The 276,603-nt window shown below is 42.5% G+C and overlaps 8 protein-coding genes across 12 annotated transcripts; 6 read left to right on the top strand and 2 right to left on the bottom strand.

Annotated features, from left to right (window-relative positions):
• Window positions 1-50,166: 50,166 nt before the first annotated feature.
• Window positions 50,167-53,466, top strand: LOC308304581 (telomerase-binding protein EST1A-like; the record flags this gene model as incomplete). Its single annotated transcript, XM_080749209.1, has 2 exons — window positions 50,167-50,257; window positions 52,478-53,466. Coding segments are annotated over 2 exons (1,080 nt in total), but the record flags the coding sequence as incomplete, so codon positions are not given.
• An 81-nt stretch (window positions 53,467-53,547) lies between these two features.
• smg6 (SMG6 nonsense mediated mRNA decay factor) lies at window positions 53,548-87,304 on the top strand. Of its 3 annotated transcripts, none has more exons than XM_080749790.1 (18): window positions 53,548-55,022; window positions 56,504-56,696; window positions 58,779-58,889; window positions 59,314-59,414; window positions 61,148-61,226; window positions 61,747-61,857; window positions 65,450-65,665; window positions 67,752-67,813; window positions 67,999-68,144; window positions 68,969-69,082; window positions 69,519-69,684; window positions 72,283-72,499; window positions 77,034-77,207; window positions 77,670-77,831; window positions 78,632-78,776; window positions 81,314-81,552; window positions 83,130-83,211; window positions 84,610-87,304. In XM_080749790.1, the coding sequence occupies exons 1-18, from the start codon at window positions 53,560-53,562 to the stop codon at window positions 84,738-84,740; spliced, it is 3,912 nt and encodes a 1,303-aa protein (XP_080605916.1). In that variant the 5' UTR covers window positions 53,548-53,559; the 3' UTR covers window positions 84,741-87,304. The 3 variants fall into 3 exon arrangements, with proteins under 3 accessions (XP_080605916.1, XP_080605915.1, XP_080605914.1); XM_080749789.1 differs by having other exon boundaries at window positions 59,308-59,414; window positions 72,286-72,499; XM_080749788.1 differs by having other exon boundaries at window positions 59,308-59,414.
• Window positions 87,305-93,329: 6,025 nt separating this feature from the next.
• taok1b (TAO kinase 1b) lies at window positions 93,330-163,856 on the top strand. 2 transcript variants are annotated; one of them, XM_080749625.1, is made up of 24 exons: window positions 93,330-93,713; window positions 111,767-111,947; window positions 113,945-114,220; window positions 114,347-114,418; window positions 119,394-119,495; window positions 129,283-129,328; window positions 130,257-130,353; window positions 131,470-131,583; window positions 132,689-132,780; window positions 135,626-135,719; window positions 136,252-136,333; window positions 138,032-138,199; window positions 139,390-139,457; window positions 140,010-140,148; window positions 142,826-142,954; window positions 143,631-143,720; window positions 145,416-145,562; window positions 147,103-147,231; window positions 147,597-147,680; window positions 148,428-148,547; window positions 152,250-152,489; window positions 156,310-156,522; window positions 159,562-159,744; window positions 162,189-163,856. In XM_080749625.1, the coding sequence occupies exons 3-24, from the start codon at window positions 114,089-114,091 to the stop codon at window positions 162,765-162,767; spliced, it is 3,120 nt and encodes a 1,039-aa protein (XP_080605751.1). In that variant the 5' UTR covers window positions 93,330-93,713; window positions 111,767-111,947; window positions 113,945-114,088; the 3' UTR covers window positions 162,768-163,856. The 2 variants fall into 2 exon arrangements, with proteins under 2 accessions (XP_080605751.1, XP_080605750.1); XM_080749624.1 differs by having other exon boundaries at window positions 111,761-111,947.
• An 11,440-nt stretch (window positions 163,857-175,296) lies between these two features.
• Window positions 175,297-181,679, bottom strand: LOC308304580 (protein ABHD15; the record flags this gene model as incomplete). The annotated part of the gene is made up of 4 exons (XM_080749208.1): window positions 180,926-181,679; window positions 179,280-179,486; window positions 177,859-178,088; window positions 175,297-176,044 (listed from the first exon to the last, which is right to left on the bottom strand). Exons 1-4 carry the CDS (start codon window positions 181,496-181,498, stop codon window positions 175,297-175,299), a joined length of 1,758 nt encoding a protein of 585 aa, XP_080605334.1. The 5' UTR covers window positions 181,499-181,679.
• A 5,025-nt stretch (window positions 181,680-186,704) lies between these two features.
• LOC308304579 (charged multivesicular body protein 5-like) lies at window positions 186,705-187,379 on the top strand (the record flags this gene model as incomplete). Its single annotated transcript, XM_080749207.1, has 1 exon — window positions 186,705-187,379. The coding sequence occupies one exon, from the start codon at window positions 186,705-186,707 to the stop codon at window positions 187,377-187,379; it is 675 nt and encodes a 224-aa protein (XP_080605333.1).
• A 16,962-nt stretch (window positions 187,380-204,341) lies between these two features.
• On the top strand, window positions 204,342-205,913 carry LOC308304578 (serine--tRNA ligase, mitochondrial-like; the record flags this gene model as incomplete). The annotated part of the gene is made up of 1 exon (XM_080749206.1): window positions 204,342-205,913. One exon carries the CDS (start codon window positions 204,342-204,344, stop codon window positions 205,911-205,913), a length of 1,572 nt encoding a protein of 523 aa, XP_080605332.1.
• Window positions 205,914-224,666: 18,753 nt separating this feature from the next.
• LOC308304576 (calpain-1 catalytic subunit-like) lies at window positions 224,667-238,572 on the top strand (the record flags this gene model as incomplete). The annotated part of the gene is made up of 19 exons (XM_080749204.1): window positions 224,667-224,906; window positions 225,517-225,604; window positions 225,732-225,847; window positions 225,984-226,117; window positions 226,975-227,167; window positions 227,310-227,384; window positions 227,875-227,960; window positions 228,420-228,491; window positions 228,845-229,002; window positions 230,551-230,708; window positions 231,409-231,420; window positions 231,533-231,735; window positions 232,736-232,811; window positions 232,941-233,000; window positions 233,396-233,453; window positions 234,038-234,093; window positions 235,507-235,585; window positions 236,833-236,946; window positions 238,535-238,572. The coding sequence occupies 19 exons, from the start codon at window positions 224,667-224,669 to the stop codon at window positions 238,570-238,572; spliced, it is 2,016 nt and encodes a 671-aa protein (XP_080605330.1).
• A 3,398-nt stretch (window positions 238,573-241,970) lies between these two features.
• On the bottom strand, window positions 241,971-258,033 carry nsrp1 (nuclear speckle splicing regulatory protein 1; the record flags this gene model as incomplete). Of its 2 annotated transcripts, XM_080749626.1 has the most annotated exons (7): window positions 241,971-245,041; window positions 245,800-245,902; window positions 246,862-247,069; window positions 255,415-255,543; window positions 256,131-256,187; window positions 256,790-256,877; window positions 258,014-258,033. In XM_080749626.1, 7 exons carry the CDS (start codon window positions 258,031-258,033, stop codon window positions 243,973-243,975), a joined length of 1,674 nt encoding a protein of 557 aa, XP_080605752.1. In that variant the 3' UTR covers window positions 241,971-243,972. The 2 variants fall into 2 exon arrangements, with proteins under 2 accessions (XP_080605752.1, XP_080605753.1); XM_080749627.1 differs by lacking the exons at window positions 255,415-255,543; window positions 256,131-256,187; window positions 256,790-256,877; window positions 258,014-258,033 and adding exons at window positions 253,429-253,530; window positions 253,940-255,250.
• Window positions 258,034-276,603: the final 18,570 nt, after the last annotated feature.

The following is a 276,603-nucleotide window of genomic DNA, read 5'->3' as shown; positions in this document are numbered from 1 at the left end:
ACTTTTTCTGCACAGTATTTGCACGGAGCACCGCACAGATCACGAGACCTCAGCCAAAGGAGTTCTCTCTACGTCACTACGCGTGCGAGCCTATCAACTCTCACTCCGTCGCCGCTCGGCCTATCAGAGCGCGAGGGCAGTGCCTCGGAGTAGTTTCCAAGAAGAAACCGCTTCTTCTCTCTGTGCTGTCATCACTGACGCCACACAGATATACAACTCTCTCTCTCTCTCTCTCTCTCTCTCTCTCTCTCTCTCTCCCTCTCTCTCCCTCTCTCTCTCTCTCTCACTCACACACACACACACACACACACACACACACACACACCGCACGCACGCACGCACGCACGCACGCGCGCACGTGGTCTTCTTAGCTGTAACTGTGTTAATGGACTTCGATTTTGTAGGCTAATACTTAAAGGGATAGTTTTTTGTCACATAGCCAATAATTTGAGGAGACTCTTTGTGTCTCCATAGGGAACAAAGCAGGCTCTTTGTGTCTCCATAGGGAACAAAGCAGGCTCTTTGTGTCTCCATAGGGAACAAAGCAGGCCCTTTGTGTCTCCATAGGGAACCACTGCTGGCCATCAAATTATTGGTTTAGGAATGCTATACAAAAACAAAACAATATCCATGAATTCAAGTCTCCATGTAGTGAGTAATCAATAGAAAAATGATATTATATTAATGATATATTTGTATTGAGTCAATGCAGAATGAGTGTAAGTGGGGGTGGGATCAAAGTCATTTGATAAGACGACTTGTGAATGAACAAGGAGCTTCATTGACAGGCAACACCCACCCACTCCTCCCCCGCGTTCATTCTCCCTGCTCGAGCGACTCTCACTCACTGCGCATTCACGCCCCCGCGTACGTCAGTTGTCACCACGCAATTCACACTGCGGGTGTTGGCGCGTGCGTGAGAGAGCGAGAGAGAGGCAGAGCGCGAGAGAGGCAGAGCGCGAGAGAGAGAGAGAGAGAGAGAGAGAGAGAGAGAGAGAGAGAGAGAGAGAGAGAGAGAGAGAGAGAGAGAGAGAGAATGGTTCCAAAACTTTGTAGCTCAAGAGTCAAGACCCAAAAGAGAAATTAGGGAAAATAGCCAATCTACAAGCTCACAGTGCAGCTACGCGTTTTCATTACTTCATATAGGCTATATTTGATTTATGGAATTAAAACGTATATATATATATATATATATATATATATATATATATATATATATATATATATATATTTTATATATATTTGTAGGCCTATATGTAGGAAAAGAAAATGGGAATTTTACTCGTGACCCATGATACCCATGATACAAATTGGTTCATGACCCACAAACGGGTCCCGACCCACTGTTTGGGAACCACTGCTGCTCTCGAGTGAGAGAGAACTATAAAGCATGCGGTCTCTTTAAAAGGGTTATAGTGGGTGACTATGCGTGTCATCTGCAAAGTGCGCAAGAGTGACGCAGGGCTGACTTCACTGGCCGAAAACGTCACACAGATCGAGCCGAGGCTGGAAAAAAAAGTAGGCTAAATGAAACGCAAGGAGGGGGAGGGGGGAGGGGGGGGGGGGGGTAGGACCGGAAGAAAGAAATATAGGCCCATAGGTACAAATATGTCATCACCGTCACCGGAAACCTCCCCGCGCGGCTGTGCCACGCGCCGCCCAGAATGGAATACACCCACCCACCCACACACACATGCACACGCACACGCACGCACGCACGCAGGCACACACACACACACACACACACACACACACACACACACACACACACACACAATTTAATGGCGCACAGAAAGTGTGCCATTAGACCTATTTGTGCACCTCTGAGAAATCATACAGCAACTCTGTCTGTTCTTGTTCCCCCTGTGTGTCTGACTGCATAACCCATATAGGCTAGAGTTTATTTAACTCTGAGAGGGTAGCCAAATACCAAAAAAAAAAAGAAAAGAAAAAGAAAACGAAGCTTTTTACGCATGGATAAATGAATACACCTTGACTCTAAAAACGTCAGGTTTCGGCATCCTATCTGCCTGTGCTCTCAGTCTAGGCTGCATGCTGCCCACGTGGGAGACTAAAAATGAGTCACACTGCAGTAACTTCCAACCGGAGAGAGAGGGAGAGAGAGAGAGAGAGAGAGAGAGAGAGAGAGAGAGAGAGAGAGAGAGAGAGAACAGAGGCTTGAGGTGAGCCGCACGGCTGCTCTATCGGTCAACAACAGCAGACATGCCCCGTCCAAAACACCTCTCTATAGTTAGGGCGCACTTGGTCTTGGTTACCACTTATGGCTTGCATGTGCCAGACAGTGCCTCAATAAACCTACGGATTGGCATGCACCAGGAGATTAATATGGAGCTCCAGTAAAGTAACGGTAATACAAAATTGCAAACACAATTAAATATCAAACAAATCACTAATAAAGTACACTGGTTTCCATTTTAATCTGTGACACTGGAAATCTTGGTTGGAACTGTTACCACCGCGACCCGATTCCTGGATAAGCGGTTGAAGATGGATGGATGGACTAAATCACTATTAAAGAAGCTTGTTTTTTTTAAGGGTAGCCTATAACTTACCTCCATATGAGTCTATCAAAGTTCCGAGAGTCCTCGGCTGTTTGGCTGGGTTTTTTTCCCTCCTTGCTGAAGAAGAAACAGCCCTATAGGCTATAACAACCTCGTATATGGTCTATATAACGCTGATATTGCTAACGCTGTGAACCTATCATATATTATGTCTTCTTCAGACTGTGCCCATCTTCCAGACCAGGCTCTTCCATCTACCGTGGGCTTTTTATAGAGCTGCCGTAGTACTAGTACAGGAGCGGGGAGGAGAGGGAGGGGAGGGGAGGGGAGGGGTGAGGGGGGCTGGGGGGGCTCATTCACTAAAAAGCATCACCTACACATGTACGTGCGTGCTCTACGTCACCAGAGACAGAGTGCAGCTATTTATAAAGACTCGGCTCTGCGCGGCGCGCGGGGAAGGCAGTGTAGTGTGGACAGCAGCCACTGTACCGGTGCTTACTGGGTCGCCATGCAGGAGATGAAAATAGCATCTTTAGTGTTGTTTATTATTACTCCAGAGTCTCCGACAACAGGATATGATATTTCAGAAATATGCCAAACGCGTTAATTTGCCAGCAGGAAGGCGATTACCCATATAGAACCCATCACGACAGCATTTAGTTTAGTTTAGTTTGTTTGTTTCGACAAAGCCCTCCTAATAAGGAAACTATGAATGAGGTCATTTCGTCGTTATCGGATGGAAACTTTGTAGGTCCAGAACCGTTTGTTTTGTATTTATCATTTTAAAAACACACAACAGAGGCGTTGTGTGCTTGTAGATCGGTTGTTTTCACTACTTTTGTGCGACGGCCTTGTATGATGAAGCAGGGCTTTGCTTCGCGAAGAAAACGTACACATTTGAAACTTGGAGATACGAGGTTTCTGCCCGACAGTATATGATTGTGCTCAACAAGCCATGCTATATAGCCTACCTTCTTAAAACATAAGCGTTAGATCGAGGCTTATACGCTTTCCCAGTTAAAAGCCTTGTATGTTATTCAATCAAAACAAGTTGCAAACATGACATGTCGGTGCCATAGCCTATTTACAATCATCACAAGTGAACTGTCCTTCTCAAAGCTACATGGCCATCATCATCTCTCAAGTCTCAAGCTGCAGTGTGCGGCGCTGTGCGCTGTGCTTGCCTTTAACGTGCCAAAATTGGTCATTGGCGCATAACTAAATACATTCGTGACTTGTGAGTTACACTGTGAAATAGATAGATCTTGCCTAGCCTGTGCACGGGTTGTTTATGCGCAAAATAAATGTGCACGTATGATTTGGCATGAGTAGCCTAGATTATTATACCCCCGACTGTTCTCTACATTCAGGGGAGACCCGCGCTGTGCGTAAACGTATAGCGTCAGACGCGCGTAGGCGGTCTTTATTGCCACACAACTTAAGACGCCTTTTCTCGAGTGGTAGCAAAAGTAGGCTACTCAGTACTCACATTTGTTATTTAAGTAACAGTATCAATACTGAAATAAAGAAATACTCTGTTACAAGTAAAAGTCAGGAATTCAAAATTTACTCGAGTAAAAGTAAAAAAGTATTCAAAATGTGCTTAGAGTAGGCTACTCGTTATGCAGAATGTCCTATTTGAACATCTTAAAAATCGTTTGAAAATAGCAGATCTACATGCTCACAAGGCATCGCATCGCAATTGTGAGCTTGTAGATCTGCTGTTTTCTGAATAGACTGAATAGGCTAGCTGGGTTGAAGTGGTTATATGTTTTGTAATAATAATCCAAATCTACAAAATAATAATGTTTTCAAATAAATGTTGTGGAGTAAAAGTACAGATTTGGATCCGAGATGTATAGTGGAGTAGAAGTAAAAGTATTGGAAATTGTAAATACCCAAGTAAATTGTAAAATGGTGTTTAAGTACAGTACTTAAAGCTATACTGTGTAAGATGCTCAACTAGTGGTCATTAGCCATATAGCAAACCGCGGTCTTTCGGCCGTTTTTCGTACCTTCACACCCCCGCGTCTGCCTCCACCTCGCCGAGAGCTATCTTTAGAGGGGTCCCTGGTTCCTGTGCGTTCAGGCATTCCGGAGAAACGGACTCCTTCACCCTGCCTGGTAGGCGAGATTACCTTTTGAGTATAGAGACACACGGGCGACTACAAATATGGCGACCCCACTTCAAGATGCGCTGTGATTGGCCGGCAGTGTATAACCCTCGCTGTGATTGGCCGGTAGTGTGATGACGTAATTTTGCCGGGAAATCCCGCCCCTGTCACCGTTAAGTAGAAAACATATAAAGAGAAGGCTTCAGAAGCTGAAAATAACGGAGTGGGGGTTCTAAAACTTTATCGATTTAACAGTTAGGACAATTTTAAGATTTGTTTTATAAAAAAAGTTACATGGTATAACTTTAAAGGGGTACTGTCACTTTAAGAAGTCATCTTAAAATAAAGTTTATATGTTTATGATGTAATTGTGGGAATGCGCAACTATAAGCCAATCAAATTAATTCTTGTCTGTACTTAGACTACTTACTGTACTGGTCAGCTGTTGTTGAGGGGCGAGGGGCAGATTACACTGTGACATGAGCTTCAGACTGTTTCAGACCGTTTTCAGAGAAGCTCATGCCCTCGAGCCTTTAGGTGACAGTACCCCTTTAATTAAATGTACTATAGTTACTTTCCACCACTGCTTGAAATTGTCAAAGAACGCAACACTTGAGAGACATGGGGAGAATGTATAATACTTTTAATCCAACGCCCCCAACCACCCACAGAATAGTGTGTCGTTACACATTCTATGCATAGTGGATTCTTAAATGATGCATGATTCGTGCATGATACATTCAGCCTCGTGAGACATTTTAGAATCTATTATAGAAATGGAGGCAGTAACCCATTTCAAAATAAATGTCCCATTGACAAATCCATATAGTCTATAATAGTTGGCATAACTCCAATGAGAAATGTTGAGTAGCATTATACATAAACGTCACGTGTGTTATTTTAGAGGACATATATATCCCTTTAAAAATTGATTCGATTTATAATAACACAGTAAAATCTGCAGCATTATACAATAACTTATCCATTTGTATATGAGAGTGTAGGCTTCAAATAACAAAATGGATATTGGTCAACTTTATGCCCTTTCTCAGATTTAAATGAACACTATGGATGTCACAGTCTTTTGGTGGTTATTATTATAGTTTATTTTGTTTTTGTGCAGGACAGTAAGGTGTGTACTGAATGCAGTTTGAGTTTCAGTCACCAATAAGTTTGACCAAGTCATTTTCTGTATTTTTCTCTTCAAGGCAACTAAACCACATGAACTCTATAGCAGGGGTCTTCAACAGGGGGTCCTTGACCCCTAGAGGGTCCTCAGAGTTACTACAGGGGGTCCTCCAAATCTATGTGTGATAGGAACTAGTTTTTTCCCCCTTTTTTATGTTGAGCCCTAACTGAGAACTTTCTGAGAACTTTCGCCAAAAATAGCCGATCGGCTATTTTTGGCAAAGAGCTTTGGAAGGGAAAAAGAGCAGACTAAGTACAGTGAAAGGTCAAGTTTAACGGTTCAAGTGGTTAAATATCTGAAAACCCTATTAACATGAATCCAAAATATACTGAAGATCGTGCTGTCAAACAATAAAACTATATGGAATCTATAAAAAGGTTGTGGGGGTCCCTGCTTCATCTCTCTCTCTCAACTAAGGGGTCATTGGCCTGAAAACGTTGAAGACCCCATGCTCTATATAGCATCCGTATTCTGGCCATGTCATAACAGAATATTCAGCAGAAATTGAACGTTCTGTGAAAATTGCAGATCTACAAGCGATTTGGGTTAGAGGGAAAAAGGTGGGGGACCAAGTATAGACCGGCTGCCTGGAGGACCCCCATCAAACAAAGTATAGTGTTCAAGGACAGTCATCATCTGCCTCCTCACAGCAAATGCCTCAAAACCCAAAACTTTCTGAGTATCTGGCGCACGCGTGTGTGTCTGTACGTGCGTGTGTGTGTGTGTGTGTGTGTGTGTGTGTGTGTGTGTGTGTGTGTGTGTGTGTGTGTGTGTGTGTGTGTGTGTGTGTGTGTGTGTGTGTGTGTGCGCGTGTGCGTGGCATTGCACCAGGTTAGTCATCGTGGGTCTTCGTTCCCATATTAATCTCACCCAGTCTGTTATGCTGCCTCTCAGCATTACCTCTCCTCCCAAAACTCTCACACACACACACACACACACGCACGCACGCACGCACGCACGCACGCACGCACGCACGCACGCACGCACGCACGCACGCACGCACGCACGCACGCACGCACGCACGCACACACACACACACACACACACACACACACACACACACACACACACACACACACACACACACACACACACACACACACACACACACACACACATACACACACACACACACACACACACACACACACACACGCACACACACGCGCGCGCGTGCACGCATATACTCTGACATCACACCGTCTTTTCCTATCCTGCTGGCATGCATCTCAGCATGATAATTGTCGATGGTGCTTATTTGTACCGCAGTTGTCAGACGGCAACCCTTTTTCGTTTGCTTTCGAGGCTGTGCAACTATAATAGGCTTTACACACAGTCAAATCTTCAGGGTTTCCTTTAACTCCAGGACAGTACAAAAGGTAACCTTTTGCACACTGTTGGAGTTACGGATAGGATACACTGAGGATTTTTCACTGTGTATTTTCACAGGTCGGTCTCTCTGTCTAGCACGGCAGTCATTCTCTCTCTCTCTCTCTCTCTCTCTGCCTCCCATCATCTGTATTCTGTATTCCGTCTGTATTCTAACAGCTCATCTCTGCCGTACGCGCTCAGCCGCCCACCTCGAACATCCCACCTCCCCTTTACTCTCTCTCTCTCTCTCTCTCTCTCTCTCTCTCTCTCTCTGACTCATACTGAAATCCCAGTGAGCCTCCAATCCCACCCCCGCCCCCAACCCAATCCCACCCACCCACCCCCCCTGATCCGCTCTCTCTCATTTGCGCCTTTTCTCTCTCTTTGATTGCCACGCTGCCTTGAATGCATATGAGCAGGGGGGTGCGCGATGGAGAGAACGAGCTAATGCAAATGTTAGAAGAAACGAGGAGGGGGGCGGGGGAGGGGGGGGGGTGTAGAGGGGTATCTTTGCCAAGCCTACCCTGTAATGAGGAGAGAGAGAGAGAGAGAGAGAGAGAGAGAGAGAGAGAGAAATGGGGAGTTAGAGAGTATCAGAATGGGAGGGAGGAGAGAGTGGGTGTTAGTGAAACCCCTTTCACCCCCATCTCTCTCTGTCTCTCTCTCTCTCTCTGCGTACGCCTGCAGCGTGCACACATGGACGCGCATATCAATATCACTCAGCCTCAAACGCTGAGATGAACCTACGTACTTACACTCTCTCATGCACAAACACACACACGCACGCACACACACACACACATACTCATTAAAAGTTTTTGTGGGTTATCTGTATACATGTTCATACATATACCGGTACATGAGTATACATGTTCGTGTGTGTGTGTACGCAATGTGTGCGTGCGTGTGTGTCGTGCTTCCAAGAGGTGACCATCTATAAGTGTGACTGTATTGACCTTAGTTAGTTTTACCCTACTGATGATGTGTTCATTGTGTTGTTGCAATAGTAATCCCGCTCAGTACGAGAGGAACCGCAGGTTCAGACATATTGGCACACGTCATTCAGTATGCTGAATGACGTGTGCCAATCTGGCTTGAGTATCCCTCTGTGAGGGCATTGTGTTTACCAAAACATCTGTGATGGTGATGGTGCCCTCATGACGAATCCCAGGAATGTGTTTCTTTCCTTCTACAAAGTCGCAGAGTGACTAAATCACAGAATCAAACAAAGCCTCCTGACGTTATAAAGCCAAAGTCACTCACAGAATGAAATTAACTGTGAAGACCAGTTGTGTTTGTGTGCGTGTGAAATAAGTGTTAATAAACACATATGTGAGCAAGAGACAGGTGAATCATACATCATGAACAACAGGCACATGCTCACAAAGTGGGCTTGAGCCGCTGCCCTGTTACCCGTCTGTTAAAAGTGCCCTCTCCAGACCATGAATGCAGTTTTTATTATGGTGAAAGAAATGCTTTCCATGCCATACCTGAAGGTGGCATTCAAGAGAACTGCCTTGTCCAAACTGTCCTGAACTTGAATGCAGCATCTTATGTTGAAAGAACTGCCCTCTCTGTGAAGAAATCATGCCATTACATCTCCAGTATTCTCTTGATTATGCTTAGTTCAGTGTGGGATCACACACCGACAATAGCCGTCCTCCAAGCTGCGCGAGGTCTGCTATTTTCAATATTTCTACCAAAAGGCCCTCTTTCAGCCCCTGCCTCTCTAACATTATCTGCATGTCCCTGATGAACACAGTACCTGGCCCACAAGACTTTTGTATGAAGGTCAACAGGGACGTTGTACTGTCATAGAATGTCATTTGTGGTTGGGGTGGGGATATTTTGGAAAGATTTGCTCCAAATAATATGGACACCAGGGATTAATGGTTAATTTGGTTAAAGGTAGTGTAAGTGGTTTCACTTAAGTTTCAGTTTTCATGTAGGTGACAGGCAGGGGCCTTCCTCCAATCATGATCAAGTGGGGGGCGGGCCTTGGTGCGCGTAAGGCCCGCCCCCACTTGACCATGATTGGGGGAAGGCTCCACATATCCTGATTGGAGGAAAACCTGTCACCCATTTGGTGGAGGAACTGAAACGTCTTTTTTGTCCTCACAGAGGATAAGAATGAAGTCCAAATATGGACCAAACACTCTATAGCAGTACTATGAGAACATAGTCATAGAAACATTTTCTTATTATTTGAATTAAATGAAATCACTTATCCTACCTTTAAAGCATAGAGGGTATGCGCTTGACATCTTCATCATACCCAGAAGTTATGCAGGAACGAATACGGAGTGGCAAAAAACTACTTTCTGGCTTTGACAGCCCATACATCCAAACAGAAAAGTCCTATCTGATTGTATTAAACAACGTTAAAACGACGTTTAACTCACTTTTCCACTCGATTTGCCACTCGATTTGCCATTCCCTTTATGCATGCGCATACCCCATAGGCCCACCACGTAAAACATATTGTACGACACCAAATAATACTGTACAAAATGAATACACAATGAGAGAAGATCTTGGATGGGACCCAATGCTACTGTATATACTGTACGTCAGCACTCATGAAATAAAACCTTAGCGGATGAAAAAGTGACGCGGTTTGGGACAACAGACGTCAGCACGGTGACAACTATGACGTGCGGCCCGGGTAGAAACAACGCTCCGTTGGGCTCTTTGATGAATGTCTTTAATAAAACATTAATTGAATGAGGCGGTGGCAGGCCTCGGCCAATCAATAGACGCGCTTCGCTGAGTGAACGCCAAGCTCTTCCTCTGCAATCCATTATTCCGTTTGACGATTATTTCATCGTCTAGATATCTTTCTTTCGAACATTTACGTTCCATATGGTCCATACATCCTCATGTGAATTATTACATTAAAACCAGTTAGAGGGGACGATGGGACGTGGTCCAAACACCCGATGATGGCAAGGACCACATGTGCCTCACACAAGCCTCTCTCTTCCTTTCTTTCTCTCTCCCTGTTTCTCTCTCATTCTTTTTGTTTCACTCACTCACTCAACACTCAACACACACACACACACACACACACACACACACACGCACGCACACACACACACACACACACACACACACACACGCACACACGCACACACACACACACACACACGCACACACACACACACACGCGCGCGCACACGCACACACACACAAACCTCAGCTCCACAACTTTTTTATCCTTCTGCCCCCACACGTATACCACCACTACCACCACAATACCCTCCTCTCCTGTGTCATCGGCAAAAGTCACCTCCTCCCACGACATTTAGCATCCCAAGGGGGGCAAAAGGGAGACAGAGGGAGACTGAGAATGAGAAAGAGAGAGAGAAAGAGAGGTGGGGTTGCAAGATCGAAAAAGGTGGGGGCAGCAAGGAGAATCCCCCTGGTGTGGAGAATTCACCTGCTAAAACTCCTTCCCGCCTCCACTCTCTCCTCATCTGTATTCAGCCTCTCCTCTCTCTCCCTCCTCCGTCGTGCTACCCCACCTCCCCCACCTCCCCCTCACCCACCTCCTCCTCCTCCTCAGCTCCCAGGCACGTGCACACAGAGGGGGCTTGAGCCCCTGCCCTTTTATCCGTCTGTTAAAAAGTGCCCTCTCCAGACCATGAATGCAGTTTTTGCTTTGGTGAAAGAAATGCAAATGCCCCTCTTTCCATTCCATGCCATATACCTGAAGGCAGCATTCAAGAGAATGAATTGCCTTGTCCAAAATCTCCTGAACTTGAATGTGAAAGAGTCCTCTCTGTGTAGAAATCCATGCCACATCTTCAGTATTGACTTGATTATGCTTAGTTCAGCGTGGTATCAAGCACCGAAAATAGCCGACCTCCAAGCTCACAACGCATTGCGCTGCGACGTGTTGTGAGCTTGGAGGTCTACTATTTTTTATATTTTCACCAAAATGCCCCTTTAGAAATGTCAGCCTCTGCCTGTCTAAGAGAGAGACAGCCGCTGGCCGCCGCGTCCACGTCCATGGACGCGACCGTGGACGCGTCCATGGACGCGGCCGCGAAAAAAACATCCGTGGACGCGAGGCCGCGTCCACGGACGCAAACGGCCGGCCGTCCCGGCCGTGGACGCGACCGTGGACGCGGCCGTGGACGAGGCCGCGGCCGTGGACGCAAACGGCCGGCCGTGGACGCAAACGGCCGGCCGTGGACGGGTCCATGGACGAGGTCGCGAAAAAAAGGCAGCGAAAAAGAAAAAAAAAGGTGTCTATTGTATGTATTTTTTGATGGAGAATTCAAATATGACCTTCTTTTTTGCATAGGACAACTCTAACCTGCATCAATTGGTATTTTATAATTGCCAATTGTACCCTATCCATCTAAAAAACAAATTGGATGTCTATTGTATGTATTTTTTGATGGAGAATTCAAAATATTACCTTCTTTTTGGGATAGGACAACTCTAACCTGCATCAATTGGTATTTTATAATTGCCAATTGTACCCTATCCATCTCAAAAACAAATTGGATGTCTATTGTATGTATTTTTTGATGGGGAATTCAAATGTTACCTTCTTTTTTAGATATGACAACTCTGACCTGCATCAATTGGTGCATCAACCTACTTACTATCTATCTATCTATCTATCTATCTATCTATCTATCTATCTATCTATCTATCTATCCATCTATCCATCTATCTATCTATCTATCCATTTATACTTCACCTTTAGTCCAGAAGAGAGTTCAGCCTCAGGAACTTGCACACATGGAACTGTGTCATGACTGTGTCATGGAGCTAAAACAGAGCCATGTTAAATACTCACAATGACTCTGATGGACCAATCAGGGTGGTGGTGGGGGGAGGGATCAACAATAGACAGAAACTGGATAATGCTTTGTTAACTGTCCCACCTAAGTCCCTGCTAGTCTGAACAAACATCACCTTCCCTCTCATAACACTACTACTACTACATTTATATAAAGCTGCTCTTGCATTTGAATTCAAGTCTGACACAAGTTAAGGTTAACTTAGGTAGTATTTCATTTTGCTGGCTTTTAGGGTCTGTGTGAGTGTGTAGGCTCACAAATTATTATAATTGTCATTAAGTGACTCTGAGATCTATCCATCCATCCATCCATCCATCCATCCATCCATCCATTTATTTATACTTACTGTTTACATTTTCTATAAATATTTATTTCTATATAAAACTCAGTTGTGTGGAGTTATTGTGTGCCTTTTCTTGTTGCTAAAGAGTCCATTTGTTCACTAGACATTAAGTCAAGGTTACTATTTTGAGTTGAAGCTAAGTGTTTTATTGCTTTGTGGTTTAACATGATTTAAAAGGCAAATTCATTGTTATGGTTACTTTAGAAGACTGCTTTTGCATTCATGAGTTAAGAGAGCCAAGCTAATTCAAAGAGTTAGGTTAAAGGAACACAAAACATGACCTAACTCACAGCTGCCATTGGACAGACAGTTACAACATACTCTTATCTTTCACAGAACAGACAATTATCATTTATTTGATCTATTTGAGACTATGTAGCTGCTCTAGGGGAAATAGAGCATTATATCAGCCTATTCAATTGATAATGACCAATGGGTGCCAGTTTCTAAGTAGTTAAAGCATATTAACATAACAATATATGTGGCCTAGACATGGACATTGCCCAATCAACTGTAATCTACAGAAATGTCCACCACATCACACAGTATAAAACCTAGTAGGCTTAGTGGATTACCTATGTTAAATCATGTCAGGTTAGTTTGGTTCAAGATTCAAGTATAATAATTTATGAGACAAAAATGTAAACAGCACAAATGTACAATCACATCTAGGCTAGAATGATAACATAAAGTCCTGACTACTCCTTGTTATTGTGGTCCTAAATACTACAATGATTAGTTTGGATGCATTGCTTCTATCATGTCCAATTAAAAATAAATACATTACATACATACAGAAATCTGCCTTCTCCTGTATTGTATTAGTGACATTCATTATAAATAGTAAAATAACAGGACAGAGCAAAAAAGGCCTCTGTTGTGTCTTTATCTGATCACATGCAATCAGACACTCACACTGCACAGCAATACTTTATTACAGGCTCAATGCCCACAGGGTAAGAAGACCATACATTACAAAGATAATAATTAAAAAAACAACAACAGAGTACATTCACCAAGCCCCAACAGAGCTAAAAAGGCACTCATGCCAGTGGCCTCTAACGGTAGACATGTACCTGACAGAGTTTTCCCCACATTGGTTACAGATATAAGGTTTCTCTCCGGTGTGAATTTGTTGGTGTATTTTGATATGTTCCAGTCTAGGAAAGCTCTTTCCACACTGGTCACAGCAATAAGGTTTCTTTCCAGTGTGATTTTTCTGGTGTGCTTTGAGATGATGAATATCACTGAACCTTTTCTCACACTGGACACAGCAGTATATGGCTTCTCACCAGTGTGGATTTTCAGGTGTCTTTTCAGAGCCGTCTTCAGAGTGAACCTTTTCCCACATTGGTGACAGCAGTAAGGTCTCTCTCAAGTGTGAATCTTCTTGTGTTGTACGAGGCTAGATTTTACAGTGAAACGTTTGCCACAGTGTTCACAGCAGTAAGGCTTTTCTTCGGTGTGAAATCTCTGGTGTACTTTCAGAGCAGCCGTTAAACTGAACTTTTCCCCACATTGGACACAGCTGTACGGTTTCTCTCCTGTGTGAATTCGTTCATGTATTTTGAGATAAGACAATCGAGTAAAGCTTTTCCCACACTGGTCACAGCAATAGGGCTTCTCTCTAGTGTGAATTCTCTGGTGTTCTTTTAAAATCCCCTTTTGAACAAATCTTTTCCCACACTGGTCACAACAATAAGGTTTCTCTCCAGTATGTGAACGCTTATGATCTTTTAATTGTCCAGACGAGCAAAATACTTCCCACATTGTTCACAGCTGAATGGCTTCACTCCGGTATGAATTCTCTGGTCTACTTTGAGATAATAAATTGAGCTGAAGGCTTTTTCCACATTGGTCACAACAGTACTGTCTTGGTTTAACTGAGGACAGCACAGGACAGGGAGAGAAAACACACACCTGATAAGAGCCAGATTCACACATTGATCAGCATTTAAGTAACATCATCATTATTATTGTTGAGTCTGAAAAGAACAATACAATGTGATAGATCTTTACACATCTGACCCATAACATTATTAGCAATTCACATGGTTACTATAATAGGTGAGTCTTCTAGCTTTTAAAAAAAATATATGTCATTAATTCTTTCTCTTACTAAGTGGAACATCCCACTTCTTAATTGTATATTATTTGGAAAGGGTTGAGTAGCAAAATGTTTGCCATAAATTCAATGCTGAGTTGCATTTGTTTTCCTACATTTCCCCTTCAATGTATTATTACAATGTATTTACTATTTCTTACTTAGGTCTACTTAACTTTGTATTTTTACATTATTATATTGATCAACATTAACACATAGTGTGTGTTAGGTTAGGTTAGTTGCAGAGGCCTTTTTTGCAGAGGCCTTTTTTGCTCTGTCCTGTTATTTTACTATTTATAATGAATGTCACTAATACAATACAGGAGAAGGCAGATTTCTGTATATGTAATGTATTTATTTTTAATTGGACATGATAGAAGCAATGCATCCAAACTAATCATTGTAGTATTTAGGACCACAATAACAAGGAGTAGTCAGGACTTTATGTTATCATTCTAGCCTAGATGTGATTGTACATTTGTGCACATTTTTGGCTCATAAATTATTATACTTGAACCTTGAACCAAACTAACCTGACATGATTTAACATAGGTAATCCACTAAGCCTACTAGGTTTTATACTGTGTGACGTGGTGGACATTTCTGTAGATTACGAGTTGATTGGGCAATATCCATGTCTAGGCCACATATATTGTTATGTTAATATGCTTTAACTACTTAGAAACTGGCACCCATTGGTCATTATCAATTGAATAGGCTGATATAATGCTCTATTTCCCCTAGAGCAGCTACATAGTCTCAAATAGATAAAATAAATGATAATTGTCTGTTCTGTGAAAGATAAGAGTATGTTGTAACTGTCTGTCCAATGGCAGCTGTGAGTTAGGTCATGTTTTGTGTTCCTTTAACCTAACTCTTTGAATTAGCTTGGCTCTCTTAACTCATGAATGCAAAAGCAGTCTTCTAAAGTAACCATAACAATGAATTTGCCTTTTAAATCATGTTAAACCACAAAGCAATAAAACACTTAGCTTCAACTCAAAATAGTAACCTTGACTTAATGTCTAGTGAACAAATGGACTCTTTAGCAACAAGAAAGGGCACACAATAACTCCACACAACTGAGTTTTATATAGAAATAAATATTTATAGAAAATGTAAACAGTAAGTATAAATAAATAGATGGATGGATGGATGGATGGATGGATAGATCTCAGAGTCACTTAATGACAATTATAATAATTTGTGAGCCTACACACTCACACAGACCCTAAAAGCCAGCGAAATGAAATACTACCTAAGTTAACCTTAACTTGTGTCAGACTTGAATTCAAATGCAAGAGCAGCTTTATATAAATGTAGTAGTAGTAGTGTTATGAGAGGGAAGGTGATGTTTGTTCAGACTAGCAGGGACTTAGGTGGGACAGTTAACAAAGCATTATCCAGTTTCTGTCTATTGTTGATCCCTCCCCCCACCACCACCCTGATTGGTCCATCAGAGTCATTGTGAGTATTTAACATAGCTCTGTTTTAGCTCCATGACACAGTCATGACACAGTTCCATGTGTGCAAGTTCCTGAGGCTGAACTCTCTTCTGGACTAAAGGTGAAGTATAGATAGATAGATAGATAGATAGATAGATAGATAGATAGATAGATAGATAGATAGATAGATAGTAAGTAGGTTGATGCACCAATTGATTTAGGTTAGAGTTGTCATATCTAAAAAAGAAGGTAACATTTGAATTCCCCATCAAAAAATACATACAATAGACATCCAATTTGTTTTTGAGATGGATAGGGTACAATTGGCAATTATAAAATACCAATTGATGCAGGTTAGAGTTGTCCTATCCCAAAAAGAAATTAATATTTGAATTCTCCATCAAAAAATACATACAATAGACATCCAATTTGTTTTTTAGATGGATGGGGTACAATTGGCAATTATAAAATACCAATTGATGCAGGTTAGAGTTGTCCTATGCAAAAAAGAAGGTCATATTTGAAATCTCCATCAAAAAATACATACAATAGCCACCTTTTTTTTTCTTTTTCGCTGCCTTTTTTTCGCGGCCTCGTCCATGGACCCGTCCACGGCCGGCCGTTTGCGTCCACGGCCGGCCGTTTGCGTCCACGGCCGCGGCCTCGTCCACGGCCGCGTCCACGGCCGCGTCCCCGGCCGTCTGCGTCCACGGCCGCGTCCACGGCCGGGACGGCCGGCCGTTTGCGTCCGTGGACGCGGCCTCGCGTCCACGGACGTTTTTTTCGCGGCCGCGTCCATGGACGCGTCCACGGCCGCGTCCATGGACGTGGACGCGGCGGCCAACGGCTCTTGCTGGTCTAAGATTCTCTGCACGTCGCTGCCAGGCACGTGCACACATAGACATCAAAGGGGGCTTGAGCCCCCATGCCCTTTTATCCGCCTGTAAAAAGTGCCCTCTCCAGACCATGAATGCAGTTTTTGCTTTGGTGAAAGAAATGCAAATGCCCTCTTTCCATGCCATACCTGAAGGCAGCATTCAAGAGAATTGCCTTGTCCAAACACCCATGAAATGAATGCAGCATCTTATGTTGAAAGAACTGCCCTCTCTGTGTAGAAATCCATGCCGTACGCCACATCTCCAGTATTGACTTGATTAAACTTAGTTCAGTGTTAGCCTGGAATCAGACCAATCCGTCAGTGCAAAATCTTTTTGCCCTTGGCAGATTTGGGTCTGGCCCCGCTCAATAGTGAATCCATTTCCTCACCCCGAAGAGTTGGGTGACCAATCAGGGCCCAGTATTGGTCTGGTCTAACCAATTTTGCCCAGAGCCATATTTTTAACCCGTCCCTTGAAAAAAAAAACTCCATACTCCAGACTCATATCCACACAATGATATAGTCTGGCTATGTGAGGCTAGTTCAGTGTGGTAACAAGCACCGAAAACAGCTGACCTCCAAGCTCACAACGCCGCGTTGTGATGTTGGAGGTCTGCTATTTTCGATATTTCCACCAAAAGGCCCTTTTAGGAATTTCAGCCCCTGCCTCTCTAACATTCTCTGCACGTCCCTGCTTAACATCCTGCATTGCTTCACCTGCACCAAAGTGCAGCACTGACTATCAGAGCCGTGTGCGCGCACACACATGCGAGGGCCAGGCAGGAACGGACGCACACACACAGAAAACGGTAAACGTACGAACACGTGCACACATATACTGATGTAAATCCCCACCCCCTCACTCCCACCACCCCTGCCCACACACACACACACATACACACACGCATGCATGCACGCACGCACGCACGCACGCACGCACGCACGCACGCACGCACGCACGCACGCACGGACGGACACACACACACACACACACACACACACACACACACACACACACACACACACACACACACACACACACACACAGAACAGTGACACACACACACACACACACACACACACACACACACACACACACACACACACGCACACACACACACACACACAACGCACACACACAACGCACACACACGCACACTAAAGAAGACACACGCCCACCACTTCCGGTAGCCTCCTCCCTCCCTCCCTCCCTCTTTCTCTCTCTCTCTCTCTCTCTCTCTCTCTCTCTCTCTCTCTCTCTCTCTCTCTCTATCTCTCTCACACACACACACACACACACACACGCACGCACACGCACACACACGCACACACACACACACGCACACGACCTCCACTGCAGACACGAAATGTTCTCCAATCTGTGTCTCCAGACTCCAGTGCTTCATCACAGTGAAACGGCATCTGCCTGCGCTGAAGTGAAGTGTCACAGGATGCATTAGGGCAGCTGATCACGGTGACGCTGCTCCCCGCATGCTCTCAAACTGGGCCACGTTGTTTGCGTGCTGATGTTGTTGAGTTCGTTCTTTTGACCGCATGAACCCCATATGGGTATCCGGAGTCCCTCAGGGCTCAATGCTAGTGTATTTTCTCTTTTCTGTTATTGTGGGGAAAGCTTCCACTGTCAATAGCTGATCAACAAGCTCACAATGCGATGCAGCAATACCAATGCTGGGGTTTAAGTGGTTAAAGTTTTTTTTTTTTTTTTTTGGAGAATTGAACTGCATTTTTTTAAGTCATTAACCAATTGACCCTTTTCAGCCTTCTGATTGGTCCCTGGCTGATGGTTTCCGCCTATGGTTGTTTATGTTGAATTTGCTAAAACATCATTTTTCACTATACTGTCACTATACTGCACCTGAGATGTTCCTTTTTACTGACACCAAGTTTAAAATAAGAATTGAATACACAGAACATCAATACGAAGCAACTGAAAAACCTGTAATAGTGGATGGAGAGACAGGATTTTTGTCCAGCCAAGAAACAGCAACCAATGGTTGCGAAGAGGGGCACAACCATCATGGGCGGGACTTGACAAAGGGTCCATTGCTTAAGGGCAGGTCTGAAAGATTATGGGATGAGAGAGCAAGTGTACTGTATCTAGGGAGTATACACCCCCAAAATGACTTTATATATATATATATATACATATATATACACACATATATATATATATTATATATATAATTAATTGAACTCATGTGTCCATGGGGTGTCCATGGGGTGAGTAATCAATAGAAAAAACAACTACTCCTTTAACCTTTAAAGTCACTACTAGCCCACATGAAGAAAAAAAATCATGCGTCATAGTTTTCTTTTTCAAGCTTCTACAAGCCCAGATATAGTATAACTTATGCACAGATATTATACAGTAATAGGTTACGGTAGAGCTGTTCATGTTTGCTGTCTGCTGCTTGATGACTCACATCTCAAGACAGCTATAACTGAACAATGGGTCCCCGGATTGATAACTGAAAAGTGTTTTAAACTGTTTTAGAAAAGTATTTTTTACTGCTTATAGGTGTGTGGTCTACCTATGTTGTTGTTGCGACCGGAGGTCGCACTTACTACAGAAAGCTGCTCGAGGTGTCCGTCTGTCCGTCACACACGTCACACGTCACACTTTTGCCCTGCTCATATCTACGCAACCGTTGCCCCGATCCATGCCAGATTTTGCACACACACTCCTTACCTGCCAAACTACAACCTCCAAGGACCCCCGGAGCTCCAGGGACCCCCAGCTCCCTGGGGGACCCCCAAGTGTAAAAAATGAGCACATGTGCAAAAATTACCAAATGACCACCCCAACGGAGCTGCTCACGGGGAATTCCTGGGGACCACCCACTCCTGGTGCTCCAGAACGGATGCAAAAGTGGTGGCGCCCCCAGTGGAGGACCCCCTGCCACTGCAGCTCACATAAAATGCCGTAACTCTGGCTAGGAGCGTCCGGGAGAGCCGGGGCCAGTACCTATTCGTCCGCCAAGGCAACGCGGACACCCCACCCCTCATTTCTCACATGGCCCTCTTCTAGCGCCACCTACAGGCCGATTTTTAAAACACATTTTTGGCCACTGCTCCTACAGTTTTGGCCCTCAAATCACGAAAATCACTACACAGTATGTCTACACTCATCTCATCAACATGGATCAGGAAGTTTTTGGAAGAAAAAATGTTTGCCCTATTTGTGGAGATAAGTGACCTACGGTCGCTTATCTCCCGATTAGGGAGTCTTACTGGTTTTTCTAGATTGATATTCCTTTGCATTTGTTGTATTGCTGTTGATGTACTGACATATTATCTTGCTTATTATATTGATGCATTACCTGCTTATTGTAAGTCGCTTTCGATTAAAAGCATCTGCTAAATGTCTAAATTGTAAATTATTGTCTGAAAAACAATGTGGGTTAACCACAATATGGAAACACTCTGTTATAAGTATCTGTTTCAAAAGTACCAAAAGTAAAGGTCTAATTATAAGGTAGGCCTATATTAGTTCCATTCCAAGTTGTCAAATGAATGTATGAAATGTATTTATGTATACAATGTATAATAAATAAATACATTTATAAATTATAAATGATATACAGTACACACGCACACGTGCGCACGCACGCACACACACACACACACACACACACACACACACACACACACACACACACACACACACACACACACACACACACACACACACACACACACACACACACACACACACACACACACACACACACACACACACACACACATGAATGCATTTTGAATGAATTATTCAATAGCATGGTGGAGGAATATGTATGGTGAACATAGTGCCTACTATTAAAAAAGGATTATGCAAGGGACGGTCAAGAGATTCAAGGTAGGCTACTGGCCCTTTAACTGGTGTTGCTAGGGAAATGAAGCTGTTTACTCACGGCCACAAACCCTCCACGTGCTACACACTGAAGCTCCCCCCACACCCCCACCCCACCCCACCCCCAGCCTAACACCCTCTCCAACCCCCCTTCATGCTAAGAGATACAGTATTTTTAAGAAGCAGGTGGCAGGTTGGTTTGCGTGAGTGTTTCCTCATATCAATGAATGTAGAGAAAGGAGATGAGGAGATTTATTTATTTATTGTCTCCACCAGCCGAAAGGCATGGGTATAGACTATGTTTTCGCCCCCGTCCGTCCATCCTACCAGCTAATCTCCGGCGCCGTTGGCCCGGTCGATGCCAAACTGTGCACACACACTCCCTGGATGCCAATTCAGAACCTCTGCCCCACATTTTTCACATGGGCCTGTTCTAGCGCCACCAGGAGGCCGATTTTTGCAAATCTAACTTTTGGCCAGTCCTCCAACAGATTTTGTCCAAAAATCACGCAAATTGGTAGACAAGTCATGTGATCGACACAGATCTGTATGATTTTCCATATTCTTTCCTGATTGGCTAAAACTGGCTTCCAAAGTTTGCAGGATTGGGCCGTTTTGAATAAAATGCCTGAATCATGAATGCAGTGTGCAATTTTGGTGAAATTGTACATGCACATTCCCAATAGGCCAATAAATGCCACTTAAAAATAATCTAATCAGCCACATGGTGGCGCTATAACAGCCCGATTTGTGCTTTTTACCTTTAACTCTACTGATCAATGTACAACTTTGTATGTGCACTCCCTAGAGGCCAAGGAAAAACCTTTGCCCTGCATTTTTCATATCTGCCTTTTATAGCGCCACCAGGAGGCCGACTTATGTAAAACATTTTTTTCCTATTATTCCTTTAGATTTTATCCAAAACTCATGCAAATCAGTACACAGTATCTCTATTAGTCAAGACGGATCTGTCTGATATTTCATATTCCATCCTAACTGTCTAACACTGGCTTCCAAACATTGCAGGATTGGTCCATTTTGAACAAAATGACTTATCATGAACGCAGCTTGTGATTACAGAGAAATTCTGCACGCACATTCCCACTAGGAAGGAACAAATTACACTCTTTTCATATTGGCCTGCATGCAGTGTCACTGTTAAAGGCCAAAGAAGACATGGCACCTTTTTCACATTTAGCGCCACCAGGAGGCCACAATAACTACGCTGACCTGGTGGAGACCTGTGCTCGGAAGAGCACTGCTTCTAGTTATTTTGTTAGTTTATTTATTTATTTATTTATTTGGGGGATGGACTATTCTTGAGAGAGAAAGAGAACGGAGGATTGATCCTGACATCTACTGGCTGATTTGAGATACTGCAAAATGAACAGAAGCAGGTGGAAGGATGGCATCTCTCTCTCTCTCTCTCTCTCTCTCTCTCTCTCTCTCTCTCTCTCTCTCTCTCTCTCTCTCTCTCATAGAATAGAATAAAATAGAATAGATCTATATAGGCTACTAATGCTGTTTGGTCACACAAAACATACAAACATAAGACAGACTTATATCTCCACTCTATAGAATGATAGATGAGACAAAAGATACATAATATTGAGCGGTGCTCCTGGAAGGAGCTAAGCTCCAACACCTGGCTTTGTCCGGGCTCTGAAGCATGGCCTACATCTGGCCTACATCTTGGCACAAGGTGCTCAAAGTTAGTTGTACGCCCAGGGTCACATTGGCCAAGCTTCGCAGGATAATGAAATGAACTCATAAAAGCACCACTCACACTGGGTGTGATTGTATTTTGTGTGTGTTTGCTATAGACAACATGCCTGGCCACGCCCCCTACTTCCGACCGGAAGCCCTTTTTTGGGCTCAGTCGTAAATAGACTTCCTGCTTTCGTCACAGCTCACTCTCCCACCAGCTGATCGGACCGCTTGGACGTGCTTGTTTTTACTACTTTCTGTTTTTTACTTGCCACGATGCCACTGAAATGGCAACATTCATCCACTCAGCTGATACGAGACGGGGTTTTGACGATTCCACACCCATCTACAGTCCATACTTGGAAGGACGACATGACGACATGGCCGGACATAACGTTAGACAAAATGGTATTTTACTTGATGACATCAACGGCTGTCGATGACGTTCAGCAGGACGCTGTTAAAAGTACGATGGCATATCAGTATCTCCACGGCGAAAAAGTTGGTGTTGTGTTAAGCCATCAACTGGACGGCTTTATTTTTTTTAAGGCCAGTGTTGAACCGAGCCAGTGTCTCAATAACGACGCCCACGGTCCGTGGGTTTTGGTAACCGACGAAGGCTTCATTGAGACAGCTGGATGCACTTGTGTCTCTGGACCTGGGCGTGTTTGCAGTCATGCAGCAGCAATCATGTTTAAGGTATGTACAATACGAAAATGAGATGTATTTCTGTATGTATGTAGCATTGGCTCATTGGTAAGATGAATTTGCTACGTTGTTTTGCTGATGCTGCGCGAGAGATGCGCTAAATAAATTGGCTGGCTACATCGCAAATGCAGCTTCCCAATGAGCAAACGCACCCATGCTGTCTGGTAGAGGATGACAATAATTCCTGTGGGTCCCGTGGGATTCCCGCAGGACAGGAGTCAAATATAATATATGTGTGTGTGTGTGTGTGTGTGTGTGTGTGTGTGTGTGTGTGTGTGTGTGTGTGTGTTAATGTAACTTATTATGCTGCACGCACGCGCGCCTCATATGCACACTAATTAACAATAAAAACAGAGCATGATGTCATGAATTTAGAGGACCCACACTTCTAAAATCCATATCACACCACTGGTTAAAAGGTGGTGTCACTCCCTACCCCTTTCTATTTATTTGTATAATTGCATGGGTGTTTTTGTATTATGCTTAATGTCCTTATGTCTTCATATTTTCTAGGTGGAAAATGCTGTGAGACAGGGGAAGACTGGACATGCCTGCACAGATGGACAGAATCAGTGGAATGCCGGGTCCAAAAAGAACTGTGGGCAGAGCAAAATGAGTGACATCAGATTCAAACGCCACAGCAGAGAGAAACTCTTCCTGCCATCTCAAGATCGGCCAGCTGGACCCTCCAAGCCTGTTGTACACTACACCTGTCATGAAGATTGGAAACAGAGTAGGCTTCGCCTGACAGTGGCACCGTTCTACACTCGCATTGATAACAGCCTCGTCTCCACCCACTTCCACTCTAAACCCTCTGCTAAGCCTGTTCAACCTGTGGAAGTCCTGCCAGCTTCACTGGTCCATGACAACCATGAAACACCGTTGGCCTGTGTGAAATGCAAAACATTTTACGATGACTACATCAACATGTCTGCAACCCAGTTGATGGCCATCGAACAGCACACAAAAGGACAGAGCAAAGAGCAACTGTGGCATGATATGCGTAAGGTACGCATTACTGCCAGCACAGCAAAAAAGGTCCCAGTTCGTCTTACCACAAAACCTGACACGTTTTTGTCAGGGCATCTCCACCCAACTTTTCTTGGCAACACAGCAACACGTCACGGAACAGAAAGTGAAGAGGTTGCCAGACAGTCTTTACAGGACCAGGGCCTCAGCATTGAAAGCAAAGGTCTGGTGTTGTGCCCAGGAGAGCCGTGGTTGGCAGCAAGTCCTGATGGGATCATCGACACGGATACACTTTTGGAGATAAAGTCACCAGTGGTGCGAAAAAACAAGACTTTCAGAGGTGAAGTGGCACGCATCAGTGACATAGACGTGGTCAATGCAGAATACCAGGTGTGCCAAAAGGGGTCAAGGGGTTACTACATGCAGGTGCAAATCGGAATGCACTGCACAGGACTTAGTAAAGCATTGTTGTTGTTGTGGAGCAGTTCTGATAACGTAGAAATCCCAGTACCATTTGACACTGTCTTTGCCCAGCAGCAGGTTGCACGTTTGCGTAGCTTCTATTTTGCCCACATGCTCCCAAGAATTGTGGATGAGTTTTTGCAGGGAGACTTAGAGTTTTGTCCTGCATATCACACAATTGTGAAATCACCCTGAAGTTGTTCATTTGCTATTTGTGTGTGCAGTGTTATTTAGCATAGACTGGTTGCAGTGTTGTTGTTTTTCTTGAAATTTGAAACTTGTCACTTGAATACTGACAAATAAAACTTGATTGAGAGTCATTACTGTGTGTTGGTTTTATTACAGTGATCAGCTTAAATGAACTGAAAGCAAGCATCATTAAACTTGAAATCACATGTGAAAATTAGAATACAAATATTTAAGAAGTAGTGAAAATAGCCAATCTACCAGCTCAAGTGTGAAGCGACACGCTTGTAGATCTGCTATTTTCACTAGTTTTGTTCCCAGGCAAACATGCAAACTGACAAAACTTGACTGGGAGGGTGTGTCGGGCATCGTCACATTGCATTTGTATGGGAGTGTAAATTAAATGGCCTCACCATAGTCTACCTGGCAATCAAAATGAAGACATTGGCACAACAATGCACAGTGTGAATGGGAGGGTGTGCCTGGCATCTTTACATTGCATTTGTATGGGAATGCTAAATAAATGCATAGACCATAATTCACTAGTGTGAAACATCTGGACAAAATGTTGATGTTGCAAAGTCACAACAGTTGACAGAAACCTCACTTGACAGTCATTACTGTGTTGGGTTTATTACAGTGATCATTTAGTTCAAAACATTACCCAAAAAGCTAAAATAAAAATGCAATTACCTGAGTAATTTCAGTTAAAGAAATTAGATAACTAAAAATCCTGTGAATAAATTAGAATGCAAATGTTTAAGAGGTAGTGAAAATAGCCAATCCACCAGCTCACTGCAAAGCGACAAGCTTGTAGATCTGCTATTTTCACTCGTTTAGTTCCCAGGCAAACATGTAATTTCTCTTTGTGGTCACAAGCTAAAATGTTGGGAAACACCATGGGCATTCAAGCTGTAAAGAAATAACACCTCTGCAGAGAAGTTTCCGCACAGTCAATGATGCAGGTTGTTTGTGCGTAATGCTTATGAAATGGCAATGGCATGTTATCTTTGAGTGTGTCTCTGGGTAGCCAGGAGACAAGCGGTGAGATTTCCTCATCCATACAATCGATCCAGTATGCAATGACCCTGCTTGCCATACTCTGAGAGACATTGAAACGCTGAGCGATATCTGCTAATACATGGTTCAGTTTTAACTTCATAAGTGTCATCAGAATTTGGTCGACAACTGGAAGGGTGAAAGTATTTTTTCTGAAAGGAGTCAACACGGTCACCAAAAGGTAAAAGTGCTCCAGAACTAATCCAGTGAACAACAGAGATTCGTTATCGCCAAGAAGCATGGTGCTCGCCTGATCAGCCACTGTGCCTGCATCACACTGTGTAGCTTTGTTTGTTGTTTTGGTGGTTGATGAACTGTAGGCATGATCAAGCAGCGAGGGGTCTTCCCACTGTGTTCCAGCATCTCTGTATGTAGGCTTAGTGGCACATGTCTGACAAACTGTCAGGGTAGCAGGTCAGAGAAAGAAAAAAAAACATATCATTATAATCAAATAATTCTACAGCATTGAGCATGTGATACTAATTATTGTCTGCCATCATTACATTGCATTTGAATGTAATGGCCTCACTATTGTCTACCTGGCAATCAAAATGAAGACATTGGCACAACAATGCACAGTGTGAATGGGAGGGTGTGCCTGGCATCTTCACATTGCATTTGTATGGGAATGCTAAATAAATGCATAGACCATAATTCACTAGTGTGAAACATGTGGACAAAACTATGTTGATGTTGCAACAGTTGACTAAAGTTAGACAAAAACATTTAAAAAAAAAAAAAAAAAAATAGCTTGCTTACCATCAGCGTGTGCAGGCTGAGCATTTGGTTGTTCAGGTGCACCTGTTTCTGGGTCACATGAGGATGTTTCTACAATGGGGCAGAGAGAACACAAGGATTTAGCCAAACATTTATGAACAGGGTAATACATATGGCAGAGGTAAACACATGTACCACAGTTTGCACTGGCAAATAAACATGTGAGCTGCCATATTGAATACTTTTGAAGGTTAGTGTGCCACATTGGTGGAAAAAGTACTCGCATTTCTACTTAAGTAAAAGTATCAATACATAGTATTGATACTTTTCACAACGCGACGCGTTGTGAGCTTGTAGCTTGCTGTATGTATGTCATTGTAGATCGGCTATTTTCAAATAACCCAGCCATAACATAGGGCTAAAGTGGCTTATTTATGTTTTAAAAGATGCCTGTTTATGTCGTATCAGTGTGGTCATGTCAACACAAAGGGGTAATTATGTATAAGCCCACGTTAGCCGCTAACATATAGCATAGTGCTAACCTCAAAAGAGAGCATCACAAAACAATTACTTAAGCTATTAAATTAATCCATTTTCAGCTTTCTTACCTTCAGATCCATGGTCAGTCTGGCGATCAACTCGGTTTAGCTGTCGTCTCGTTTTCTTCGGTTCTCGTTCATAACCCAAATACAGCTCAGGGTATGGGTTTGCAGTAGTTGGCTTTTTGTCAACAAAGTGAAAACTACAAACAAAGACCCTTTTCGGTGGTTTCTTCAAATTCAAATTCTTCAGCCACATCCGAGATGCAACATCATCTTTTGGTATTTGATGGAATGCATACATAGGAGGACATGGACAATTTTGTTTGGTCTTAGGTAGATGGATCACACACTCTTGATTAAGCCAAGCTTTCAGATGGTCAGAAGTCTTAGAACAGCCACGCACTGCACAATGTGTTGGCATTGTAGCAGAAGGTAATCAAAGATAACGAAAGCAAAGTAGTAGTGTGAGTCCAGGTTGTTATGTTATCGTGAGTGTGAGTGTGTGACTGCCTCTTGTTTATATGCATGCCTGACAGAACCCGGAAGTTCCCTTTCGACTTGGGGGCGGGGCCTCCCTCCTGCAATCGGCCAGGAATGTTGTCTACCCACACGGAAAGGAAATATATGCACATATATGATATTATATGTGACATATATGAAACATATATGTTGCATATATGCCATATTCATGGTAATATATGTTCATATATGTGGATATATAGGAACATATATGTGTCATATATGGCTTATATATATCAACATATATGCCATAGTCATGGTCATATATTTGCATATATGTCATACATAATGTCTCATATATAGCTCATATATGTCTGACCTTATGCATATATGTCATATATAATGCCTCATAAATAGCTCATATATGTCTGACTTTTTGCATATATGCCATACATAATGCCTACATCTCACTTTTATTTGCAAAATAATGTGCATATAAGTTTTATATAACACAATTTATCATAGTACTTATTTTCTACTTAATGCAGGTCACCCCGGTTGCTGGGGGGGCCGAGTTATGGCCTTTTTAGCGTGCTGCAGTGGAGGGGGTGCTCCACTAGGGGGTGCAATCACTTTTGGATCTGTTCTGGAGCAGCCGGAGTCGGTGGCCCCCCGGGAATTCCCCATGAGCAGCCCTGTTGGGGTGGTCATTTGGTCATTTTTGCACTTTTTGGCAGCTGGAACAGGGGGTCCCTGGAGCTCCGGGGGTTCAGGTTCAGGTTCAGGTTCAGGTTTATTAGTCAAATGCATATCCATACAGGTATAGACATACAATGAAATGCTTGTGCCAGGAGCACTCTCGCCTTATTACACACAAAAAACAAGACAACAACAGGTCACCCAGGACAACCCAAAAACAACTGGGAGGGGTGGAGGTTGTGGTTTGCCAGGCAAGGACTGTGTGTGCAAAGTTTGGCATGGGGCAACGGTGGCAGAGATATGAGTTGGGGAAAAGTGTGACGTGACGGACAGCCAGCATTTTCACGCGACGGGACCAACTACATCGGACTCAATGTCAAAAATCAAGTCAGAATAAGTGTATTTTATCTGAAAAAATATATAATTGATGCTGTGTGTTTTTTAATATAAAATTAATATAACATTCCTATGTAAAATAACATCCGGATTTATTAATATAATTATAGGCTATTAATTATATTATTAAAATTATTTATAGTATGTATTATAATTATAATAGTTGTAATAATTATTGTTATATCATTATCAATCAATTTATTATCTAATATAATCTTTGCATAAGTGTTGTTCATCACATGAGAAACAATGCATTGTTGCATCAGCAGTTACAGGGTTAAGTTCCCAAACTTGGTTAGACCAGTGACATCACACAGTGCTTTGATGTGCCTGCAGAGTGAAACTGGATTGAACCGGTTTGTTTGAATTGCTTTCAGTGACTCACTGCCACTGCCAGTGAGTGAATGCAGGCAGAAGGCTCTCTCATGGACTAAATTTTATATCTCCTTTTGGTAGGTGAAATTTAAACAATACTTAACCACTGGACGTATGTTAAGAATGTTCTCTGTGGTTTTGTCTGGCAACCAGACTATTGTTCTAGGTCTGAGAACCTTTGTCACCAAAAGTAAACCTGTTTTATTTAACTTTCTGTAATGCAAAAAGTCCATAGAGTTTTGATGGACCTTTTACAGTATGCCATGGAGGCAGTGACGTCATCAACTGGGTGAATAAGGGACCAGCATTCTTGTTATAATATAAATGGTAAGACGGAATTCAGTTCCCAGTTTATCCCACAAGGCCACTAAACCGCTCCACAAGGCTAGTCCACAAGGCGCAAGCTGGTATAAAAGGACTGTGTCATTTATTATATGTATTATTGCCAGACCCATGAAATGGGTAGGCCTACATAAGCAAATGTCGGTCCGGGTTTTCTATATAAAGGGTATATATGATGATGACATGATGATGACATGCCTACAAAAGGCATGATGTCATAAATGATGATGACAGACAGGGGGTTGGCAGAACCGGGGTCTGGCACAACCAGGTTGACCTGGTCTAGTATTATTGTGGGCTCGCTGAAAGCGAGCATATGTATGTTATCCTCATTGTTTCTTTTTATTACCCGGCTTGTTTGGATGCTTGATTCTGATTGGTCGAGCGCTGAAATCAGCGGTGAATTATAGGCGTATAATGACCGCTCCGCTCTATAATTCACCGCTGCCTAATCAAAGGCTCAGAGCAGCTGCTGTATTCAGGCTGCACTGCGTGGATTTAGTGCCCTATCCAACATGTCTCCCATGTAAACAAACACACAGCGTCATTTACAACCAAACGTTGCTCTGAAGAATGTTTTAAAAAAACATTTGAGGCGAGAAATAGATAGACGGAAAACGGATTCTATTTGATCAGCACTTCCTTGTTTTCCAAGGCGACCGTGTTGCGCTCGGGGGGACGCACTTTCAGCCGTCTGTAAACAAGGAAATACTTTGTTTTGTTTTTAGTTTTGAGTCAAATTATTAATTTTATTATGTATTAGCCGGGTAATAACTTCAGGCTGATAATTATCAGCCCGTCGTGTCCATATAAGCCATAATGACCGCGCAGCAAGACGTTATCGCATACATATATCAGTCAGTCAAGTTCTCCTCTCCTCAAAAAAGACAGTACAAAAGCAGGGCCCTTAGCCAATGAGGTGCAGCCAAAGGGTAGATCTTTGTGCCCATACATGGTGTTAGTTTACATGAGAGCCCACACTGTTTCGTAGGAACAGTATTTCTAGTTATATGCGGGTATATGCATTTATTGATAGGACAGACTGACAGGAAATGGGGGTAGAGATGGGGAGTGACACACGGCAAAGCTTGTTCGGATCAGGAATCGAACCGGCAACGCCGCCAAGCATCCATGCCTATGTGGCAATGCCTAAGTGGTATGCCTAAGGCGCCCCACTTGGCTTTCTTTTTACTGTCTTTTTGATGCGGTGAAAGCCACTTCCAAGGAGTGGCTTTGTCTGTCCCGTACCTGTTTTTTTGAGGATTCCCATAGATTCTCAAGGAGTGAGAATGTCTGTCCCGTACATGTCCCGTGCATGCAGAATTGAGGATTGGTCAAGCTTCACATGACAATTTGGCCATCCAGACAAAATCATTCATTCATTCAGAATTCATAAAAGTATAGAACTAAAGCGCATAGAAAGTATAGATCTAGAACACAGAATGTATAGATCTGGAACACTGATTTCAAAGCTCTAGTACACATAGAATAAAAATCACACCCAATGTGAAGTGAGCGGTGGTCGTGCTTGCATAACGTCTTCAGACTAGGATATAGGTCTAGGATGTAATTGGTGATGTAATACAGGCTACACACACACACATTGCTATGGCAAAACGCTGAGGAAAAAGTGGCTACAGACACACGCACAGCCACTCTATGGAGCGCCGCTCAACAAAAATTCACCACTTCACTTCGAACCTAGGTTTGATTTTTTTTTGTATTTTATGCCCATCTCTTCCTCCGTGCTATATCTTGTCATTTTCTCTGCCCACTCCTATTAGTGGGACGATTTTTACACCTGCTGTATAAAAGCGACCGTATATGCTGCACACTTTTCCACTGTATGAAATTGTTGTTCAATCGCCTGTTGGGCTGGAACTCTGGTTTGAATCAATTCAAGTGCAGATGCCTGCTCATTTGTTGTTTGTTCCAGAGTTCGTCTGCTATGTGTTTGAACTAGAGTTGACTGTTTGCTTTGATGTTTCAGCTGCTGATTCCCTTTCCCATTCATGGATAGACTTTCTCCCACCCCACAAGCGGGAATGCCTTATTAGAAGCGTGGCACCCCGAACGGTACTAGTGGTGGCTCATGGATGATACCTGCTGGAGAAGACACTTGAGACGACACTGGAAGCCACGGACCCCTTAGTTGAGAGAGAGAGAGATGAAGCAGCAGGGACCCCCACTACATACTGTATACAATTGTGTTGCAGATTAAACTTGATAGATAGCCTCATAGACTTGTTTGACATACAAGTCTAGTGTATCGTCAGACAGCCCCAAAATCTATTTTTGAAGCGGTGAAAACCGCTTCCAATGAGTGGCTTTGTGTGTCCCACGCCCATATATGGTCATTTCAGTCCAGAATTAACAGGTTTTTTCAAAAACAAAATGTGTGTTTCATGTCCATATATGGTCATCTCAGTCCAGAATGAACAGGCTTTTTCAAAAACAAAATGTATGTCACCTCATGTCCATATATGGTCACTCCAGTCCAGAATGAACAGGTTTTTTCTGTCTCGTAAGTCCAGAATATCAGTCCAGAATGAATAGGCTTTTTCAAAAAGCAAAATGTGTGTCCCATGTCCATATATGGCCGTCCGTCCGTCCGTCCGTATGTACGTACGTATGTGTGTAGTGTCCGTCCCGGTCTGATGATTGGATACTTTGAGGATTGGTCAAGCTTCACATGACAATTCGGCCCTCCAGATAAAATCATTAATTCATTCAGAATATAAAGAATGTATAGATCACAGAGTTCATAACTCTAGAACACATAGAATAAAAGTTCGCCGCTTCACTTCGAACCGAGGTTTGATTTTTTTCTATTGATTACTCACCCCATGGAGACTGTCTGTAGCCTTTCTCCTCAGCGTTTTGCCATAGCAAAACGTGTGTGTAGCATACCCTGTACATCCTAGACTCAAATCCTAGTCTGAAGACGTTATGCAAGCATGACCACCGCTCACTTCACATTGGGTGTGATTTTTATTTTTTTTATATATCAGTCAGTCAAGTTCTCCTCTCCTCAAAAAAGACAGTACAAAAGCAGGGCCGTTAGCCCATGAGGTGCAGCCAAAGGGTAGATCTTTGTGCCCATACATGGTGTTACATGCGAGCCCACGGAACAGTATTTCTAGTTAAAATTTTAGATTGTCAGCTGCCTTTACTTCCGGGTTTGGTCATCAACTTGATTCAACGATTCAACTAAATTCACTGATGGATGAATTGCAACTGTCAGATGTGCAAATCGGTATTATTAGGAGTGATGTCAGTGGTTTGTGTTGTGTGACATCAGACGAGAGCTCTGGTCGACCTGAATAAGTTGTGACACCGTTTTTAAACGTCACATTTAGTCAGTCTGGGTACGACAAAGAGAAAGTAATTACAGGCATAGTCTACTGGGAGTCAGAGAGGCAGGGATACATAGAGACATAGAGGGGCGAAAGAGATTGACAGATATACTAGTCTTTACAGCTTGCAAGGCCCACAACGACCTCTGCTGTCAAATGATGAGCAATGGACAGCTGCCCTCATCTTCCTGTCTGACAATCACCAGCTGTGTAACCGGCCAGCAACAAGGAGACACAGATAAACCGAGGACTTCTTGCGAGGACTTCAACGCAGCCAGGAGAAGTAAAGAAACCTTTGATGACCTACACAGGAAAGAAAACCTCTTCTGTGATAAGAGTTTCATTGAGGTATCTGCACAGCATGTCCACACCAAAGAAAAACCTTTCCAGTGTAAGCAATGTGACAAGGGTTTCAGTCACTTAGGTCACCTGATGACACACCAGCGTGTCCACAGTGGAGAAAAACCCTTTGTGTGTAAACAGTGTGACAAGAGTTTCAGTGTGTTAAGTAACCTGAAGACACACCAACGTATCCACACTGGAGAAAAACCCTTTGTCTGCAAACAGTGTGACAAAGGTTTCAGTGTGTTAGGGAGTCTGAAAATACACCAGCGTTTCCACAGTGGAGAAAAACCCTTTGTCTGTAAACAGTGTGGCAAGAGTTTTAGTAAGGTATGTCACCTGAAGACACACCAGCGTGTCCATACTGGTGAAAAACCCTTTGTGTGTAAACAGTGTTCCAAGAGTTTCAGTGTGTTAGGGAGTCTGAAAATACACCAGCGTTTCCACAGTGGAGAAAAACCCTTTGTCTGTAAACAGTGTGGCAAGAGTTTTAGTGAGGTATGTCACCTGAAGACACACCAGCGTGTCCATACTGGTGAAAAACCCTTCGTCTGTAAACGGTGTTCCAAGAGTTTCGGTTATTCATCAACTCTGAAGAGGCACCAGCGTCTCCACACCACATAAGAGCTTCAATCAGTTCCATATTCTGATGACAAACCATTCATCTCCACACTTCACCAAGCGAGTTGTCCACCAGATGGTACTGACCAGTGTGACCACTCAGGCCATGCTTAAGCAGAATGAAACATGATGATCCAGGCGACTCGCCTTATCTTATTCACAACACTAGTCTAGTGTGTCAGTGTAACTGTGAATTAAAAATACTGTGTGAAATACTTACCAGGATATATCTTGGTGACCGTATCCTGGTCAGTATTAGACCAAGTAATGACCAAGTATTTTGGTCAGTACTTGGCTTCTTTTTTTTGTTGAGCTGTGGTAAACCGCTCCTATACGTGGCTGTGCGTGTGTCTGTAGCCTTTTTCCTCAGCGTTTTGCCATAGTAAAATGTGTGTACGTAGCATCATGTTTGTCTAGTGATGTCATCGTCGTGTGTCTGTAGCCTTTTTCCTCAGCGTTTTGCCATAGCAAAACGTGTGTGTGTAGCATACCCTGTACATCCTAGACTCAAATCCTAGTCTGATGACGTTATGCAAGCACGACCACCACTCACTTCACATTGGGTGTGATTTTTTTTAAGATTTGTTTTTTGGGCTTTTTATATGCATTTATTGATAGGACAGACTGACAGGAAATGGGGAGAGAGATGGGGAGTGACACGCGGCAAAGCTTGTTCGGATCAGGAATCGAACCGGCAACGCCGCCAAGCATCCATGCCTATGTAAGTGGTATGCCTAAGGCGCCCCACTTGGCTTTCTTTTTACTGTCTTTTTGAAGCGGTGAAAGCCGCTTCCAAGGAGTGGCTTTGTCTGTCCTGTACCTGTTTTTTTTTAGGATTCCCATAGATTCTCAAGGAGTGAGAATTTCTGTCCCGTACATGTCCCGTGCATGCAGAATTGAGGATTGGACAAGCTTCACATGACAATTTGGCCCTCCAGACAAAATCATTCATTCATTCAGAATTCATAAAAGTATAGAACTAAAGCACATAGAAAGTATAGATCTAGAACACAGAATGTATAGATCTGGAACACTGATTTCAAAGCTCTAGTACACATAGAATAAAAATCACACCCAATGTGAAGTGAGCGGTGGTCGTGCTTGCATAACGTCTTCAGACTAGGATATAGGTCTAGGATGTAATTGGTGATGTAATACAGGCTACACACACACACATTGCTATGGCAAAACGCTGAGGAAAAAGTGGCTACAGACACACGCACAGCCACTCTATGGAGCGCCGCTCAACAAAAATTCACCACTTCACTTCGAACCTAGGTTTGATTTTTTTTACTATTTTATGCCCATCTCTGCCTCCATGCTATATCTTGTCATTTTCTCTGCCCACTCCTATTAGTGGGACGATTTTTACACCTGCTGTATAAAAGCGACCGTATATGCTGCACACTTTTCCACTGTATGAAATTGTTGTTCAATCGCCTGTTGGGCTGGAACTCTGGTTTGAATCAATTCAAGTGCAGATGCCTGCTCATTTGTTGTTTGTTCCAGAGTTCGTCTGCTATGTGTTTGAACTAGAGTTGACTGTTTGCTTTGATGTTTCAGCTGCTGATTCCCTTTCCCATTCATGGATAGACTTTCTCCCACCCCACAAGCGGGAATGCCTTATTAGAAGCGTGGCACCCCGAACGGTACTAGTGGTGGCTCATGGATGATACCTGCTGGAGAAGACACTTGAGACGACACTGGAAGCACCACTTGGGATTGGAGACATGGTGCCTCTTAGATCAGCGGTCTTCCACGTCTTTCAGCCACGGACCCCTTAGTTGAGAGAGAGAGAGATGAAGCAGCAGGGACCCCCACTACATACTGTATACAATTGTGTTGCAGATTAAACTTGATAGATAGCCTCATAGACTTGTTTCACATACAAGTCTAGTGTATCGTCAGACAGCCCCAAAATCTATTTTTGAAGCGGTGAAAACCGCTTCCAATGAGTGGCTTTGTGTGTCCCACGCCCATATATGGTCATTTCAGTCCAGAATGAACAGGTTTTTTCAAAAACAAAATGTGTGTTTCATGTCCATATATGGTCATCTCAGTCCAGAATGAACAGGCTTTTTCAAAAACAAAATGTATGTCACCTCATGTCCATATATGGTCACTCCAGTCCAGAATGAACAGGTTTTTTCTGTCTCGTAAGTCCAGAATATCAGTCCAGAATGAATAGGCTTTTTCAAAAAGCAAAATGTGTGTCCCATGTCCATATATGGCCGTCCGTCCGTCCGTCCGTATGTACGTACGTATGTGTGTAGTGTCCGTCCCGGTCTGATGATTGGATACTTTGAGGATTGGTCAAGCTTCACATGACAATTCGGCCCTCCAGATAAAATCATTAATTCATTCAGAATATAAAGAATGTATAGATCACAGAGTTCATAACTCTAGAACACATAGAATAAAAGTTCGCCGCTTCACTTCGAACCGAGGTTTGATTTTTTTCTATTGATTACTCACCCCATGGAGACTGTCTGTAGCCTTTCTCCTCAGCGTTTTGCCATAGCAAAACGTGTGTGTAGCATAGCCTGTACATCCTAGACTCAAATCCTAGTCTGAAGACGTTATGCAAGCATGACCACCGCTCACTTCACATTGGGTGTGATTTTTTTTTTTTTTATATATCAGTCAGTCAAGTTCTCCTCTCCTCAAAAAAGACAGTACAAAAGCAGGGCCGTTAGCCCATGAGGTGCAGCCAAAGGGTAGATCTTTGTGCCCATACATGGTGTTACATGCGAGCCCACGGAACAGTATTTCTAGTTAACATTTTAGATTGTCAGCTGCCTTTACTTCCGGGTTTGGTCATCAACTTGATTCAACGATTCAACTAAATTCACTGATGGATGAATTGCAACTGTCAGATGTGCAAATCGGTATTATTAGGAATGATGTCAGTGGTTTGTGTTGTGTGACATCAGACGAGAGCTCTGGTCGACCTGAATAAGTTGTGACACCGTTTTTAAACGTCACATTTAGTCAGTCTGGGTACGACAAAGAGAAAGTAATTACAGGCATAGTCTACTGGGAGTCAGAGAGGCAGGGATACATAGAGACATAGAGGGGCGAAAGAGATTGACAGACTAGTCTTTACAGCCTGCAAGAGACAAATAAACGCCTTCCAATTTACAGTCCAAGTAGCAGAAGTGGTGTCCATGAACCAATCTTCCAAGACACAGGTGTCCTGTTTTGAGTGTCCATACGCCTTCACATCTCGGGTCACCCTCCATGAAAACATGACGAGGAGCCACGACAACCTCTGCTGTCAAATGATGAGCAATGGACAGCTGCCCTCATCTTCCTGTCTGACAATCACCAGCTGTGTAACCGGCCAGCAACAAGGAGACACAGATAAACCGAGGACTTCTTGCGAGGACTTCAACGCAGCCAGGAGAAGTAAAGAAACCTTTGATGACCTACACAGGAAAGAAAACCTCTTCTGTGATAAGAGTTTCATTGAGGTATCTGCACAGCATGTCCACACCAAAGAAAAACCTTTCCAGTGTAAGCAATGTGACAAGGGTTTCAGTCACTTAGGTCACCTGATGACACACCAGCGTGTCCACAGTGGAGAAAAACCCTTTGTGTGTAAACAGTGTGACAAGAGTTTCAGTGTGTTAAGTAACCTGAAGACACACCAACGTATCCACACTGGAGAAAAACCCTTTGTCTGCAAACAGTGTGACAAAGGTTTCAGTGTGTTAGGGAGTCTGAAAATACACCAGCGTTTCCACAGTGGAGAAAAACCCTTTGTCTGTAAACAGTGTGGCAAGAGTTTTAGTAAGGTATGTCACCTGAAGACACACCAGCGTGTCCATACTGGTGAAAAACCCTTTGTGTGTAAACAGTGTGACAAAGGTTTCAGTGTGTTAGGGAGTCTGAAAATACACCAGCGTTTCCACAGTGGAGAAAAACCCTTTGTCTGTAAACAGTGTGGCAAGAGTTTTACTGAGATATGTCACCTGAAGACACACCAGCGTGTCCATAGTGGTGAAAAACCCTTCGTCTGTAAACGGTGTTCCAAGAGTTTCGGTTATTCATCAACTCTGAAGAGGCACCAGCGTCTCCACACCACATAAGAGCTTCAATCAGTTCCATATTCTGATGACAAACCATTCATCTCCACACTTCACCAAGCGAGTTGCCCACCAGATGGTACTGACCACTCAGGCCATGCTTAAGCAGAATGAAACATGATGATCCAGGCGACTCGCCTTATCTTATTCACAACACTAGTCTAGTGTGTCAGTGTAACCGTGAATTAAAAATACTGTGTGAAATACTTACCAGGATACTGTTACCAGGATAGTATCTTGGTGACCGTATCCTGGTCAGTATTAGACCAAGTAATGACCAAGTATTTTGGTCAGTACTTGGCTTCTTTTTTGAAGCGGTGGAAACCGCTTCCAATGAATGGCTTTGTGTGTATCACGCCCATATATGGTCATTTCAGTCCAGAATGAACAGGCTTTTTCAAAAACAGAATGTCCGTTTAATTACCATATATGGTGATCTCAGTCCAGAATGAACAGGGTTTTTCAAAAACAGAATGTCCGTTACCTTATGTCCATATATGGTCACTCCAGGCCAGAATGAACAGGTTTTTCCTGTCCCGTACGTGTAAAATATCAGTCCAGAATGAATAGGCTTTTTCAAAAAGCAAAATGTGTGTCCCATGTCCATATATGGTCATTTCAGTTCAGAATGAATAGGCTTTATATGTCCTGTACATCTAGAATATGTGTGCGGTGTCCCTCCCGGTCAGATGAATGGATACTTTGAGGATTGGTCAAGCTTCACATGATTTGGCCTTCAGGGTTTATCTGTCTTATTTAAACACTTTATATTTATTTATGTATTTATTCTTAATTACAAATTCTTATTTTAATGTATGTGTTTTAATCTATTTTATTTTTTAAACCTATTATACCAACTGTCATACCAGCTCTCCAAATACATTCAGAATAGAAGTTTTATCTGTCCACCGCTTCAATTCGAACCAAGGTTTGATTTTTTTTTTTAGCTGTGGTAAACCGCTCCTATACGTGGCTGTGCGTGTGTCTGTAGCCTTTTTCCTCAGCGTTTTGCCATAGTAAAATGTGTGTACGTAGCATCATGTTTGTCTAGTGATGTCATCGTCGTGTGTCTGTAGCCTTTTTCCACGACCACCGCTCACTTCACATTGGGTGTGATTTTTTTTTTTTTTTTTTTTTAAGATTTTTTTTTTGGCTTTTTATATGCATTTATTGATAGGACAGACTGACAGGAAATGGGGGTAGAGATGGGGAGTGACACGCGGCAAAGCTTGTTGGGATCAGGAATCGAACCGGCAACGCCGCCAAGCATCCATGCCTATGTGGCAATGCCTAAGTGGTATGCCTAAGGCGCCCCACTTGGCTTTCTTTTAACTGTCTTTTTGAAGCGGTGAAAGCCACTTCCAAGGAGTGGCTTTGTCTGTCCCGTACCTGTTTTTTTGAGGATTCCCATAGATTCTCAAGGAGTGAGAATGTCTGTCCTGTACATGTCCCGTGCATGCAGAATTGAGGATTGGTCAAGCTTCACGTGACAATTTGGCCCTCCAGACAAAATCATTCATTCATTCAGAATTCATAAAAGTATAGAACTAAAGCACATAGAAAGTATAGATGTAGAACACAGAATGTATAGATCTGGAACACTGATTTAAAGCTCTAGTACACATAGAATAAAAATCACACCCAATGTGAAGTGAGCGGTGGTCGTGCTTGCATAACGTCTTCAGACTAGGATATAGGTCTAGGATGTAATTGGTGATGTAATACAGGCTACACACACACACACATTGCTATGGCAAAACGCTGAGGAAAAAGTGGCTACAGACACACGCACAGCCACTCTATGGAGCGGTTTACCACCGCTCAACAAAAATTCACTGCTTCACTTCGAACCGAGGTTTGATTTTTTGAGCGGTGCAAACCGCTCCTATATTTAACTTTCGGTTTATTTAGTTAAAACATATTAGCACGGGACGATTCTTTCATTCTTCATCGATTGGCTAGTTGAGTAACTAAACATTAGAATCGACCAATCAGAAACCGTTCTACTCATGACGACATGTGTTAGCCAAACAGAACAGACCAATCAAATGCTGTGTTGTTCATGTTAATTTAGATCTGTCTTGGCCATTACACTTGCACTTGAGACCGGTTTAAAGTTCATGAAACGTCCAGGCGTAATGGCCAGGTTGTTTCATATCCTGGATATTGGGTTTGTCAGACTTTTCTCTCTAACTTTGACTGACGGACAATGCCAAGAAGTACTGGGTTGCCCTCCTGTCTGTTTTCCCTCTGTCTCCTAATTGCTGTATAACCCTCAATAAGCTTTATTTGGCTCTATGCATACAAACTCATTCAAGACAGCGGCCACACTACATTACACTTGCAGATTATGGCCAGGCTGTTTGTCTGAACCTTAAACAAGCAGAGATCCGACACCAACCAGGATTTAAGACAGTTTGTATGCAGCATTTAGGAGTTTTCCTGCATCTGGGTTCCATATTCTCGGTAAAGCTTATTCTCATCAGTTTGTTGTGTGTAATGGCCAGGCTGTTTGTCTGAACGCTAAACAGGCACAGATCTAACACGACTCAGGATAGAAGGCATAATGGCCAGGTTGTTTCATATCCTGGACCTTTCCTAAAACTTAAACTAACAGATTGAACACCACGCTACACCAGTAAGATTCCCTAATCGGGATAGGCCAAAAATTAGTTGTACCAAAATCGTCCTGATGGTGGTGCTAGATGGGACAGATGCGTTTTGATTACATGACTGTAGAGATACTGTGCGATTTGGGTGATTTTAGGGCAAAATCTGTAGGTGTCCAAAAATGTGTTTTAAAAAATCGGCCTGAAGGTGGCGCTAAATGGGACAGGTCCATGTTGATGAGATGAGTGTAGACATACTGTGTACCGATTTGCGTGATTTTAGGGCAAGATCTGTAGGAGCGGTGTCCAAAAATGTGTTTAATAAATTCGGCCTGAAGGTGGCGCTATATGGGACAAATCCATGTTGACGAGATGAGTGTAGACATACTGTGTAGCGATTTGCGTGATTTTAGGGCAAAAACTGTAGGAGCAGTGTCCAAAAATGTGTTTTAAATAATCGGCCTGAAGGTGGCGCTAAATGGGACAGATCCATGTTGATGAGATGAGTGTAGACATACTGTGTAACGATTTGCGTGATTTTAGCAAGTGGGTCTGTCTGCAGACCAAAGATTAGGGGGCGGATTGTGATGGGGGATGCTATTGGATAGTAGATTAGGGGGCGGATTGTGATGGGGGATGCTATTGGATAGTATGAGAATGAATCAATCCGCCCCCTGGAATCTCAATCCACCCCCTATGACGTTGCACGGACGGGGCGGAAATGAGCCCAGGGGGTCCCCGGACCCCCAAGAGAACCAGGGACCACCCTCCCCACCCCAAACCCGAGTTAAGACACCCATCTGGGCCACTTTCCACCCAGCACCACCCTCTTCACCTCCGTGATGGAGGGTGTGCTCACTTTGTGCGGGAGGATTTTTCAAAGGACAGGGGCAGGGGAGATTTGCCCAGGCTCTGGTACCTCCAGAGCACCAGGGCCGACTCTCCACACCCTCTAGCCCGACTCGGGGCTCCCTCCTCGGCCACTTTCCACCCAGAGCCGGCCTCTATACCTCCGTGATGGAGGAAGTTCCCACTTTGCTCAGGAGAGTTTTACAAAGGAAGGAAGGGGGGAGAGAGCCTGGGAGCCTGGAGCTCGGAGCTCCAGGGCCCAGGGGCCGGCCCCTCACTGCTCGAGGCCGACCTGGGGGCCTCGGCCTCGGCCGAGGGACCACCCACGGACCCCCTGGAGCCCGAAAAAAAAAAAATCCATAGCGGATACCCAAGCTCGCCAAACGCTTTAGGCTCCTATTCTACCGCCCTTTGGGCCTCGCGCTCGAGCCTGGTACCGTTGGAACCGGCTCGCCGCCCCGCACACGATGGTGCCATCGCGTACCCCCGCGGACCCCCAGGGCCGACGCCAGGCCCCGAAAACCGGGCCTGGCGACCTCCAGGGACCACCGGGGACCACCAGCGGGGGTCCCCGGAGGTGGTCCCCGGTGGTACCTGGCGGGCCTCCGAGCACCGCCGCCCGGGGACCACCACCAGGGACCCCCACGGACCCCCAGGGCCGGCCCCAGGCCCCAAAAACCGGCCTGGGGACCACTTTTTCTTCTAAGTCCAGCTGGACTCGTCCGTGCAACGTCATAGGGGGTGGATTGAGATTCCAGGGGGCGGATTGATTCATTCTCATACTATCCAATAGCATCCCCCATCACAATCCGCCCCCTAATCTTTGGTCTGCAGACAGACCCGTCTCGATTTTAGGGCAAAGATTGTAGGAGCAGTGTCCAAAAATGTGTTTTAAAAAATCGGCCTGAAGGTGGCGCTATATGGGACAGATCCAAGTTGATGACATGAGTGTAGACATACTGTGTACCGATTTGCTTGATTTTAGGGCAAAAATTGTAGGAGCAGTGTCCAAAAATGTGTTTTGCAAGAATCGGCATCATGGTGGCGCTAGAAGAGGGCCATGTGAGAAATGAGGGGTGGGGTCTCCGCGCCGCAGAGGCGGACGAATAGGTACCGGCCCCGGCTCTCCCGGTCGCTCCTAGCCCGAGTTAAGGCATTTTATGTGAGCTGCAGTGGAGGGGGTCCTCCACTGGGGGCGCCACCACTTTTGCATCGGTTCTGGAGCACCAGGAGTCGGTGGTCCCCGGGAATTCCCCGTGAGCAGCCCCGTTGGGGTGGTCATTTGGTAATTTTTGCACATTTGGTAATTTTTTACACCTGGGGGTCCCCCAGGGACTTGGGGGTCCCTGGAGCTCCGGGGGTCCTTGGAGGTTGTAGTTTGGCAGGCAAGGAGTGTGTGTGCAAAATCTGGCATGGATCGGGGCAACGGTTGCGGAGATATGAGCAGGGCAAAAGTGTGACGTGTGACGTGTGACAGACTGAGGGAGGGAAGGACGGACGGACTGACAGCCGGTGGAGGTTTGGATAGTATAGGAGTATAGGAGTGCAAGTAACTGCGACCTAACGGTCGCAATTACCCTTGCAGGCTATGATTACTGTTTCGAATCCTGTGTGTTGTTCAATCTGCCAGTTTAAGGTTTAGGAAAGGTCCAGGATATTGGGTTGGTCAGATTTTTCTCTCTAACTTTGACTGACGGACAATGCCAAGAAGTGCTGGGTTGCCCTCCTGTCTGTTTTCCCTCTGTCTTCTAATTGCTTTATAACCCTCAATAAGCTTTATTTGGCTCTATGCATACAAACTCATTCAAGACAGCGGCCACACTACATTACACTTGCAGATTATGGCCAGGCTGTTTGTCTGAACCTTAAACAGGCAGAGATCCGACACCAACCTGGATTTAAGACAGTTTGTATGAGGCATTTAGGAGTTTTCCTGCATCTGTGTTCCATATTCTCGGTAAAGCTTATTCTCATCAGTTTGTTGTGTGTAATGGCCAGGCTGTTTGTCTGAACGCTAAACAGGCACAGTTGTTTGTCTGACCCCCTGTCTGTTTTCCCTCTGTCTCCTAATTGCTTTATAACCCTCTCTTCAGTTGCACTTCTTCTATAATATGCCTCTGTCTTGTAAGTGGAATAATATAACCTAAATTTTCACATTTTATATACTGACCAGGGGTTCTGGTCTGACGTAACATATAAACATGACTGGTTGCAATGAAGATTTGCGCATGCTGTTTTACAGCATCCCCCATTACAGTATTATTAATGATCATACATATATGAAAATCTATATTTTCATAATGAAAATCGCCTTTACACCGCTCACTTTGCACGGGTGTGATTTATTTTATTTTATTTTATGCCCATCTCTTCCTCCATGCTATATCTTGTCATTTTCTCTGCCCACTCCTATTAGTGGGACGATTTCTACACCTGCTGTATAAAAGCGGCTATATGCTGCCCACTTTTCCACTGTATGAAATTGTTGTTCAATCGCCTGTTGGCCTGGAACTCTGGTTTGAATCAATTCAAGTGCAGAAACAGATGCCGGCTCATTTGTTGTTTGTTCCAGAGTTCGTCTGCTATAGCCTATGTGTTTGAACTAGAGTTGACTGTTTGCTTTGATGTTTCAGCTGCTGATTCCCTTTCAGACTTTCTCCCACCCCACAAGTGGGAATGCCTTATTAGAAGCGTGGCACCCCCAACTGTACTAGTGGTGGCTCATGGATGTACCTGCTGGAGAAGACAACTGTACTAGTGGTGGCTCATGGATGTACCTGCTGGAGAAGACAACGGTACTAGTGGTGGCTCATGGATGTACCTGCTGGAGAAGACAACTGTACTAGTGGTGGCTCATGGATGTACCTGCTGGAGAAGACAACGGTACTAGTGGTGGCTCATGGATGTACCTGCTGGAGAAGACAACTGTACTAGTGGTGGCTCATGGATGTACCTGCTGGAGAAGACAACTGTACTAGTGGTGGCTCATGGATGTACCTGATGGAGAAGACACTTGAGACGACACTGGAAGCACCACTTGGGATTGGAGACATGGTGCCTCTTAGATCAGGGGTCTTCCACGTCTTTCAGCCACAGACCCCTTGGTTGAGAGAGAGAGAGAGAAGAAGCAGCAGGGACCCCGACTACATACTGTATACAATTGTGTTGCAGATTAAACTTGATAGATAGCTTCATAGACTTGTTTGACATGCAAGTCTAGTGTATCGTCAGACAGTTAAAGGGATAGTTCAGCCCCAAAATCTATTTTTGAAGCGGTGAAAGCCGCTTCCAATGAGTGGCTTTGTGTGTCCCATGTCCATATATGGTCATTTCAGTCCAGAATAAACATTTTTTTTCAAAAACAAAATGTGTGTCTCATGTCCATATATGGTCATGTCAGTCCAGAATGAACAGGTTTTATCTGTCCCGTACGTACAGAATATCAGTCCAGAATGAATAGGTTTTTTCAAAAACAAAATGCGTGTCCCATGTCCATATATGGTCATTTCAGTCCAGAACGAACAGGTTTTACCTGTCCCATACGTCCAGAATATGTGTGTAGTGTCCGCCCCGGTCTGATGATTGGATACTTTGAGGATTGGTCAAGCTTCACTTATATTGAGGGCAGGACCCTCATTTTCAACGATGCCGAGATGACAAAAGGCATAACACAACAGAGTAATGATATGTTATGATATATGTTCCCCATTTTCAACTGTTTTTATTATGTTTTGAAACTTGCTTTGGCAATGTAAACGTATGTTTTCTCATGCTTCATTTCTCACTACATACTGTATACAATTGTGTTGCAGATTAAACTTGATAGATAGCTTCATAGACTTGTTTGACATACAAGTCTAGTGTATCGTCAGACAGTTAAAGGGATAGTTCAGCCCCAAAATCTATTTTTGAAGCGGTGAAAGCCGCTTCCAATGAGTGGCTTTGTGTGTCCCATGTCCATATATGGTCATTTCAGTCCAGATTTTTTTTTTTTTTTTCAAAAACAAAATGTGTGTCTCATGTCCATATATGGTCATTTCAGTCCAGAATGAACAGGTTTTATCTGTCCCGTACGTACAGAATATCAGTCCAGAATGAATAGGTTTTTTCAAAAACAAAATGCGTGTCCCATGTCCATATATGGTCATTTCAGTCCAGAACGAACAGGTTTTACCTGTCCCATACGTCCAGAATATGTGTGTAGTGTCCGCCCCGGTCTGATGATTGGATACTTTGAGGATTGGTCAAGCTTCACATGACAATTCGGCCCTCCAGATAAAATCATTCATTCATTCATTCAGAATATAAAGAATGTACAGATCACAGAGTTCATAACTCTAGAACACATAGAACAACAGTTCACCGCTTCACTTCGAACCGAGGTTTGATTTTTCTCTATTGATTACTCGCCCCATTGAGACTTGAATTCATGGATACGTTTTTTTGTTTTTGTCGTATTCCTAAACCAATAATTTGAGGAGACTCTTTGTGTCTCCATAGGGAACAGAGCGGGCTCTTTGTGTCTCCATAGGGAACCACTGCTGGTAATAAAAGTAGTATTGGCTTAGGAATGTGACAAAAACAAATATGTCTGCATGAATTCAAGTCCTCCATGGGGTAGGTAATCGATAGCAAAAAGTGATTTTGGGGTGAACTATCTCTTTAACCTTTTAAGCCCTCAATATTTAGTCAACTTAACCGTTGGCTCTGTACTTGGTCTGCTCTTTTTCCCTCTACACCATCTCTCCAAAAATAGGAGATCTACAAGCTCACAACGCCTTGCGCTATATGATAGATCTGTTATTTTCGGCCTATCACACAAAGATTTGGCGGACTGAAGACCCTTGTCTTAGATATTCTCAGAGTCAGACCTATTCTATCTCTGTACTCTATACCGTCATCCCTTTCACCAGCAGCTTAAAAGCCTGAAAATACCTTAAATCAGGGGTCTTCCACAGGGGGTCCGGGACCCCTAGGGGGTCCTCAGAGTTACTACAGGGGGTCCTCAAAATATTTGTGTGATAGAAAGTTTTTTTCTTCGTTTTTAAATTAACCATTTGAACCCTAGCGTCTATATTCTGAGGTACTTTTGCCAAAAATAGCAGATCTACAAGCTCACAACGCCTCGGGCTGTGAGGCGTTGTGAGCTTGTAGATCGGCTATTTTCAGCAAAGAGGTTTGGTGTAGAGGCGAAAAAGAGTAGACTAAGTACAGAGTGAAAGGACAAGTTTATTAAGTATTGACGGTTCAAGTGGTTAAATATCTGAAAACACAAATTAACATAAATCCATAATACACTGATGATTGTGCTGGCAAACAATGAAACTATATGGAATCTATGAACAGGTTGTGGGGGTCCCTGCTTCATCTCTCTCTCAACTAAGGGGTCCTTGGCCTGAAAACGTTGAAGACCCCTGCTCTATACCATCATCCCTTTCACCAGCAGCTTAAGCCTGAAAATACCCTAAATCATTATCAGGGTTTTTTTCATGTCAGGATGTCCAATGGAATGTATCACTTATAGGCAGTGTTCTGGACTGGACTGGAGGAGGCACCACCATCTACAATTTACAATTATAATTTAGGCATTTAGCAGAATCTCTTATTCAGAGCGACTTACAATCAGTGGTGTAAAGTAACTAAGTACGTACACTCAAGTACAGTACCTGTAACTTCAGCCCTATAGGTTGTCTATTTTCAAAAAATCTTGTATACTTCCATCACTGCTTACAATAAGCAAGGTAAACATAGGCCTAAACATTAACATAGAGAGACACATGGAGTGGATGACGCGACAGGAGATACTTTAGATCAGAGGCACCACTTGGGGTGGAGGAGGAGCTGGAGGAGGCGACGGAGGCACTTCCATTTCTGACTAACCGCTACAATAACTTGATAAGATCTGTGTGAGTGTGTTTGTGTGTCTCATCTGCATGAAACTACTTTTAGTTCCTCAATGTATTCATTCATTCATTCAACCTTAATTTATTTTCTTGGGGATACATTGAGGGCAGGACCCTCATTTTCAACGATGCCGAGATGACAAAAGGCATAACACAACAGAGTAATGATATGTTATGATATATGTTCCCCATTTTCAACTGTTTTTATTATGTTTTGAAACTTGCTTTGGCAATGTAAACGTATGTTTTCTCATGCTTCATTTCTCATTAATTCTCAATAAAGCTCCTATGAATTTAATTGAATTGATATTAAAATATGAAGTAAGCATCATAGGTAGTGGAGTTTATCTTAAATACATGGGCTCAGCCCCATGGGACCATGTAAAACACACGCACGCACGCACGCACGCACGCACGCACGCACGCTATGGGGCTCCTTCACACACACACACACACACACACACACACACACACACACACACACACACACACACACACACACACACACACACACACACACACACACACACACACACACACACACACACACACACACTTGCTCACTCACATTGTAATTCATGTACTACTAAACACTACACACACTACTCTACATGCCAACACTACAAGTCATCTCCATATTTGGGAAAATATGGCCACATTTTGGCCACCTTAAACAACCAACCAGGTCTGTGAATTTCAAAGTAGATCCCATGCCAAAGCGCCAGTGCTCTCACAGCAGTCTGCCATCACCCAGGCGGATGCGTGTACACGGCCACGCGACCATGTGCGCGACCTCGCCCTATAGGGCGAGGGCGCTTCTCAGCCTTAGCGCATCTTACTAGTTATAGATTTGAGATGTTAGGCTTTTCTAATAGGCTATAAAATCTGTAAAACACTTACTTATTATTATCATGACTTGCTCAAGCAGAGCGCTTAAGTACTGTAATCGGCTGGGTATGTATGTATGTCCGTGTCTCCTCTTGTTGAAGACCGTAGCCCAATCTCTGGCAATGTCATCATTAATAGCCAATGAGGGACCAGCATTCCTGGTGATGCCTGGTAATGTCTTCATTAACAGCCAATGAGGCCAGCACAGCACACCTCGTGGTGCGCTTTGCTGGCGCACAGGTAGTCCATGTATGGCCTATACTTGTACACAAGGAGCAAGTTGGCACCTCGATAGAGTTCAGTTACTTTCACAAGCAGAGCGTGCAAGTACTGTAATCGGCTGGGTATGTATGTAGGTGACTGGGATTTATGAAGACCGTAGCCCTGAACTGGCTGGGATTCTGGGAATGTATTGATGAGGTGAAATGATATAATTATGTAGCAGTGAATACCTTGTGTTGTGAGTTTGAACGCTATGAGAACTTGGACGAACACACCAGTTGTAGATAAGGTTAGAATTTAGGGAGTAGCTAGGTTGAGAAGGTCACACAGCTGCCAGCAGTAGAGTGGGCCTTTGTTTTATGATTCACACAGCTTAGTAGAGGATCAAATGTTTTTTGCCAATTATAAGCAGAGAGTCAGGAAGAGGGAGTCAGTCTTGTCTTGTCTATCTTTGGTGTAGGATGTATGTTACAGCGCTGTAAATAAATGTGTTCTATTATCTTTTAATTAACATTGTATCTGAGTCAAGTTTGCTGTTCGTTTGAGAGTTTCAATTCCGCTATGGACTCTTAGACTGGAGTCTATAAATTGAGTAGGATTTCTATGTCAGTATCACCTACAGCCAATGAGGGACCAGCATTCCCGGTGATGATGTCAGCACTCAGCAGAGTTTGGTATATAAGAGCGCCTCTGGTAATGTCTTCATTAACGGGCGAAGACAACATTAGGGACACGAGGTCAGCAGCGCACACCTCGTGGCGCGCTCTGCTTGCGCACCAGTAGGCCATGCGTGGCCTGCTTGAGCGTCAGACGCAAGTTGGCACCTCGACAGAGTACAGTTCTAGTTGTGGTAAATTACAGACAGTACAAAGGCAGGGCCCTTAGCCAATGAGGAAGCGTTCTTGGTGACATCACCACCAACAAGTGTGACCTGATATCACCCTGTAGACAATATGCCTTCCGGTGTGTTCCACGATTTCTAGCGGAAGTGCTGCGTTTAACGGACGTTACGTCATGCGATGCGGGTCTGTTTACATTCCCCAGCGAAAAAACTAAAATAGATTGTAGCTCTTAATAGGTGTAACATTGCTTGAATCAATGTTTTTGTTTGTATATTGTTTATTGCGAGCGCAACCGACGGAGCAGGAGACGTAGACCAGATTTTTTCGTGCAGGGAATACGTTTGCAGGAACACCGCACTGTGAAAAAAATACAGCTTCCGGGAAAATTCAGCCCCACCTCCCAGAACGCCTTCTGCCTTCTATTGTCACCAGGCTTTTCTCTTCGCAGATGAGTAAGCCTGGCTACGCGAGGCTAACCTGATATAAATAACAACAACAAGTGGGCTAGAGACTAGTATGTTATATCAGTATGTTATACCAAAACTTTATAGACCAAGGTTATTCTCCTTAAAAAAATGACCGACAGTACAAAGGCAGGGCCCTTGGCCAATGAGGAGTAGCCAAAGGGTAGATCTTTGTGCCCATACATGGTGTTCCATGCGAGCCCACACTGTTTCGTAGGAACAGCATTTCTAGTTTATCATTATCATCAGTGGTGTAAAGTAGCTATAGGCTACATTTACTCAAGGACTAAAGTGCATAATGAGTAGCCTACTTTCTACTTTTGGTACTTTAAGAACATTTAGATACCAATACTTTTACTCAAGTCAATTTTGAATTCCAGACTTTTAACAGAGTATTGACATTTTATACATTTATTTACTAAGTAATAGTAAATAAGTAATAAGTAATAAATGTGAGACTAGTAAACAGTACAGTTGCACGTTACTCCTCTGTGTCCTGTGTCCATCATTATACAAGTACCTTTTCCACCACTGACTATTATTATTATTAAGGTTATTATTATTATTATTGGTGTGGTTGCTGTTGTTGTTGTTATATCCATTTGTACTGTACCTTCAGTGTTGCTATCTTTGCTTCCCACGCGTTACTATTTTGGTCCCAGTGTGTTGCCGTCCGTGTTGTGTTTGTTTTGTTGTGGAGAGCTGAAGATGGCGGATGAACTGGACAGAGTACGAATCTCTGCGGCGGAACTCCGTGCTGAAGCGTCGAATCTATTCAACCCTGGTGACTGTCACAAAGGTGAGATTAAAGTGGTCGACGGGGGAGATAAAACCTCGGAACGTCAGCTAGTTTTGAGTCGAACAACCAGTGAGTTAATGAACAGAAAGTAAGCTACTAAATTGAAGTTAGTCTCTGTGCCAAAGCTAGTTAGCCACAGCTAGCTGTGTTGCTAACTGAACTGACTGTCATTCTCTGCTTTCTGGTGGCGCGCCGTTTGTTTTCAGCACACAACAACAACAACCCGCACTTTATATGCGATATTACAGTGGTGGAAAAAGTACTCAAATGTTTTACTTTAGTACAAGTATCAATACTGCAATTTGTAGCTCTGTTACAAGTAAAAGTCCGGAATTTTAAATTTACTTGGATAAAAAGCATAAAAGTATTGGTTTAAAAATGTTAAAGTACCAGAGAAATTTAGAAAGTAGTACTCATTATGCAGTATGTCCCATTTCAAGTATTTAAATGTGTAATACATCTTTTGAAAATATAGCAGATCTACAAGCTACAAGTGAGCGTGTAGGTTGAAGTGGTACTACTGGTTAATGTATATTTTGTAATAATCAATCTACAAATTAACTAAAGTTTTCAAGTAATTGTAGTGGAGTAAAAGTATAACCATAACCTCTGAGATTTGGTGGATTAGAAATAAAATGACTGAAAATTTGAAATACTCCAGTAAAGTAAAAGTACCTCAAAATTGAGGACGAATCACTCAACTACCATTGTCTTTTAGCTGGAGAACCCACGATTGCGTGGCTGCAGTGCGTGTGTTTTGTTGTCTGTCTGTATGTAATTGTCATTATAAAAAGCGTTGTGGGCACTTCATGGTCACCAAGGGAGGTTAAGCCCCAAGCTTTTAAAATCCTGTTAATGTTAATTTATATGAATTGTGAGCAGTTAAGTGTCTTGCTTGGGGGTCCCCAAATTATTTTGGGGGGTCCCCAGAAGATTAGCTTAATGTGCAACATTCTTTTCTCACTCACTTGACAGTAAACAAACCAACATAATGGTATAAGTGTATACAGGGTACCTGCACATTTCTAAAGTTACAGTTTTAATCTAATGACCTTTAATACCTTTTTAATACCAAATTGGCAAATATTAGGTTAGAAAAGGGAACATAGCCGATCTGTGAGGCGTTGTGAGCTTGTAGTTCGGCTATTTTCACAATATTTATCTGTGGAACGGAGTCAAACGTAAATGTAATGACTACAAGCTACAAGTGCTTGTCATGGTGAGGAGTCCCCACTCTACAGTTCAAATATTATTATTTTGAGGGCTCACGGCCGGTAAAGTTTGGGAACCTTTGAACCTTTGCGACTTGATTCCCAGATGGCCTTGTACTCAGGGTGGTTAATATCTGGTTTTATATCACAGTTTAATTGTTGTTGTACTCAGGTAACATGTGATTACACCGCCGATCTCATTGCATCTTTCACAAGTGATCATTTTGCAATTAGCCATTTTCTTACCGATCATTCTAGATTACTTTTTCAATGAATTGAATATTTGAGAAGCTTGTTTATATACATATAAATAAAGTATATAGTACTGTATATATGTATGTATATATATATATGTATATATGTATGTATGTGTATATATATATATATATATATATATATATATATACACACACACACACACACACACACACACACACACACACAGTACTATATTTATAATATCAACAGAACACACACACACACACACACACACACACACACACACACAGTACTATATTTATAATATCAACAGATCAATTAACCACTTATGCACTATTTTGTACTTTGTTTATACGATACCTCATGTTGTAAGCTTGCAGATCGGCTATTTATTATTATTTTTTAAAAGCTTTTTGCCTATAATGGCATGCACAAAATAAGTAAGTGAGCCTTGCTGAGCCATGAGGCCCAAATGGCAGGACTCAGGAGCCTATCTCCCCCTGGATGTTAGTATGTTGCCAGGACTTACCCCCAATCCAACCCTTGATGCTGAGTGCCAAGCAGGGAGGCACTGGGTATGACCCAGCCGGGGATTGGAAAGGCGACCTCCAAGTCTCAGGGCGGACACTCTTAACCACAAGGCCACTGAGGTGGTGCATGCACAATATAGGGATAGATAATTCATAGATTATTTCATTAAATTATTGATTATTGCTCACTATTTGTGTATAATCGACTAGTTCAATTGCCTGGTTCACCTCTAATCATTTCTGTGTCTGCTTCTCCACAGCAGAGGAGCGAGACGACCGTCGCCAACGGCAGCAGCAAAGACGCGAGGTGAAGCGACCCGGTCTGCAGCTGTACCATCCAATGGCCGCACACGGACACCGCAACCATGACAGCGAGGAGGGAGAGAACGCCAAACCGGGTCACCACGGGGACCCCGTTCCCCCGACCGCTGACCTAGACCAGCAGGTCAGACCATCACAGGGCAAGAACAAGACAGTCTCTGAGAAAGCATCGGAGAGACGCAGATGTACAGATGGAGGAGGCGGCGGCACAGAAAGAGAAGACAAAGGCAGACCGAGAGGCGACGGGAGTAACTGTCACAACAGCATAGTCAGCGTCCCGACTGGCAACAGCCACAAGCCACAAGCCAAAGCAGAGGGGTGCCAAGGTCAGGACTGCAGTGAAAACGACAACCAGGAGCTAGCCGGGCCGCACAAAGCGGCGGCCCGCAAAGCCCGTAAACCAGACAGAGAGTTCTATCAACCTGGGAGTAGACGGAGTGGTCAGGGGAAGGAGTCTGTCGCCTCCAGAGAGGAGGAAAAGCCTCCGCCCAGGAGGGAAGAGTCTACGACAGAGCCAGAATGCCAGAGAGAGGCGGAGGCAAAGGAGGGAAATAAAACTCCAGCCACGCCGAGGGAAGGACAGAAGGACAGAGGGGATGAAGGGAGGGCGGAGAAAGCAAAGGGGGCCAGAGCTGGTGAGGGGAGTCGCAGGCAGCGGAGGAGAGACTCTGACAAGACTCCTGCTGCGGTGGAGAACCTGTCCAGCGAAATGGAACAGCTCCACGTGACAGAAGAGGAGGCAAAGACAGGAGTCGGAGGTCAAGAGGTAGAAGAGGCAGGCGGTAGGAGGCGCAAAGCCACCGGCGATGGACGGAGAAGCCAAGGAGGCGGAGGAGAGGGAGAGAAAGATGAAGGAGGAGAAAAGACTGAGAGGAAGAGGGAAAGGGGAAACCGCAGGAGAAGGGGAGGAGGAGGAGGAGGGGAGAAGGAAAAGGAAGGAAATCAGGAGTCGAGGAGAGGAAAAGCAGCAGAAGGAGGAGGAGGGGGAGGCGGGAAGAAGTGTGACAAGGGTGGTGCTGAGATGGAGAGAAACAGGAGAACATCAGAGGCAGACAGAGCCAAGGAGCCGAACAAAGCGGGAGAGGCGCAGCAAGGCAAGGGCAGAGACAAGCCGCGAGAGAGACAGAGAGGGGACAGCAGCAGCAACAACAACAACCACCAGCCCCGAGACGTGGACAGGAACAGGGAGACGGTGGCGGAGAGAAGTGAGAGGAACAAAACCAACGCCAACGTTCCCACCCACTCAACGAAGCGCTACTCCAAATCGGACATCCGGCGCTCGCGGAACCGCACCTACAGCAGCAGTTCGGCCAGCAGCGTGACCAGCCTGGATGGTCCCGGGGCGGGGAAGGGGATCAGCAGCAACAAGGGGCCCCAGCCGCGGGTTCTGGGGCCCGGGCGCAAGGAGAAAGCGGAGGGGAGGAACGACGGAGGTGTCCGAAAAGGAGGGGGCCAACCACCACGCAGCTGGAGGACAAACGGAGAGTCGTCCACGGAGTCGCCTGAAGGCAGCGAGCTGAGCGACGTGGCGGAGGACAGGAGGTGCAGGAGGAGGGACGAGGAAGAGGAGGACAGGGCGATGGAGCGACGGCAGGAGGAGAAGGGCCGACCGAGGGGGAACAGAGGGGGAGGGCGTGGTATCCTGCGGGTGTCTCTGGAAAAGCTACCAAGCGCATCATCTCCCGGTACCGCCACTGCCAGCCCACACCGCCGGCCTGGCCCGGGCCCCCGCAGTAGAGGCAGGGGCATTCTGGTGCTCCCTGCCCACACGGACCTCTCCAACTCGCCGGAGCCCGGGCCCAGGCTGCTGTTCGGGGGACTGAGGGGAGGAGGAGGAGGAGGAGGAGGGGCGGCGGCAGGCAGAGGAGGAAGAGGTGGGAGAGGCGGGGGAGTGAGGCGCCTCTGGGACCCCAACAACCCCGACCAGAAACCAGCACTGACCCGCAGCCAGCCCTCCCAGCACGGGTCGCTCCAGCAGAAGCCCATGTACCTGCAGACCTCGGGGGGCGGCTACGGGCAGCTCCACTTCCTGGACACGGACGACGAGGTGGCGGGCAGCCCCCCCATCCACCCGGGAGAGCACTTCCCCACCCAGCAGCAGCAGCAGGCCGCCGCCATGGCCTACTACAAGTTCCAAAACTCTGACAACCCTTATTGCTACCCTGTGCCTGCCGGCAACCCCAACGCTTCTACCAGCCCACGCTATCCATACCCGTACCACATGGGTCCCTACCAAATGGGCCCGTCCAACGGTATATACCCTGCTACTGGCGTGGGCCAGCAGTACAGCGGGGGTTATCGCGGGGCTGGATACCCGCAGACTGGAGTGGACGGGGTTTTGACCCCCGAAGAGGCGGAGCGGCAAGCCAGAGGCGAGCTGGGGAGGCTTCTCAGGGCCGCAGACACACAGGAGCTCCAGCTTAGTAACCTGCTGTCCCGGGACAGACTGAGTGCCGATGGACTGGACCGCATGGCCCAGCTGAGGTGAGGAATTATGGGAAACGGAGGGAAAGGTTGTTGAAAAGGTTGTTTAAACATATACTCCATAATAGAGTGGCAAGGTCCTGACTCCTGATGTCACTTGTTCATCCCATGGTTTCTGGAAGTAATTTCTCTATGGACATTGTGTCATCTTAACCCATTTAGGCCTAGAATTATTGAATGCTTTAACCAGTGAAAAAAGCAGATCTACAAGCTCACAGTGAGCTTGTAGATCTGCTATTTTTGAAAAAGTCGTGAAAATGTGTGCAAATCTTTGAATATATGTATTTTCAAAGCAAACGTTTGTAACTCAAATTTTGCTTCTGGGGGGGGTCCCTGGAACTAGATATTTTGAGATGGGGGTCCGTGTTCAAATACATATCATTTTGGGGGTCCTTCACATGAAAAATTATGAGAACCACTGACATAGTAGTCTCTCGAGAACAGACTAACTGAGCTCCAGTGAAGTAAAAAGGACCTTTTCTTTGACGATGGCTGGCCAGATTGCTGACATAGAAACATTGGGTTTTTCCAAAAATCTTAGAAGGATTCAAAAGACACTTATAGAATCGGGTCAAAATTCAAATTTTCATGATTTGTATATCTGCTATTTTTGTTATATTTAAAGCATAAAATATTGCGTCATATTGTGTTCAGGCCTAAATGGGTTAAAATCTCAAGAATCGTGGTCCAAAATGAAACAAATGTGATATTTTCAGGGAGGTAGCTCTGTATCGTTACGATAGTCAGTCACTCATTTGATACAGTTTCTGGTGAAACAAGTTTTTTTGGTGCTCTATTGGAAGCTCAGGAATGTTGTTGACAGTATTCCTCCTTAGGAATATCCCTAACCATATAGCGCTCGGGTGGTGCAGTGGTAAAGTCCCTGCCCACCACCACGGAAGGTTGTGGGTTCGAATCCCCTGTGGTGCAACTGGCTATATCGGGCGTCTGCGAACACAATTGGTCCGTGTTCGGGGGATGGAAGCCGGACGGGGAGGGTGATACTGGTCATTGCATGTATTCATACGGGCTGGGGCGGCCCCTGTCAGCAGGGAGTGTTGAGCGGGAGGAGTAGGACGAAGGCTCTACGTCCTCCTGGTGGGGGCTCCTCACTGGCAGGTGAGTCAGTAGGATACAACAGCAGTGACAACACAGACATGTGTGAGGAATCAATTGGTATAACGACGATTGAGGCAAAAAGGGCAAAAAAAACAACCTCTGGGACTCAAATTTAAAAAAAAAAGAAAAAAGAAAGAAATGGTGCTATATAGCACTTATAGAAAATGGAATATCCCTAACCGGTCCTTTTAATTTGTTATTACAAGTAGCACATTAAACTACTTGCAAGTATTTTCCTGTGTGTACTGTGGCGTAATACTGTATGCCACTTTGTACTTGAACTTCAAAGTCAAAACAGTTAGACTTTAATACATTGGTTGCAATGCCACTAAACCAGTTATGCTCACGTCTTTGTGTTTCAGGGCGGAGCTGTTGACTCTATACGAGCAGGTGATCCTGACCGACATCGAGTTCTCCGACTCCCAAAATCTGGACCAGGCCCTCTGGAAGAACGTCTTCTATCAGGTCATCGAGCGCTTCCGCCAGCTGCTCAAAGACCCGGCCGCTGACAACACCCCTCGTATCAGGAACATGCTGCTCACACTGCTGGATGAGGTGAGGCAGGGCAGGGCTGCTTTGTTGTTGATGGCAGCTTAATATACAGCAGGGGTCTTCAACAGGGGGTCCGGGACCCCTAGGGCAGGTTTCCCCAATTAGTTTTCCCCAAGGGCCGAATTATGTCTAGGGTACCAAGCCGAGGGCCACAACATTGCAGGGGGCGACGGTGGTGTTCCCGCTACTCCAGCGACAGTTTTCGTCGTTGTCGGGTGAAAATCTTGTATGTCCAAAACCGTTCGTTTTGAATTTATCATTTTAAAAATGATTTAAAAACTAGTGAAAACAGCCGATTTACAAGCACCGCGAGGCGTTGTGTGCTTGTAGATCTGCTGTTTTCACTACTTTTGTGCGACGGCCTTGTATGATTTGAGAAAGAACGTACAAATTTGGAGATATGAGATGTCCACCCGACAACGACGATATACTGGTGTTGTTGCTGCTCTTATACCACCATTATTATTGGGGTTGGTGTGGGCCAGACAGTAGCCCCCCGCGGTCCGCAAATGGCCCGCGGCCCGCCTATTGGGGAACCCTGCCCTAGGGGGTCCCCAGAGAGTTACTACAGGGGGGCATCCAAATCTTTGTGTGATAGAAACCTTTTTCTCCTTTTTTTTATATTAACCACTTGAACCTCAGTGTCCATATTCTGAGAACTTAAGCTAAGAATAGCAGATCTACAAGCTCATTGTGAGCTGGTAGATCGCCTATTTTCGGCAAAGAGGTTTGGTGTAGAGGGGGGAAAAAAGAGCACACTAAGTACAGAGTGAAAGGTCAAATGTATTAAGTATGGACGGTTCAAGTGGTTAAATATCTGAAAACACAAATTGACATGAATCCAAAATACACTCATGATTGTGCTGTGAAAAGGTTTTGGGGGTCCCTGCTTCATCTCTCAACTAAGGGGTCCTTGGCTTGAAAACGTTGAAGACCCCTGATATACAGCACCTGTTCCCAAACACTGGGTCGAGACCCATGAGTGGGTCACGGACCAATTATTGGGTCACTACTCTTATTAAAAACCCCATTACATTTTCCTACATTAAAGGAGCTATAGTCAACCTTTTCATTGTAGGGCCGACACTTTGTTTATATCCTAGTCTATAGACTAGAATGTAAACAAAGTGTCGGTCTGACAATGGCCAAAATGATTATTTTATCATTATTTTACGCTTTTTGTGGTCATTTTGGAATAGAAACACATATATTATGATGCTTATTTTTTTATAAAATATTTTTGAAACATTATTTTTATTTTAGCATCCGTTTCTCACTAAAAAGTTGACTATAGCTCATTTAAAAAGAACAAAAAAAAAAGTGTGTGTGTGTGTATATATTAGGGCTGGGATGCGATTAACATTTTTAATTTAATTAATTACAGGCTCTGTGATTAATTAATCGCAATTAATCGCATTTTAATCGCACATCGATATTTCACCTGAGAAGCATTTCTTTTCAAGTAAAACACATTTTGTTGTACGAGTGAATCGTACCCACTGGGCCAAGCAAAGCGCTCTGATCGGCTAATTCTCCCTTTGTATATATATATATTGTATATATATATGTCACGGTTAGATAGAGAAATGGTTAGATAGAGAAACGGAGCGCTTGTCGTGCGTCGCGGGGCGGAACAAGCGGTCGCTTTGACCCACAACAACGTCGCGTTGGCAGGAATGATAGCGCGCACCCCACGGAGGTTAGGGTTAGGGTTAGGGTTAGGCATAGTTTTACTGAGGTTAGGGTTAGGGTTAGGGTTAGAGTAAGGCATAGTAAGCTAATATGGCTAAACACAGCCGAGCTGGGCTAGTAAATAAACGAAAGAGAGTCGCAAACGAGTGACGTCAGCGCCTGCACTAGTGAATGGCTGACTGGCTGTTGTCGCCATCTGGTGGTGATTGGTGTGTGGTGAACTACAAAACGAGCGCTCTTACCACAGTCTCACTGAGTTACCCAAAATGACTGTAACATATATACATTTCAAAAGATTTCCCCTCCCTAAAAAAAAAAAAAATATTTACCTTCACCAAAGAAATTTGGTGTAGAGGGAAAAATGTTAATTACTGTCCTGTTTCTGTTTCACAGGGAGCGCTATTCTTCGATGCACTTCTTCAGAAGCTGCAAACTGTGTTCCAGTTTAAGCTAGAGGCCTACATGGATGGCGTGGCTATCAGGGCTCGGCCATTACGCAAAACGGTACAACGCTGCTTGTGTGTGTTTGGGTTGGGTAATAGATCGATATTACATTAATATCTTGACAATGAGACTAGATATCGTCTGGGATTTTGGATATTGTAATGTCATAAATAAAAATTATATGGCATAAGTGTCGCCTTTACCGGGTTTTAATCTTAAACCCTATTTTCTACAGTCCAATAAATGTTCTTAAAGCATAAAAATAGCCGATCTATAAGATCCATATGTCCATATTGCCCTAATATGACTTTCACTTTTACACTTGGTGTTTTGTTTTCTATAGGAGATGATCTAGTTAGTTTGTTACTAACATGTAGACAAATTGCTCTAGGAAATGTGCAACGCATCCAGATGTTCCTTTTTAAAAGCTCAAAGGGCTGTCCAGTCTAGTTGTTTATTGTGTTTGTGTTTTTCTAAGGTGAAGTATGCTTTAATCAGTGCTCAGCGGTGTATGATCTGTCTGGGAGACATCGCCCGCTACCGTGAACAGGCCAGTGACTCTGCCAACTACGGCAAGGCCCGCAGGTAGGCTCTGATCCACGCTGTTGTTTGTGATATGATGTGAAACGCATTGGATAGGGCTGTCACAATTATTACATAATCGTCTAATCGCGATTATTTGACATAATCGCGATTATTTTTCATAATCGGCATAATCGTTTCCATGTTGAAAAATGTTCATATATATATTTTTAAAGTTAAAAAATAGTGGAAATAGCAGATCTACAAGCTCACAACGCGTCGCGATGCGACGCGTTGTGAGCTTGTAGATCGGCTGTTTCCACTATCAATGTTCTTTTTGGAGCTGTGTGAAACACAGGCTCCCTATACGTGGCTGTGTGGGTCTGTGTGTGTGTGTGTCTGTCTGTCTGTCTGTGTGTATGTAGCCTGAACTTCCTAAACTTCGGCACGCCACTAGTCCCACAGTTTTACCACCACACACTCGCGCCATATGTCAAATCGACCGGCTTACTCGGGAATCGTGGGCTATTACTTTTCTAAGAGAAAGGTTCTATAGTTTAATTGATATTAATTTATTAGTGAATTAATTTTCCCCATTGACTTAGAATGGGAATCGCAAAAACTCACATTCAATTATTTGTCTCTCGCAAACCACAGGGGCTACAGTTTCAAGACTTGGAGAGGAGGTTCATAATGATTTCAAGGATTAAATAAAAAATAATTGTGTCATTTGGCCTCATGGTGGCGCTATAACACCCCACTTTACGTTTTGGCCTGTAACTCTTGAACCGTAGGTCGGAAAATTAAAAATATTTTTTCCCTGGATTCCTTGGGTCATGACGCATCTCCCCATATAGGCCACGCCCATTTGCACCATGATAGATTTTCCGCCATCTTGAATTTTCTCCAAAACACACTTTTTGCTCCTTTTCCTACATATTTTCTTCAAATGTCACAAAAATCGGTACACATGATCCACACACACACACACACACACACACACACACACACACACACACACACACACACACACACACACACACACACAGCTCCACTTCACACGGGTGTGATTTTTTAAGAATAAAGTTGTCAAATATGTCAGTAATTTCTTTGTATATTTAGGTTATGTGTCATATCTACCTTGTGCAACTTCAAAGCCTAAAAGCCAAACAGAAATGTAATTGTCAACGACAAAAACACAATTAAATTGTTAATCGCAATTATTTGAGTGACAATTAATCGTCATGTAAAATGTCACAGCCTTAGCATTGGATAAACAAACTATACATACTTTGTTTCCAAGGACAGCTACAGTACAGCACTTGAAGGACAACTTTGTTTTTTACAACAAGGTTTTAGACTGTAATTAGAGAAAAGATGAGTGTTCCTGCTTTCATTTACAGCTTTCTTTCATTTTAACCTTTTTTAGTGATTTTGATTTCAGTGGGTGGGGATACTGGACAAGTGGCTAAATATGTCTTTTTAGACACGATAGGCTGGCGATTTCTTTATTACTTTTTACAGTAACACTACTAGCCCCCATAAGTCCCATCTGCCCATGAAAGATTGTGGTGCATCCGCTGCATCGTGGAAATGGGCTTATTGTGTCTATTAATACATATTTAGCCACTTGTATGGACGCTAAAATGATAGAAAGCCGCAAATGAAAATATTGTAACACTCTTCTTTTCTCTAATTACAATCTAAAATATGAACCCTTGTAGAAAAAAAGGCATTAAATAGACGACCCCTTAAAGACTTTACTAATGTCAATGTGTTTGACTCCTTATTCTAAGCTGGTACCTGAAAGCCCAGCAGATTGCCCCGAAAAATGGACGACCCTACAACCAGCTGGCCCTGTTGGCAGTCTACACGGTACGTCAAAAAAATATAAAATAAAATTACACACACACACACACACACACACACACACACACACACACACACACACACACACACACACACACACACACACACACACACACACACACTCTCTCTATCTCTCTCTCTGTAGGGCATAAACCTCAGATCTCCAAGTTTCACATTTGTACGTTTCTTTGCAAAGTAAATCCCTGCTCCGTTGCACAAGACTGGTGAAAATAGCAGATCTACAAGCACACAACGCCTCGCACTGCGAGGCGTTGTGTGCTTGTAGATCTGCTATTTTCACTTTTTTTAATGATAAATACAAAATGAATGGTTTTGGACATACAAGGATTCCACCCGACAACGACAATATATATATGAAAATTGGGGGGAATGAGTGTGATTTTTTTTTCTTTTTTCTTTTGGCTGCAGGACTGATTGGAATCATATTGTAAGATTCATGCCCAAAATAATGAATATAGATCATACTAATAAACGTTCTATCTCTCTCTCTCCTGTGCCCCATCAGAAAAGGAAGCTGGACGCTGTGTATTATTACATGCGCAGCTTGGCAGCCTCCAACCCCATCCTCACGGCGAAGGAGAGTCTGATGAGTCTGTTTGAGGAGGCAAAGCGCAAGGTCAGACATAATAACAGCTGAGTCATTCACCCTTTCTGTCCCCACAACAAGTACCTGGAACTTCAGTGACATAAGCGGTAACGATGCGCTCCTGAGAATGGCCCCTGTTGGCTTCCAATAAGCCTGTTGGTGGTAGGCAACGGAAATTAGGCTGATGAAGGTTAACACTGACGTGGCCAGGAGGTCTACCAGGAAATCTATACTCTGTGTGTGTGTGTGTGTGTGTGTGTGTGTGTGTGTGCGTGTGTGCGTGTGTGTGTGTGAGGTCACGCTAGGATTTTAAACTGGCGGTCACCATGTCCGCAATGATTACGATTTATCGGACATCTGATAAAAATAACGGACGTAATGATTGTACTGCATGAATGACAAGCAGGTGTGTAAAAGGAGCCAATAATAATAGTTAAAGGACCACTTTGTTTTTTTTACAACTAGGGTTTTTTATTTATATTTTAGATTGTAATTAGAGAAAAGAAAAGGTGAGTGTTAAAATGTTTTCATTTACTGCTTTCTATTGTTTTAGCGATTTTAGTATTTTGATTTCAGTGGTTGGGGGTATGCGTACAAGTGGCTAAATATGTATTTTTAGACACAATAAGCCGGCAATTTCTTTGTTACTATTTACACCAGCCCCCATAAGTCACATCTGCCCATGAAAGATTGCGGTGCATCTTAGGAATTGGCTTATTATGTCTAAAAATACATATTTAGCCACTTGCATGCATGCCCCCAACTTGGGGGGACCAAAATCGTTAAAATCACTAAAATGACAGAAAGAAGTAAATGAAAACATTTTAACACTCATCTTTTCTTTTCTCTAATGACTATCTAAAATATGAACCCTTGTTGTAAAAAAAACAAAGTTGTCCTTTAAAGCTTCATCTTGCATGTTGCATTATTTGATCACGCAGGTTGTGTCCATGGCTGTAGGGCTGTCACGATATGACATTTTACATGGCGATTAATTGTCACTCAAATAATTGGCGATTAACGATTTAATTGTGTTTTTGTCGTTGATAATTACATTTCTGTTTGGCTTTTAGGATTTGAAGTTGTACATGGCAGATATGACACATAACCTAAATATACAAAGAAATTACTGACATATTTGACAACTTACTACTTAAAAAATAACTTTGATAGTGGAAATAGCCGATCTACAAGCTCACAACGCGTCGCGATGCGACGCGTTGTGAGCTTGTAGATCTGCTATTTCCACTATTTGTTACTCTTTTTTAAATATATGAACGTTTTTCAACATGGAAACGATTATGACGATTATGAAAAATAATCACGATTATGTCAAATAATCACGATTAGACGATTATGTAATAATTGTGGCAGCCCTACATGGCTGGCTGCATGTGCAATGCTTTCTCAACAAGGTGTTGCATCATTAGTCTTATGGTAGGCTAAAATGGACGGTGGCAGTGTATTCCACATTTTTGGTGGCAGCAGAAGACTCGTAGAGTGAGAATTTCCCCATGGTTGTTCTGGATTTAGGTGGGACCAGATCATGGTTGCTCCCTCTAGTGTTCTTGAGAAGAACAAAAAGGAACCTTATAAGACATGAATGAATACATAGCACAATGGCTTAACAGTTTAAAACAAAGCTTCAGAAGAATAAGTAACCGTAATAATGATTCGAGTGAAGAGAACAGTTATCAAGCAGTTACGGAAAGCAAGAGAGAGAACTCTTCTTTCAGACCCTGTGGATTAGCCTGGTTGCCAGCCTGTTTGCTCCGTTCCGTGATCTGTTTTTCTCTCTCCGCATAACGGTCTCGAAAGCCTCCTATCTCCAAGTGGAGGTGGGACATAGAAGTGGGATTCACACAGCCGTGGCTTCCGATTGGTCTTTGGTGATGTCTGTCAAATACACCAGTGTGTATTGGCTGGCTGATGATACCCTAACCCTACTCTGATTAGTTGGAAGCACACCACGTGGCTTTCCAGCCACTGTGGCTTCCGATTGGTCTGTGGTGCGGGGCGGACAAATACACCAGTGTGTATTGGCTGGCTGATGATGTAGCTACCCTAACCCTACTCTGATTTGTTGGAACAACACCCAATCAGCAACGACCTCGCTACGTCACAACGGACGTTCAGAAATGCGAGTCAACTGAGTAATTTCCAGACTGTGATGCGGAGAGACAAAACAGATCATGGAACGGCGCGAACAGGCTGGGACCAGGCTACCTGTGGATGCCTATTTTCTTAAAAAAAAATTAGGGACTTTAGATTTTGTATAGATAGTACTATGAAATTTAATATAAATATAAATCCGTCCGTGCCTCTTAAAAATAAACCATAAGTGAATGGCGGTGCTCTACAGCCATAGAATTACCAAAACAATGGCAGCCCATGTGTTAAGTATATCGACAATGGCGTATTACATAAATTGCAATTGAAAAAATAAATGTAATTTCATTTTATTTGGCATCCCCCATTTACAATACTACCAGGCGACCTGGCCAACTCGGGAACAATGTAAATAGGGAATGAATGCCCCGCCCTTTAATGCAAACCCCATTATACCTGTTGTCATAGGATCCGTTTTGACCATCTGTTTGCGTGTGTCCATTTATGCCCATATATGGAGAGATATGTCTGTCTACGTCCATTTTCTGACATATATGGAGATCTCTGTAGGACCTGGTTTGACCATCTGTTTGCCTGTGCCCATTTATGCCCATATATGGAGTTTGCGACCTGGCCAACTCGGGAACGATGTAAATAGGGAATGAATGCCCCACCCTTTAATGCAAACCCCATTATGGAGATCTCTGTATCTGTCTGTGTCCCTTTTATGCCCATATACTCTATCTGTGTCCATATTTTATGCCCATATGCCCATATATGGAGATCTCTGTATCTGCCCATATGCCCATATATGGAGATCTCAGTCTGTGTCCCTTTTATGCCCATATATCTGCGTCCATTTTATGCCCATATGCCCATATATGGAGATCTCTGTATCTGCCCATATGCCCATTCTCTGTATCAGTCTGTGTCCCTTTTATGCCCATATACGGAGATATCTGTCATGGAGATCTCAGTCTGTGTCCCTTTTATGCCCATATATCTATCTGTGTCCCTTTTATGCCCATATACGGAGATATATCTGTCTGTGTCCCTTTTATGCCCATATACGGAGATATCTGTCGGGTCGAGGCAAGGCCCCTGTATTGCCCATATATGGAGATCTCTGTATCTGCCCATATATGGAGATCTCAGTCTGTCGGGTCGAGGCTAGGCCCCTGTATCTGCCTGCAGTGATGTCACAATGACTCAGTGCTTGCGCCCGGCACTGCAGTGATGTCACAATGAGTCAGCGCTTGCGCCGATTTTGCGCCGATTTCCGCATAAGGAGATTCCGAACGTTTCGCGCCGGTTAGGGAAAACCGCGCGTCGGGTCGGGTCGAGGCCCGGCACTGCACTCCATGCCGCGGCGGGGAACGCGCGTGCCGAATCTGAAGCCGGTGGGACGAACGGTTCTCGAGATACGCGGATTGACTTCTCGCATTTATAGATAGATTGTTATTTTGACTTTTCTTTGCAAGATTGAAGAACTAGTTGTACTCCCCCCATGCAGGCAGACCAGATGGAGAGGAAGAGGAGACAGGAGTCGGAGGGTGGCTCCAGGGGACCAGCGGTGCGAGGAAGAGGGCGAGGCGAGGACGGGGCCCGCGTGGAGATCTGGATCCGGCCCAGCGGCCCCACGGCAAACCCGTCCTCACACAGAGGAGGCAGCGAGTCCAGCCGGGACTCTGAACAGGACGGGGAGCTGGGCAACCTCAGTGCCAGTGATGTAAGACCCCAACATACACTAGGGCATTCACGAATAGTGATTTTTAGTATTCGAATTATTCGACCTCAAAGTATTTGAATAGTCGAATATTTGACAGGACTGGCCAAACTGTCAAATATTAAGTAAGCAAGAGGCAAACATTGTGAAAATAGCCGATCTACATGCTCACAACGCCTCGCGTTGTGAGCATGTAGATCTGCTATTTTCACAATATTTATCCGCGGAACCGAGTCACATTAAACGTAATACCCACAGTTCCAAGTGCTTGTCAGGGTGGGGGTCCCCAGTTCAAATATGTTTATTTTGGGGGACACGGCCTAAAAAGGTTTGAGAACCCCTGGTATAGAGCATTAATCCACCAGGGGCATTGACAACTCATTCTTATGACTTCCTATCTAGCCAAGCTTTATAAACTATATATATTTTAAAAGAGAAAAAATAAATACAATACAAAGAAATTACTGACATATTTGACAACTTTATACTTAAAAAAGAACATTGATACAAGCTCACAACACATCGCGACGCGTTGTGAGCTTGTAGATCTGCTATTTCCACTACTTTTTGAAAGCGTTTGTAACTATATTAACATTTCTCAACATGGAAACGATTATGACGATTATGCAAAAGAATTGCGATTATCTCAAATAATTGCGATTAGACGATTATGTAATAATTGTGACAGCCCTAGCGACGACCCCTGTTATACATTCAGGGTGGTAGGTCTCACGGTTCTATTGTCTTGAGGTTTATATACCTCCTAATACACTCATAAACGTGCATGCCTGCCCTGGTCCGATCTGCACCAGCCCACTTGGACTTACAGGACACATATAATTACATATATTATAAAGGCACTACACGTGAAAAGTTTTCAAGATCACAGTATTGGAAGAGTGGCCCACGTAACCTTGCGTTAGCAATCACCTCCCCCACAGTATGTTTCTTTTCGTTCTACACTCTCTTTGCTATACAATACCTTCATTTCATCTTTTTATATAGATTTTTTTTTTGCTATTCTATTTCTAAAATGCAGCTCTTTCTAGCTGTCACGTTGCACATCCAATGTTTTAACTTTGCTGTTAAATCGCACAATGCCATATGTTGCGTAATAAATGACTCATCCTCCATCTGAAGAAAGGTCATTGTACTTGCACTTTTCATCTAATTTTTTTTTTGTACAAATCTTATATAAAGAGAATAAGACAAAACTCCACGCACACAGTCTTCAAATGAAAAAAAGTTTTAATGTGGAATCTGTAAAAAAAAAAAAAAAAGATAGCCTGATGAAGGTCTAACTAGACCAGGTCACCTGGTTCTGCCAGACCCGCAATGAAAATCAGAATGCAAGGAAGGGGGGGGGGGGGGGTGGATCAATCTTAGTCTGGCCTCTCTCCTGAGCTTGTAGATGGGCTGAGGAATTTATAGTGTCAGCAGCTCGTCAGCCAACTCAACTCAGCTGGTCCTGTACAGGTGACGGCACTCAAGGCAATCAGCCGAGCAAGGGAAGGGAGGGGCAGATGAGCAGTCAGAGGCAAACACAGGCACACTGAGGAAAAGAGGGACCGACCGACCGACCGACAGACCGACAAAGCCTTTTGTAGGCCGACCCCCTGGGTCTGGCAAAAACGACTGACTGTGTGCGTAGAGTTTTTTCTTATTCAGTTTACTGGACCATTGTTTGGTCTCTTCTCAACGCACCTGTCGCTTTTGTAGATGTGCAAGAGTCTTTCGTTTCATTTTACAAATCTCATACAATTCTATTCAAAGGGCTTTATTGGCATTAGTAAACATATGTTAACTTTGCCAAAGCAAAAGTGGAACAATACAATCAAAACAAAATTATGTACACTCAAATTGTACAAATAACCAAATAGATGACATTGACACTACATTGGATTTGACTACCATATGTCTTAATCGCGCAGCTGCAACGTATGTCGTGTTCTATCATGTTCCTTTAAATAGTGTTGACAGACAGACGTATTGTGTCCTCTTGTGTTTCTTGTTTTTCATGTGCTTGTGCGTAATTTACCAATGATGATTCACATTCTGTTTCTTCCGGCCTTCTTATGTTCCCTTTCAGCTCAATAAGAGGTTCATTCTGAGCTTCCTGTATGGCCACGGAAAGCTCTTCACAAAAGTGGGGTGAGTGTTTGTGTCCTGTCTGTGTGCTGTGCTCATCAGAGAGCATTTCATCTAAAGCAATGGTTCCCTAACATTTGTAGCTCAAGACCCAACATAGACATTTGTTTGGAAACAGTGATTTAATGCTTGACCTCTTTCTTGCTCCTTTCTCCCCTCTCCTCTCTCGTGTGTGTTGTTCCATTCAGTATGGAGTCTTTCCCTGCCGTAGCCGGTCGGATTCTGCAGGAGTTCAGGGCTCTGCTCCAGCACAGCCCCTCCCCTTTGGGCAGCACACGGATGCTTCAGATCATCACTATCAACATGTTCACGATCCACAATGCTCACAGCAGAGGTAACACCAAGACAGTGTTGATTTTGTCGACTAAAACTATGACGAAAAATGTTTGTCGACTGTGTTTTTTTCACTGACGAAAACTAAATAAAAACTAAACAAAAACTAAGCTGTGGCGACTAAAACTAAGACTAAATATATTGACAATTTCGTCAACAAAATAAAAAACTAGACTAAAACGTTAGGGAGGGACTAGTGGAGAAGAGAGTAATTTTATGCTTGGTTGCTCTCAGGTGTTGCGTGCTGAAAATAGCCGATCTACAAGCTCACAACGCGTCGGAGCGCGGCGCGTTGTGAGCTTGTAGATCTGCTATTTTCAGCACACAACGAAGTGTAAAATCAGTCATTGCGATGCCATCAAGGCCTGCCAAAATACATTTTAGTCGACTAAATCAACTTTAGTCGACTAAAATTATACTAGAACTAATATTTTTCAGGTGACTAAATTATGACTAAATCTAAATGATATTTTACAAAAGACTATGACTAAAACTAAATCAAAATTTGCTGTCAAAAACAACACTGCACCAAGACCTCCCTCTGTCCTGCTACCCTTGTTACCCTGCTTGCATGCATGTAAAGCCTGAGTTATACTTTGATGTGCATGTTCCATTTTTTTCTTTTTCTTTTTTTACATTTTTGCAATGTTCCTGTGCATGGAAAAGATTGGGGACCCTTAATCTGATCAATTCGTCATGAGCAGACTTAACCCAAAGCCTCATGCAAATCGGTTCATAACTTTTCCTGCCAACAAACAGAAACATAACCCTGGGGCAATATTGATCATAATAAATGCTTTGTGTGTGTGTGTGTGTGTTTGTCAGCTGGAGAAGGAGACGTGCGCTCTGCCCTTCAAGAACAGAGCACAGCTCTGGGCCTGGCCATGTTTGCACTGCTGGTCCAGCGCTGCACAGAACTCCTCAGAGACACACCTGCAGGTACACAAGTTACAACAAGTTTTGTTCATCAGGTGTTTGTTTTAGCTCCTCCCTTGACATTTCTATAAGAATTTCCTAAACCAGTGGTTCTCAACCGTTTCAGGCCGCGACCCCCTAAAATAATCATCATATTTCAGACAAGTCGTTGCGAGCATGTAGATCGGCTATTTTCACAATGTCTAATATTTGACAATTTGGCCAATGTTTAATGTTTATTAATTTAAGGGGTATTAAAAAGGTCCTTAAATTGTCACTTTAGAAATGTGCAGATATTACACTGACTCTATACACTTAAACGTTATGTTGGTTTGTTTACTGTTGAGTGAGAAAACAATGTTGCACATTAAGTTGACCCACAGGTTGAGAACCACTGTACCAAACTATGTGATTTCCTAGTTTGGTCTCCGATCTCAATCTCCTGCTCCCTGTCTCTCAGAGGCCATTCCACTGGAGAATGGGGAGAAAGAGGAGGAGCTAGAGGGCATGGTGAGAGTCTCTGCGTTCCCATTGGACCTGAGAGAGTTGCTGCCCAGCATCAAGGTGTGGTCTGATTGGATGTTGGGACATCCTGAGTTGTGGAACCCACCGCCATGCCGTATCAGGTGAGTACATGGAACGCGCTCGCGCACACACACGTCCAAGGTCAAGCACGCACGCACGCGCGCGCACACACACACACACACACACACACACACACACACACACACACACACACACACACACACACACACACACACACACACACACACACACACACACACACACACACACACACACACACACACACAGTACCTTATTCAGACCCAGCTAAAGGTAATACATATTTAAAGGCCCCATTAAATCCAAATCAATGTTCATGTTTATCACATAATGTTTGTCTTGGGCTGAATTTCACCTACAGTATAAGCCAGTATCAATGACAAGGACAAACAAGTTGGTTAGTTGTAATGTTTTTTAGACTTAGTCTTTTTCTGAAAAACAAAACAGAAATGCACAGGCGCATATATAGAACCAATCTTATTTTAAATCCTGTGTATGCGGGGCTCGTGTAGTCCGTGTGCCTAGTGTACCCGGTGTCATTTATATCAATTGGATCTTTACAAACTCTTTCCAAACTCGCAACATACACACGTGTTATCTTGGATTATCATTAAGAAAAACTAAACAAGTCTGTTTGAAATTTGAACTAGGCTTGAGGTTGAACCATGCTTTTTCTCTGTCAGCAAGATGGCATAAATGTAGCAAGAATCAGCTGCTCAAATGGTCTGTGAATCCCTGCTGAGCCTGACACGACACAAACAGCACACACCCCTGCACAGCAACATCCGGAGCACTGATTTAACATGAATTTTAGGCCTAGAATTATTTAATGCTTTAACTATTGAAAAATAGCAGATATACAAGCTCACAGAGCGGCACCGAGTGCCACGCTGCGAGCTTGTAGATCTGCTATTTTTGAAAAAATCGTGAAAAGTCTTTGAATATATCTTTTTAAAAGCGAACATTGGAACTCAAATATTTGCTTCTGGGTGGTCCCTGGAACAACATATTTTGAGATGGGGGGTCCGCGGCCAAATGCATGTAATTTTGGGAGTCCTTGACATGAAAAAGTTTGAAAACCACTGATTTAGAAGAAGGATAAACATATAGAATCGGGTCAAACATATTCAAAGACTTGCACAAATGTTCACAAAGTTTAAAAACTAGCAGATCTACAAGCTTGCAGCGCGGCACTCGCTGTAAGCTTGTATATCTGCTATTTTGTAATAGTTAAAGCATAAAATAATGGTTAAAGTGGTTCAAATCTGGAGGGGTGTGGTTGAACCAGCAACTGGCAAAGACGTGTTTGGAAGAGCTCCCGTCAGACCTCTTTTAAAAGTATTATTTTATGGTGCATTTACCCTCACTATCGGTGAAAATCAACCTATAACGTGTTCTATAACTGCTTGTGGACAATTTGAGTTCTGAACGGTGCTTTCGTGGCCAATAGGTTTAAACGACAACTTTAGTTTTTTACAACAAGGGTTTATATTTTAGATAGTAATTAAAGAACATAAAAGATGAGTGTTAAATTGATTTAATTAACTTCTTCTATTGTTTTAGAGATTCTTATTTCAGTGGTTGGGGGCATGTGTACAAGTGGCTAAATGTGTCATTTTACACAGAATAAGCCCATTCCCAAGATACAACGCAACCTTTCATGGTTGGATGTGACTGTAACTTGGCTAGAAGTGTTACTGTAAATGGCAATAAAGAAACTGCTGGCTTATTGTGTCTAAAAATACATATTTAGACATTTGTACACATGCCCCCATACGTACGCATGCCCCACATTTTAGCACGGTAAATGCGATAAAACAATAGAACGAAGCAAATGAAAACATTTTAACACTCACTTTTCTTTTCTCTAATGAACCCTTGTTGTAAAAAAACAAAGTTGTCCTTTAATCCCGGCAAATACAGATACACGGCAACAAGTCCTAAGCACGGGCCGGAGGCATCCCCGATGCAGAGTATTACTAATTACCTTGAACCTTCACTCTTGCCGGGAGGACGAATTGAAAATGGACGCCGCTGCTTTATAAGCCGTCATTCTATCTGAGCTGAGAGCGGGCATTTCCTCTTGTTCTCAAATCAGAACTACAGGGTGTGTTTGCAGTCGAATCGATTGTCTCAGAAATGAGCTGCAGTAGGTTAAATCTGAAATTGCAAACAACACGGCAGTAGTTGGGTAGGGGTCTGACGGATACAGCCTTGCTGGTCACTTCAACGTTCCCCATTACCAACACACCTTGTGTTGTTTTGTTTTTTTCTGTAGTAAGGAGTAGCTGTCACCGTCATTTAGGTGACTAGAGCTGTTTTTTTTGGGGGGGGGATTTTTATTTTATTTTATTTTCCAGACCTGTACAGTTGTTTATTTTAATAATTTCCATCCGTGAGTCCTATACTATGAATGTTCCATTATTGTCTATTCCTTAATTTATTTATTACGGGTCTGATGGGTAGGGGTGGGGGGCTCTGTGTATTGTATGTTTTTAGGTTTTGTGTAAAATGGAAAAATCAAAAAAAAACACCTTGATCAAAAGTGGTTCAAATCTATAGTGACACAGATTCGCGTTCATGCCTAAATGGATTTAACATGAATTTAGTTGAATTTAGTTTAATAACACTGTTGTTCTTGCTGTGTTGCCCGCCTCCAGCAGCAACCCTGACGTTTGGCAGTGCCTGGCCGACCTGTGCAATGTGTTGGCGCACGTCGACCACGGGGAGGCGCCGTTGTACAAAGCGGACGCGGAGGACGAGGGGGACGAGGAGCTGAGCCTGCTGCTCCTGGAGGAGGACCGGCTGTTGGCCGGCTTTGTCCCGCTGCTGGCTGCTCCACTGGAGCCCTGCTTCGTAGACAGACACACTGACACAGTGAGTGAGGTGGTTACTGTCATTGACAGACACACTGACACAGTGAGTGAGGTGGTTACTGTCATAGACAGACATACTGACACAGTGAGAGGTGGTTACTGTCATAGACAGACATACTGACACAGTGAGTGAGGTGGTTACTGTCATAGACAGACACACTGACACAGTGAGTGAGGTGGTTACTGTCATAGACAGACACACTGACACAGTGAGTGAGAGGTGGTTACTGTCATAGACAGACACACTGACACAGTGAGTGAGAGGTGGTTACTGTCATAGACAGACACACTGACACAGTGAGTGAGGTGGTTACTGTCATAGACAGACACACTGACACAGTGAGTGAGGTGGTTACTGTCATAGACAGACACACTGACACAGTGAGTGAGAGGTGGTTACTGTCATAGACTGACACAGTGAGTGAGAGGTGGTTACTGTCATAGACAGACACACTGACACAGTGAGTGAGAGCTGGTTACTGTCGTAGACAGACATACTGACACAGTGAGTGAGGTGGTTACTGTCATAGACAGACACACTGACACAGTGAGTGAGAGGTGGTTACTGTCATAGACAGACACACTGACACAGTGAGTGAGAGCTGGTTACTGTCGTAGACAGACATACTGACACAGTGAGTGAGGTGGTTACTGTCATAGACAGACACACTGACACAGTGAGTGAGAGGTGGTTACTGTCATAGACAGACATACTGACACAGTGAGTGAGGTGGTTACTGTCATAGACAGACACACTGACACAGTGAGTGAGAGGTGGTTACTGTCATAGACAGACACACTGACACAGTGAGTGAGAGGTGGTTACTGTCATAGACAGACACACTGACACAGTGAGTGAGGTGGTTACTGTCATAGACAGACACACTGACACAGTGAGTGAGGTGGTTACTGTACAGGAGTGTATTGACCTATAGCAGGGGTTCCCAAACCTTTTTGTCTCAGGGCACTCCATGAATATCTTTTTTTTTTTTAATCCGAGGCACCCCTACATAATATCATTTTCACTCCCAGCACCTTATATTTATAGCATATCGTCGTTGTCGGGTAGAAACCTTGTACTGTATGTCCAACACTGTTCGTTTTGTATTTATCATCTATAAAATGTACTAAACTAGTGAAAACAGCAGATCTACAAGCACACAACGCCTCGCATCGCGAGGCGTTGTGTGCTTGTAGATCGGCTGTTTTCACTAGTTTTGTGCGACAGTCTTGTATGATGAAGCAGGGCTTTGCTTTACCAAAAGACGTACACATTTGAAACTTGGAGATACGAGGTTTCTGCCCGACAGTGACGATATTTTAGTGATTATGTTGCGAGGAAAACTTTGAGATAATAGCCATTTTGGTTAGAACTGACTGAAAATAACTTTGTACTAAATGATACTAAATATATTTTTTCAAGTGTCCAAATAAATTCCAAATATTATCAAATTATCTCGTGGCACCCCTGGATTCCGTCACGGCACCCCAGGGTGCCCAGTCACCCACTTTGAAAACCCCTGCTGTACAGGAGTGTATTGACCTATAGGAGCCCTCTTCATAGAAACACACACTGACACAGTGAGTGAGGTGGTTACTGTACAGGAGTGTATTGACCTATAGGAGCCCTCTTCATAGAAACACACACTGACACAGTGAGTGAGGTGGTTACTGTACAGGAGTGTATTGACCTATTGGAGCCCTTGATAATATAAACAAACTAGTCCTGTGCCCGGGGGGTGTGCACATTATCTATTCTAAGGGATTGAATGTAGGAGTCTCAGAAGTAATGTTGAAGTGCCCATTGGGAAGATCTTTATGCCCATATATGGTGTTCCATGGTGGATTTCCCGTTGGGCAGATCTTTATGCCCATACTTGGTGTTCTGTGTCCGGGCCAGTCTGTGATGTCAGTACTATGATGTCAGAGGTGCATGCAAAGACAGACGGTTACCATGGCGGCGAAACCGTGTTATCAGTGATGTCAGCGTGCAGATGGTCAGACGGACGTACAGACATTCGCTAAATTAATAGTTATTATAGATGGATTTTTATTAAAAAGAAAAAAGAGAACAAAAAACTGACTTATAACTTAAAGGTGATACACCATGAAAATTCACTTTTCCTATTTTAAAACCTTTTTTTGGTGTCCCACTAGCACCTTCTATCCTCACAAAGTCCCATTTCTGACCGTTGTGTCTTTCTCTGGTTTTGAGAAGGCGAAGGTTAAAAGTATCCCACGGGTTCTCAAAACAGGCTATCCAGATTTGCTGCCGATTGTGACGTCATCATCGGCCGTTTTTTTTTTTTTTTTTTTTTTTTTTTTTTTTTCAAAAAGAGTTTGGGGGGTGGCGCAGTTCAGGCCAAAGGTGGTACTGCAGCTGAAAATGCTCTGAGAGCCATTCAAAATGAGAGAGGCTCTCTATTCAGGAGTGGTAATTTAGCCTCAAACCTTTTGAAAAACGTTTTTGGGACATAAACAATATGACATAAATACTTTTTAAATGCATGGTGTATCACCTTTAAAGGCTTCTCAATACTTGCTAACCAACCAAAATCTGGCTGCTGCTGAGTGCAATTAGTAATATGATAAAAAATAAACTACCATCAGACAAACATAAAGCAACTTTCTCCCTCTGTGTGTGTGTGTGTGTGTGTGTGTGTGTGTGTGTGTGCGTCCGTCCGTCCCGTTTGTTACCAGATAATCTCCGGCAAAGTTTGCAGGATTGGTCAGTTTTGAATAAAATGCCTGAATCATGAATGCAGTGTGCGATTTTGGTGAAATTGTGCATGCACATTCCCAATAGGCGGAGGAATAAATGCCACTTAAAAAAAATCAAATCAGCCTCTATGGTGGCCCTATAACAGCCCAATTTGTGTGTTTACCTATAACTCTGATCAGTGTACAACTTTGTATGTGCACTCCCTAGAGGCCAAGGAAAAACCTTTGCCCTGCTTTTTTCATATCTGCTTTTTATAGCGCCACCAGGAGGCCGACTTATGTAAAACACATTTTTTCCTATTATTCCTTTAGATTTTATTCAAAGATCATGCAAATCAGTACACAGTATATTTATAGTCATGTGATCAAGACGGATCTGTCCAATATTTCATATTTCATATTCAACTGGCTAACATTAACTTCCAAAGTTTGCAGGATTGGTCCATTTTGAACAAAATGACTTAAATCATGAACGCAGCTTGTGATTAGAGAAATTCTGCACGCACATTCCCACTAGGCCAAGGAACAAATTACACTCTTTTCATATTGGCCTGTTATAGCGCCACCACCAAGTCGACTTTTGCCAAACACATTTTTGGATCAAAATGCCTCAAATCATGCATGCTGTGTCACCGTTAAAGGCTAAAGAAGACATGGCACCCTTTTCACATTTAGCGCCACCAGGAGGCCACAATAACTACCTGACCTGGTAGAGACGCGTTATTGGAAATGACACCCGGGCTCCAGACGGAGCCGCTCGATTGTCCAGGACACTGCAAGCGGCGCGAAGGCCAGCGGACCTTGGTCCTGCTCTTCGCCCCGAGCGCCGCAGGCGCGAGTGGCCGCGAAGAGCGGGCCAGGGCCGCGCGGCCGGCGGAGCGCCGCGCGAGTTACGAAGCCGTGGTGAATGCAATCGTTATATTCGTTATAATCGCCCACGATAAACGCCCTGTCCAAGCGGACTACAATTGAGCGCTCCCTAGCTCCGCTTCAGCCAATCAAAAGCTTCGGTGGGCGGGGTTTCCCTGGAGCCCGGGTGTCCTTTCCAATAACGCGGTAGAGACATGTGCTCGGAAGAGCACTGCTTCTAGTTCACCACTGATTTTTGCGATTGACCAATCAGAATCAAGCATTCAACCAAGCCGTGTAATAAGCAGGGGCATAGTTCTGCCGATTTAAAATGACTCCATTACGGAAGTAAAACTTCCTATGATTGGCCGCTAGTTGCGCTGTTTCCCCCCCCCCCCGTCCGATCGCAAAAAGAATTGTTCTCCATTGGATCCCATTAATTTTCCCCTTTCGTGTTCTAACCTTAATTAACATTTTCATGAATACTTTATGGTTCCTATCGCTAGTTAAAAATTGCCTTTCAATCACCATCATATGCGTTTTGTCGAAATTTGGTCCAATTTATTTTAAAATAAATGATAAAGTTGTGGGGGGCGTGGCCAACTAAACTGATACCAGCCGGCTGTGTTCTTCTTCGTTTGCTGTATTTCGGGAGGCTCCGACCACATTCTCCCATGTATCCCTGTGATTGCACGTGACCGTTGGCAGCCAATAGCATCCTTTGGTGCCTTTACAATCTATGATGGCAACACCCATGCCAAGGACCCGTATTGTGGCATTTGCGCTGCATAGAAACCAATGGCTTCGCTTTGTCCATATCTTTTATACAGTCTATGGTGGAGACCTGTGCTCGGAAGAGCACTGTTTCTAGTTCACCACTGATTTCAGCGATTGACCAATCAGAATCAAGCATTCAACCAAGCCGTGTAATAAGCTGATGTAAAGACTCCTCCTCTTCCCCCCAGGCTATAGCAGCAGACTGTAAGAGAGTGACGGTGCTCAAGTACTTCCTGGAGGCCTTGTGTGGACAGGAAGAGCCACTGCTGGCCTTCAAAGGAGGCAAATACGTCTCCATGGCAACCTCTCCTCCCACTCCGACGGACGGAAGACAGAGGCAGGATTCTCAGACGGAGAGAGAGGTGAGACTGACGTCCTTCCCCACCCCCCCTTAATAAGCTTAATTGAGCCCTACGCCTTGGAACCGAGCGGAAATCGACAAACGCAAAGGTGGCCTTTTATCCTATTAAGACCTGACGCTGATTCGACAAATACCTTCCGACAGTTTTCTGAAAAAAGTAGGTTAATATATCTGTGGTGCTCAAACCTTTTCCATGTCAAGCACCCCCCAAAGGTTTATGTACTGGATTTGGCCACGAAAATATTTGTGTTACAGGGACCCCCAGAAGCAAAGATTTTAGTAAAATAATGTTCGCTTTAAAGGGGAAGACCACCCATTTTCAATATTGAACTATGTCATTAATATACCTTTTTTTTTATTTCCACACAACTCCTCTAAGGTATATTATATATTTCTCAGAACGTAAGCAAGGTTACGTAACCTCAACCTCACGCGCCATTTCATTCATTATGTCTGTCTGCAGAGCGATGACGTCATCGTGGAGGCGGAGTCGTCGGCGTCGGAGGGCGAGATGGACGTGGAGGAGGAGGGCGACGGGAAGGACGACATCAGAGAGCTGAGGGCTCGCCGCCACGTCCTCGCCAGCAGACTGGCACAGCAGCAGAGGCGCGAGGATAAGATCCAGGTATCGGTTCCACGCTTGCTTTTCCATCTCCCTTAAGCCCCTATCATAGTAGGCACCGCGGTGATAAGCTATCCACCGCGGTGTAGTCTTTTTAAGTCATAAAACTACAACATTGCGTCATTACTTGCGGTGAAGAGCTATCCACCGCGAACCCCGACACCTCTCTGTTTTTACTATCAGACAGATCGGCCCATCACCCCGTTCACTGATTGGTCGATATAGGACTTCAGACTTGGGCCTGTCACAATTATTACATAATCGTTTAATCGCAATTATTTGACATAATTGCAATTATTTGACATAATTGCAATTATTTTGTCATAATCGTCATAATCCTTTCCATGTTGAAAAAATGTCTCATATTTTCAAACATTTTCAAAAATAGTGGAAATAGCAGATCTACAAGCTCGCATCGCGATGCGTTGTGTGCTTGTAGATCGGCTATTTCCACTATCAATGTTCTTTGCTTTTTTTAAGTACAAATTGGGAAATATGTCAGTAATTTCTTTGTATATTTAGGTTACGTGTCATATCTGCCATGTGCAACTTAAAGCCTAAAAGCCAAACAGAAATGTAATTATCAAAGACAAAACACAATCAAATCGTTGAAATTGCAATTATTTGAGTGACAATTAATCGTCGTGTAAAATGTCATAATTGTGACAGCCCTAGTTAGACCTGGTCAAGACATGGCCAAAGTATATAAAGTATATAAAAAAGACAATAGACAAAAACAAGCAACAATAACAACACACACAGTTTGATTTACAGCTTTTATGCGTGCATGCGTGTTTTCCCAGGCGGTGTTGCAGGCCGGCGGTCAGTTGGAGCTGGAGGTGCGTCCTCTCTTCCTGGTTCCAGACACCAACGGATTCATAGATCACCTGGATGGACTGAAGAAGCTCCTCCAGTCTGGCATATATATCCTGGTGGTGCCGCTCATAGGTGAGACTGAGAGAGGGGTATGATGCATATCGTCGTTGTTGGGTGGAAACCTCGTATCTCCAAGTTTCACATTTTTACGTTCTTTCGCAAAGTAAAGCCCTGCTTCATCGTACAAGGCAGTCACACAAAAGTAGTGAAAACAGCAGATCTACAAGGACGCACCGCGAGGCGTTGTGTGCTTGTAGATCGGCTGTTTTCACTAGTTTAAATCGTTTTTAAAATGATAAATGCAAAAGCAACGGTTTTGGACATACAAGGTTTCCACCCGACAACGACGATATATATCCTGGTGGTGCCGCTCATAGGTGAGACTGAGAGAGGGATATGATGGGATGTGCACGTGAGGTTTTTTGTCAACTGTTCTTCTGAAGAGAGGGTAGAAAAGATTGACCAATAATAGACAGATAGAGAAATATGAAGAGCAAAATTAGAAGCATACAATCTCCCCATCAAGTGTAATATCACTGTAATATCTTGTCCAATCGCTGTTTAAAAAAAGTGGAAAAAGAACAAATAATATCACCTGGATAACTAAGTACATTTACTCAAGTACTGTACAAATTCTGGGGCAAATATTGTACTGTTAAGCTCTGTACAGACCGGCGAATTAGCGAAAGCGACGTGAATAAGCGAACCAAAAAAGCTAAGTATTCGCGATTTGCCTTTTTCCATATACACCAAAAAGCGACGCGAATATGCGTCTAATATTCGCTTAATTCGCCAAAAAACGAGGGGGTGATATCTGCCTGTAGCCACAGGAGAAAGGAGAAGAAAGGAGAGAGAGGAGAACGGACGGGGAAAACAAATAAAACTATGGAAACTACATCCTCAAGTGATGATGACCTGGCCGTGGTTGTTAGCCTATTAAATAATAAAAAAAGAAAAAGAAGAATAGAAGTCTTCCCTGGCGCACACAACCCATCACATCACAGAAGAGACAACACGCGTTCACCGTTCCCCCTCCACTCTGTTCCCCCACAGACAGGCAGCTCGCAGCAGTGTAAAGTAACTAAAAGTACATTTACTTGAGTAGCCTGTACTTGTAGGTATTTGTACTTGAGTCCAATTCCCAGTACTTTCCTTCTACTCCACTACATTTCGGATCCTATTGTATTTAATACCCAGCGATTTATTTACATTACTTTTTGCAGATATAAATTAACAATAAAACATACATAAACCATGCTTTTACCAGTAGACATTCGAGTACTTTTTCCAAGCAGCCACACAGACGAGAGACACGGAAAAGAAACACTGTTCCCCTCGGCCTCAAGGCAAAGGGAAGGTCCCTCGACCATGCTCTCTCTCTCTCTCTTTAAGTAGGATAGAGTGAGCTTGATTTAATACAGAGAGAGAGAGGAGTTCACCAGCGAATGTTCGCTAAATTCGACACAAGGGCGAATAAAAAACAGAAGTCTTTTTGCTTTTTCTAAATTCGCGTTTGGTGTGGACGCTTCCATTGACTTTATATTATAAGGTTTAAAAAAAAAAAAGTGAATTATACGCTAATTCGCTATTCGCCAATTTGCCGGCGGTGTGTACGGACCTTTACTCTTCTACTACATTGTTTTAACTACTTCAGCCTTAAAGGACAACTTTAGTTTTTTACAACAAGGGTTCATATTTTAGATTGTAATTAAAGAATATAAAAGATGAGTGTTCAAATAATTTCATTTACTTTCTATTGTTTTAGAGATTCTTATTTCAGTGGTTGGGGCCATGCGTACAAGTGGCTAAATATGTCATTTTACACAGAATAAGCCCATTCCCAAGATACAACGCAACCTTTCATGGTTGGATGTGACTTATGGGGGCTAGAAGTGTTACTGTAAATAACAATAAAGAAACTGCTGGCTTATTGTGTCTAAAAAGACATATTTAGCCATATTTAGCCACTTGCGTATTTACCCCATGCGTACACATGCCCACATTTTAGCACGGTAAACGTGATAAAACAATAGAACGAAGCAAATGAAAACATTTTAACACTCACTTTTTCTTTTCTCTAATTACAATCTAAAATATGAACCCTTGTTGTAAAAAAAACAAAGTTGTCCTTTAAATACGTACATTTCGGCCATTTGAAAATAGCCGATCTACAAGCTCACTATGTGTCGCATTGCGATGCATTGTGAGCTTGTAGATCTACTATTTTCAAGAGATTTTTTTCTTGATAAAAAAAAATGTGCATAATGCATAATGAGTAGTGAGTACTTTCCACTTTTGGTAATTTTAAGTACATTCTCATACAAATACTTTTACGCAAGAAATGTTGAATTCCGGACTTTTACTTTTTTTACTTGTGACTATTTCTACATTGCAGTTTTGATTGATTGATTGATTGATTGATTGAAGACTTAGAGGTTTGCATAGAAAAGGTTTCATGACGGTACAGTTCACTGGTACACGGTCAACTAAAAGGAGATCCTAGAAAAGACTAAGTTATTTCCATAGGAAAAGTAAAAAAAAAAATGTGAGTACCGTACATTTCCCCATCACCGACCTGGAGTCCTGACTTGTCTCTCCCTTTGGGCCAGTGATCACCGAGTTGGACGGCTTGGCCAAGGGCCAGGAGCACATCATCATGGGCGGAGGCCGCGGGAACCCCAACGTGAGCGTGTCCCACGTGCGGGCCGTGCAGGAGAAGGCCCGCCTGGCCGTGGTGTTCCTGGAGCAAGGCTTTGAGGCGCGGGAGCCCTGCCTCCGAGCCCTGACCAGCCGGGGCAACCAGCTGGACTCCATCGCCTTCCGCAGCGAAGACACCTCCGGCCAACAGGTGAGAGAGCAGTGGTGTAAACTAAAGCAGGGGTTCCCAAACTTTTTTGTCTCGGGTCACCCCATGAATATTTTTTTAATCCGAGGCACCCCTACATTATAATTTTCACCTTTGCAACAGGGAAGATTTCTTTTTGTCAGTGGTTCTCAAACTTTTTCATGAGAAGAAGAATGATATTTATTTGGCCACGGACGCCCATCTCCAAATATTTAGTTCCAGGGACCACCCAGAAGCAAAATTTGAGTTACAGTCGTTCGCTTTAAAAATACATGTTTTCAAAGATTTTCACACATTTTCACGAAAACGCTGCGAGCTTGTATATCTGCTATTTTTCAACAGTTAAAGCATTCAATAATCCTAGGCCTAGGCTAAATAGGTTAAGAAGAATAAGAGGAGGCAGTGGTGAGGTTGAGATGAAGCGAGGACTGAAAGCTGGAGTAGCAGGACCTCTAGGGGCAGCTCGAGGGACTACAGTCTTAAGCATAAATGTTTATCTGCAGCACAATTGATGGGTTTGAACGTTTGAAACAGCAGAGTCAGTGCTGCCAGACTAAAAGATGGCCATAATGAAAAGGGACAACCCACCACAAGAACACTGGCCTTCATTGCATTTTATATCAGCACTTTAATAGTGGTCTCACTCTCTGGCTCTGTCCCCTATCCCAGAAGAATGCTAAATCATTTTTGCTGGATAGTTATGGCTGTCATTAGTCAAACTTTACTTTTTCAACAAAATATTGCACCTAAACCAGTAACACACCATCCACGGCAACGTTTTTTTTTTTTTTTTTTTTTACTAAATAGGTAAAAAAATTTACTAAATTGATTAACAATTTTGCTGCCATTTTAAACATAGCTGTAGTAAGCAGCTGCCAAATTGTCCTTACCTTTTAACGTGGGCACGCGCACGCATCGTGAACAATCTGTGCGCGACTCATCTAGTAGACGTGTAGACTCGGTGACAGCTTTCGAATAAAAAAAACCCCATTGAAATAGACATATCCGTTGCCACGCTGTATCCCTGCTTATCCGCCAGTGTTTACAAAAAACATTGAAAAAAGCCAGCTGTGCGCTATGGTAACACGTGGACACGTTCGCGCACAAAACGCACGATATGTGCGGGGATCATAATCCAGGCGTGTAGAGACTGGATCAAAGTTTCCAAACGCCAAAATCGGATTTAAAAACGAGCTTTCCATTGCCGAGTAGCTTCCTCTTCTTACTATGTAAACCAATGGAGGCGGGACTATGGCCCAGGCTCAGACCGGATACGGAAAGCTAGATCCGGTCCAGACCGGAAATATGGCAGGATACAGTTAGGGGGTGGGCCTAAGACTCCGAAGCGGCCATATACAGCGATCATACTTTTAATTGTTTCATAATGATTAAAGCTAATTACATTTCCGGGAACGACGGGCATCGCAGAGAGGTACAGCGGGAAATCAACGGTTTCGACGGGGATCGCAGAGTATGAGTTAACCACTTAAGCCTTATTTATACATTGTCTACAACATTTACATTTATTGGACCATTTATGCTACTGTATTCAAAAAAGACGCTACTCCTCTCTTCCTCAGGGAAACAACGATGATGTGATCCTGTCCTCCTGTCTCCACTACTGCAAAGACAAGGCCAAGGACTTCATGCCAGAACAGAGAAGTATGAAACCGTTATATTATCATCCACTTGAACTCATGCTCACGCATATACTGTGTGTCTCCTGTCTGACTTTCTGTCCGTCCAGTAAAACAACCCTGGCCAGGGACGTGCTGGGCCCCTGATTCAGCCCGGGAAAAAGAGTTGGAGAGGCCCTCATTAAGCGCTATAGAGAGAGATCTCTCTCCATAGCGCTGCTGCTACTCAAAGATTTGCCATTTCAGATCATGACAAGTGACAAGCCAGTGGGCCAATTACATGAGTTATATTTCGTCATTGTCGGGTGGAAACCTTGTATGTCCAAAACCGTTTGTTTTGTATTTATCATTTAAAAAACGAATTAAACTAGTGAAAACAGCCGATCTACAAGAACACATTTGAAACTTGGAGGTACAAAGTTCCTGCCTGACAGTGACACTTTACTTTGTTGACCACCCAGCCCCCAAAATGGAACGAAGGCCGACATTTTATTTTATTTTTTTTCCTAATGGCCGGCCTGGACGGCCGGGAATGAACCGGCCGTTCGGGAGTTGGCCCGCTTTTCCCAATGGCCAGCACGTCCCTGACCCTGGCTGTCTGGAAAATGTAATGACCAAACTGAGCTGAAATTCTCAACCACTGAGCACACTCAGGGCAGATGTTATCCCCTACCACAGGATAATCTTTTCTCAGTAGAAGAGCAGTGAGACACAATACAACCACCGCTGTTGTGCTAGTTAATTGTACTCTGCCATCAGTGTTGAATTCGTCGACTAAAACTATGACGAAAATTTTTGTCGACTGCGTTTTTTTCACTGACGAAAACGAAATAAAAACTAAATAAAAACCAAGCTTCGATGACTAAAACTAAGACTAAATATATAGACAATTTCGTCAACAAAATAAAAACTAGACTAAAACGTTAGGGAGGGACTAGTGGAGAAGAGTCATTTTATGTTTGGTTGCTCTCCTGTGTTGCATGCTGTAAATAGCCGATCTACAAGCTCACAACACGTCGCAGCGCGACGCGTTGCGAGTTTGTAGATCGGCTATTTTCAGCACAGAACCAAGTGTTTAATCAGTCATTACGACACCATCAAGGCCTGCCAAAATACATTTCAGTTGACTAAATCAACTGTAGATTTAGTCGCCTAAAATCTTATGATATTCAGTAGACTAAAATTAGACTAAAACGTTTCAGGTGACTAAATTATGACTAAAACTAAATGAACATTTTTATTAAAAAGACTATGACTTAAACTAAATCAAACTTTGTTGTCAAAAACAACACTGTCTGCCATACAAAGTGGTCCAAATAACATTTTATTCACGAAGAAAGGTTACATAGCGTTTTTAGCTGTTTAGTGGTTTAGCTGCCGTTCTACAGTGAACTCACCTGTTCCCTCCCTTACGCACAAACAGATGGGCCAGTGAGGCTACGAAGGGAAGTGGTCCTCCTCACAGACGACCGCAACCTGCGGGTCAAAGCTCTGACCCGCAACGTCCCGGTCCGGGACATCCCCGCCTTCCTCGGCTGGGCCAAAGTGGGTTGAACCAGGCTCCGGACCGGAACCCAATGGCTGAAACCTGCTGCTCGCCCGCTCAATCAGGAGTGGAGAAGACACACTAAAACCGAGGAGGGTGGGGGAGAGAGAGAGAGAGAGAGAGACGTACAAAGGGAGGGAAGGAAGAACCACTTCTTGTGAAATACAAACTAAAGTGAGAAATCGATTGGAGTGGTTTTGGTGAGGGTTTTTTTCCTTCCCCCCATGTTTCCCCCCAATCTCGCGATGAGGTGTTTGCGTGTGCGTGTTAAATCAGCGAGCTCTCCTCGGACGAAAACAAGTCCAGGAGACCCAACGTGTCTCAGGCCGAACCCGGGAGGAGGGCAGAGCTAAACAAGGGGGGGAAAAGGTAGGGTTGTTTGTTCCACCCACTTGACCTCTGCAGCAAGTTAGAGTGTGTTTTATAATGGCGGCAAAATTAAAGATTTTAAGCTGCGTCAGAGTGAATTAGAAGTGAGAGGGAGAGTGTTTTAAGGCCATGAATGGAAGAGAAGTACACTGAAGGCCTTAAGCCTGATGCCTGGTTTATACCTGGCCGTGCATCGTGTCGCGCAAAATAGCCAATCTACAAGTTCACAACACTGAGCTTGTAGATGGGCTATTTTCAGTGTGTGACACGGGCACGCAAGTAAGCTTCATTGATACCTAGTCCTGTGACCAATGTGGCGTGATTCTCAGTTGAAATCTGTTCATTTCGGAGCGTGACGCGCCGTACGAAAACGTATAAATTAGGCTTTAGTCGTCGTTCACTCCCAAGGACAGAGTTTAGACTGCTTTTGGCGTGCATAGCAGAGAGGGGAGATGGAGGGTGTGTTTGAACAGGAGCTGCCTGTTGTAGGCTATATACAACAGCCCTTAATGTTGCCGTCAAGCCCCCCCAGTGATCTCCAAATGTTCTTTCCTGCTGATCCAGCAAGCACTTGAGACATGGCTACTGTCTCATGTCGTCAGTCCAGCTTGATGTTGACACGTTTGTTATTTCCAAGTCTGGGTTTGTGTAAAAAAAAAAAAGAAAAAAAAGGAGAAACAAATCTTTAGGAAAGAATATATATATTTTTTGTTTTCTTTGCTTTGTGTTGCTTTTGAATTCATAGATTTATAGTGGTATGTGTTAGTTTGATCATTTTTGTTATATTCTATCTGATTCTGAACAATTACTGATTCTGAATATCCCATTGGGTGTGAAGGGTTGGTCAGGAGATGTAGATTTCCTTTTTTCTTTTTTTTTGCTTATTTTATGTTGCTTATGGCACCAAATAGGTGGGGTTTTCCACACCTCAGGAAACACCACAATTGACTATCCAGCACCCTCCAGTCAAGAACATTTTCTTTTAACTCTGTTAAAAATTGTCCTGTACAGAAAACCCAACATAATACCTACACAGGATAAAACAACCCAACAACAAGGGTCTGGTTTGAAGAGACTGAACTGAAGGTTCTGACCCGCAACATCCCGGTCCGGGACATCCAGACCGGGACTCCATGATCTTGAATGTCATGGTGATTATGACATTGACACTGGGAGGTCATTGCAGTGACATTGTCTCAATGCCACTGAAGTTCACTGTTCCATTTTCAGATAGTCAAATCCTTGGTGTACTCAGAAGAGTGCACAAAAGTGCATTTGTACACTCTTCTGAGTTAAATTAACACTAAAGTCTTGTGTGTACTACTAACACAAGTGTGTACTAACATTGTTTTGGGTTACGTTTTCCATTTCGTCTGTATTTCTTCATTTTGACAGAGCTTCCTCTTCCAGCGTTATTCACCGTGTCATTAGTACCCGTCTCAGTTTAAAGCCGTTTTCCTATTTGGGTTTATTTTGCTTACTTTCTTCTCTGGTCATTAATGTAACTACTAAAATAAATAAAAGGAAAATGCATGCATCCAGTATAATATACCGTACTTGTAACCTGTGTGTGCGTGTGGGCATGCACATGTGTGTGCGTGTGCTGACTGCGTGTGTGTATTTGAGCATGCGTATCAACATACAGGTACATTTTGTACATGTATATGTAAACGTGGTACGTGAGAGTGTATCTCCAAGTCTGTGTGGGAGGGTGCGTGGGTGTTCATTATTAATGTGCATTTTACTGATAACCCTCTACTTTTCTGTCATGCTGAATCTACCACAGAATAGAGTTCCTGTTTGCCACACAGCATTTAACAGACCGTACTAATTAATTAGCCCATTCCAATTCCTTTTTATAATTTTTTTATTACCAAGATTGTTTAATCGGTTTAGTCTCCCTTTTTATGTGAATCATTCTGATTAGTTGACTCTGTTCTGAGTGTTTGTCTTGTTTAGTGTAGGCAGTAGGCTACAGTGTCTGCTGCAGTGTTTTTAACCTCTTAAACTCTATGCCTTGTAGCCCCCAAGGGCTCTATCCTATGTTGGTCCACTCCTCCCCCCCCCCCCCCCCCCTCTCTACACCAAATCACTTTGCCGAAAGTAGACTATCTACAAGCTCTTGTAGAACACATTACATTGACGTGGCCAGAATAGGGTTCTAGTGGTTAAATGGCATATCCATGTGCAAGCAGACTCATAATAACCTACCATCCATATAACAGTTTTCTCTGTGATTGAATTTAATAAAATAAATTGTTGTGAATACATTGTTTGTTTTAATATATTGGTGCAAGGTTTTTAGAAGTCCCATGCATGCTGAACTGCTTAATTCCAAAAGTGATTTATTTGGGTCGAGGGACACCGGTATATAGAAACATTACGTTTCAAAAATGGCCACAACTTAAATTCTATCATGCATTACATTTCCAGTGGCTATAGTATGTCTTCCAAAATACAACATAGCCTCATCTTGTTCTCATTTAGTGCCCATGAAATTAACGGATTCCACGATGCCAGTCTCAGGTTGGCATCACCCCTGTTATCTTATTTTGAAGGCCAGAAGTCCACAGCGCAAACACTTCCGGTCTGACGTCATCGGGTCCTGCGCCGGAACCGATCGTTGTCCACGTGGAGTTGTGTAATGGCGGACGAGCGAGCATCTGCCTCCATCCTAGCTTCTAAAGTGTAGTTTTGAGATAATGGACATTAAAGATGAGATCCCCCGTCCACCTCAATGTTATGGATGGGACTATTTTGTGCTCGTGGAGCCGTGATGATGCGAAATCAGCGACGGATTTCGTCTCCGGACCTCCGGCCATTGTTCTCTGTAATGTATCCGCCGTTACAGTAATATATTACTTTTCACGAGAATACTCGGGATTGGCACCATGTGATACTCGAGTATTTTTCACGAGTCTTCTCGGGATTGGCACTATATGAGTTAAGAAAGGAGCTAATATGGATTCCATGATCTTGAATGTCATGTTGATTATGACATTGACACTGGGAGGTCATTGCAGTGACATTGAATTATTAAATATGGAGTTATTTGCCTTCACTCATTTGTAGGATAAGTTTTAAGTAAAAAAAAAAAGGCTTAAAGCATGTTGGTGATTTACTTGCTTGGCCTAGCCAGTGTTCATAAGAAATATTGTGTTTTTTGTGAGATTAACCACGGAGACAGATTTTCTAGATGGCTTGGCGCCTTATAGTGCCACATTGTAAAAGGTTATGTCATTACACGTTTCAGAAAGATGGGGAAGGCTCATTACAACCAATTCCCAGGTTCATGTCCATAATTTGTATACCACACCTGAGAACTGCACAATACATCAACACGGCCGCCTTCTGTACAGCTGAACCAGGGTAAATTTTACTGGTTAAGTTGTTGAAGAAGAAGAAGAATTTACCTACGTCATCCCACAAGGGAAATTCAGTTTTCAGCTTAACCCAGCTGACCCCCAGTGCTTCGCACAAGGCGCGTGGGGGGAGGGGAGCAGTGATAGCTGGAGCGGGGAATTCGTACCTGTGACCTCTGGGACCTCTGGAGTCCTAGGTATGGACACTAACCACTCAGCTATCACTGCTATAAAGTTGTTAATGGAGAAGAGTGTTTCTAATGTTGAATCTGTACTTCATCATTTCTAGTGTACATTCTGTTGTGACATCTGCTTCAAATAACTTCCTTGACATTGTCATCCATATGTACTTTATTGTAGATCAGTCACTACATTGTATTGTATTAAAATACTCTACTATATACAGACAGATTGGTTAAAATATCCCACATTGTAGCTTTAATTTCTTAATCTCTCTCCTTTTTAAACCTCAATCACTTCAAGCATTTCACATAAATGATTAGGTACAGTATATCATTGCCAAAGATCACTAGTAATAGATTGAGTTTTATTTTATGTATCAACAAATATATGGTTGATCTTGTTGGAGTATATGGATGATAGATGTAAATAAATCTTAATGGATAAGACACATCAATGTTAAGAGGACAATCTGACATCACCTGACCTTTCCCACAGATCTTACACAGATAATAGCCTAATGGTAGGCCTACAGGTATATATGAAACAACACAAATACAACTATATGCTGCAATTAACTAAGACTTCTATTATGTGCAGATTGTGCAGTTTTAATTACTTGATGGTTTAATTGGGGTTTGTAAACTTGTGGGAAATAATACTACTGATCGACTGAGTCGCTGACTAAAAATACAAAAATATGACATTGAACGCCCTCTTGTGGTTGAGCTGCAACTGAGGCAGACAGGCCTACATATGATGAATGGAACCAAAAACAAATGACTGGGGGTGTATGAGGGCAGTGTTTACACATTACTCATGATAAGTAGAGACCAATCGGGGAATCCATTCGGTAAACAAAAGCCTCCTGGGGGCACCACCTCCTTTTTTGTGTAGAAACAGGAACTTGGTTTGGCTCCTTCCCTTTCTTAGGTCATCTTCTCTTGTTTATTACTAAACAACAGCAACATTAAACATGTTTAATGCAGCGGTGCTGACAGATTCTGCTGTTAACAGGATCTTGGCTGAAAGATGAAGTAGAGACAAACAGGGAGAAAATATCTGTTATTTCTGTATATTCTGCTGGAGATATTGCATTCTTGATGAGACACGTTTACATTGTAGATCAGTTCTCTTTGGCAAGCAACACCATCATACTAAGGGGAGTGTAAAGTAGGCTTCATTATCAGATTCATGTCCTGTGATCACTCTCAGAAGGGGTATGTGATTTAAATGAATTCAAATAATAACAAAATGGGTTTATGTTCTGATATGGCAGAAGTCATAGAAGTCCTTATGGACCAAACACTCTACAGTATATAGTAACTAGTAAACCTACTATCAGAACATAGACCTGTTTTGTTATTATTTGAATTAAATGAAATCACTTTAACTCCGGTCTCAGAAGAATCCTGTAGTTAGATCAAATCAATTTGATTTATTAAGCACATTTTAAATCAACTCTGTGAGTGACCATGGTGCTGTGCAGTCCAGGAGGTCAATTCAGCATCAGTCCTTCAAATGTAAGTTTTACAAGTGTAAAGGAGAGGGTAACATGATTGTCTGTACAAACTGATTTGCAGTTATAAAATAGTCATCATGAGAATAAGAGAAGGAAACGAAGGGAAAAGATAAGACAACAATGTCACTGTTGTGCAAGTATAAGAGACCTCACCTCAGATATTAAAATGTAAGTGTATACATAATTATTATGATTTAGTACTGCCTAGTCATATACTCAGTGATAGTCCGGATTGCTGAGGGGCACATTTACCATTGTTGCATTTTCCTGTTTATTCTGGATATAAGCTCTTATAGGCAGAGAAAGGTATTTTGATACAAAATACAAATACTGGGTCAAAAATATGTATCAAAATACAAGATATAAATACGGGCCAGAGAAATGTATTTGAGATTCAAATACGTATTTTGTATTTTGAAAATACATGAACCACCAGCAAAACAGTTTAAACCTTTGTGAATGTTTAAAATGTGTCCATTTGAGAATAAAATTACATAAAAAAGTATTTTGTATTTTGAAATACGGAAAATACTAGACCTGAAAGTATTTTGATACACATTACATCAATGTTTTTTTTTCCATCCCAGCCAAATACAAACTACAAAATAGGCCTACAAAAGAATATTTCAAATACGTATCTCAAATACATGTATTTCAAATACTGCCCATCTCTGCTTACAGGTTGTATGAGACTACATAGAATCAACAGGGCAGCATCAGGCACAACAGTACATGCACATAGTGGGCATTACATTACATAATTATAGCACATGTGCATATATATACATCTGCACATCATAAATACATTGTGTATGATTTGACAGTCAGTGAAAGCTTCTGTATGCAGTCTGATAATATTTGCAGCAACAACTGAACAGAAAGTCACACACACACACACACACACACACACACACACACACACACACACACACACACACACACACACACACACACACACACACACACACACACACACAGAGAGAGAGAATCCTGCAGCCTATCCCTCCATATCACTTGCTCTAGCATACTTCTGTGCCTGGATACAGACTACACAAGCAAGACCTGATTCCCATCATCGGGACAACGGGGCTACTGAGAAACCAATCAAAAGTCTCCAGGCCCTGCTCCGCAAGCTGATTGGTTGCCCATCTGCAGTCTGCTGCCCATTTTTAACCTCTCCACTGCCAGGCACAATCATCATCATCATCATCGACTTTTCAATGCAGATTACCGTAGCCTAATCCTAACACATTTTGTTTACAATGAAACATGGTAACATCATATAAAGCAGGGGTCTTCAACAGGGGGTCCGGGACCCCAAGGGGGTCCTCAGAGTTACTACAGGGGGTCCTCAAAATCTTTGTGCGATAGAAGCTAGAAGAAGATATTAACCACTTGAACCCTAGCGTCCATATTCTGAGAACTGTAGCCAAAAATAACAGATCTACTCACAACACCTCGATGCGAGGCATTGTGAGCTTGTAGATCGGCTATTTGCAAAGAGGTTTGGTGTAGAGGGAAAGAAGAGCACACTAAGTACAGAGTGAAAGGTCACATTTATTAAGTATTGACAGGCGACAGTTCAAGTGGTTAAATATCTGACAACACAAATTGACATGAATCCAAAATACACTGATGATCGTGCTGTCAAACGATGAAACTATGGAATCTATGAAAAGGTTGTGGGGTCCCTGCTTCTCCCTGCGTCCCTCAATCAACTAAGGGGTTCTTGGCCTGAAAACGTTGAAGACTCCTGATATAAAGCTTTGTTTTCTTACAGTAAGCAGAGATGGGCAGTATTTGAAATACATGTATTTGAGATACGTATTTATACTGTTTTGTATTTTGTATTTGTATTTGGCTGGGACGGATTGATGTAATTGTGGGCTCGCTGTAAGCGAGAACACTATGTTATCTTCATTATTTATCTATCAAGTTCTCCTCAAAGATACGTCAATTTAGTCAAGTTCTCCTCGACAGTACAAAGGCAGGGCCCTTAGCCAATGAGGTGTAGCCAAAGGGTAGGTCTTTGTGCCCATACATGGTGTTACATGCGAGCCCACACTGTTTCGTAGGAACAGTATTTCTAGTATAACTTTAACATCTTAATAAAACACATCTTATACAACTAGGTGGCTAGTGCTGACAAAATAAATATAATGTATTAGTCATTTTGATTGTGCGAGGAGCTGCACGGTTAATTACCTTGAGGATTGGGTCCATTGATTGCTTAATTAAGAGAATGGTGGTGCTTATTGGATCTGCTCTGCTTGCTCTCTCATCAGTTACAGGAGTCGGGAGGAGCCAATGGTTTAAGAGAAACAGCAGTTGTGGTCCTTCTTAAGTTAACCAGACTGATGAAGTCTGCTCTAATGAGGGAGGGAGAGAGAGAGAGAGAGAGAGAGAGAGAGAGAGAGAGAGAGAGAGAGAGAGAGAGAGAGAGAGAGAGAGAGAGAATGCCTCCATCCATAGGCCTAAATGGCTGATTGATATCCCACGCAATAAGTCCATCATCATTAATATCAGAAAAAGATGAGTTCTGAATAAGTCATTGCTATTATTACCAGTGTAATTTTGCATGGAAGTTAAGAAATGTGCTATTTATAACAACACATATAGGCTAATAAGGCTAGACTTAGTTTGTTATCAGGTTATAGGTCAGGTGTGTTAATCAGGTTAGGAGCTCAAAGACACGCACGTACACTGACTGATTCCATCATCAACTCACTCACTGCTGTGGGGAAATGTGTTTTTTGTTTACTTGATTTAACTCAGATAATTGTGTTATTAATTGATCATTACGCACACTCTCTCACACGCACACGCACACACACACACACACACACACACACACACACACACACACAGAGTGCAATATGTGCGTGTCTCCTAGTGCAGATTGCATTGGGTAGATAGAAGTTTTCACACTCACATTAATGACCTATTAGCAGGGTGTAGCTGCCTGGCTGGGTGTCAGTCTGTCTGTCATGTGGTGTTGGTTCTAGAGCAGGTCGGAGAAGTTTTGGGATTTGTTTATCTTTTTTTTTTTTTTTTTTTGCGTGACAGATTTGCGCCCCGTGATTCTTCTCACGGCGGTGGGTGGGAGCCAGGCGGAGGAAGGAGGGAGGGGATTCTGATTCCAGTTCCGCCGCCATCTTTGTGGGGAACTGCCTATCCAAAAGCGACAGTCAGAAACCCAGAACTTTACGAGTCGCTGCGTGGCCGCGCACGCAAGCAAGCAGCAGACGAGCCCTCCTCATGCCGGGCCTCGAGACCCCCTGTTAGACCCCCCGATCAGAGCCCTCCCGGCGGAGCGGAGCGGCCACAGGCCAGGCCAGGGCATCCTCCTAGCGGGCTGACAGCAGCTGCACCCCCGGCCCGGGGACTGGAGGACACACGGTAAACAACCAGCAGCCTGCTGCCTGCTGGAAGTTAGCCTGACAGCAGCTACAAGCTAACACACACATACACACACACTGGACTGCACTGTCTCTTCCTGGGAGGAGGATAGGAGGACTGGACCTGTGTGGATTATTTATTTTGACTGGGTGAGTCAGTGTGTTATTTGATTTAACGTTAGCTTTCATGCTAACCTGCTGCTGCCTGCTGACCAGTGGTGGTGGGAAAGTACTTTATCATGTTTTACTTGAGTAAAAGTACCGATATACTGTCTGTCTGCAATGTAGAAATACTCTGTTACAAGCATAAGGTCTGTTATTCAAAATGTACCAAAATCCCCAAAAAGTAAAAGTACTCATTGAGCAATGCCATTTCAAGTTTTCAAATGAATACAGATCATTTGAAAACGAGAGATGTAGTGGAGTGGAACGAAGTCAAAGTACTGGCAATTGGAAATACCCATGTAAAGTACATAAATACCTCAGAAAAAAGTAGCTACTTTACACCCCTGAATGCTAACCTCCGTCCATCCACGCTGTGACAGTCTAGCAGGCAGCAGTAGCTAAACAACGTAGCTAGCTGGGTTAGCTTCAGCGGCGTCAGTTCAGCAAAAGCTAAGGTATGGCAACATGACTGGTGTCTTGCACGCGCGCAAGACACCTGTCATGTTGCCATACCTTAGCAACAGGCACAATGAAAAGTGCATTTTATTATTTCCCCCTGTAGCCAAGGTATGGCAGCTGCCATAGCTTGCCATACCCAATAATTGACGCCTCTGGTTAGCTTGGCTGCTGCTGGCTACCTTAAAAAAGTTGCTGTCACAACTTGTCTGTGCTCCCGTCAACGTCGTCAGCCGACACCGTTCAACTTCATATAGGCTGCTTAGCCTCGTTAGCTGCCATGGTAATGGTGTTCAATCTCAGCCTGGCTGCAGACTGGAACTATAGCTTCTAAAGCCAGTGTTTCTCAAACTTTCACATGTCAAGGTCTTTCCCTTAACTCTGACAGTGTACAAATGGAACCAAATGGACCCGTTACAGACTCATTTTAGACCATGCTAGGAACCCACAGAGTCCCTGGAATCCACTTTGAGAACCACTGTACTTCAATCACACCCTGACTGACACATAACGACACAATATGTGACATAGCTTTGTTTACACAATGCTGTGCCCCCTCTCCAACTGTATCATGTTCCCCATTTTCAACCGTTTTTTTTTATTATTTTGACACTTGCTTTCTTTGGCAATGTAAACGTTTGCTCATGCCAATATAAAGCTCCTTTGATTTGAGCTGCCTGGTCCCCGGACCCCACTTTGAGAACCAATGCTTTAAATGTTAAGTTTTTTAAACCCTCGGGTCGCTGTGTGCCGTGTTTAGCCACAGCTAGCCCCGCTATAATCCCCTTTTATGCAACTAAATCGTTAGCGTGCCGTGCCACTCCCTCACTTTGTTTTCCCTCTCCACACACACACACACACACACACACACACACACACACACACACACACACACCGTGTGGCTGCAAAGTGCACGGCGTCCCACCGAGGAAGGCTGGTGGTCTGGTTTTACAAGTTATTATCTGCCAAGGGAGGAAGTAAAGAGAGCACCTTAACCACAGCCATCTACCTGTGACAGTAGGTCGTGTCATGTTGTCAGGGGACCCACCTATATTAGCCTGGTGGTGTCGTGCACACACACGTCCCAGTGTTGTTGTGAAATGATCACACTCACAGCAGCAGGCAAGGCAGAGCAGCCAAGCCAGGAAGAAAGGAAACCTTGACACAGATCGATCCGTGCAAGTATGTCTGCTGCCTCTGCTGCTGCTTGCTTGTGCAATCCACTAAAAGCCCGAAGCCTGCATCCTTTGGCTCTCTCTCTCTCTCTCTCTGGCTGGGCTGTTGTGCACTGACTGACGTGAGTCGCATTCCTATGTTTGTGTGTTGTTGATGTTGCGTAACACCTCCAGCAACCCAGCAATTGACTTTTTTCCTAGAGTGAGTCTGTGTATGGATGTTATGTTATGCATGTGTGTGTATGTACTGTTTATATGCACACAATACAATCCAAGTGTCACTGAGGGTGTACACATTGTATCCGGGTTCATTTGTACACTAGAACTCTGGGGATTTAACAGTGCAAGTAGGCTATGCATTGTGAGCCTGTTCAGTCAGTGCCTTTGAAACAGTCACTGCTCAAGTGGACCAGCTAAGCACACAGTACATTTCATATAACATAACATGAGGTTGCATATTTTGCACGAGTCATTTATTTATTTATTTATGGCATCTCCTGAGTCCTGCACATAATACAGAGAGAGACACTGCCCTCCTCTGTGGTGTCACTCACTACCCTCCCTTGTTAGCAGCATCACGAATAGTACAGATTCATATGGTGTGTCACATCTTGTCACAGGTTTGCAAATGCTATATATGTCTGTCCTTTGTCTCTAGTCCACAATAAATAGAATAGAGTCCATGTTTTCTGCTGCCAGAATGCCATACAGAGTCTGCCTTTATGCCTGCTTCGTAGCTCTGTTTTTGCACATCGTTGCTTGGCAGCCTACCTCCGCTAGCTGACTTGTTTCTCACTTCTGTATCGATCTGCATGTCCATTTTGTTTATTTGCCACCCTGCATGGCTCACGCTTTACCAGCCTCTACCCACTCCTTGCCCCTTGTTTCACCAGCCCTGAAACTGTCACTCGTGTCAATGTCAACAAGATACCTGTCATTTTTGAAGTAGGGATGGTAGGCGAGCTTCCGAAGATTCAGTGAAAGCCACGATAAAGGCGGCGGCTGGCCCTTTGAGCATTGTTGTTGTGTTGTGTGCACTGTGTCAGTGGGACGTTATATCAGCGAAACAGATCTGCCCGGTGGGGTGCAGAATGTGGGTACACTGCATAATGGATTTAGAGCGTCTCCCAGGAAAAATGGATTAGAGACCAAAGCAAAGCCGGCCCTTCCTGCCTGCTACTGGTCCACGCCTATAAGTCAGTCAACCACAACAGAACAGAACCGGCACCAGAGCAGGCAGGCATAAATATCCAATGAAATGCTTACACCTCCCACAGTCATCATGTGCAGATTCTAATGTGTTGTGTGAATGAGTGCCAGTGTGAATCCCTTTTTAAGATGGAATAACAGATCCTGTTTCATGTTGATGTCCATGCCTATAACTCTAGACTAGCTGACACACATAATTAGCTTGTCAGCTAATCACCTTGTATCTAACTTTGTAAATCTGCCAAAGGCGAGGTGTCATGAATCATGTAACAATCAGAGTCGTCCATGCTATTATGACATAATTCCAAGATACCTGTGTTAATTAACATGTAATATAATTAGGTGTCCCAAGTATGGCTGCACGATGTATCATGGTTTGTGTCTTTGGAATATACACATTGGTCATGACTCAGACTTGTGCCGTCGCAACTCGCAAGTTGATGATGTCATGTGTCATCCAGCCCTATGGAATTCATGTGCTAATAAAAATCACACCCAGTGTGAAGTGAGCAGTGCTATTGATGAATTAATTTAACACATGGACAAATGGCATCATCAACTTGCGACGGGAGTTTTCCCTATTGAATGAAAGATGAACTATTTCTAACTAAAACGAATGAAATATTTTTAAGGTGTTTTTAATTTTACATTTTAATTATAGATTGTATTAGGCCAGGCTTGTAAGGCCAAGGATCCTTTTAAGACCTATAAAACGAATAGATGCAAATAATACCATTATTACTCACTCAAAAGTAACTAGTAAGACGCCTCAGGGCGACCACAGTGATGTGCACATCAGGGATGTGGAAATCAGGGATCTCCAAATATATGGGCATAAAAGGGATTTGTTCCCCTGGCATCACATGGATCTCCATATATGGGCATAAAAGGGATTTGTTCCCCTGGCATCACATGGATGGATCTCCATATCTCCATATATGGGCATAAAAGCGATTTGTTCCCCCTGGCATCACAGGGATCTCTCTAACAGGGCATCATTAATTTTGATGACATCAGGGAACTCCATATATGGGCATGAAAGGGATTCTGTTAGTGTGACATCACAGTGAAGCCAGAGCGGCAAACCCATTCTGTTAGTGGTTCCACTGACATCATAGTTACATCAGAGCATGATGTCAGAGCGGCAAACCCATAGGCCGTAGACATTGTGTACACGTCTACACAGACGGACACGGACAAGCTGTGACATTTCCCATAGTAAACTGCGACCTTCGGTCACAATCAATAAACTGTAAACTGTTCAAACATTGGCCAAGTTGTCAAATAATATAAGAAAGAGGCAAACCTTTTGAAAATAAAATAGCTGATCTACATCATGTAGAATAGTAGCCTGGTTAAACTCATTTTGTGCTCCTGAAATTAACGGATTAAAATGTCCAGCGTGCTCTCGCTTTCTCCATAAGCGGCCAGTCTCTTATTTTGAAGGCCAGAAGTCGATTGCGTAAACACTTCCGGTTTGACGTCATCACGTCATTCACCGGAATCGCTCGTCGTCAACATGCCGTTGTGTAATGGCGGATCGTTGCTTTTCAACATGTGTTTTATTAGCGAGAATCTACTGCCATCCTCCCCTTTGAAAGTGTTGTTTGGAGATAATGGACATTAAAGATGAGATTCCCCGTCTGCCTCAATGTTATGGGATTACTATTTTGTGCACGTGGATCCGTGATGATGATGAATCGGCGAGGGCGATTTGTGCCAGGATCTTCCGCGCAGCTACAGGGTAGGAGAACGGCTGTTACAGTAATATAGTACTTTTCACGAGTATACTCGGGATCGGCACCATATGATACTCGAGTATTTTTCACGAGTATTCTCGGGATTGGCTACAAATGAGTTAATAAACCAGACCGCACAACACCACCCCATGGCGGTAGTGGTGGTGTAGTACGGTCTGGCCCTGCACGATTGAGAATCCATTTCCACCAGCCACCAGAAAGGGTTAGCCAATCAGGGCTGTAGGCTTGGGGCACGTGGTGGCCGGGGGCGCAGCTTTAAGCCCGCCCCTAACCTCGCGTCACCAGGCTTTAGCCCGCCCCTAGGAAATGTAATATGATCCTGCGGGACCAGACTCCCATCCCAATACGCAGTGTGTGATAGAGGCTGGCCCGCCAGGCTAGTAGAATAGATCAGCCATTTTCACAATATATCGTTGGAACTGAGTCAGACTAAATTGTAATGTTTCAACTCATACAATTCCAAGTGCTTGTCAGGGTGGGGGTCCCCATTTCAAATATGATTACTTTGGGGGTTAGCGGGTGCAGTCTGAAAAGGTTGAGAACTACTGCTGCATCAGATACTGTAGATAATTGCTTTCAAGCATGTTACTTACTGTGCAACAACATGTGTCAAATCTTGGTGGGTAAACAGGAAGCAGTGGCACAATGAACCTCTACCATCACCATTACCCCAAACAGCTGCTCAGTGGAACATTACAATAATATTATTATATCACCAACAATTTAACTATTATATCACCAACAATTTAACCACATATTGTGTAATTATTTCCCTGTCATGCAGCCGTAGTGACAGACATGAAGTGGTTTATTCCTTGTTTTATCTTATCTTTCCTTCTTTTTCTTCTTTTAAAGAAACCTACCTTCAGCATTTGACTGTCATTATTTTCTCCCTTCTGTGATGACAGACTGGACAGTGCAGTATTAACTTGTCATCCTGGTTTAACTACACCAAATTACTTGTCTCACACATTGTGCACATACTGTTTGTCACAACACTGTTCAGGGGAGCAGATATGAAAATGTGTAATGTTGACATTCATTTATTTCACACATCATATACCAATGCCATGTCTTTCAGTATTGTGCGATCTAATGTCAGGAAGTGGTAAAACAAATTAATACAAAGGTAATTAAGAAGATTTGATAGAATATTATGAGGCCGCAAAGGATCAAACCGGATCATTACCGTACGTCTTTGCCGGTTTCCACCTCTGTTCACGCTCCCATTCTAGCCACAGTCAGTCCAAGACTCTGGCTGGCATGTTCTGAAATACTTAGTTGAAACATTCTCACCACCACAGAGTATAGGCCTATTCTTAGTAGGAGGCTTGAAGATTACAGGTTTTGGGGGGTGATTCTGGAGAGACCTACAGTAAATGGTGTAAATAGTTGGCTTAACTCCTCTGTCCTTCCTGACTGGGTGACTTTCTACACTGGTTCTGAAGCCTCGGAATTCAGAACCACTACTTTAGGCTACTTAGTTTGTAGTAGGATAAAATACACAGTAGTGGGCTTTCACAGTGGGGACTTCAGAGGTGGCTATTTGTCACGAAAAAAAAACTAGATACTGTAGATATACCAGCTCATAATGCATCATGATGAGTTGTGAGCTTGCTTGTAGATTATGCTATTTGAGCTATTTTCATTATTTTTAATCTTTTGCCATTTCTTAATAGGGTTTCTCCTTAGCATAGAAAAGTTTGGAAACCCCTGGGCTAATGGGTGACTGTGTGTGTGTGTGCGTGTGCGTGTATGTAAGAGAGATTTATCCCAGAGAGGAGTTAATGCAGGAAACGGTATGGATTAAATCCTCTTACTCCTGACTCTCTCCATTCCTCTCTTCTTGTCATCATCATATCCATAGTGCCACAATCTGACGTGTTGTTGTTTGTTGACATCGGGTTGGCTAGATAGCGAGCGCTTTCGCTTTCTATGCTCTATGAAAGCCACAATCTGTAATCGGCCTGGGAAACAACCGAGGCCTCATGACTTTACCCTCAAGCTTAGGGGCCATTGCATGTGTACTGTATGTGAGGCCTTTAAGAAACTGCACATGCACGGCTGTGTTGCAAGCTTTGCAGCCTGTGTCTTTAGGGCATGGTTTGACTCTGATGCTGTGTGGTGTTGTTGGTGGTGTGAACAAATTGGTGTTGCACTGGGCTGGCTGACCAGTGATTAACGCGTGAAAGACCTGAGGCCGATTCTAAAAATGTCTTTTGAGAGTGAGTGAGAGAGAGACTAGAAGCTTACAACTTCTTGACGCGGTATAAGCTTGTAGATCTGCTAGCCTATTTCTGCTATTTTAGGAAAATATTTGAACATGTTTCAGCATGGAAATGATTATGATATGCAAAAATAATTGATAACCACAAATATTTGCGATTGGACGATTATGTAATATTTTATCAACACATGATGAAACACGTGAATAAATTGAAATTCTAATATATTTTTGCTATCCTTTTTGTTACCCTATAATAATAATAATTTACTAAATTGATCTGATTAACCAAGCTTGTACACTTGTTGCCTGGGTGCCAGCCTGCTACGCTACGTTCCGTGGATCTGTTTTGTCACTTCTCAGTCTGGAAAGCTTCCTATGGTGGGATATAGAACACGGCTGGAAACCATCCGTGGCTTCTTATTGGTCTGTGGTGCGGCCGTGCGGGGCGGGACAAATACACCAGTGTGTATTGGCTGGCTGATGACGTAGCTACCCTAACCCTATTCGTTGGAACAACATCCAATAAGCAACGACGTCGCCCACGCCACAACTGACGTCCGGAAATACAAGTCGACTGAATCGTGTCCAGACTGAGAAGCAAAGTGATCAAAACGGATCCGCGGAACGTAGCGTAGCAGGCTGTCACCTAGGCTGGTATACTTGTACAAGGTTGTACACCATGTCAAGCAAAGATGGCAAAATAGACATTCTAAAAGCTCACAACGCACTGCATCGCAACATGCTGCGAGTTTGTAGAGCTGCTCCATTATGTATACTCTGAGATTGCACAAACGGAACCGTAAGCTGCGTTCACACTGGGCTGGCAGCTACAAAACATGCAAAGATACAAAGCTACACAGCAGAATTGTAGCTTTGTATTAGGGATGTGCCGAAAGCAAAATTCTTGGCCGAAACCGAATACCGAATATTGGAAACATTTGGCCGAAAACCGAATACCGAATAGCCGAATAATACATGTATATAATTTATTTTGTATTACTAATATTTGCACCATTGCTGTACCTTTGTTGTAAAGCTACCTGATTATGGCAAAATACATGATTATGGCAAAACCTAACTTAAATAATAATCACCATATGGTTCCATAAAACATTTATTTCTCACTTTTGAATGCACACATAACATATTTATTTTTGTGTAGAATTATTTATTTACTATTGTGTAGTAAATTTGTAATAAAAGACAAATTATGTCTCAAAATATTAACATTCCATATAGTTGAATTATTGCATCATAAAGAAATATCAATGTAATTATTGTTATAATATATATATATATATATATATTGAATATCCTATACATTATTCGGTAGTATTCGGTATTCAGTATTCGGTAATTGTAGCGAAGAATCCAATATGTAGGGTTTATTATATTGAATATAGGCGCGCTACTCGCCTGCCAAGGTTGTAATTATTAAGAATGAGCCATGCGAATACCAATCGCGTTCAACAACATACATAAGGCTGGAGGCCGGCCCAGGCCTTGATATTCCTTGAACAATCTCAGATCTTGTCTAGTCTGTAATCTCTGGTCTGATAGTCTGATGATTTAATCCGATGTGATCTTATCTATTCTAGATCTCGATCTGAGAAAGTAGGCCGATTCATCTATTCTTTATAGTCAATTGTGATTAGGGATGTCAAAAATGGACCTTTATCAAAATCGATTATTCTATAGCAATATTCGAATATTATTCGAAAATCGATAATTAATTATTATTATTTTTTTTATAAAAAAAAAAAAAAAAACGTTTTTTTTTTCCTTCTGTTTTTCGTTTTTTTTTTTTTTTTTACTGGATTTCAATGCACATTTACATATGTACAACATGGCTCTTCAGGTAATTGGTAGCCTAACTACTACTCTTCATCTTTCTTTTTAGTGTGCCAGTGTACTGTTCACCTAATCTCTCAAGAACAGATTCTGTGATGCTTTACAATACAGAGGACGCTGTTTTCCCTTTTCTTTGATGATGGCCACCAAGTACCAAACAATCAAGCCTGAATCAATCACACCTGTGTCTGAGACAGGGGGGGAGGGGAGTGTGTAGCAGGCAGCCACTCTGCTGTGCTCCTTCACTCTACACAGTTTACAGTTGGTGCTGGTGTGAATAATAAATCAATGGCCATTTACTATTATCATTAATACTATTGTTAGCCTATATTCTATATTTTGGTTGAAACTAACTAACTAAGCCAAAAAATAGTATATAAAAAATAAAAATAAAAACGAAAAAAAAAATATTTTTTTTTTTTCGATTATGAAATATTAAAATCGAATATTGATTAATCTAACGAATATTCGAAAATCGATTATTCGGTGACATCCCTAATTGTGATGTCATTCCACATCATGACATCATATTGCATTGTCTCCGAATAAGGTCGTATATTCTTTTCTACAGTAATATTCGGTATTTGGTATTCGGTACTATTCGGTAATAATTATTCGGCTGTAAAATCAAACAGAACCGAAACCGAATATGCGTTTTTTGGCACTATTCGGCCGAAAATATTCGGCGCCGAATATTCGGTCACATCTCTACTTTGTATCTTTATACTTGGAGTTGAAACCAGCTCAACTTCTTTTTGGAGCTTTGTAACTGTTGGATGTATCTTTGCATCTTCATGTCTCTGGCTTAGTGGCTTCCATTGAAAACGAATGGTAGCCTGTATCTTCGTAGCGATTTGGTTCCGTTGGTACACCTCAGAGTTACGGGGGTCCTGGAAATGAAGAGGTTTGGGAACCACTGTACTAGGTGGTCCGCTCTGTGGATCATGACCTGTGACTGATGGTGGGCACAGGTGGTACAGTAAGTTAGTCATGCCATGCGTCAGCCTGTAGTCAAGGACCCACAAGCCCAAAAGCTCAAGGAATAGGGGTGATACCTGTGATGTCTTGCCGTACTTTTTATTTCTGTTTTATCTATTAGTTTGGTCATTAAGGTCCACAGAATGACAGGCCTGCTCTGCCGGAAACATCGCGAAAAAAGGTTATGGCCATTTGTATATTCACTGTCCCATCGACTTCACTATACAGGAAAAGTAGCATGTGAGGGGTCAAACTAGGGGTTCTTCATGATTCTGAATCTATTGCAATCATTTGTTTTGCATGAAAAACATTCCTAGGGCAAAATATCGGCCCCCAAAACTGTGAAAAGTGAAGATTTTTGATGACTCATCACTTTTTCAAATTTTGGGGGGCCAAAATTTAGCCCAAGGAATGTTTTTCATGCAAAACAAATGCTTGCAATGGATTCAGAATCATGAAGAATCCCTAGTTTGACCCCTCACATGCTACTTAAAGCACATTTATTTTCCTGTATAGTGAAGTCGATGGGACAGTGATTATACAGAGCAGGCCTATCATTCTGTGGACCTTAATGACCAAACTAATAGATAAAACAGAAATAAAAAGTACGGCAGAACATCACAGGTCCTCTCCCATTATCAGGGACTGGGTCCCTGACTACTGACAGAGTTTATGTGTGTCGGGTGCAGGCCTACTTCCGTGCATGTGCGTGTGTACACACATATTGAATAAACTTGAATATGGGATTTGTCTGCTGCTCCTGCCTTTATTGATGTGGCGCGTGTGTTCAGTGTTCATTGCCTACTACACAGCGTATATAGGAGGTTGTCGGAATATGAGGCATATGTTCTGCACTCATGTGGCATGTGTGTGTATGTGATGGTGAGTATTAAAACAGGGATTAGCACATGTCGGGGCCTATGTTTGTGTCGTTACGCTCTGTTCTGTGGGTAAGATGTCAATTACCCGGAGGCAGATGGTTTGCAAGACCTAGCTCGGCATGTTCACATATCAGGGTTACTGTCTATGACAAAAGAAAGGGGCCATGGCATTTTGGGAGAAAAGCAAACACAACATGTAGGTTATTTCATAGACATGACAGACCATTATAGTAGTGGTTCTTCTCAACCTGTGGGCCGGGTCCCCTCCCCACATGATGTGCCAATGAAGTGCCAATTTAATGACTTTTAAGACCTTTTTAATACCTCAACAAAAAAAGAGAAAAAAGCTCCTAGATCAAACAGGATTAAAGATTAAAGAATATATATAATTTATTATGCCTACCATAATATGCCATTTCGGCATAATAAAGGCTGTTCCCTCTTTTTTAACTTTAAAGGATTACTCACCACTTTTCAACCTATCTTCATATAATAGGTCATTCTACTCTGTCCAAGTCTCTTAGGAGAGCTGTGGGAAGTTCAGAAATCCATAGTCTTGTGACATAATCAATGGGGAATCCAAGCTAATAGAAAATGCAGGCTTTCTATTCCTGAAAAGTTGCATTGTTAAAGTGGAAGCTATTGTTCTCGCGATAATAAAAATCTAAAATATTTGTTCAAAAATATTGTTTAACACATCTGCCGCCTTACACGTTTATAAACGTTCTATTTTGCCCAGCTATCTACCGCCTTACACGTTACTGTACGTTCTACCGTTTTTGGCCACTGGGGGGCACTGTTCACTAATATATGAGACAGCAATGTGTTCACAGCTCTTTGGGCAGCCTGTGATGCTGATAAAAAATTATAAAAATGTTATTCATGTAATCAGCTTTCTGCACACCTTCTTCAAGATGGCTGCCAAAATGGCCACCATCCACATGCTGTAATTGTTTGTGTGTGTTAATCTAAAAATAGATTTTTCTTGGGGTTGATTATATTTTTCTGCCAACTGCAAGGGGGCAATGGACATCTTCTGAGAGCTTATTTTTTTTCAAAAAATGTTTAATTTTTTTTTTATTTTCATTTTAATTTTTTGTAAAAAGCCGGGCAGTACTAAGATAGATTTTTTTTTAACCCTTGGCAGGCATTGTGTTAAAAAAGAAATCTGTCAAACGATGGCCTTTTTACAATTTTATTATGAACATTAGTGAGGACCTATTATATGAAGATGGGTTGAAAAGTGGCAAAGTACTCCTTTAAGTGCCTGGATCTCCCATTTCTTATCCAACATTATTTAGTGTGATTGACACAGAGACCAACAGTTGGTTGAGCAATGTCTTCTGCACAGCTTCTTCCAGAAGGACATGAGGATCATTGCCTGCCTGTCTTTGCCTACAATGGAGAGCTGTACATATTTGCTTGGTATAACCTGAACCATGATCTGTGGAAATTCAATCCAGAAACGTTGTCTTGGAAGAAGGTTGAGCCCAAGGGGAAAGACCTGTGTTCAAGCATGTGTAGGATTAGCACATCCAGACCGGTCATGGCCTAAAGCAGTGGCTTCCAAACTGGGGGATCCCCAAATAATTTTGGGGTGGTCCCCAGATGATTGGCCTAACATGCAACATTGTTTTCTCACTCAACAGTAAACAAACCAACATACAGTATAACTGTATACAGTAGGGGATGCAAATTATTGACTAATTCCTTAATTGAAATTAACTGGATATTTCTAAAGTGAAAATCTTTGGACCTTTAAGATATTCATTTATAATACCAAATAGTTAAATATCACAGAAGAAAGAGACAAATATGGTGAAAATTATTCGATCTACAAGCTCTGATAATTTAACAATATTTATCTGTGGAACCGTCTCAAGCTCAATGTAATGCCTCAACTCCTACAATTCCATGTGTAGTTAATTAAAGTGTATTAAATATATTGAGTTCCTTGGCCTGCTCGTGTGATAAATCTGACACTGATCGGTGTAGTGGATTGTGAGATGAGCCATGGAGAGAGACACAATGTGAGGGTCATACTGTGCATTTGTATTATGGTCACTCTGAATGTGCCGTAATGATGGACAGTCCTTTATTAAATCTCTTCCCTCATTATACATGCACATTGATTGCACAGACACAACTCCAAACCATTTCCATTTCATGCCCTGCCCAGACAAATAGAAAGATGGAAGGAGGTAAAATTTGCGCATTCCTCCCGGCGATGGTTTGCAATCTACTGCACGCACCTTTCTAGTATCTCCTGTTTTTGTAGCGTGAGGCAGGTTGATGTAAGTACTGTATGGACAAGTACACTACTGGACATGACACTATATGTCCAATATCCTGTCTTTGATGCTGAGTGCCAAGAAGGGAGGCATTGGGTCCCATTTTTATAGTTGTTGGTATAACCAGGCCGGGAAATGATTGAACCCTGACCTCCCAATATCAGGGCAGATACAACTAGAAAAGATGCAACTGGAAATTGCAAGTGTGGTTGCCTGTTTATTGCCTGGATAGCCAGAACGTCATTTAAAGCTCAACCGATCCTCAAGCTTGCACCACTCCCCCATAGAACTCAACTACACTAACTACACCAGTACCAGTCAGAATCAGTGACATCACTGGACTCCTCACTAGCACCACTCCCCCATTGAACTCAACCACACTCAGAATCAATGACATCACTGATGACATCAGATTGTGTATCCAGAATACTAGGAACAAAGGGCTAGAACAATAGTCTGGTTGCCCTGGTTGCAACCACACTAATAACCACAAGGCCACTGAGTGTGTCTGCACCTTTCTCCTTAGGACCAGTCACCCCCAATCCAACCAGTGCAAAGCAGGGAGGCATTGGGTCCTATTTTTTCATAGTCTTTGCTATGACTAGGCCGGGGAATCGAACCCCTGACCTCCCAGTGCCCAGGGCGGACACTTTACCCACAAGGCCATTGAGCTGGTGCGACGTTGGCAATGGAAAGGCAGAAGATCCAAGCTCATGCCGGGTGGGGGGAGGGAGAGAGAGATTTTATTTGGATACATTATTAGACATTTTATTTCTAAACATTTGATCAGTAATATCAGGGTTTCCTGCAGCACTTTACAAGAAAACCCCCCCGCCCCCCCAAGGGTATAAAAAAAAAAAAAAAACAAAAACATTTTTTTTTTTTTTTTTTTTTTTTTTTTTTTCAAAAAAATTTTTTTTTCAAAAAAACTTTTTGGACCTCCAACAATGTACTAGGCATGATCGCGATCGCGAAATTGCATGTTTAACCCCCATACCAACCCTATCGTTCAAACATGGCAGCCATGTTTGTTTACATTTGAAGAAAACATAAGGGCTGGTATCTCCTGAATGCCTGAACGGATTTCCAAGCAAATTTTTTTGTTTGAAAGCTGTGAAAAGCGTGTACATGCATAGTGCATCATCTGTGCACGAATTCGTACACCAGCGTGCACACTATTTTTTTAACCCTTTGGTGGCGAACCGGCAATATAAGTTATTCAATGTTGAATAAATGTGGATGATAGCATGTAGTTGTGTTTTCCGTCATCATGGGCACATTCATGTGTTTTTTATAGGGCAAAAATAAGAATTAATATTAAAAATTAAGTGAATTAATTACTCAAATTAATTAATTAATTATCAAAAAATTTGAGATCCCCCCCTGGTCAAGACTTTTTCCTGCAGGAAACCCTGAATTTGTAATTTGCAATAAGTAATAAGATACTTTTTGATGTAATTGTGCCCATCTCTGCTTCAAAAACTAAATCTGAGACCCTTAGCTGCGAGTGCTTATTTACTCTGGATACCTGGATAGTCATTCCTATAGTTGATCTCTGAAGTTAATTTCACTTGAATGTACATTAGCCTATGGCTATATTTGTAAATCGTTAATGGTGCATGTATAATATATAGCACCTTTATCCAAGGTGCTTTACACAGATTGGCGCTTTACATTCACACACCCATTCATACGCTGAGGGCGGAGGAAGCCGTGCAAGGCATCAACCTGCTCATCGGGAGCAATAAGGGCTCCAGCGTCTTGCTCAAGGACACTGGGGGAGACTGGGATCGAACTGGGAACCTTCCGGTTTTCCAAGTGTCCGCTCTACCTTCTGAGCCACTGCCGCGCCTTATTTGTATACTCTTTATTAAAGTCTCACCTATTCATTAGGCTCCTTGTCTTTACACAGCATGGTGGAAATCTGTACACAAAGTAGTACCGAGGTAGACAAACCTGGGTTACAATCCATTTCTTGAACGCTCTTGTTTGTTGTGATTTGTCGTGCAGAACCGTGTGCACGTGTCTCTTCGTTCCTCCCTTCCAGATCGGTCTTGTGACTCAGTCTTAAGTGTGTGTGTGTGTGTGTGTGTTTGTGTGTGCGCGCGTGTTGTGTGTTTTTGTCAGCTGATTTAGTTATCTAGTCCATTACAAGCCTACACATACAGTACTCTGTTTATTTTCATGTAGGTGCCCCTCCCCATTCACAAGGCCAAGGAACAAAAGGCCAGTATTATGGCAGTTTCACACTGCAGACCATTAAAATGGCCATACTGTAACATTCTCATACATTTGAATGAAATACATAGTGCTCCTCTGTCCCTACGTACTGTAATATTGGAGTGGATTTTTTGAATTTATTTTGAGCAGTGACTTACTGACTTTTTTTCATTTCAGGTGAAATTACTTTTGTACCTCTTTGTGATTGTGAGAATTGAAAGTTCTCTAGGGTCTAGCTGTGCGACCTTGACAGCTGTTTCGAGAAGTGTTTTCCAGAAATAAATGTTTCAGGCCTTGACGCTAAGAGTTTGCTTTCGGGTTGTCCGACCGGGTAAAGCCCTTTGCACACAGGACAGTTGCGTTTTTTTCGTTTGCGGCATGAATAAAACGCATTGGATTTGGTGTGCAAGGCTGTGCGGAATCGGCGCTGCGGATCCAAAAAGGAGTCATAAAAGGAGTGATGAGTTTTTTACCGCATGCGACAAGACGCACGAATCGAACTGGTTTCGATCGAGAAAAAAACGCACGGCGGCAGCCACTCGTCGCACGGCTAATTCGGAGCCGGTGTGCATGAGGTCATAGAGAATCATTGTTTTCTTTTCAAAAAATTATATTGTCCGTTTTATCCGTGCGGTTAAACGCGCCTGTGTGCAAAGGGCTTTAGAGTGCTTCTGTTGTCATCACCTGAAGGTGCTGTTCCCACAAGAGAAATAAAACAAGATATCTGTCTAAACACCTGAACATGGCCAGTGCGCTCTGTCTTATGGTCTGTAAATGAAGAGCACTGTTTACCTATAATGTGCTGTTTTCACTGTTGCTATACCTAAAAATATAAAATAGGTGTGAACCCATAGTCATATTCATAGCTATCATAGGCATACAAATTTAGGAATGACATTCCTTTTATCGCACAGCACCAGAAGGGGAAAAACAGTGTTAAATTGGAACGGCAATTCAAATTTTACCTATCATTTTATAATGGACGTGGGCATGCCCGATGGGCAAGTGCCTCTGAGACCTCAGTGTCAACCCCTGAATGATTGCATGTGTACGCATGTAGACACACGCATGGATCAATGATCTCTAGGGTAGTAGAAGTTGTTTCAAGAAGTGTTAATCGAAATAAATATTGTGTGCGTGCATCTAGGCAAGCGCTTGCATATTATTTAGTCTTTCATCACGAGGCAGCAAAAAAGAGACACACACACACACACACACACACACACACACACACACACACACACACACACACACACACACACACGCACACACACAGCTTACTTATGCATGCCACATCAATAAACTAAAACATTGTTTGCACATACTGTGCTACTTACTGTACACAGTTTGCTGTTGCCCTCAATCATTTAATTATAGCCTCCAACACGCATGGACAGACACACACACACACACACACACACACACACACACACACACACACACACACAGAGCCCTCATTAATATAGACAACAGGCCAACAGTAGACATTAAATCAATCCTGGGATTGGATTATTTACATTTCCCCAGTTAGTCCAGTAGCCTAATTGCCGCAAGGTTGTTCCTTATGAGCTGAAGTACTTTTGATGACTCAAGATTTTCAGGGTTGGTGTGCAATCCTCCAGAGTCTAGTCGTGGCTAGTGTAGTCGTTTGGTAACAGTCGCTACAGCTTTATGTGGTTGGTTTTTGGTTTCTGGTTTCTCCAGTGCAGGGGTCGGCAACCCAAAATGATGAAATAGCCATATTGGACCAAAATAACCCAAAACAAATGTGTCTGGAGCCGCAAAAAATTATAAAAGCCTTATATGTCGTCGTTATCGGGTGGAAACCTTGTATGTCTAAAACTTTGTTTTGTATTTATCATTTAAAAAATGAACTAAACTAGTGAAAACAGCCGATCTACAAGCACGGTGCGAGGCGTTGTGTGCTTGTAGATCTGCTGTTTTCACTACTTTTGTGCGTCAGTCTTGTATGATGAAGCAGGGCTTTACTTTGCGAAAAAAAAAAAACATACAAATTTGAAACTTGGAGATACAAGGTTTCTGCCCGACAGTGACGATAAAAAAATACATTTTCCATTTTCAAACATTTTTGAAAAAGCTCCAGGGAGCCACTAGGGTGGCACTAAAGAGCCGCATGCGGCTCTAGAGCCACGGGTTGCTGACCCCCGCTCCAGTGCTAGGAGTAGTAAAAATGCTTACCGGTAGTTTCTCCAATGCTAGTTAGTGGTAAAAGTGTTTGAGACTTCTAAAGAATCAAAGAAGCGTAGCTGTTATATTTTTGCTGTAAACGTATGCTGTTGCTGAACAATACATGTAAAATGTCTCAGTGTTGCTCCAAGGAGGATTGTCTGGTTATGTGAGACTAGGTACCCCATATAACCTGGATGGTGATCAGTGTGCTCATAGTGTTACTCATTTGCATTTTGCACTGATCTTAACATTGAAGCCAAGGCCAAATGATTGGATGCTGGTTGGTGACATTGAGATAGACTTTTAGTTACTTGTGCAGAACTTGCCCTAGCAGTATTCTTGATGCTGGAATACTTATTATGCAGCATACCACAAATAGACGTTTTCTTCTTTGTCATGCAACCAGTGTTAGTCTGGTTGGGTCACGCGCTCCCCGCCGCCCCATATCTTTTCTGAGCAGGGGTCTCGCCTCTCAACCAAACGAACAAGTTCACACCTCGCCAACGCTTTAGTGTCACAACAGGATGTTTTAACAAACAAGCCTATATGCATATCAATAGACCTCTATTATAGTAGGTGTTGAGCGACGTTCGCGGGACGTCTCTAGATAAGCGACCGCCCAAACATTGAATCACTATTGCACCACTGCATGCAACTAAATGTTTGGATGAGGTCAGGGGGGTGTTTTGTTGAATCCTGTAAAACACATGGTTTTAAACGCTGAACTGATAAGAAATATTAAATACCTGTATATGTTTTATAATCATTGTTTTCATTTTTATTATTGTGCCCAGTTGCAGTTGGTGGCCACCGAAAGAGGATAGGCTACACATCTCATGGCGGAAATTGATTCCAAGGACTAGCTGACCGAGTTGGACCGCTTGGAAGTCCTGGGTGCTTGGGGACCCTAAAGCATCAGGATCCAAATCCTTCCCAAGTCTGGAGAAATCTCCGAGGTACCAAAGGAAAGCTACCGGAAAGGTGAGTGAAGCCTATACACTACCCTTTTGAAAACATACAGTATATGCTTATTATGTAGCATTGTCACCCATGGGTGTAATCTGAGTGTGGCATGAGTGTATGTATGGCAGTTGCCACACCTTGATTTTGTAGAGGCAATCTTTGTGCTGAACAGATAAGTCTGAGCGTTTCAGGCAAACATCGTGCACTTTATGAAAGAAGCATGAAATTTGGCACACAGTTAGAACATGCCATATGGAACATTTTTGGCTATAGGGGCATCGCAGATTTGTCTTGGGAAACTTGTGGGAGCCAATCAAAGTTGCTCTCATAGACTTTACTATAAATACAAAAAAATAAATATGCTTTAAGTAGCATGTGAGGGGTCAAACTAGGTGTTATTCGGGATTCTGAATCCAATGCAAGCATTTGTTTTGCACGAAAAAAATTCCTTTCCGAGAAACGGCCGCCACTAAACTTTGAAAAGTGATGACTCATCACTAAACCATAGATTTGTGGGGTCCCTTTTTAGCCCAAGGAATGTTTTTCCTGCAAAACAAATGTTTGCATTGGATTCAGAATCCCCAAAAACACCTAGTTTGACCCCTTACATGCTACTTAAAGCATATGTATTTTTTGTATTATTTTACTCTATAGTAAAGTCTATGAGAGCCCAACTTTAATTGGCTCCCACAAGTTTCCCAAGACAAATCTGCGATGCCCCTATAGCCAAAAATGTTCCATATGGCATGTTCTAACTGTGTGCCAAATTTCATGCTTCTTTCATAAAGTGCACGATTACATCAAAATACTGCCCGAAACGCCTGGACTAAGACAGGAAGAATATAATAATGTACTTTCCCTCTGTTCACAGTATTATGATGGGTAGCTCACTCCTGTGCACTAGTGAACTTGATTCACACTCTGGGAAGTGTGTAACATAAAGCACTTAAGCTATATTATAATTAGCCTGGCACTGGCCAGACTGATCACAAACGTTCCCCACGGTATCCGTCTGGACGCCGGCTCATAGGAGAGGAGTGGACGAGATTACTTGCCTTGACAAACTCCTTCAGCCAATCTGGGCCTGGCTTAAATTTAGGCCTAGAATTATCGAATGCTTTAACCAGTGATATGACATAGCAGATATACAAGCTCACAGTGCGGCATCGAGTGCCGCGCTGCAAGCTTGTAGATCTGCTATTTTTTGAAAAATCGTGAAAATTAGAATTTTGACCTGATTCTATAAGTGTCTTTTGAATCCTTCTATGTTTTTTTGAAAAACCTATGTTTCTATGTCAGCAATCTGGCCTGCCATCGTCAAAGAAAAGGTCCTTTTCACTTAACTGGAGCTCAGTTAGTCTGTTCTTGAGAGACTAACTATGTCTGTGGTTCTCAAACCTTTTCATGTGAAGGACCCCCGAACTGATATGAATTTGTCCACGGACCCCCATCTCAAAATATTTAGTTCCAGGGACCACCCAGAAGCAAAACTTGAGTTACAAACGTTCGCTTTGAAAATACATATATTCAAAGATGTGCACACATTTTCACGACTTTTTCGAAAATAGCAGATCTACAAGCTCACAGCGCGGCACTCGGTGCCGCGCTGTGAGCTTGTATATCTGCTATTTTTCACTGGTTAAAGCATTCAATAATTCTAGGCCCAAATGGGTGTTTAGACGCTACAGCCTAGGGCACACCGAACTGCTGCTCAAAATAATAAAACAAATGTTTCTTGAAGTAACCGTGGCAAAATACTGTCCGGGGGGGGCTGCTGAAGTAGCTGTACATCGGTACCGAAAAGCGTCTGCTGCACTCCTCCCCCAGCTTATGAAGTGGGTGGGGGGGGGGGGGGGGGGGGGGGGGGGGGACACTTTATGCCCATATAGGGACATCTGTATATCTCTGTCCTTGCACCTTATGATGCCAACACATGGTTACTTCTACCACTGGATGTAGCTTATACACATATTTTGTTTTTCAATTACCCTTTTGTACTCCCTCTTTGTGTGCAGGTCCCCATGTCCTGGTTCATCTGGCAGCTCCATTTCTGCAGATGAAGCGTCAGCTGCTGTGGTGTAGCTCAGCACCCAGATAGTCCCTCCTACACCCCCCCCCTCCCTCCCCCTTGCGGGTGCCGAGGGACTCCATTACCCAGGATGCCCTCCTCTGTACGGGCGGGCAGCCTCAAGGACCCGGAGGTGTCCGACCTCTTCTTCAAAGAAGACCCGGAGAAGCTCTTCTCCGACCTCCGTGAGATCGGACATGGCAGCTTCGGAGCGGTCTACTTCGTACGTTTTACTTTCATATGTTCACTTTGGCATACACACTGGGAGGACTGTGAACAAGGGGATTGACTTCCCAGGACTTTTATTCTTTTTGTGTATAAATTACGGTGTTCTTCCTGTGTGTTGTAGGCGCGGGACGTGCGCACCAATGAGGTGGTGGCCATTAAGAAGATGTCTTACAGCGGAAAGCAGTCCAATGAGGTCAGGCTGCCGTAGCACAACACAACCCATTACACAGTCAAATCTTGTTGTGTGTGTTAATTTAACTCGGAGTGTACAAATTACCCCTCACAGGACCCCATATCCATTACAAATGGATGAGGTTCCATTTGGTTCCATTTCATTTTCTACACCTGGAGTTAAATTAACAACATTTCACAAATTACATCGGAACTATATGCAAAATACATTGTTGATTGTTCTTTTAGTCTCTTCAACAAGTGAAGGCTGTGCCATAACTAAACTGGATTCATTTGAAATGAAACCACAGCGTTGCATCTGGTTTGGCATCTCCATATATGTTATGATTTGAATAGTATTACCATGGCAATAGTGCCAAATAGGCCATCTGAAAAGCACACAACCCGTTGGTGATGTGAACTTTTAGATCGGGTATTTTCAAGAAATGTAGAAATTATTTTAGAAAGGTTTTGCCTGTAATGACACATGCCCAAAATAGGCACACCAGGTTGCGCTTCTATCACTTTGACAATTGAATGGGGGCGGCAAACCCTTAGAAAACAAACAGAGTGAGTGTGGATTGGTTGGAAAACAGTTCTACATTAGTGTGGACAATGATGCACGCTACACTGGAGCCATCATGCCACATGTGTAATTACTACATTTGATTTAGTATTAGCTGGCACCATTTAACTAGCCTGGCGGGGCCCGACGTCATACTGCGTTCACTCACTCATTCCTTCCACAGTATAACGTCTGGACTTCCAGGTATTGGCAGCGAGTATTATGATTATTTTCTGATCGGAGCCAATCAGTGACTGCTTCCGCACAACAAACGTAGCTGTCTTTCCTGACAACAAGTGAAAAGATTTCCCTGATTGGTCCATGTGTAGACGGTGACGTAGATGCATGCTGCAGCCTGCAGCATTTTCAAAACAACAATGGCTGCCCTCGCGATGCAACAACTGTAACAGTTAACGCTCTAACCATAAAACAAGCAATAAGTGCAGTTATTTCAGAGTTGGAATCAATTACAACAATTAAAAAGGAACACGGGAGATGCGCTAGTGGAGTTTATCGGCCGAAAAGACGTGTTTGTTTGACGTTCTTCCGACTGGCTGAGAGATGTTATGCTACGCTGATTGGTTAGAGGAGTCTGTCTGTCAAGGCAAGTACTCCCGCCCACTTTTCAAGCTGCCAATAGGCCGAAGGCCAGACGTTATACTGTGGAAGGTAATAACGTCGGGCTCCGCCAGGCTACCATTTAACCACTTAAGCCTGTATGATGGCGTTGTAGCAAAAATAGCTGACCTACAAGTTCCCAACATGTCATGATGACATGTTGTGAGCTTGTAGATGGGCTATTTTCAGAAAAAAACAAATTGAAGACGGGCCCAAAATGGGGTCACCAGGTTGAAAGTGGTTAAAGATTGCTGATAGTGTAATTGTTAACTCATTGAATGCCATTTCAAGATGGCCCCCAAGTACCAGACTGCCACTATCCTAGATTTCTAGTGCACGGATCAATTTTTAGTGCACGGATCGTGCACGCCCATGCACCATATATGCATCATATGTGTAGTACTTTTTAACAGCTTTCAAACAAAAAAATCCGCTTGGAAATCCGTTCAGGCATTCATGAGATAGAAGCCTTCAAAGTCAGACAAAACAAACACTGCCACCTTCCAAATTTCTAGTGCACGGATCAATTTTTAGTGCACGGATCGTGCACGCCCATGCCTAGATCATGCACCATATGTGTAGTACTTTTTAACAGCTTTCAAACAAAAAAATCCGCTTGGAAATCCGTTCAGGCATTCATGAGATACAAGCCTTCAAAGTCAGACAAAACAGCCATTTTTGACATTTTGAAAGATGTGTTTGTTATGGGGCTAAACATGCAATTTCGCAATTGCGATCATGCCTAATACATTTGAGGCATTTTTAGAATTTTTTTTATAAAAAAAAATTTTGAAAAAAAAAAAATTTTTTTTTTTTTTTTTTTTTTTCAAAATGGCTTCCAACTCGGGAAACTCGGGCTGTGGCAGCCTGGGAGTACTGTAATAACTCGTGAAACTCGTGCCTTGGCAGTCAATGAGTTAAGAGACATGACGGTGAATCCTGCTAACTAGAGACGTCAGCCTTGTCTCTCTTCCACACAGGCCCCCTCTCAGATTGTTTCTAAGGCTGTGTTCTCACACTGGCAGCCCAAATCAGATTTCAGGTTTTTATTAAAGTCTGAAAAGCAAGGAACCACATGAAAACTGATCTTTGTTGAATCCGATTCAAACCACATTCCAAGGTGGTTTGAAATGTCTCTCAGTTGGAACACTCGGACATGGAAGCCAGATTTATATTTAATTCTATGATTGTTGATCTACAACCATGCAACGTGTGGCATCATTGCGATGCATTGTGAGCTTGTAGATCAGCTATTTTTGGCGATGTCTGAATACACAAATCTGATCTGATCACTTGCAAATAACAGTGTACTCAACTGTGGACTGTCGGTCCTAAAGATGATACCAAGATTTGAGAAACAAATGTGATCTGTCTGTGTTTCCCAGCCAAAATCCCCCTCAAAGGCAACAAAACACATTCTGCTCTTTTTATTCTGTTGTTTACTCACAGTAGCTCAGGAAGTAATGACAGCTTCTAGACAATGATTTGATAATTGTGGACAGACTTGGTAGTGAGTCAAGCTAAACCAGTAGCTTTGTTTGTTGTTGGCACAATGTTTTTTATGCAATACTCGGGAAACACTATTTATAATCACTGTCTAGAACTCTATCTTTAGAATCTTCGTACAGTAAAACTTTAACCTCCCAGTTCGGGAAACGTGTCTGGCTCAGCCATGCTGTCAGTCAGGTTGAGGACATTTCAAACAACAGGAGAGGCAACAAAGCAATCATAGTTTGGTTAAACCGGAAATACAGGTGTTTGAGTTGTAATGCTGAACAAGGATATCTTTTCAACTGTACAACTGCATTTTCTTCATACCATGGAATATACATCATCAACTTAATAATAGCTTAGGATTGTAAAATGAATGGTCACATTTTAACATTAAGTGTTGAGTGCTGTCCATGCTTTGATTGTTACACTTTTATAACGAAGTTTTGATGAGTAAACACTTTTATAACCCACGTTTTGATGAGTAAACCTTTGTGGAGATCTTGTACAGCCTGTACAGACTACAGACTCAGTCATAGCTTTTTGGGTGACAATACATCAATCAATGGCGATTTGCTGTACATTAGTATTGGTATTAGTACTAGTAGTAATGAAATATTTAAATCGATTTTTCGGTGGCATCCGTAAAATGTACACTTGAAAGTTGATAGTATATTGTTTAAACTGATGCTATGGCATCCCCACAGCTCTGATGCGCTGCCAATGTGTTCACCTTTGGCAACATGCCACCACTAATGATTATCTCAATTCAACTGCAAATGCAAATATCATGCGTGTGGTGTTAATGTAATGATAGTGAATGGCGTTTGTACATTAAATCATCAACACACCAAGCCTGCCAGATATTAATCTGTTAGTTTTAACAACCTAAATCCCGCTCTACGCTCAATCTCTTCTCCCAAAATAGCAGGTCACGAGCTTGTAGATCTGCACTTTTCGCAGAAAGTTCGCCCCAACACAGGGATGCTTAGGGTTTTAACGCACACACACACACACACACACACACACACACACACACACACACAGACACACAGACACACACACACACACACACACACCCTCGCTCGCACATGTCTTAAGGCGCGCGGTCAACTTGAAGCACTCACACCTTACTTCTACTGCACGCTACCACTCATGATTTCAGATTAGCCCTAATCAGTGTGTGTGTGTGTGTGTGTGTGTGTGTGTGTGTGTGTGTGTGTGTGTGTGTGTGTGTGTGTGTGTGTGTGTGTGTGTGTGTGTGTGTGTGTGTGTATGTGTGTGTGTGTGTGTGTGTGTGTGTGTGTGTGTGTGTGTGTGTGTGTGTGTGTGTGAGTTAAACGGCTCTATATTCAGATAAAATCACTAATTACTCTCCTGCTTTGCAGTATTTGTCACTGTAAATTTGGATTCAGTGAAATGTGGTATCTGCATTTAACCTGCATTGTTAATTTTTTGTTCAGTAACGCGGTCTCCCTATCTCTCCAGCTCTTTAGTAAATGCATTTTCACTTTGGGATACCAATTTTATCCAATCAGGTAGGAGAACTCTTACAGGTGAACAACTGAAATTGGAACTGGAACACTATCAAACTGTTGCCGATAAATCCTCTCCTGATTATTTGGCAACCCGCCTGAAAATATATTTTCCATATATTGAGATCTTGGAGAGAAAAACTCTTTTGTTTTAACCCATTTAGGCCTGAACACATTATGACGCAATATGTTATGCTTTAAATATAAAAAAATAGCAGATATACAAGCTCACAGCGAGTGCCGCGCTGCGAGCTTGTAGATCTGCTATTTTTGAAAAATCGTGAAAATCTGAATTTTGACCCGATTCTATAAGTGTCTTTTGAATCCTTCTAAGATTTTTGGAAAAAACCTATGTTTCTATGTCAGCAATCTGGCCAGCCATCGTCAAAGAAAAGGTCCTTTTCACTTAACTGGAGCTCAGTTAGTCTGTTCTTGAGAGACTATTATGTCAGTGGTGCTCAAACCTTTTCATGTGAAGGACCCCCAAAATGATATGTATTTGGCCACGGACCCCCATTTCAAAATATCTAGTTCCAGGGACCACCCAGAAGCAAAATTTTGAGTTACAAACGTTCGCTTTGAAAATACATGAGTGAAATAACATTTTCACTCATTTTCACGACTTCTTCAAAAATAGCAGATCTACAAGCTCGCAAGCTCGCAGCGCGGCACCGAGTTCATTATATCTGCTATTTTTCCACTGGTTAAAGCATTCGGTAATTCTAGGCCTGAATGGGTTAAAGCGACACATCTCACTTCAGCTGCTAATGCTCCATTTCTCCTCTCAGAAATGGCAGGACATCATCAAGGAGGTGAAGTTTCTCCAGAGGATTCGACATCCCAACAGTATAGAATACAAGGGCTGCTACCTCCGTGAACACACAGCATGGGTAAGACACATTGCTACATCCAGTGGCTCACAAACTTTTTTTTTTTTTGAGCGGTGGTCACACCGTCTCCATAGCGTGGCCGTGTGTGTATCCGTGTATGTATGTATGTGTGTGTGTGTCTGTCTGTATGTAGCCTGTGGTGTATGTAGCCTGCAATACCTTTTCTGACCACACATGTTAAGGGAGGGGCGCTGTTGTTCAGGCCAGGCACACTCGCACTCACACACACACACATACACACACACACACACGCACGCGCGCACACACACACACACACACACACACACACACACACACACACACACACACACACACACACACACACACACACACACACACACACGCACACACACACACACGCACACACGCGCACGTGCAGCCTCCACCGCTCAGTTCACACCAGTGTGATTTTTAATTTACATCGGGACAAAGCTGAGATGCCCCACACACACATCGTCGTTGTCGGGTGGGAACCTTGTATGTCCAAAACCTTCCCCTTTTTTGTTATTATTTTAAAAACGATTTAAAATAGTGAAAATAGCCGATCGACAAGCACACAACGCCTCGCATCGCCCGATGCGAGGCGTTGTGTGCTTGTAGATCTGCTATTTTCACTACTTTTGTCCGACACCCCTGTAGGGCTGAAGTAGGGCTTTAATTAACGAAAAATAACACAAGTTCGTAACTTGGAGATATAAGGTTTCTGCCTGACAGTGACGATGTACACACGCAGGTACCCACACACACACATTTATTTGCTTTTTAATATGTTAAGCACCTAAGCCTCAACTCGTACGATTAATAGCAATACAATTTTTTGTGTTCTCCACAATGACGAAACAGACCAGTGATCTTGTGATCTTTGGTGCCCCTCAAGGGGGGCCCAGACCCGAGGTTGGGAAACCCTCCCACTGTTATCTGTTATCTACATTCATTACTCCAAAACCTCAGGGCCTCACCCCCGTTTCCCCCTAACGGTAAACGTATGGCCAAACCGCACCAATGCAACTCCGTGCAACATGCAACAAGAAATGCACTCTGTCGAGGTGCCAACTGTCCCCTTGCGCAAGCAGAGCACGCAATGAGCTGCGCTCACCACTGGCATCACCGCTTCTATGTTAGTGACTCATAGGAATAGACTACGTGACAACCAGGAATGGTATGGTGACCACCGGAGAGACGGGTGACAGCTGGAATGTAGACGTCACCCGGGAGCAGTATGGGTCGGCGTCCCAGCCTGTGTCTTGCGCGAGGAAGAGGCTCCAACACACCAACAGTGAGGCCTTTAGGACGGGCCAGTCAGGAACCCACTGCTCCTGAATTAAATGACATTTGTGGGGCGGCTGTGGCTCAGGAGGTAGAGCAGGTCGTCCAATGATCCGAGGGTTGGCGGTTCGAATCCCAGGCTCCTCCTGTCTACGCGTCGAAGTGTCCTCGGGCAAGACACTGAACCCCACATTGCCTCCAATTAATCGGTCGGTGTCGGCATGCCACCATTGGTGTGTGAAAGTGGGAAGTTTGCAGCTTGCCGCTTCACCTCCCAATGTGTGCGCTTTGAGCACTTGGAAAAACGCTATAAACATGCAATTCATTAAAAAATGCAATTCATTGAATGTTTGGTACTGGGAGTCTGGTGCTACGCACAGGTCCTGGACCTGGTGAGAGCAGGAGTGGACCTGGTGAGAGCAGGAGTGGACCTGGTGAGAGCAGGAGTGGACTTGGTGAGACGTAGGAGGGGCCGGACAGGAGTCAACCCACAGAGCCTGGTCCTTCCACGCCCCAGATTGCCTCTCCCAGTCTCGGCAGAGTAGTTCTGGAGCAGCGGAGTGGGTGGCCCTGTCTTTCCCTAATGGGACTGATCGTGGGTACCTTACTGGGACGTGGGTAAGACCCACTTGACTTGATCACCCCGGGTGAGTCCCAGGTGTGTTTTTCTTTGTTGAGCGGTGGTAAACCGCTCCATAGAGTGGCTGTGCGTGTGTCTGTAGCCCTTTTCCTCAGCGTTTTGCCATAGCAAAACGTGTGTGTGTAGCATAGCCTGTAAATCCTAGACTCAAATCCTAGTCTGAAGACGTTATGCAAGCACGGCCACCGCTCACTTCACACTGCGTGTGATTTTTTTCTTTCTCGATCTAGTGACAACAGCTCCACTCCATTTGGTCTCGTAGTCGGCTTGCTTTTTTACTATTTCAATGTTTTTTGGTCCACTTTTTTGTCCTCTTTGTCCAGTAAATGTCTTAAATGACGAGAGGAAACTGCAATGGACCCTTTCCTACAGTGCATACCAATGACCTCACCGTCCATGTTGATCAGAGGACGTCCGCTGCAGCCCGGCTCGGAGGGAGCGGTGTAGTGGATGTAATCCGTGATAGAGTTGTTGGCGAGGCCGAGCTCCTCGGCGGTCACCTGCACCCGGCCGACGACCCCGGACGCGACGGTGTGATATACACGCGACGTGCCGATGGCGATCACAAACTCCCCTCGCTGGTCGTCGGCGGACCGCCGAACGGCGAGGGCGGGCAGGGGACGCTCGGCGTCGATCTTGAGCGTGGCGACGTCCGCCTCTCGGTCCACGTCTCGCACGGCGGCGTCGTACGTGCGGCCGTCGGCCAGCTGCACGCGCAGCTTCTCGTTCAGGCAATGGGCACAGGTGGCGACAAGGCCGTCGCTGCTGACAATGAACCCAGAGCAGTGCCGGCCTTGTCCCTCCGTCGTCTTTGAGCGAACGTCGACGACAGCAGGATTGGACCGCTCCACCACGTCGACGATCCGGCTTATAAGTATGGTTCCTCCGTCTTGTTCATCCGTCTCGTTCCTGAACAGAAGGGCTCCGAACAAGAACCCCGGCTGCACGGCCTCCCAAGAAGCTCCACCCCGGCCACTTCCCGATGATGATGCTGGCGATGCAAGGTCAGGACCAGCAGTGTTTCCATTGCTCCGTGAGATCTTCTGGATGCGGTGCCCGGTGGGAACGGAGGGACGGATCCGTTGGATCAACGTCGTGTTGAAGGTTCTCTTCCCGCGACAGTCTTTAAGTCGTTGCCTTCCGAGGATCCAGAACAAACCGCGGCCGAGAACGCGGTTTGTTGCCATGAGTGCTGCGGATTTCTCGTTCTGCCAGCATCACCGCTTCCAAAAAGAACTGATAGATTATGACCAATGACATCACCACTGGCATCACCAGGAATACTGGTCCCTCATTGCCTGTTAATGATGACGTTGGGGCGTGACATTGGTGTAGTGGTTAGTGCATATGCGCTTCTTGCAGAAGGTGAGTGGTTCAAACCCTGCCTAAAGCCGACGTCAGCAAGGGGGAGAAGACGACAGCCAGCCCCAAGGCCTCCCCTAAGTAACAAGAAATCTTGTGAAATAAAATGTCGTCAACCAATCATCAAGGACGATGATGCACGAAAGAAGATGACATTGCAAGAGATGCTGGTCCCTGATTGGGCTACAGTCTTAAACAAGAGAGGACACCGACATACATACAGTACACTAGGGCATTAACGACTTTTGATTTTTGCAAGTCGACTCGACTCAGTAAAAAGTTGAGTTGAAGTCGACTTTATCGTTTGATGACGTCATCACATCACACACGACCCCCCAATTATTTTGGGGGGTCCCCAGATGATTAACTTAATGTGAAACATTGTTTTCTCACTCAACTGTAAACAAACCAACATAAAGTTTAAGTGTATAGAGGGTATCTTCACATTTCTAAAGTGACAATTTAAGGACTTTTTAATAGCTCTAAAATTACAAATTAAACATTGTCCAAATTGTCAAATATTGGCAGAAATTGTGAAAATAGCAGATCTACATGCTCACAACGCCGAGGCGTTGTGAGCATGTAGATCAGCTATTTTCACAATAGAAAGTATTATAATCTTTTTTTCAACTTCGACTTTCTCTGGTGGGAGTCGACTTGTGTAATGAACAGGGCAGGAAATTCACGGCGGCCACGACGGCCATGGCCGTCGTTGCCCCTCTCTTTGGCCGTGTGCCCCTCGAAAAATGACATGCCCAAACGGCCACAGTGGCCGTGGTGCCCCGGCGCCCACAGCAGTCCATTAACTGCTTTTTACCGTTTTTTCCTCTGCGCGATTTTCCAGTCATTACGGTAACAGCAGTGCGTGGTTGGTTGAGCTGTTCACATGACCAGTAGTAGATTCCATTTACGCTCGTAGTAGCAGCATAGAGTAGCAGCTGCCGCATAGTGGAGCCGCCGGAGTCCCGCGACACAGTGTTTATACAACACAAAAACATCACCGGGCTAAACGGGAGTTACATCTAACGCAGCCTGTTGAATAGATCCAAATGTGCGAACGAATGCCTTCAAACGGAGCTCTGCTGAGCTCAGGACAACAACCAAAATACAGCGCTAAGGGAACCAAAAGCTATTCTTTCCCCAAGAGGCTGAGCTGTCAGAAAGTACACCAGTAAGACTCCCTAATCGGGAGATATTGACCGTTGGTCGCTTATCTCCACAAATAGGCCAAAAGTTTGTTTTACCAATTATCAAGACATACGGGCAGTTGACAGTTTGCCATGGTTACTCATTGAAGTTGAATCTCCATATATGGAGATAACCTACGCATCACACTAAGTCTGACCTCACTAGCCCATATTTGGGCATGAGCAACTTATGTCTCCATATATAGAGATATGATGACATCACACAGTCCTCAGCCGATGATGTGGCGTGATGTCATACAATACACAAACGAGCCCTACAGTATAAAGGGGCAATTCTTGCCAGGAAAGAAGCATTTCTTCGACTCAGACCTTATCGCCAGGGTTGGCTTATAGCAGCTGTCGGTAGGACCATATATGGATTCTGTTAGTGTGGATCTCCTAACAGGGCATCATCTGGGATACAATCCCTTTTATGCCCATATATGGAGATCTCTAACATAATCCCTTTCATGCCCATATATGGAGATCCCTAACAGAATCCCTTTTATGCCCATATATGGAGATCCCTAACAGCATCCCTTTTATGCCCATATATGGAGATCACTAACAGCTAACAGAATCCCTTTTATGCCCATATATGGAGATCCCTAACAGAATCCCTTTTATGCCCATATATGGAGATCCCTAACAGAATCCCTTTTATGCCCATATATGGAGATCCCTAACAGAATCCCTTTTATGCCCATATATGGAGATCCCTAACAGAATCCCTTTTATGCCCAGTTGGTTGCTAGGGTAAAAAAACATGGTTGCTATGGTAAACAGTTGGTTGCTAGGGTAAACAGTTGGTTGCTAGGGTAAAACCATGGTTGCTAAGGTGGTTGCTAACGTACACTAACAGACCAGCAACAACAGACTGTTGCCACAGCAACGTACACAAAGGTTTGTGTACACATGTGGTGTGATGTCATACTGAAGATATATGACATCACACCGTACACAAACAAAGGTGTGACGTGTGACGGACGGACGGACGGACGGACGGACGGACGGACGGCCGGTGGAGGTTTTGGTAGTAAACTGCTCCCTAACGGTCGCAATTAATGTTGAGAAAGGATCACATTCACTCCGCGAACGGGAGGGAGGAGTTTGTGTGCGTGTGTGCGTGCGTGCACAACACATATGGCCAGTGGTGGAAAAAGTACTCAAATGTTTTACTTAAGTAAAAGTATCAATAGCCTACTGCAATTTAGAAATACTCCGGTTGCAAGTAAAAGTCCTCAAATTCAAAATATACTTGAGTAAAAGTACAAAAGTATTGGTATCAAAATGTACTTAAAGTACCAAAAGTATTGGTATCAAAATGTTTGAAAATAGCAGATCTACAAGCTCACAACAAATAGTTATGCGACACATCTTGAGCTTGTAGATCTGCAATTCTTTCTACAAGCTTGGTTATTTTCAAATAGCCTAAATAGGGCTAAAGTGGTTCATGTATGTTTAATAATATTATAATTTTTTATATGCAAAGTAACTGGTAACTAAAGGTTTCAAATAATTGTAGTGGAGTAAAAGTACAATATTTGGATCCGAGATGTAGTGGAGTAGAAGTAAGTGTTAGAAATACTCAGAATTACAATAAACAATTAAGTACAATACTTAAGTAAATGTACTTAGTTACTTTACACCACTGCACATGGCAAAACAGAAATAAACAGGTTCTTGATATTTATTTAATTGAAAGGTATTACATTAAACCTTAACGTTTAAGCTAAATTAATTATGACTGTGGCGTGGACTTAAAATCATTGTTTTAATGATGGCCTTCCTGCCCTGGCACTTGGCCTTTGTGCCCTCAAAGATATGACAACACCAAAGGCCAATTGGCCTTGCCCCTAAATTGACGAAATTCCAGGCCTGGTAATGAAGTCAACTGAGTCGACTTGTCGACTTTTTCGTTAATGCCCTACAGTACATAGAACATACTGTACATACAGTACATACATACCATACCCAGGCGATCGCAGTACTTGTGCGCTCTGCGTGCGCGAGTAACTACTCACAACCACTATCTCCCATGGCAGTTGCAAGGAGTTGCATTGGCCTTAAAACTGTTTTGTTTCAAGGAGTCGCGACCTGTTGCATTGGTGAGGTTTGGCCTTTAAAGCACAAGATAACGATAATTATGTGAGCGTCCACACTGATGAATGATAACTGTTAACCGTACAGTGTGTGCGAGAGAGAGAGAGAGTGAGAGAGAGAGTGAGAGAGAGATGTCTGCCTCCGTAGTGCTTAAAAGACACATGCAATAGGACACTGTTTCCCAAACACTGGGTCGGGATCTATTTGTGGGTCGCAAGTAAATATGTTTTCTTAAAATCTTAACACTTATGTTGCAATGATTTTTTCTCTTCAATGTCCCGCGATGCCATGGTCTCCATAGACTTCCATGTAATTTATAGTGCACGGATCGTGCACGCCCATGCCTAGATGATGCACCACGTGTGTGCACACTGTTCACAGCTTTCAAACAAAAAAATCCGCTTGGAAATCCGTTCAGGCATTCATGATTTAGCAGCCATTATGTTTTCTTCAGATGTAAACAAACATGGCTGCCATGTTTGAAAGAATGGGTTGGTATGGGGGTTAAACATGCAATTTCGCGATCGCGATCATGCCTAATGCATTTCTGGAGGTCCAAAAAAATGTTTTTTTTCTTCAAAAACGGCCCAAACTCGGGAAACTCGGGGTTGGCACAGGGGTGGTACCAATACAAACTCGGGAAACTCGGGGTTGGCACCAGATGTGTTAATAAAAACCCTGTAATAAAAAATCGCACCTGTGCATCGTCATACATGGATTTCAGCGCTCATACGATCACTCATACAGACATAGGGACCTACACACACAAAGCCGGACGTAGGAGCTGTTAGCACCACTCCAAAATCTCAAATCTGCATTATGAAAATATATTTTTGAGCGGTGCTAACCGCTCCAATACGTGGCTTTGCTGTATGACCTTTTTCCAAGGGTTTTCACATGGTATCAAATACTGATGATGTAAGTTTTCCCATGGTATAATGTCATCAGTGTGACCCCCCCTGTGATGACACCCTGTGTCTATCATCATCAGCAGCACCTCTCACTTCACACTGTTTTTGTACTGAAAATGGCACGTCACGTTGCGACGTGTTGTGAGCTTATGACTCAGCTGTTTTCACTAGTTAGGGTCTGCGGCGTCTCCAACTAAAATGTTTAGGAACCACTGCTACAGTATATGAATAATCTGACACAGATTATGTACAGGTTATGTATTAGGAGGCTAGATAGTTGCAAAATACCTGCGGTAATCCCAGTTTGCCTAGTACCAGCCAGCGTTGGCTGGTAATAATCATCTCCCCATCTCTGTTACCAATACCAAGACTGATTTGCATCCCAGCTGTCTTTTGGATAGGTTTTGACTGTCTGTCAATATATCGTTTAACAAATCGCTCTGAAAGTGATCCAAATTATATCGTTTACGTAGTTGTCGTTATAGTTGGGCCATGTACTCTGCCATTCATTATGTATGTACTGTATTATATATTCGTCATATAGTTATCATCCTTGGCGTGAATGACGCTTAATACTCAACCTAACCCTAAATCAAATCTGTTACAAAAGTGACGACGACCGAAGCCTCTGGTTGTTACAAAGATGGTAGTATAAACAGCATAAATAAATGTATAATGGCATAATATTTGTATAACAACGGTACTGTATATCTCCATCTAGCATATATACAGGACGTGTGTGTGTGTGTGGCACGGGTGTGTGGCACGGGTGCCAACATTGGCACAGGGGAAGGTGATCACTGGCACACTGGTAGAAGTCTGAGAGAGAGGATGTATATTTTAAAATCAAATATTGTTTTAAACGTGGTCAATAAAGTTAATTCACCTAATTTGTAGCAAATTACATCATGCACATAATTCTACATTCATTAAAATTCTGAACTTTGGCTGGGGAGGCAGTTGGGGAGACAGATATTTTGTGTGTGTGTGTGTGTGTGTGTGTGTGTGTGTGTGTGTGTGTGTGTGTGTGTGTGTGTGTGTGTGTGTGTGTGTGTGTGTGTGTGTGTGTGTGTGTGTGTGTGTGTGTGTGTGTGTGTGTGTGTGTGTGTGTGTGTGTGTGTGTGTGTGTGTGTGTGTGTGTGTGTGTGTGTGTGTGTGTGTCAGCATTATAAGCATGTCCTGACAATCAAAATATGTAAAAATGTTGACAAATGTTGCTGACTATCTAGAAATGGCACTGTTGTAGATTAGAGATTATCATGATTGATTATGTGTGACGTTATAGAGTAGATCAAGTGTTCATTGATTATATTAATATCTAGCCTAATGACACATCATTGATACTGTAAAGCTTGTCTACCAAGGACTGAGTAGCTATTGTTTTGGTAAAGCCTATCTTGTTATGGTACAGCTCGTTCCACAGGCCTTGAAGCCACATGTATAACTCTAGCGCCTGACCATTCTTCTGGGCAGAACTACCGTACCACTGCCCAGAGTGTTAATTGTACTTCTGTCCATGATATGTTCCATAAACTTGACCACACCACCACTTGTCTTGTCTCCTCTGTTTCTCATTGATTATTGATCGATCTGAACTCCACCACAGCACTTAACCAATTTAGAACGGGTACACATTATTGTGTATCATTATTTTATGCTTTAACTATTGAAAAATAGCAGATATACAAGCTCACAGCACGGCACCGAGTGCCGCGCTGCGAGCTTGTAGATCTGCTATTTTTGAAAAATCTTGAAAATTAGAATTTTGACCCGATTCTATGAGTGTCTTTTGAATCCTTCTAAGGTTTTTTGAAAAACCTATGTTTCTATGTCAGCAACCTGGCTAGCCATCGTCAAAGAAAAGGTCCTTTTCACTTAACTGGAGCTCAGTTAGTCTGTTCTTGAGAGACTACTATGTCAGTGGTTCTCAAACCTTTTCATGTGAAGGACCCCCAAACTGATATTTATTTGGCCACGGCACGGACCCGCATCTCAAAATATCTAGTTCCAGGGACCACCCAAAAGCAAAATTTGAGTTACAAACGTTCGCTTTGAAAATACATTATGTTCAAAGATTTGCACACATTTTCATGACTTTTTCAAAAATAGCAGATATACAAGCTCACAGCGTGGCACCGAGTGCCGAGCTTGTATATATATATATATATATTTATATATATATATATTTTTTTTTTTTCAATAGCTAAAGCATTCAATAATTCTAGGCCTAAATGGGTTAATTTCAAAAAGATTTCTGACCCCTAGTGTACACTGTACACACATATTTTACATTCTGTGTTTACTTGTTCTCTACACAGTTGGTGATGGAGTATTGTCTCGGCTCTGCCTCCGATCTCCTGGAAGGTAAGTGGAAAGAATACCACTCCTCCTTCTATAACTGATCATATAATGGGTCTGATTTCAACCAACCCACTGTCAACAAGAGAGGATATTTTATGGGTTTTGGTTTTCAACTGCACTCCAAAAGCCAAAGTAGTAGTAATTAGGTGACTCGTGAAACTGAGGAAAAACAGAGTCAAATCGACCCGGCCCAACAAAAGCAGAAGGGGATTGTTTGTGGTAACATTTATGGGTTTAATTTCTGTTTATTGGAAATGTAAAGTGTATTTTGCGATCTGTGACATTTAAAGCCGTACCCTCCTCAGCTGTGCTCATCACTGTACTGCAGGGGTCTCCAACGTTTTCGGTCCAAGGACCCCTAAGTTGAGAGAGAGATGAAGCAGGGACTGGGACCCACACAACCTGTTAATAGATTCCATATAGTTTAATCTTTTAACAGCACAATCATCATTGTGTTTTGGATTCACGTCAATTTGTGTTTTCAGATATATTTAACCACTTGAACTGTCAATACTTCAAAAACTTCACCTTTCACTCTGTACTTAGTCTGCTCTTTTTCCCCTCTACGCCAAAGCTCATTGCCAAAAATAGCCGATCTATAAGCTCAGATCTGCTATTTTTGGCTAAAGTTCTCCGAATATGGGCGCTAGGGTTCAAGTGGTTAATAAAAAAAGGAGAAAAAAAGGTTTCTATCACACAAAGATTTGAAGGACCCCCTGCAGTGGTTCTCCAGGGTCCTAAGGTCCCTTTGGTTCCATTTGTACACTCGGAGTCATTAAAGAATTTGAGAACCACTGCTGTAATAAACAGCATTAGGAAGTGTGGGGGGTGATGGACAGCTGACAAGCTGATCTACAGAGGGCAAATGGAACAGTGTTGTCCAATAAGAGGCCTTAATATTTAACTCCAAATTGTTCTCTCCTCCCTCCAGTTCATAAAAAGCCTCTGCAAGAAATGGAGATCGCTGCCATTACCCATGGTGCTTTGCAGGGCTTAGCCTACCTTCATTCCCACAATATGATCCACAGGTAAGGGCTTATGATGTCTGCTCTTAAATGGTGAAAAGCATATTGTTGATTTTTGATAGTCCGTCTTTAATGTAGAAAACCAAAGCTCTTTGAAAGACTACACAGGCATGAGCAACTGAGACATGACATGCATGTGTAGAAGATAGATCCACTTGGCCACGTGGGGCCAGAGCTAGTGGACAAGTCGAAGAAATCTACGTGTGCCAACCCCACATTATTGTTGTGCGACTAACTATGAGCAAATTGAATAATTTGACACGCATTTTCTATTTAAAAATGATTTTATTACATTACAAGTTTATACTTCCATAACAATGTAAATAGAGGTAGAGCAGCATATTATGGAGACATGACAGAATGCAGAATGCCATCATTGACCAATCAGAATTGACCATTCAATAAAGCCTAGTATTAACTCATTCTGTGCCAATCACGTGTATACACGTGATATATTAGCGCATCCCACAGTGCCAATCACGTGTATACACGTGATTCAAAAAAAAAAAAAAAAAAATGTTTTGAAAAAAAATTTTTGAATTTTTTTTTTTGGACCCCATCAAAACTAGTGAACATGATTTCAATCGCGATTTTGCATGTTTAACCCCCATACAACCCCCATACAACTCAGGTAGCAGACCTCCAAGCTCACAACAGTGTAAAACATAATGGCTATTATCTCAAGAATGCCTGAACGGATTTCCAATCGGATTTTTTTGTTTGAAAGCTGTGAACAAACTGCACAAACCCACAACAATGCAATCCAGGATTGCATTGGATTTTTTAGAGCTCATTCTTCTCTGTTTTTTTCCCATGCATGAGGTGTGCAAGGTTTAATCATGGCTAAGTTGACGAAAATAAGGCTTTTAAAATGCTTGGTAGCCAATAGCTAACTTCAAGCTAACTTCATCCTCTTCCTGTACATGCACAAAGGAAAGTGTTTAGGCAAGTCATGGCTGCAGGGCTTCTGCATATACCAGCATATCTCTATGGGATTGTCTGTGGCACACTTGGCCCCCTCTAGTGGTGAAAGGGTGGCATTAAATGAGTTAATAAATATTGTCGTAACAATATATACTAATAGTTTTTTTCCATATTTTTTTTGGCTTCTTCATTCAGGGATGTCAAGGCGGGGAACATCCTGCTAACTGAACCCGGGCTGGTAAAACTTGCAGACTTTGGCTCCGCCTCCATTGCCTCGCCCGCAAACTCCTTCGTGGGGACGCCATATTGGTAAGAGCCACGTTGTCATGACCATACTGACTGAATTGTTTAATAAATAGTATATGCTAACGCTATTTACCGTACTAAACTTTGGAAAAGTTCCAATACTGGTTAACCAAAAGGTTGGGAACCGCTGTTTTATCATAAACCTGTTCTGGATCTTCTTAATGCTTCTTACTCTTAAGCCATTTAGACCTGGAATTATTTGATGCTTTAGCAATGAAAAATAGCAGATATACCTAGATCTGCTATTTTTGAAAGTCGTGAAAATGTGTGCAAATCTTTGAATATGTATTTTTTAAAGTGAACATTTGTAACTCATATTTTGCTTCTGGGAGTCCCTGGAACTAAATATTTTGAGATGGGGGTCCTTGACATGAAAAGGTTTGAGAACCACTGACATAGAAACAGGTTTTTTTTAACACAGCGGGTGCCCACGAGGTGTCAACGCGTCAATTTCTTTGATGTCGCTGGAGGCCCACGACGCGTTGGACGCGTTTACTGTAATTACAGTATAACTTTATATCTCACCGTTAGGTCGGAGCTACGCCTGGATGTAGCCCATTAGCCGCTAGTCGCTTCGAGTCGACGCTGAGAGCATCGCGCGGCCGTTTTTCTCCGTATACTCCAATGCATTTCCCCATCTTTAAAGCCCTTTATCTCCGATGTTTGTTTTATGGCTAAAACTGTGGCCGCGTGCGGCAAAATGTCCAGATTTTGAGCGGCAGTGAACAGCTATGATCAACATTAGCCCATACAGTAAGTTACACAATAACATCCTGTCTGCGCTCATGTGACCAAGTGACGTCATCACGCATGCATTGACGCAACAGGGCCTCGTATTCTTCTATGGAAGTGCTATGGGGGCACTCAGAGGGGATGACTAGTGGGCAGTCGATGTGTTAAGAACCCTTAAAAAAAACAGGAAAAAAAAAACTTTTTACATTTATAGAATCGTGTGAAAGATATTCAAAGACTTAGTTAGACTTAGAATAGTTAAAGCATAAAATAATGGTTAAAGTGGTTCAAATCTAAAGTGACACAGATTTGCGTTCAGGTGTAAATGGGTTGTCTCTTTCTCCCTACCTGCATGGTCCTCCCTGTCTTCTTCCAGGATGGCCCCAGAGGTGATTCTAGCCATGGACGAGGGCCAGTATGATGGAAAGGTGGATGTTTGGTCTCTAGGAATCACCTGTATAGAATTAGGTAGGTGCACCTGTTGTATGTCTGTTTATAAACGTCTATATCGTCGTTATCGGGTGGAAATCTTGTATTTCCAAAACCGTTTTTTTTTTTTGTATTTATCATTTTAGAAATGAGTTTAACTAGTGAAAACAGCCGATCTACAAGCACACAACGCCTCGCTATCGCGAGGCGTTATGTGCTTGTAGATCTGCTGTTTTCACTACTTTTGTGTGACGGCCTTGTACGATGAAGCAGGGCTTTACTTTGCGAAAGAACGTACACATTTGAAACTTGGAGATACGAGGTTTCCACCCGACAATGACGATATGTTTCTGTTTTGGAGGGAGTATTGGTTGTTTGGTTGGTTGGTTGCAAAAAGGAATTGCACACTGAACTTGAAGGACCATGCCAGTGTCAATACATGTCATTGTTTATTCACAGCTTTAGCCATACATTTTGGTACATACAGTTAATCGTTCTTTTATGTTTTTTTACAACATTCTTGTTCCTTTTTTTTATTACATTGACTACCACAAAACACTCTCGTGTACATACACACTTCAACATACCTCTCCCTCCCCCCAACCCCTCCCCAACATCTCCTTAGGGACTCACATTCCCAGAAAGTCATCACATTAACACATCTGGTGCCAACCCCGAGTTTCCCGAGTTTGTATTGGTACTAGTGCTGTGCCAACCCCGAGTTTCCCGAGTTTGGGCCGTTTTGGAAAAAAAAAATGTTTTCTCCAGAAATGTGTTGGGCATGATCGCGATCGCGAAATTGCATGTTTAACCCCCATACCAACCCATTCTTTCAAACATGGCAGCCATGTTTGTTTACATCTGAAGAAAACATAATGGCTCATAAATCATGAATGCCTGAACGGATTTCCAAGCGGATTTTTTTGTTTGAAAGCTGTGAACAGCCTGCACACACGTGGTGCATCATCTAGGCATGGGCGTGCACTTTTTACACAATTGCACAATTACATGGAAGTCTATGGTAACCATGGCAACGCGGGACATTGGCCGGAAAAAATCATTGCAACAGTGTTAACATAAAGGATAACTTTGTTTTTTTACAACAAGGGTTCATATTTTAGATTGTAAGAAAAGATGAGTGTTAAAATGTTTTCATTTACTGCTTTCTATTGTTTTATCCATTTTAGAGAGTTTGATTTCAGTGGGTGGGGGCATGCGTGCAAGTGGTTAAATATGTCTTTTTAGACACAATGAGCCGACAAATTCTTTATTATTTACAGCAACACTACTAGCCCCCATAAGGCACCCAACCATAAAAGGAAACCATGCGGTGCATGTAAGGGATGGGCTTATTTAGTCTAAAAAGACACTTGGGCACTTGTATGCATGCCCCCAACCACTGAAATCAAACTCGCTAAATTGGCTAAAACGATAGAAAGAAGTAAATGAAAACATTTGAACACTCTTCTTTTCTCCATTTACAATCTAAAATATGAACCCTTGTTGTAAAAAAAAAACGAAAGTTGTCCTTTAATCACTTTGTGTGTTTGTTCACCTCATTTCCATAGTCATTAAAAAGCTACTGCGCCTGAATAATTGAATGAAAGTTTATTGTGAGGGAAATATTATTGTGAGGGTAATAAGAATTGAAATCAGTCTTTTCACCAGGGACTATTTTCGGCTAGAACATTCAAATCAACCTGTGATTTTAAAAAGCAATAAAACTATGCAAGTTGTGCAAGTTGCAATTCACTTCGGTTTGTTAGTTGGTTGTTAGTTAGTGCAAAATAATAAATAGAATAAACGTCAATAAAAGATGCAATCAGGTTTTTAGCTTTGATTTAAAGGAAGTTGTTGCAGACTGCAGTTTTATGGGAGTTTGTTCCAGATTTGTGGTTCCTTAAAAACAGACCGTGGCGTGGAAGCACATCCAAATAGACCACGGTGGAAAACTGCAATTCAGTATTTATTACATCACAAAACCGATGCGTTTCAGCTCAAACAGCCTTCGTCAGGCCATCTTACACGGCACAAATCCAATCAATCAAAAACACACATCCAGTTAATGCAGCCTGTGTGAAGAATCAGTTTTATTTATCACAGACTTACAGCTTTAAAGCACTGGTTGATGGTTAGGCTCTCCATAGTTGTGTAGTATTCTGCGAGAAGAGAAGAGGGCAGAGGCAGAGTGAGAGGAAAGAGATTAGAAAAACAGGTTAAATAGAACAAGTAAAGAATCCAGCTAATCAGGCAATCAACGTACCTGTCAATTAGCCGTGTTTCTGCAGATTCCTTTCCCACACCCGTTCGGCGATGAAGAGCCGTAGGCAAGAAGAGAGGTTGGATTCATTAACTCTCAAAGCCCTGGAATCCGCCCAAGTCGCGTTAGATTTTAACCACTTTAACCATTATTGTATGCTTTAACCTTAGAAAAATAGCAGATATACAAGCTCACAGCGCGGCACCGAGTGCCGCGCTGCGAGCTTGTAGATCTGCTATTTTTGAAAAATCGTGAAAATGTGTGCAAGTCGAACCCGAACCCGACTTCTAAATCCTTCCTCTAAATCAGCTGTTCTCAAACATTTTCACGCCAAGGACCCCCAAAATTACATGTATTTGGCCGCGGACCCCCATCTCAAAATATGTTGTTCCAGGGACCCCCCAGATGCAAATATTTGAGTTACAAATGTTCGCTTTTAAATAAATATATTCAAAGACTTGCAAAGAAAAATCACGATTTTTCAAAAATAGTCGGTGCCGTGCTGTGAGCTTGTATATCTGCTCTTTTTCAATGGTTAAAGTAGTCAATGATCCTAGGCCTAAATGGGTTAAAGATCTGTGCCGTCTCTGTGTCTAATAACTGTAATTATCCCTTTGTTTCCAGCGGAGAGGAAGCCGCCCTTGTTTAACATGAATGCGATGAGTGCCTTATACCACATAGCGCAGAATGAGAGCCCCACACTGCAGTCCAGTGAATGGTGAGAAAGACGACGCACACACGCGCACAGGCATGCACTCACTAGGGCTCTCACGATTATGACATTTTACGTGACGATTCATTGTCACTCAAATCATTGCGATTAACGATTTAATTGTGTTTTTGTCGTGGACAATTACGTTTCTGTTTGGCTTGTGGGCTTTGAAGTTGCACATGGCAGATATGACACATAACCTAAATATACAAAGAAATCACTACCATATTTGACAACCTTATACTTAAAAAAAGAAATAGCGGCTATTTCCACCATTTTTGAAAATGTTTGAAAATATATGAAACATTTTCAAAATGGAAACGATTATGACAAAATAATTGTGATTATGTCAAATAATTGCAATTAGACGGTTTAATTATGTAATATTTGTGACAGGTCTAGCACTCACACACACACACACACACACACACACACCCATACCACCATGCCATGACCAAAAAAGATAGTTGTTTTGTATTTTAAAACAAAATGGCAGATGCCAGAGGGTTAAACAACCTGTTGTCTTATCTCTGTGCAGGACGGACTACTTTAGAAACTTTATTGATTCTTGCCTTCAGAAGATTCCCCAGGACAGGCCGCACTCTGACGATATGCTGGGTGTAAGAACACACACACACACACACACACGCATGCACGCACACACTGTACTAAGACAGTGGTTCTCAACCTTTTCAGGCCGCGACAAAAATAATCATATTTTAACTGGGGACCCCCACCCTGACAAGCACTAAGAGTTGAGGCATTACATTTTGTATACGGTCCTATTGTGAAAATAGCAGATCTACATGCTAACAACGCCTCGCGTTGCGAGGCGTTGTGAGCATGTAGATCGGCTATTTTCACAATGTCTGCCTCTAATATTTGACATTTTGGCCAATGTTTAATTTGTCATTTTAGAAGTATTAAAAAGTCCTTCAATTGTCACTTCAGAAATGTGCATACACCCTCTATACACTTAAACGTTATGTTGGTTTGTTTACTGTTGAGTGAGAAAACAGTGTTGCACATAAAGTTAATCATCTGGGGACCCCACAAAATAATTTGTGGACCCCCCTGGGGGTCACGACCCACAGGTTGAGTACCACTGTGCAGTACTACTAAGAGAGTGGGGTCAGTGCGTTAAGATGAGAGATTGCGGAACTTGTGGTGTTAAATCTCTCTGATGTTTGCGCTCTGTTCTATCCCCATAAGCCTGTGTGTGTTTTATCTCTGGCCTCTAATCCCCTAGTTCCTGACGACACGCTCTGTACACAAACATATGCACGCCAGAAGTGCACACACACACACACACACACACACACACACACACACACACACACACACACACACACACACACACACACACACACACACACACACACATATACATATAAACACCAGGCATACACACACACACACACACACACACACACACACACACACACATAGAGAGAGAGAGAGCTTAGTTGTGTATATGGCTATAATTACTATTATGATATTTTTCTATGCTATTGTTAGTAAGGGATCAGCTGTCGCTTGTCTTACTGATGGCCTTGCTACTGCTAATGGAGGTTGGCCTTGGGGACTATGTCTTTTTCCTGGTGGGAAACCAGAAGCACTAACTAACTAGTGAATAGTGAAAAGGTGAATAGTCGGACACAACATGTCTTAAAATGTTTTTTTTATTAAAAAATCATTTCAATCGACCAGTTTGAGTAACTGCACCCCATATACAGATTGATTAGAATAAAGTTTTAATTACTAAATACGTTCAGGATTGCAGTTTTTAAATTGACACCCAGGATTTCTTCTGTGTTCTCTCTCTCTAATCATCACTTTTCACTCTGTCCTCTCTCTCTCTCTCTCTCTCTCTCTCTCTCTCTCTCTCTCCCCCCTTCCCTCACTTTTCTTGCTCATCGGTAGGGCTGTCAACGATTATTTTTACATGATGATTAATTGTCACTCAAATAATTGCGATTAACAATTTAATTGTGTTTTTGTCGTTGACAATTACATTTCTGTTTGGCTTGTAGGCTTTGAAGTTGCACATGGCAAATATGACACTTAACCTAAATACACAAAGAAATGACTGACATATTTGACAACTTTATACTTAAAAAAAAGAACATTGATAGTGGAAATAGCCGATCTACAAGCTCACAACGCGTCGCGATGCGACCCGTTGTGAGCTTGTAGATCAGCTATTTCCACTGTTTTTGTAAATATATGGACCCTTTGAACGTTATAACGATTATGTCAAATAAGTGCAGTTAGATCATTGTGACGGGCCTGCTCATCGGTGGTCTCTCCTCCCCCAGCATGCGTTCCTGCAGCGAGAGCGGCCAGACTCGGTGCTCATGGACCTGATCCTGAGGACCAAGGACGCCGTGCGCGAGCTGGACAACCTGCAGTACCGCAAGATGAAGAAACTCCTCTTCCACGAAGCACACAACGGACCCACGTCAGAAGCCCAGGACGGGGACGAGGTGCGTGATTGAATATTTTATTAGACAAAAACGAAGAACAGTACAAGTATAGTCAATACAAAGGAAAGTAGTACAGTACAAGTACAGTTAACCCATTTAGGCCTAGAATTATTGAATGCTTTAACCAGTGAAAAATAGCAGATATACAAGCTCACAGCGCGGCACCGAGTGCCGCGCTGCGAGCTTGTAGATCTGCTATTTTTGAAAAAGTCGTGAAAATGTGTGCAAATCTTTGAATATATGTATTTTCAAAGCGAACGTTTGTAACTCAAATTTTGCTTCTGGGTGGTCCCTGGAACTAGATATTTTGAGCCTTGGCCAAATAAATATAATTTTGGGGGTCCTTCACATGAAAAGGTTTGAGAACCACTGACATAGTAGTCTCTCAAGAACAGACTAACTGAGCTCCAGTTAAGTGAAAAGGACCTTTTCTTTGACGATGGCTGGCCAGATTGCTGACATAGAAACATAGGTTTTTTCCAAAAATCGTAGAAGGATTCAAAAGACACTTATAGAATCGGGTCAAAATTCTAATTTTCACGATTTTTCAAAAATAGCAGATCTACAAGCTCGCAGCGCGGCACTCGGTGCCGCGCTGTGAGCTTGTATATCTGCTATTTTTTTTTTATATTTAAAGCATAAAATATTGCGTCATAATGTGTTCAGGCCTAAATGGGTTAAACACCCTGCCTCAAAGGAACACCCCAAATAACTCCTTTTACGGTCTTGTTTACGTCGGAGGTCCTTGGTATTCAATTCATAGAAATTGTATACCAAGAAGAAAAAAAAATCATAGGAAAAAAAACATTCAAATATCATTGAAATTATTGTTTTATTATAGTATGTTTGTATTTTAAAATATAGAAATGTCAGCTTCCATTACTCGGAGTAGTTCCAGACTCTATATAGCATTCGGAGGTTGTGTAGTTTTCTGGCTATGCGAGACTACTTGTATTACCATACCTACTGTATTTGCGAGAGCCAAGTACACTGTCGGAGTTAAGGGGAGACCTTGAAATGTAAAAGTTTGAGAACCACTGGCTGCGCTAAATAACCAGGTGTGTTTATGCTTGTACGTCTGTACACGTCTTCACCTGTCGCTCTCTTTTGCCTTCTTCCCCCTCTCTCCCTTTTCTCTCTCTCTCTCCGTCTTTCTTTCTTTCTCTCTCTCCCTCTCTGTCTCTCTCCAGGAGCTGGAGCCGGGCGGAGGGCGTACGGGCACGGTGAACAGCGTGGGCAGCAACCAGTCCATCCCCAGGTTATAATAGTTCTGGATTTTATTTTTTATTAGTTTTGAGGTTTTGTTTTCAATTACAGTTTAGTTTTAATTCGTTTTTAAAGTGAGGTTGCTAGTTTCGTTTCGTTTTTATTTTTTGAAAATGCTTAGTTTTAGTTTCGTTTTTATTAGTTTTAGTGTTAGTTTTAGTCTTTTACGTAATATGGGGTATTTGTCAGGGGTGAGATTAAAAAAGCTCTGGAAAAAGTATTGTCTAATAAAGAAAATCAACAAAACATCATATTGTTGAGAGTGGCAGGAATGTTGAGACATACAACTTCTCTCTTTGACCTCACCAACTGGTGTTTATTTTTTATTTCCACAAAAGACAAAAACTAAAGGAGATTTTCTCTATAATTTTAGTTTATTTTAGTTAGTTTTGTAAACACACAATACCGTTTCAGTTAGTTTTAGTTTTTTTAAAAAGCTTAGTTTTTATTTTTATTTCAGTTAACTAAAATGTTTTTCCATTATAGTTTTCGTTTTTTAGTTAGTTTTCGTTTACTATAATAACCTTGGTCACTCCATCCCCAGCATGTCCATCAGTGCCAGCTCCCAGAGCAGCTCGGTCAACAGCCTGAACGAAGCGTCCCAGGACAGCCGCAGCGAGCTGGGCATGATGGACGGGGACCACACCGTCATGTCCAACAGCTCCGTCATACACCTCAAACCGGTGGGTGGTGGTTCTCTGTAGGGCTGTCACAATTATTACATAATCGTCTAATCGTGATTGTTTGACATAATCGTGATTATTTTTCATAATCGTCATAATCGTTTCCATGTTGAAAAACGTTCATATATTTAAAAAGAATTGTCAAAAATAGTGGAAATAGCAGATCTACAAGCTCACAACGCGTCGCGACGCGTTGTGAGCTTGTAGATCGGCTATTTCCACCATCAAAGTTATTTTTTAAGTAGTAAGTTGTCAAATATGTCAGTCATTTCTTTGTATATTTAGGTTATGTGTCATATCTACCATGTACAACTTCAAAGCCTAAAAGCCAAACAGAAATGTAATTATCAACGACAAAAACACAATTAAATCGTTAATTGCCAATTATTTGAGTGACAATTAATCGTCATGTAAAATGTCATATCGTGACAGCTCTAGTTCTCTGCCAAATGTCTGGTTGTCGTAACCGATTTATTGATTTTAAACGCTTCCAAAAACATTCATATGACTCTCTTGCGGTTGACGTTGATATTAACGTGGTCTAAAGGGCTTTGCACACAGGAGCAGTGCGTTTTTTTTAGGGCTGGGGATCGATTAAAATATTTAATCGAATTAATCGCACGATTGTCCATAATTAATCACGAATAATCGCAAATTAATCGCATATTTTTTATCTGTTCTAAAACTACCTTAAACAGATATATAATACTCATATCAACATGGGAGGTAGACAAATACCTAGTTTATTCAAATTCTATATGACAAATAGGCTTACTGTCCAGAATATTCGAGAAAATGTTTCCATTAGGACAGATTTAAATTAACTTTTATACATTTAATCACTTTAACCCCAGCATCCCTATTCTGGGGGGAACATTCACCAAAAATAGCTGATCTACAAGCTCACAATAAGATGCGTTGTGAGCTTGTAATCTTTTATTTTGTGAAGAGTTTGTGTATGGAAAAATTACTCAAGTACAGTGCAGCGTTTTACAAAGCATAGAGGCTCTAGGTTTAACTGAAGTAATATTGATAGGCTACATTTTAAATATTATCAAAGTATTCTGGGGCAAAATTTGCGTTTCCATTAGGACAGATTAGAAATAAATTAACTTTTTACGTGGCATTTAATCACTTTAACCACAGCATCCCTATTCTGGGTGGAACATTCACCAAAAATAGCCGATCTACAAGCTCACATAAGATGCGTTGTGAGCTTCTAATCTTTTATTTTGTGAAGCGTTTGTGTATGGAAAAATTACTCAAGTACAGTGCAGCGTTTTACAAAGCATAGAGGCTCTAGGTTTAACTGAAGTAATATTGATAGGCTACATTTGAAACATTATCAAAGTATTCTGAGGCAACGCACCCTGGACTGGTGTTAAGATTATGGCACCCCTAGTTCACTTTGATAAACCCTGTTATTATGTAGACACTGTGATGGCTCGTTGGTAGCCTTAGATTAACAATACATTAACATTAACGTGGTATTGCTTGGAGATTATAGGCTATAGCTCGCTGAAGATGTGTGGCACAAGGCATTATGCCCATCCAGTTCCCTGGCCCCTGCGATCATGTTGTGTGCACTGTCGGTGATCAGCAGTTTGCTGACTTTATTTTCAATGATACACTCTCCGGCTACACGCATGGTGGAGGCTTTGGGGCAGACAAGCACAGACAAGTTCCAGGGCTAGTAGGCTAGTAGGCTACGTCTGAAGCTAATGTGAAGCTAACGTCTTCATAACAGTCAGTCCATGCAACAGAAGCCTCCACTCCCCGTCAAAATAATGTGCTGTGTTCTCGAGAGAACTGTGATTACTGAGTGAAGTCCAATAGTCTCCAATGAGTGCAACCGTGGTTGTCTGTCTGCCCCTGCCTGTGTCCCAAAACCTCCACTGCTCTGACTGTCTGTGTGACTGTCTTGTTTACTACTGCGTGTCCCTGCACTGCGGGCTGCATTCGCTTCCTGACTACGGGGTGCACCGAGGCTCAAAACTCACTGCACCGGGGGGCAAAAATCACTGCGTTAATCGCGCGTTAAAAATATTATCGCCGATAAAAGGATTTTGCGTTAATTAGTTAATATCGCGTTAACTTCCCCACCCTTAGTTTTTTTCCGTTTACCAATGAGTTTTTACCGCATGCGAAAAAACGAACGAATCGAACTGGGTTTGATTAGGAAAAAAACGCACTGCCGCAGCCACTTGTCGCACGGCACATTCAGAGCCGGCGTACATGAGGTAATAAAGAATCATTGTATTCTTTAAAAAAAAAAAATCGTCTGTTTCTTTCCGTGTGAATAATCGCGCCTGTCTGCAAAGTCCTTAAATCGGCACTGAAACGCATGCAAATGTACTATTTTTATCAGAAAGTATTAAAGACCTTTTTATAAATGATATAAAGCAAATAGTGGAACATTCATATTAAAAGCCTGAATCTAATTCAAACAATTGCATTCTGAGTCGGCCACAGCCAAGTGAAGAAGTTATTTACTGTACTTAAAAAAAAATACATGTATATGGTACAATACAGAATGTTAATTTTTTTAGTCAGTGTCACTCTGACTGATATGCTGGCCCTCAACAAAAACATTTCCCCCCTGTATTGGCATTTGTTCTGTGCGCTCTGTTTAACTTAATGATGATGAGTGGATGTTGGATGTGGGCTGTGTCTCCAGGAGGAAGAGGAGCGGCCGGAGGAAGGAGAGGCCAGTGGCCCTTCGGAGCCCCAGCCAGCTGCGGCCCAGGGCCCCCGCAAGCACTACCGCAACCGAGAGCACTTTGCCACCATACGCACAGCATCGCTGGTGAGAGGAACACACACACACTTCACTGTCAAATCCTCAACCAGTGATTAACGTTACATTTAACCACTTAAACCACTGATTTAATTTCAAGGAGGTTGATTTGCATCAGTCCTCAGACCCCCATTTAATACCATTCTGTATTATCATACATACAGAATACTTATTGACCGTGGTCAGCTGCTCAGCTCTGTACTTGGTCTACTCTTCTGTTTCCCCCAATCAAATTTCTTTCATGTTGAAGGAAATAAAATAGCCAATCTACAAGAATTTCAGAATAGCTTACCAAGTGACAGTCCCGTAACAGAAAGGCTGTAGGTTCCAATCTCTCTCAAAGTGTCCTCATGCTGTCAAACAGTTGTCTAAACGTAAAGCTGTATATACTGTAGTCACACTAATGTTACATGTAAAACCATTACTGGATACTGATCACATTTATCGCTGCTAAACCGAACACACTCCTACACTCAATTCTCATCCAAGTCATACCAAAGACGATAAAAATGGCCCACATCTGCCTCACATTATAGAAACAAGAGACAAGCTCCTGACCTTTGGGCCACAAAGGCGGCTTACTTACTTAGTAATTTACATGTATAGTTCTTACACTATGTATAGTAAATAAAATGCTTACATTTTTACAAGACCACTGTGCATGTGTGTGTGTGTGTGCGCGCAGGTGACTCGTGAGATGCAGGAACATGAGCAGGACTCTGAACTGCGGGAGCAGATGTCAGGCTACAAGCGCATGAGGCGCCAGCACCAGAAGGTAATGGCATGCAGAACTTTAAATGGATTTTAAATATAATTTGTTTTTACCCATTTAGGCCTAGAATTATTTGAATGCTTTAACCAGTGAAAAATAGCAGATCTACAAGCTCACAGCGCGGCACCGCTATTTTTGAAAAAGTCGTGAAAATCTTTGACTATATGTATTTTCAAAGCGAACGTTTGTAACTCCAATTTTGCTTCTGGGTGGTCCCTGGAACTATATATTTTGAGATGGGGGTCCGTGGCCAATTACATATCATTTTGGGGGTCCCTCACATGAAAAGGTTTGAGAACCACTGACATAGTAGTCTCTCAAGAACAGGCTAGCTGAGCTCCATTTAAGTGAAAAGGACCTTTTCTTTGACGATGGCTAGCCAGATTACTGACATAGAAACATAGAAGGATTCAAAAGACACTTATAGAATCGGGTCAAAATTCTAATTTTCACGATTTTTCAAAAATAGCAGATCTACAAGCTTGCAATTTTTCAATGGTTAAAGCATAAAATAATGATACATAATAATGTGTACCCGTTCTAAATTGGTTAAAATATCTTTCTATTTTACATTTTTGGATTTGTTTGCAAGTGCATCATAAAAAAAAGACTATGGTGGAAATGGGTTGTGTCATCTTCTGAGGAGGTTTTAACCCTCAGGTACTTTTAGAGTTTGTAAGACAGACGCCCTATTGACGGTCGTGGCAGTTTGTTGTAGCAACCTTAGAGCCATAAACTGGCCAGGGAAATGGGGCTTTTTGAAATGATTGGAATGGCATAGACAACTGCCTGCAGTGTGTGAGGTTCAGAAGCGAAGCCACAAAGAATTTATTAAAAGGCTCTTACATCCCGCAGCCCATTACCTCATTGAATTCATACCCTGAAACCAGTTCTGTTTTAGTTATCTATAAATACAGTATATACCATTGCTCTGCAATGGTATATACTGTATTAGGTCCCTGTCCCCTAGACAACTAGCTGGCTATTGAAATGCTTAGCTGTCACCCTATGCTAGCCGGTGGCTAGGGTCAAATACCACGTCTTGAATGCACAAAGTATGAACGTTCCATTATAACTTAACCATGAATATTGTCACTGTACAACTATTACAACACAGTTGTTGAAACAACCCATTTTACAATATAGTAGTACACCATACAAACTCATGGTCCTCATTCAGGAATTGTACACACAGATTTTTACTCATTTTTACTGGCGTCTGCCGGTGGGCACTCGTCTGTGCCACAAATCACGAGTAGCTGTTATTAGAATGTCTTGTTCTTCATGCAAAATCAATTACAATTGTTCCAAACCTCAAATTAAATGTTTATATGCACAGCATTTGTCATAACATATAAAAGCGAAGAAAATATATCGTCACTGTCGGGCAGAAACCTTGTATCTCCCAAGTTACCTTGCTTCATCAGACAAGGCCGCCGCACAACTGTAGTGAAAACAGCAGATCTACAAGCACACAACGCCTCGCGGTGCTTGTAGATCGGCTGTTTTCACTAGTTTAGTTAATTTTTTTAAACGATAAAAATGAACTGTTTTCGACATACAAGGTTTCCACCTGACAACGACGATATGTTATATAGGCTTATAGATATACACATGCATACAAAATCTACACTAAAACATAGCAGGACATTTACTAAGAGTTAGTGAATGAGGCCCATTGTGTTGCTCTGCCCTCAGCACCTAATGGCACTGGAGAACAAGCTGAAGGGTGAAATGGATGAGCACAGGTTACGACTGGACAAGGAGCTGGAGAGCCAGAGGAACACCTTCACACAAGAGATGGAAAAATTGCTCAAGAAGCACCAAGCTGCCATGGAGAAAGATGTACGTACAGCAGATGCTTATAAATTAGACCAGGGGTCTTCAACGTTTTCAGGGCCAACAAACCTTTCATAGATTCCATATAGTTTCATCGTTTGACAGCACAATCATCAGTGTATTTTGGATTCATGTGCGATTTGTGTTTTCAGATATTTAAACCACTTGAACCGTCAATGCTGCCAAAAATAGCCGATCTACAAGCTCACAACGCCTCGCGCTGCGAGGCGTTGTGAGCTTGTAGATCTGCTATTTTTTGGCTAAAGTTCTCAGAAGATGGACGCTAGAGATCAAGTGGTTAATGTAAAAAAAAAAGGAGAAAAGTTCCTATCACATAAAGATTTGAAGGACTTGTAGTAATTGTAGTAATTCTGAGGACCCCCTAGGGGTCCCGGCCCCACTGTTGAAGACAAAAAAAATATTGTTTTTCCCCTCCCCAACTGAGAGATTTAAGCTAAATCACCACTGTTTTATTAGCCAATTAATTGTCTTATTTTGTTAGGCAATTGTCAATTAACAAATTGTCTTTCCCCCCCACAACAGAGATTGAACTATATCACCACTGTTTTATTAGCCATATTTGGTATTTGTTTACGTTACAAGAGAATAAGCTCTACGCTCTATAGATGGTTGAAAAGTACCTGGTACAGCATTTAACCGGTGACTGGTATCTTTCTTGCAGTAAATATATATGTAACACATGATGTTGTGTACATTACATGTGAGAGGAAATTGCTATGCAGGGGAGAAAGTGGCAATTTACTTGCTGTACGTTTGCGGCAGAACAGAGTTGCGGGCTGCAGGCTACACATTAAACGGAAATAAAGTTTAAACATTGTGCTGCTAACCTCTAACCAAAACACTTTTGGGAGTATGAGTAGTCCAAATTAAATAAAGCCTCGCAATGTGAGTTTCCAAAAAGGTACAGTGTGGCATATTTGAAATGGCAGCGCAGACAAAAATAACCCGGCACAAACACAAAGGAGTTGCATTGCACATAATTGCGTATTCTGAGGCAGATGTGATATCTTTATAAAGACATGCCTCCCAAGTATTTTATAACGGGTAAACCAGTTGCCACATAGATTACTTATGACCTTAATTATCATGAAACTCTTTTCCTCATTTAATTTCAGTAGGAGTATCCTACATAAACACGTCTGCATGACAAGATCATTTCCTTATGGCGTCCTTCTGGGCATGTCATTGTTGTTTTTCTTTCTTTCCTTCTTTTTTTCCATATTGAACATTTTCCCAAAATGGCAGATGTACAAGCTCACACTCGTCACTTCATGACGGGTTGTGAGCTTGTAGATCTTGTAGATTGGCTGTATTCGCTGTTCAACGCACAACCAACAATATACTGTAGGGTTCACGTGGTTAATACGAGTGTAAAATTGGTAAATTAGCGTGCCATAATCTGAGACTCTGCAGTCTTCTCTTGTTTTATCTCTGACCACACTACTTGCAACCGTCTTAGCGGAAAAGTGCATCCATATGTCTGAAAACATAATGTCTCTTACTTTGCACCTGTGTTTTCGTCCAGCTGAAGACGTTTAACAACGACGAGAAGAAATTCCAACAGCACATCCAGGTGCAGCAGAAGAAAGAGCTCAGTAGCTTCCTGGAGTCACAGAAACGCGAGTACAAGCTACGCAAGGAGCAGCTCAAAGAGGTACGCCAAACACACAAGCACACAACTTCTGCGGGCTGCCATAGCGGAATGATTAGAGAGGCTGCCTGGGAAACCGGAGGTCCCAGGTTCGATTCCAGGCCTCAGCAATGTGTCGAAGTGTCCCTGAGCAAGACACTTAACCCCTAACTGCTCCCTGAGAAACTAAGTGCTGCTCTCAGAGATCTAGTGTATATGAATAACCACAAGTCAAGTGTGCCAAAATGTTGTACTTGATATGTCACTGTATAATCTGTGAAAAAGTGCATTACACTGGTGTATCGGATATCATGTTGCCAGTATGTTGGTTGGTCCTACTCTGCTTCCTCTAAAACATTTTCATTTCAAATGTGCACACACGTGGCCAGGAGCTGAGCGAGAACCAGTCCACCCCAAAGAAAGAGAAGCAGGAGTGGTTGTCCAAGCAGAAGGAGAACATCCAGCACTTCCAGGTTAGCACAGCACTTCACATTGATTCGACTGTCACCTTTGACCTATTCCGCACTTGTCATCATAGACCATACATGGGCAACTGGCGGCCCGGGGGGCCACATGCGGCCCCCACCTTCACTTCATGCGGCCCGCAGGTTAATACCGGAATACTTATATATTATTGATTTCAGATGTTACAATTCCAAAAATGACCTGCTTTAATTCCGTCAGTCTATATTAGTAGCTTAATGACTAGTATAGTAGTATTAAAATGTATTTTTTGTATGTCCAATGTATTTGTATTTAGGTTCATAAAGTTAACATGAGTATATAACTAAATGCGTTTGGAATTAAATCAAAATGTTACATTTCAGGATTCCAATAAAAAAAAAAATAACAAAATAAAATTCAGGATTCCAATTCAAAAGAAGCAAAAATAGCCGATCTACAAGCTAATGCGTTTTGAGCTTGTAGATCTGCTATTTTTACTTCTTTTGTATGAGATACTAGAATGACAAAGTAGGACGTAGCAATATGCAATGTGGCCCTCTGGAGTGAAGGTGGAAATATAGTGGCCCTCGCCATCATCAAAGTTGCCCACCCCTGTCATAGACAGACATGCATCCAGCGTTGAGATGAGTGTGGATGGGAGATGTAGCGACATGAATATTTTGTACAGTGTCCTGCGACTCCTGCCGTACTGTACGTTAACACGTGTGCTGCATGTGTCCAGTGTTGTAACGACGTGTGCTTGGTTGAACTGGCAGGCGGAGGAGGAGGCCAACCTGCTGAGGAGACAGAGGCAGTATCTGGACCTGGAGTGTAGACGCTTCAAACGCAGGATCCTCATAGCAAGGCACAATGTGGAGCAGGACCTGGCCCGAGAGGTACTCTCTCTCTCTCTCTCTCTCTCTCACACACACACACACACACACACACACACACACACACACACACACACACACACACACACACACACACAGTGGTGTGATATGGATTTTAGAAGTGTGGGTCCTCTAAATTCATGACGTCATGCGCGCACGCTGTTTTTATTGTTAATTAGTGTGCGTGCGTGCAGCAAAATAAGTGTGGGCTCGCCAAGCCCACGGCATCTCACCCCTACACACACACACACACACACACACACACACACACACACACAGGGGTGGGCGATGTGGTGATAATTATCGCTGAGACAATTTAATGTTTCCACGATATGATTGTGATACACTGAGGGAGCCATATCAAAATTCCTGCTGAATTGTTAATGCAGAGATTAAAGAGATGCTTGAAATTATATTTTGGTCTAAATAGTCTGTTACTCCTTTTTCTTTTTGTTTTTGTTACCTCGTTGTACTGTTACAGTATTGAGTAATTATCTTACAAAATATACAATACAAAAACAACTTGGAAAAATAATCGTGATAAGATCATGGATCGTGATGCTGTTTGAAAAATAATCGCGAGATGATATTTTTCCATATCTCGCTCACACACACACACACACACACACACACACACACACACACACACACACACACACACACACACAAAGCCTACCTTTTTGTCATGCCATTTTTAACTGTAACCTAATGTCGGAGTTGCTGTCTGAAACCTCTATCTCCATATTTGAACTTCTTATTTTTTTGGTAAATTAATACCCTAGTTGAACATACTACTAGCATCGCACAAAAGTAGCAGATACACAAGAGCGAAGCGACACATTCTTAGCTTGTAGATCTACTTTTGATGCTTTTGAATTCTGAAAAGTAACATGGAACATATGAAGTTTCGACATAATAGAAGACGACATAATGGTAAAATGACACCGATACTTTCCCAGTTTTAATCAGTTAAGGTAGCTATTGTCAACTTTTTCTTGAAAAACGGATGCTAAAATAAAAATAATGTTTCGAAAATATTTTATAAAAAGCTTCATATGTGTGTTTCTATGAAAAAATCACACCTTGTTGTGAACTGAGTGGTGGTCAAATAAAAAGAGTCAAATACATGGATTGCAAGGTTGCTCATGCTCAACAGTGGCGGGAGACAGACGGACGGCCGGACGGACGCATTGTGATCTTAAATCCAACTATTTCCAACTATTATTTGTTTATTATTATTTTGACCTGCTTTAAGAAACTCGGCTAATGATGGACGGGGTGGACGCATTGTGAGCTTGTAGATTAGAGCTGGGATCGGGCCAATTTTTTCTGTCCGTTCTGAACCCGTGTGGGCCGTGTCCGACAGTTTTTTGTCCGACCCGAATCGACGTCCGAGCATTAATCATTAAAATGCGTCCGACCCGCGCCGAGGCCCGAACCTTATGTTTCCAACGCTTATGTTTCCCCTCCTTTCTTTTTCTTTGAGGAAGCCACTGATTTACACTCGCAAGCAAACTTGTTCTAATGTGCAGTGCATGGCATGCAGCGTGCCTGCTTGTTACCCTTAATTTGAATATTAAGCCACAATGTGGCTTGTGAAAGTATTTAAATAGTAGGCTATGTTAGATTATTAAATAATACAAATAATAACGTGCGCTGCAAGTTTCTGCAAGCTCACAACGCGTCGCGGATGCGAGGCGTTGTAAGCTTGTAGATCAGCCACATTTTGTCACGGAACACGCCGTGATGAAGAAGTATAAACCAGGATTTACTTGGGTGATGTGTGTTGAACGGACGGACGGACGGAGCTGCAGTGCAGAGTGCACACAACAGCGCCGAAAAATAATAAAAATCCAATGCGAGGTAAAGTAGTGGGAACACAAGCAGGGAGCTCCATTCAGCGGCACGCCACTTCCAATCAGAGTTGTCTCCGGCTGCAACATTAGCGCGAGCAGCCACACACACACACACACACAGGAGTTGCACGCTGCGTGCATCATCAGAGAGAGTGAAAAAACGTTGTGCGTGCTGTTGCAGCCACCCAGTCGCGGACATTTGTGTGTGTGTGTGTGTGTGTGTGTGTGTGTGTGTGACTGTGTGTGTGTCTGCGCGCGCGCGCCCTCCTTGCTACGTGTGTGTCTACAGTGTGAGAGAGAGAGAGAGAGAGAGAGAGAGAGAGAGAGAGAGAGGGTGTTGAGTCTGCCTGCTCAATAGCGCCCCTCCTTTAACGTGTGTGTGTGTTTGTGGTCTGTGTGTGTGGTCAGGAGAGATATGGCTGGCGACAGACATACACGGCCAGTAACATCGTGAAAGCGAATTACAGGAGTGATGTGACCACCACTCAAAAATGACCACAAAAAGTGTAAAATAATGATAAAATAATCATTCTGGCCATTGTCAGACCTACAATGAAAAAGTTGACTATAGCTCCTTTAAATTCAACTATAAGTATCACACCTCACCACCTTCCTCCTTGCAAGCCATCCCGAGTTACGTCATCACCAATGTGCTTCCTTTCTCGGTCTGGTACTCCTCCCATCCAGTCTCTTTATGAGAATTAGGTTCTCAATTGCCAATCAAAAGGCTGCATTACGAGCGAACCCGCCTCACACCGCTCCTGATTGGTCGAGCGGCTGCTACAGCTCTTGCATTTTGTAAATAAACATGGTGGACCCCATGTCCGATGCGAGTTCACAAATCGCAAATAAAAGCTGCATTAAGCGAAGTTTTATCTGAAATCAACGGCATCTCATAACTTAAAAACGAACAACAGTTTGCACCTTTGGAATTTCTGTCTGGAAAAGACGTATTTGATGTTCTCCCGACGATGTTTTGATGCGCTGATGACTACTGAATGGACCTGTCGGTCAAAGTTAGTAACTACGTCATCGCGTAATGCATTGTCTATGGAGAACTCCCAGACTCTCCTTTTGGAGAGTCGGGCTGTTGCGAGGCTAGTACTTGACGGGTTTTGTCTGTGTTTTTTGGAGCTGTGTGAAGCACAGGCTCCCTATACGTGGCTGTGTGGGTCTGTGTGTCTGTCTGTCTGTCTGTGTGTGTGTCTGTGTGTATGTAGCCTGAACTTCCTAAACTAGTCCCACAGTTTTGCCACCAAACACTCGCGCCATATGTCAAATCGACCGGCTTACTCGGGAATCGTGGGCTATTACTTTTCTAAGAGAAAGGTTCTATAGTTTAATTGATATTAATTTATTAGTGAATTAATTTTCCCCATTGACTTAGAATGGGAATCGCAAAAACTCACATTCAATTATTTGTCTCTCGCAAACCACAGGGGCTACAGTTTCAAGACTTGGAGAGGAGGTTCATAATGATTTCAAGGATTAAATAAAAAATAATTGTGTCATTTGGCCTCATGGTGGCGCTATAACACCCCACTTTACGTTTTGGCCTGTAACTCTTGAACCGTAGGTCGGAAAATTAAAAATATTTTTTCCCTGGATTCCTTGGGTCATGACGCATCTCCCCATATAGGCCACGCCCATTTGCGCCATGATAGATTTTCCGCCATCTTGAATTTTCTCCAAAACACACTTTTTGCTCCTTTTCCTACATATTTTCTTCAAATGTCACAAAAATCGGTACACATGATCCACACACACACACACACACACACACACACACACACACACACACACACACACAGCTCCACTTCACACGGGTGTGATTTTTATTTGTTTTAAGGAGCTGAACAAGCGCCAGACCCAGAAGGACCTGGAGCACGCCATGCTGCTCAGGCACCACGAGTCCATGCAGGAGCTGGAGTTCCGGCACCTGGGGACCATCCAGAAGGCCCGGGCGGAGCTGATCCGCACGCAGCACCAGACGGAGCTCACCAACCAGATGGAGTACAACAAGAGGAGGGAGCGGGAGCTCCGACGCAAGCACGTCATGGAGGTCCGGCAGCAGCCCAAGAGCCTCAAGGTATACCGTCGCTATCGGATCCTCCACCCCCATATCTGAAAATGTTTGTGCCAGGGAGTCACGGACCCCCCCAGGGTTCCCACGGTCATGAAATTCCTGGAAATATTTTGAAATTAGAAAAATATTCTTCCAGTACTGGAAAAGTTTTGGAATTTATCAGGAAGGTCCTGGAAGAAATAGCTATGCATTGTCTTTGGTTATTGATTTTGTTAATACCTCTGAAATGACAAATTAAACATGGGCCAAATTATCAAATATTAGAGGCAGAAATTGTGAAAATAGCCGATCTACATGCTCACAACGCCTCGCAACGCGATCCGTTGTGAGCATGTAGATCTGCTATTTTCACAATAGAACAGTGTTATACAAAATTCCTCAACTCTTAGTGCTCGTCAGGGTGGGGGGTCCCCAGTTAAAATATGATTATTTCGGGGGTCACGGCCTGAAAAGGTTGAGAACTAGGGATGCGAATCTCGACCACTGAGGCGATACGATACGGACCTCGATACACAGCCAGCGATACGATATAATTGCGATACATTGAAATCCTGACGATACGATACATCACGATCCACCCCTGTTCCCGATACGATGCGATACGATTCACGATTCACCACGATTCAAGCCCAAATCCCAAAATTTACAAAACATAGCGACTAAAAATTTATGAAATTTAAATTCAAGGCAATTTATTGTTTCACTGTAGTACTAGGCTCTGTCTAACAACCCAACATATAGTATTCTGGGAGAACACAAAGCTGCTGGCTATTGTAGAAGTGTTTGATAACTAATCATATAGAAGGCCTATGTCATTATTAGTAGGCCTATATGTCTTCAACTGGGAGTCAGGGACCCCAATCCAGGGTTATTACAGGGGGCCTGCCAAATATTTGTGTGATACAGTATAGCCTACAGCGAGGGTCCCTGCTTGATCTCTGTCTGAGCTAAGGGGTCCTTGACTTGAAAAACAATAAAGTCCCTCCCTGGTTTGTATTTATATAATATAATATAATATAATATAATATTATATTATATTATATTTAATCCAGGATTATGCAATTTTTATAGCCAAAATGTTTTAAAACAGACCTACAAGCTCACAGCGCGTCGCATCCACGACGCATTGTGAGCTTGTAGGTCTGCTATTTTAGGTGCAACACCTTTGTACTGCGATGTATAAATTAGGCTTCTTTTCCAGAGCAGAACTAGCAGCAGAGAAAGTGAGAGAGTTGCTTGCATCAACAGGAAAGTTGTAGAACAGTGACAAATACTTTGTTTTAAACGCAAGCAGTAGTCCTACAACACCCAGCAACATTGTTGTTGTTGTGTGTGTGCAGTTAATATAGCGCAGAGAGAAGATGATCTCAATCAATTGTCCGTCGAAGATTCGCTAAGAAACGGCTGTTGATTACATATCACTCGATCAGCCTGTGCTACTCTGTGACAACAATCAGCGCAGCGGACTTGGATGTTATAAAGCTAAGTACTGTACTAATCTATCATCTTTTTAACCCGTGGGGCTGCTAGTTCGTCTGTGATTCACTCGCATTTCGCTGTCTGTCTCCCTGGTTGCAAGCATGCAGAGTGCAGATGTCCGTCTGTCCGAGAGCAGCTCGCGTTAAAGACTGGCTTTTGGGGAGGGGGCTGAACCGAACGGCTGATGATGGTGCATTCATGGCGCCTCGGAAACACAGGATAGAATGAAATACTATTATGGAAGAACCGATACAATCGCGGAATGTACCGATCCAGACACTCACGGCACGATCCATCACGATTTCGGCCGTCTATTGTACCGGTACACACTGAATGAACCGATTCGACCGTATTGCGGACGTTTGTATCGCGATTACGATCCGTACCGGTATATCTTCGCATCCCTATTGAGAACCACTGGCATACACTACCTGTCTTTGGGCATTGCGCATAGGAGTAAGCGACCTGTTATTGAGCTGAATTATTGTTATATAGTCCTGGAAATTGGGTTAAATATTCTGGAAAAGTTTTGGAAAAGATTTGGAAATTAATTGGTAAAAATGTGTGGGAACCCTGGACCCCCCAGAAGAGAAGATTTATGAAACAAAATTCAATGCTTTCGGAAATACCTGATGTACAAACTGAGCTTGTACAGCAACGGTATTCTACATCAGAGGATTTCAAAGTGGGTGACGGGGAACCCTGGGGTAGAGGTCTGCGCGGGACTGATTTTTTGATCCCGCTCCCGCATCATTTCTGACCACTCCAGCCCGCCCCCCGCAATGATTTCATTTTTGACCGCCCGCAGACAATTCGTGTCCGCCGCTCCCACCTGCGACAAACAAATGATGTGAATTTAGACCCGCGGACTCCCGCGGCGCACAGTACCGCAGCACGTCCAACAGCCTCCCTCCCAAGAAGGCACATTGAAATGAGATCCAAAACCATTACCAAACAAAGCGATGCGAGCCGAGGAGCATATTTGTGACGGACTGACGATGGCGTGAGAACAAATGAGAGAAAGAGAGAGAGAGGGAGAGGGCGAGCGACGGGTCACGGAGGCACGGCACGGCCACAGAGTGAGAGAGCGAGAGGCGAGAGAGAGAGAGAACTTGGCGGAGAGAAAGAGAGACTCCAGTCCACGTACTGTATCAATGTGGGTGCGTTGTCCTCACTCAGCAGGGGGAATTGCGTTCTCTATTCACATCTTGACTTGCTGGCACGTTGACGTTTGTATCTTATCCATTGAGATCCAAAATCAACAGGACTAATGTGCGCGAGAGAGGAGCATTTGTGAGGTTGTTAACAGAGGTAAAGTGTTTATATTGCGATGGGACATAGGCGATGGGACTATATTATAATAAATAGTTGTTATTTAGGCTAAATAGTGAGTGACAATGCCGCCGCAAATATCTTCCCACCGGTTAGCAGTTAACAGACGAGAGAGGGAGGGAGGGGGAGTTAGAGCGAGAGAGAGAGAGAGAGAAAGAGAAAGTCCACGTGCTGTAGTAGGTGCATGCATGCGTTGTCCTCAGGCGCTCAGCAGGGGAAATTACATTCTCTACATATTCACATCTTGCTAAAGTATAGATATAAGCTTATTGCGGGAGAGTGCGGGATTTTGCGGCGCCCGCCGATGTTATTTTGACCGCATGTCCCCGACCGCGGTGATTAAAATATCGCCCGCGCCGCAATATACGGCGACGGGTCCTGCAGGTCCCACGGGAGTGCGCTCCCGTTGCAGGGCTCTACCCTGGGGTGCCGTGACGGCAGTCCAGGGGTGCCGCCAGATAATTTGATAATATTTGGAATTTATTTGGAGACTTAAAATTATAGACTTCAACTTGAAGTACAATGATATTTTCCGTCAGTTCTAACCAAAATGGCTGTTATCCCTACGTTTTCCTCACAACATAATCGCTAAAATATGCTATAAATATAAGGTGCTGGGAGTGAAAATTATGAATATAATGTTGGGGTGCCTCGGATGAAAAAAATATATGTATGGGGTGCCCTGAGCCAAAAAGGTTTGGGAACCCCAGGTTTTAAGGTCTTGTTTTAGTTGTTTCTCATAAGCTCGCGACCCTCCTTGCCCATCAGCCCCCACCGTTGTGCTCAGGGTCACAGGGAAAACCGCGGTCGCGTCTGGCTGATGCCAGGCTAGTATTTGGACACAGTGGTGCAGTGTTGACACGATTGCTGTTAAAACAACTGCCATTCCGAGCAATCGCGCACGCACACACACACACACACACACACACAGACGTACACGTACCGTCCCACTCAATCAACCATCGCCATCATCATCATCTTGGTCCTTGTCGTCCCGTGTCCCCCCCCCCAGTGCAAGGAGCTGGCCATCAAGAAGCAGTTCCAGGACACGTGCAAGACGCAGACGCGTCAGTACAAGGCCCTGCGGAACCATCTGCTGGAGACCACGGCCAAGACGGAGCACAAGGCGGTGCTGAAGCGGCTCAAGGAGGAGCAGACGCGCAAGCTGGCCATCCTGGCCGAGCAGTACGACCACTCCATCAACGACATGCTCTCCACGCAGGCCGTGAGTACCTGGACCAGGGGTGGGCAGCTTCGATCATGGAGAGGGCCACTACATTCTCACGTTCACTCCAGAGGGCCACAATGCATATACATAGCAAAAATAGCCCATCTACAAGCTTTTGGGCTTGTAGATCTACTATTTTTAATTGGAATCCTGAAAAGTAACTTCTTATTTATACCCGTAATTTCTGGACTATAAGCCGCACCTGAATATAAGCCGCACCAGCTAAATTTAGAAAGAAAAAAACATTTTTTACATATATAAGCCGCACCTGACTATAAGCCGCAGGGGTACTTCCTGCTTCCCACTAGAGCGCCCCTGTTGGCTGTTAGCTGTATAAATCTGTATATAAATCTTTGTTAAAGACCATTGTAAAACTTACTAACTGGCCGTTAGCTGTAAAAATCTTTATATAAGCCACACCTTTGTATAAGCCGCAGGGTTCAAAACATGGGAAAAAAGCTGTGGCTTATAGTCTGGCAATTACAGCATATATTTCTTTTGAAAAATGCATTTATATGTTCTTATATTAACTTTATGAACTTAAATATAAATACATTGGACATAAAAATGCAATAACATAGTTACTAATATAGACTGAAGTAATTAAAGCAGGTCATTTTTCCATGTTTGGAATTGTAACAGCTGAAATCAATAATATATCAGTACTCCAAAATTAACCTGTGGGCTGCATTAAGTGAAGGTGGGGGCCGCATGTGGCCCCAGGGCCACCAGTTGCCCATGTATGACCTAGACTACCGTGCACTTGACCCAAAGTATAACCAAGCCCACATTTAGAACCCATAACCCGACTTAACCTTGCTTATGTAGGTTAATAACCCATTAAGACATGAGGCCGAGTCTACAAATGTCTTCTAAATCCTTCTAAGGTTTCTATTTCTTCTTTATGTCCAAAAAGGACCCCCAAAATTTTATCTATTTGGCCAACGACCCCATCTCAAATTGTTGTTCCAGGGACCCCCCCCCCCCCCCTCTAGAAGCAAATTGTCATGGTTTTTCAAAAATAGCAGATGTACAAGCTCATAGCACTATGAGCTTGTAGATCTGCTATTTTTTAATAGCTAAACTGTATAAAATAATGGTTAAAGTGGTTAAAATCTAAAGTTACACAGATGCTTTCCAGGTATTAGTGTCTTATATCATATTATATCAATTAATCAACACGAAGAAATTGTGATAATACTTTTTTTATTATTGACTAAATTGATTAGTCTGACTGACCACTTAACTCTGTGTTATACTTGTAAAGCTGCTATTCTCAATATATACTGTATTTATTTTGTATTCATTAATAGTAATCAAGCCAAAGGTTGGAAATGTTCATGATATCAAATTTAAATCCTATCACCCAGCCCTACTAGAAGGGAGGTGACTCCACCTGTTGGACAGAGGGAGTCACTGCACCGTAAACTCCTCTGTTAATTGATACATTTGTAATGCTGTTACTAGTGTAACCAACCAATGTCTTAGTTTAGTTTCACTAACTAAGCTAAGCAGTTATATGCAATTCAATGAGTTTAGTAAATGTCCACAAACCTTTGAATACTTCATACAACACAACCCAGTAGAGAAAGTATTGCTTTGCTGCAATAATAATGTTGACACGTTGACATATTACATTTACCATGTAATTCCAATGGAAATGGAAAAGAATTTCACTGCCCATCCCATGGTAATCACAGAATAACACACACCTGTGTGTTTTATCCCTTACTTATCCCGGACCCCCTATTTATAATTGCAATTTAATTCATTATGATTTTAGTAACATGAATTTCCCTATTGCCAAGTGTCAAGGAACCCTAACCCATGACACAGGGGACATCGTCATAATGGCTTTTTTTTTGTTTTGTTTTTTGCCACGGACATACAAAATGAGTGGACAATAATATTACCAGAAACACATAAAGACCTAGCACTGAGGCTGAACAACCATAACACGTGTGCAACTTTGAGAGTGTACAAATGGACCCTGCAGGTCCAGTTGGTTCTATTTGTACACTCAGAGTTATGGTGGTCCTTGCAAATAAAACATTTGAGAAACTAGTACTAGTAGTACTAGTGGACTCCTAATGTGCCATAGTGTCATAGTAAATCAGTGTCATACATATTCTGAAGAAAACCTGGAGACTGACATTCATTAATTGAGTCAAAATAAGAACATAATGGTGTTTACAACAGAAAATATGAAATGTGCCACGGACAAGGCCAAGTCTTTGCCACAAACACATTTGTCCGTGTACGGACATATTGATGACCCCTGATGTAACGACAGACGTGCATGTGGGTCGGGACCCCCAGGGGGGTCCCCAAATTATTTTGGGGGGTCCCCAGATGATTAGCTTAATGTGCTACATTGTTTTCTCACTGAAAGTAAACAAACCGACATAAGGTTTAGTGTATAGACTCAGGCAGGAATTTCATGGAGGCCATGAAGGCCATGGCCCCTCAGTTTGGCCTTGTGCCCCTCAAAAATGGCATGACCTAAGGCCACAGTGGCCTTAATGCCCCAGCTGACTGTACCACTTTCTCCTCTGTCTCTTTCTTGTCAATATGTAGACAGTAGACACCGGTGTCTCTTTCTTGTCATGTAGACACCAGTGTCTTTTGTTGAGAATATAAAATATTATCTCCCCTGAGTCAAAACCAATCCAGTGACTTTGATTCGTGCAGGGCTGAGCATGGATCAGATTGTCATCCCTAACCCTTAAATTCAACACATTCTTTCAATGGACTAAAATATATATATATTTTTTTTTTATGGCCTTCCTGCCCTGGCGTTTGGCCTTTGTGCCCTCAAAAAATGGAAAACACCAAAGGTCAAGTGGCCTTGCCCCTAAAATGACGAAATTCCAGGCGTGGTATATAGAAAGGGTATCTGCACATTTCCCCGGGGGGGGGTCCCCACCCCACCCCACCCCACCCCACCCCAGTTAAAACATGATTATTTCGGGGGGTCGCGGCCTGAAAAGGTTGAGAACCACTGATCTAACGCATTGCTTTCTCTGCGTCTCTCAGCTGCGTCTGGACGAGGCCCAGGAGGGCGAGTGCCAGGTGCTGCGCATGCAGCTGCAGCAGGAGCTGGAGCTGCTCAACGCCTACCAGAGCAAGATCAAGATGCAGACGGACGCCCAGCAGGACAAGGAGAGGAGGGACCTGGAGCAGAGGGTGTCGCTACGGAGGGCCCTGCTGGAGCAGAAGGTGAGGCCCAGTTGCCTGGTTAATAAACCAGACCGAACACAGCAACACCCCCTGGAGGTAGTGGTGCTGTACGGTCTGGCACCGATCCATTGAGATTCTATTTCCTCAACCAGCTTCAAGGGTTGGCCAATCAGGGTTGTATGCTTTGGGCACGTGGTTTCTGTAGGCTTGGGGCACGTGGTTTCGGGCAAACCCCAGAAATGAAAACTCTTCCTGAAATCCCAGACTCTCTTCCCAAAACGAAGTGTGTGATAGAGGCTGGCAACACCAGGCAAGAGGCCCAGGGCAACCTGTGTGTGTGTGTGTGTGTGTGTGTGTGTGTGTGTGTGTGTGTGTGTGTGTGTGTGTGTGTGTGTGTGTGTGTGTGTGTGTGTTAGGGCATTCACCAAATATTAGAATATTCGAATATCAAAGTCACTATTCGACCTTGTTCACCGAAGTCGAATATTCGCTTATTTTTATATTGTTTTCTCTTTAAAGAATATATAGTTTATAAAGCTTGGCTAGATAGGAAGTCATAAGAATGAGTTGCCAATGCCCCTGGTGGATGAATTTGTTAATGCTCTATACCAGGGGTTCTCAAACCTTTTTAGGCCGTGACCTCCAAAATAAACATATTTGAACTGAGGACCCCCACCCTGACATGCATTTGTAGGTATTGTAGGTATTACATTTAATGGGACTCGGTTCCGCAGATAAATATTGTGAAAATAGCAGATCTACATGCTCACAACGCCTCGCAACGCAAGGCGTTGTGAGCATGTAGATCGTCTATTTTCACAATATTCGCCTCTTGCTTACTTAATATTTGACAGTTTGGCCAGTCCTGTTGAATATTTGACTATTCGAATACTTTGAGGTCGAATAATTCGAATACTAAAAATCACTATTCGTGAATGCCCTAGTGTGTGTACGTGTGTGTGTGTTTGTGTGCCACGGCGGGGACACGCCGCACAACCTGTTCGAACCCATTTAGACCAGGAAAGCATCTGTGTCACTTTAGATTTTAACCACTTTAACCATTATATTTTATAATTTAGCTATTCAAAAATAGCAGATACAAGCGCATAGTGCGGCACCGAGTGCCTCGCCATGCCAAGTACATTTTCTGCTGACCGCAGGGGTCACAGTTGGACAGTGTGGCTCGTTTTCATTGTATTGGTTCAGTTTAAATCCTGTACAAATCAGGATTTAAACTGAACCGAACATGATGTCCACTCCTGGAAAAAGAACATGGTGTCCACTCACTCCCTGACCTAATCAAACTAATCAATGTCAGGCAAGCAATTATTCAAAATATATTTGATTAAAATGATAGATTTTAAGGGGGGGGAAGTGTATTTATTCATATTTTCTTTAAAAAACTGCAAAGAATAAGCAATCAGGGTGTCGTGAGATTGTAGATTGACCAGGGGCATAGTTCCGCCGATTTAAAACGAATCCACTACGGAACTAAAACTTCCTATGTTTGGCCGCTAGTTGCGCTGTTTTCCCCCCGCGAGGAAAAAAGAATTTGTCTACATTGGACCCCATTCGTTTTCCCCTTTGATTTTCTAACCTTATAAACGTTGTCATAAATACTTTATGGTTCCTGTCGCTAGTGAAATACTCCCTTTCAATCACCATGATATGCGTTTTGTGCAAATATGGTCCCATTTATGTTAACACTTATGTTGCTATGATTTTTTCTCTTCAATGTCCCACGTTGCCATGGTCACCATAGACTTCCATGTAATTGCGCAATTGTGTAGAAAGTGCACGCCCATGCCTAGATGATGCACCACGTGTGTGCACACTGTTCACAGCTTTCAAACAAAAAAATCCGCTTGGAAATCCGTTCAGGCATTCATGATTTATCAGCCATTATGTTTTCTTCAGATGTAAACAAACATGGCTGCCATGTTTGAAAGAATGGGTTGGTATGGGGGTTAAACATGCAATTTCGCGATCGCGATCATGCCTAATACATTTCTGGAGGTCCAAAAACATTTTTTTTTTTTTTTTTTTTTCAAAAACGGCCCAAACTCGGGAAACTCGGGGTTGGCACAGCGGTAGTACCTTTTCAAACTCGGGAAACTCGGGGTTGGCACCAGATGTGTTAAAATTGATGATACATTTGCGGGGGGCGTGGCCAACTAAACTGATACTAGCCGGCTGTGTTCTTCTTCGTGTGCTTTATTTCGGGAGGCTCTGACCACATTCTCCCATGTATCCCTGCAGTTCCACGTGACCGTTAGCAGCCAATAGCATTCCTTGTGATTCCTGGGGGAACCATTCAAACAATGATGGCGACACCCATGCAAGGGACAAAAAAAACATCATTTTCGCAGCATAGAAACCAATGGCTTCGCATCGTCCATATTTTTTTTACAGTCTATGAGATTGACCCATGTTTTATTTTGTATAATTTATTTTTCGTCTCTTTTTTTCCCTTCTCCAACCAGATCGAGGAGGAGATGCTCACGCTGCAGAACGAGCGGCTGGAGCGGATCCGCTCGCTGCTGGAGCGGCAGGCGCGCGAGATCGAGGCCTTCGACTCGGAGTCCATGCGGCTGGGCTTCAGCAACATGATCCTCTCCAACCTCAACCCCGACTCCCAGGGCGGCTGGAGCGGAGGAGGAGGAGGAGGTGGAGGTCAGGGAGGAGGTGCTCAAGGTGGAGGAGGAGGCCACTGGTCCGGTGGAGGAGGAGGTGGAGGAGAAAGAGGCCACCATCACCTGCACCACCCGGGGAGCTCCTCCAGCGGCTCCCCTCAGCAGCAGCAGCAGCAGCAGCCCTGGGGACACCCCATGCTGGCCGGCGGCCCTCCGCCCTGGAGCCTCCACCACCACCACCACCATGGGCAGAGGGGGAGCGGGGGAGTAGTGGGGGGAGCGGGAGGAGGAGGCGCGGGCGGGGCGAGGAACAGCCCGCAGGCTATGAGGAGGACGTCATCGGGGGGGAGGAGCGGCGAGCAGGGGATGAGCAGGAGCGCCAGCATCACCTCCCAGATCTCCAACGGATCCCATCTGTCCTATACCTAGACCTAGACCACCACGCGCACTCACACGTCTCTCACACACACACACACACACACATGCTCTTAACCCGGAAACTTTTAAGATTCATGCCCGGCGGGGTTCTCAAAAGTGGGGTCCAGTCCCAGGGACCGTTTGGGTTTCCTTGAGAGAGGGTGTTCGAAATGGACCCTTACGGCAGTGGTTCTCAACCTTTTCAGGCCGCGACCCCCAAAATAATCATATTTTAACAGGCACCCCCCCCCACACACACACACACACACACACACACACACACACACACACACACGCACTCTGACAAGCCATGCCATACCCGAAGGCAGCATTCAAGAGAATTGCCTTGTCCAAAACTCTCCTGAACTTGAATGCAGCATCTTATGTTGAAAGAATTGCCCTCTCTGTGTAGAAATCCATGCTGTTACGCCAGCATCTCCAGTATTCACTTGATTATGCTTAGTTCAATGTGGTATCAAGTACCGAAAATAGCCGACCTCCAAGCGCACAAGGCGTCGCGCTGTGACGCGTTGTGAGCTTGGAGGTCTGCTATTTTCGATATTTTCAGCCCCTGCCTCTCTAACATTCTCTGCACGTCCCTGGTTGTGAGCATGTAGATTGGCTATTTTCACAATTTCTGCCTCTAATAGTTGACAATTTGGCCAATGTTTAATTTGTCATTGTAGAGGTATTAAAAGGTCCTTAAATTGTCACTTTAGAAATGTGCAGATACCCTCTATCTATACACTTAAACTTTATGTTGAATTGTTTACTGTTGAGAGAGAAAACAATGTTGCACATTAAGTCAATCATCTGGGGACCCCCCCACAATAATTTGGGGACCCACAGGTTGAGAACCACTGCCTTACAGGTCTGTAACTCTTTCGGTGTTCAAATGGAACCAAATGGACCTGACCACTTATTTACGCTATTTCTTGTTCGGCGAGATAACACTGTTCATGTACACACGCAAAACATGCACGCCACTAGTACGCATGCATTCCACGCTGTTCCTGTTTGCATCAATGCATCTAAAAAACACAGCACAGTACTCAACCCATTTAGGCCTGAACACATTATGACGCAATATTTTATGCTTTAACTATTGAAAAATAGCAGATATACAAGCTCACAGCGCGGCACCGAGTGCCGCGCTGCGAGCTTGTAGATCTGCTATTTTTGAAAAATCGTGAAAATTCGCTTTTTGACCCGATTACATAAGTGTCTTTTGAATCCTAAGATTTTTTGAAAAACCGATGTTTGTATGTCAACAATCTGGCCAGCCATCGTCAAAGAAAAGGTCCTTTTCACTTAACTGGAGCTCAGTTAGTCTGTTCTTGAGAGACTACTATGTCAGTGGTTCTCAAACCTTTTCATGTTTGGCCACGGATGTTTGGCCACGGACCCCCATCTCAAAATATTTAGTCCCAGGGACCACCCAGAAGCAAAATTTGAGTTAAAAACGTTCGCTTTGAAAATACATATATTCAAAGATTTGCACACATTTTTCACGACTTTTTCAAAAAATAGCAGATCTACAAGCTCGCAGCGCGGCACTCGGTGCCGCGCTGTGAGCTTGTATATCTGCTATTTTTCACCGGTTAAAGCATTCAATAGTTTTAGGCCTAAATGGGTTAAACTGCTCAGCCAACCTCCTGCCCCGTCTCATCTCTTGAATTCCTTCTATGTGCCGCTTAGCAGGGGACTGTGGAAGCCCAGAGGCCCTAGGGCTACTCTATGTTGGATAGGAGTCATAATAAAGTATGCCATAGTTTTGTTTTTTTACTCTAGCCTAAATAGTGTTATTGTGTGTCTTTTGGGTATTTGCCGCACTAGTTTTCGGTTGCCACAGACCCAGATGTAGTTTACAGTTGCTATTAGACCCAAATGTACTTCTCCATATTTTGAAGACGGTCCCAGTGCCAATAGCAAGAGCCGAGGAGTCAACTTGAGTAGGTTGTTTGTTTTCCCGTGGCCAAACACAGTTCCGCAGGTTGAGATTTTAGTCGTTTTGTTTGTTTTACTTTAAGGACTTAAGGAATGGTAGACAACTTGAGGAGATTTAATGTGCTGTAGAAGGCTTTGGGAAGAGTTGAAATAGGAGTTTTAATTAAAGAGAGAGGAGGGAAAAAAAGTGATTTCAGAATTGGTTGCGAGAGGTGATGTTGGAAAGTTAATGGAAAGACGAGAGGATGTGCAAAGATTTTGACCACTCGACCATAAAGAGTATTTATTATTACAGTACGGAGGCACTGTGGGAAGTAGTTCTTGCATATTATTTGCATGTATGGCTCTTAAAGATGCCAAACGCAAGGAAAGACTTTTTTTTCCTTTGGTTATTGTGGTATAATGTATGCCAGTTTCATTAAGCTTTGTCCCAGTTTAGTTGCTTTGCCAATTTCCAATGTTCCCCTCATGTGTAGACCCTGTCACTGCCAACCCCTGCAGTTTGTGTCAAATGGGAGTTTATAGACAGCCACGTGTCTCCTCCAGTTGCGTCTTTTCACCTGACGGCGAGGAGTGTGCAGTAACAGAGAATGCCCTTCCTGCCCGGTTTGTTGGAACACAATTGGCCAAGCCCGGATCCGCCGCGGAGGATTCAAACCGCTAGTCTTTGCTGTTGTGGGCAGAAACTTAGCGCTGCGCCAACCGAAAGCCTCCAGTCTTTCTGAAACACGATAGTGTGGCCAAATGCATGTGTGTATCAGAAAGGTTTCAGAAAGGTGGATTTCAGGAGTGTTTTCCGTTTAATTCATATTATGTGTACTCAGGTGTTATTGGGTTATTTGGGCATCCACAGGCCCCTCGCCATCCATTCACATGGCAGCAGCATTTAACTCATTGATTATTTGGAATTTAATTTTACCTTCACCTTTGCCGGTTGTAATTCTCAAATACAGTATGGCGTGTCTTGATCGATTGAAAATCTATGCAGTAGGAAAATCCCTGGGACAATAATTGCCCCGTCATTTTGGCACCACTCTGCTTTAACACACATCAAGCTTTGGATTCAGCTTGACACACACACGTGCATGGCAACTTTTCAACGCCAGAATATCGCAGGGGCAAATGAGAAAGGGACGTTTTAATCAGAGGAGAGAAGAAGGGACGAAAGGTTGAAGTATTGTATTATAGAACAAGAGATGATGCACAAGGCAAATTAACCTGTTTAGGCCTAAAATTATTGAATGCTTTAACTATTGAAAAATAGCAGATATACAAGCTCACAGCGCGGCACCGAGTGCCGCGCTGCGAGCTTGTAGATCTGCTATTTTTGAAAAATATGAAAATTTTTGCAAATCTTTGAATATCTCATTTTTAAAGTGGACATTTGCAACTCAAATATTTGCTTCTGGGGGGTCCCTGATACAGAATATTTTGAGTTGGCAGCCAAATATACATATAATTCTAGGGGTCCTTGACATGAAAGAGTTTGAGCACTGTGAGCCTGTAGATCTGCTATTTTTCAATAGTTAAAGCATAAAATAATCATACACAATAATGTGTACCCGTTCTGAATGGCTTTTTAACACTGCATGGACAACTCTCCCAGCATAACCTAGGATGGTAAGAGCATCCAAGGTTTACTTTTTATTGCGTATCCTGTAAAAAGGAAAAAAAAAAGTACTTTTAATATTGTAAAAGTACATTGCTGTGCTATTAAAGCAGCCATGCTGAGGCGTCTCATATGGGCCTTTTCCACCGGCAAAGAACCGGTTCTGGTTCTTTCTCCCGCCTATGGAATGAACCAGAGGTGAGCTTTTCCACAAGAACCGGAGTTGGTTCCGAACAGGAACCACAAAATCCTTGGTTCCTCTGGTTCAATCATGGTTCAATCTGGTGGAAACGCAAGCCGGTTCGCAAGAACGAACCAAGGTTCCAAGAAAGTTGAACCGGCACTGTTTCTGGAACCGGTTCTTTGCCGGTGGAAAAGGCCCCATAGAGGCACGGTGGCCCATGGGACCATAGACTCGGAAAGCTAGACGCCCCCTCCGTCTCTGCGCATCGCAGGCGATAGGGCAAGCTCACGCTCGCGTCACAGAAACGGACGTTTGGTAGGCCCAGCGTGATCTAGATCAGTGTTTCTCAACCACTGTGCCTGGGGACCTTTGGTGTGCCCCTGAGAAGGGTCAAGTGTGCCCCTTGAAACTGCTTCGAAAGCCAGTATTGTATTTATCATTTTAAAAATGATTTAAACTAGTGAAAACAGCCGATCTACAAGCGCACAACGCCTTGCGGTGCGAGGCGTTGTGCGCTAATAGATCTGCTGTTTTCACTACTGTTGTGCGACAGCCTTGTATGATGAAGCAGGGCTTTTACTTTGTGAAGAAACGTACACATTTGAAACTTGGAGATACAAGGTTTCTTCCTGACAGTGACGATATTTACACCTCCGTATTATGTTGGTGTGCCCATGGATTCTTGGGACATGAAAAGTGTGCCCATGCAGAAAAAAGGTTGAGAAACACTTGATCTAGATGGGCCAATAAGAGGCAGGTCTTTTCGTAAACCCAGGGCACGTTGGGATATAGGAACCGAGGGTGCCCTCTGGTCATTCGTTTGTTCGAACGCACCCTAGATTCTGACAAGTCCCGGGAAAAAAGACGCGCTGCGATTGGCCAGTAGTCACTTTTGAGTGGCAGAGTGCCTTCTTCCGCCCTCCCGTTTTTAACGGTTCGCTCCAATGAACCGCAGCGGCGAACGAGCCATCTAGCTTTTTATATCTAAGGATGGGACTGGCTAAAAAACAGTTCCTCCTCCGTGGACCCCTGTTGCCTTTAATTTTTTTCAAGGATACATTCGTACTCACAGGCTTCGTTTGGACGCCTGGCATTGGCGTATACCGGAAATAGCTCTACGAGCGCTGTGAGCTTGTAGAAAGGGGTCTGCTTTCTCGGTGCGCGCAACAGCAGTACTATAATAATAAATTCCGGGGCTTTTTTCACATTTTACATTGCACCTCTTAACTCTCAAATACCTGGAACTCGCCCGAGTCGCGTTAGATTTGAACCAATTTAACCATTATTCTATGCTTTAACTTTAGAAAAATAGCAGATATACAAGCTCACAGCGCGGCACCGAGTGCCGCGCTGCGATCCTGTAGATCTGCTATTTTTGAAAAATCGTGAAAATGAGTGCACGTCTTTGAATATCTTTGACCCGACTTCTAAATCCTTCCTCTAGATCATGCTGTTCTCAAACCTTTTCATGTCAAGGACCCCCAAAATTATAGGTATTTGGCCACGGACCCCCATCTCAAAATATGTTGTTCCTGGGACCACCCAGAAGCAAATATTTGAGTAAAAAAAAAAATCGCATTTAAATAGATATATTCAAAGACTTGCAAAAAAAAAATCACGATTTTTCAAAAATAGCAGATCTACAAGCTCACTCGGTGCCGCGCTGTGAGCTTGTATATCTGCTATTTTTCAATAGTTAAAGCAGTCAATAATCCTAGGCCTAAATGGGTTAAGTTTCAACACATGGTACAACACAGTGGTTTGTCATTGGTGAATTGTCCCGTCGTTTGGATGGACGGACTGGGGAGCCGGTGATGCTGCGACTCCCCTGCACATGCCTCTGCAGCCTCCCCCCGTGTCTGACGGCCCACTCTATGTCTCACCCCATCCCCCCCCCGCACTCCCCCCGAATACGGCCTGGTCCTCCTGATCCAACCACCCCCTCTCTCCTGCCTACCTTCCCTCTTGGGAAGAACACTTCAGCCAGGTGAAAGAAAAGAATAAAAAATATATATAAATAAATATATATATATATATATGTCTCTTTTTTTTTTTTTTTTTTTTTATAAGAAAGGCTACCATATAAAACAGAGATATAAAAGGCAGATGGGTATATAGACTGTGGAGATTATATGTTAATGATTTTCAAAAGGTGGAATGTACAGGGATCTGTGTTTATATTGTACATTTAGGATTTTGAGGAAAAAAATATGGAAGTGTAATAAGTTGACAAATCAGAGAGAGAGTGAATTAATTGATGTGTGTGACACGATGACATGGTTTATAGCGGCGCTTGGAAAAGGAACAACACAAAAGACATTGACATTTACCGGGGCTGCGTTTTCACTGTAAAGTTTTCGAGCGATTGTTATATTAAAAATGGTAAATCTCCCAGTCGTAGAGGATCGTATAATGGGTCAAATCTTCAGGAAATAACATTTGGTTTCGTGATTGATGAGGCCAAAGTTATCTTAAAACGATGGGTGTTTAATGAATCAGTTAAAGGCTCGGCTTACTACACTTGTGGAAACGACGTTCGGCGAGATTTAACAAAGTGACATAATTGTGGCAAAAACTAGCAAACCCATTGCCTTGCCAAAGTATGTTTTTCGGAAGTTCTTCAAGGTTTCCGAACTAGCCAAACCTCACTGCACAGGTGCACGCACCCCCATTACGATCATTGTGTGTGATCACACAGAAATTCCAAGGTGTCCTTGAATTAGTTTTTCTTTTATCACAAACCAGGTTTTCAAATCACCGTTTTTTAGCAGTGTATACAGCGGGCAGGGTCTAACGTTCGGCTCCCAAAGGCCGGGAACCACATCAAGGATAAAACAATTTTGGCTGCAAATACCTTGGAACGGTTCTATTAAGCTGAAAGAGAAGTTCTTCTTATGAAGTATGCTGACAACTTTAGACTGCCCGACGACGCTCACGAACAAAGACATTGACAGGAACATAAATTGTCCTTGATGGCAAAGAGTAATTTTCAAAACCGCTGCAAAAACCGGACGGTGAAAATGTAGCCAGCATCTGGTTCTAGAGTGAGTTACTCACAGGGTCTGTTGGGGACCTCTGAAGTAGTTTGGACTTTTCTTTGACAAAGATTTACACTCTCCTGTTATAACTGCTGCATTCTCACAGTATCTGTTGTCTGCCCCCTGCCCTCCACACACACACACACACACACTAAAAAGTCCCAACTTTGAACTCTTCAACCAGGATGTCATTGCTCCCAATCATTTATTTTTATATTGTTTTGTTTTAACGCCAGGGTGTTTTATTTCCTTTTTTTCTTTTTAAATGGCGGAAATAGTCATTTTAACGACGCATGTACACAGTCAAATCCTCAGTGTTTATTTGTAACTCTGCGAGTGTACAAATGGAACCAAATGGACCATTTGTAACTCCCATTTGGTTCCATTTGTACCCTCTGTGAAATGAACACTCAGTATGTTACTGTGTAGACGGGGCCAGATGAGTGAGAGAGAGAGAGAGAGACATCTGGTGTCATCATGGCTTCCCTCCAAGTCTTAGGAGAGTCTAGCTTTATGCCTTGGGGATGGAGCTGGTGTACGTTAACCTTCCATTGCACACGTAGTTGTCCAGAGGAGAATAATAAAGCCTGATTTGTACTCTGTCGTACGGCCGTGTCTCTCGCCGAAAATGGCTCGATATCGTTGCTGTCGGGTAGAAACCGATCTCTAAATGTTAACGTTCTTTTTTCTTTTTTTTTCATAAATTAATTCCCTACCTGATCGTACTACAGCGTCACACAAAAGCATCCGAAATGGCAGATCTACAAGCTTGAAATGCGGCGCGTTTTGAGCTTGTCGATGTGCACCCGACAGAGAACGATATAAAAGCTCACGAGACGCGTCGCACCCGTGACACATTGTGAGCTTGTGCATCTGCTGTCCAAAACCATTGATCCAATGTAATACGTACTTTTCGTTGGTAAAATACCCACAGATATGAAAGAAATCTAAAATTGTATTGAAAACATGAAAAGGAATATGGAGATATAAGGTTACAGTCCTGGCGGCAAGGACATTGTGCGCGTGACTAGGGATGGGATGATATGAAAATTTCATGTCATGATTATTGTGACACAAGAAATCGCGATTTACGATATTATCGCGATAATCAAAATCCTTTAACCTGGGGTGGAACATTTGCCAAAAAATAGCAGATCGTTGTGAGCTTGTAGATCAGCTATTTTTGGGCGAAGACATTTTATAGAGTGAAAAAAAAGTATGTATTATTATAAGCACCTTTTACCAATTATAGAGGGTTTAAGTGGTACCGGATATGAAACTCTGCAAAATAAAGGTGAATCACCTTGATCGATATCACAATAAATTTAAATCTCCACGATACGATTATCGTGAGTGTTTTTTTTATCACGATAATATTGCGTATCGTCCCATTCCTACGCGTGACGCCGTCGTACGATGGAGGGCGAATGAGGCAACGAGTCTACTGTGATTAGCCATATAAATCCCCAACAAGGGGCTTTCACTGTCTTTGGCTGGGCAGTGAGTTCTATGTCTCTGTACAGTCTGTCAGTCAGTATTCCTTTCTTCCTGTTCATTGGTGGATCTTTACTGTTGGATTCTACTCTCCAGTTCCAGAGACCTTGTATTATTAACATGTATTAAAAAAAAAGAGAGAAAACTGTATAGATTGTGCAAAACAACAAAAAAAAGAAAAACAAACTGAATGTCAAGACCGATTACATAAAGAGAAAAGCTATTCATTACAGAATATAAGAGTGATTTAAATGTATAAAAGAAATTCAGAAACAAACGTCTAGGGGTTAAATGTAATATTATGTTTGTAATTACTATTTTTTGTTGGAAGAGGGCTACTGGATAAAGAATCAACTGTAATAAAGTAATTTTAGTAATTTGCTGGTCCTTTCTTTTGTGTGTTTTAGTGTAAATGAGACCAGTCAGGGACCCCCAAATTGATGTGTATTTGGCCACAGACTTGAGATTCATATTCACAATTTTTCCAATATATTTCAAAATGTTTAGAAAATAACGGATCTAAAGGCTGGTTCAAGTGGTTACACTGTTACTCATTTTGAGATTTTCTATATTATAGATGAGTGATACATGATATCTATATTATCATGATATAGATGAATATAGTAGATACTAAATCTATGTTATACAGATGCATTATATGATATATATATCATATATATATATATATATATATATATATATATATATATATATATATATATATATATATATACACACACACACACACACACACACACACACACACACACACACAACTAGGCTACATGATGTAGATACATGATATAGAACAGGGGTCTTCAACAGGGGGTCCTCAGAGTCACAACAGGGGGTCCTCCAAATGTGATAGAAACTTTGTTTTCTCCTTTTTTATATTAACCACTTGAACCCTAGCGTCCATATTCGGAGAACTTTAGCCAAAAATAGCCGATCTGCAAGCTGCAAGGTTTGGTGTAGAGGGGAAGAAGAGCAGACTAAGTACAGAGTGAAAGTTCAAGTTTATTAAGTATTGACGGTTCAAGTGGTTAAATATCTGAAAACACACATTGACATGAATCCAAAACACCCTGATGATTGTGCTGTCAAACAATGAAACGAAGAAATCTATGAACAGGTTGTGGTGGTCCCTGCTTCATCTCTCTCTCAACTAAGGGGTCCTCGGCCTGAAAACGTTGAAGACCCCTGATATAGAATATATATTATAGATGATTGTTGTTACTACATGATATAGATGAATGATCGTAGATACTACATTGCTGAGGTTCCATGTACAAATCTCAGTCCTCCTACATTGCTGTGTTGTACTTTTCATGGTTAAAGAATTATTGAAAAGCACCTGAACTTTTTTGAGGTGGGAGATGGTGTAGTGGTCTAAAGATCAGACTCAGTACAGAGGTTCTGTGATCAAATCCCAGGCCTCTTACTGGTTGCTTCTCTATTACTTGGACCTTTTCAAGGTTAAAATAGAAAAGAATTACTCAAAAGCACCAGAAATCAGGGAGAGATGGTCTAATGATCAGACTCTCAGCTAAGAGGTTCCATGTTCAAATCCCACTCCACCTGCAGTTCATTACGGGAGTATGTTGATCTTTTCAAGGCTAAAATACAAGAGAACAACTCAAAAGCACCAGGAGATACCTGTTGAGGACCATTGAGGTACACGGAGGACCACACACACACACTGTCCCTCCCCCTGTTTCCTGATAAGTGAAGGTGTAGGCCGGGTTATGTTTGAAAGAACTCTGTCCAGCTAAAGTTTTACAGAAAGACATTTTAAGTGATCATGCCTTGTGACCACTGGAAAATATTTAGACTAAATTTCCATTCACGCACGCACACACGCACACACACACGCGCGCGCACACACACACACACACACACACACACACACACTTGAAATTAATGGATACCGATACCACCGCTCGGTTCACACTGGTGTGATTCTTTTTAACATAGGCCTAGTAGATGTGTCCTGTGTTCTGGTGAATTTGGGGAGTTTGATACCAAAAGAAGCATAAACGGCCAAGATGCTGAGTGCGAAATAGTCATCTAAGGTAATCACAACACGCAAACGTGCTGTGTGCGGCTTAGATGGCTATGACGCCCGATCGGCATGGGGAAGATGGCACGGTCATCGGGGCATGAATGACATAGGTGCCGGCTTGGTCATCGGGGTATGGATGACATTTGGGGTGCCAGAGTGGTCATCTAAGGTCACGCACCATGCAAGCATGGTGTGGACGGTTTAGATGGCCAAGGGCATGAAATGACGTTCTGAGTGCGTGGCACGGAGACCCGGGTTCGAATCCCGGGTGTTACATTTGTGCCATGACCCGGATCGGGTTTCCCCATGGGAGGAGGTCAAAAGGCGGGTGAGTGTAGCGGAGTGACTGACTGCCTCAGTCTGATGGCATCAAAAGTCTAGTATCTCCCTTGGCCCATAGGGATATCCCTTTGGGCCAATGGTTAAGATATTGGACTTTCGCGCGGGAGACCCGGGTTTGAATCCCAAGCGTTACATAGTGTGTGGCTTAGATGGCCATGGGCACGGAAGTGACATTTGAGGTGCGGACATGATCATCTAAGCCAGGTCATCACCACACTCAAGCTTGTAGTGTGCAGCTTAGATGGTCAGGAGCACTGGACGGAGGATGGCAGGTGTGGTTAGGATTCAGATTCAGATTTCTTTATTAACCATTGTGTAATACACATAGGAATTTGCTTTGGCATACTACATTTTTGCATTCAAACAGAACGCAACACGTAGTCACCACAGCTGCCATGGACGGCGCTATCTTGGAAAGGAAGGGATGTGAATGAGGAGGGAGGTTCCGGGGGGGGGGCGCAGACCCAGATACTTTGGCTTAAGGGTCAAAAGCACATGTCAGAGCTGAAGTAGGTAGAGAGACCCCACCTGGAAACGGTAGAAAAGAAGAGGGAGGGTGGGTTACTGGAAACTATGCACGCCACCATTTTTTCAAGTTTATATAACACCGTGGTTGGTAGAGGAGGAGTTGTCATCTTGATAGGAGATGGGTGAGTGGTTGGCAGTGGCACTGGGTGGCATGGGTGGAGTTACCGGTGGCTGGTTAGAGGTGGTTGATTGTCCTCTGCTTGGCCACACCTCCCGAACTTCAGTTGTACCAACTCCATAGTTCATTGCTGTTTGACATTTTGAAGGCTAAAATACAAAAGAACAACTCAAAAGCACTAATACAAACCTTCTTAGAGCCCAAAGGTAATGTCCTTGGACAAATGAAAAACAGAAAAAGGATCAAAATCATCTTTAGTAATATGTTAACTCAACACTGTTGATGAGAAGTGACTTATTGAAAAGGGCCATTCGGAAGAGAGGAGGAAGCATAATTATTTAAGCCATATTACACAAGAGGGTGTGCATTATCACGGTCATTTGTAACGCCAGCCTTACTGCAGGAACGAGCCGAAAGGCGAGTTCTGTAGGCAGAGGGAGCTGAAGTGCAAATAACCGTGATAAGGTAGACCCTCGGGTGTAATATTGCGATTTTACAACAGCTGCCCTTAAAGAGGTGGTGCCATAGTTTTGTACTTTTTCTGTTTTTCGTGTGTCTAGGAGGTTGACAGTACTTCATTAGACCCCCTGGTGTGGTTTTTATGAGCAATTATGTATTCTCTTGGTATTTGTTTGTTTTCTCTTGGAGGCTGCCACCTTGTGTTCAAAAGTGTCAGTTAAAAAACACAGATACGATTACATCACAGAATCAACTCCTCCCCTCACCCAACACTGTGGGGTGTGGCTAACTTCAGCTGGGTCACCACCCACCATGACATCCATGCATACTGAACTGGGGGTGTGGCCACATTCTTTCCACACTCTTTCTGTATACTTTTTTGGAAAAAATCTTCCTCCTAGTATAATCATAATACCTGATAATCATGTTTTAGAGGGGGGAAAAATCATGGCACCACCTCTTTAAAAAAAACACGTCAACTTCATTTCACTGTAATACATTTTTAATGTCTCATTTAGCTACAATGTCTCTGAACTTCACGTGAAAACTGCTAGCATAGTGTGGGGAGGGGGCGCGCGCTTCAGCTCCGTCTCAACCAGCACAGCTGAAATCTTTGTTTGATGATGCAGTAGTGCTCATTAATTGCACGGGTAGAGAGCCATTTCAACCAATCAGATTGTTTTGTCCGAACTACCTGTTGTATAATTGAAGAGAACCCACACTTACTCCCCAAGAATCCCCATCCCGTCTCTCTCCTCGCTCAGCGCGTGTAGCACCGCCTCCACGTGAACTCCTCTCCCTCAGAGAGGTGCTGGGTCTGTGGCCTGGTCCTCCGCACCACGGCGCCTCTCCTCCTGCGAGGGGGCGGCAGCGTGGTGCCCGGCCTACTCCTCCCAGGCTGTCCCCCGTGCCCCTCTCGCCCCACCGCCGCCCCGTCCCACCTCAAGCCCCTTCTCTCCTCCTTCAGGAAGTCGGCCACCAGCCTGAAATACTCCAGCACGGCGGCGTGACTCCAGTTGCGCGAGGCTTTCTCTGTCCCTCCCTCCTCCTCCGCCTCTTCTAGCGCGAAGCCGCAGTGCCCCCCCGTGTCCGTCGTCACCAGCATGAAGTAAGGGCTGCTGTGGAACAGCTGGAGAGGCACGGTGGAGGCGGGGGGCAGGAGCGGGTCGTCGCGGCTGCGCACGCAGAGCACGGGGACCGCCACCTCGTCGGCGTCTCTCAGGGGCTCGTTCCTCTCCCAGTAGCCGTCCCAGTCCTGGGCCGGGTAGGCCCTCTCCCCCAGGGCCCAGACCTCCGAGGGCCCCCTCGCGACTCCTCTCGGTGCAGGGGTGGCCCCGGGTTTCCTTCCCGCAGAGCCGGGTGAGCTTGTTGTTGTCGTCGGGGGAGCGGGTGGCGCCGCCTGCAGAGGCCGGGAGGCGGAGCAGAACAGAGCCTCCTCGTAGCCTCTGAGGGAGGAGGAACGGAGGAGACGACCCACGTCCACGGCTGCACTGAAGGAGGTCGCATACCTGAGAGGACGGGCAGGGGCGTCACAAGGGGGACTGAGTTACTAGGGCACAAGGTGGAGGGGCCTTAAAGAGGCGGTGCCATAGTTTTGTACTTTTTCTAGCTTTCATGTGTCTAGGACTCCTAGACTCTAATGAAGTACTGTCAACCTCCTAGACTAGGAGGTTGACACTTGACAGTACTTCATTAGACCCCCTGGTGTGGTTGATATGAGCAATTATGTATTGCCTTTCTATTTGGGTTTTAGCTGTAGGCTGCCACCTTGTGGGGTCAAACATGCCGGTCCAAAAACACAAAAACACAGAAACTTATTATCACAGAATCAACCCCTCCCCTAATTACCATTCACCCAACATACGTGGGTGTGGCTAACTTCAGCTGGGTCACCACCCACCATGACAACCACGCATGCCAATGAACTGGTGGGTGTGGCCACATAAAAACATAATTTTAACTCTTTCTGTACACTTTTTTGGAAAAAAATCTTCCTCCTAGTATAATCATAATAGTAGATAATCATGTTTTATAGGGGGAAAAATCATGGCACCCCATCTTTAATTATTTTATACTTTAGATATTGAAAAATAGCAGATATACAAACTCACATCGCGGCACCGAGTGCCGTGCTGCGAGCTTGTAGATGTGCTATTTTTGAAAAGTCGTGAAAATGTGTGCAAATCTTTGAACTGGTCGTTCCCTCCAATTTCCACATATTTCTGACCATTATTTTGTTCTCGATTTTGCCCCTGACCTTTGACTTTGACCTTCTCACCCAAATGTTAATCGTCTGTTTTGGTCAGCCTGGTGACCACTACTACTACCGTATTTTCCGGACTATAAGGCGCACTTAAAAGCCTTTAATTTTCTCAAAAAACTACAGTGCGCCTTATAGTCCAGTGCACCTTATATATGGATCATTCATTGACATTGAAATTCCCTTTAGCACAGCTCCATCTGTTGGATGCATAACGCAACGGTAGCATCTATTATGTGCGCCTTATAGTCCGGTGCGCCTTATATATGAAAACAGTTCGAAAATAGACCATTCATTGACAGTGCGCCTTATAGTCCGGTGCGCCTTATAGTCCGGAAAATACGGTACTCAATTTTCTGGGAAGTGTAATGACCCTTCTTTTTTATGAAGGTGTCTGACTGATTTTGCCACAGGCTATGAGATATGTAGGCTAGTGTCTGCACATAGTTTGGGTTCATGATGCATCCCTGGACTAGACTGGAATTTATCTTAATTAAAAAAAAATGTATATTTTAATTAATTTTAAGTATTCTAATCTGCATGCTGGAGAGTGTTAATACAATATAACTAACACAGCTGCAGTGGTTGGAGGTGGTCTCCATACTCTTACGAAATGTAGATCCTGTGGTGGGCTTATGAGCCTCAGGGCTCTATTTTGATTGTTTTAAGTATCAGCTCTTAGAGTATACCTTAACCTGTCTATACTGTCTTTGACCACCGAACTTTTCGTCTGAAAGGTCCGGTTCAGCTACAAAATGACGTCACTCGGAACTTCTGAAAAGCATTACCCCGAATTAGAGTTCGGAAAACTGCACGTCGGTTCGGAAAACTGCACGTCGGAAAGTCGGAACTTATGGACAGGCCTAAGGCACAAGAGCTGGTGCTTAAGACAATCAAAATACAGCCCACATGTAGACCATATGCCCAAAATCACCCCCTGGACAAATCACTCTAGTATGACCGGCGGCAGATGTCCCCCCTCTGTGACCTCACCCAACTTCCATCATCACCATCTCCTCCAGTCCACCCATAGTAATCATCAAACTCCCCCCTTCACCTCACCTGCTGAACTGCAGTTTCCTGTGGAAGAGCGCCCCCCAGCGATAGATGGGAGGCATGGGCGTCTGGAACCACAGCTGGCCCTGCAGAACCGGAGAGATGGCCGCCGCCGCCATCAGGCGGGAGCTGGAGCCACACTCCCCCAGGTAGGACAGCAGGACCCCCGAGCCAGAACCCTCACTCACCGCCACGAGCACCGAGGACGGGTGACAGTTACGCACGTAAGCCACTGCCTGGAAGGGGATTCAAGAATGTGGTGTTTGCAATGGTGAAAACTGAAAAGTAAATAAGTAGCTTACATTTCGTAAGTTCTGTACTTAAGTACCATTATGAGTTATGACGCATTTTTACTTGAAGTTGACACTTATTATCACCTAAGGTGAGTCAAGGCCAGTCCATACGCTCTCCAAAACCGAACTCTAATTCGGGGTAATGGTTTTAAGAAGTTCCGAGTGACGTCATTTTGAAGTTGAACCGGACCTTTCAGACGAAAAGTTCAGTTTCAGAGAGAGTATGGACAGACCTTTAGGGCCGATGCATACTCCACTTTTAGAGACAAATTTATTTCGGATCGTTTCGGGGAGTCACAAAATCTTGGCAGCACCAAACAGCCGAAATAATAACGTTACCCGCCCCACGAATCTCTGAATGATATTATGTACTTTAGACAGAGCCGAACTGAAGTCTTTAAAAGTGGAGTATGCAAATGTTAGCAAGACTTGCGTCTTAATCTAAGGCTAGGAAGCTCAAGCTTGTAGATCTGCTATTTCCAAAAGATTTTTGAGCAGTGCTGCTGCTAACCGCTCCTACGTCTGGCTTTGTGTGTAGGTAGGTACGTATGTGTCCATATGAGCACGGAACTCCATATATGGAGATAACTGACGTCACGGACAGAACGGCCCATACAAGGAGATATACACGTGAGGGAAAAAAGAGATACACTGAGTCGTGTGTGATATGGTCTGATACCATCACACAAGTTGCGATTTTTATACATTTCATACATTTGAAAAGTTGTGAAATGGGACATTCTGTATGTACTTTATACTTTTGGTACTTTAAGTACATTTTGATACCAATATACTTGCAGTATTGATACTGTTAGTTAAGTAGTACTTTTTCCACCACTGTTGGGTGTCCAACAGACTTGCTTACTGACGTTACTTTAACCTTCCACACCAAATCTCTTTGACGAAAATAACCCATTTACGATCACAACGTGTAGGCCTACGTGTGTATCTATGTGTTCATCTACAAGTTCACAAAGCACCGCATGCTTTGTGAACTTGTAGATCTGATATTGGACGTTACTAGGGTTTAAAGTGCTTAAAGCTGTCAGTGAATTAGCTTTTATTTCAAGTGTGATATAATAGTATGTACATACAGTAGATCCAGTATAAAAGCTCACAGTCAAACCTCTGTACCTGCTCAAGGTCGGACGGGTCTCCAAACTCGGTCAGCCGCGGGGTGGTGAGCGGGCAGCCGGCCGTGCCGCGCGGGTGAACCACCACGGCGTAGAAGCCCTGTGCCAGGGCCAGCTGGCAGAGCTCTGTCAGGTGGGGGGTCAGGCCTCCCCAGAAGTGAGGGACGAGGACGAGCACAGGAGGGGTGGAGGTGAAGCAGCCCAGCGCCTTTGTACAGTGGTGGGAAATAAGTACTCACATGTTATACTTGTGAGTACAAAAGTGAGTACTGGTGAAAGTATGTGTTACAAGGAAAAGTCCGGAATTCAAAATTGACTTGAGTAAAAGTGCAAAGGTATTGGTATCAAAATATACTTGAAGAACAAAAGTAAAAGCACTCATCGTCCCGTTTCACAAGTTTTCAATATACTACATGGATGAAAATCCTTTGAAAACAGCAAATCGTCTATTTTCAAATGGCCGTAATGTATAGGGCTGAAGTGGGTAATGTATGTTTTATAATAATAATCAAAATCTGCAAAGTAACTCAAGTTTTCAAATCATTTTAGTGGAGTAGAAGTATAATGTTTGAGATGTAATGGAGTAGAAGTAAAACTATTGAAAATAGGAAATACTCCAGTAAAGCAAAAGCACCTCAAAATTGTACTTAAAGTGATCCCTGGCTAATACGACAAATATGCTTAACTTAATACATTATAATTGTCCTCTATAACTACAATGTAAAATTAAAAACACCTTAAATATTTTATTTCTTCTAGAAATAGCTAATCTTTCACTCAATAGGGGAAATGCCTGTCGCAAGTTGATGATGTCATAAATGTCATGTGTGATCTATCCTTATGGAATTTATGGCATGCATGTGCAAAAACACATTTGAAATATTGATTTGATGCTCATATTAACCATAGGAAGTATAACTTTGTTTTTATTTGCACATGCATGCCATAAATTCCATAGGGATAGATCACACATGACATTTATGACATCATCAACTTGCAACGGGCATTTCCCCTATTGAGTGAAAGATTCGCTATTTCTAGAAGAAATAAAATATTTAAGGTGTTTTTAATTTTACATTGTAGTTATAAAGGACAATTATAATGTATTAAGGCATATTTGTCGTATTAGCCAGGGATCACTTTAAGTAGCGCCCCCCATGGCCTACTGGTCCAAGCGCATATATATAGGCTTTATGTAGCCTGCAGCAGGTCACTGATTCGATTCCCAGGCATGACCCAGGTTTGCTGCGTGTCTCCCCATCTCTCCCCCCATTTCCTGACGATCTACTGTCTGTCAATAAAGGCATAAAAAAATATATATATATCTTTAAAAAAAAAAATACTTAACTTTAAAATGTCATCTTAAGATATGAGTTAATATTTTTATGATGTCATTGTGGGAATGCGCAATCATAAGCCAATCAAATTAATTGACTGTACTTAGACTACTTATTGTATTGGTCAGCTGTTGTTGGGGGGCGAGGGGCAGATTACATTGTGACATGAGCTTCAGACTATTTCAGACTGTTTTCAGAGAGTCCATGTGACCTACTGTATCATACTATTATGATTTCGGGGCGTATCAGCGGGCCTTTAAGTAGCCTACAGAACTTGAGTAAATGTTCTTGGTTACTTGACACCACTCACCTTTGCCCCCAGCTGATGCTCCCTCTCTCTCTTGGCCTCCCCCTCGCCCCGCCTGGCCTCCACGGCCCAGTCCAACGCCACCGTCCCCCCGTCTCTCATCAGGAGGTGGTCGCGGCTGAACTGCACTCCACTCCGCTCCCCGCCGCCACCGCCGCTCCCCCACAGCAGCCCGCGAAGCGTCTGGACGTGGGGGTCGCCCCTGGGCCAGGCGGCCAGCCTCGGCAGGGCCAGAGCGCCGCAGTGCTGGAACAGGTGTTGGGCCAGAGCGGTGGGCTTGCACGCGACGCCGCGGGGCCAGTGTTGAGGCGTGCTCTGTTCAGGGCCGGAGCGGTCGCCTGTACATGTCCCCACCACATAGTCTGGGCCGCTCTCCTCGTCCCAGGCTCTCTCTGCTGTTACGTTTAGTGGGAGTTCCAGAGCCCAGCAGATACCGCTCCAGAGCCTCCAGGCGGCAGCCCTCGCGGCCAGCCTGAGCCAAAGCTCTGCCCTGGGCCAGCGGAGGCCCAGCGAGAGCAGCAGGAGAAGCAACGATGGAAGGAGGCACAACAGACATTCACATGCCGAGACTGACATAACTGGTGCTACTGTACCCCAGTGTATTTCTTTTAAGTCCTAACTTGTCACTCTAAGGAGGGTACAAGTCTTGAATTTCCATCCAATATTCCCAATCATCTTCTTCCTCCAAGTCCAATAATAAGCATAACCTTCTGTATTGTCTGGATTTATTTAAATGTCAGTCTATGAATCCATACAGTTCAAACTCTCCTCTCCGTTTGCTTTGCCTCCCCCTGCCCTTTCTCCTCCCTTCATAAATCATTTGCCACCAGCTCCAGCAAAAACAGAAAGTGAGCAAATAGAAGGCAACACACAGTATCTCCAATTAAAGGAAACAGAAACACATTCTCCATTGTGGCTTGTCCTATACCTGCCATATTTCTGTTTGAATCATTTGTATTAAATACAAAGAAACACAAAACACCAGCATGACCGCACAATCACTTAATGACAATACAATAAGAAATAAGAAAGTCATACAACAAAATAATAAATTATTCTCACAAGGGCATTAACCTTAAAACATTTTCAAACCATAAAGTGATACTTGGAGGGCTGTCATCAAACTAAGGGTATTTTCATTCCTTTCCAATCAATTTAATTATTTCATCTTGAATGGATTGAATACCCAAAAGGATCAATTATATTCCACCTGGGATAGACTCCCGTAAATGAAGCTTACTACGTTTTTGGTAGAGTAGTTGCGTTTGTTCTAATAGATTCTACATGATTCGGACGTGTGCTCAAATCAGTCTTATATTCTGATAGAGTTAATGTCCTCTGACATGCCGATAACCGAAGAATTGAGGTTGTTGAAAGGATTGAATTGAGGAAGATAGCAGCTAGCTCCCTCTTTTTTCTAGTTCATCAATGTCCGTTGAGAGGTTTTTCTTAACCGGGCCCTTGGTCAACAGATAATAATGAAAATTACATGTGTCCACTTTGCCTTGGCACACAAAGAAAAACACATGTAAACATCCATATCGTACTCCAGTGTGTGGATGTTAATTACACAGTTATAGTAGACCTGTGACCGTGACTATACACAGTTTACACACAGTTTTATAGTATGTCATTGTTTTATTTGTGTGAATGAATATCCTCTCCTGAAACTCAGGCAAATTATCATGCCTGTTTGTTTTTAATTTTTTGCCTCTTCGACATTGCTGGAGGGGTGTTATTTTCTATTCTGGGCAGAGCAGAATTCCAGCGATATTCACCTCTCAATGTTTGAGATCCCTGGGGTCAGAAAAAGGCCCTAAACGGTTTGTCCTGCAAACATGATATGTTCAAGTAAGGAGACTGGGAAGGGATTTTCCATTATGCACAATTTACACGTTGATTGTGTCACGTGCTGGTGTAGCGAGGACCCAAAAGCAGGACAGCCAAGCAGGTTGTGCATCAAAAACCCATGGTTGGGTGTTTTAATAAACAATAGGTGAACACTGAACAGAACAGAAATCACAAATACAAACTAACTAATGCAGTAACACCAAACAATGACTCGACAAGGACTGACTGGGGAACAAGACTAATATACACATGATGACTGATTACACATGAGATACAGCTGGGTAGTCACAACATAGAACCATGACAACTATAGAACATGAACACAGTACATAGAAATACAAGACCTAGACACAGGGACGTGCTGGGCCCCTGATTCAGCCCGGGAAAAAGAGTTGGAGAGGCCCTCATTGCGCGCTGTAGAGAGAGATCTCTCTCTACAGCTGCTGCTACTCAAAGATTTGCCATTTCAGATCATGACAAGTGACAAGCCAATAGGCCAATTACATGAGTTATATTTCGTCATTGTCGGGTGGAAACCTTGTATGTCGTTGTGTGCTTGTAGATCTGCTGTTTTCACTACTTTTGTGCAGTGGCCTTATATGATGAAGCAGGGCTTTGCTTTGCGAAAAAAAAAAGTATACATTTGAAACTTGGAAATACGAGGTTTATGCCCGACAGTGACGTCAGTGTGCCATGTCATTCTCAGCAATGACACCCCATCAAATAATTCAGACACATTTTGATTGTCAGGACATTGTTATAACGATCATTAGACTCAGAGCAATAATTCACCTATCTCCCAGATTATGGCAAGCCGTTAACGGCTTGCCATACCCAGATTCCCTCCCCAAGTCAAAGTTCAGAATTTTAATGAATGTAAAATTATGTGCAGGATGTAATTTGCTGAAAAGTAGGCAGACTTCTGCCAGTGTGCCAGTGGTCACCCTCCCCAGTGCCAATGTTGGCACCCGTGGGGGCACGTTCTCACCCAAAGTCCGCTTAAAAGGTCCGGATCAGGGACCAAATGTTTACATTGTTGCATTTTGAATTTGGTCCGGTTAGCGTTCACACAGGACTTTTGTTAAAAGAACCAAATATGTAAACAACTGACACGTGGTCATTCAGGCGGCTGTTGATCTATTGACAGAATAGGCTATTCCTATGGAAAATTACTTCACTGCCTATTCCAATAAATTTTGTGTTATTAATCACAGCCGCTTCCTATCTCTTTTTTTAAAAGAAGCGAAACCCGCATTTCAGGCAGTAATTAGCGATGGATGGGTGGAGGAATCTCTCTCTCTTTCTCTCTCTATCTCTCTCTCTCTCTCTCTCAAAACATAGCCTGTATAAAGCCTTCTCCTTGATTCATTTAACAATAAATAGCGCAAGAACGCGAGAACATAATATAAGCATCCCCGTTTCCACATCAAATCTCTCTCTGTCTGTCTCTTTCTTTCTTTACAAGCAAGTGAAGCAACGGGTCCGTAATGATATAGGATAGGAAATATCATTGATATTTCCTATCCTTATCAGGTTGGAAATGTGAAGCTAAATGAATAAATAACCTAAATAAAAACAATAAAATAATGTATAATCCCACATGTTGAATCTATATGCGTATGAGCCATAACTTTATATGCGGTGGCGCATGCTTAAAAAGAACATATTAATGTAACGGGATGCTAACCCACATCTCTCCTCATTTAGCCATGAAACATAACAGCCGTGCATCAGACACTCGGACAGTGTTGTAAGCTTTTAAATCCGTTATTTTTGTGCACCGCACCGCACCCGATGACATGGACATACTGCCGTCCCAGCAACAACGTGAAGAGTTTGACTCGTGCACGCCCGTCCTCAGGGAACAGCGAGAGAGCGAAAAGAGAGCGAAAATCCTAATGCCTCGAAAGAAAAGCCAAGTTTGACTTTATTTTGTGTTGTGGTCGTTTGGATGGAGGTTGTGCGCGCAGCGCGCCCGCCGCGCCGCCTCCTCCTCCTGTGTTATACACAAGATGGTGACCTTACTTTTATTTGTGACTGTATTTGTGTCAAAACAAACAATGATCACCGTGTTCGGAGAGCGACCCCTGGAGTCACCGCACACGATGGGTCACCAGTTTCCATGTAACTAACAAGACACCGCAGCGCTTGCTCACAGGGAGAGGAGATGATACAATTATTAACGTGTAGCCTACTGCAGGTCATGAAGACATATCAGCGGTCGGGTCATATCAATAATGATTCCCGTAAGAAATTCATGCTTTTAGTAGAACTAATTATTAATCCAGCTTCACAACTGCAGTTAACAAAGATTGATGAGTGTAGTCTCTTGTAGCCGAAGTTACAATTGCTTCACGAGTAGTCGTTTATTATTTTTTCCATATTGTTTTTCAATGAACAACACACAATGCAGAATGTAGTAGGCTGATCAGACATAAGTTTGGTCCTCTATAAAGTCCGGCTCCGTTCACACCAGCAGAGGACCGGACCATGGTCCGTTTGGAAGGGGACCGAGTCCTGCCTTTTCAAGAGGACCATGGTCCGGACCAAACAAAGGGACCATGGTCCCTTTGCATGTTCACACCAGCGGACCAAAGGAGAAAGAGGACCATGGTCCCTTTTAAGCGGACCAAATAACCCTGGTGTGAACGCCCCCAGTGACTGTTAATGTGAGGCTCTGTTAATGATTAACAGAGCCTCACATTGGCCTTAATGGCCCATTCCCACTGGGCCAGATAACAGATAAAAAAAATCTCTTTCTCCAGATATTTTTCCATTCAAAGTGAATGGTAGATACAGATACAAAAAATATTTGCCACAGATAAAAGTATCTGTGGCAAATATCTGTGGTGGATATTTTTTTTATCTGTATCTACCATCCACTTTGAATGGAAAAATATCTGGAGAAAGAGATTTTTTTTATCTGTTATCTGGCCCAGTGGGAATGGGCCTTAAGAGTGGTTCCCCTACATCTTCTAAAATTAATGCAAGATGCCATTTGCTTTGTCTGGTCCGTGTTTATTTCTTTACATCATGCACAGAGAAAGAAAAAAGCTGGCTATTACAAATCTGGACAAACCTTCACATAATTGAAAATTATAAGTAGTGTATAGCGGTACCTGGACGGGTGAGCACCTGGAGACTGAGAGGTGCGTGCCTATGTGTGTGTGTGTGTGTGTGTGTGTGTGTGTGTGTGTGTGTGTGTGTGTGTGTGTGTGTGTGTGTGTGTGTGTGTACTGACTTCCCCCTCTGCACACCATTCCCTCAGGTCCTCTGTTATCAGGAAAAATCACACCAGGGTGAAGTGAGCAGTGCTGAATGAAGATGCCATATATGGGCATATCGGTCCGGACAACCGGGATATGTTATGTATACCTATATATGGGCATATAGTTCTAATTTGCGGTTCTGGACAACAACCACCATTCCAACAGAGTTCACCGGGCTATTGCAATACACACACCAAGTCTGAAGTGGATCGGTCAGACACACACACACACACACACACACACACACACACACACGCACACGCGCACACACACACACACGCTCACACAAATTCCACACATTTATAGATGATATGATATGCGGATGTCCATATTTGGGCAAAATCTCGGGGGACATACATACAGATAAACGCTGTTCTAGATGGCTGTCCCTTCTGTGCCATAGGGCACAGAGCATCTGCAGAGTTGATGTCAACCAGTTCCAACGTGACATTGTGATTGGCTAAGTGGCTATATGACATGCATCAGTGAACCAAGGGTATAATAAGCAGAATGTCTCATGAAAAGGCATGAGCACAAAGTGTAAACCATGTGGCTCTGCTGACATCTGTCTGAATTTGTTTCTGAATGTAATACTAGGTGTTTAGAGACAGATAAAGATCTACATTATTTGGCTTTCTGTACCCACAGCACTTTCATAAAAAATGAATCGTTTGTTTGGCCGAGCCTCGACCACAAAACCCAAGAATACACCACCCACCCTCACAGAGTGCATAGGAAATGTGGACTCTCGAGCCGAGTCCATTGGCAAGAAAATCTCCAGACTGGATGCTGAACTGGTGAAGTACAAGAATCAGCTGAAAGCAATGAAAGATGGGCCTTCGAAAAACATCGTGAAGCAGAAGGCACTGCGAGTTCTGAAGCAGAAGAGAATGTACGAGGGCCAGAAAGACAACCTCATGCAGCAGTCATTTAACATGGAACAGACAAACTACACCATCCAGACTCTCAAGGACACCAAAACCACCGCCGACGCCATGAAAACGGGCTACAGGGAAATGAAGCAAGCATACAGGAAACTAGACGTCGACCAGATCGAGGACCTTCAGGACCAGCTGGAGGGCATGATGGAAGACGCTAACCTGCTGCAGGAGACAATGGGCAGAAGCTATGGCACGCCTGACATAGACGAAGACGACCTGGAAGAGGAGCTTGCCACTTTGGGCGATGAGCTGCTGCTGGATGACGACAGCTCCTACCTGGACGTGGCCTCTTCGTCGCCCTCCATCCCAGAGGGCCTGCCCAGGGACGCGACCACCGACAAGGACGGCGCTCTGGTGGATGAGTTTGGCCTGCCCCGGATTCCTGCAACCGAGTGACGGCCATGTGGCAACCACAAGTGGTGGTCTCTGTTGGTTATGATCTTGTGGTATATGATGTGTTCACACTGTTTCAGACCCTATAGGAGGCGGTATGTAAATTATCTGCATTTCATTTTGTGGTGGATTGTATAGAGAGCAGAAAAGGAGGTGCACCTTTCAGAATGAGCATGTGGTTTGTATGCATGTTTCACTATAGTGAGGAATCCTAAACCTGTTATTTTTTTACTGAATGTGTTAGCTTTGATGACCAGACCAGAGGTTGAATTTCATGTGATGAGATTTACACCATTGGCCCCATATCGAATTCCCCGATATGGGGACCCAGGTCGCTATTATGCAATTTTCCAGGAGCCACGAGCCAGCCACTACTCCATTCAATATGACCATGTCCAATATTTGCATTGAAAGCTTACTTCTCAGTGAAAGAAAAAACAAGGGTTGAGCCACAGTAGTCAATATAATTTGCCAGGTAACCAAGTGTAACACTTTGCCTTTCTTAGACTTACCTACAAAGATTGATGAGCGACGCTGTTGCACTGTTAGTCTCAGAGAGCAGTTGAAATGTCTGCCATGTTATTTTTCTAACCGCTCCAATACGTGGCTTTGTGGTATGACCATTATTGACCATTGTATCATGTCATCATCAGGATTTGACACCCCTGTCATGTGGGTCTATCATCATCCTCATCAGCATCGCTCACTTCACACGGGTGTGATTTCTGAGCGGTGCTAACCACTCCTACATTTGATTTTGTGTGTAGGTCCCTATGTACCGGTATGTGTCCCTATGTATGCAGTACCAACAGCTGCGGTCACAGGAGACGTCATAGAAAGTATGCAGAGGCCGACATCACCACAGCTGATGTCACAGACAGAACGGCCCACACAAGGAGATATGCAGTGTGTAGTGTTTGGTACCATACGAAGTGAGCACCATTCACTCGCAGAGTGAGAAACACTGTGAAAAGATATGATCACTCCAATAAGTCTAAGCACACACAGTTACTTCATCTGACAATGAATGATGACGATATATTATCCTGGTCAATTAGTGCCATATATGTGTATAGCCTACTGTGAGGAGAGGTTGTACACTTGCTCTTTTAATGATTACTTACTAAATTAGATCCATGTCTTTTGGAGTCACGCATCATGTAGTTCAGCTAAGCTGTAGATGAGTACCATATTTTGTTCAGTATTTGGATACTAAAACATAAACCTATTTAGAGCTTATTATCGTGGATTGTTAATTGACATTGTAATAAGATTCATTGTTTATGTATAGCCTCCCTGTCACCTGCTGCAGAGATCAGGGTGAATTCCTCCCAGGCACATACCGGTATGCCCCAGAACACGAAGTAGGTGGTGAAATGTTCAATTCCCCAGCTAGGTTGCTGTAGCTGCAGTAGCTCAGTGGTTCTCAAAGTGGATTCAGGGACTCTCTAGGTTCCTTTATGGGGTCTAAATTGACCCTTACAAGTCTGTAACTCTGACAGTAGGCTATACAAATATACAATGTCAGAGTTAAGGAAAGACCTTGAAATACATTTATTTGTACACTGTCAGAGTTAAGGAAAGACCTTGAAATGTAAAATTGAGAACCATTTCAGTAGTAGTCTAGTTTAGTCTATAAGAAAATGGCCACCCATTCATTTCAATTAAACTTACCCAGCGCATGCGCCTCGAGCATTTCGGGTGGTCTAGCCAGAGCTGGTTCCCAGAACGGGCATGTGGCCAGGGAACATCCAATTCCTATGACACTCCTGCTCACAGGCACACACTTGACTTGACTTGAAGAGCCACTATAGTCCAGTGATCCTTTGGTTCTGTTGATTTACCTATACGTATCCAATAAAGACATTTTTGTTATAGTTTCAAATCATGCCTGTCTCCCCATTTGTTACAAATGTGAGCCAGATGTAACATTTTACACAGAATTCTTCCTTCAATGCTCACGTAGGCCCAGATGCTACACTAATGGATATTATTGAGGTCTTAAACATTTCTTAATTAAAAAGCATTTCATCAGAGATTGGTAAACCATTAAAGGACCACTTCACCTATTTTCAACATATCTTCATATGATTGTCACTAATGCACGTTATAATATGTATTATAATATAGGTTGCCACACAAATACATTCTCAACCAGTATAGGAGATGTGAAAAAACTGGGGAGAGAGAAACAACCCCCTTAAGAACCTCTAAACCACCTGGTGATAAACAGTGACAGTTGTATGGGTCAGACTAATATACATAAAATATAGTGTGTGTGTGTGTGTGTGTGTGTGTGTGTGTGTGTGTGTGTGTGTGTGTGTGTGTGTGTGTGTGTGTGTGTGTGTGTGTGTGTGCATGAGTGAGTGAATATATATCGAAACACGTGCACCATTAAAACAATGAAGACAAGGTCTAAGCTTGGACCAAGAATATCAAGGAAGCGTTCAGCCCTGGAAAAAAATGAACGCAAAAGGTTTATTTAAACGGAAACTGTGGTGTGTGGAGTGGAACACCTACATTCCAAGCATCACACGGTGTCGACTGACATTACAAATCGTCTCTGTCGTGTCGGGTGAAAACCTGGTATATCAAACAAATTAAAAAATATATTTTTATTTTTTATTATTTATATTTATATATTAAATATTAAAAATCGCACCAGTGCGAAGTGAGCAGTGCAAACACGACAAACGTAGATACCTCCTTGTATGGAGTAAATAATTATGGAATAAAAAGTGGCTAATACACAGATCTCCATACATGGAGATCCATACTAATGCACACAAAGTGAAACATAGGAGTGGTTTGCAACGCTCAAATATTGCAGATCCACTTGTAGATCTGCTATTTTCACTACTTGTGTGCAACATGTATAATGAAGTAGTGCATGGAAATATGGAGATATGAGGTTTCTACCTGTCTGCAATGTAAGAATGAAACCATTGGTGGGAGACGTGGCCAGCAACCCTCACTGCTCTTTAAACACCGGAAACAGGATGTAAAAAATACATCTCCCCACTTCCTGTTCTCTGTTCTGTTGCCTACAGCAGTGGTTCTCAAACCTTTTCATGTCAAGGACTTTGATGCTACTTTATATTAACTCATTTAGCTGGGGACCCCCTGGAACCCAGCCAGCAGAAACATCAGTGCTATTTGTATCATTAAAAATATATAATTTGTATTTTGTAACATTACTTGATGGTATTATAGCACTTCCGTTATCTTTTAAAGGATCATATTTAGAGCCAGGAAAGTCAAAAGATGTTTTAGTCTGAATCAAGCAGTCAAGCAAGAAGTCTTTATTTTGATGGGATAGTGCAAATAATGCAGCCGTAATTTACATCCATAGCCTCCACAAAGAACATTTTAAACAGGCAACAAAACATAACACAAAGACAAAACCCTAAATACTTACAGAGTACTTTTCCATAATTGTGTTAAGTAAAGTTTTATTGAATACTTCCAATGCAATTCACAAAAAAGCAAAAAAAAAAAAAAAAAAAGACTACATCTTTGGCAACATTGCTGGAAGTGAAATGATTGAACTTAAAAACTCCTAAACAGTGTGACGCCAATACAAAAGCAAAAAGAAAAAAAGAAAAAAAGTTCAGTTCAGTTACAAAATAAAATGAAAGAATAAAGTGAATTAAATGACATCGCATCTACCCAGCTGTAGATTATGGCCTGCGTGTGTCTGTCAGAAGTTCAGGATTCAGTTGTTGAATGTTGAATCCTGGAAAGACCTTTGGTGATGAGCTTGGAGGACACAGTGGTGTTGAATGCTGAACTGGAGTCAATTAACCACATTTTCACATAATGTATTCCTCAGCGCCTTCATGGTGTAAACATAAACCGCCATAACAGTTGGTGGTTTGTATTTATGTGATTGTGAGTACAACAGTTTGTACAACTTCTGTACAATAAACAGTTTCTCACAAAGCAGAACACTAAGTTTCATCACATCACATCTCACAGATCCATGGAAACTTGCCCGTCTTACATGACGATGTTTTCCATTTTCCAACCCCATGCCTGAAGATTGTACAGTCCCCGCCTCTGCCTGTAATGGTATCAATGTCCCAGTACCTGCAGAGTAAACAACATAAAAGTATTTTAACTACACCCACTGTCAGTCACATACAGTGAATTTGATGGAATAGATTTACATTAGAAAAACTAAAATGTCTAACTCGGTTGTCAGCGGTGCACCATCCACCCATGTCCAGTGTCCAGCTGTCCAGTTCAGACCAATCCATGATGTTCCATCGCATTGGTTCAATCCTCTGATGAATTCCTAAACATTTGTCAATGATTGAACCATGATTAAATTTCTCATTTGTACTTTTTCTGTGAAGCACTTTGAGCTGCATTTCATGTCATGAAAGGTGCTATACAAATAAAATGTAGGCCTATTATTATTATTATTATTATTAATGCATTCTCAGGTTTTTAAACTATAATTACACCATGAACATATGTATGTGGGAGAAGTGTGCATGCACGCGCATATGCACGCACGCACGTGTGTGTGTGTGTGTGCGCGCGCACACACACACTCACACACACACACACACACACACACACACACACACACACACACACACACACACACACACACACACACACACACACACACACACACACACACACACACTAACCTGTTCTTCTTTACTGTTAATGGCCACCAGATCTGCTTCTACCTTCAGACATTCTGCTCTACTTTCCTCCCAAGTTTTACTTTCAGTAGATCTGTAATAACAGCTGCATCCAAATGGCTGCCATCCACAGGGACACTTGACTAAACATCAAACAGGAGTTTTAGTGATGGATTTTAAATGCACTGATAATAATCAATTTTAACATGTAGGATAATGATAGTAATGAGGGTAGTAAAAAAAAGGAACCAGAGTAATTTGATGGTGAGACAAAACCCTAAACTCCAGATTAGTTTGTTGTAACCTGCTGTAGTAGTCAGTGTGGGATATACATTTATTTTTATAACTAAAAGAATGCAGTTTACTCACATGTACCATTGTTACATTTCTGACAACTCTCATCTGATTTGTCTCTCTTAGCTTTGAGAAAAAGGAAACACAATTTTAGTATTCCTTTTACAGAAATCGCACCAAGTGTGAAGTGAGCAGTGCCTTTGAGCAGTGTTAAACTATATGATTTGTTGTGTTGTCCATTCATATCAAGGTTGCTCAACAGCGCCACTTGGTCACCCAGTGGTATTGCAGCTGTTGCTACTCATATGACCGATTTCTTGAGCGACACCCTGTAGAGGGTGCCGCCGCCATTAGCTGCGGTGTAAACAGTAGTAACTTGTAGCCTACATTTACTTAAGTACTGTACTTAAAGTGTTAGTTCAGCTATTTTTGACATAAAGCTGTGTGAAATACTTGCCATTAAAATAGTGGTTACAAATGTATTAATTTATTACCAGAGTCCTGTGGTCAGAGTTCTGGTCAGTTTCTAATGAATATTAAGTAGTTCCAATGGGGTGGGGGCCATTTGGCGTGGCCCAATCATTGAAAGATAGATTAATCCACAAAACTAGCGTCATTTGTATTGTTGGCCTATTTCTACCATATAGAGTGAGGTTTCGTTCTGATCAGCTGACTGCAAAGCACCTTGTTTTGGGGAAATATGTTGCAGCAGCGTAGTGATACTGGACACAAAAAATAGTACCATGTGACAGAGGGGTCAAAGTTGAACGAAAGTTGGTCTATTTGGCAGAAATAGGTCAACAATACAAATGACGCTAGTTTTGTGGATTCATCTATTTTTAATGATTGGGCCATTAGCCCCTGCCAAATTACCGGAACTACTTTATATTCATCTGAAACTGACCAGAACTCTGACCACAGGACTCTGGTAATCAATTAATACATTTGTAACCACTATTTTAATGGCAAGTATTTCACACAGCTTTATGTCAAAAATAGCTGAACTAACACTTTAAGCTGATGTCATCACGAGTGACACTTGCAAATTAATTACGTCCTTGTCCGTTTTATGCCCATATATGGAGATTCCTGTCCCAATGTCATCAATATTAAGCGCATATCTGGGAATGCCCATATTTGGTAATGCCCATATATGGGCAAGTTCTGACATCACATTGTTGACTATCATGCAAGGTTCTCCATATATGGGTAACTGGTCCGATATACATCACTGGCCAGATGGCCAAGAAATTTAGGGCGAGGTTCCATGTCACCTGAGGGGTCTTACTAGTAATAAAAAATAAATAGATACTTTGGAACACATCAGTAGTCATTGAGTGATGTAATAGTGGGACATTTCTACACTATGTCTACATTATTTATAATGTGGATCTGATGATGGTTTACTCACATTTTTCACATTTTTGGTTCAGCTGGATTACTTCACGCTCTAATTGGGATTTGTTCTGTAACTCATCATTAGCTGAATTACCTGATAAAAAAGAAAGAAGGAAAAAAAGAAAAAAGAAACGTGATGATAAACAATGTTGTCATCAAGAGGTCAAGCCTCTATAAGGAAAATTAGCTTTGAGAAGAAAACTCATGATAAGATGTGTTTTTTGTATGTCAATTAGCTCTGCACAGTAAAATGCTATGGAACACAATATGGGTCGGCTAATATTGCTGCTGTTCATGATGATGTCAAGCAGTTTGGTAAAGGAGCTTTGATAGTGCATAGTGATAGTGATAATGCTATCAAACGTTTAGCAAAATAAGGTTCTCATGCATATAACTTAATGGTACGTCTCATTTTAACATTGTAAGTGCATGAATATTGACCTTTGACCAGCTGATACTCACAGTCCATGGCCATGTGTGTGGTTCTCACTACCATTAGAACACACAGCAGTGAGAGACACACTGCAGCCGCTATGAAGATGTGTCTGTGGATGATGAGCTCTCTCTGGACACCTGGAGGATATGAACACAATACACTTCAACTTTAATATGATCATCTTCACTGTATATGAGTGAATACATTATATAAAGTGATTTGGTGCAATGGACTCTCAATGAATTTCTGTGGAAAAGTTCATATTTATTATGTACAATAAGTAGTAATTAACTAAGGAAGTAAGTAAGTAATGATCAATTATGTAGTTGAACATATCTTCACTCCACAACATGCAATTGTGACTGACTCAAACATGTTGCATATGTTATGAGAGGACAAATACGCATGAAGGAACAGGCTCATCATTTCTTTCAATTATAATTTGTCCAACATGGCGGCATGTTCTTTGTAACCATTAGGGTCTGCTATAATTCTATGGTTTGATAAGCTGCTGTAACTAATGATGAGAAGTGAAAGAAAGACTGTACAATAAGTGTGTCACTGTGTACCTGAATCTTGTGTTGCCTCCTGTGATCCGGAGCCTTGGTCTCTGGGACTGTCTGCTCCTTCTTCGATGTGCACCACGTTCACCTCCTCCCCTCCTCTCTCCTCTCTGACATACCTCACCCTCTTTGGTCTGACGGGCTTGCCAGAAATGTCTGCAGACATCTTAATGAACAACACAAAAAAGTAAGTTAAATAGTACAAGTACATGATAATAATGTATGGTGTTTAACTGTACTTGTACTGTACTACATTTCTATTGTATTGACTATACTTGTACTGTTCTCCATTTTTTTGTCTACTAAAATAATCAATTAAAAAACATGAATAATTACAACGTATCGTATTATATTTCTGCAAACTACTGAAAGAGAATCAACATGTTACTCACTTTGTCCAATGTGTTGTCCTACATCTTACAAGACTGGTCCTACAGGTCTGAACTGCTGTCTGTTCTCGTCTGACTTCAATACTGTCTAACCCGCAAGTGGTTTTGGACACACTTGTGAATTTCCATGCATTGATATGCGTGTGCACAAAAACACAGAATAACCAATAGCTTCTTTACCACAGGATGTACGTGTTAACTTGAGGTGTGTTTCATTCTGAGCAGGCAAAGTGACTGAGTTCTTCCCACCTCTCTCACCAGCTGCTGTTGATGTACCCTCCAACAAATAGATAATACATTTTAATTTTAAAGATTTTTATTTTGTTGTGTTCATAGTAATGGTGACACTGTGTTGTTGTATAATGATAACTAGCACATCAGTTTGAGGTCAGTAACCACAAACTGTGGTCAGATTAGTCTCGTTTTGCTTTTGCCTCAAAACAGGAAACAGGGTGTGTTAAAAAGACAAGCTCCCTCTCCTCCTGTCTGCTATTATACCGGTATGTCATGCCGTAGACTTAGAGTAGTGGTTGTATCATAAACTATATAATTAGTATTTTACAATCTTACTTGACCATTACAATGGCAGCAAGCATAACTCAATCATTTAAAAAAAGGGTGTTGATCATGTACTTTTATTGAAACCTGACTACTGACTCTGTGAAGTAAAGTTTTAATACATAATTTCACAGCAGTTCATTAGTTCATACTGTAGAAACACTATTTAGAATACAATAGGTTCACAAGGAATTAAACTACTGCTATTAAGCAGTGGGCTAGGCATCTATCACCCGATACACAACTGGCTTTCTTTCTTTTTCTTTTTACTAATTTATAGAGCCCTACTGCTAACATCCCATGCTTATAGTGCATTATAATCTGCTTTTTATAACACTGTGTAATTATAGTTATATGCATTCTTAGATATTTAAATATGTGTTAATACTTCATTAATGGACACATACTGCATGATGTTTTGGTAACATTTATTCAACAAGAGTTGTAGCCCTACCCTCATACTAACGGTAGGTAGGGCTGAATGTTATGTTATATTACAGGATGTTTTATGACCTGTGAAAAAAGAGAAAAAAATACAGTGTTTTGTGTGTGTTTTTGCATATAGGGATACTTTCCCCATTTACTTAAAGCACTCAATGAATAAATTAAGTAATGAATGAAACAATTACTGAGTTAGAATCACACTATAATGCATTCTAACAGTGGTTATAGATTATACATTATTATAATGTATGTTGCAGGGACCCTAAAACAACCCTTAGTGCCAAGCAGGGAGGCATTGGGTCGCATTTTTAGTGTCTTTGGATATGACCCGGCTGGGGATTGAACCCCAAACTCAGTCAGGACAACCACAAAAGGCCACTGACCCTGCGACATACTAGCGTCATTTCCAGGGGGTGTACTTTTACATCAAGTTGCCTCACGCTACAGAAACAGGAGATATGCTCCTGCCCTATGGTCCTCATGCTCGACAAGCTTTCTTATTATTATAATGTATTACAACTATGAGAATTATAACACACTATGATCCTCGCCAAAAACAATTTCCTAAAGTGAAATGAGGGCTTAATTATACAAGCTGATTCTTATGCATTATTTTAAGATATTTGGGGGGCTTTTTCTGCATTTATTGGTAGTTACTCATACACATTGAAGAGAGACAGGGAACAGTGAGAAAGAGTCGGGAGAAGCCTGCATGGTATCAGAGCCTATGGGGTACGCTCCCTTAACCATGCATTCTGCAATCAGTACCCCCATTTAACACATTATACACATGGAATGCAAATTGGTACTGCACAACTCAATGCACCTTCATTATCTCTCATCTCTCATGACTCTCCAAACTACAAATTATAACACCTGTTCCCATTTAATAATAAACCTACTATGAATATCAACATCAAGCACATAACTAGGGTCTAGGGTTCAATTGCCATGTTATAATGTGTTACCATTTTCATCACTGCACTTTGCAGTACAAATCAAAATGACTCAAGGCTAAACAGGATCCACAGACACAGAGCTCTAAGAGGCCTTCTCAGCATTTTAGAGTACAGATACTTGAATACTGAATAAATGGCCCTGACAAAATGTATGCAACGTTTATTTAAACGGAAACTGTAGTGTGTGGAACACCTTCATCACACAGTGTCGAATGATATTACAAATCATCTACGTCGGGTGAAAACCTGCTATGTCCAACAAAACAAATAATAATCATTTTTTTATTATAATAAAACTGCAGATCCACTTGTAGATCTGCTATTTTTTGTTGTGCGACACTTAATTTACAAAACAAATAAATACAAAATAAATAAATAAAAAACATGAAATATGGAGATATGAGGTTTCTGCCTGTCAGCAATGAAATAATGAAACCATGGTTGCTGAGTGCCCAGTAACGCCTCATACTGCTACTAAAAATACTTCTCCCCACTTCCTGTTCTCTGTTCTGTTGCCTACAGCAGTGGTTCTCAAACCTTTTCATGTCAAGGATTTTGATGCTACTGTATATTAACTCATTTAGCTGGGGACCCCCTGGAACCCAGCCAGTAGAAACATCAGTGCTATTTGTATCGTTAAAAATATAATTTGTGTTTTGTAACATTACTTGATGGTATTATATCACTTCCGTTATCTTTTAAAGGATCATATTTAGAGCCAGGAAAGTCAAAAGATGTTTTAGTCTGAATCAAGCAGTCAAGCAAGAAGTCTTTATTTAGATGGGATAGTGCAAATAATGCAGCCGTAATTTACATCCATAGCCTCCACAAAGAACATTTTAAACAGGCAACAAAACATAACACAAAGACAAACCCCTAAATAATTACAGAGTACTTTTCCATAATTATGGAAAGTTTTATTGAATACTTCCAATGCAATTCACAAAAAAGCAAAAAAAAAAAAAAGACTACATCTTTGGCAACATTGCCGGAAGTGAAATGATTGAACTTAAAAAATCTTAAACAGTGTGACACCAATACAAAAGCAAAAAGAAAAAAAGAAAAAAGTTCAGTTCAGTTACAAAATAAAATGAAAGAATAAAGTGAATTAAATGACATCGCATCTACCCAGCTGTAGATTATGGCCTGCGTGTGTCTGTCAGAAGTTCAGGATATTGTTGAATGTTGAATCCTGGAGAGAGTTTTGGTGATGAGCTTGGAGGTCACAGTGGTGTTGAATGCTGAACTGGAGTCAATTAACCACATTTTCACATAATGTATTCCTCAGCGCCTTCATGGTGTAAACATAAACGGCCATAACAGTTGGTGGTTTGTATTTATGTGATTGTGAGTACAACAGTTTGTACAACTTCTGTATATAGACCTAAACTGTTTTTCACGAAGCAGAACACTAAATTTCATCAAATCACATCTCAGGGATCTCACAGATCCATGGAAACTTGCCCGTCTTACATGACGATGTTTTCCATTTTCCAGCCCCATGCCTGAAGATTGTACAGTCCCCGCCTCCGCCTGTAATGGTATCAATGTCCCAGTACCTGCAGAGTAAATAACATAAAAGTATTTTAACCACATTCCACTGTCAGTCACATACAGTGGATTTGAATAGAATTACATTAAAACAATCTAAAATGACTAACTCGGTTGTCAGCGGTGCACCATCCACCCATGTCCAGTTTCCACCTGTCCTGTTCAGACCGATCCATGATGTTCCATCGCATCGGTTCAATCCTCTGATGAATTCCTGATCATTTGACAATGATTGAACCATAATTAAATTTCTCATTTGTACTTTTTCTGTAAAGTACTTTGAGCTGCATTTCATGTCATGAAAGGTGCTATACCAATAAAATGGCCTATTATTATTACACCATGAATATAGGCTATGTACCGGTATGTGGGAGATGTGTGCAGGCACATGCACACGCGCAAACACACACACACACACACACACACACACACACACACACACACACACACACACACACACACACACACACGCACATGCACACGCACACGCACACGCACCTCAGCGTGCACCTAACACTAACCTGTTCCTCTTTACTGGTAATGACCACCAGATCAGCTCCTGGTGTCTTCTGACATTCTGCTCTACTTTCCTCCCAAGTTTTCCATTCAGTAGATCTGTTATAACAGCTGCATCCACACGACTGCCATCCACTGGGACACACCTTGACTAAACATCAAACAGGAGTTTTACTGATGGATTTTAAATGCACTGATAATAATCAATTTTAACATGTAGGATAATGATATTAATGATGGTAGTAAAGTAAAAAATAAAAAAAAGGAAACCAGATTAATTTGTTGGTGAGGACAAAACCCTAAAATGAACTCCAGATTAGTTTTTTGTACAGAATTTAACGTTTCTATTGCTATGTTTACAAAAATGTTTCAACCTGTTGTAGTAGTCAGTGTGGGATATACATTTATTTTTAAAACAAAAAGAATGCGGTTTACTCACATGTACCATTATTACATTTCTGACAACTCTCATCCGATTTGTCTCTCTTCAGCTGGTTTACATCACTTTGTGAATGGTTTGTCTCCCGGTTGGTCTTGGCCGAATTACCTGCAAATGACAAAACGTTTTCATAGACACAATTGATGTCAAGCAGCTGCAAAGAAAGTTAGCTTTGAGAAAAAGGAAACACAATGTTATTATTCCTTTTACAGTATGTGTATAACATGTACTTTGTAGAATATGAATTATATTAAAATCACACCAAGTGTGAAGTGAGCAGTGCCTTTGAGCAGTGTTAAACTATTTGAATTATTGTGTTGTCCATTCATATCAAGGTTGCTCAACAGCGCCACTTAGTCACCCAGCGGTATTGCAGCTGTTGCTACTCATACGAAGGGTATGAATAGACCGATTTCTTGAGCAACACCCTGTAGAGGGTGCCGCCACCTTTAGCTGCGGTGTAAACAGTAGTAACTTGTAGCTTACGTTTACTTAAGTACTGTATAAGTACAATTTTGAGTATTTCCCATTTTCAATTATTTTACTTATACTCCACGACTGGCTGCTGTTTACACAGCGGCAATGGCCGCAGCGCTCTCTACAAACGGTCTATACTGCATACGTACCTACACACTCGGTCAAGCATTGGAGCGCTGAGGCACCGCTCAAAAAGAGAAGTTAAAATCATCATGATATATATATATATATATTAAGGCTGGGACTTTAACTGATTAGTTGCGATTCATTAATTACAGAAAATGTACGCATTTTAATCGCACTTAGTTTTTGCACCACAGAACCTTCAGTTTCGGGCATACCGATCATAGCGATGCACCAACCAAGAAGAGACAACAAACGCAAAGGGTAGAAGTAGCCTACCAGAATGCTTTGCTTGGCCCAGTGGATGCGAAATTTAGATTAAAAAAAATTGACTCGTTGATTCTCTCGTACAACAAAATGTGTTTTACTTGAAAAAGAAAAAGCTTCTCAGGTCAAATATCGATGTGAGATTAAAATGCGATTAATTGTGATTAATTATCACAGAGCCTGAAATTAATTAGATTACAGTAACAATTTTAATCGCATCCCAGCCCTAATTTATATATATATATATATATATATATATATATATATATATATATATATATATATATATATATATTCATTTTTTTACATGGAATTGGCAGCTGTACTTACAGTCACAGTGCGCTGCCTGGTGTATGATGACACCCAGCAGCATAATACATAGCATCCCCTGACACACAGCAACAACTATGAGATGCCTCACTGTTTTAGAGCTCTGTCCTGCAACAGAATGTTACAGCTGTTACAGTAAGTGTACTTTTACATGTTAAGTGTACTGTGACTGAGAGAGAGAGAGAGAGAGAGAGAGAGAGAGAGAGAGAGAGAGAGAGAGAGAGAGAGAGAGAGAGACTACAGGTGTGTTAACAACACAGGAGGTGAAGATGTGAATGAAACAAATACAACATATCTTCGCCTGCTGTGTGAAGTTCACACTGTGAATACAAACCAAAGTGCTTTGCTTTGCTTTGATCTGATGAACCCGAAACTACTTTTACACATCAAAGGCATGATACTGAACAATGTGACAGAATACAGCAGGGGTCAACAACCTCTTTTAAATGAAGAGCCATGTTTTTCTTTTCTAGATATTCTGTGCCATGTCAACATACATTTTAATGACACCCAAAATTCGGACATATTTTGATTGACAGGACATTGTATAACTATCATTAAACTCAGAGCATGCACCAATATCTCCCCGACTCCCTCCCCAGTGAAAGGTTTGATTTAATGAATGTAGAATTATGTGCATGATGTAATTTGCTGCAAATTAGGTCACTTCATTTAATTGACCACGTTTTATATTTTATTTTGAATTATAAATCCTCTCTCTCACACTTCTGCCAGTGTGCCAGTGATCAGCCTCCCCTGTGCCGATGTTGGCAGGTTGCCTACCCCTGCAATACAGGGTCTGCTAAGACGATTTTAGTTGTGTTGCAAGAAAATCTGAATGAAATCTGAATAATCTTTTCCTGAAGGAAATGCCTTGTTTTTGTATTAATAAACTCTGATAAATGGCCTTTACAATGATTCACAACTTAGTCAAACTCACCTTGACTCTGTCTTCCTGCTGTGTTCTCCCACATGCCATCCTGTGGTCCAGGGACGACATCATGACTTCTGAAATCGTCCACACTCTGGTAGATTTCCACCACTCTCTCCTCCCACTCTCCTCTCTCCTCCAGATGTCCACTGTCCCCAGTGTCACCTCTCTGTCCTCTTTCTCCATCCCTGTTCCTCACCTTCTTTGTCCGGCCTTTGTCTTTGTCCAGGCTTCTTAAATCGGGCAAGCTCTCATAGACGTTCACCATGTATTTCTCCTCTGTCTCTCCCCTCTCCTCCAACTGCCCAATGTCCTCAGTGTCCTCTCTCAGTCCTCTTTCCCCATCATTCTGTCTCACCTCCTTTGTCCCGTCTGTCATGGCTTAAATATCTATAGACATCTTACAAGGATGAGAGACGACTTGAAAAGTAACTGTACACTACAAACAGTGACATATGTTGTACATTCCTCTCATTCATAAGCTACAGGTTATCAAAATGGCACATTACATGATTACAAGTTAACTATACTGAACTTGGCAAACGGTGACCATGTCTGTCTGTGGCTGGTTGCCAAAATGACACAGCAACAAGGAAGAACAAGACGGAAATCCATAAACACCTACTCAGAAAATTGCGCACACACACACACACACACACACACACACACACACACACACACACACACACACACACACATGCACGCGCACGTGCACAGACACACAAGCACGCGCATGTGCACACACACACACACACACACACACACACACACACACACACACACACACACACACACACACACACACACACACACACACACACACACACACACAACCTGCTAGGTTCTTTCAAGTAACACGGTTTAACACCTTTCAGCATCCTGTGATATTCTTCTTCATAGTTGCTCATAAACTTCAACCACAATGCGTAGGTTGAACTGACTGGAAGTGACCACCCTTTTCCTCTTCGTGGTCTCTCGAACTTCAGAATTTGTCTGTGTAACTTAAAGGACAACGAAAGCGACACGTCATCCCTAACAAACTTTGTTTTTTTAAGGGTTCAAATTTTAGATTGTAATTAGAGAAATGAAAAGATGGGTGTTAAAATGTTTTCATTTACTTCTTTCTATCATTTTAGCGATTTTAATGATTTTGATTTCAGTGGGTGGATATGTTTTTTTTTTTTGACACAATAAGCCCATTCCCATGATGCAATCTTTCATGGGCAGATGTGACTTATGGGGGCTAGTAGTGTTACTGTAAATAGTTATAAAGAAATCACCAGCTTAAAAAGACATATTCAGCCACTTGTACGCATACCCACTGAAACCAACATATTCACAGGGGGTTTTAGCAGCACCACACCAGAACACCACACTGGTGATGAGGTCCTTCTGAAAGAACACCTCTACCTGACCTGGAGCTCCCTCTGCTGACCTGGAGCTAACCCTGCTGCTGTCACAACATATCAGGATTTTCATATCTTCAGATTCACTTTCCTTTGTCCATGACTGTGTGGCATGTTAGTGTTATACTGTAGACCTCATCTTCATAATGTGAATGTGGGAATGGAAATCTGATCAAAGTCTGTACTGTATGTCACTCTGGATTACAACCCGTCACTATGACTCAGACATAACCATGCCCATTTTAGTCAGGAACACTCACGTCAAAGTAGATTTAACCATTTATTGCATAAATGGAATATACAGTTAATCTTGGTGTTAAAGGGCTCCGTGTTTGGAGATGAATTGTATTCGAGCAACTTGCTATGCAAAATCAGGGAACGCTAAGCGAAGCCCCATAGGGATAAAATAGTAGTACAATAGCAGTACATTGACATATTATCTTGAATCAGCAGACATAAAACTGCAAGTATTTGAGCCTATGCCAGACTCTGATCATACGTGGAGGCTGGGGTGGAGGAGGCAGCTAAGCAGCAAATCCGTAGCTTCGGATAAAAGACGAATGCAAGCCGTATTTAAAGGAGTCTCCCTTACTGAGCGAGAGCTCTGATTGGATCAGACAGAGTGATGTAATGATTAGCAGATCTGTGAATGAGGAGTAGGAAAGGATCTGACTTACAGCTGAAGTAAACTAATGCTGAGGCTTCATATATGGACATACCGGTATACAATGACATCATGGATCTCCTGTGGGCATAAAAGCGACAAGGACTGACAGATAGAGATCTCCATATATGGGAATGTACTGATGACATCAGGGATCTCCATATATCGGTTGGTTCAGGGGAGGGCCTACTGAGGCCCAGACTGACTTCATTGGTGCCGTGACCCATTCAACGTTGTGGATCAACACACAGCTTGGTCACTGGAGGTTGCTGGGCGTAAAAAAAAAGGCTCCATTTAGAAGGTTATACATTGAAGTGACTTTGTCACAGTTAAAAGGACATTGGGGGATTTGGTTAGTTGTTTTCCTTTTCCTTAAAAAAGAATCTGTGCAATGGGCCGTTCTGTTCGTGACATCAGCTGTGGTGATGTCAGTATCTGCGTACTTTCTATGTCGTTAGCCTCGTGTGACGTTAGTCTCGTACTGCATACGAAACTGCATACATAGGGACATACAAGTACTGTAGGACAGCACCGCTCAAAAACAAAACGTGCCAAGGGAAAGATGGCAATGTGCAGGGTTGGTGTCACCGCAACATTGTGTGTATTCAGACCGGTGACCAGGCGATATGCATGGCAGGGGACGGAGCCGTTCACCATCCCGCGTCGCATGTCCCATGGGGTCCGCAGCAGTCTTTACGAACACATCCTGGCAGGGTACAGTGACAAACCTGACATAGACATGACGGCCGTGTGTGAGCACACTGACAAAGTCATAGCCAACGTGGAGAACAGGAAAGGAGACCTGCGAGGGGAAGATGTCAGAGAAATGGCCAGGGTGTGGCAGCAGCTGCAGGCGGTGAGGAGGGACATCTCTGAGTTGGAGCGGCAGAAAGAGACCGTCAGTGACACGGTCAGAGTACTAGTGGACCAGAACGACAAGAAAGCCCTTCCCAGTCTACCAGAGTACAAGCAGGCTCGGCAGAAAGGGCGAGACATCCGCATCAGGCTGAATGAACTTTACTCTGAGGAGACAGAGCGGGAACAGGAACACTACGGACGAGCTCTCAGGTTGCCCAACACCACACACCCTGATGTGCCAGTTGGAGAGGAGAGTCGAGCCAGAGTGGTGGAGCTGGTCGGAGAGAAACCAACGTTTGACTTCAAGCCCAGAGGCCACGTAGAACTAGGTGAGACATTGGGCCTCATAAGACAAAGGCATCTAGCCCATATCTCTGGCCACCGGTCGTACTATCTGAGGGGAGCGGGGGCCAGATTACAGACCGCTCTACAGAACTTTGCCTTGGACACGGTGCAACGGCGGGGCTTCATCCCCATGGTGGTACCAGATATGTTGAAAGGAGCCGTTTTTGTGGGCTGCGGCATGCAGCCCAACGCTCATCTGTCCCAGGTCTACTCACTAGATCCCAGCCGCTTCCCTGACCTCAACCTCGCCGGAACGGGAGAGGTCGGCGTGGCAGGTTACTTCATGGACCACGCTGTGGATTGGAAGGACCTGCCCGTCAGGACCGTGTGCAGCAGCACATGTTACAGAGCAGAGACGGACACGGGCAGAGAAGCACGGGGACTGTTCAGAGTGCATCACTTCAGCAAGGTGGAGATGTTTGGAGTGACGGCAGACGAGACAGGGCAGGAGAGCACCCGCCTGCTGGAGGAGTTTGTCTCCCTCCAGAAAGAGATCTTCTCCGCTCTGGAGCTACACCACAGGGTGCTGGACATGCCAACACAGGAACTGGGCGCTCCAGCCCACCGGAAGTATGACATCGAAGCCTGGATGCCAGGAAGGGACAGCTACGGAGAGATCTCCAGTGGCTCCAACTGTACCGACTACCAAAGCAGACGCCTAAACATCCTGTATGAGAGAGAGGATGGTAGCCTGCGGTATGCTCACACCGTGAACGCCACGGCGTGCGCCATCCCCAGGACCATCATCGCCATCCTGGAGACTCACCAGACTAAAGAGGGAACGGTGCGTGTTCCCCAAGCGCTGCAACCCTATCTGGGTCTGGAGGTTATTGAGAAGCCAACGTATGCCACTCTGAAATACATCGGACCCAACAGGCCGAGTCGACCACCCAGACCTATTCCCAAGACCACAGGGCACACAAACGTATAACGCAGAATGGTAGCGACTAGCGAGGCCCTACTGAAGAGGAGGCTAAGGCCCAGACTAGCTAGATTGGTGCCGGAAGTAAAAGAAAAGTAAAGTCATGTTGATTTTCAATATCCAATTACAGTCTCAAACCTTTATACCAGACATTTCATTTTGATACTGCATACAGTGCGCATATGAACATAGGGACCTACGACTGGCTGACTGAACTCAGGCAGAAATTATTTTGAATAACAAGCAGGCAATTAGAGTGTCAGATATTTATATATATATATAAAAAAAGGCTGATAAACATTACTGGGGGGGGGGGGGGGGGTCATATTATTAGCCTATTATTATTGTTGTGATTTTTTTGCCTAAGTCAAAACTTTTTTCATTTCTTCATTCCTGAAAACCTTCAAAATATGACTGTGAAAGAAACTGCCAATTTCTTCCTGTATCCTTTGCTTTGTCTGGGGGTCTCGTGGGCGTGGTTTGCTGCCATCTAGTGGACACAAACTTTCCAGATTGCTCACTTTGCCTAAAAAGTCGTATCAAGAAACGAATAATACTTTCTTGTTTAAGAACTACTTGTATTCAATAACAATGCCATTCACACAGAAACGTAGCCTACTATATATTGTCACGGTGGCTAAATCCTTTTTAAAGTAGACGAGACAGACGACGTAGGCCTAAATAGTGGAACGTTTTTGTGGAGTGATAAATGTGATGATTGAGCACTATGCATTTAGGCAACATTAACTGCACCTGGGCATGGCATGCAGTCGTCTATCTGAAATGATGACGACGTTCTAAAGGTTTAGCTGTATGTGCAGCTCTGAGTAGGTGTACTAGTTTCTTGGCACAGATTTGTTTTACTAAAGACGAATCATTTTCTGCTTGTTAAAATAATAATGTGTAGTTAGTTTAAGCGAGTGGTCAGGTGTTTCGTGTGGTGCTAACATGTCATTTTCCCATATTAGCTTCCCTTATCAGGGGTCAATGTTATTTTCTGGCCATTAACCAATTTTTAAGCCTATTTCTAGTAGACATTATGCAATAGACCTACCTGCCCCCTAATTTTGATGTTGGGGAAAAGTCGTATTTACTTGGCATTGAAACAGACCTCTGGTCGAGAGGGGTCATTGCCATGTTAGCTTTGTGGTGGGAAATTATGTAAAAATTCTATTTTTGTCACGGACATACAAAATTAACTGACAATAATAGGCTACTTACCAGAAAGTGCAGAAACACATAAAGAGATATAGCCCTGAATGACCATAACACAACAGATCTGTAAACTCTGAGAGTGTATAAATGGGTCCATTTGGTTCCAGCACTCTCAGAGTGATGGTGGCCCTTATGCAAATAAAACGTTTGAGAACCATGTAGGCTACTAGACTAGTGGACTCATAATGTGGCAGAGATGGGCAGTATTTGAAATACATGTAGGCCTATATTGAAATACGTATTTGAAATACTTTTTTGTATTTTGAAATACGTATTTGAAAGACTTTTTTGTATTTTGAAATAGTATTTGAAATACTTTTTTGTATTTTGAAATACAAAAAAAGTATCAAATACCTATTTCAAATACATGTATTTCAAATACTGCCCATCTCTGCTGTCAGATGTGCATGGAAAAGTTGAGTTGTAACATTATAATAATACATAGCAATGCTTAATCACTTTCATTTGAACATGTTGTAGTCACACAATCCTTTACTGCAGTAACATAAATGGAATACAGAATAAGTGTTATGCCAGCTTTAATGACGGTGTGACCCCCAAATCTTACCAAAAGTGGATTGTGAGGATATTCTTTGTTGGTACTAATTTGACTTTTTGGGGGTTTATGCCTTATAGACTGTGCTGCAGATCTTTGGAGGGTTCTAGAAGGTAAAGTTTGGAGAAAGACACTGGAATCAACACCAGACAAACGATGGAACGTGTCAAGGAATCAAAGTCTGGTATGTATATGGCACATCCAATGACATGTGCTGGTTTATACCATAGACTGTAAAGAATATAGGCGGTGGGAACCCATTGGTTTATAAGCTTTTTTTGCCCTTATGTATGGGTGTCGCCATCATGGTACCCATTACTATCCAAGGAATGCTATTGGCTGCCAACGGTCACGTGCAACCGCAGGGATACATGGGACTTTGTCTTCATCACAAGCCTATGATCACAAGCCCCTCCTACAGCATACCCTGCTTTAACATCAATTATAACATTAATTCGACCATATCACAAAACGCATATCATGGTGATTGAAATCTTCATTTTAAATCCGGACAACTGGCCCCCTGGTTTATATTTTGTTTCGTGTCGGTGTGGTGCACCCAAAATAGCAGATCTGCAATTTCAGAACGCATGATTTGCAGTGGGACGCGTTCTGATCTTGTTGTCTGTTATTATCGCCGCACGACACTGACACGCAGCCAAGTATAACTGAGGTTTAAAGATGATATTGTGCTGATACACTCAGAAGCTGCACAATCCTTTGCCTATAAGCTGCAGAACACCTGGATATAAAACAACTTGGTTGTGAATATTTTCTTCGGTGACTGCAACTATACCGATTATTTTCTTAGCGAAGATTCTATCAACATTACTTTTTGGATTCATTGAATAATTGATGAGCATGTTCCCCCATATCAACAGGCATCTAAACACAGTCACGTAAAAATATGTATGGCAAAATATAACTTTCTTTTCTACCGGCCTACAGTATATGGACTATCACAGGGGCCTGCAAATAAGTTTGGCTTCGGGGCAATGTTTTTATACGTCATTTAAATGTTGGGCCAGAACTTAATCAGTGGCTATATCTCCGATATCTAACAGTAGAAGTCAGCAGTCCTGCATTCATAATGTAATGTCAGGTTGTCTTGTCTCTGCAAATTCCTGCTATGAACCTCATAGCTGGCAGCGAAGTGTTTCTGATTGATGTTGTGCATCTTAACATCACACCTGCATTCATTTAACCGTGATGGTCCATGCAGATAAATTCACACTGAGGATTTAACTGTGTACGGTAGCCTGGGGCTGTAGACAAATCACTCTCGCTTGTCATCTTCACACTAGACAGGTGAAGCTACGAGAGGTATTCTAAGTGTCTCCTCTCATTCTGTTTTCACCCTCTCTTCACCATCGTTTTGTTGTGGAATCCTCCTGCGTGTTGGCTTTTGGTCAACATTATTTGTAGTTTCACCGGTCTGATTTATTTGTGTTTTCATCTGCCACTTTTCTTTTCTTACATTGCATGCATATCTGTGGTAAGGCTGTCTGTCTGTCTGTCTGTCTGTCTGTCTGTCTGTCTGTCTGTCTGTCTGTCTGTCTGTCTGTCCATCTGTCTATGCATGAGGGCGTTGAAAGAGTTTGACTTGTTTGTTGAACTTTGTGCCTCGGTGTCAGCTGCCTTGTCAGAATGATCATTCTCAAGTTTAGAGGTATGTTATTGCGATCGTAGGTCGCATTTGCTATGAAAACCTGCAGCTCATGTACTGTACGTCAGTCAGTCAGTTACGCCTCATGTCACGCTCCATATACTGTACGGCCTTCCAGTGACCCCCACCAGCATGCGGGTCGGGTCGGGTCACCTCGCCGTAGGGGAAGAAGACCGTGAGGACGGCGACAGGATGTCCCTTCTGGGGAAATGGTTACTCCGCTCGGTGCGGTGGTGCCGAGGGCTGTCACCCCGTTCCCAGGGCCGCCGTGGTGGATCAAGTATTCAGGAGGCTACAGAGGGAGCGGCGAGTGCCGGGTCGCTTTCAGGACTTTGTTGTTTGTTGTGACTTGGAGAAATAATGACAGAGACTTGTAGGGAGGGGGGGGTTTGATGGTAGGAGGGGTGCCTAGTTCAGGTATGCAGTTTAGGTCAGGCTGGAGGGGGTTAAACAATGGTGAAAGTGGAGAGCCTAGAGAGTCAGAGCAGCCTTTTTGTTATTTTTCGGGTTAGGGTTAGGGTTCAAGCCTGTACTGTTAGGGTTCTAGCCTGTACTGAAAGGGCAATAAAACCCGGTTCTCCGGGTTAAAACGCCATCTTTGTTTCCCCCTTTTATTTACTAGTCAGCTGTGAGGGACCGCAAACGCTACAGTATGTACTGTATGTACTGTGCAGTATGTATGTACATACTACTGAGTGTATGTACTGCCAGAGTGCCAGACACACCTCAAAATGTTGCCTTGTTCTTCATGTATTATGAGGGTGGGAAGGATACATACCACATACAGTACCAAATGCATTATAAATACAATATTATATACCTTAGTAGTTGATGGTTACATTTCCCCTTGGAGGTGAGTAAAATCCTACTCATTTCAAAATCTTATCTCACCTTAATTTTTCTAAATTGCACAGGCAAAATCTTTAGTGACTTTTATTTCTTCTATACATTTTCTCGTTATCCCCTTTGTCAACAGGCAGTGTCTCCTCCTCCCACATCATTGTTTACTTACAGTAGAGTTGCAAGTAACTGTACTTAAAGACTTCTCACTTTGAGACTTAATCGTAGTTACATTAACAATTACAGTATAGATAAAATAGTTATAACATATTTCAGGGCAGGAATTTCATGAAGGCCATGGTCTGGGTTTTTCTGAAAGACTTATGTTGCAGCAGTGCTCAAACAATATCATGTCAAGGAAGGACCCCCAAAATGTTTATGTATTTGGCCGCCAACCCCATCTCAAAATGTACCAGTAAGACTCCCTAATCGGATGAGCGACCGTCAGGTCACATGTATACACAAATAGGCCAATATGGTCGTGCTAAATGGGACAGATCCATGTTGATGACATGAGTCTAAACATACTGTGTACCGCTTTGTGTGATTTTAGGGCAAAATCTGTAGGAGCAGTGTCCAAAAATGTGTTTGAAAAAATCAGCCTGGTGGTGGCGCTAAATGGGACAGATCCATGTTGATGACAGGACTCTAGACATACTGTGTTCCACTTTGCTTGATTTTAGGGCAAAATGTGTACAGGTAGGAGCAGTGTCCAAAAATGTGTTTTGCAAGACTCGGCCTCATGGTGGCGCTAGAAGAGGGGCATGTGAGAAATGAGGGGTGGAGGTTGTGGTTTGGCAGCCAAGGAGTGTGTGTCCAAAGTTTGGCATGGATCGGGGCAATGGTGGCGGAGATATGAGTCGGGGAAAAGTGTGACATGACGGACAGACTGACAGACTGACAGACAGACTGTATAATAGCCAACGCAAAAATCGAAAATCACACAGATGCTTTCCCGGTTTTAATTGTCTTTTATTGAGATTCTGAACTCTTTACTCCACCTCCCCATCTTTAAATAAAGACAGACTCTGATTGGTGCAAGTGGTCGTGCCCCTAAAATGATAACATTCCAGACCTGGCATAGTACTGTATAGTGGATAGAATGAGTGACAGCTCACTTATACTCGGGCGGGGTTAAACCGTGCTGAAGTATACGTAGAACGTTATAGGACGAGAGTCCATCTTTGATGATCTGAGCAAACTTGTTGGGAACCACTGTTAAAGACATCCCGACACTCATCGACAGCTTGTATTGGCATAATGATACTCTCTGCAGTCGCTGAGTGAGCCCCTCCCATACTGTCAATGACCCAGCCCCAATCTCTCCACTTTTAACTTCAACATTCCCCAGGCTCTCCTCTCAAGACTGTTCACTTAATATTGTCGCTGTCATTTTCTTTTATTCTGAAAGTTATAACTTGAGACTGTCTTGACTCTAGATTTGATGGTTGACTATTTAGACTTACACAGGCGCTGTGTCGTGTTAGATCAACGTGTGTGTTACTACATATAGCCTCGTGAATCTCCGGAGGAGGCTGGTTTACGAGGCTATCTTACGTAAGCATTGCAGTGGATTTTGTTTCTACATGATGATCAAATCTCAAAGTTTGCCAATGTAAATGGTGATTCCTGGGCATGTGATTCCTGTATAGGGGTGGCAGTAACACCAACAGGTGAGGAGTCTGCCGGAAACGTACTGTAGAAGTGTAGGATGTGTAGCTGTCAAATTAATGAAGAGGCATAGCTAGATGTTGAGGGATATGCACATCTGCCTTTCTCTTTTCTGTACTTCTGTACGTAACTTGCATATGTGTAACTTCAGGCACATTTTGTGCTCTCTAGCATATAGAACAGTAATGACAGGAGAACAAGCTGATCTTTTTTTACTCACACAATGTTCCTACTGTATGCGTGACAAGTCTACTCAAGCACATTCTCCCGGAGGCAATGTCCCCTAAGACTCTTTCACTACCCAATAATGCAGAATGCTAGAGGCGAATACAGTACATGACACAAATCCATAAAACAAATACCTTGTCAAATTATGGTGAAGACACAACCAAACAAACAGCTCTCTAGCCTGTTATTTTCACTAGGAAAGAAACCATAGTTACCCCTTGGGCTGCCATAGTTAATTACAGAAGAATTCCAGTAGAAACTGCTGTAGCTGAGAAACATAAAAGTGCTTGTACCCCTTATTTAGTCTAGGTGTGTACGCACTTATGGTTAATTATTTTCATAATCTGTCAATTATCTTTTCAATAATATATATTAATTTAGCCTAGGGGTCTTCAATGTGTTTCAGGCCAAGTACCCCCAGCCAAGAGAGTAGATGTATATTGTATAAAATGGTGTTGCATTATATTATTAAACTTTTTGTCATTGGGAAAGTCCTGCATTCAATTAGATACAGTAAGTCTTACTGTATAAGAGACCCAAGGCTAATTACCATATTTGGCCAATTGTCTCGACAAAGTCAGTCGACTGTTGAGAGATGTGATACTAGCTTGGAAGTATGCCCAGCTTGGATTGCCTCCAAGTGATGCTGCGCCTGTGGCTCATAGATTAGTTTGACAGCACTATCATCAATTCATTCCATATCCAATCTTAAATAAAGGTCGGATATAACCGGAAAGATTTTTTTAATTTGCAACTGGACAAGTCTTCTTGCCAAAATAAATTACCCCCCAGGCCCCAACTGTTATCTGTAAATATACTTTTACTGCTCCGATATTGATGATTTCTTGTATAGTATTATGTCTTTATATGATGAATTGAACACGTACTGTAGGACCACATTGGGAACAAGCCCTCAGGGCTTTTTGTGTTTTCAGCATTATTCTGTTACTGTCTGTACCTCTGTACTTTTTGCCAACTGTTAATACAGTATTCAATCAAGTAATTAAACAAACACACATGTCAAGTTTGAAGTTGCTGGGTGGAGATGCCCTGTCCGGGAAAGACAGACACACTTTGAGGACCTCCTCGAAAACGAGATGATGCATCTCAAGGGATTTATCAAACGTTGAAACATAGTTTTGGTGTATTAATAATCAACCCTACTGGCATACGTACCTATTTTGTGCATGTCATTTCAGGTGAAAGAGGTTTTTTTCTTTTTTTAGCTTTGGATCACGTGTTATAATTTATAAGCCTGTAGATTAAGCATTAAGCAGTAAGCTGCTTGTCACAATACTGATGACATTATTTAGACAGCGTGACAGGTTGAAATGTAACTAGAAAAATATTGTTCCTTCGAAACAATTGTGGGCTCGCTTCAAGCCAGAAAACAATGGCTATAAAAGCACAAAATGTCAAGATCGCAGGCAGTGCTCTCTTTGACGTTACTGACGTCAAAGATTGGTCCATTTTGTTCCAAAAATGTGTTGTGCAAAAGTTGACCCGCTGGTGGCGCTATAACAGGCCAATGTGAGAAGGTTGGTATCTGTTCCTTGACCTATTGGGAATGTGCTTGCAAGATTTCACGCACATCCCAGGCTGTGTTCATGATTTGAGGTGTTTTTGGCTTTGGACACTTTATCGCTGCTTGCAGCTATATTTATTATTATTATTTTATAATGTTTTTGTGTGCACTTCATAGGCATGTTAGATAAAGGTCCTTAGATTGCGTGTAGAATGTTTCATGCAAATTGCAAAAAAAATCCTAGAATAAAAACTGGTTTAAGCGTTTTACAAACTGCTCAAAATTATATAGCGCCCCCCTTTGGCCATTTGGGGTAAGATTGGTTTCAGTGATATTTGAACTAACCCTCTACACTATTTTGTCATGAAAATGTGACTTTGCTTGTATGTTTTAGAGGCAGAAGAATAATTTGCATAAAAATGCAATATTGTTTGAATTATTTAAAAAAGCACGTTTCAATGTTAAAGAAATCCGATCTGACAGATCTTTAGATATCGGTCCAAAGTTCACGTAAAAAAAGTTTTGTGCACGTGACGCGAAAATTCCAGAATAAAAGCGGGTTTACGCGTTTTACAAACTGCTCAAAGTGGCGGAAAATCGAAGGGCGGAGCTTACTTAACAACGACACAGATGTCTTCCGCTTGAGTCAAAGCACGCGTGTAACAAGTTGCATGTCTTCAAACGAAACGAGTCATGACTTATGCCCGTTTGAAGTTTGAATTTTCAGACGCTTCGTATAGCGCCCCCCTTTGGCCGATTGGAATAAAATTGGTTTCAGTGATACTTTGACTAACCCTCCACATCTTTGCCAAATGCCATGAACGTGTAACTTTGCATGTATGATTTAGAGGCCGAAGAATAATTTGCATAAAACCGCAATATTGATTGAATCATTAAAAAATTATATTTCACTTTAAAAGAAATCCGCCGAGATTAGTTTAACCGTATTGGTCCAAAGTTCATGTGAAAAAAGTTTTGTGCACTTGACGCGAAAATCCCAGGAGGAGATAGATTTTTACTGTTTTTCATATAATTCCGAATTGTGGGAGACCTAAAGGTCAGAGGTCAAAAGTTAGAGGGTAAAAGTTGTTCGGCATGAGGAGACGCATAAGTGTATACAGGTTTCATGGCTGTACGTATAACAGAGCATGAGCTATACCTGTTCAAAGATCGCACTTTCGAAGGCTTCCTACAGCGCCACCATTTGGCCGATTGCTATAGAAAATAATAGCACACTTCGCCACTGTAAACTGAACACATTGATGTTTTTATTTTCATTTTCTCACTAAGTATGTAGGAGTAGAACGGAACCGAAGTTCCCGTCTACAGTATGCATGATAGATAAATAATGACAAGAACTAAAGTGTGCTCGCCTATAGGCGAGCCCACAATTACTGCTGTTTACTAAGCACTTCTCTTCATGTATCATTTCATAGGTATGTGATAGTGTTTTAAGTCTTGCCAAGGAGTGGTTAACCTCTTGTACCAAGCAGTTCATCATAAGTGCCACTATGTTGCAATACGGCACTGCCTGGAAACCACGGTGGTGGAGGTCTGAACCAGTGGTTCTCTAACCATGCACCGAGGCATGGTATGTTATCTTTGTCCAGGTATGCATTGGGATTTTTGGGACAGCCGCACATTATTATTGCAACAACTATTAAAAAAAATATTTTAACTACCATATCAGGACTTTGTGCATTTCCCAATACAGAGGCACATTCTATCCTAAAACATTTAAACGCTTGCAGAGCAATATAAGTGATATTAAAGAGGCTATTTTGCATGGATAATTATGAATACTGTGAGATTGAGTATGAATACTGACAATGAATCCTTGCCCTTTGGTCTTGTACACAACATTTTTTTAAACCATTGACCTTCACCCAGTGGTGGACAGTAACGAAGCTACGTTTACTTCTACCTAAGTGAATTTTTTGATAATCCATACTTTACTTGAGTATTTGTATTTTTGGATACTTATGAATTTCATTCCAATACATTTAAAAGACAAATATTGTACTTTTGATTCCACTTCATTTCTAGGAAGAGAAAAGGTACACTTAAATCTTATTTTAAATATAGTGGAAATAGCTGCTATATTCATGTTATTTTCATTATTATTGATTTATTTTATTTTTTGCTTTCTGGTAAATTTTGAATTTTCTGGGGAAATGACAACATGTTTACATAAAATGCATTTATATTAAAAAGAAAATGTACTACTTTTTAATTCTTTTTTAGTTTAGTAATACTTTCATTCAAGCATTTCTAAAAGCAAGTTCGGTACTCCAGTACTTTCACTTGTGGTTGAGTAATATTTCAAGGAGATGAATAATGCAGGGCAGAGGTTTTCCCTTGGCATCTAGGGGGTGTCAGTGTGCTTGCAAAGTTTTATGAGGCTGATTTGAAAAATGTATAGGCTATTGACCTAGTCTAATGTGCGTGCAAAGTTTCACAGCAATCGCACACTGCATTCATGATTTGAGGAATTTTGCTCAAAATGGACCACTCCTGCAAACTTTGGAAGTCAATCTAAGCCAATCACGATGGAATATGAAAATCGCACCTGTGGTATCAAACACAGCACACATGCATATCTCCTCCTGTACAGTATGGGCCGTTCTGTCTGTGACATCAGTTGTGGTGATGACGGTCTCTGCATACTTTCTATGACGTTAGTCTCGTACTACTGACATAGGGACACACAAAGCCAGACGTAGGAGCGGTTAGCACCGCTCCAAAATCGACTCGATCACATGATTGCATGATGCAAAATGTGGACAACTGGTTCTGCTTTGGCCTCCAGGGAGTGTGCGTTCACAGTTTCACGCTGATTGGTCCAATGGTGCGGGAGATTAGCTTTTATATAGCGCTTTTATCCAAGACGCTTTACATAGATTGTGCCTTACATTCACACATTCATACACCGATGGCGGAGGAAACCATGCAAGGCACCAACCTGATCACCGGGAGCAACTAGGGGTTCAGAGTCTTGCTCAAGGACTCTTCGATATTAACTCAGGGGGAGCCCGGATTTGAACTGGGAACCCTTCGTGCTCTAATGACGGTTTCTCTACCGTCATTCTCTACCCCTGAGCTATGCCGCCCCCAAACATACTCTCGGCCACACCTTCGGCCTGCATGGCGGAGACACAACTATCCCTGATCTAGATGTATTGCAGATGTGCTTTTTCATGGAGAATAACCTTTCTTGGCACGTCCAACCCTTTTGTCAGTCTTCTCAGCATTCTCATCACCACACCCATGACAACCGCACAGAGAGGTGCTGCTAATCTCTGCTTGAAAGAGAATCAAGGCATGCATCCTGAGGAGGAACACCAAGGCTCTGGCTGTTGGCCATGACACACTCACGCACGCACATTTGAGGCATTTTGTTAAAAAGAGAGCACTCCTGCAAACTGATCTTAGCCAATCAGGCTGGAATATCAAAAATCGGAAAGACCTGTTTCGTTTAATGACTATAGAGACTGATTTGCATGATGTTTGTACAAAATCTGTTGGAGTAATATTTAAAAATGTGTTTTGCAAAGATCGGCCTCCTAATGGCGCAGGCCGATCTGAAAATTTCAGGGCAGAGGTTCTGTTCCGGTAGCCAGAAGTGTGTATGCACAGTTTTGCTGCGATCGGTTCAACGGTGCCAGAGATTAGCTGTTCACAGACAGACACACGGACGCGCACAGACAGAAGGACTGGCGGTGACACAAATCTTTTGAAAATAACAGATCTACAAGCTCACAATGTACATTGTAAGCTTGTAGATCGTCTATTTTCAAATGGCTAAATATACATGGGTTGAAGTTAATCTATCTTTTGTAATAATAATCAAAATCTATAGTTTTCAAATCATTCTAGTGAAGTAAGAGTACAATATTTGCCTCTGAGATGTAGCAGAGTAGAAGTAAAAGTATTGAAAACTGGAAACACCTCAAAAGAAAACAACCTCATTTTACCATTATCATGTTTTCCACACCTCTGTTGACCAGTCGTTTTTTTTTGCACCATTGAAATCTCAAATGTGTATCTGTGTTTGTAATGAGGGGTTTATGCACTGCAGCCGTACGATAATATCCCTGGCTATACAGCTGTCAAACTCTCTGACTTTCTGTTTACATCCTTCACTGACATTCCCAGTCATCTGAGGAAGAGTTGATTTTGTTTGTTTTTCCGTTGCATACAGGAGCACTCAAATGAATGTTTTTGACCTTGAATGTACTGGTTCCACCGTTTGACACTGACACTTTTCTTTTGTTTTCTTTGCCTTACTCTATCTCTGCAAATAAAGATACAACAGGGCGCGCCCCAAGCACATCTACATTTCAACACATGGGTTACCAAGTTAGATCTAAAAAGGTTAAATGCATCCTTTTTTTTAAGATTTGTTTTTGGGCTTTTATGACTTTGTTGGATAGGACAGTAGACTGACAGGAAATGGGGGGAGAGATGGGGAGTGACATGCAGCAAAGGTCGTCTGGATCGGGAATCGAACCGGCGATGCCGCCAGCCATCCATGCCTATGTGGCAATCCCTCCTAAGTGTTATGCGCCTGGACCAGTAGGCCAGCAGGCACCCCTAAATGCATCCTTCCATCCAAATGCAATCACAGGATTGTTAACCATTTGGATGAACAGTGTGGAGTTCTATTTACATGAAAGGATCGTACAAAGTTAACAGTAACAGTGGCTACTCTGAGGACACTGTAACCTGGGGTTTTTCTGCGTAGTGCAGGGTAGTTGTATACAGTAGGTGTATACCTTTGTATGCTGTTATTTCTTACCTTTGTACTGATGTATCCTTATTGAAGGGTAGCTCCTTTCGGAACCCCTCACTCCACTGCTACGCAGCTCCGAGATGGGGTTCCTACTGGTCGGCTGCCGAAATCCTGTTGTTGGATCCACGATCCGCCGTTAGCGATCACTTCTTACCTTTGTTGAACACTTTATCCAAAAAGTAACCGGCCTATGTGAAAGTATAATCGTTTTACTTTTTTAACGTGGAACAACCTCGATGTACTGGGGTGAAATGAAGACTTTATATCGCTCGAAAGACCAGCCGGCTCTGTATTTACCCATGTTTTCCCCCGTTGTAGTCTCGCGTGGCTGTGAGCATTTGACCAAATCGCGGAGGCAACAGTCTGGCCACGCGAGACTACAACGGGGGAAAACACGGGTAAACACAGAGCCGGCGTGAACGGGGGGACAAAACCTGAAAACCCTGTGCTCAATTCCATTGAAAAAACACAATTGGAAAGGATAGAATCATTCTTTCCTTGACAATAAGCAATCCTTCGGTTTGAATGCTGTACATTGTACACACATACACATGGAGCAAAAATAATGATGAAGAAATATGTTTTTAGTTCGTTTTTAGGTTGTTTTTTCCGACTTTCCCTGGTGGGAGTCGTCTTGTGTAATGAAGTCGACTGAGTCGACGTGTAGACTTTTGGTTAATGCCCTTCTACAGGTACAGTCAATTTTGAAGTATAAACAAGTTGAATCAAGATGTGAATATTGGAAAGTCCTGAAGCGACAGAAGGATGTAATGGATCTAAGAGATAGAGGAAGATCATTCTTATCAGATGGCGATTTGAAGCAGTAACTCTGTATCTGTAACTTTGTAACTCTAACTGCTATATGCTGCCTCTGGGCAACTGAAATCCCGCCCCCATGGGATCAACAAAGGTATCTGTCTGTCTGTCTGTCTGTCTGTCTGTCTGTCTGTCTGTACGTACGTCCGTCCGTCCGTCCGTCCGTCCGTCCAAAGCTCCTACCTTCCGTGCCCCAATAATTAACTCATGTTCATATACTGTAGATCAGCGATGCTCAACCTGAGAGCTGGGGCCCACTGGTGTGGGCCTCCAAATAATTCGCAAAACACTAAGATTTGAATGTTAATATAACATAAAATAAAATAATGTAAAATGGTATTTTTCCTTTATAACCTTGAAAAAGTGAAATTTCTTTGTGAATAGGAACTTAAACTATACTATATGTCAGTTGATCCAAGCCGGAACAGTTGATTGATGGATCATTAAAATTCACACAGCCCACCCAGCTGACTGCTGAACACCGTAGGGAACACTTTTGAGACTTTCAAACGTGCCCTGATCCAGGAAAAGTTGAGAACCACTTACTGGTATTTAGATCTTTATCTCTTACCATCTTGATCTAAAATCGTACTTGGCCTACTCACCATTTGTATTCATGCTCCAGACATGATAGGATGTTCATTTCTTTATTGTATCATGCAGGACCTCCTGCATGGAAGCATACATTAATTATATTTCTCCACTATTCATGTTTTTCCTTTTCCTATTTTGTCAACCGTTTTCATTTCTCCACCGAGACACAGAGGAGCCGGGCCGGTTCTAGGACTCAGGTGGCCCTAAGCAAGATTATTTTAGGTGGCCCCCCCACTGATGGACGTGCGCAATTATTAACTGTCTTTGAATCACCAAAACCAAAGTTATAAATAATAACGTCTTATCTAGTAGAACATGTGGTGTCTGTTGTTAGCACTCAAGCATGTATCTACTACACACACATAGGGTTGCCAACTCAAAAAATTGGGGTTTTGGGGGGCGGTCAAAACCTGTGAAATAAATAGAAATCTGCATTTTGGCACAGAGTCACAGACACTCAGACAGTTCTACCTATAACACACAATACAGTTTACAATGGAGGTAAAACCATTATTAGCTCTAATGAAAAACATTTCAAAACCAAGATATAACTATTATAATGCATATCTATTTCTAGACACTGTTTCATTTGTCCAAAAACATGAGTGTAATGTTGTAACAAGAACAAAAACCCAATTGATTTGAATGAGATTCATACAAAACATCAATACATCACACACCTTTATCCTGTGTTCTTTTGGTCTCAAATTGCAACTTGTAGGCCTATTCAACTGTACAATATGTGGCATATTTTCAAATCTGTTGTCTTGTGTGAGATCTTAATTTTATCGAATATTAAAATAATAAGTAGTTTTTGGATAGGGCAGGAGTGGGCAACTTTGATGATGGAGAGGGCTACTATATTTCACAATCACTCCAGAGGGCCACAATGTATATTGTAAAAAATAGATCTACAAGCATTGCCATGATCTATTTTCACTATTTTTTTTTTATTGCAATCCTGTATTCTTTTTAGCTATTTTTTAAATTGGAATCCTGAAAAGTAACATTATTATTTAATTTCAAATACATTTATATGTTTGTATGTTAACGTTATGAAATGCAAATACATTGGACAAAAACAAACTATAGAACTATTCATGCTACTACTATAGACTGAAGTAATTAAAGCGGGTGATGTTTGCATGTTTAGAATTGTAACAGCTGAAATCAATAATATATCAGTATTCCGATATTAACCTGCGGGCCACATTAAGTGAAGGTCTTGGCCACATGTCGAGAGCGCCACTTCACCCTCACTCCAGAGGGCCACAATGCATATCGTGAAAAATAGCTGATCTACAAGCTTAAAACGCGTTGCAATCTTCTCCCTGTGATGTGGCCCCCTTAGTGGTTGTGGCCCTAAGCGAGCGCTTATGTTGCTTATGCCAGGAACCGGCCCTGAGAGGAGGCACTGATGAGAAGGCTGCTGTGTGATTTGACCCTACCCCAGCAAGAGCACACCTGTAAAACTGTCTGCAGACTCTGCACACTGAATTATGCTCCCATAACAAGTACAGTATGTAATCACCCCGTCCAGGTCGATGCTAAAGGCCAGTCCACACCAATGCAACATGCAACTACTTGCAACCATTATTCCCAATGGCAGTTGCATTGGTTTGGACTGGCCTTAAAACTCTTTTGCTGCAAGGAGTTGAGACTGGTTGCATTGGTGAGATCTGGCCTTAGGGGTTTACAGTAGCAGCCATGTGTTCATGTGTGGGCCCTCATGGCACGCATGGGGACCCGTTTTTGGAGATGTCAGGTACTTTCCTGACAGAGACAGACATTCATAAACATGTCATAGGTAATTATGGGTTTGAGTGTTAACCCAATGACTATTAACTGTTCAGAGTGACAGTTATGACGTGGAGGCATTTGAGGGTTCAACCCTTGCTACGAGTGCTCTTGAGCAAGACATATAGTGAATCCCTTACTATATACCTTAAGTTAAACGTTGCTCTAGAGATGTATACAGTATTATATTCAAAGTTAGGCCTATATGTTCAGAATTAGACGGGCGGCAATGGCTCAAGAGGTAGATCGGCCCCTTTGGGAATTAGTTCACAGTTTAATCCCGGGCACCCCTGAGTTAGCGTCGAAGTGTCCTTGAACCCCTAGCTGCTCCCGATGAGCAGGTTTGTGCATGTCATGGTTTCCTCTGCCATTTGTGTGTGTGTGTGTGCCATTATAAAACGCTTTGCGTAAAGGCGATTTACAGTATAGCCTACTGTAAATGCACCATTTATATTTTAAATGTGTTCTTTTCCAGACAGAGCGAATCACTTAACCCATTTAGAACGGGTACACATTTTGTGTATCATTATTTTATGCTTTAACTATTGAAAAATAGCAGATATACAAGCTCACAGCGCGGCACCGAGTGCCGCGCTGCGAGCTCGTAGATCTGCTATTTTTGAAAAGTCGTGAACATTAGAATTTTGACCCGATTCTATAAGTGTCTTTTGAATCCTTCTAATTCTAGGCCTAAATGGGTTAAACGTCACCCTAGAGATATGTATATATCCAGAGTTATGTATTCAGAGTTAGATGCACTTACATAACATCACGAGTACAGGAATTTGTCCTTAGGGCAAATGTTTCTCTTCCAACTGATTTGCATCCAAGCTATAGAACTTACTCCTGAGAATAATGATGTGACAAGACCTGTTCCAGAAAGAAGATCTCACCACTTCTGCAGGTGTGCACAAAATGCTTTCTCAATGATCCCCTTTGTTTGCAGGTTCTTTTAGGACTATATACAGTACAACTAGGGAGCTTGTTTGACAAGGTGTAATAACAGTGTAGTACACCATCCAAATTCCAAATCAAATTAAACTTTGTTATAGGATATTTCCTACAGCAAGTGCAACTGAAAGTGATTCGCAGAAAAGAATGATGGAAAAAGAAAGGCAACAAACAATACACATATAAGGTAAAAAAAAATCGAAATAAAATAAAAGCAACGCAAAAACCCTAGGTAAAAACCAGACCAAAAAGTGTGTATTTCGATGTATATAAAAATGACCACAGATTCAGAAACCCATTTTATTTCCTAGCCTTTGGACCAAAGGAGACCAGTGTAAACAGTTCTAAGTGTCTTGCCAGGCACATACCTAAAAGCATGTCCAATAAAGAGCCAGGTGCATTGCCATTTCAGTCTGCGGAGGTTTTTAAGAAGTAGCTAAAAACACTTCTGTTTCAACATGCATTTGGGGAATGTTATTGAGCTTCTCCAGGTGTGAAATGTTTCTGTTGTTTTATTTTTGCCTGAGATGCATTGTACAGTTTTGTTCAGTTTCTTATAATTTTAAAGTTTTTTGTAGTATTTTTCTGTTAGGGTTAGGATAAAACTTCTCTTTCTTTCAGCGTTCTCTCTGTGAAAAGTGCTAAGCAAATAAAATGTACTTATTTCAAATTTGAATAAGCAATAAAATCATCTTAAAATTGAAACTATCTGGCAACCAATAGTCCTTTAGGATGGAAAATGTGTACTACTCCATGACCAAACCTGTAAATATCATTAAATGAAAAAAGGTTTATTTTTTTAAAACTTTTTTATCTGCCATTTTCACAACTAGAGGTTCGGGTCACTACTGTATACAGTATATGGCCCCCACACCTACGGCACACTGCAATCCCTCAAATGTCTGATGTGGCACCAGTCTAATATAATATAGGGATATGGGCTTAAGTGGTTAAATATTGTGTGGCCAATGTCATTGATCTATTAAAACAAACTAAATGGGAGATGTGGAGAGGTATGTAATCGTCCACCCAAAGATAGCATCATAACTCAATGCCTTACCTATCTGGTATGGCAACACAATAGTGAGCATCATCCCCACGGGCTAGATTAGCAGATGAGCAGCAATTTTGCTGTCACAACGTCGTAGAATGTACCGTAGGAATGGTCGCGGACATCTTGTCCTTTTTTCTCCGACATGACAAGATTTGTTGGCACACTGCAGTGACAGGGATGACAGAATAAACATCTAATTAAAAGTTAAGTGGATTTTCTCTGACAAGGATTTATGGCTCGAATGCAATGTCATGAATGTACCGCACTGTCCCAACCTCATGTAAAAGGTCACATTTCAGGTTTCGGGGGGTGGTGTCTGAATCGGACAACTTTACGTAACGTCACTCACAGGAGTATAAATTGGGGCTGAGCTTCTGTTTTGACTGCACCTGCCTGGGCAATTCCGAGGTTACTCTTTGACGAGCAGCAGTCGGTTGCAGCCATCTGACAGTGTCTACTAATACACATCTGACAGGTAAATATCAATATGGACAACTAAATATCTGATGGGTATCTACAACCATACAAATATTATATGTACTACTCATAATAATATGAGTAGTACTATTTCCTAGGGATAGTCTTTTACTATTTCATTTGAGCTCAGTTTCATGTTAACAGGTCCTCTTGTCTATTTAACCATGGAATGATGTTTTAGAAAGAATGAATGAATGAATGAATGAATGAATGAATGAATGAATGAAAGAGTTTATTTTGAACATTAAAACATATAAAATAAAATACAAAGCAAAAAACATTGACAATGTTCGAAAAGGAGTAGGATTAAGTGTAAAACTTATTAAGCTCCTACCCCCCTTTTGCAAAAGTATCTTCACTGCATGTTCAAAGAAAAAAGAAAAAATCTTAAAAATTAGAAAATAAAATGACAAGAATCAGTAATATCAGAATAAAATGATAAAAAAAAACAAGAATCATCTGTAAGATTTTTTACCTCTCCTCCTCTCCTCTCCTCTCCTCTCCTCTCCTCTCCTCTCTTCTCCTCTCTTCTCCTCTCCTCTCCTCTCCTCTCCTCCTCTCCTCTCCGCAGTAATCCAGCATGTCTGAAAGCGGAACGTGCACCGATATCATCAACCTGCGCTACCAGGATGGCAGTGTAGGCAGCCCATCCAAGCCACAGAAGTTCAACAACCAGGACTTTGGGCAACTGAAACAGTCCTACCTCAAGAGAGGGAGGCTTTTTGTGGACCGGACCTTCCCACCCGATTACAAGTCTCTTGGTCACCTGTCTGACCTGCCCAGTTCAGTGAGGAACAGAGTGGAATGGATGAGACCCTCGGTAAGTTACAGCCATTTCATTGTTACCTGAAAAGGTAGTTACTGCTTTTTGAGCGGTGGTCACAACGCTCCTATACGTGGCCGTGTGTGTGGGTATGTCTGTCTGTCTGTCTGTCTGTATGTAGCCTACAGTACCTTTTTTGACCACACATGTTAAGGGGGGGGCGCTGTTGTTCAGGCCAGACCAGACACACACACACACACACACACACACACACACACACACACACACACACACACACACACACACACACACACACACACACACACACGGATGGATGGATGATGGATGGATACCAGTGGCGGCCTGAGTGACATGCATTTTTTTATTAATATTTTGTTTAATATTGTTTTAATATTTTTTATTATATATATATACAGGTATATATATATTTGTTTTGCTGTTGCGCAGCCTCCACGACCACCGCTCAGTTCACACGGGTGTGATTTTTTGTAATGATGAGAGTCCAGTATCCAAAAAGGGATTTAGCTCAGCTTATGTTATATTAGCTGTACATAGGCTATTAATATATGTGATGGTTGACTAAAAATGCATTCATTTGTGGTGATGCTACTCTCATCCCTACTCTCGTGTTTGTGTGTTGTTGCAGGACATTGTGAAAGCTCAAAATGCCAGGGGGGAGCCTTCTTTCTTTGTTGAAAGCGCCTCAAGATTTGACTTTGCCCAAGGAAAAGTCGGTAAGCAACGTATTAATGCTCACTGCAATGTGTTAAATAATGTCACGTAAATATGAACTACAAATAGCTGTGGCTGTGTGAGAGAAAATGCTGAATATAGTGGTCTGTCCCTCGTTGACTACTGTAGGTAACTGCTGGTTTCTGGCTGCAATTGCATCACTGACATTCCAGAAAGATTTGATGGTGCAAGTTGTACCCACTGATCAAGACTTCAAGGATTACGCAGGAATCTTTCATTTCAGGGTAAAATGATTGGAATTAAATGTTGATCTGGCCCTTGTTTAAAACTGCATTTAAAGCTAACCTATTTCATGACATATTTGACAAAGTGTGACTCTGGTGTTTTAATATGAAACGTCTCCTCTCCTCCCTGTGTCAGTTCTGGAGGTTTGGAAAGTGGGTGGATGTTGTCATTGATGATTACCTTCCAACGTTCCAAAACGAGCTTCTGTCCGTGTCTGCCAAAACCAGGACTGAGTTCTGGGTCCCTCTGCTGGAGAAGGCCTATGCCAAGTATGCCCCAAACATTCACCTATACTGTAACCTGACTTGCATTTTGGATAATGAGTCACAGCACAAACAGGGGCGTCACAAGGGGGGGAAAAGTGGCACTGAGTTATTGGGCACAGGGTGGAGGGGCCTTAATTATTTTATACTTTAGCTATTGAAAAATAGCAGATATACAAGTTACATAACTTGTAGATCTGCTAAGTTGTGAAAATGTGTGCAAATCTTTGAATATATGTATTCTTTAAGCAAACATTTGTAATTCAAATTTTGCTTCTGTGGGGTCCCTGGAACTAAATATTTTGAGATGGGGGTCTGTGGCCAAATACATATCATTTTGGGGGTCCTTCACATGAAAAGGTTTGAGCACCACTGACATAGAAACATACGTTTTTCAAAAAACCTTAGAAGGATTTGAAATATTCAAAGACTTTTCAAGATTTTTCCAAAATAGCAGATCTACAAGCTCGCAGCGCGGCACTCGGTGCCGCGCTGTGAGCTTGTATATCTGCTGTTTTTCAATAGTTAAAGCACAAAATGTGAGTGAATCCTTGTACCGAGGGCCCAGAATTTGGTGTGACACCCCTGAGCACAAATATCAGAATTAGAACGACTTCAAAATCAAACACCAAAGCAAATCCTTGCTATTATTTTCTTTTAAGTTAACTTGACAAATAGTATATCAAAGTGGGGTTTTGCACCCATGATCCCCAATAGTGTACTTTCACGTTGCTACTAGTGATCTTTCTTTACCTTAAACTTTGTGAGCTTGGCCGCCTGCACGGCTGCCCTAACCAGCTGTGCAGTGCCCGTTTTCATGACACCTGTGACTAACGTGACCCTGCTTTGTGTTTGTGTGGCAGAGTGTGTGGTTCATACGCGGACATGAACGCTGGCCTTCCATCAGAGGCCTTCAAGGACTTCTCTGGAGGCGTTCACATGACCTACAAACTCAAGGAGGTCCATGACAGACACCACGACGAGGAGCTGTGGACTTCACTGAGCAATGCCACCAAATGCAAATCCATGATTTGCTGTGGCACTGCCCAGAAAGGGGTAAAGTTCAGTCCTTCTCTTTCTTTCTTTCTTTCTTTCTTTCTTTCCAATATGTCAAAATGCTAAACTAAAAACCTGTGTAAAGTCATTACGGTAAGATTTTATATTAAGTTCGGGTGTACCATATGCTTGTGTGTTCCAGGATACAATAGTGAACACCGTGGCAGACTCTGGCATTGTGGATGCACACGCATACTCTGTCACAGCAGTAACTGAGGTACATTCTATTACTGTATGTATGTATGTATGTATGTATGTAATGTGTATGTATGTATATATATATATATATATATATATATATATATATATACAGTTTGTATGTATGTCTGTATGTATGTATGTACTGTATGTATGTATGTACGGTATGTATGTATTGTACAGTATGTAATATGTATGACCGGTATGTATGTATGTATGTATGTATGTATGTATGTACGTACGTATATGTATGTATGTGTATATAATACAGTATGTATGTATGTATATACAGTATGTATGTATGTATGTACAGTATGTATGTATGTATGTATGTATGTATGTATGTACTGTATGTATGTATGTACAGTATGTAATATGTATGCACCGGTATGTATGTATGTATGTATGTACAGTACGAATGTACAGTATGTCAATCCCATGATAAAGGTTAACAATCTAAGGAAAGAAAGGAAAAACTAAATGCTGTGATATTGTCTGAACATTGACAGGTTTTCGATGGCAGGTCCAAAACCAGGCTTGTGCGAGTGATGAATCCTTGGGGACAAAAGGAATGGAATGGAAAATGGAGTGACCAGTAAGTGACAAATACAAATAAACACCGAATGCAATATTGTTCTCAACGTGATTTTTAAGACCTTTTTAATACCTCCAAAACTGAAAGAAAAAAAGAAAGAAAGAAAGAAAGAAAGAAAGAAAGTATGGAGAAAAAAGTAATCAACATCCAAATTGTCAAATGAATCATGATATAAGAAAGAGGAAATACAAGCTCACAGAACCTTGCGTAGTGAGCTTTTAGATCTGCTATTTTCACGATATTTATCTGTGGAACTGAGTGAGTCAAACAAAATGTACTCCTACATTCCAAGTGTTTGTCAGGTTGGGGTGTCCCCCAGTTCAAATATGATTATTTTTGGCCTGAAAAGGTTGAGAACCTCTGCAATAACTAATAATATGTAATTACCGGTATGTAAATATTGGACATTGTTCACAGTGGTGCATGCTTTCTCAATAACTGTTTAATTCTTGTGTGCAGGTCATACGTGTGGGATAACGTCAGCGCTGAAGATAAGGCTAAATGTATCAAGAGAGACGATGGAGAGTTTTGGTGAATATCAATGTCGTTTTATGAGATTATGAGTTTCAAATAACAATCAAAAATAAGTCTTTCCTTTATTGGAATAAATTATGTATGTTTTGTGGTTTATTGTTTTTGTAATCTGTCTTTTTGTCCTGGCTTTACTGTGTGTGTCTTTGCACGTGTGTGTGTGTGTGTGTGTGTGTGTGTGTGTGTGTGTGTGTGTCTGTCCACCCATCCATCCCTCTGTATTTGCCTCTGTTTGTCCATCTACTTTCCCACCTGTCTGTCTGTCTGTCTGTCTGTCTGTCTGTCTGTCTGTCTGTCTGTCTGTCTGTCTGTCTGTCTGTATGTCTGTCTGTCTGCCTGTGTGTGTCTGTCAGGATGGAGTTGGAGGATTTCTGTTACCACTTTCAAATACTGACCGTCTGCTGTGACAACCCCAACTTCATGGACGGTGATGTGACCACCCAGTGGAAATGCATGATCTATGATGGAGAGTGGATAGCAGGGAGAACTGCTGGCGGCAGCCTCAGTAACGGTAAGTGAACTTATTCATTAACCTGGTAGAAAAGGTACTGACAGTTTTTTTTTATCAATACTGCAATGTAGAAGTACTCTCGTTTCAAGTAAAAGTCTGGAATTCAAAATTCACTTGAGTGAAGTATAAAAGTATTGGCCTAAAAATGTTACTTCACCTCTGGGACAACCCGATCTTATTTTATTATCGTTTGGGACACGATCAACACAATCCGAGTAATTTTTTGTGTTCAATCTGTTTTTTGAGATATTTTAGTATTTCAGCATGTACTAGTGATGCGTTTTGCATCATATGATGCAAAACGCATCACTGATGATGCAAAATGCATCACTAGTCATGCTGAAATACAGATTGAACACAAAAAAGAACTCAGGATTGTGTTGGTCCCAAACAACAATACAATAAGATCTGGTTGTCCCAGAGGTGAAGTGGCTCTTTAAAGTACTAAAAGTAGAACGTACTCATTACGCAGAATATCCCATTTCACACAATTTCAAATGTATTAATTGTATAAAAGATCTTTTGAAAATGACATTGTGAGCTTGTGGATCGACTATTTTCAAATGGCTGAAATGTATACAGTTTGGTTGAAGTAGTTAGTGTTTGTTTTGTACTGTAGTAATAATCAAAATCTACAAAGTAACTAGTAACTAAAGTTCTCAAATAATTATAGTGATGTAAAAGTACAATATTTGCCTCCGAGATGTAGTGGAGTAGAAGTACAAGTATAGACTATAGACAATTGGAAATACTACAGTAAAGTGAAAGTCCCTCAAAAAGTACAGTACTTGAGTAAATGTACTTGTACTTTCATCACTGATTAACCTACACTACAGTATAGGCTTGACCCAGGTCCCCCATATGCTTGGATACGTTTCTGTTCCCTCACACAGTTAATGTTCCCTCGCAATCAGGTGTTTAAAGTCACCTTCAGGCGGCTGCTACCCGTGACTTGTAAATAGACTAAGCCCCCATGCTCCCCCCACCCTTTTTTTCTGCTTTTGGATTTGATGTTATGCTTTTGAAACTGATATTATCCTAGATAAAGTACTATGTTCTATCCGTCTGTCTTTCAATGTTATATGAGATACTTAAAGTGTGGTTCCTGTGGAAATAAGCCTCGGCTTTCTAGGATCTCCTTTTAGTTGACCTTGTACCAGTGATTTGTACTGTCATGAAACTGTACTTTTTTCTATTGCAAACTTCTAATACATTCTTCAATCAATCAATCAATCAATCAATCAATCAATCAATCAATTACATTCCCCAGGGAAACACATAGGAGACAAAAAGAGACAATGTTATTCAATAGCCCAAACGTGTAATACTGACAAAGTATCGTGCATTATCATCTATTTTCTATTGAAAACCTGACAAGTCTAATTAGAACACATTGGATTCTCCCTCCCTTTTGATGCACAAATGTATTCCAGGCTTTCTCCTTTCTGAGAAAGCCTAGGAACAAAGGTTACAGAGATGTTGGATGGCAGAACAACAACACTTGTACCAGTTGTGTTTTAAAACCCTTTTTTGTCCCCCTGACCCTAGCTTCCTTCTCGACGAATCCTCAGTTTCGCATCACAGTGACGGAAATAGACGAGGACGAGAAGGAAGACAAGAACGTCCTGCTGTCTCTGATGCAAGTTCCCGCCCAACGCTATCGTAACGACGAAAGACTCAGCCCAATTGGGATCACCGTCTTTGAGGTGGGTGGTCTCAGCTCAACACCCGGTGTATTACTGAAGTCCTATCCCACTAAATCAGGGGTCTTCAACAGGGGGTCCGGGACCCCTAGGGGGTCCTCAGAGTTACTACAGGGGGGGCTGCCAAATCTTTGTGTGATGGGATAAATCTTTTAAATGAACAACTTGAACCCTCGCATCCCTATTCTGTGGAGAACTTTGGCCAAAAATAGCAGATCTACTATTTTTGGCAGATAGGTTTGGTGTAGAGGTTAAAAAAAGATCAGACCAAGTACATAGGGAAAGGTCAGATTTACTAAGTATTGACGATTTAAGTGGTCTGAAAAAACACATTAACATGAATCCAACAAATTATGTCGTCAAACAAGTCGATGAAAATCTTCAACACAATTTTATAAAATATGTAGTGGGGGTCCCTGCTTGATCTCCCTCTCAGCTAAGGGGTCCTTGGCCTGAAGACGTTGAAGACCCCTGCACTAAATTATTAAAGTTATGAGACTGATTTGTAATGGTCAATGTTTATCAACTCCATAGGAAATTCTAATATAATCTTCTAGACCTACTGTTGCACTGATAATGACAGAACCTTGCCTTAATCCTATAAGTCAGATTTGGCAATTGCTGGAGAAACTACTAGGACTTTAACACAGTTTCTTGTCTTCTTTTCCCATTTTCTTTTTCTTTTCTACATTAAATTCAACAGCTACCCGAAGGGGTAAGTAACGTTTCTGTAGGCACAAATAAACACATTTTAGTGAAAAACAGGTTCATCAATATTAATGACAAACTTGTTGTAAAGTCGACTAAGTTCCTTTCATTCCATGCAGACACCGTCTGGACGTATTGACCGCACGTTCTTCAGGAGAAACTCGCCTCTGAAGAGAGTGCAACTGTATGGCTATGAGAGAGACCTGATTGAGCAGCACAGCCTGAAGCCTGGAGAATATGTGGTCATCCCCTCCATCATGAAGCCTTACGAGACTGGAAAGTTTGTCCTCAGTGTCTACACCAAGACAGACACTGAGATTGAGTAAGTGCTTGCTTTCACTTATATTATTGACCTGCTACAACAGTGGTTCTCAACCATATCAGGCAGCGACCCCCAAAATAATCATATTCTAAGTTCTAACCTGGGACCCCCACACCCTAGTCTCGCGTAGCCAGACAACTATTCCACAATCTCTGAATGCTATATAGAGTCTGGAACAGCAGCTCCCTAACGGCGAGTAATGGAAACGGGCATTACCGTTCAAGAAAATATATTTTAAAATGTCATTTCTGCTAAGCAGCAAGCTAAACATGCTTATATGATTTTTATTTATATAATGATAAATGTGTGCGATGTGAGACTGAAACGGAAGTGACGAGGGGGCTTCACTTCCGCTTCATCTCGCACTCATCATTTCTTCCCCGGTTTGCCAGACTGTATGCCGGGAGCATTTGACCAAATCGCGGAGGCAACAGTCTGGCCACGCGAGACTACCCACACCCTGACGAGCACTAAGAGTTGAGGCATTACATTTTGTATTGCACTTTTCTATTGTGAAAATAGCGGATCTACATGCTCACAACGCCTCACAAGCGAGGCATTGTGAGCATGTAGATCTGCTATTTTCACAATTTCAGACTCTTATATTTGACAATTTGGCCAATGTTCAATTTGGCATTTTAGAGGTTTTAAGACGTCCTAAAATTGTCACTTTAGAAATGTGCAGATACCCTCTGTTTACTGTTGAGTGAGAAAACAATGTTGCACATTAAGCTAATCATCTGGGGACCCCCCGAAATAATTTGGCGACCCACAGGTTGAGAACCCCTGTGCAACAAAAGATGGCATATAGCTTGAGACGAGCAGAAAGCTAAAACAATACATCCGCTGTTTTCTAAATGTACGTGAAACGTCGTTCACGTGAAGGGAAACTAAATTGTGACGCTATATAACTAGGTATTACACTTTTTTCATATTAAGCTGCTTAGTTTGATTAGCCATTTTCAAAACGTTTAACACATCTCTTCCTATGTATATGCAGGCCACACGTCCATGGGGGTGAAGATGATCATAGTGATGACGAGGATGACCACCTCATTCTGCCAACACCTCCCAAGGTATAAAATAAAATGAATGGTGCTTAATACTTATAGTTACAGTATAATTTAGAGCTGTGTACAGCATTTAAACATACAATCGCCAGGTCGTGGTTATGACCTGATAATACTGTATGTGTTCTCTTCAAGCCCGTTGTCCCAGCCGAGAAGACTTCAGTCTACGACATGTTCAAGAATTATGCTGATCAGGTGAGTGATCTATTCCCCGTCTCATGTATCAATACTGCTATGTAGATATACTGTTACAGGTAGAAGTCCCGTATTCAAAATGTACTTGAGTAAAAGTAAAAAAGTATCTGCATCAAAATATAGGTAGGTACTGATTGTGCAGAATGTCCCATCTATAAGTTCACAATGTGATGCGACGCATTGTGCGCTTGTAGATCCTTTGAGATGTAGAAGGTAGAAGTCAAAGTATTGATAATTTTAAATACTGAAGAAAGTAAAATGGTAATAATACCTCAAATTTGTACTTAAGTTCACTACATGAGTAAATGCACTTAGTTACTTTCCACCACTGGTCTGTTCTGCCCATCATCATAAGCCACGTTTTCTGTTTTTCTGTTTCTTCTCCCGGGGGTCAGAACGGGGAGCTGAATGCCTGGCAGCTGCGGAAGCTCCTCAACGAAACCATTGCCAAGGGTGAGTCAGTTATAGTCCAGTCAATCTGAGGTTTGCCTCCATTGCAAGCATTTGTTTTACACGAAAAACATTCCTCGGGCTAAAAATGGACCCCACAAAAGTGTGAAAAGTGATGACTCATCACTAAAGCATCACTACACCATAGTGTTGTGGGTCTGTTTTTGTCCCGAGGAATGTTTTTTGTGCAAAACAAATGCTTGCAATATGCTTTTCGTGCAAAACAAATGCTTGCAATGGATTCAGAATCATGAAAACCCCATAGTTAGACCCCTCACATGCCACTTAAAGAAGATTTTTTTGGGGGGGTCTTTTTTTCCTGTAGGCCTAATAGTAAGTGAAGGGACCCAAACTTGAATCCCCTGAATTTACCTTGATCCACTAAGAATATTTTGGACAATTTTTAACATGTGTTTTGGATGACCCTAAGGATCATAAAAAACCCTGAATGATTACTATTGCAATTTCTTTTGGGCCATGCCCCTTTTTAGCTTAGATTGACTGGCCTATTAGTCTGCCATTTTAGTTCCTGAACATCCACTGTCAGGAGTGATGCAGCTCATCTTTCTATCTTGTTACTTTCACAGCCAGCAGTGACAAATTTGATTGGAGTGCCTGTCGGAGCATGATCGCCGTGGTGGACGTATCCTTCTGCTATTTTTGAAAAAAGTCGGGAAAATGTGTGCAAATCTTTGAATATATGTATTTTCAAAGCTAACGTTTGTAACTCAAATTTTGCTTCTGGGTGGTCCCTGGAACTAGATATTTTGAAATGGGGGTCCATGGCCAGATACATATCATTTTGTGGGTCCTTCACATGAAAAGGTTTGAGCACCACTGACATAGTAGTCTCTCAAGAACAGACTAACTGAGCTCCAGTTGAAGTGTAAAGGACTTTTTCTTTGACGATGGCTGGCCAGATTGCTGACATAGAAACATAGTTTTTCTCCAAAAATCTTAGAAGGATTCAAAAGACACTTATAGAATCGGGTCAAAATTCTAATTTTCACGATTTTTCAAAAATAGCAGATCTACAAGCTCGCAGCGCAGCACTCGGTGCCGCGCTGTGAGCTTGTATATCTGCTATTTTTCAATAGTTAAAGCATAAAATAATGAAACACAAATTGTGTACCCGTTCTGAATGGGTTAAAGGGGAAAACCACCCATTTTCAATATTGAACTACCGTATTTTCCGGACTATAAGGCGCACCGGACTATAAGGCGCACTGTCAATGAATGGTCTATTTTCGAACTGGTTTCATATATAAGGCGCAGCGGACTATAAGGCGCACATAATAGACGCTACCGTTGCATTATGCATCCAACAGATGGAGCTGTGCTAAAGGGAATGTCAATGTCAATGAATGATCCATATATAAGGCCCACTGGACTATAAGGAAAATATGGGTATGTCATTAATAATTTAATGACCCCAATAATTTTGGGGTTTGTATTGCAAAGTACGCCGGTGTACTTTGCAATACAAACCCCCAAATCAATCCTCCAGTTCTAGGCAACACAGAAGGGGGGGAATTATTTATTTTTATTTATTTTCACACAACTCCTCTAAGTCTCAGGTATATTAATGACATAGTTCAATATTGAAAATGGGTGGTCTTCCCGTTTAAGTTGTTATTATTTATTTTTTACAAATTGATAATGTTTGACTTTATGAAAATAATTCCACAGTTTTTAGTTATTATAATTTCTTCTCATAATGGTATGCATGAAACATCCTTAACATAACAAAGGCCGACCGAATGGGGAGAATGACCTTCAAAGAATTCTCAGCTCTCTGGAGCAAGTTTGAAGATTTCAAGGTAAAGTATAACATTTGTAACGAAACAAATAAAACATTTGCTTGGTTAATTAATTGATTGATTAATTGATTGTTTTATTGTCATCGATTTACATAACTTTGGCACGAGCAAAAGTCTGTGCCTGATTCCCAGTGTTTAGATGTGTATGTATGCAAATTGCAAAATCATCTAAACAGCAACTAGATGAAACAGGAGTTAATATCTGCAAACTTTCTTGTATTTCTGATTTCTTCCAGAAAATCTTCAATCGATCAAACGTCTCCAAAACAGGAACTCTGACCTATGATGAGTTGCAGAAGGCCGTCCGGGCTGCAGGTAAGGACAATCTGTGACCTTTGTCATAGCGTTTCTGTCGGGTGGAAATCGTATTAGTCGGGGATCCACATGCCCTAAAGCTCAAGGAATAGGGTTGAACCTGTGATGTTCTGCCGCACCGCACTTTTTATTTCTGTTTTATCTATTAGTTTGGTCATTAAGGTCCACAGAATGAGAGGCCTGCTCTGCCGGAAACATCGCGAAAAAAAGTTATGGCCGTTTGTATATTCACTGTCCCATTGACTCCACTACACAGGAAAGGAAATATATTATAAAAAATAAAAATTCTGCTTTAAGTAGCATGTGAGGGGTCAAAATGGAGAGTTTTCATGATTGTGAATCCATTGCAAGCATTTGTTTTGCACAAAAAACATTCCTTGGGCTAGAAAACAAACCAACAAAAGTGTCAAAAGTGATGACTCATCACTGTGATGACTGTGAAAAGTGATGAGTCATCACTTTTGACACTTTTGTTGGTTAGTGAATATACAAATGGCCATAACTTTTTTTCGCGATGTTTCCGGCAGAGCAGGCCTCTCATTCTGTGGACCTTAATGACCAAACTAATAGATAAAACAGAAATAAAAAGTGCGGCAGAACATCACAGGTCCCCTCCCATTTTGAGGGACTGGATCCCCGACTATATGTCCAAAACCTTTACTTTTCAGGATTCAAATTCGAAAATAGAAAAAGTATCCACAAGCCTACTGGTCCAGGCGCATACCACTTAGGCATCGCCGGTTCGATTCCCGATCCGGACAACCTTTGCCGCGTGTCGCTCCCCATCCCCCCCCCCCCCCCCCATTTCCTGTCAGTCTACTGTCCTATCCAATAAAGGAATGAAAGCCCAAAAAACTAATCTTAAAAAAAAATAAAAAAAACACAGAGGGTTCCCAGTTCGATCCCGGGCTCCCCCAGAGTTAGTGTCGAAGAATGAGCAGACTCTGAACCCCTATTTGCTCCCGGTGAGCAGGTTGGTGCCTTGCATGGTTTTCTCTGCCATCTGTGTATGAATGTGTGTGTGAATGTGTGAATGTAATGCACAATCTCTGTAAAGCAAGGCGCTATATGAATGCACCATTTATCAAATAGGGCGTTAATTTACAAAAACACAAAAAGTTAAAATATGGAGATAAGAGGTTTTTGCCCAACAGCAACGATAGCACGAGTAGTAGTCAGAGTATGCTGAACATGCTGAATACTTTTGAAGAGCTGCTTGCTTCCCACATGTGTCCCCTCCCCTCCAGACATCGAGTTGGATGAGAACCTGGTGTGGCTGCAGTACAGTCTGCTGCAGGGCGATTCCTCCGTCTCTCTGGTGGACTTCCTCGGCCTCATGCTCCGCATTGACAACATGTCAAGTGAGTGACACACACACAGTCAATCACACTGGTTTTCAAAACACAAAGCAGATCAAAGTGCCTCCATACTGGCACAAGGAGTGACCGGTAGTGCAGTGGCACAAGAGGCAGCTGTGATAAATACATACTCTATACTGTATTTTATTATCCACCTGTTTCCGCGAGAATTTACTGTAGCGTTATTTGCAGGACACTTCCGGTTAACAGCAGACATACAAGCTCACGTCGCGTCGCAGAAGCAACCGTTGTGAGCTTGTAGATCACTCTCGGCTGCGGCGCCGGGAGCTGCCTGCACATTCTGCGCAATGCACTATGGGATGTCGGAAAGTTGTGGATATATTCTTTTATATATGTATATCTCTATGTATATTTTATTTTAAAGGAGTAGTTCACCCAAAATGACTTATTTTCAATCAATTACACACTTTGTATTATGATTTATTTTGCATTTCTTTGCCTAATGATTTGATTTCTGCCAGTCATGAAATTATTGTAGAAAGAAATTATGAAGACAAATCAAATCTCCACGAATTCAAGGCTTCATAGGGTGTGTTAATTGATAGAAAATAAGTCCTTTTTTGGGTGAGCTATCCCTTTATTTATTTTAAATGTAACAAAAACACCTGTAAACAAATAAAGTGAAGTTGAAGTTATCAAATGGCGTCTTTGCTTTGGTTAAATGTTAAAGGTGAACCAGTAAGACAGAAAACCATGTATGGTAGACCGTTTTGAAATGTCTAAATCTAATTTCAATATTGTGAAACACAAAATTGTTATTGGTAGCCACATCCAGTGCACTTAAATTATGATGATGATATATGTGATTTGATTGAATTGCAGACACATTCAAATCGAGAGCCACAGATGGGGTTATAACCATGGATTGGAATGACGTAAGTTTGATTACCGTGATTAAAAGCTCCATCACTGCATACATTCATCTTCTATAACCTATATTAAATACGCAGGCCTGCAGGGTTCCCACGGTCATGAAATCCCTGGAAATATTTTGAAATTAGACAAATATTTTTCCAGTACTGGAAAAGTTTTGGAATTTATCAAGGGTCCTGGAAGGTCCTGGAAAAAAATAGCTATGCATTGTCTTTGGTTATTGATTTTGTTAATACCTCTGAAATGACAAATTAAACATGGGCCAAATTGTCAAATATTAGAGGCAGAAATTGTGAAAATAGCCGATCTACATGCTCACAACGCCTGTGAGCATGTAGATCTACTGTTTTCACAAATGAACCGTGTTATACAAAATTCCTCAACTCTTAGTGCTCGTCAGGGTGCCGGGTCCCCAGTTAAAACATGATTATTTCGGGGGTCACGGCCTGAAAAGGTTGAGAACCACTGGCATACACTACCCGTCTTTGGGCATTGCGCATAGGAGTAAGCGACCTGTTATTGAGCTGAATTATAGTCCTGGAAATTGGGTTAAATATTCTGGAAAAGTTTTGGAAAAGTTTTGAAAATTAATTGGTAAAAATGTGTGGGAACCCTGGGCCTGGTATTGAGGTAAAATAATGTGAAATGTGAATTACTGAAAATAACACTCTTAACTAATAATTCTCTTGTATTTCAGTGGTCATCTACCTTCATCTTCATCTAGGATACAGCTGACATCACATGAGAGCATGAGGAATGGAGGAAAATGTGGAAACTATATCTGGCTTTGTTGGGGTTATCTTCTTGTTCTGAACTATCAAATGATCGCAGAGAAATATTAATCTCGATAGACTATCAATGTTCACTCGGACGCTCCTGCATGGTCAACATTTTAGCACTGATTATCTTGACTATCTTGTCTGATATACAGTATATTATATACAGTTCTAATGTCTGCACATGCTTAAGCTATTAGGTTTTCACACACACACACACACACACACACACACACACACACACACACACACACACACACACACACACACACACACACACACACACACACACACACAACTGGGCACCAAAACCATCTGGGCACTAGGGACATGTGTTGTGGGCAGCTGGATGAGTGGGCCCTTAGGGTGGAGATAACTGGACGAGTGGGCACCTGAATAGCTGGCCACTTTAGGGACATGTGGGCACCTGGATGTGATTTTTTTTAAATCTCAATCATTCATTGTTAAAGCTCTATCATAATGTTCAATGCATGACATCATAAGTCAGTGCTTCTCAGATGTGTCCAGCCTGTATCACTACTTAGGATACCATAGTGATACTGCAGTTTGTAGAAGCCAGCATATGGTCCTCCTCATTCACTCTAATGATTATCATGTTAGGGATGGGTCTGTAAACTATACAAACAATGCTCTGAAGTTCCCACTGTTGATCTCCTTGGATCCATTAAATCGCACATCGACTTCTGTCTGTCTCTCTGTCTCATCTTTGACTGAATGTTGTTTGGTTTGCCTGAATTACTACTGGTGCTGTTCTCCAAACTTTCCATTAGAAGCCTTGTGGCTTCTTCCAAATATAGCTAACCGACACTCGGCCCCGGTGAGCTCCAGTTTGAGCCATTTGCTACATGTATGTTTTGTTTCCTTTCTCTCCAAGGTACATCTATCAAAAATAAATAATTTAATGCTTCCTGTCATACTCTCTCATCCAGTGGTATATCAGCAGTCCTATAGTGCCCTCTGCTGGCCCGGAACACAGGCGCAAAGCTTGATTGATTGAAGTATTTATTAGAAGGCCAACAATGTCTAGTGCAGTGTTCTCAAAGTGGATTCCAGGGACTCTGTGGGTTCCTTTAGGGGAGTCTAAATTGACCCATACAAGTCTGTAACTCTGACAGTGTACAAATGGAACCAAATGAACACGTTTGTTTCCATTTGTACAGAATTAAGGGGAGACCTTTAAATTTGAATGTTTGAGAAACACTGGCCTAGTGCCAGCTTTTGCCAGGATCCATCAGTCAGGAAGCGTGAGAACCACTGAGAACCAGTGAGTACCACTTCATAACTGCATGGCATTCCTATTGTGGGCATATTTAAATTCAATTCAATCTCCAACATGACAATTTATCTAAATACAGAGCAGCACAATGTCCAACTCCATAGTGTAATGCTTGGAGAGTGAGACTATCACTCTAGTATCCTAAGTAGTAATACAAGTTGGACAGATGAGAGGAGGACTACTTTATGATAGGTGAGGTCATTCATAGTAAAAGAGAGAATAGAGCTAAACAGCATTGACTGGCCCTCCAGGTCTCAAGTTGATACTGATACTTAAGACGTGCAAAAAACCTCTGTGTTCAACAATGAATGTTGGAGATTAAAGCCTACTCATAACCTTAAATGACATATACTGTATGGCCATAATATGACCAGGTATTAGGAGAACTGATTATGATTTTCACAAGATACTGATACTTTTGTACGGTATTTCAAACAGAACATTAACTCCTATGATGTTGACCATGCATCACAATCCAAAGTAACGGGGACTGTGGAAGAGAGGTGAAGAAGATAACGGACTGTCTATTAATTAAGGTGTAGCCTTAGGGTTCAGAATCCGTAAAATACACCCTCTTGTCCAACCATGTTCCATACAGAGATTTTATAAAATGACCTGCTAATGACCTGTGGGGCGGCATAGCTCAGGTGTAGAGAAACCGTTATTAGAGCACGAAGGGTTCCCTGTTCGAATCCGGGCTCCCCCTTAGTTAATGTCGAAGGGTCCTTGAGCAAGACTCTGAACCCCTAATTGCTCCCGGTAAGCAGGTTGGTACCTTGCATGGTTTCCTCCGCCACCGGTGTATGAATGTGTGCGTGAATGGGTGAATGTAAAGCGCCTTGGATAAAAGCGCTATATAAATGCACCATTTACCATTTACTTGCTAACAAAGAGGATCGTTGCCTATTTTGTGCACAGATGCAGACATGATGAGATCAGAGATCTCCTTTTTGAAACAGATCTCATCATGTCATTGTCACACTACTGAATATTCAGAGAAGTTCTGTAGTGTGTTTGCGCGTCTGTAAAAAGAAAAGACATAGCCCTAAAGCTGAAAAAGGTCTTGTCACCTCACATAGCCTATTATTCTATATCTGAACATGCTTACCGTAAGTTATTAGCTACATTAATGATGACAGGTTGTAGTTCATCCATTAAATAGCACATCAGGCTGTCTCACTGTCTCATATTTGACTGGACGTTGTTGGTTGCCTGAATGAATTCATTTTGCTGGCATCAGCTGTTCGTCTTTATTAGATGTAGCTTTGATTGATTGATTGAATACTAACTAGTAAGACACCTCAGGGCGTCTCACCAGGGTAATTCTTAGCCATCTGGCCAGTGATGTATATCGGACCAGTTATCCATATATGGAGATCCATGTGCTGTATATGAAGATATGCTGTGAGAGCCCAAACATGCTTACTCAGTTATTCGTTATGTGAAAGTCCTATGATGTCTGACATCTGTCATCATACCCTTTTATGCCCATACATGGAGATCCCTGTCTGTAGAACCAGCCATTAGTGTGGTATGTGGCCTCCATATATGGGCATTCCCATATAAAGTCCTTTTAGATATGGGCTTAATATTGATGACATCAGGGAACTCCATATATTATGGGCATAAAAGGGATTCTGTTAGTGTGACATCACTGTGAAGCCTGAGCGTGATGCCAGCGCGGCAAACCCATTCTGTTAAGCGTGGTTCCCCTGACATCACAGTGACATCAGAGCGACAAACCCATAGAACCAGTGTCAGGCGTGACAGAGATACAAACATACACACGGACAAGCTGTGTCCGTTCACATACTAAACTTGGGACGGTGGGACCTATGGTCGCAATAATACTTTATTAGCAGTTTGCAGAAATAGCACAGGTAAGTACAGTTCGATACAAGGTCTGCTAAGAGGATTTAAACCCAGGAAAGTCAATGGCTTGTTTCCATTTGGGGTCCTTCATTGAAGCTAAATAAAACACTGAACAAATTGTGGAGAAAACCTGTTTTATTAACTCAAACAGTACAGTACTGCTGAAGAAAGGAAATACAAAACCGCGTATCGCAAAAATGTATACCATATAGACTCATAATTTGAGTGCAACTTTCACTCACGATTCAGTCTTTTATCCAAGTCTATCCTGCTAAATCAATCAACATCAGCCTCTCACTCAAAACACAATGACATGTTAATTCATGGCAAAATGAAACGTATATGCACCAATTCAACGCAGAAAATATTTCCAGAATATTTCCCCTTGCCAGACAGCAAGGCAGTGGGCGCCACCTGTAGTTTCAGTCTGTTCAATGCAAACAGCATTGCAGCCTTTTACTTTCAGTAGGAAGACAAGGTACCCCAGAATTGGGTTTCTCAGTACTTGAGACGAATAACAGTCTAAGTCCGTATTTTAAATTTTTGGATAAGACATTTTTTTGTTTTACCAGACTGTAAACCACAAACTAGAAGTTTTTAATTTCTTAAAGTCTTAATGTACTCCCCCCTCATTTTGTTGAGTTCAATTTTTTTTTACTTAACTCATATATATTAGGAATTATAAGACATAATACTTATGGAAAGTGGAAAAACAGTATATCTCCAACAGTTTGTGGAACAACAGTCCGTACAAGCAATATTCAGCAGACAAAGGGAGCAGATAACATTAAAACCGACAATTAAACAAAATGAGGGGGGATTGCATTAACAATTTAACAGAATAAAAATGACTAGTTTATGGTTTACAGTCTGGTAAATCCAAAAATATATATATTAACTTATACTGTTATTCGTCTCAGGTACTGGTAAAAAAAAGTGTTTAAAACATAATTTATACTCCCATCTATGTGACATGTTGTTAGCTTGAAAATCTGTTCTTGCCGTCATACTACAGAGTATAAATTAAGCTTTAGTTGGAAGAAGCTGCAGTTGCTGTCGTCGTCATGGGAAAGGTGCGTCAAGTAACCCCTTATTATACTGCATGTTATTTTGTTAACATTATTTGTTATCAAATACAGTTGTATGCCAAGTTACAGTACACAATGTTGGTTAACGGCAGCGGGCACCCCCTGTGGGTTGAGTCTGTGCATTGCGCGTTGAATAACAGATGGTACATGGTGAAGTACGTGTTTAGTTCTTTCAGAACCGCCACTTTGTTGACTTTTCCATGCCAGAGCCTCTGGCTGCCCCCTCCCCACCCTCCTAGTAGTCCATGGGCCATACGAGATGTCGGTATCGGAAAGTCGGCAAAGGTTGCTTGAAATGGATTCTGAATCATGAAAAACCCCTAGTTTGACCCCTCATATGCTACTTAAAGCAGATTATTTTTTAGCTTTTTTTCCCTGTAATGTAAAGTTAATCGGACACCAACTCTAGCGGCTGATAACACCAATTTAGCTGGGTCTCAGAAAGGGTTATCATACCAAATTATAATCTACATTTTCAACAATGCATGATAACCTTTGCCACCTTTCTGATACCGACATCTCGTATGGCCCATGGACTATAGTGTGAAATAGCTTTTTTTTTAATCCCCCCAAAATATCCGATCTACAAACTCACAACGCATAACATTGTGAGGTGAGCTTGTAGATAGGCTATTTCTTGCCATTTTTGAAAATTGTTGAAAATGTTTTGAAAGATTTTGACAATATTGACATGCACAAAATAGGGGCCACCAGATTGAATAGTGGTTAGACTGGCGAAAGGATCTTATTGAAATTACTCCGGGAAAGCATCGGTCTCATTTTAGATTTTTTTTGCGTTGGCTATTCAAACATAACAGATATAAAAGCTCAGTGCACGTCACCGCACTGCCAGCTTGAACATCTGCTAACATTTTTGAAAGATCTTTAAAATGTGAGTACTGATTTAGAAGGCATTTGTAGAATCAGACTCCGGTCTTAATGGGATGTGTGTATACAGTATACACTATAGATAATTTTATTATTTTCTTTTTCCATTCTTTTCTAATTGTCCCCTTGGTGCCAGCCCCCACTTTGAAAACCTGTCCTTTAATCTGTGTGTGTGTGTGTGTGTGTGTGTGTGTGTGTGTGTGTCCATCCAGCCTCAATCCTCCTCCTTCTCAATGTAGGTCTTGCTGCCTGCGCGCATCATCTGTCTGGCTAGATAGCGATCTCTCGCCGAGCTCACAGTCTGATCGCTGCTACGCTTGGCAAACTTATTCACTTTCTCCTCTTCTTCTACCCTCTCCTTCTCTGCCTTCTCCACACTGTCCTCTCCTACCTTCTTCTCTCCCTCGCCTGCCGCCTCTATCTCTATCTCTATCTTTGTCGGCGTTGTCTTCTCCTTCTCCAAGTCTGTCTTCTTCGTGTCCGCCGGCGCCGTCTTCTCCTTCTCCAAGTCTATCTTCTTCGTGTCCGCCGGCGTTGTCTTCTCCTTCTCCAAGTCTATCTTCTTCGTGTCCGCCGGCGCCGTCTTCTCCTTCTCCAAGTCTATCTTCTTCGTGTCCGTCGGCGTCGTCTTCTCCTTCTCCAAGTCTATCTTCTTCGCGTCCGGCGGCGCCGTCTTCTCCTTCTCCAAGTCCTCCTTCCTACTCTCTTTCGCCTTGTCCCTCTCCTTCCCTTTCTCTTTGTCCTCTTGCGAGTCTCGCCTCTTTTCCCTCTCTCCGTCCTTACCCCGCTCTCTTTCCTTGGGACTCCGTTCTCTCCTTCCGTGCCGGTCCTCTCTCTCGGCTTCCTTCCTCCCCCTGCTTCTGTCGTCCTCTCTGTCTCGCTCCCTCTCCCTCTCTTTCCTCCTGTCCTTGTCATCTCTCCTCTCGCCATGCCTGTCGTCCCTCTCTCTGTCTCTATCTCTCTGTCGGTCACTGTCCCTCTCTCGGTGTTTCTCCCTCCCTCCTCTGTCCCTCTCGCGGTCTCTGTGGCTCCTCTTCTCTCGGTCTCTGTCCCTCTCCTTGTCCTCGTCTTCCCCGCTCCCCGACGCGGGCGACCTCTGTCTGTAGTGGCGCTTGGCGTGCGTGGCGGCGGTCCCAGGCTTGCTGAAGGCAGACTGATGGTCCTGTCCTTCCTCGCTGTCGCTGTGCGAACTGGGGCCGTGGTCGCCGCCGGAGGCCGGCAACGTAGGCGACGGAAGGGGCGACGTTCTCTCCGTGACCTCTGCGGCCTTGGAGCTCTCATTTCTGTGGAAGTAGTGGAAGACAGATTCAAATTAGAAACTAGAGAGAAAAAAAGAAAAATGCTGCTTATGTTTAGAGTAGAGGAGTCGTGACGTCACTCGTTCATCCCCTGGTTCCCAGAAGTAATTTCTCTATGGAGAATAACATTGGGTCATCTTAAAAGTCTCATATAAGAATCGTGGTCCAAAAATAAAAACTGTCTCTGCGATATTGTTGGGATGTGGCTCTGTATCGTTTACGACAGTCAGTCACTCATATCTGATAAGTCTGTTTGGGATGAAAATGTAACTAATTCATCGTCAGTTGATTCTTCATATCCATATTAGTCGAGATTATTTGTTTCTTTTTGGAACACAGTTCTTATATGACGTGATATGAAAAATGTCTATGGGAAAACAGGACCTAGGTAGGATGCGTAAATGATGTGAGACTTCGGTGCTCTATGTCAGTGGTTCCCAAACCTTTTAACCCGTGACCCAATTCACCCAAAAGAGAAATCAGACATTTGCCGGGACATAAAAAAAACATATATTGTCTAATTTATGGAATTTCTTAGATTTTCTTGAATTCATGAAAATATTTTAAATAATAATAATGATTTTGTTTCCTAAATGTAGGAAACAAAAAGCAAAGGGACCCATAACAATCTGTCTGCGACCCACAAATGGGTCCCGACACAATGTATGGGAAACAGTGCTCTATGTGATTGGATTTTTATGAATGGAATCAAACTGTTGCTTCAATGTGCGGCATTGACTGACTTGTCAACAGAGCGGTCTGGTATCTCCTCCTCTCCCACGGTCTGGTTCAGCAGGTGTCTGTAGAAGCCGCTCAGGTCCCTCTGCTTCTTCACGTCCAGGGCGGCTGATGACAGCACAGACAGGAAGACAGGTGCATTTCATCCAAAGTCGTTAAAGAACTTAACTGAATATTGAGACAATGTTGTTTGAAATTAGTTTGTGAATCAATCTGTTCTCCATGTCAGTCGACGATTTAAAATGCAACACTTTTCACATGTTCTATGTTCCCCGCTTACCACAAAAAGGTCCTATGTTCCCAAGGTTCTGTGTTCCCCACTTACCCCCACAAAAAAGGTTCTATTTTCTATGTTCCCCGCTCATCCAAAAATGCAGGAAGCATTCATTTCTAATTATTAATAACTCTAAACACACACAATGGAATATAATGAGGAGAAATTATGAATACTAGTGGGACAGGGGGGCACTAGGGACCACTGGCACCATATTTTTGTATGACTGGTCATCTGGACGAGTGCCTGGGCACCTGGACATCTGGGCACAAGGTAAATGTGGGCATTTGGACGAGTAGGCACTTGGAGTGGAGACATCTGGGCACTAGGGACATGTAACCACCTGGACAACTGGCGAGTGGGCTGGGCACCTAAATTAGGATTGCCCACATGTTCCACCATTTCCTGCAGTTGGGAACATATTTTTTGGGGGCTGGGGAACATAGATCCTTTTTTGGTTGAGCGGGGAACATTGAACCTTTTTTGGGGGAGGGTGGGTGGGTAACATAGAACCTGGGGAATATAGAACATTTTGGGGGGAAGTGAGTAACATAGAACCTGGGGAAAATAGGGAGGACCCCGATGCAGGATATCACCTAAACTCAGGCAAGATTGCAAACTGATTTTCATACTGTTCTGGAATAAATTGAATTAAATGGTTTCCTTTCAAATAAAAATAAATAGCCACAGTATGGTTTGGAAAACGGTTGTCAGTATATTACGAGTTATATAGTCAGACCATCGGTATGTTCCATTAATATTTAGGGATTATTTCCAATTCAAGTCAATTTACCTTCCATTGCAGCTTCTCTCTTCTCCTTCTCCAGCTCCTCTTTCCTCTCCTGCAGTTTCTGCCTGTAGGCAGACGTGACGTAGGCCTCCTTATCAGAGAACTGCTGTCCCTCTGCCTCCCTCTCCTTCTGGATCTTCCTGTCATCCCTCCGTTCTTGCTCTTTCTTCCTCTCTTCTACCGCCTTCATCAACTGGTTGATGTACTTTGGCTGTGACAAGAAGACAGAGGAAGCGTGTCTAACCATTAGCTAGTGGAACGGTATCAAGTGTTACACTCGCGAATGTGTTGAGCCGGTGTTACAGACGCGAGTGTTACATTGTTACGAGACACATAACGGACGATTGAAAAGGACTTCCTTCCTAACTTAGACTGACGGAACTATTGCTGTATTGACTTTGACCCCTAAGGACCTTCCAGGGAGAGTGCTCATGTGCGTCTTGCGGTGACTCGCTTCCTAGTTTCTTCTTCTCTGAGCTGTTTTCTTTTTTGACATTGCACTATTAGGTTGTGTTGGTAGTCTCTGAGTATTTTGCTTTGTTTAACAATGTCAGTGAGATACTTGACTGTTACGGTCTCTTTTTTGTAAGACACTTTATGTACATACACTTATATATTATTCGCCCCCTCTATTGATGCACCTTCTCTTTATTGGTACTGTACTGCTCTTGTTTTTTCCCCTCTTATCTATCTTTTTTTCTTACTTCTCTGTAACTTTGTAAATAACTGTATACTGCTGTGCTACAACTGGACAACTGAATTTCCCCCTTGGGATAATAAAGGTATCTATCTATCTATCTATCTACAGTAGTGACTGTCGCTGTGACTGTTACAGTTTTACAGTAGTGAGTATTATTTGTTACTGATACAAATGGTAATAGTAAGTCAGACATTGACACCAAGGCTTGCTCACCGGCCCCCGGCAGGTAAATAAAACTTTCAGGCAGGTGATGTTTGCTTTGAGGTTGCCCGACCGGGCAAGTGCTCATTTGAGAGGGGACGCAACCGTCTATAAACACAACACGAGATACAGTATCTGTCTAAACACCTGAACGTTGCCAGTCCGCTCTGTCTTCTGGTCTGTGGAATTTAAAATAGCTGTTTTTACTGTTGCTACATTTAAAAATATAAAATAACAATTGTGAAGTGAACCCATAGACATAATCATAGCTATGTATTGTTATTTGGATTTGGAGGTATTGAGTTATGACATTTTTTATCGCACAGCCCCAGAAAGTAAAGAAATAAGTGTTAAATTGAGAGGTAACTAAAATACCTATATATCATTTTATAATGGACGATATACTTTTCGGGTAAGTGGGCATGACCTTTGGGCAAGTATAAAATTATCTGTACTTGCCCAAAGGGCAAGTGCTTCTGAGACCTTAGTGTCAACCCCTGTCGGTGTTACGCTGTTGCAGTAGCGAGTTCTGCAGTGCTGCTATAATAATACATTACATTTATATAGCACTTGTCTAAGTACTCAAAGTCGTTTTAGAGTTTACAGTTTAGACATTTAGCAGACGCTCTTAATCCAGAGCGACTTACAATAAGCAAGGTGATACAATACATCAATACAATAAGCAAAGTAATACAACAATATATCTATGTAAAAATAAAACATCAACTGCATAGAAATATCAATCTTTTTAAGTTTTAATTGTGTGTGTGTGGGGCCCGGGAGCTTAATTGCAAGAAAAAAACAAATCAAATAAGCATTAAAAGCAATAAAACAGTAGAAACAAGAGTTGAGATCTGTCAACTCGGAAAAAGCAATTCTTAGGGTGGTTTTCAGGGCAGTTTTGAAAGCGTTCTGTAAGCTAGACCCCACATCCCACCCATTTGGTTTTCAGCTGGTTTCTTTTTACAGAGTATTTATATATTTTTTACAATGAATCCTCTAAACTTTTCCATAACCTACAGTGTTTACCTCATTTACAGACCTATGTATAACTTAAAACATTGTCGCTGTCTGGTGGAAACCACCTTGTATGTCCGAAACTGAGACATGTTCACATGAGTCCAATCAATGTAGTTATGGTACAATTACGAGGCTCTAACTCCAGTGTGCTGCTCAATGCCCCAAGACTGGAGCAAAGGCATTATGGGACCAAAAGAACAGATCTACAAGCTAACAATGTATGTTATATCTAGGTTTACCAACCGTCCCGTAAAATACGGGATCGTCCCTTCTTTGGATACTAAAAGACGTGTCCCGTATTGAACTGATACGGGACGCTCTTTGTCCCGTATTTTAAGGTTGGGGGATGAATATGAATGACGGGATGATTTAATTGAGAAATGACAGCGATTCTGCCTGTCAGTGCGCTTCCACTTCCACTCTGCTCTCCTCTGAGACAACAAGTGCTGCATCCCATTGCTGTGAGAGGCGCTGCGCTGTTTGTAAGCAGCTGATTGGCTTAGTAACACAGTGTTGCTAAGACAGTCTCCGCCCCCTACACAATCCCTTCCCATGGGCTGTAGGTTCAGTCCACAAGTTGCCTGCGAGAGACGATACGAGTGCGTGCGAGCGAGCATACGACAGTGCTCGGCTCAGAACATTGTTTAATGTCTTAAAAAAAATCACACCCGTGTGAAGTGGAGCTGTGTGTGTGTGTGTGTGTGTGTGTGTGTGTGTGTGTGTGTGTGTGTGTGTGTGTGTGGATCATGTGTACCGATTTTTGTGACATTTGAAGAAAATGTGTAGGAAAAGGAGCAAAAAGTGTGTTTTGGAGAAAATTCAAGATGGCGGAAAATCTATCATGGCGCAAATGGGCGTGGCCTATATGGGGAGATGCGTCATGACCCAAGGAATCCAGGGAAAAAATATTTTTAATTTTCCGACCTACGGTTCAAGAGTTACAGGCCAAAACGTAAAGTGGGGTGTTATGGCGCCACCATGCGGCCAAATGACACAATTATTTTTTATTTAATCCTTGAAATCATTATGAACCTCCTCTCCAAGTCTTGAAACTCTAGCCCCTATGGTTTGCGAGAGACAAATAATTGAATGTGAGTTTTTGCGATTCCCATTATAAGTCAATGGGGAAAATTAATTCACTAATAAATTAATATCAATTAAACTATTGAACCTTTCTCTTAGCAAGTTACTAGCCCACGATTCCCGAGTAAGCCGGTCGATTTGACATATGGCGCGAGTGTGTGGTGGCAAAACTGTGGGACTAGTAGCGTGCCGAAGTTTAGGAAGTTCAGGCTACATACAGACACACAGACACACAGACAGACACACAGACAGACCCACACGGCCACGTATAGGGAGCCTGTGCTTCACACAGCTCCAAAAACGTGTGACAGAAGATTGTGTACAAACAGATTAGACATGAATCCATGATAGGTGATGATAGCCTAAACAACAAGGTGAAAAAGCAGGCAAGCAAGCAGAAAATAAGCCATGGGATGGTATTCCTGGAAACACTACAGTAGTCTTGTCTGCCAACTAAAGCGACCCCAGACAGGCTGGTATGTGAAATAACATAAGCATGCGTTGATTTTGTTTTTAAAACCTAATGGTTATTACTGTATGCCAATATGATTAAACTAGTGTTGGGTAACCAGAGAGTGGGTACTTAAGAACCAGGTAGACCTAGGCTATATATGTTTTGGAAAATTTAGAGAAATACAATATAGGACTACTATATGATTTTAAGGTAATACTGTAGGTTAGGTGGCCCAAAGACACCCGAATTAATATTGTGAAAGGAAAAATATGATTTAATATAGGAAAATACCTGTTTTAGCCAACTTTACAACCGAAAATACCCGATTTTTCCGATGTTTCATTTGGAGGTGTCCCGTATTTGAAACTCTGGGAGTTGGCAACCCTAGTTATATCACAGTGCAATGTGTTGTAGATCTATTATTTTTGCCACTTGACGTCCTGTATATATTAGGCCGCTCGTGCAGCACAGCTCGTGCAGCATGACTACATGTTACACATTTCACATAATTTAACATAATTTTGTTTTTTATAATGTACATCCAAGCATTTTCCAAAAATGTGATTAATTCCAAACCTGGAAAACAGTATTAATTACCAATTTAAAAATATTTCCATGACTGTGGAAACCCTGTTTTCATTCATCTCTGATATGCTTTGACAGTTTTTCTCTGAGATTTAGCATTACAGTGTTACAGTAACAAGTGTTACAGCAGCGACTGTTAGCCGTAGCGAACATTATGGTGTTAAAGTTGCGAAAGTTAGAGTAGTAGAGAGTATTACAGTAGGAGTGCTACAGTAGCGAGTGTGCAACCGCAGACAGCAGACGCGGTAGCTACATATTCTGGCTGCGACGTGGCAGCCAGTTGATTGCGGCCACTGTAGACGTAAGCAATTTACCCCGAGTGAGAGGACATTATGCTCTGATAATGTCCTGTGTTAGGGGGTGATCGGACGAGGCGAAGCCGAGTCCGATAACACCCTAACACAGGACATTATCAGAGCATAATGTCCGACCCCGAGTGGTAAATAGCTTTTCTACCACTTTTTCCCATATACATGAAAGAAAACACATAGTTGTAACTTGCAAGGATCTTAAGTTACAATCATTATTGCCTATAAAACTTCCGCGAGACAGCAGATAGTTCTACAAACAACATCTTCTACTCACCAACAGATGGCGCCAACTCCATACTAATCCATGCGTCTAGCTTACAGCTAAGCTAACGTCAGTTAGAAGTACCGTTCCGGCCGTAAATAGAGGCTGTTCGCTTCCAGAAAGGCATAGGTTCAGAGAAAAGGGGCTTTAAAGTTGGCGGATTGCATTGGATCCAAATAAATCGGCGACTATAGCATGCACGTTAGTAAACATAGGACCGCAGCCACCGTCATTTGTTGGTTGGGGGAAAGGTGTTCCGACTTCCTCCTGAAGTCCCCGGATGTACACTGAGGCGCATTGATCTCGTCCTCACACAACTGCGGCGGTTGTTATGCCATAACCTCCGGAATTTAGCCAATCAGAATCCAGTATTTGAACACGTGACTCGAAAAAGTGGTAGAAAATCATGCTTATGATTCCACCAACTGCACTAGAATATGTGCTGTGCGCCTGGTCTATTTTCCTATGTTTCCCATGAATAGACAGTGAATGATTGTCTCATTAACATTGTATCAACCACATGGCTGATTCATTTTCACAATCATTTCTATGCCTGTCAACAGTCATAGACAATACAGATCATTTTACACTCCTATTTCAATCTTTAAACAGTTTTACAGTGCAATCGGCAGTATACAGACTACTTGTCGAACATGAGACGGGTAAATGGTGCATTTATAAAAATGGTAAATGGTGCATTTATATACTGGAGTGCCTTTATCCAAGGCATTACATTCATTCACCCATTCACACACATTCATACACCAATGGTGGAGGAAACCATGCAAGGCACCAACCTGCTCATGGGGAGCAATTAAAGGAGTAGTTCACCCCCAAAATGACTTTTTTTTCTATTGATTACTCATGCCATGGAGACTTGAGTTCAATAATATTTTTGTTGTATTTTTTGCATTCCTAAGACCCCCATTGATTCCGGATGGGGACCCAAATTCATGGCCCTGGATGGGTACCCAAATGCATGGCACTGGATGGGGAAACCGTCAGGGTAAGTTTACTATAATCAATTTGTTGTCTTAGGAATGCGACAAAAACCCAAAAATATTGAACTCAAGTCTCTATGGCGTGAGTAATCAATAGGGAAAAAAAACATTTTGGGGTGAACTACTCCTTTAAGGACACTTCGACACTAACTCAGGGGGAGCCCGGGATCGAACTGGGAGCCCTTAGTTTCCAAAGCGGCAGCTCTACCTTCTACCGCCCCCCTGCCAACAGGAGCTACTTAACCACATGAATCTTGGTATCCCTATTCTGGGCACGTCATACAGTAACAGGAGAACATTCAATGAAAACAGCCAAACATTTGGTGAAAATAGCTAGCCTGATCTCAGACTCAGCTCATGCAGTAGTCTGAAACTGTCCCTATTCCGAGCGATTTACGGGGGAGGGACTTTTTTGCGAGCGGAGTGATCGCGAGTTTCGCGACGCACGGTGACCGAGACTCACGGTGACCGAGACTCACGGTGGACGCGACGCACGGTCGCGGAGTGTGTCTGTGATTGTGTGTGTGTGTCTCTGTCTGTGCCAGTGACTGCTTCCATACAGAACTGCGACCAGAAACATGTAATCAACATTAACAGCTTGGTGAAATCAGCACGCGCGCGCGTGTGCCTTCCTCAGCCTGCCTGTGTGTGTGAACTTCGTTTGAATCGTTTCAACTGCTGCGCGGATAGGATATTCGTTAGACCCACCCCCACCCCCCACGCTCATTGGCGAGCCGAAAATAAATCCCGATTCATGTACTCAGCTCCAGACCAGAGAAAGAGTCCACTCTGAGAGTGGGCGGGGTCTGTGGTCTGGAAGCAGGCTAGAAAATAGCAGCCTGGCATTGGCCACCCAGACTAATATCACTGTGTGGATATTATATACGGACGGACACAGTCGGTTACAGTAGTACAGCCACAGATCCTCAATAGGGCTTTAGTTTTTCACATACCGCCCTAGGTAGATCAAAACACGACCAAAATTGCCTCTGGCCTGCAACAGATATTCTTCCATCTTGTACTCCTCCACTGACCCCTGCCTGCAGCTGATCCAGCTAAAATACACATGACAAAAAGTACCACCTCAGAGCATTTTTAACATTTAACACTGTAGTCATTTAGATTGTATACTGTATACGCAATAGCCGTGGCATACGGTACCACTGCCTCTTGCTTCATTTTATAATTCATTGGTTCTCAAAGTAGGGTATGGGGTTGTTAAAATAGCGTCGCAATTATTTTTACCACTTGAACCATATTTTTAGGCTATTCAAAAACAGCAGATATACAAGCTGCTTGTAGGTCTGCTATTTTTGAAAATAAGTGCAAATGTTCTATATCTTTTTTTATAAATATTTCAACTAAATTTGCTTCTGGTAAATATATATATACATTTGGGAGTCCTTAGGACGAAAATGTTTGAGAACTACCTAACTACCGCTATAGTTTATAATTCCCACTTACCTCTCCACTTTCTACATAGTGTCCCTGTTCACTGCCTATCACCCGTTGGGGCAGTTGTTCCTGCTGAGTTAACAACACAGCAGGTTATTTTCCAAAAATAAAATACTTTCATAAATGTGTTGAGTGAAGAAGCACAGTGGTGCAATTCAACAATGCCATGGCTAGCTAACTTGAAGACATTCACAAAGAGACACACACACACAATGTAAGTCGTGTGTGTGTGCGTGCGTGCGCGCACACATGTATGCGTAAGAAATATTTTTCAAACAGTCATGTCCTTCTGTAATTTGGGAGATCTGGAGGCTGTTGGCTGGCTGAAGTTGTAAGTGGGAACTTTACCTCTCCAGTCTCCACCACAGCCACCCACTCCACCCTCACCACCAGCCTAAAACATACAAAACCTGGATGCAAAAGAACTTCCTCAATCTCAACTGCAGTGAATCGGAAATCAACATCATTGGCCTCAACATTGGCCCCAAATCATTATCATTGGCCCCAACTGGCCCTTAACGTCGATTGCTCCCTTGTCACAACCTCAACCCATTTCCACAACCTTAGGTGTCATGTTCAACCCTGCCCTTTCAATTCAAAGGAGCTTTCATTCCTTCCCCACATCACCAAAACAGCCTTCTTTCAACCTCAGGAACATTGACCGTCTTCCGGCCCTCGCTGACATTCACTGCCGCCAAAACACTCATTCCACACCTTCATTACATCCAGGTTAAAACTACTGCAACAGCATCCTCCATGACACCACCTCCACCGCCCTCAATAAACAACAATCCGTTCATAGCACATCTGCCCGCCTGCTCACCAGTACCCGCTCCAGAGATCATATCACACCAGTCCTCCACGACCTCCACTGGCTGCCTGTCGAACAAAGAATCCACTTTAAAATGTTGCTCCCCACCTACAAGGCACTCCAGCACCTGGCTCACCCCTACCTCTCTGACCTCCTCCAGCTGCATGTCCCGTCCTGTTTGCTCGGGTCCAGTGATGGCGGCCTCCTTGAGGTCCCCATTGATTGATTGAAGTATTTATTAGAAGTGTTTGCATAGGAAAAGGTACAGTTTCATGACACTACAGTTCACAGGCTCCGAACCTGGGGCGACAGGGCTTTCTCTGTAGCTGCCGCAGCCACAAAAACATCAGAGATGCGTTTCAAAACCGCCCCGAAAACCTACTAATAATTGCTTTTCCGAGTTGACATAGATCTCAACTCTTGTTTTTACTGTTTTATTGCTTATTTGATTTTAGTTTTTTTCCCCCAATAACGTTTTCCCCCCGGCCCGACACAAACATTTAAAGCGACTTTGAGTATTAGAAAAGTGCTATATTATATTTCAGGTATTATTATTAATATCATTATGACATGCACTGTGTGTCCCCTGCAGGCCAAATACAAGCAACTGATCATATTGAACCAAGTTACATGACCAGGGTTTACATGTTACCGCCGTCCTATTGGACTTCACCTTTTTGTCTGCTCCCCCTAGAACCTTTTTGTTGCTCTCCAGCCTCTGTTGTTGAATGTCATCGTACACGCCATCATAGTCGTACACGGTGCTGTCCTGTTCCAGGGCCTTCTGCATCTCCAAGCGAGTCTGGTGTAGGACAAAAAAAGACAACACCACAAGAGACAGAGAGAGAGAAGAGAACATGAAGGTAGGGGTGGGCGATATGGAAAAATACAATATCACGATATCTTCCCAAGCTGTATCACGATACACGATTTTATCACGATTCTTTTTCACGTTGGTTTTTATGGTTATTTTTCAAGGTACTTGACAAAAACTAGACTCTATGGGTTCCTTTTGGGAGGTCTAAATTGAACTTTACAAGTATGTAACTCTGACAGTATACAAATGAAACCATTTGGTTTCATTTGTATACTGTCAGAGTTAAGTGGAGACCTTGACATTTTAAAGTTTGAGAACTACTGATTTAGACCAAAATGCAGGTTTAAATTGAATTCTGCCATGAATCTCTGTATTAACGATTAAAAAGGATGTTTTACAAGTCTCACTCAATTGTATCACAATATATACGATATCGCTGAAAATGCATATCGTGGAGACATTGTATCGTCTCAACGATAATTATCACCATATCGCCCACCCCTACATGAAGGCCCTAGAAACATACACATATTAGATCCAAAATAGTAGAATAGAACTCTGTCCAACTGTACCTGTTTCATCATCCTCTTCTTCACAGCCTCTTTCTGTAGACTCTCTCCCACTGAAGTCTGTGTCAACATAAAGCATCACGTGCTAAATAGGTAACCGGAACGCTCGCCCCCAAAACACACTCGCCCCCATTCTTTCCACGGACCACTCGCCCCAAAGCGGTTCTTGTATTCTTATACTTGTTTTACTCAAGTTAAGGTTAGGAATAAGTTTAGGGGTAGGCATAGTTTTACTGAGGTTAAGTTTAGGAATAAGGCTACGTTTAGGCATACTTTTTGCTGAAGGAATACCTGAAGGCGAGCAGTGGCGACCATTCCGAGGTCGGTGGATGAGAATGGGGCGAGCGGTGAGCGTGTTTTGGGGCGAGCATTCTCGCATTCGCTAAATAGATCTTCAGTCTATGTATTGTGTATTGGAGCTGTAGCCACCTTATGACATGCTATCTGGTGGGGCTTTACCAATACAAAACATTGGCGGTTGAGGAAATAGTATATTCAATATATCTTGTTTCAGTAGGAATACAGTAAGGGACATTAGGTACAAAGACATACACAATATATCCTTCACAGATATCTTTTTTTAAATGATAAAAGTAAGGAACAAACCTAGGATGTTAATGCACCTCCTACTATTTCATAAAAAAAGAAATCACTGTGACTACCTCATCATCAGAGTCATCACCAAACACTGAAGGTCTCTGCACAAGGGGCTTGGATGTTACCTTCTTCTGGGGCAAGAGCAGCCCATACCTGTGGAGATCCAACACATTTTAGAGAATAAACTCTTGAGCATTGTAACAGACCAATTAAATATCCCCTTTTCTACATTTATAAAAAACATATACATTATTTAAAAAGTAAAAAAAAAAAATCTTAAAAAACACAATTTTTCATCAATTAAAAACAATTCCATTTTTGTCCAAAAGTATTTGACCTGCAATAGATTAGAGATGGACACCAGTAGCAAAGTTCTCAGTCATTTTGTCACCTTCACTTGCATGCAGCTTCATAAACCCAAGTCCAATCAAACAAAACCACATTTGATTGATTGAAGGCTTTATTAGAAGTTTGCATAGGAAAATGTACAGATTCATGACGGTACAGTTCACTGGTACAAGGTCTACTAAAAGGAGATCCATGAAAAGACTAAGCTTATTTCAACAGGAAACCATTTAAGTATCTCATATAACATTGAATGACAGACAAATAGAACACAGTACTATGCAGTAGATATAAAGAAAAGGGGGAAAAAAAGAAAACAGTAAGTCTAAACAAACAGTAAGTATATACAAGGAAGGGGCAGGGGAGGGGAGGGTTGGGCTAGGTTTTTACCAGTTGCGAACGGCTGCTGCCTGTATGATGTATTCCTAATGCATTTAGCAGTATACTTTTAAGTTTTATTTCATCTCATGCAAGCAAATACATCATGCAGCTGTGCTAATCAGTTACTAATGGTAATATTACTTGGTAATAAAGCCAAAGGGCGCAATTGTGCATATCAGTAGAACTTGAAAACATTGCTTTACTAATGTGGCCACCCTTTTAACGTTGGATGGATCTTTATTCTAAATATAAAACGCGATTCCTTGTTATCTCTCATTCGACACATTAATAAAACATACTCCGCACATCTTTTTGATCACAACATTTAACTTAATCATGCTTTGGTGCACGTACTTGACGCTTAATTTAAATATCAAGCAAGCGCGGTAACAATAAATCGACAGACCATGGTCCAAGCCCAATAACCAAAGCCACACAATTATGCACAGATATATTGTGAAATAATTATTACACAACATGTGTGCATAACTGTATGGCTTTGGCTATGATCGATCGAGCTACATGTCTGCACAACAACGCTAGCTTCACAGCAACATACTTACTGTTTACTGGGGAACGCCATCTTAATATTATCTGACTGGATCCAAGCACGGCACATTCGCCAACATAAATACAACAGAACAAACCCGTCGTACAGCAGAATAGAATACTAATTTGTATTCGGTGTTCAGTTAATATTAAACATGTATTTGAATGATCTGCACCAAATATCTGACCGCTGTTATGCGTTGATTTATTTTTACGTTCATTTTAAACTACTTTATCGCGAAAGTGCAGACGTTGATAGAGAGATAGAGGCGTGTGTGTGCAGTCGAGGAGAGGACTTTTTGGGGTGTTTTGAACAGGTGGGCGTGGTTGTCATCCACCGCTGCAGTGCATTGTTGGGTAATAACCACGCCCACCTGGCCAAATCACCCCAAAAAGAGGGAGTCCTGCGTGCAGCAGGCAACGGAAGCCGTGACATCATTTTGTAGGCAGAGGAAAATCTGCCCCCAGAGCATTTTCTGTCCCTCGCTATTTTCAACAGATCCGAGACAAAAATAACGACTAAAGTATAATTCTAACACTTTCCTTTCAACAACAAAGAGAAGAAAAATGTGTAAATAGTAAAAATAGTAAAAAGATTCACGGAAACTGGGGGCAGAAATGCTCCTCTGCCTACAAAATGATGTCATACTTAACAGCCCCTGTCTTCAGCCGTGTACAGGCAATTTGAAAATAGCAGATCTACAAGCTCACAATGCGATGCAACGCATTGTGAGAAATTACTCAAATGTCTTAAACATATTACCATCAGCAACGGTCTTCAGTATTCCATACCTTAAGACGGTATAAGCCTTATAGCGTCTTAAAGGAGTAGTTCACCCCCAAAATGACTTTTTTCTATTGATTAGTCATGCCATGGAGACTAGAGTTCAATAATATTTTTTGTTTTTTGTCACATTCCTAAGACAAAAATGTGATAACTATACATTTACCCCCATTCGTTCCGGATGGTGACCCGTTTCGAAACGGGTCACCATCCGGAATCAATGGGGGTAAATTTACTCGAATCAAATTTTTGTTTCATTCATTCATTTTGGGGGTGAACTACTCCTTTAAGGTCTGGAAGTAAAAGTATTATCACTGACCTCTGACATGTCTGCTTGAACTTTGAAAGAAAAAGAGAATCCTCTCCCAAACTGTATGCCAGTGTGCCAGTGGGATCACCCTCCCCTATGCCAATGATGGCACTAAGGTAAGGTTGCCAACGCTTGAAGGTATAACTTGTTTACAGGATGGTTTAAGATTACATGATTAGACAATTGGCACAGGGTGAAAAAAGGGTTACATAAATCGTGAGATAAAAAAAAAAAATTGGTTTCTTTATTGTATGTAAGGTGTTCCTTTAAAGCATATTACAAAGGTGTGACAAAAAGGTTTGAGAGTTGCAAGAAAAATACTAAACTCAGTAAGTGCAGGTTAATGTTCCCCACAGACAGACATATACACACACACACACACACACACACACACACACACACACACACACACACACACACACACACACACACACACACCTGTCATAATTGCTTATAGAACGTGACATTCTATTTTGTTTTCATTTCAGATACATTTAAGTCAGGCATTGACACTAAGGCTTGCCCACCTGCCCCCGGCAGGTAAATAAAACTTTGGGGCAGGTGAAGTTGGCTTTCAAGTTGCCCGACCGGGCAAGTGCTCATTTTAGAGGGGACGCAACCGTCTATAAACACAACATGAGATATCTGTCTAAACACCTGAACGTGGCCAGCGTGCTCTGTCTACTTCTCTGTGGAATGTAAAATAATAGCACTGTTTACCTTAAATGTGATGTTTTACTGTTGCTACACTCAAAAATCTAAAATAACGTGTGAAACCATAGACATATTCAATCATAGCTATGCAATGTTGTTATTGGATTCAGAGGTATTGAGGTATGACGCACAGCCCCAGAAAGTAAAGAAATAAGTGTTAAATTGAGTGGTACCTGTAATTAAAATCATTTCATAATAGATGGTTTAATTTTCGGGCAAGTGGGCATGACCTTTGGGCAAGTAGAACATGAGATGTTCTTGCCCGACGGGCAAGTGCCTCTGAGACCTTAGTGTCAACCCCTGTAAGAAGTCTCATAGCATAATTGACTATCTAGGTGACTTAGAGGCAATCATGAGTAAAACAACTCATGTCATGTTTATCTGCCTTTTTAACTCTACTCTGGTGACACTGCTAATTCATCTTGCCCTATTGCCAGTGTTCTCAGCCTGCTCAGAATCAGAATGCTTGTTACATTCAAAAATATCTTTTGACAAAGTCAAAAAGTTGACTTTAAAGCTCCTTCTGCCCAAGTAATTTTTGGAACATAACAAACATTCGGATTGGCTTGATGCAGCAGTGTTAAGTGAGTAGAGCATGACACATTTGACCAAAAAGTGAGTTAGGCAATTATCCTTTGCAGCTAACAATATGTGAGTTCTAACGGCCAGAATTATGCCTGATTATTATACACAGCCGATCGAAAAGTTCACAACGAGATCAGTTATTTTTGGGATAGATCGATATAAATTGGCTCAATTAGAAAAGTGGAGGGAGGACAGAGCAGAATGCAAAAAGAATAATGAAGGCTCTGTTCCATTCTGGTCAAACCGAGTCAGGGGTGCTGATAGTATGCATGTTGTCTCACTGGCAACACTCAACACCAGTGGTCTCAAAGTGTGGTCCAGGGACCCTAATGGTTCCTTGGGGGATTCCAAATGACCCCTTAAAAAGGTGTGTAACAGAGTGTACAATTGGAATCAAATTGACCCGTATGTAGCATCATTGGTAACACCTTTTTTTTTTTTATGTCAACAATGTATTCATTTTACAAAGAAAAAAGAAAAACAGGATTATCAGCCTCATCATCTTCCTCCTCTTTGTCCTGGTTTATCTGGAAGTAGCGGAGCTCCTAGCTCTCCTTTGTGTAGGCCATAACAGAAAGCCAGTGACGAAGTGAGAAGAGACCCAACCTCTCTAACAATATGGCTGCTGTGCATACAGGCAGAGGTCCTCAGGCCATCAGCAGGTGGTGAACCTGCTCCTGTCCGCGGGCGCAGGGGACGGCCACGCGACCCGCGTACACCGTTCCTCCCTGCTCCTCTTCCTTGGCCTGGGCTGGTGGACGTCAAAGAATAGGGAATTAGAGATCATGGCATGCATGAGAGACAAATGGCAACAAAAAAAGTCTCTGAAATACAAAATGAGGATTTTCCGTATCAAATACAGCCACAAGAGGGCAGTCTGTTATTTCCTTCACTTGTTTCCTATTTCCTTGTATGTTAGTCCCGCCCACTGGGAGTTGGTCTATCACCTGTGATGTCATCAGAAATGTCCTCAATAGAGCCATTTCTTGTTTACAAACATTGAGACTAAATGCACAGGTGACTGTATCATGTAATCAATTCCCAACAATCCCCAAACCATAGAGCCCCAAACCTGTTGTTTTGGGGAGCGCTGGTTTCATTGGCTAATTTTGGTACCGACCTGCACGCGCATCAGGTTCTTATCAGTGTAACGTGGACCAGAAATGCATTAATGGGTCGGAGGGACTAACATACAAGCAAAGAAATAGGAAATAGGATTGATTTAAGGACTTGAGATGCAGCTCAGGCTTGGACCTTTCCTTGGGCCGATGGACAAGCATTGACTGGTCCATCTCTTTGATGGTGACCCGTAGTTCTTACTGTTGACACAGCAAGACAACAACTTACACATCCACACATAAAGTTCAGTTCTGCATAAAACGCAGTTTATGCTGTGCTGTGTAAAATATACAACAAAAACAACTTGTTGAGGAAACAGGGAAGGCTATCACTACTGGCTTTGTTAAGATTCAAAAGTACGCAAACACTCAGGAAAAAATAGCAGATCTCCAAGCTCACATTGTATCGTTGCGACTTTTTGTAAATCCAACTATTTTAAGATGGATTTATTTTAAGATAAATTTAGTTTAGAGGTAAAAAAGGACAACAAAGTGTCAGCAAAGGGTCTATAGTTTAATTGGTTAAGGCCCATTTTCCTGTACCTTATTGAAACTATGGAGAGATTTCACCAGTTTTGCATTGGTTTTCAAAATAGGAACTGGAAGATTATCTGGGTGCTTTGTCATCATCATTGCATCTTATAGTGTGTAATGTACCTACTGCATATCTCTCTCTGTGTGTGTGTGTGTGTGTGTGTGTGTGTGTGTGTGTGTGTGTGTGTGTGTGTGTGTGTGTGTGTGTGTGTGTGTGTGTGTGTGTGTGTTTTAAGGTTTTGACTAGCACCTGGACCAACCATATAGTCACTCGCCACTTTTATACTGACGATCCTGCAATAATGGCGTTAAAGTGATCCCTGGCTAATACGACAGATATGCCTTAATACATTATAATTGTCCTCTATAACTACAATGTAAAATTAAAAACATCTAAAATATTTTATTTCTTCTAGAAATAGCTAATCTTTCAGTCAATAGGGGAAATGCCTGTCGCAAGTTGATGATGTCATAAATGTTATGTGTGGTCTAATTTATGGCATGCATGTGCAAAATAAACCACAAACACATTTGAAATATTGATTTGATGCTCATATTAACCATAGGAAGTATTACGTTTGTTTTTATTTGCACATGCATTCCATAAATTCCATAGGGATAGATCACAAATTACATTTATGACATCATCAACTTGCGACAGGCATTTCCCCTATTTTGACTGAAAGATTAGCTATTTCTAGAAGAAATAAAATATTTAAGGTGTTTTTAATTTTACATTGTAGTTATAGAGGACAATTATAATGTATTAAGGCATATTTAGTCAGGGATCACTTTAAAAAGAGCAGTCATTCATGCCAGTTTGTATTATATGTTACACAGGGGAAAAAAAGCTATCTCTGTGTGTGCTTTTACACAGAGCATTCTGGTGTTGCCATATCAGAGATGTAGCACAAGAGCATCAACGTCTGTTTTAGACTTGAATTGAAATGAATCAGAGTTCATCGTTACAACAAATTCAGTGACTTAGATTATGTGGGGAAAATAACAGCTGTACTTGCTGACTGAATAATGAAGTGAAACCAAATGAAAATAGAGACCTGTAATACTCCACAAAGCTGGTCTGACTGCCGTCGGCCATGGTGAAGGTGTGTCTTTGGGCGACTTGTCCCACTTGATGTCGTCGAAGCGGTACTAGGTGCGGTTGTTGTGGCGGGTGATGAGGATAGCGCCCAGCAGCTCCTTGGTGCAGTCATCCTGGAAGCTATGTGTGCTCTGCTGGTAGAACGCCGTCCTGAAGAGTGAGAAGAAAACCACGTCAGTGAGTTGTTGGATATAATGGCCATTTTAAATCATAATGAAATATTACATTATCAATGATGAGGAAAATCGTCTTCAATATATTCAAGCGTAAACACTAGTTCCTCACATTACAGAAGAAGCAGGTGAATGTGATCAAACATGTTTGGGCTTTAATCATGCCCAACCTATCCCAAACATTAGAAGGAGTATCTTTGCAACTGCATATTAAAAACATATCAGACTGTTGTAATCGTTACCATTACAATGCTATAATAATAATAATAATAATAATAATACAGCAGCCAAGGCTAACAGCAGCCAAAACATCTTTATACTTTATTATTTTGTTTAATAAACTATTGAAAACATCAACCCCTTAGACAGGCCAACAGTTTTCCCAGAATGACTGTGGCTTGGGGATCATAGTGAATACGCCCCACAAGCTTCAATCCTATTATCTTCATCAACCTGGAATGAACAGGAGAGACGCATGAAAAGCATTTATAACACACTTCATTAGCTTGTTTGTAATGCCTAACTGACAATAAAGTAATTATAAACAATACAAGTCAGAAAATCAATTGTGGAGTTATGTCAGTTGGCCAGCTGCTAGGCCTATGAACTGGACTAATGTTTTTGGTTATAGTTATTTAAAGTTCTATGCAATGACAAATAACTTTATTATCCCCATTGTTACCTTTTAATTGCTTTTTAATGTTTATTCCCTCTCAGTTTTCTATCTATGCTCAAAGGCTCAAATGTTTTAATTGCAATCTTGAGTATAGTAATTAGCTGCTCCAGTTACTTTATTGAAAGGGGCTTTTGGGATTTAAATGGCAAATGGACATTTTCTTAAGAGGTGGCTGTGAGCTGAGGCTTAAAACATTTAACTGCAGCATATATGCTGAAACAGTCTTATCAATAAAATAAAACATTCTCCACCTGTATCCAGACATGCATAGGAACTATGTTGTACCTCCTTAATTGTAGAATGGAATGCAGAGGTCTGAGTGGAGAGGCAGAATCTTGGTCATCTCAATCTTAATCATTATTTCCTGGTTGTCAGTCCTCCTCCCGCTCTTCAGGATAACCTCCTACATGAGGGGACAAGGTAAAACACACGGTACAAGTTTGTAGACACTCCACTTGAGACATTAGGGGACGTTGGGACGGATATGTAAGTAGGAGACATGGGACAAAGCCATTGGTGGAATGGTATTAGAGTAGACCATAAATGTGGTTCCTCCTGAGACAATTTCCAATCCCTATCTGGGTGGATGAGATGGGGATTCTGGGTAAAGATGTTACTTGATCAATCAAACTTTTCTTTTTTACATAATGTTTGCTGAGATAATTCTATGTTCACAAATCACAAATCAGATATGAAAGTGATCTCAATGCAGTGTTGGGAATTTTAACTACAAAATCCAAATCTAACCCAACTCTTGGGATTATCAAATGTGTTGCCAGTGTACTTCAAGTGTTGGTGTTGTTGCGTTTAAAGTAAATAATAAATAATGTGTTTGTTCCATTGGATTGTATTTAACAGCTGCACAGTGATGATGAAATCCAATGTTCAAAGATAAAGACAAACCTTTTATTATAATCTGTCACCATAACTTGAAAAAGTTACTAGTTACTTTGTAGATTTAGTTTATTACTACAAAACACACATTAACCACTTAAAGCCTATATATTTTGGCCATTTGAAAAAGCTCACATTGTGAGCTTGTAGATTGATTGATTGACTGACTGACTGACTGACTGACTGACTGACTGACTGACTGACTGATTATTTTATTAGACAAAAATGAAGAATAGTACAAATATATAATTGATATGTAGTACAGTACAAGTACAGTTAAACACCCTGCTAAAAGGAACATCCCAGATCTGCTCTTTTCAAAGGATTTGAAAACCTGTGAAATGGGACATTCTGCATAAAGAGGCCTACTTTTAATTTTGTATTTTAAGTAGGCCTATATTTTGATAAGTAGGCTATACTTTTGTACTATTCAAGTCCATTTTGAATTCCAGACTTTTACTTGCAGAGTATTTCTTCATTGCAGTATTGATACTTTTACTTTTCCCACCACTGGTTATCGTCCATCCATGTCCAACCTTACAGCCACTAACATAGCCTAACCTAAACAAAACAATTGCTCAAGGCTAACTCTGTAAGCTAGGCTACGTCCATACACACTGAACATACATATTAGAGAAATTGCCGTTCTTGATTGAACTTGAAAAACGAAATATGATATGAACGTTACACGTTTATCACCCCTACCCCAGTTGTTTAACTGGCTTGAAGTAGGCCTAATCTCCCAAGAACAGATTCTCTGATGATGCTACAAAACAGAGAGGGCGCTGTGTTGTTGTAGCTGCTGTTTCCCTTTTCTTTGACGATGACCTTGAAGCAATGCAGCCAATAGACAGTGGAAAAAGTACTCCAATGTTTTAAAAGCAATAATAATAATAATAATACTTTGTTACAACTAAGTAAAAGTCCGGAATTCAAACTGTACTTAATTCAAATTACAAAATTGACATGTAGGCCTACTTAAAGTACCGAAAGTAAAAGTAACCTAGCCTACTCATTATGCAGAATGTCCAATTTCACAAGTTTTCAAATGTGTAACGTCTAAAAAATCCTTTGAAAACAGCAGATCTACAAGCTCACAGTGCTTTGCAGTGGGACACATTGTGAGCTTGTAGATCGGATATTATCAGATGCCTAGTGTAGAAGTAAATGCAGACTACTGGATTCCAATTTCCAGTAACTGGAAATTGGAAATACTTCTTCTACCTGAAAATGGTAGACTTACTTAAGTACAGTACTTGAGTAAATGTATTTAGTTACTTTTACCGGACTGTGTTTGTTTACTTCGGTTAAAACGCAAATTCAAGTTCAAGTTTCAAACATACACAACTGACCCTCGTTTCAGCCAATCAGAAGGCGCGTTTCCGCCACGCTCTTCGCGTACGTTGGGGGGGCGTGGCCACGGCGCCGACCGCCACAGGTGCGGGTTTGTTGATCTCCATGGAAACCGAAACGTGCGCCGTACAGTAGCCAATCAGCGCGTTTGTGCCACGTCAGGACGAGTACAAATCCCCCGGCCTGCTGACCCCAAGCATTCAGACCATAGAGACACATCAGGAGACGACAGAGTGAGGACAGAGCCTTGAGAGAACTTCTAGCTAGCCTACTACTACCATAGAGTTATAATAAGACTACTACCAACTGATACAGCAGACAGACACACCTTTTGTGAAGCATCGATCATCAGCCAATATGAAAGACCAGATCTTCCAGAAGGGCGACGTGGTGCTCTACCACACAGCAGGCCTCCGCGTTGTCCGCAAGAAGTTCAACGGTAAGCAGTGGAGGACCCTGTGCTCCGAAGGGCCGTGCCCGAAGGAGTCCCAGAGACAGGGTTACTGTGTGTTTCACCTGAGGAGAATGGAGAGGATGGGGAGAGAGGAGGAGGAGGAGGAGGAGAAGAGGAGCTGGTGGTCCCCAGGCCCAGAGCACCAGGACCACACCTATGCAGCATCCTGGACCAAGTTGGAGCCACTCTCTCCCCCACATAAACCCTCAGAGAGGAAGAGACAGAGACAGGAGGAGGTCGAGGAGCAGCAGCAGCAGCAGCAGCAGCAGCACAACAACGGTGAGAGCCCAAGGACTTCTGAGGAGGTCCCGGAGCCGGAGGAGAGATTCGTGAAGAACGCTGCTGTCCTGCCAGACTGGCAGGAGAGCAGCATTCTTTACGAATCCACCGACCGACCGACCTTCCAACTGACTTCGTCCGAGTCCGTCGAAGAGTCTCTTATCCATGGACGCCCGGTAGCCGAGTACCAGCAGCTCTGTAGACGATCAATAGTTGACCCGATGCTGCAGTACAACAACGGCAAGCCTCGCCCGTACACCCTGGAGCTGGGCCGGAGGATCAAGCAGCGCCTTTGGGAGACGCTGTCGGGCCCGACATACACCTCCACACGGCTGGCGAGCGGACAACAGCACGTTAAGGAGTGCTTCTCTGCAGGCGTTCACGCACCAATTATTGAGGTGGACGTCAGCATGGAGCCAGCTCCCCCAAAGAGGACCACGTACACCGGGAGGAAGAGAGGGAGGAAGCCCAAGAATTACTGTCCTCCCAGTGAGACAGTAACGGTTCAGGTAGAGCAGCAGGACACGTATGGATGCCGGCCTTCCTGAACGAAACACGCACGCACGCACGCACACGCGCGCGCGCGCGCACACACACACACACACACACACACACACACACACACACACACACACACACATACACACACACACACACACACACACACACACACACACACACACACGATTGATCTGACTACTTCTTTTAAACTGTTTTCAATACTTTAACTAATGTGCTTCATCATTGTGTAAGGTGAGTATATTTATAAATAATAGGCTCATGCACAATGTTCATTTGTATATCATTTGTATTGGATTTTGAATGATTTATTTTCAATACTTAAATGTGCTTCATTGTGTAAGGTGAGTATGTGTAAATAGTAGGCTCATGCACAATGTTTATTTGTATGTAATTTGTATTGGAGGATTTTGAATGATTTATTTTCAATACTTTAATTAATGTGCAATTTTAATGTCTTCGTTGTGTAAGGTTTGTTTGGCGAGGTGAGTATATTTGTAAATAGTTGGCTAATGCATGATGTTTATTTGTATATCATTTCTATTGGAGGATTTTGAATGAGCTTTATAATAAATACCATGAAAGAGTAATTTATTTGTGTCATCTGATTCATATTCTGGCATGCAGATCATCGTAATAAACAGCTAATGCAGTCGATACATTCAGATAACTTAAACGTTGTGGTAATGCCATTGTGGACAGACAACATTTTCAAGTGATGACTTACAAGGAATTGGAAATTATAGAATTAAGCAAGGTTACTGTGTTTAGTAGTGGCGAAAAAAGAGAACTTCTGGGAACTCAGATTATGTTTAGGGCAATTTTCTATCCATTTAGTAACATAACTATACCTTAGTTATGTAATAGGGAACCCCTTTTGGGGTATTACTGCTATGTACAGTATAGATGTGTGTAATTTCTGGCATCTGGCTTTGACCATATGTATGCCCAGGGTCACATTTTGGCCAAGCTTTGCAGGACACTTGAAATGAACACAAATAGCACACTGGGTGTGACTTTTTAAAACATTCTAAAACCAAGTGCAGTGCAGAGACATAGATTTTTACAAAAACAAGGTGCTTGCTCACGGTCCCCTTCCCGCTGAGGTGGTTACTGTAATGAGGCCCAAAGCAACACATGGGATGTGACATGTGAGCTTACATTCTTGACAAATTACATTTCTCAAACATGACCATCAGCAACGGTCTTGGGTATTCCATACCGTAAGACTGTATAAGACAGGGGTCAGCAGGCTGTTTGACATTAAGGGCCATGTTTTCCTTTTCTTGAAAGTCAGTGTGCCATATCATTAATTACCATCTCATCAGGACATTGTAATATACTCAGAGGAATAACCACCACCCATCTCCCAGACTCCCCCCACATCTTATTCAGTCAATTTGCATACCTGGTTTCAGGGGCGTCACACCAAATTCTGGGCCCCAGGTACAATGATTCACTGTGGGGCCCCTGTGCTTTAACTATTGAAAAATAGCAGATATACAAGCTCACAGCGCGGCATCGAGTGCCGCGCTGCGAGCTTGTAGATCTGCTATTTTTGAAAAATCATGAAAATCTTTGAATATTTCAAATCCTTCTAAGGTTTTTTGAAAAATCTATGTTTCGATGTCAGTGGAGCTCAAACCTTTTCATGTCAAGGAACCCCCAAAATGATATGAATTTGGCCACGGACCCCCATCTCAAAATATTTAGTTCCAGGGACCCCCCCCCCCCGGAAGCAAAATTTGAGTTACAAATGTTCGCTTAAAAAAAAATACATATTCAAAGATTTGCACACATTTTCACGACTTTTCAAAAAAAATAGCAGATCTACAAGCTCGAGTGCCGCGCTGTGAGCTTGTATATCTGCTATTTTTCAATAGCTAAAGTTACTAGGGCCCCTCCACCTTGGGCCCTGGTAACTCAGTCCCACTTTCCTAGGCTACCCCTTGTGACGCCCCTGCCTGGTTTTATGGACTCTGCCTTGTCTGCTTGATCTTTGAAAGAAAACGAAAATCCTCTCCACACTCATGTAAGTGTCAGTGATCAACCTCCCCTGTGCCAATATTAGCACCCGTGACTAAGGTTGCTGCTGCCTACCCCTTGATTAGAAGGTATAACATGACAGGATCGATCAACGTGGGTGAAAAAACTTCCATTACAAAACTTCCTTGCAGGTAACACCTTTGAAGGAAGTGAGAAGAGACCCAACCTCTCCAACAATATGGCTGCTGTGCATACAGCAGGGTTCCCCAATTAGTTTTCCCCAAGGGCCGAATTATGTCTCGGGTACCAAGCCGAGGGCCACAACATTGCAGGGGGCGACGGTGGCGTTCCCGCTACTCCAGCGACAGTTTTCGTTGTTGTCGGGTGAAAATCTTGTATGTCCAAAACCGTTCGTTTTGAATTTATCATTTTAAAAATGATTTAAACTAGTGAAAACAGCCGATCTACAAGCACACAACGCCTCGCGGTGCGAGGCGTTGTGTGCTTGTAGATCTGCTGTTTTCACTACTTTTGTGCGACAGCCTTGTGTGATTTGTGAAAGAACGTACGCATTTGGAGATACGAGATTTCCACCCGACAACAACGATATACTAGTGATGTTGCTGCTCTTGTACCACCATTTATTACTGGGGTTGGTGTGGGCCAGACAGTAGCCCCCCGCGGGCCACAAAATGGCCCGCCCTGGCATACAGGCAGGGGTCCTCAGGCCATCAGCAGGTGGTGAACCCGCTGGAGCTGCTGCTGGGACAGGACGAGGCGGTGGACCTGCTCCTGTCCGCGGGCGCAGGGGACGGCCACGCGACCCACGAACACCGTTCCTCCCTGCTCCTCTTCCTTGGCCTGGTGGACGTCAAAAGAATAGGGAATTAGAGATCATGAGATAATGCATGAGACAGGGTTCTCACACATTTTTACCAATTAATTTCCAAAACTTTTCCAAAACCTTTCCAGAATATTTAACCCAATTTCCAGGACTATATAACAATAATTCAGCTCAATAACAGGTCGCTTACTCCTATGTGCAATGCCCAAAGACAGGTAGTGTATGCCAGTGGTTCTCAACCTTTTCAGGCTGTGACCCCCGAAATAATCATATTTGAACTGGGGACCCGGCACCCTGACGAGCAGAGTTGTGGAATTTTGTATAACACGGTTTTATTGTGAAAATAGCCGATCTACATGCTCACAACGCCTCGCGAGCATGTAGATCTGCTATTTTCACAATTTCTGCCTCTAATATTTGACAATAGGTTTAATTTGTCATTTCAGAGGTATTAACAAAATCAATAACCAAAGACAATGCATAGCTGTTTTTTCCAGGACCTTCCAGGACCCTTGATCAATTCCAAAACTTTTCCAGTACTGGAAAAAATATTTTTTCTAATTTCAAAATATTTCCAGGAATTTCATGACCGTGGGAACCCTGATGAGAGGCCTGTCACAATTATTACATAATTACGAATTGTGTTACATAATGAAAATTAGCACCTGGCATTCATTTATTGTTGCCCTCGCGGTGCGAGGCGTTGTGTGCTTGTAGATCTGCTGTTTTCAATACTTTTGTGCGACAGCCTTGTGTGATTTGTGAAAGAACGTACGCATTTGGAGATACGAGATTTCCACCCGACAACAACGATATACTAGTGATGTTGCTGCTCTTGTACCACCATTTATTACTGGGGTTGGTGTGGGCCAGACAGTAGCCCCCCGCGGGCCACAAAATGGCCCGCCCTGGCATACAGGCAGGGGTCCTCAGGCCATCAGCAGGTGGTGAACCCGCTGGAGCTGCTGCTGGGACAGGACGAGGCGGTGGACCTGCTCCTGTCCGCGGGCGCAGGGGACGGCCACGCGACCCACGAACACCGTTCCTCCCTGCTCCTCTTCCTTGGCCTGGTGGACGTCAAAAGAATAGGGAATTAGAGATCATGAGATAATGCATGAGACAGGGTTCTCACACATTTTTACCAATTAATTTCCAAAACTTTTCCAAAACCTTTCCAGAATATTTAACCCAATTTCCAGGACTATATAACAATAATTCAGCTCAATAACAGGTCGCTTACTCCTATGTGCAATGCCCAAAGACAGGTAGTGTATGCCAGTGGTTCTCAACCTTTTCAGGCTGTGACCCCCGAAATAATCATATTTGAACTGGGGACCCGGCACCCTGACGAGCAGAGTTGTGGAATTTTGTATAACACGGTTTTATTGTGAAAATAGCCGATCTACATGCTCACAACGCCTCGCGAGCATGTAGATCTGCTATTTTCACAATTTCTGCCTCTAATATTTGACAATAGGTTTAATTTGTCATTTCAGAGGTATTAACAAAATCAATAACCAAAGACAATGCATAGCTGTTTTTTCCAGGACCTTCCAGGACCCTTGATCAATTCCAAAACTTTTCCAGTACTGGAAAAAATATTTTTTCTAATTTCAAAATATTTCCAGGAATTTCATGACCGTGGGAACCCTGATGAGAGGCCTGTCACAATTATTACATAATTACGAATTGTGTTACATAATGAAAATTAGCACCTGGCATTCATTTATTGTTGCCCTCTTTTGGATAATCTCAGGCAACAATGAACTCCCGGTAGATCATGCATATAATGGTTGCTGACGGGCAGAAACCCTTTATCTCTGGATTCTAAAATTTTATTTTTTTCGTAAATTAAAGGCCTATTGATCAAACGCCACACTAAACCATCAACAGTAGCATATCCTCAAGCTCGATAGCTTGTCCATCTGCTGCTTTTGCCATTTTAACCCATTCAGAACGGGTACACATTATTGTGTAACATTATTTTATGCTTTAACTATTGAAAAATAGCAGATATACAAGCTCACAGCGCGGCACCGAGTGCCGCGCTGCGAGCTTGTAGATCTGCTATTTTTTTTAAATCGTGAAAATTTGAATTTTTACCCGATTCTATAAGTGTCTTTTGAATCCTTCTAAGGAAGAAAATACATATATTCAAAGATTTACACACATTTTCACGACTTTTTCCAAAAATAGCAGATCTACAAGCTCGCAGTGCGCTGTGAGCTTGTATATCTGCTATTTTTCCACTGGTTAAAGCATTCAATAATTCTAGGCCTAACCTGAATCCTGAAAAGTAACAGGTCCTGCTGTAAGGCCTGGGCTACAAAGTGCAGTAGGAAACCCTGGTGCATGCATTACCTTAAGGTCTGTGCTGATCAGTTGTGCCAGGTCTTTCATTCTCTGTTCTCTCTTTCACTCTCTTTACCTGCTCTTCCTGCTATGTGGTTAACATCATGTCTTGTTCCTATTCCTAAAAAGAACAATGTACGTAATAGCCTTACTAACATGAGACCTATTGCTATAACATGCCACATCATGAAGTGTTTTGAAAGGGTTGTGTTGGGCCACCTTAGAGAGCAGGTGGCTCCTTATTTAGACCCCTTGCAATTTGCATACAGGAAGCGGGTAGGTGTTGATGATGCACTGATTGTTATGTTACATCACATGTACACTCACCTTCAATCAACTGCCAGTTCTGTTAGGGTCATGTTTTTTGATTTTTCTAGTGCCTTCAACACTATACAGCCACATATCCTAGCTAATAAATTGAGGCAGTATAAACTGCATAATTGAACCATTACCTGGTGCATGAAGTATCTAGTGCCTCGACCTCAGTTTGTTAAACTAGATGATGCAGTATCAGATGTCATCTGGACAAAAACTGGAGCCCCTCAGGGAACTGTTTTAGCTCCTTTTTTATTTGTCCTTTATACCGCAGATTGTAGGCAAAGTGAGGCAAAGTGTCACATGCAGAAATTCTCTGATGACACTGTTCTAATTGGTCTCATCAACAAGGATGACGATCGGGCCTATAAAAAGGAAATCGATCTATTTGTTCGCTGGTGCGATGATAACTTTCTACTGCTCAATGTAGAAAAGACCAAAGAGCTTGTTGTTAACTTTTGTAAAAAGAAGGTGCCTATCTCACCTGTCATCATCAAAGGGCAGGAGGTAGAAATAGTACAGTCCTATAAGTATCTTGGTGTCCACTTGGACAGGAAGCTGGACTGGAAGATGAACACAGATTCTGTGTTCAAGAAAGCTCAGTCTAGACTTTTCCACTTGAGAAAGCTCAGATCTTTTGAGATCAGTAGGCCACTCCTTCATGTATTCTACCAAGGTATCCTTGCTAGTGTCCTCTTTTATGCTGTGCTCTGCTGGGGGGGCAGCATCACGGCCGATGATAAAAACCGAATCAATAAATTGATTAAAAAGGCTGGCTCAGTGATTGGCCTCCCTCAGGATACTTTGGATATCACTATAGCCAGAGCGAATGAAGAAATCCTTTGTTCCTGCTGCTGTTAGATTCCTTAACGTTAACGTACATCGCTAGCTTGGTTTTTGGGAGGGTGACATGTAACTTGTAAAGTCTGTTATTGTTATTTGTTGTGTATTTGTATGTTTGTTATATGTTGTCATTGATTTTGTGTATTTGTATTCGCTCTGGTGGCAAAACATGTTTCCCTTTGGGGACTAAGCAATAAACCCATACCATACCATACCATACCATACCATACCATTTCATTCTAGTACGCAAATGAATTGGATAAAATTCAATTTCTTTCCCATATGGCTTGGTACCAAGTTCTGGAAGGTGCCATCAGTCGTTTTATTGTCATTGGATCAAATTCCCATCAGCGCCCAGTCCGATACTAGCAACCTTGGCGTAAGCTTTGGTCTCAGCCCTAACCTTGGCGTAAGCTTTGGTCTCAGCCCTTACCTTGGCGTAAGCTTTGGTCTCTGCAAACTTGATCTTGAAATCAAACATCTCTGCAGGAGGCTGCTGGACCTGCTCTGCGTTGGCATTCTGCTGGTTGGTCAGCTCTCTGTTGGTCTCCTGGTGCACAGGGGAAAGCACACGCACACCGCTGAGCAATCATTTACTGACAACTTGTTGATAATTATAGTCGCTCTCTTCTAATTCCTGAGTGTGTGTGTGTGTGTAACACACACAGGGATGCCCAAACCTGTTTCAAAGGGGGCCACGTTAGAAAATATTAAAAGAACCAATGGCCGACTACAGCTCCTGACATAATGTACTTTCGGTCGGACAAAGTCACATAAATATGCATCGCTTTTAAATGATTTTATCTAACTATCATCATCAATATTCTTTTGTCAGGTGTGTGCTCTGAGTAAAACGAATTACTCAACCTTATTTCACATTAGCAAATGTAACCAGACGTGCAAGGTAAAAAATACAATAAAATTGCATTTCTTTGATCCCTTCAGAATGAGACAACAGGGACCAAGGAATCCGTCCAAATTATACTCTGGGAAAATGTTCTTGTTTTACAGTGCTGGTGGGCCTCTACAATTTAGGAATGAAGCCACGGGCCCTATAACGAGACTTTACGAGTGATATCAACTCTCCCTGAGCAGGTTCAGATGGTAAAGTAGGGCGGTACGCACTGCTGCCACCATCTGGCGGAGTCAGGTTAAGGTTTAGGGTTATAAATGGCAAAAAAAACTCATCAAAGACTGCATTTATAAGAAAAGCCATCCTAAAATGTTGCGGTAAGTATCTTATATTTACAAGTGGCTTAGAGGCCACGCCCACTTCAAGCACGGACATGAAGCCTCCACAAAACGGACATGCTTGAAGCCAAGCCAGCCCAATTCGCCCCCCGTCGCCATGGTGACCGCCCTTCATTGGCTCCCACACCCATCCCCCCAGGCTATGGGGCCTGCAGCAACATTCCAACACTCCCCCAGGCACAGGGAGGGGGATGTGCCAACAACTCCACTCATTTCCAACAACAACAGAAAGGCATCAACACCTATTTTTCTTCTCCACAATGGCATCCTCAAGCCCAGGTACAGCACAAAAAGGTAATAATAATAAATCAATTTACTCCAGTAAAAGCACAGGCGCTGCATGTGTGATGTACTCTGTTAGATTTCCTCACTCTGCTTGTAACTTTATACAGTACAAAAGTCACACTGGATCAACCAGCAACCAAGCTTTTCTTCTGGAATTAACAAACTAGAATCCACTGTTACTGGCCTAGCTAGCCGAGAGCCTGTATCTTACAAGAAGTTCGCGACCCTTCGGGCCACTCACCTCTAGAGTTCGGGCCACTCACCTTTAGAGTTCACAGCAAGATACTGTCTGTCTGTCTGTCTGTCTGTCTGTCTGTGTGTGTGTGTGTGTGTGTGTGTCTGTGTGTGTGTGTGTGTGTGTGTGTGTGTGTGTGTGTGTGTGTGTGTGTGTGTGTGTGTGTGTGTGTGTGTTGCTAAAAAACATTGAAATAATGAAAATAAAACATTGGCAGGCCTATTATAGTAACAATAATAACACAATTAGGCCAAAACTTTTTTTAATTCAAAAAACTTTTTTTTTTCATTTTTTTTTTACAAAAACACCATGTAACTTTTTTTATAAAACAAATCTTAAAATTGTCCTAACTGTTAAATCGCTAAAGTTTTACAACACCCACTCCGTTATTTTCAGCTTCTGAAGCCTTCTCTTTATATGTTTTCTATGATCCTGGCCGTGGACCGGATTTCGCGCCAAAATTACGTAATCTGCATCATCTGTATACGTTGTGTATACGTTGCCCAATCACATCGCCGATCATGCACACATGGTACACTACCGGCCAATCACAGCTTATCTGCTCTGGTCTCCAGGAAGCGCCTCCGCTTGGCTACAGTGTTTACCATGGTGAAGGATTTTAACCTCTTAATCCACAAATCCTGGCCAGAAAATTACGTTCTACCATGCGTTCTACCCCTCCACGGATTACTATCGGTCGCGGTGGTTTGCGGCGCCGCTCCGGTGGTCCGCGGCGGTGGTCCGCGACGACTCCGGCCGAAAAACGGCCGAAAAAAGCAATACCGCTACTGACCACTAGTTGAACTTACACAGTATAGCTTTAACTTTTTTTTTAAATTAAAAAAAAAAAAAACAGCGGGCGTGGACTCTAGATGTGAGCGGCCCGAAGGGCCGCGAACCTCTAGTAGTCGTACAAATGTGTATGTGTTTAGTGATCTATATGCACCTGCAGGCTGGCAGTGAGCTCTCTGTACTTGTTGATGGTCTGCTGCCACCTA

This window comes from Nannobrachium achirus, assembly GCF_963921795.1.
Source record: "Nannobrachium achirus genome assembly, chromosome: 19".
Taxonomy (NCBI): Eukaryota; Metazoa; Chordata; class Actinopteri; order Myctophiformes; family Myctophidae; genus Nannobrachium; species Nannobrachium achirus.
Note: the sequence above shows the minus strand (reverse complement) of the source record. Positions and strands in the feature narration are given on the sequence as shown.

Coding starts and splice junctions, on each gene's coding strand:
- smg6 (XM_080749788.1), top strand. CDS start 53,560: ATGGAGAGAAACAGGAGAACATCAGAGGCAGACAGAGCCAAGGAGCCG. Junction 59,415..61,147: donor AACTACGGCAAGGCCCGCAG/GTAGGCTCTGAT, acceptor CCTTATTCTAAG/CTGGTACCTGAAAGCCCAGC. Junction 61,227..61,746: donor CCCTGTTGGCAGTCTACACG/GTACGTCAAAAA, acceptor GTGCCCCATCAG/AAAAGGAAGCTGGACGCTGT.
- taok1b (XM_080749625.1), top strand. CDS start 114,089: ATGCCCTCCTCTGTACGGGCGGGCAGCCTCAAGGACCCGGAGGTGTCC. Junction 129,329..130,256: donor TGCCTCCGATCTCCTGGAAG/GTAAGTGGAAAG, acceptor TCCTCCCTCCAG/TTCATAAAAAGCCTCTGCAA. Junction 152,490..156,309: donor AGCAGCCCAAGAGCCTCAAG/GTATACCGTCGC, acceptor CCCCCCCCCCAG/TGCAAGGAGCTGGCCATCAA.